At 44.3% G+C, this 215,717-nt stretch overlaps 7 protein-coding genes across 11 annotated transcripts; 4 read left to right on the forward strand and 3 right to left on the reverse strand.

The window, feature by feature from the left end:
- Window positions 1-10,653: 10,653 nt before the first annotated feature.
- TMEM151B (transmembrane protein 151B) lies at window positions 10,654-25,011 on the forward strand. Its single transcript, XM_033144562.1, has 2 exons — window positions 10,654-11,520; window positions 23,545-25,011. Exons 1-2 carry the CDS (start codon window positions 11,425-11,427, stop codon window positions 24,979-24,981), a joined length of 1,533 nt encoding a protein of 510 aa, XP_033000453.1. The 5' UTR covers window positions 10,654-11,424; the 3' UTR covers window positions 24,982-25,011.
- A 12,798-nt stretch (window positions 25,012-37,809) lies between these two features.
- Window positions 37,810-46,394, reverse strand: TCTE1 (t-complex-associated-testis-expressed 1). Its single transcript, XM_033144563.1, has 4 exons — window positions 46,078-46,394; window positions 44,235-44,803; window positions 41,965-42,414; window positions 37,810-38,073 (listed from the first exon to the last, which is right to left on the reverse strand). Exons 1-4 carry the CDS (start codon window positions 46,253-46,255, stop codon window positions 37,861-37,863), a joined length of 1,410 nt encoding a protein of 469 aa, XP_033000454.1. The 5' UTR covers window positions 46,256-46,394; the 3' UTR covers window positions 37,810-37,860.
- A 42,571-nt stretch (window positions 46,395-88,965) lies between these two features.
- LOC117044119 lies at window positions 88,966-98,549 on the forward strand. The gene is given in 11 exon segments (XM_033144565.1): window positions 88,966-89,111; window positions 89,334-89,491; window positions 89,960-90,128; window positions 90,808-90,888; window positions 92,041-92,271; window positions 92,273-92,978; window positions 95,519-95,588; window positions 95,591-95,683; window positions 95,686-95,712; window positions 96,275-96,450; window positions 98,237-98,549. Coding segments are annotated over 11 exon segments (1,902 nt in total). The 5' UTR covers window positions 88,966-89,037; the 3' UTR covers window positions 98,354-98,549.
- An 81-nt stretch (window positions 98,550-98,630) lies between these two features.
- On the reverse strand, window positions 98,631-130,610 carry AARS2 (alanyl-tRNA synthetase 2, mitochondrial). Its single transcript, XM_033144564.1, is given in 24 exon segments — window positions 98,631-99,544; window positions 100,184-100,294; window positions 100,777-100,860; window positions 101,970-102,080; window positions 103,971-104,093; window positions 106,953-107,061; window positions 107,965-108,074; window positions 109,299-109,436; window positions 110,280-110,420; window positions 111,809-111,922; window positions 112,667-112,836; window positions 115,217-115,358; window positions 116,496-116,623; window positions 118,092-118,203; window positions 119,365-119,403; window positions 121,085-121,127; window positions 121,129-121,191; window positions 121,931-122,030; window positions 122,033-122,075; window positions 123,142-123,185; window positions 123,188-123,285; window positions 124,870-125,063; window positions 128,527-128,715; window positions 130,359-130,610. Coding segments are annotated over 24 exon segments (2,580 nt in total). The 5' UTR covers window positions 130,368-130,610; the 3' UTR covers window positions 98,631-99,379.
- Window positions 130,611-134,747: 4,137 nt separating this feature from the next.
- Window positions 134,748-152,285, forward strand: RNF8 (ring finger protein 8). The gene is given in 11 exon segments (XM_033144566.1): window positions 134,748-134,931; window positions 138,553-138,622; window positions 138,625-138,680; window positions 140,705-141,119; window positions 141,122-141,444; window positions 143,674-143,736; window positions 144,616-144,705; window positions 145,014-145,121; window positions 149,578-149,782; window positions 151,940-152,026; window positions 152,029-152,285. Coding segments are annotated over 11 exon segments (1,653 nt in total). The 5' UTR covers window positions 134,748-134,808; the 3' UTR covers window positions 152,142-152,285.
- A 3,314-nt stretch (window positions 152,286-155,599) lies between these two features.
- CMTR1 (cap methyltransferase 1) lies at window positions 155,600-190,025 on the forward strand. Of its 5 annotated transcripts, XM_033144573.1 has the most exons (24): window positions 155,603-155,816; window positions 158,228-158,362; window positions 159,129-159,283; window positions 162,779-162,937; window positions 163,526-163,618; window positions 166,037-166,108; window positions 166,494-166,588; window positions 166,668-166,740; window positions 166,955-167,153; window positions 167,625-167,743; window positions 168,594-168,690; window positions 169,489-169,621; window positions 170,305-170,484; window positions 172,124-172,180; window positions 172,593-172,650; window positions 175,337-175,405; window positions 176,136-176,267; window positions 176,986-177,108; window positions 179,736-179,827; window positions 180,336-180,403; window positions 181,251-181,296; window positions 182,318-182,430; window positions 183,655-183,763; window positions 187,250-190,025. In XM_033144573.1, the coding sequence occupies exons 2-24, from the start codon at window positions 158,233-158,235 to the stop codon at window positions 187,449-187,451; spliced, it is 2,574 nt and encodes an 857-aa protein (XP_033000464.1). In that variant the 5' UTR covers window positions 155,603-155,816; window positions 158,228-158,232; the 3' UTR covers window positions 187,452-190,025. The 5 variants fall into 5 exon arrangements, with proteins under 5 accessions (XP_033000461.1, XP_033000464.1, XP_033000463.1 ...); XM_033144572.1 differs by lacking the exons at window positions 183,655-183,763; window positions 187,250-190,025 and having other exon boundaries at window positions 155,604-155,816; window positions 181,249-181,296; window positions 182,318-182,411; XM_033144570.1 differs by lacking the exons at window positions 181,251-181,296; window positions 182,318-182,430; window positions 183,655-183,763; window positions 187,250-190,025 and adding an exon at window positions 181,052-181,158 and having other exon boundaries at window positions 155,600-155,720.
- A 332-nt stretch (window positions 190,026-190,357) lies between these two features.
- On the reverse strand, window positions 190,358-213,453 carry CCDC167 (coiled-coil domain containing 167). The gene is made up of 4 exons (XM_033144574.1): window positions 213,338-213,453; window positions 197,954-198,048; window positions 195,508-195,560; window positions 190,358-191,023 (listed from the first exon to the last, which is right to left on the reverse strand). Exons 1-4 carry the CDS (start codon window positions 213,377-213,379, stop codon window positions 190,920-190,922), a joined length of 294 nt encoding a protein of 97 aa, XP_033000465.1. The 5' UTR covers window positions 213,380-213,453; the 3' UTR covers window positions 190,358-190,919.
- Between the last annotated feature and the right edge of the window lie 2,264 nt (window positions 213,454-215,717).

The following is a 215,717-nucleotide window of genomic DNA, read 5'->3' on the forward strand; positions in this document are numbered from 1 at the left end:
GCTTACACCCAATGTCTTTGAACTACTTCATGCCACACTGTTGTGTGGTCATCACTCTTCAGGATGATAAAGCTTACAGAAGTGAGAACAATGTGTCACCCAACTGTTGTGTCCCCAAACCCTCGGTTCTGCTTGTCAGGAATGTCCTACACACAAGTGGGACCTTGGCAGAGACACATGCCCGACTGGCATGTTCCCTTCCTGCTGGGTGATCGTTCGGGAGCTTCATAAGCATTCATTCCTCAGCCCGAACTTCACAGCGACTGATGCCAAGAAACATCAGCACACTTAGGGATCCGCAGAGGTTTGCGCAGTTGCGTAACAGAACTCAGCAACTCAGCATTTAAGCTAATCTACTTTATTTACATATAAACATACACGGAGCTCTGAAACATGGCTCCCTCTCTCTCTATCATCAGGCAGCAAAGAGAAAGAACAAAGGACAAAAGTCCCACTTCACAGAACACAGTAAGACAAACATCCTGTCTTCCGTCACTTCCCATCCCTGTGGAATCAAAACACATACCCAGTCAATAAACCCATGACTGCACACGGGGAATGAATCTCAACACTGCTATGGGGGCTGTTGGCTGCAACTCTCAGCTTACATACCAAACAATATGAAAAGCAGGCATCCTTTGGACATCACAGAACACTGGCACACAAATATTGCAACAACTATAGCAGTACTACCTGGGCTGCAAGTTCACCTTGCCTGTGATGTCAGAAGGATGTCAGGAGATACTGAGACTGGATTATACACTGTTTCCTTGGCACCAGCCAGCAAGGGCCTTGGATCTCTGCTGTTGCAAGGGATCCTGGAGTGCATCTTATGGTCCGTGTGACATGCTCAGCCTCTTATCAGCAAAATGTTCTGCAAAGCAAAAATCCCATGGAAGAACCAGCCACTGTAGTGAAGAAGTAGGCATGTCCCATGTCTACCCATGGGTGGGTTTATATTTAGTAGCTCTGTCCCCTCTTTACCTACCTACCCCAGATATCTCATATGGTTGGTTCTTCTCTAAAACCTATGGAAAGTTCTTAATATTGGCTTTAGGCCTTCGTAAACGGTCAAGAAATATAAGGGAAGCAAGGGTACCGAGCTCTAGAATGCAGAGGCTGCTTTAGTAAAGACAGGTAGACATATCTGGTTTTTTAAAAGAATAAACCAGATGAAAAGGAATGAGAAGCCGTGGAGATAGCAGGCAGCTATCCCTGGAGGTAAAGGACTTGGCTAGGCCAAATCGCACCACGGCTCCATGAATAAGTGATGCGCTGTGCTGGGTTACCCAGGTAACCAGCTGTTTCAGGCACTAATTCCATTTAGAGGCCTTTCAGCATTAGTGTTTTTTTCTCCAACATGTTTCTTTTCTGCTCACATTTACTGCAGCGGTCCCATAGAGGGGTGGAAAGAGGCCACATGGTTGGGTAGATCCCATAGGCCAGATCTGCCTTTTGAGAACACAGGATATTTATTTAATATGCATTGCAGCTCGACAATGGGGATTCATGAACATTATATTCTAGCTGGCCTGGCTAGTATGTTCATTGATCACGTATTTAAGATCCATAGAGGTAGCATTAACAAGCTGGGACCCAGGTCCCTTAAGGACTTCCCACTCCCATATGAGCTTGCCCCATAAATTTAAGAATCACAAAGGATCCTTTTCCAGGTCCCAATTGCTATCAGAGGTGAAGCAAGTGGTAGACTGATACGGGGCCTTTTTTGGTTGTGGCACCTCAGCTTTGGAAATCTCTCCCTAGGAAGGATTAGACCAGGCATTGAACTTGATTTCATGATGCTCTCCACACTTCTCTGAGCAAGCAGAAGTTCCAGTGTGAAAGGAGCTACCCAACAACAGCCAAGGTCCTCTGCTCTCACATCAGACCTTCAGGGTAACAGTGAGGACTCCTGAGATACAGAGCCTAAACTTAGCTGAACTAGATGGGTCACTGCATGATTCACTCTAGGCTCTTATGTTCATAGCTGTGGTGATGTAGCAGGGTGGGGAGAGGCACATCTGGAAAGTAACAGTCCCTCTGATGTAGGTGTTAATGTTTGTGGGCAATTCTTTGTTACCACCACAACCACCTATCCTGTTGTTTTCCTGCTAGGCTCAAAAGCTAGTTTCAACCAGTAGCATCTGCTAATGGTGTTATTTCCCCATAGTTTTGATTGTATAGAGATGATTATATACGCTGCTTAGGAACTGGTAGAAATTCCTATACAGTAGGTGTGCCCTTAATCTGTAACACAAGGATCTGACAAGCTATTATAAGATTATTGCTACCAACAAAGAGCCCCATCTACAAAGCTCAAGGTCCAATTAGGTTTTGCATTCCTGTTTGCATAACAAATGGCCTCAAAGCTCAGAAGTATAGCTTGACAATGGGTGAGATGCATCTATTAAAGCAAGTGCCAGAGCATATCGTCATGCAATTCAGCAAGAACATGTATGAGAGTTACAGGTAGGTAGCCGTGTTGGTTTGTCATAGTCAAAACAAAATAAAAAATAAAAAAATTCCTTCCAGTAGCACCTTAGAGACCAACTAAGTTTGTTCTTGGTATGAGCATGCACATGAAAGCTCATACCAAGAACAAAATTAGTTGGTCTCTAAGGTGTTACTGGAAGGAATTTTTTTATTTTTTATTTTGTTTATGTATGAGAGTGTTTCTAGGGAAACGATGGAACATACGAAACAGTATAAAACCTGTTTCATATTACAGCACATAAGACACAGATATTCAGGGCAGTTAACTGCTTTTTCTTTCTATAAGAGATCTCAGTAAGGGGTCTGTTTGTATGGGGGGATTCATCATAAAGTCCTGTTCCTTCAGCATGGGCTCATATTTAGGATTGTGCTAACCATTCAAAGTGCATTCTTTTTAAAAAAAAATTTTTACTTTTTTTTTGAAAAAATTCACCAATAAAATATACATTTGTAAATACGCATTCTGACATTCTTTCATACATTGGATAAAAATATTCATACATAACTGTAATCAATATTGTGCATTTTCCTTGTCCCACCCCTCATCTCCACCATCCGTCACCTCACCCTGTGTCAGACTTCCAATCATCTCAGCTGTAATGTCTTTTAACTTCCAATATTTCTTCTTGCATACTGTTAATTTTATTTACTTTTTATCTTTCTATAACTCATTGCTCTAATTGTTATTTAGTGTTTTAGTATTCATAATTTAATGTTTTAGATTCCTTTTTTCTTTTTACCTATTTCGATCACGGAAATTGTTTCATTCTGATAGGAGTTCTGTTTTTTCAATAATAATTTTGTATATAACCTTTAAAGACCTTCCATTCCTTCTGTATCCTGTCATTTGAAACCCCTCCAATATTTCCCATTAACTTGGTCAAATTATGATACTCTGTTAATTTAGCAAGCCATTCTGTCTTTGTCAGTATCGCAAAACTTTTCTAGTTTTTCGCAACGAGCGGCTTTGCAGCCACTGTTGGATACAGATAAAGCACCTTGTCCTCTTCCTTTAAATTTTATGGCACTATACCCAACAAAAAACCTTCTGGCGCTTTTCTGAAAACACCAAAAACATTCAAAGTGCATTCAAGTGACCTGATTATGGTTCCCAGGCTAACTTTACACAGGATATTTGTCAGGGAGATACCAATATGGCAGCCATAGTGACTGGTGCCCATTGGGGCTGGTGAGGCAGAACACAAGGTAGGCAACAGTAGGTGGAGCCAGAGCCAATGGCAGGCAGAGTCAATGAATTCTAGTTTTGCCCCCACCCTCCTCCTCCTGAGTTCTTCTACACAACATATATTTAAAGCTCATGGCTTCTCCCAAAGAACTTTAGTTTATCCCTCATAGAGCTAACAAACACAAGAGTTGTTCCGATGTTGTTGGACTACAGTTCCAATCATCCCTGATCAATGTCCATGCTGTCTTGGGCTGATGGGAGTTGGAGTTCAACAGCATCTGGAGGATCACAGGTTCCCCGCTTGTGGAGGGCACCTGTGAATGACAGGAAGGGACAGTGGCAAGGAGCAGGAAATTCGATATAAGGAGGGACAATGCTATCAAAGCACTTCGGAAATATTAGTGTGATGGGTAATTGCACGTTTCCCCAAGCCACCGAAAGTTACAACAGTACAATATTTCAATAACAAGAAATCCATTTTTTTTAAATGCACACAAACAAATGTGAATTATTTAAAATGTGGAGATTCTAGGGAAGCATCTCATGCAGCCAGCTTAGCAAATGAACCCTGCCCAGCTGTCCTCATTTCTCAGTCTCAGTTTGTGCGCAAGTGATTTCATCTCAGGGGGTGCTTAAGGACAAAGCCTGTCCCTCTTTCTTGCAGAGGATGCAGGCTGCGTCTGCCTAGGTGAGGCAGAGCAGCTTTGTGGCAGGCTGTGAAATTCAGAATATGCTCCTCCAGCTTGCTACTGTTCCCATGGAAACGCTGGGAAGGCAGAGATGAAGTCAAGCCCCTCCTTCCTTATAATGGTGAGATTGCCTGTAAAGGGAACAAAAATGCAGGAGGTTATATTGGTTGATTTGAAGAAGAAATCCTTACAGGGACACTGTCATTACACTTTTAGTAAAAAAATCTTTTTTTTTTAAATCCCAGTGAGCTAGCTTCTGAGTTTCACAGGACTCTATTCCACAGGCTTCCTGTTAAAAAAAAAAAAAGTAACGCAAGAGGGAAGGAGAGAAAAATACATTGCTGGTGTAGGGCATGGCAGAAACCCTGCCTGCCATCTGCAACAATCCTGAAATGATACTTCTGGAAGCAATTTGCAGCATTTTGTTAGCTTGAAATCAGTGGAAAAGATCTCAGGTTGCTGTGGAGGAAGGAGAGGAGAGAAGGAAAAAAACGCCTCCCTGTTGCTGGGTAACTGGATTGACACTCCCTCACATTCAGATTCACACCCTTTAAAAAAGAATGCTGTGCAGAGGAACAGTATTTACATCCAGATGTGGCCTGGTCTCCCCAGTCTCCCCCCCCCCCCAGTCCCCTTGCAAACAGCTTCCCTTTTAACCAAGCAGGCGTGAAAAATAAAACTAAGAAGAGCCCTAGATTCAGGTAGGTAGCCGTGTTGATCTGACGCAGTCGAAATATATATATTAAAAAAATAAAAAATTGTCCAGTGGCACCTTAGAGACCAACTAAGTTTGTTCTGGGTATAAGCTTCCGCGTGCATGCACACTTCTTCAGATACACTGAAACGGAAGTCACCTGACCCTTATATATAGTAGTAGGGTGCAGTGGGGATTTTCTCAGGAGGGTAGTAGGAGATGGGTGATTGACTCAATGGGTATGGTAAACCTGTTGACGATTGTTAACGACTGCGATTAGTCCTACAGGAAAAAGCAAGGGATACTGGAACTGGACTTTTCATTCTGCAACAACAAACCAGATGCATATACAGGGGATTTGCAAAATAGGGTGACTGGTTTAATTGGGGGTGGGGGTGGGGGATGTTCATGAAACAGAAACCACCACTACTCCAGTTATGGCACAGTACTTCTTAAGCAACACTAGAGCAATTTCAGACATTACATGAGACCAGTGGTGCCATCATGGCAGAACTTGGGGGGGCACAAGACCAGGGCTGCACTAGAGGGAATAAGTTGGATTTCCCCAAATACAGAAGTGGAATCTGGCTTATCCCATTTTGGAGTAAGACTCATTCACCTTTAAAATGGGGAGACCCTTAAGACCATTCCAAGCCTAAAATTCCCTAACTGCTTGATAGATGGGAACATAATATGCAAGGAGCCCACTCTTCCTACTGCTTGGTGACGACTTATCACCAGAAACACAGCCTTTGCATCCTGCCAACTTGGGAGATGTGCAAGCTGGATAGGAAGCGCAGGGAATCTGCTTAGCCGCTTCCTCAATGCCGGGCTTACATTCTAAGCCACCGTAATCAAATTTCACACTGATGTGCTTATGTCAAAGTAGCACTGGTTGAGTGGTGGCCATTGGGGCTGGCAGGGCAGAAGACAGGGAGCCCAACAGTAGGTGGAGCCAGAGCCAAGGACAGGCAGAGCCAACTAATTCTAGTTTTCTCCCCATCCTCTTCCCTGCTGAGGACTACAAGGGCAATGCTGGAGCTAAGGAGGAGGAAGCTGACAGCTGGCGCCACCCTGGACAGATGGTAGGTAAGAAGGCAGGCAGGTGGGAGCTGGCTGAAGGCAGGTGGTGGTGGGTGGACCAGCCCCCGCTGCAGAGTAGTTGCTACAGCTCTACCACACATTAATGAGTAATATCCAAATAAATAGGATCCCAGGGCCTACGCAGCCCATAGAAGAAACTAAGCAACTGCTTATACTCTGCCTTTGAGAGAAAACTGCTGCCCGTAGTTTTGGAGAAAATGCACAGAAGCATTTTAGAAGCTCATGGAGGGAGATGGGATTCCTTACATTCCAGGGGACAACCTTTTGATGTCTGCCAGCTGCTCAGGACACACCCACCCATATATATATATATATATATATAAAGAAGAAGGGGAAGGAAAGATGTGGCAGACATAAAAAAATGAAAGTAATATTACAGTCTTAATAATTCAATATGCTATTACTATGCTGTTCGGTATACAATAAAGCACAGCATTGTGGAGATAGGCTACAAATTTTGAATTTGGCAGCAGAAAACAAACTTGAACTAGCCCTGGGCAGAAAAATACAATGAACTCAAGCAAAAGTAAAACTGATATGATGCCTATGCCTGGGGTTTCCAGTATAGTGCAAATTGGTGCAATCGTGCCCACAATGACTTACTTGGAAAGTGCCTGAGCTCCACTCCACTCCAGCCCCCTGCTCCCTTCTTGACTTCATCATGAAAACTGCATAGAACTGAAGGAGGGATTTTGAACACTGCCAAACATGGGTGTAACCAATGGGGGGGGCAAGGGAGGGGGGAAGCTGCCCCTCAATCAATAAAAACACCCAGCAAACTGAGATTCTGCCCCAACCCCAACAAAAGGTCTGCCTCCCCCCAACAAAAATCCTGACTACGCCAATGCTGCCAAGTGCAAGTTCCATTCAAACAAGCAACCAGGAGCCCACTCTTAGCTATGCACTCACCATTGTTCCTTTGCAGCAGGGCTTAGCTATGGTGCTGCTGAAATCTGGCTTTCAGCAGGGATCAGCTCCACTTAGGAGATCCCAAGTGGAGCTGATCCCAGGGGGGCTTGGGTTTAAATTCAGTGCCAAATGCATTTGACAGAGATGGGCTCTACTGAGGAGTTCCTGTGGACTCCTAAGTGGAACCAGTCCCAACAGAGCTTGCATTGGGTGCCAAACTTAAAAGGTGCCAAATGCATAGTACAAAGAGGTGCATTCGTGCTCACAGGGACTGCTGGTTGAAAAGGGACAATCAGGAATGCACTTGAGTCCCAATTGCTCCTTTGCAGCTGCAGATTTACCTCTTACACCATATGACATCAGGTGTGGGACAGGTGGGCACGGCTAGGAAAGATGGTCTCATGAGCCGTTTGAGGAATTCTGGTGGTTTGGCTCATGGACTGGGGGTTCCTCATGTCCTGCCTTTTGGCTCCACCCGAAGAAGACAACATCCCTGCATTAAGCCAAACATGAATGGGGCCTCTGTATGTACAGCTGTATGCATATAGAGCTTCCATATGTCTAGTAACCCTGTGTGATGTAGAGTAAGGTTACCAGATTTTTTTCAAAGAATCTGGGGACACTTTAAAAAAAAAGAGGAAAAAAGTTATTTTTAAAAGGTTTTTTAAAAAAACATTAAGAAGTAGTAATATCCTCTCTTCTGTGGTCTCCTCTGTCGTGTGGCCTTCCTCTGGGCCTTGGCCTGCTCTCTTGGAGCACTAGCCGCCATGGAGTAGGCTCAGGTTGGGCCTGGGCTCAGCCACGTGTCCTTGCCCTCCCGGTGCTCTCCTACCTCTCCTCCTCAGCAGCAGTGGCAGCAGCGCAAGGTTAGGGCTCCCCTCTTTTTTCTCATTCCTCTTTCTCTCTCTTCCTTCTCCTTCGCCTCGCCTCCTTATCCCTGCGTCGGCTCTGGGGTTTTCCTGGCCCTGGAGCATCGATGGGCAGTCAGCCAGGTGGCCAGGCACTCTCTCTCCTGGCTCGATTTGGGACAAGGGGGGGGGTCAGCAGTTCCCCCAGTTGATGCGCCGGGCGTCCCCGGTTCCCCCTCGGCAGTGGGAGCGGCAGCGGCAGTCTCAGCAGCCCAAAGCCAGCCTGGTAGTGCATTGGCTCTGGCTGCCTTCAGGAGCTGCTCACTGCTGTGGCGCCCGCCTTTTTGCCTCACCAGAAGTCCCCATATTCTGTGTCTTGTGCCGTTGAACCAATCACACAACATTTATTCCCTACTAATAAATCTACAACACTCAAAATATAAATCCAGGGACATTAAATGAAATCTGAGGACATTCCGGGGATGGATTTTGTCCGGGAATAGATTTGTAAATCCGGGGACTGTCCCCCGGGAAACGGGGACATTTGGTAACCATAATGTAGAGGCATCACCAGCATGCCATTCCTTGGCTGGTGTATGCTGGGAGTATTGCCCTGTGCATACCGGAGAGTGGCTGTCAGAATTGTTACTTTCTCTGTACTTACTGGTAGTAGTGCTGTCATTTTACGCTCAACTTTTCTGCTGGGGGTACATAGTCTGCTGACATTATGCTTAGCTGGACAGCTGGACTGATCGGCTATTAGGTTACTTAGAAACCTGCCGGGTTTAATAGATGGAAAGGGGACTAATTTGCACTAAGGGCTCATGTGTCAGCGTAGTTACCTAGGTTCTTTCAAAGGAAATAAAAATGATATGATGGGGAGAATTTCTCGATCTCGCTCAGGGTTATAAAAGGTTTTGGTTGAAAAGGCAAGTGCTGAGCTTTTAGGTACAGCCTACCAAATTCTTGCTCCTTCTGTCTGTTACTGCAAGTTCCAGCTCTTTCAGTGTCTACTTATGGACTGTGTACTAAGCCCCATAGGACTTCTACATAAGTGCAACCTGGAGCAAGTCGTCCCTAATTGTCCTCAACACTTTCTGGGTAGATCTACTACTTGTTAGACTGTGTTGGCCCAATGTGATCAAGTCCCAATGTGATCAAGGGGATTTATTTTTTAGTGCATAGAATTGCAAAGCAAAGGTAAAAATCCTTGTTTTTTATTTTTTGCATATCAGGCTGCTGCTAAACTCATAGGAACAGAGCCAGTAAAAAAGAAAGCTGGGAATTCTGCTGCCGTCATGAAATCTAGAAAGGTGCCTTAGGTTGTACATTTGCTGGGACAATAAGGCAAATGAGCATAAACCAGGTCCTAACGTCAGCTTGGGAAAACTGGAATGCCTAGTGCTGATTTTAACCAGCTCTACTTTCTCCTTCCTACCTCCTAACAAGCCGAATCTCAAACTGTTCCAAACAAGTTCATCGAAAATGCCATATGCTTTTCTTTCCCCCTCCTAAAACAACCCTGTGATTTAGGTTAGACTGAGAGATAGCAGTTTGCAGAAGGTCACCAGTGAGCTTCATAGCTGTAGAAACTGGAACGTGAGTCCTTCGAGTCCTGACTCAGAAAAGGAACAGGAACCTGTGGTCCTCCATATGTTATCGGACTACAACTCCCATAATTCCTGACCACTGGCTATGCTATCTGGATAGCCACAGGTTCCCCTTTCCTGAACTCTTAGCAGCACACTTCCTTTTCTTTCAGCATTTTCCACCATCACGTTTTGAACATATCTCTGCAAATGTGACAACTACAAACTTTCTCTTTAGTTGGAATAGAATATGAGGTTTTCTAATAAGCTACAACAGTAGTGGTTATACATGACCCACACATTACTCTTTCATGTTTTACATGGGCAATGTACAGGCAAGTTAAATTAATCGCTTCCAGCATACAAATTGACCATTCTAGACCAAAGGAAAGTCTTCACAGCAAGATGCCTGCCCGGCCCCGGACCACTTTCATTCATAGCCACATATCTGAGAGGGAGACTTTAAAATACTCTAGAGAAGGATGCCCAGCCACGAGCTTCTGATATCTGTGAAAAACATTTCCAAGTGCAGAAGCCCTAGTAACATGGGACAATTTTTCCCCAAGTTTTCCTTCTAACGTATACTCTCTCCAGAACTTCTTCGACCTCCTCCTGTGTGGGCAGTTATTTATTCCCCCCGCGATCATTCCGCACTAGTTCCATCTTCTTGTTGTACGTATTTACATCTGGGCACGATGTTGGCTATTCATCTTGGCCACTAATGGAGCCTTCGAGACTCATCCTCTCATCCCGTTGACAGGCACGTTAATTGTCTGCCGCGAGCCGGAGACATTGATTTAGCATGCGAGCTAATTCTGCGGGACGAGGACGAGACATGTTTCTGGCTTGCGTGGCCTCGCGCTTAGGACTTCTTCTTCTTCGGAAAGTCTAAGCTGAATATTTGACAGGTGCTGCAGAGCGGGGGGGGGGCACCCGAGTTGCACGCAGAAATAAAAGACCGCCAGGTTTGGAGCTCTCCTTCCCTTTACTGTATTGTCACAGAAACAACAAGGCCTCTTTTTCCTCGCCTTCTCCCTTCCCAGGGGGCTTTGTGGCTTCGGAGGAGAAGCTGGATCTTTCCCGCGCTGCTGCTGCGGGAGTGAAGAGCACGTCTCTTTCTTTTTCGTTGCGCCTGGAAGGGGGCTCCACTTTCCCGGTGGATCTGAATGCGGAGAGGGGGAGGCGGCGGCGGCAGGAGGAGGAGGAGGAGGGCGCAGAGAGGAAGGGAGCGCGAGGGACTGGCTGCTGCCGCTTCTCCTCCTCCTCGCCTACCGCGCACAGAGCCGGGCAGACAAAGGGGGGCGCGAGAGGGAGAGCGAGGGAGCTCCGCAGCCTCAAGGTCACTCGCTCCCCTCCCTGGCACAGCAGAGGGAAAAGAGGCGCGCGCGGGAGCGAAGCTGCCCTCCTCCTCTTACGCCGCCGAGCCCCTCATTCCCAATGCTGCCCTCCTCTCCTCCTCCCCACACCTCGCGCCCCTCGCCTTGCCAGCCCTCTCGGCTTCCCGCCCCTTTCCCCACCCTGCCCGTTCCCGCTCGCTGCGTGCGCGCCCGGCGGGCTGCGTGAGGTTTGCCGGGAGCCCTTCAGGCGCGAAGCCACCACCGGCTCCTCAGCCCGCCGTCGCCGGCACTTGGGCGGCAGCGGCAGCCCGCCGTGGAGGGTCCCCTCGCGGCGCTGCTCGGCTCTTTCCTCGCCCCGCCCGACAACCCCCTTTCCTCAGCCGGGGTGCTCCGGGCTTTTGGGGGACACCATGCCGGGGGAGCCGACGGATCCCGGGTCCCCACCGCCGCCCGGCCACCGCCAGCCCCGGCGCGACTGCGCGGGGGGCGCTCGTCGGCGCTCGGTGGCGGGATAATGTGCCGTCTTCGCCGCCGCGCCTGCTGGTCGCCCACCCGAGAGGCCCCGAGTCGCCGCCATGTCCCCCCCAGCCTCGGCGGCCGCGGCCAGCAGCAGCGAGAGAGGCAGCAGCGCCTCGGTGCCTCTGGAGGAGGCGGAGGGGGCCCGAGAGGAGGTGAGGACAGAGCCGAACTACCTGCCCTCCCCGGGCGGCCCTTTGCAAAACACGTTGTAACCGTCTGCATGTGACCGGCTTTGCATGGCACGCTCATTGCATCGCGATGAGGCTCCCTCCGCTCCGGCACGGGGCTTGGCTTGCACCCCGGCTCTAAGCGGGCCAGGGCGCTTTGCATACACAGGTACGCAATCTTTCGCTCGCACCGTCGCCCTCCCTGTCCGCCGCCGCGCTCGGGGGTCCCTGGGAGCAGAGCAGGATGGCCCCCGTCGCCTTCCTTGCAAAACCGTAACGCCTGGGAGCGGGTGGGGTGGGGGGATGTGGGGCGGGCGGGCGGGTGTCTTGAGTCGTTCTTCTCGCCTTGGCTCATTTGACTGTTTAGGATGAACTCATTTGGAACACTGCCCTTTCGGTCCTGCGCTGGCAGTTGCTAACAGTTCAGAATATACACTTTGTATGTTCCCTCCAATCTTTGGGAATTTCTGGGCGCAGATTTATATATTGCCTCTTGACACACTTTGGCCGCTGAAAGGGTGCATTTGTGCCACCTTTTCATGCCAATGAGGGATTTGGAGGTTTTCATCCCCTAGTTGAGTCTTGAACCAATCAGAAGATGGTAACTGATGGTTAGATACAGTACTGTTAAATTAACCTGGGATGATTTGTGCCTGAGTCTGCACACGCCGAATTTATCTGCAAAAGGATAGCTGAAGTGTGTGAAGAAGGGACTAGACCTTCTGGAGTAGGCAACTCTTACTCGCTGTGAGGTGGTGATTGTGCTTCTTCTTGGTGAGAATTGCAGGACTGAGTTATCTAGGACTCTGGCAGCAAAGGGGTAGGAGGCATGGGCTGCACCTATGAGGTGGTTGCTCGAGTGTGGGATGTTGCATGTGGTATTTGGTCACTTCCTTGCACTGTTCACGTTGAAATGTTAGTGATTTCCCACCCCCAGTGAATGCCTATTGCAGTGATCCAATCCTCGCATATCTGTAAGCATGCTGTTGTGCTTCTAATATATAAATATGCAACAGGTTAATGGAAATGCATAACAGAAACTGGGAGCAGAGCCAGTTCAGGTGAAGGTGAAGCCAAGCAGATGCTGTAGAAATGGAGAGCTAGGAAGTAAGGGGTGTGGCTTTCCACATATGTGTTTCAGGCAAATATTACACTAACTTTCTCATCACATCATCTGTTACTGGTGTTTTTTTAAGTTGGAGATGGCAGGGATTGGACCTGGGACATTATGCATACAAAGCATAGGTTCTACTACTGAACAGATGTTTCTCTCCCTAACTGTTCCTACGAACTTCGTGTTAAGATAGGTAGCAGGTACACCACAGTGTCAGTCAGAGGCAGTGGGTGTTTTCTATCATCCCTTGTGCTATGGAGTCTATGCGTGGGAACAGCTGTCAATGGTGTATCTTGTCAGCATTCCTACTTTCACTGGAACGAGGAGGAAAACCACACGTCTCCTTTGACCTCCTTTTCTTACATCTTTGCATGCATCACGGATAGTTGGGGGCAGAGCTTGTATGTGTAGATGTAGCTAATTAGTGCTATGGTTTCTATCCCCACATTTTATGTATCTTTGGTGGAGGGGGAGAGAAAAAAACTGTAAGTATCAACAGCTCACCGACTTTGAGGATTTCTGAATCATTCCCATTATCACTTAGCAGTCTTAGTTATGATGCTCTAATTGCTTTGCCCTTCAAGACAGTTAAATGGATTCTTTCCTCCACTTTTTTTTTAAAATAGGAAAGGTATCTTTACTGGGGGATGGTAGTTCTCATCTGCTTTAAGGATCATTGGAACACCCCAGGATGATTAAGCTATAATAATGATGATGATGATGATGAAAAGGTTTGATATAAGAATCCCAGGATTTTTGCCTGGGAATGAAGTCCCCAAGAAAGGTGTGTGTGTATCTGAAGCAGTGCAGTGAATATCGCTTTCCTACTGTAGTAGGAAGTATGTATAAGGCCACAGCAGTTCTATGGACAGAGCTAGTAGCTGATGTTCCTAGTGAATTGACTCTACCTAATATTTATAGTGAAGGTTTGATGTATTTGAGTAAATGCCTGTTACTGGCTCCTGTTACTGGGCTAATGCCTGTTACTGGCTCCATTCATGCATCTCTATACAAACTTCCTGTGTTAATGTAGACCTGTCCTTTATCATTCCCCATCACTCTTTAAATGTGTATTATCAATTGGTGTTGGACTTCACACAAGCAGTTCTCTTTCAGTGCACACATATGCCTGTTTGCTATTTCATACATAGCACTGTCAGTCCCCTTCACATCTAGCTCTGCCATTTGGATCCAGAATTGACCAGCATCTTCCCTCCAGTGCTGTTCCACTAGAGATTTTCTAGTAAGGATTTCGACACATCTCCCAGTTCTGACCATGGTCAGGGGTGATGGGAGTCCAAACAACATCCGGAAGGTCCGATTTCCCCCCTCCAACTCTGGCATAGAAAGACATATAGGAGAGTTGGCAGTTTGTTAAAGAGAGCAGGAGACTTTTGCACAGCCAACTGTGGTAGAACTGGAGAAGTGAAGGTGACTGGCAAAGATGTAATGGCAGATAAGGGCAGAAAGATCAGGAGGGACAGAGTCATTGTGAGCTTTCTATGTAAGGCAAGGCAAATGTGCTGGATACCCAAGGGGGCAGGAAACAGTAAGGATTAGAACATGGGTAGGCAAATTAAGGCCCGGGGGCCAGATCCGGCCCAATCGCCTTCTAAATCTGGCCCCTGGCGGTCTGGGAATCAGCGTGTTTTTACATGAGTAGAATGTGTCCTTTTATTTAAAATGCATATCTGGGTTATTTGTGGGGCATAGGAATTCATTCTTTTCTTTTTCAAAATATAATCAGGCCCACCACAAGGTCTGAGGGACAGTGGACCGGTCCCCCTGCTGAAAAAGTTTGCTGACCCCTGAATTAGAAGGAACGTCACACAGACTGAACAGTGGGAGAGATGAATGATTTTAGCATTTTGGACACATATAAGAGGACGCAAGGTTTGAGTAGGGTAGAATTAGAGGAGTGAAGGTGGCTGGTAAAAATATAATGGAAAATGAGGGTGGTTAAGGTCAGAGATGATAACTTGGTAGTTGAACACTACTACTCAGCCTTGAGCCGTTCTACTCTTAACAATGTGGTCAGAGTTAGGCATTCCTTAGCCCATTGAAATCTATTTTGTTTTGCCTAGTTTGAGTTGTAAGTCTTTCGCCTCTCCTGAAAAGGAACTGCTTTCCCCCCAGCTAAATTATGACATCATTTTGTAATGTAGGCTAATGCTTACTCTGGGACTGAGGCAAGAACTTGACCTCCTTTGACCTGAGCAGTATATGACACTGCAGGTCTGCAAAAGACAAAGTCACTCAGTGTGACTGCCTTAGGAGAAAGAAAGAAAAAAAGACTTCTGGCTGAATTGTATTTACTATTCAGTTCTATTTTCAGATAAATGCAGTGGCTGGTGAAAGGGCTTTGGATTGAAAGCCAGCCTGTGGTTATTGAATAGGGACATTGTGTGCCAACTTTGCAGTTCTCTGTTAATGTGTTTTACAGTGCAGTCAAGTCACACACACGACTACTCGGAAGTAAGTCCCATTGAGTTCAGCGAGACTTATTCCCATGTATGTTTAATAGGATTGCAGTCTTTGGTGGACTTTCTCAACATAGTCCAGCATTTTATTTTATTTTGCTATGCTGGGATGGAGTTGAATTTAGGTCATGCAAAGGAGAGAGAGGAGGGCTTCTTGAAGGCACCACTGTTAGTTTTCTTAAGGAAAAAAGAAAGAGCATGAGCCTGCTCAAATGTAACGCAAAACAAAGAAAGATGGCTTAGGTGCTGGCTGGAGTTCCATGGTCCTTGAGACGTGAACTTGAGGAAGGTGCTTAAAATACTGGCCTGGAGTGGTTAGGAGTTGATTGGGGCTTCACTACTGAATACTGTTTGGGAGTTCTGCCTTTCCATTTGAGAAACATGGAGGTACAGAACAGTCCTTTGCTGGCATTAAATAAGCATGCAGCTATTCAAATCTGCTTTGCAGATCCCATTAACTTCAACACAAGATGCATGAGCAACTGGGCGCAGGATTGCTACCTAAATGTTATGAATAGTGAAGAAAACTCCCCCAAGTTGAGAAGTCCTTCCAGTGTTTGCTCTGCACAAGACAGTTCTGAGATCGAATGTTCCTCAGCTCTCTCATTTCCCTTGGGCTTTGCAGGGAAAGCTGCTTGACTCGGTACTTTAGTAACTAGGGCTGGAGTCCCTCATGGTCAAAGCCTACAGGGAGGCACTGAAAAATAACGTTAGGAAGTTAGAAAATAGGAAGATGAAGCCGAGAGGGAGCTGCTGTGATGTCTTAGGAGGCACCTTGCATTTTCAACATCACCTAGCAAGACACTGGTTTTCATGAACTTTTTAAACAGTCCTCAGTGAGATTAATGGGATATCTAAGCCATTGCATTGCCAGGCAAGATGTGATTCCAGTGCGTAGTTCACTTTTCCTTTTCACTGGCTAACAACGTGACACAGATACATAAGTGCTGATTCTGCAGTTCAGTGCTCCTTTACATAGGCTATTGAGGAGAAGCTTAGATTACTTCTCTCCCCCACACCCTGAAACTCATTCTGCTGTTCCTGATAACAACTAGGACCAGATACTGGGAATGAGCTGTGGGTTTTCAAAACAGAAACATAGGAACTGCCTTTTACAGAGTTAGACCATTGGTCCATCTATCCCTGTATTGTCTAATGCAGGGGTCAGCAACCTTTTCCAGCAGTGGGCCGGTCCACCGTCCCTCAGACCGTGTGGTGGGCTGGACTATATTTTTTTGGGGGGGGTGAACAAATCCCTGTGCCCCACAAATAACCTAGAGATGCATTTTAAATAAAAGGACACATTCTACTCATGTAAAAACACGCTGATTCCCAGACCATCAGGGGCCAGATTTAGAAGGCCCCTGGGCTGTATTGAGAAGGCAATTGGGCCACATCTAGCCCACAGGCCTTAGGTTGCCTACCCCTGGTCTAATGATTGGTAGCAACTCTCTGGAGTCTCAGACAGGAGCCTTCCCCAGCCTTATGTGTGGACATAACCTGGAGCTTTTTGCCTGCAAAGTTTGTGCTCTGAGCAACAGCCTTTCCCTTAAAAATCACATTAACATAAAATCCTTTTTGCACTGTTAATGCAAAAAGTGCTTTGCTTGTCCTCATAATAACCATATGAAGTAGACCACCATTATTCCAATTTTACAGATGGGGAACTGAGGTCAGTGCCAAAGGCCACAAGGAAATTTACGTCTAATTTAAATCCAGTTCCAATTGCCATGTCCAACACACCAGTCAATGAACCCCCTGCTTTGCATGCTGCCCCTTGGCTGTAATTTTATTTTCTTCTGTGCAAGGTGGGCCATGGATGGATCAAACAAACAGTATCTGAGTTAGAGACATACCTCATCCCCAGCAGAAGCACAGCAGGTCATGCTTTATTTTCCTCTTGCACTTAGAAGCACCACTTTGCAATGAAGTAGGCGTTACCTTTGGGGACCATTGATGTAATGCAATTTTCTTAGACAGAGCCCGGCTCTCACAACAGTTCCAGTGTTTACAAGCCTGCTGAAAGTGCAGAAATTTCCTAGAGGTGATTTAAGGAAAAGGTGAAGCTGTTGTGTGCCTAGTCTGACATTTCATTACTGAAGGGGAAGAACATGTCTTCCCCTTCACCAAATGAATTTGAAAATAGAAGGACTGTAGTTTAGTGGAAGGTCCCAAGGTTCAGTTCCTAACAACTCTGGGCTCAGAAAGATTCTTGGCTAAAACCAATTAGTGTGAACCAGTGGCTCCCAATTGGCTTTTGAAAAATGGGGGACCTACTAATTGGGAACCACTGGTGTAGACAGTTCTCATCTCAGAGGGACCAGTGATCTGACTTGGTATAAGGCAGCCCTCTGTGTAAGTCAGAACCCTAGAAAGCACCAGTTGATGCCTCTGAATCCAGTGTTCTGCTGGGAAGGACAAGCCCCTCTTAAGATGTGAATGCTCTGCAATACCTCCATCTAGGTGCAGGTTGTATATACTGTATATGTAAATAAGACATATATCATAAAGACACCATAGTCACTGATGTACCTCAAAATGGAACACAGACCCTGGTAAGCACTCCTGATACCCCAGGAAGTGCACTGCTCATGCAGATTTGAGGCGGCGTCTATCAATATTATACTAACTACCCACAGCTCTCCAGTGCTTCAGAGTCTTTCCCAGCCCTGCCTAGCAATACTAGGGATTGAAACTGGGGTCTTCTGCATGCAAATATATGCTGTACCACTGAGCTATGGTCCCTCCTACTTACCTGCTTCATGATTTGTTAATCTCTCTGCTGGAGGTTTTAACTTTACCATGCCTGTGCAGGCTGTGCTTATTATGTCAGGAGTGGGTTGTTGCATTGATCTGTTTCTGTGCTAAGAAATCAGGTGTAATTCTGAGCCAGGTAGACAAAGGTACCAGGGAATTTTTATTGTGGCTCAGACCGTTATTATTATTATTATTATTATTATTTATTACATTTATTTATATACAGTGGTACCTCAGGCTACAGACTCCGCTAACCCAAAAATAGTACCTCAGGTTAAGAACTTTGCTTCAGGATGAAAACAGAAATCGTGTGGCATGGCAGCAGCGGGAGGCCCCATTAGGTATAGTGGTAGCTCAGGTTTAGAACAGTTTAAGGTTAAGAAGGGACCTCCAGGACGAATTAAGTTTGTAACCAGAGGTACCACTGTACCACCTTTATCTTCCAAGGATCTCAAGGTGGGGGTGCATGGTTCTCCTTCCCAGTTTATCCTCACAACAAGCCTGTGAGGCAGGTTAAGCTAAGAGATGGTGACTGGCCCAAGGTCACCCAGTGAGCTTCATGGCTGAGTGGGGATTCAAACCCTGCTCTCTCTCAGGTTCTAGGCCAACATTCTAACCACTACGCCACACTGACTCTTGCAACAACAGCTTGCAACAAGGGTCTGAAAAGAATGTGAAGCTTCCAGCGAGAATGTACCAGCAGCTGTACTCTCCCAGTTGTGCTTCTCCTGGAATACAGATGGGAAACCCCAAACTGGAGAGCGTTCACTGCCCTCAGAAACACAGGAGCAGGGCAGTAGAATCAGGAAAGCCCAAGAAAGATAGTAGCACTTTTGCTTGGCATCCAGTTATGATTGAGAGGAGTAGCCAAACCTAGCTGTGTTTACTGTTTTAAATCGGTAGGCTAGATTTGGTACTGTAGGTGGCCTGAGCCAGCCAGGAATGCTCAGCACAGATCTGCTCAGCCACTCGAACGAAGTGCTCTTTCGCCTTTTCCATCTGCTTTGTTCTCTCAGTGCTCTTTCTGGTGTGAAGAAAGTCCCCATCCGACACAGAGCCAACCACTTGCTTTCTGGGAGCGGGATGTTGCCTGGAGACATAATTAACTCAACCCAAGAGGCTGATCTTACTTTCTGTTGACATGGAGGGTTAATGATGGTCCCGACACCTGGCAATCTGGCTTGCTAAGAAGCACTAGATACTTTCCATTCTTAACAAACAAAAAATAAAAAACACAACTGAACAAAACTAGAGATTTGGAGACACAGGGAAACAGAGTGTTTATATATTGTTATTCTTCTTAGGTCTCCTGTCTTTCTGTTGGATAGAAGCACGGCTTAAAAGAATATTCCCAACAGATAGCCAAACATCAGATCTCCAGAGAGAGGCTCTTTCCTTGAACTTGCAGAGCCTGGAAACTCATTTCTCTGTGTCTCACTTGAAAGCTGCTGTTGTCCTTCCATTGTTATCTAGATTACATCACTCTAATTTACTGGGGAAGAAGCCCTGCTTTTGCTCCATTCAAAAAGACTTAAAGAAGGTCCATCTGTCAAGAGCAAACTGCCTAATAAAAGGAACTAATATGAAACGTTTACACTCAATTCTTGCCCCACTAACCCTCTCAGGTCTAGCCCCCCCAGCCTTACAACAGTAGAACAGATGTTCTCAGCATTGATCACATTCCTCCAGCCACCTTACAGAGGCCCTTCTTGCTTTTAAAAAAAATAGTGAAAAAAATTATATAACCAAAGTACAAAATACATTGCAGTAAAATTGTGAAACCCTGCCCTCTGGTTTCACAATCATTTTTGGATTCACAGTACATATGGAAAAATTAAAAGAAAATGCTGGGCATTTCTGAGTCCAAGAGATGGAATGTACCATCATGTTGTGTGTTGTGATGTTCTCAGGTTTTTGTTATACTTCTGGGCAGATTTATAGTGCTTCAGGGAGGTCCAGCAGCTGCAGTTTCTCATAAGATGTCCCCATCCTTCAATCTCGCCTGTCAGACTTCCCCCACTTTTCTCTGTGGTGAAGCCCCATCTCTTGGACTTTCACTCTTTAGAGGTACAGTTGATGCCAACACTCCATTATTTTCAGTGCCAGCTTAAAACTCATGTATTTGTTTGCTGTGGCTTTCGCTGGTTTCCGTTTAGGTAACTCTAGCCAGCCTTGTGCATGAATTTCCCAACCTCATTCTGTGGGTGTAGCAATTGGTGTCTTAACTATTTTATTGGGATTGTTTGTGTATTTTCATGACATTATGCTTTTAGGGATGTACTCTGCCCTGAGACCATTTGATGAAGGTCAGTCTAAAAATGCTTTAAATGAACAAAAATGTCAAATACCATGGTGTGGACCTAATTTCAAAAGGCCCCCGCAAGCAAGTCGTCCAGACCTCTGAGAAGAGCTATTTGTCCCTCTCTTAGCAGCCAGCTAGGTGGGGAGGGAGAGATGGTGTGTGAGAAAGTATATGAGAGAAACAGGGTGGTCCCACCCACTTCTGTGCCACTTACCTACTGCCCCTTCCACATAGATTAGACCCAGAGGAATGCAGACATCCTTGGGGGGGGTGTTCATTTGAATGACTCAGTTTAAAATACTACAGTGAAAAATATATGGAGGCATGCTTTTTTATGTCTGTCTCTCCCCTCCCGCAGGAAATCAAGGGTATAAAAGCAGATTTATATATTGTGTTTTGTAATGTTTCATCCTTTAATTTAAATATGAACAGCTCCTTCTAGAGAAATCTGGCTAATAACCCTGAAGATGACAACTATGCCAATGAGAAGGCTGCTTCTTGCATCCTGTTAACGTGGAAGATTTATACATCAGGGCTGGCTAGTCTAGAGTCACTCTCAGAAAATGTGAGATATACAAAAATAGAACAAGCAGCTTTGAAGCAGGAGAGAAACTGCGGTTGTAATGCATTTCCATTTCAGTCACCTGCAATTCTATAAGCAGCGCACGGATGGTGCTGAAAACAATCAGTTTTATTTTATTTGTAACCACATCTTTACTGTTTCACACCATCGAGGATTGAAGATGTGGTAGAAATGCAAGTGCAGGAATTTGACCTGTAGCATCAGGAATTATTTATACCACTGGGACATTGTGAGTTTAAAGGGCATGATTTGCACCCATCTAAAGTACAAAGGTTGGGAGGGACAGTACTCATCAATATAAAGTACCATCCACCTCTTTTGATGCCCATGGTGGCCATTTTGTGCTGTTGCCCAAAGCACTTTTATCAAGATAGGAGTACCGGCACCTCATTTTTCTTCAAAAAAATGTACTGGAGATGTAATCCAAATGTTTTGGATTACAACTCCCATCTTCCCTGACCATTGGCCATGCTGGCTGGGGCTCATGGGAGCTGTAGTCCAAATTTTCTGCAGGGTAACGCATTAGCTGTCTCTGGAGAGAGTCTTCAGTTCATCTCTTCAGATATCCTCAATACTAGAAAATAACACGGGGTTGTACTGGGCAGAAAAAAGGGCATGGATATAAACATTCTCAGCCTTCTTTTGCTTTCCAGGAACAGTATAAACAGAGTCCCTGAAGCTTTTGATTACAGGTCTCTCATCTCCTAGTGCTTGTGTGCATAGGGCATGCACCTCCTGCATTTGTGCATAGAGAATATCCCTCTATATTTAGCAGGGCTTCCCAGTACCCTGAGTAGGGCAAAGGGGAGCTTCCCTTCCTGTCTCTGTGCAGGCAGCTGGGAACAGGAACATCAGGCACTGGAGAATGATGGAACATTGCAACCTATTATCTTCTCTTAGTGCCTTTATTGTGTGCATGATCAAATGGATGAATGCATAAAGAAATGCTTTCAAAATGAATCCTAGACTGGAGGTATGTGTGAGCCCAAAGAGCTTGGTTATTTCCAGGCTGGCTATGTTGATTTTGCCTCTGTTGTAGGTGATACAGAAATATGTGTGCTTAATACTCACCTGACTGCCTTCCTCTCATAGAAGGGCAAGGAGCCATAACTAGGTCTGTCAGGTGAACATAATGGATCCCATCATCAGTTACTGACTCTTGAGTAGATTTCACTCGACAAGGAGGTAGCTGGCTGGCCTGCAGTTGCAGCAAGGAGTGGCAGTGGATTGCAAGCAGCATTCCCATATTTTAAGAAAGACTTCAAATGATGGAAAAAGTATGAAGGGAGAGAGGGAGAAGAATGGGGCAATCTTTCCAATCCTGTGTTGTAGCATGAGTTACTGTAAATAATGGATAAAAAATTCCTTCCAGTAGCACCTTAGAGACCAACTAAGTTTGTTCTTGGTATGAGCTTTCGTGTGCATGCACACTTCTTCAGATATGCACACGAAAGCTCATACCAAGAACAAACTTAGTTGGTCTCTAAGGTGCTACTGGAAGGATTTTTATTTTATTTTTTATTTTGTTTTGACTATGGCAGACCAAGACAGCTACCTACCTGTAAGTGTAAATAATGGAACAGCCATCCAGCTGCTCCATTCAGATTCGAAGAGAATTGTAGCTTCCAGACCAGGTCGACATGCCCCAAGGCCACATTTCACGAGCACTTTTGAGGGGAATGTGCAGTGGCAGCTCAAGCAGTGGCGTCGCTAGCCTCTGCGCTGCTGGGGGCGGCGGCAGCGCAGAGGCACCCCCCTGGGGGAGGGGCACGATGTGCGCGCCGTGATGTCATCATGACGTCACGACGCACGTGTATACAGAAAGGGGGGATTTCCCCCTTTCCGAGGCTTTTTTTTCGGCGGGGGGGTGGTGACAAGCGAGGAGGGGGGTGACAAGCGTGACACACACCCCCGCTGGTCGACCCCCCCGCCGAAAAAAGCGGCGGAAAGGGGAAAAAGAAGCAGAGCGGCGCTTAAACGCGCCTGCTCTGCTTCCTTTCCAGGCTTTCCCGCCCCCCCCCCCCCGCGGTTTTTTCGGCGGGGGGGTGGTGACCAGCGAGGAGGGGTGACAAGCGTGACCCCCACCTCGCTGGTTGGGCCCCCCCCCGCCGAAAAAAGCGGCGGAAAGGGGAAAAAGAAGCAGAGCGGCGCTTAAACGCGCCTGCTCTGCTTCCTTTGCAGGCTTTCCCCGCCCCCCCCCCCGCGGTTTTTTTCGGCGGGGGGTGGTGACCAGCGAGGAGTGGGTGACAAGCGTGACCCCCACCTCGCTGGTCGGCCCCCCCCCCGCCGAAAAAAAGCGGCGGAAGCACCCCATCCGTGTGCTGCTGCTCCCGGGGTGACGGAGGGAGCGGCGGCGCGTGGGAGTGGCGGGAGGGGCCGCCGCTTGTCACCCCCACCCGCCGCTGCTCACCCTGTCACTGGGGGCGTACCGCCCCCACCGCCCCTCCCCAGCGACGCCCCTGAGCTCAAGGATGGCAAGAAGTGGGTACAGGTTTCTTATTACAACAACTGGAGGACATACTATATGGGTCCTAGGAAATGATGACACATGAGGCAGGCCTCCTTCTCTCGCCTGCCAGATGAGAGGAGTTTATCCCGAGTAGCCTTTAAGTGAGATTTCATGCCTCTGGGGATGCCCATCTGTGACATCTTCTCTAGCTGGTTGGTTGCCAATGCTAATCAAGGCGCCGGTGCAGCTCTGTGGCAATTCTTCTTTCCCTTCACTGTATAGTAATTTCTCTTTCTGTTCTCTCTTTACCCTGCCCTGGAGAAGCAACGGCCTGTGAAGCAGTCGCTCAGCAAGTCGCTCTGTAGGGAGTCACACTGGAAGTGCCTGGTGCTCTCTCTCCTCATGTACGGCTGCATGGGAGCCATGACCTGGTGCCATGTGACGAAGGTGACCCGGCTGACCTTTGACAGCGCCTACAAAGGAAAGTCCATGATGTACCATGACAGCCCCTGCTCCAATGGCTACGTCTACATCCCCTTAGCCTTCCTGGTGATGCTCTACGTGGTCTACCTGGTGGAATGCTGGCACTGCTACACCCGCAATGAGCTCCAGTACAAGGTGGACGTGGAGAGTGTTCACGAGCGTGTCCAGAGGATGCAGCAGGCCACACCCTGCATCTGGTGGAAAGCCATCAGCTACCACTACGTCAGGAGGACTCGCCAAGTCACCCGCTACCGCAACGGGGACGCATATACCACCACCCAAGTGTACCACGAAAGGGTCAACACCCACGTGGCAGAAGCAGAGTTTGACTACTCCAATTGCGGGGTGAAGGACATCTCAAAGGACCTGATTGATCTGGAGAACTTCCCAGCCACCCGGCTCCGCTTCACCAAGTGCTTCAGCTTTGCCAACGTGGAATCTGAGAACTCCTATCTGACCCAGAGGGCCCGCTTCTTCACAGAGAACGAGGGACTGGATGACTATATGGAGGCAAGGGAAGGCATGCATCTTAAGAATGTGGACTTCAAAGAGTACATGGTGGCCTTCTCAGACCCAGACAACCTACCTTGGTACGTCTCCCACTATGTCTTCTGGGTTGCTGCTCTCTTGACTTTGTCTTGGCCCTTGCGGGTCTTAAATGAGTTCCGCACTTCCTACGTCCACTACCATGTAGAGAAACTCTTTGGGTTTGATTATGTGGCAGTAACACCGGCTGAAGAGCGCCCTTTCTGCCGGAGGATGCCCCGGGTCAACACGGTGGACAGCACTGAGCTGGAGTGGCATATCCGGTCCAACCAGCAGCTGGTGCCCAGCTACTCTGAGGCTGTCCTCATGGACTTGGTGGGACTGTCTAGCTGCACTACCTACTCCTCCTGCCGCTATGGGAGCTACAGACAGAACTGTGAGCAGTGCCACAGGACTATAAGCAGTTCTTCCATCTTCTCCCGCAGCGCCCTCAGCATCTGCAACGGCAGCCCCAGAATCCCCTTCAGCAGCAGCCGCTTCTCACTGAGCCGCCTCTATGGCTCACGGCGCAGCTGCCTTTGGCAGAGCCGGAGCGGGAGCCTGAACGAGCAGAGCTGCCCAACTGAACAGACCCGCCTGTCCAGCCAAGTCACTGTGGAGGAGGAAGACCCTCCTCCTTACCAGGATGCCCTCTACTTCCCCATCCTCATCGTGCACCGAAACGAGGGCTGCCTCAACCATGACCACCGCCATCTCCATCGGAATGGATCCTGCGTGGAGACCTCGCTGTGAGGGTGTGAAAAGTAGCTACAGGAGAAGTGCCATGTGGGGAGGGTTTTTTTGGGGGGGGGAAGCAGATAAAAAGAGAGGTCCCAACACATCCCATGTGAATGAATCAGAGAGAATGGCTCCCACTTATCATGCCACAAAGGACTCAACAGCTCCTGAGCTCCGTTCTGGCTCTGGAGACCCTGTAATGGCTTTGATGCAAGGTGGGCAGCTAACACCACCATCAAAACTACTGCACAGAACTAAACACTGACAGCCACATGCAAAAAACAAAAAACCTGAAAGGAAGGGCAGTAACAGCCCAAGTATTGGGTGGGTGGGTGTTTCTTCCTAGCCTCCAGCTAACCAGGCCACCTTGACAATATCCGTCTAGCAGGAGCAGTCCCTGCCCCATAATTATGATTATTATTGTGGGGAGGGGACGTCATCCAACCTTTGTAGAGTCACACACTTTGGCAGTTGAATTCACGGCAGTGTAGCATGTTTCCTTCAGAAGCAAGGCAATTAACTGCACTGGTTTCCCAGGCACAAGGAGCTGAGAAATAACTGAGAAGCAACTACAAGCCAGGCCGCCTTCCTTTTTCTAAACCATGCTCCGACTGTTACGCTGTTCTCAGCTGCTGGGGACGCGAGATCTTAGGATTTCTCCTTGGGAAGCCTTGATGTTTCACATCTGAGAATCAGCAGCATCCCATAGGTAAAGCTCAAAGCATTCAAAGTACTTACTTCATTGTGGTAGCAGAAAGCAGGAGCGAACAGGGAATTTGCAAAGGAAACCCCACGCTTTTAATAAAATGCAGTCTTCTTTCCGAACCCAGAAGTAGGGCCAGTACACAAAGGAAAGCAGTTGAATTTGCTAGGCATCTGCTGGTGTTGGGAGAGATGTCATGGGGAGGTGGGGATGAACTGGGAAGCTGGGAGCTCTGAAGTGAATGAAAGTGTGTTGTAATGAACGCAGGCAGGGAGGAAGTCTGGTATCAAGGGAGGTTCTGAGAGGTTCAGCTGCAGTTTATCTATTCATACAGGAAAAGGTTGGTGTGCAAGGCTGAGGGGTGGTGTGCTTGTGCAAGGCTGAATTTTACTTAAAGTCAAGCTTGTCTGCTTGATGGTGTTCTCTGGGATGTGAAAGGAGGCAGTTATACGGAGCATAAAAGAGAAATTGTGTTACAGAAAGTGTCTATATGTGAGAGTGAGAGAGATTCCTGAAACCTGCTTTCTTTCTGGTGGAAGAATGAGGCAATAGCAAGAGATGTAACTTGTTATAATTCATATCCTTTAAGACAGGTGGCTCCAAGGAGTTTTGAGCTCCTTTGTAATGGGAAGACACTTTCGTTACTGAGTGCCCCCCCCCAAATTAATGGACAGTAAAAGGAACCACTAAATAGTTTTCTTAGGTTCCTGGAACCATCCACACCCTTGACAATACAAACAACACAATCCTATGCACAGTAACTGGGACTAAGCCTCATTACATTCAATGGGACTTCCTTCTGGGTAGACACATACAGGATTGCACTGTTAGTCAAAGAACAGAAACGTGCAAATGGATCCTTTTGTATTCCAGTGAGATTGAGTCCTGTCTGTAGTAGGGCATTAGCAGGCAGATCAATTCCTTCTTCACTGGAGGAGAATAACTGTTCCTTTCATTTTCTACTCTGACATTTAGCATAAGAAAGATAGGCACTGATCTCAGAATTCTGTCATGCTGAACTTGCTTTTAAAAATAGAGTTTTGCTCACATTCTGGCTTATCGACATTTTGTGTTACATTACTTCATCTAGCAAATAATTTCTCTGCACTTTTGAGTAATTTTGGTATAATATTGAAACACGCCACCCCAATTTCCACAAGCGGTGCAAGATTCCAGGGGTACCAGATGTGCTTACCAGGGTCTGTGTTTCCTTTTGGACAAGGAGGCACAGTGGAGACTGTAGTGCCCTTATAATATAGGATTAATTTGAACAAAACCTGAGTTTTCCGGAACTGTTATTCAAGCTGGATATTCAGTAAAATAGGAAAGGGGAAGTGTGAGAGAAAACTGGCTGTTTTGAACACAGTTGCTTGCAGGGAAATATACTTGTGTATCAAGGCTGGTGTCAGATGCAGGTCAGCACGAAGAAGCAGAGTCAGTTGTCAGTGAAGTTAACTCTTTATTCAAGGAAATGACACAATTCAGCAACACTTCCCTGTAGGTCTTGACCCCATAGAGCAGATGCCAGGATTGAAGGTCCCTGCATTCTACCCTTTCTAAGACTCCTCCTCTCCCAGATGTTTCCCAAGCAGTCTCAAACTGTGCCCACCTACCTCTGGCCTCTGTTCTTGGAGACCAGAAGGGAGGGGAGCTTGTCACAGCAGGAGAGGGAAATTCCTGGGATTCTTCAGTAGCCTCTTGCCCCCTCTCCTCTGCTTCACCCTTGGAGTCTGAACTTCTCTGTCATTGGCTTTTCCTGCTCACTAAACCCTGTTGCCCCTTCGGCATCCAGCCCCTCCTTCTAATGACCTGTCCACCAACAACCCCCAGGCTCTGAGCTCTCCTCCTTTGGAACTTCCCTTGGGGGTTCCTTGCCGGGTGCCTCCCACCACTCCTCATCGTCCAGCCAGTCCTTGACACTGTGATGGTGTTTAGGATCAGGATGCTAAAATACATGAATGTGGGATTTGAGGCTCAGCATGAAGATAACCTGTATCGAAGTCTACTGTTTGCATAAAGCAGTTGTTATGTCTCTTGTGTGACCGTAAACATTATTTTTAAAGAGTGTAGCATCTGGAATTGCCGGCCTCGCATTCATTCCACTTTAGAGTATTGTCTGATCTCCAGGTTATTTACGCCTGAGATGACAATTTATTTGGCAACAGGTTTGATGGCCTGATCTGCTCTTATAGTGACAGCCTGTTCCCTCATATGTAACCTGAGTTCTCTCAGCTGCGTCTTAATCTCATTATTTCTCATCCATTGACCAAATAGCACAATTGACCCTGCTCCTCTGTTCGGCTTCTGGGTCTGGCAGTGCACAACTTTTCCTTGTCTTTCCAGACTTCCCCCCCCCCACCATGCTGTGTTGGCCCATCCTGATCTAGAGGGTTACCAGCATTGGGAAACTATTTAAATTACAGCAAGGGTCAGCAAACTTTTTCAGCAGGAGGCTGGTCCACTGTCCCTCAGACCTTTTGCTGGGCCGGACTATATTTTGGGTGGTGGTGGGGAAATGAACAAATTTCTATGCCCCACAAACAACCCAGAGATGCATTTTAAATAAAAGCATAGATTCTACTCATGTAAAAACAGGCTGATTCCCGAACCATCCGTGGGCTGGATTTAGAAGGCGATTGAGCTGGATCTGGCCCCCGGGCCTTAGTTTGCCTACCCATGAGTTACAGGCTCAGAGGTGTGAGGATTGGCCTGAGGGGTGTGTCTTTTTTTGGAACTCCAGTGCACCGATTCAATGCTTGTTAAGCCACATGGTACCCATACCCAGCTTACGTTCGCCTAATAGCCCATACAGAGGAATCCTGAAGTAATGGGCATTACTTCCTGTTATTTATTTATTTATTTGGCACTTCAGTGCCAAACCAGGAGCACAGGATGATCTGCGAGGGGCTTTTTTTTGCATACAGTTGCAACATGGCTCGAAGTAACGCACGGTTCAACTAGACAACAGAGTACTGGGAGAACCCATCATACAGATCTTTCCTTACTGTCGGGTCGCCAATGTGGTGCTCTCCAGATGTGGTTGGACTGCAATAACATCAGCCCAATTCCGCATGACCAGCGGTGAGGGATGATGGAAGTTGGAGTCCAGCAAGATCTAGTGGACATTTTGTTGACTGCCCCTCAGTGTAGTTGTCATGAGTACTACCCACCAATCTGGGGGGGAAAGGACATTCAGAAGTTTGAATGTAGTCTTGTTTTTGTTGTTTAAAGAGGTGTGTGTGCATGCACTGTAAGAGAGAAGTATATTCTTTTAATTATTTGTTTTTCTTGTGCTGACTGCCTTGAAGACTTTGATGTTGGGGCACTGAATTATCTATTGAAATTGTACAACTTGTGAGATAATAACCTCCACTATTGCCACAAAAATGTGACTTTTTCACAATGATGCAACTTTTCCAGTGTTCTTCACCTGATATCTTTGCAGCACCTGCTACTGCGTTGCTTCATGTTGTAGATCTGTGAAAAGCTTGCAGGACTGTCCTGAATTCATGTTAACATGCCTAGTCCTTAATGCTGATGCAGAATGCATATTTGCTCTTTTTTCACGTGTTGAAAGTGAACTTTCATTGCAAGAAAGAAATGTGCTGCTAACATGGTTTTGTGACACAAAGAAAAACCCCTGTGAAACCAGGCCAGTTTTGTAATAATTTATTACAAAGGCACATACTATAGTATAAAAAGTGCAGAATAATCTCTCCTTGCAATTAGAAGTGCCATGCAGCAAGCTTTTAATTGGTTACCATGTGTTTCCTGATGGCCTGTATCCTCTCCTGTAGCCTGATCCTATGTATGCTTACTCAGAAATAAGTACCACTGTGTTCAGTGGTGCCTACTCACAAGTAAGTGGACTTAGGGTTGCACCATTATTTATTTATTTATTTATTTATTTATTTATTTATTTATTTAATAGAATTTATATACTGCTTGATTGTAAGGAGGGGGGGGGACTTCCCAAGTGGTTTACAGAAAAGAATAGTTGCAAAAAGCAGTAATATATGTTGGAGATGCAATAATCTAATTCATCATTCTGTTCTGTTTTTCCTTCTCCCACAATGGAGTCTGTGACCACACTATATGAAGAAAAGAGGTGTGCTGTGCCCATGAATTTAATCTTCCCAGTGCCATCAGAAAGAATACAGTTCTGAAGGTTTGAGGCATCTCTGAAAGATAAGTCTTCCTAGCCAAGATGTGGCTTTGCCACAATCCAAGATCTGAAACAAGTCACTGCTTCTCATAGCTTTCTCTTCTCTTCCTCTGCTCACATTACCTGTGGAGTTGCATCATTAAGGAGTCCCGCAGGAGGGGGGGGGGTGAATCTGCAATCAGTAACAGTTTCTTCTGACTAAATAACATTTAGCAACCTATACAACACTTCCAGGAACTGCTGAGGATCTGTGATCCCATGTTGCTTTTCGGTGGGTGCCACTTTTATAAAGCACATTTCTGTTGTAAGCACAACTTTTACATTTTTGCTTTGCCTGAAAAAGTTTTTTTTTTTATAAGATTTTATTATTTTTCCATGAAACAAGACAAAACAACATTAAACCTACATACATAAACACCAAAAAAAACATAATAAACAATCAACAATACAAAAATACAACAAAACCATACAACAAAACAAACTTATACAAACCTTACTAAATACTTATCTCTGTTTCTAAACTTGTTTTAACTTCTTGGGGGGACTTCCCCTGGTCCCTCCTCTGTCTTCAAAAACATATATACTTTTAAGGTAGCTTCATTTCTTTTGTCATTTACTTATACTCAATATTCTAATATTTTTTAAATTTATCTGAACCAAAATATTCCTTAACCTATATTCTATATCTTATCATCTTCTTATACAAATAGATCTATCCAATCAAATAATATCTTCTTAAACAATTATAGCTCTACTTATGCTTCTAAAGCCGATTCTTTTATATCCACTTTTAAAAAGTTTGGCAGAGTTCGCAAAACTTTTCCGTTAGTCGCGGCTTTGATCTTTTAGCGCTACCAAGCTCCGGTAAACAGTTCAAAGGGAGCAGGCTTCCTTTTATCTTTCCTCTGTAAGTTATTATTCTTTAAACGTTTTAAATCAGTTCCAAAGTTCTACTTACAGAGTTCCTTTTGAGACTTCTTCATAGGAAGTGTCGGGTGCTCGAGTCTGGCGGGATCGCTGCTTTGATCCTCCAAAGGCAGTCGCCTCTTCAGCCCCGCACCGGCGCTTCGCTCGCCTGATTTACCCCCTTACGAGGGTCGATCAGGAGCAAAGACGGCGCGTCTGGGACCCACGAGGCAGGCGGTCCACGGGACGCTCTTCCCGTGGCTTTAAGGGACCCGCGGCGCAGGCACGGTAGTCCCTATAGCCTTATGGAGGACGGAGCCGTCGGACTCCCGTCCGCCATTGACCGGCAACCTAAGCGTACGAGTAGAAATGCTCTTTCTGAATCTACAACACACATTCTTGGGACTCTGGTAATTTTGTGGATCACCCACTGTGATTTTATTTTTGTACACTGGTTTGTAAAATGAAGGGGAGGGGGAGGGAACCTACATGTACACTTGGAAAGTCATTTTTCATCAGTGCAAGATGTTTCTACCACAATCATAGCTGCTCACTTGGGGGTGGAAAATATAGGTAGAATGTGTCCAGATGATTTAGTATCCATATCAGTTACACGATTGAAATAATCCCTAGCGGCATTGTCAGCTGATGGCTAATGAGGCCTGATGTTGGACAGCATCCCATTAATCAATCAAGGTAAAAAAATGCTTATTTATTTATTTTTAAAAACTGGCTTAGACGCACAAATGAATCTCCAGAGGCGAAAGAAGCATATTCATAGGACCAGGTGATAAAAGGTGCATTCTGTCCCCTTTCAAAATAATACGAGATGATTTAGTGTTTTGCTTTTCTCTCTTGCTAAGCAACAATATTTCCCTGGTGCTGTGGGGGGAAATGCACAATGAGGTGCATGTGAATTATATAAAAGCTTTTCCACATCAGCCTTTCATGGTTCCACAACCAAAAGAATTAGGCAGATTGAAAAAGCTGCAACAAAACCCTCATAAAAATATTTTAAGTTTAATGGAAAATGGCATTTGGAATGTTTTGTCCAGCTCCACTGAATTTGCAAGGTGTCAACAAAGCATAGCAATTTAAATTTGCTGTCTTGGAGGCATTTCATATGGATGTTGCAATGCAAAGTAGACATGCATGGTTGACATTTATTTTAGGAATTTGCAGAGGATAAAATGTCCTCAGACACACTGGATTAAAAAACAAAACAAAACATCTTCTGCCTTGGTGCGAGTTCTGAGCCACCTATTTCTTTTACTGCATCTATTCGTTCCTGTGAACGGAAATGCTGCCTGTTGTTTTTGCTAAAGGTGCTGTGAGATCATTACAGTTTGCACAAACAGAGGACGTTCTGTTGTTTTACATTCGCCACAAACTGGGACAGTGCCATAACCGTGAAGATAAAATATGTTTTCTACGTTAAGAGATCTGTAATGCTCTGGAGTCTAAAATGGTAGAATAGTGTTAACCCTTCACCAGAATCCAATACCAAAGCTTCCTCGCCCGATAAAATAACATGCTCACTTAAAAGAAATTCAGTTTATGGGTCATAATTCTAGAACAGCAACACAAATCATCAACCTGGTAGTAGAGGTCCAAACTAAAGAACTAGCTGCTAATCTGGTTTATTTGTTCTGATAATAGAACTTGGGTTTGTTTGTGCATTTGATGCAGGCTGCGCACAGTTCTGATCATAACTACTGTTTCTGATTTAAGTTGCCATCTCTATTGATTTTGTGTTTTATATCTCAATTAATTGTATTTGTGTGTGTGTGTGTGTGTGTGTGTGTGTGTCTCACATTTATATCCTGGTCTTTCTTCAAAGAGCCCAAGGTAGCAAAAATCAGCATACCCAATTTTGTCCTCACAGCAACCCTGTGAGGTAGAGTCGATTGGGAGAGGGGCTTCCCACAGCTGAATGCAAAAATCTTTCTCTCTCAAAGAAACTCCTTTCCTTCCACTTCACCTTAATGGCATTTCATTCATTTTCTAATTCATTTAAATGCCGAAGCAGCTTCTCCTCACTTAAACTTGTTGCCATGGAAATGACTGGCAGGTCTTTGCTGTCTGTAGGTGAACAGACAAACATAACAGGACACTTGTCTTCCTCGCCTCCCTATGACTGCTATCCTGTGTCACCTCCCTCCCTAGCAGGCAAGGCATACAGAAAGGTGGGTCAATGCACACATATTACAGCAGCAAAAATGTGTCACACACAAGCACACAAACAGAGAGAGAGAGAGAGAGTGGTTGCAAGAAGCACCAGGACAGAATTGGAGGCCTCCCTTTATAATAAACAGGGTAGAGCAGCTATGGGGAATAATAATTAAGTGCCGAGATTCCTAATGAAACCTCTCATGCAAACTAACAGGTAGGGTTGGATTACAACTAGCTTAATGCGCCTGGACTGGTGCTCATACTATATTTTATCACTTGGTCGCTGTATCTTAAAAACTACCTGTTGTTACTTGGAATATACCAGCTGTTAAATAATATGGGGACAAGAAAATGAGCCTAACATACAACTAGTATACAATTGCGAAATGGCCATAAAAACGTAATGCATGCAGAAACCAATTTAGCATCACTAACTTTGCACCTCCCAAATCAATGTCATTGCACTTAGAGGAAAAGCTAAAACATAGAGCCATTGCATGGGAAATGGCCCTTATGTCATATGCATTCAGTTTAGAAAAGCGGAAGCTGAGTTTGCAATTTTATATGGAAACTATTTTTCAGACCACCTGAGTCATATGAAGACTTGCATTTTATGCCCTATCTTCAGAGTTCAATGGGAATAACTCGTAAGGCAGCAGATTACAGATGTTACAATACTGGCCTGTGACACCCCATCAGTGTTGAGCTAGAGATTCACCAGAGCACAAAGCTTAAGAATGTTTTGGAAGTGTTTTAAGGTTTATCTGTTTCTGTTGGCTTTCAGGAGTTAGCACAAAGATGAGACTTTAGCAGTATTTACTGAATGTCATATTGAATTATATTGTGGGTTTTTAAAATTCTGTTTTAAAATTCCGTATGCTTTTAAATTGGTACTCAACCTGAGCCTTTAAGGCTATAAATCTAAAGTATTCACAGCAGCATTGTAAAGTAGTTTTTTATTATTCCCGTTTTTCAGATAGAGAAGCTCGGGCAGATAATTTTCATTCATGTCTGCTAATGACTCTAGCTAAATAGCCTGAGAAGTCTCAAGACCACCCTCCAGTCACAGGACAAGTTTGGTGGAGGGAATTTAGGGAATTACTTTGGTTAGTTATGTTTAAGCACCCATATGGAGCACTAACCCATTCAGCCATGTGACCTTATCTAGCTCAGATCATCACCAGGGCAATACAACAAGCACTGCTTTTACTTGACATTTGTTGCACATTTTAGAGCAGGCACCCCCAAACTCGGCCCTCCAGATGTTTTGGGACTACAGTTCCCATCACCCCTGACATGATCCTGTTAGCTAGAGATGGTGGGAATTGTAGTCCCAAAACTTCTGGAGGGCTGAGTTTGGGGGTGCCCATTTTAGAGTCACAATTAAGAGTCAAATTTACTTTATCTTCTCTGCACTCTGTGGAGGCAGGCTGCTTTGCAGACATCATACGCATTCATTCTCAAATTAAACCCAACCCCAAAGAAACTGGTCTCCAATAGATTGCAAGAAGCTGTGCTTACCATGATTGACTGATTTTGGATCTTGGGCCTTTTCCTGAGTGACTAAAAAGATCTCTTAATTCAAGTGTGCAATTTAAGTAATAAATTATTTTGTAACTTCAACAAGCCAGCCTGCCTCAGGTCAAGAACTAGGTGGTCAGTGGCGAATATCTGGTGTTCTAGGTATGTCTCAGGGGGATATTTTATAGTTGCTGCCATGGGCATATTTCTCGTGCTGCTGCAACTCCCTGTGGTTTAAACCACTGGAGCAATCCACTCATGGATTAGGAGGGGGGGACACAAGCTTGTAAAGACTATGGGGTGGTGCCTTTGACACGTCTAACACAGCTGCTGCTGCTGCTGCCACCCAAGATAACCTCACACAAGTATCCTTTCTGATCTATTACGGCCAAAACATCAAGCAGCTAAAGCCCCTTTGGCCGAGGGGCACTGCAGGCAGCAGAGCCATGGATGGTGGACGTTTGTATCCTTTGCCCACAATGAGCAACAGTGGAGATAAATCCAATTCTGACAAAACTTTTCTGTGAGCACTGAGAACAGTTTTTACTTTTCAATATGTCCGTACGATCTAGTTCCGTTTGTCTCTATGTAAAACAGTATATCACAATGTTGCCTTTTTGTTGGAAATATCAAAAGTACAAAGATTGTAAACCAAATCGGTGTAATAAAAGTTCCAGATGATTCACGATGTCCGATGTGTGCCTGGCTGACTTTCTTCAGAGAGTTTGTAGAGACCCATCAAAAGAGAAGCCAGTGTCTTCTGAAAGCCCACCCACCACGTTCTGGTTACATATACTTAATCCTCTGCAGGGTTGATCTTGGGGGAGTCGACTGTGGACTGCATTGCACAGCATGGATTAGCTAATACTTGTGACATCACAACCACCCTCTCCCTCCCCAGAACAGTTTAATTTTAAATGTAAGCAGTTTTTTTAAAACAAGGCAAGATTATACACTTGGAAGAATTTTAGAATAGGAAGACATCGAGCACATTCCAGTGATATCAGTGAAAAGGCCCACCTATGTGCCAGAAAAAACCCACTAATAATTAGGTCACGGCAAGATTAATTAGAAGAAGAAGAGTTTGGATTTGATATCCCGCTTTTCACTACCCGAAGGAGTCTCAAAGCGGCTAACATTCTCCTTTCCCTTCCTCCCCCACAACAAACACTCTGTGAGGTGAGTGGGGCTGAGAGACTTCAGAGAAGTGTGACTAGCCCAAGGTCACCCAGCAGCTGCATGTGGAGGAGTGGAGTCGCGAACCCGGTTCCCCAGATAACGAGTCTACCGCTCTTAACCACTACACCACACTGGCTCTTAGGGTGCATTTGTTGGTTGATCTTAATGTGCTCACCAGCAATGGTGGGGAAGTTGGTCTTTCCAACTGACCTGACCCAGAGTTTAGGGTTTTATATGTAAATAATAACATTAAAACTTCTTCATGTTAAGCCATATTTTGGCTTAGCGTTACATGTGAATAAGTGACTGTTCTATATCTGAAGAACTGAACTATTAAAAATGTGACACCATTGTCATGACTGGGCTTCTGGGTTAGTTAATAGGGCAAGGAGATTTCAAAGGCAATTTTTGCAAGCTTAGCATTACCTAGTAAGTGTGTTTAGAATGTCACACAGGCCAATGGAACATATACAGGATTGTGCTTAACGTCTTGAATTTTAGCTATCCAAATAGCATTTCTGAGTTTATGAACAGCAACTGTGTTATGTAAAGCAACCCTAAAGAAGTGTGGAAAGACAAGGTGTGTGGCAATGAAAACCATTCTGATGGCAATTGTTACTTGTTACTAGGAAAATACTGAGACATAGCAAGAACCTCAGATTATATAAGCAATAAAGCACCTAGTGGAATTTTAAGCGATTTCACTGCTGTGTGCTAACCTGGGGCAATAGCTACAGAAATCCTTTCTGATCCTGTCTTCAGAGAGAAGCTTGAAAAAGCAGGAGACTTTGGAGGTCAGATCAGGGATGTACCCTTTGATGCTAAAAATGAGAGTCTTCCCATTGCACATGACTGTCACTTTGGAGGGTGTTGCCTGCACTCCCCCTAGCAATCATCACTTGACCCTATTACTGAGAATCTCCTCAGGAGAAGGAAAATAAGATAACAACTGCAAGAGACATAACTGGGTCTTAGAAAGTTTGGATGGCTAAATCCAAAAGCAAATTGCACCCAGGAAGCCATTTAAGTCACAGCAGATTCTGTCACTGGCTTCACATCAACCCACACTTTAGCAACAGCTAGCAACAGTAAGGCAGATTTACAGTCACAAGATTTAGAGGAGTTGCCCATTGGCTTAGGATGATGTGTTAACAGGTCACAAATATTTATACTACGTAATTGAACAGATGGAAAAAAATACTCTGTCCCTCCCCAGCGTCTAAACTGGAACAAAACCCCAGAGGAACAATTACACCTTGAGCACGGCTGTTTGTGATATACTCACAATGCACACACACACCCTTTTGAAGTTTAGAGGTACAATTAATAGGTTTGCGTTCCTAATATACTCCCTGACCAAAGGGGGAGGGGGACACTGATAATGTAGGCTGGTGTGTGCCCTGGGGTATAAACCAGAGGTTTGCAGGATGTGATCCTGCAATAAGTTTTGGGGCTTCTGTCAGGATTCAGCACCATCAGTTGCAGGGTCAAATGGACAGCTCCCTGCTTTCCCATGTTAATACCACCACAGCTTGGCCAGGCTGAGAGTACCACTAGACCGTGAAGGCAGCAGAGGGCTGAACTTTAGTCCTTTTTTGTCTGCTTGCTGTTTCTGCTATTGAGAGGACTTTTGCTTTGGGATCACAAGGGGGAAAGAGGGTTGATGGGGTGGCAAAGAGAGAGGGAAAGCTTCATTCAAAAATATACAAAAAAAATCAGTGAATTATTAAACAAGAATCTTGTACCTGAAGGATTTTGCTAGATGCAGCTCACTTTCAACATACTCTGCCTTGCTTAACCTGCTTTTACAGTATCATCATGTTCAGTTCCCAGAATTGCCTGTCAAAAATGATTTTAAAAGATTTAATCAATGATTAATAATCACCATAATCTAGCTCCATCAGGGTGTACTTTACAGAGTAGAAGTCCCTGCCTTTAGCAGCTTCCAATCTAAAATCTGACAAAGAGGAACAACAGAGCAAGGGGAGGAAGGGGGTAAACAGGGTAGCCACATGCCTTCCGTCGACCCTGCTATGGTTAGGCCCAGGCTCAGGTGCAATATGACATGGTCCCAAGGGACTTGTGCCACAGGCTTCATGGGAAGGTGAAGAGAAAGGCAGGAGGAAAGGAAGCCATGGCCAGCCAAGTTCAAACACAGCTGAGAAGAAGGAACTTTTGAGCACAATGCTTAGCAAAAAACAAAATAGGCATTTAATCTCGCATGGTGAAGACAAAAACACAGGAAATGTTAGCCTTGTTCGGGGTGTTTTTCTTCAACTGTATGTGGGACAGCTGCAAAGGTTGGGTGCTGCAGGCTTTTGTGTCGGGCTAGTTCCTGGTTGGTCTTTATGGCCTGGTTAATGAGGTATTCGCTCTCTTGGCCCACCTCTGCCAGCCTCAGGTCAAATTCTACCACTGTCTTGTTATCAGTCATGCCTTCCAGCAGCTGCTTCCCTCCATCCTGGAATCAATAAAAAGACTAGGCTGAAGGTAAAAAAGAGAAAATGCACACAAACAACCTTCGGGTTTAAACCACATTGCCCCAAAGCACCTTGGTTGGTTTACAACTAAGACCTAAAAATGCCTTAAGGGCAAACATGCTTCCTTATATGCTATTTTTTATTTACAAAAAGAAAAGACAATGAAATCTCGTGGCGCCCTTAGACCAACAAAGTTATTATAGCATAAGTTTTCATGGGCTGAAGCCTACTTCATCAAATGTGTTAAGTGAACTCATAGTTGGCAGGTATATAAAGGTATATTCAGAGGGTGTCACTACTGTGATTATAATGCAGTAGAGGAGGATTTATACTGGGCATCCACACATCATTCAGTAGTTCTTCTGCGATGCCTCCCCAATATTATCACCTTATCACCATCTAGAGCGGCAAAAAATCCACCAGAACATTTGTGGTATGAAAAGTTATCAGATTTTAGCAGGAAGCTACGGGACGTGGGCTGTTAGGCTGTTGAACGGAAAATAACATAGCGAAATTGACTTGCGAGGTGCTGTGTTGTTCGATAACAGATTGAGTGTTGGGGGGGGGAGGCTCATTTAATTTCACTGTACACAGGTTGTACAATGACAACAAAGGTATGCAAATGAGTAAGTATGACCAACTCCAAACCTTTGCAAGTGCAAGTGGTATTGAAAGTGTGATCAGGAGGTCTAACTGCTCCCATAACATCTTAAGTACAAATCATGAAGAACGCTCAATAAACAGCATTCCACGAGGTGGTCCTATAAAACTGAAGAACTTTCAAAATAATAATAAAGCACCCGGCACATAACATTTATTAAATGTATATACTACCCTTCATCCAAAGATTTAGAGCAACAAAACTGCCTCTGCCAGTGTGAAAACATTTCATGTGCTGGGCCCTTATCAACAGTCCTCTAACGCTCTCTCCAGCACAGAGAATTGGCCAACCTTTTATTAACCGCTGCCAGACACATAATAGCACACAGCATTGGAAAACAAAGCTTGCAATTTCATTCTATAACTGGATTAATAATGTGTGGGAAGTGGTTAACTCAGATATCACAAGATGTAGGAGACCTGTGAAAGGGACAACCGATTTTGGTGACATATGACTTCCCTTTTTTGCTTATGTTAATAAGCAGGAGAAATATTTCTCTTCCCCCTCTCAAGAATGCCCATGGAGACGATATGTACCTTGATAACTATTGTGATCATGGAAACAGCTGTATGACCTATAAACTGGCTGTAAATGTTTACACCAGAGTTCTTGTTTTTGATGGAATTGCTTCCTTGGGGTTGTTTTATTGTTTAAAATTTTAATAAAACTTCCATGGAGGGGGGTGGGAAAGAGTCCACCTTTTGAGCACTGAGTTACTGGAGCAGCCCCTACTCTAAAATAGAGAGTGCTTGTAGATATAAAAATAAAATTGTCCAGTAGCACCTTAGAGACCAACTAAGTTTGTTCTTGGTATGAGCTTTCGTGTGTATGCACACTTCTTCAGATAGAGAGTGCTTGTGCAATTAAACTAGAACTTGCAGTTTGACACACACACAGAGAGAGAGAGAGGGGGGGGGAGAGATTGGGGTTTCCAACATGCTCCTTCAATAACTACCAGTCTGAGTTATCATGCATATGCAGGAGAAAGGGATGGCTGGCAGGAGGGCAAACAGGGACAATGACCCTGGGAATAGCAGGAGCTTATGCATGGGAACAGATCACAGTGTGTGTGTGTGTTAGAAGAGTCCAAGCATGAGACAGGGATGAGTTCCTTGTGTGGAGGTTGCCTCTGCAACCCTGCTGTGCTGAGATTCCGGGGAGCTTAGAATGTGCTGCACCCTCCTTCCCAGTTCCAGGCACTTGTCCCTTTAGCCCGAAACTGTGCCTCTTGGAGTAGAGAGGGATGCTCACCAAGGCAAGCAGATTTGTCAACCTCTCCTGTCACCTATTCGTCAAGCTACCGCTGCTATTGCCAAATGCTCACAGAATGGATGGTGTGTCACGCTCCCCGTTATGAAAGTGTCATTATGACAGTGACATCTTCCTACCTCCTCATTACCATGTCAAGAGATGATAAAGTGTTTGCTTAGGCAATTTGGTTAAGATTTTGGCATCCTGGGGGAAAGAGACAAGAAGTCATTAACTCCCTCAACCTCTGAGGCATCTAAAAAAGCATGTGACAGAACCAGAGGGAACAGTATTGGCATGGCAAGAACTAAAAGCAGGTGATAGCATCGTGATACATGCACCAGACAGACCTTAAAAGCGTGGGATGAAAAGTAGAGATTCCTGAGCTGTGACATGGGCGGACATGTCTCTGGAGTGGCGTTATGTTCTGTATCTTCTTGCTTCTCAACCCCTTCTGCCCTGCCCCGTCCCAGTCTGGATTTTAAGAAAAAGTCATCACTCAATTAGATGAAGGACCCTACCTTGCAGACACCCAGAATTTAGAATAATTTCTGGGGAAATCAATCACACCATCCTCAGAAATCGGAATATTGCCATTTTGTTTAAGCCCATTAGCCAGCTGGAATCTGGTGGCCATGTTATTGCAGAAGATTGGAAAAGATACAGCAGACCAAGCAAAATATGCCAATGAACATGCAAAAGCTGCTGGAGTTTTCAGAGCTTTTGCTTCCATTGGATCACAACTCTGAATATTAAGAGTTTGCACACTTTTATCCACATGAACTGATCCAGTAGAATATTTTGCTTCATGAAAGTTGGAACAAGAAAATCTAAAGCACGCATGGATAGACATAAAGCAAGCAACAAAGACTAATATATGTAGCTCTTCCATATAGAGAGTTGCCAACTTCTCAAAAGACAGCCACTGAGGGTAGAATTCAGACCTCTGCCCTTTGGTAAAATACGGGATTTCAGACAGTCCTGGGGCAAGTTACCCACTCTCTGCCTTTGTTGCAAGCACAAACTAGGAAAAGATAGCAAAGCAGCTGGTGTGCTATTTTCTGCAGCAACATTATATAGAAATGAACAGAAATACATTCCTAACAGGTTGCATCAATCACCTGTTGCCACATTAACAAATTAAGAAAAGATGTGTAAAATGTAGTCACACATAATGCTGCAATGTAGAGTTCCTAAACACAATTTGAAACAGCCCATTCTCCAGCAGCTTTCTCTGCTGCTAAGCAGAGAAATAAGGACGTTCATCCTTCAGTGTAAGCCAGATATATATTCTGGGTCTATTGCTAGCAAACCACAGAAAGTGTTTTAGGGGCCTCACAAGACATTATTGTACATTCATCATGATTTGTGCTCATCATACTATCAGGCTGGTTATATATGCAATCACACTTTGAATACCATTTGCACCTGCAAAAGTTTAAGGGCAGTTATACTGCTTTGGCTGCAGTCAGTGTGCATCCTATAGTTTTCCTGCTAAAATCCCGTAATTTTTTATACTACAAATGTTCCTACACACACACATACACACACACACACACACACTCCCACTTTCAATCTGCTATAGTACAAAAGCACATGGACTGTGCTACTTCAGTTTTGAGTTAAACACAAAACAAAACTCTGCAAATTAAAAACTAGCAGAACAAGGAGTGGATTAAGCTAGAAGCTCCCTGTGATGTGACAGGCTTCTGCTAGCAGGGAGTTTGATACTTCCACCCCCCCCCCACCTCATTCTCCTACACATGTAGGCCAGTCCAAGTCTATCCCAGCCAAAAATTCACTGTGAGATGACAAGCCACTATCTCTCAGCTTCAAAAGAAACACCACCTGCCCTACTTTACAAGGTTGTAAGGATTACTTAAGATAATGTATGTAAAGTGCTTTGAACATTCTACACAAGTGCTATGTGCCCATCCCCCTTGTAGGAAAAGAGATTGCGTACTAGCCCAATGTGGTTGCAGGAGAGGTTGATGTGAGTCAGAGCCGTGTTCTGAGCAAGGACCTGAGAGAAAAGGGTGGCCGTTGGCTCCGACAACTCATTGCCACCCAAGTGAAGATTTGTCAGAGTGCCGTTCGCCAAGAGGGCGTGGCAAATGGCTTGGCCTCCCTCATCCTCAATGCAGTTGAGACGCAGATTGAGGGACGTCAGAATGGAATTCTTGGACAAGGCGTGAGCAATCGCCTGGGCTCCCTGAGCACGGATCCTGTTATCACAAAGGTTAAGGGTTACTATCTTGCTGCGGTTGATCAGTTTGCCAACAGCTCGTGCTCCCCGGTCTGCAATCAGATTGTGAGATAAGTTTAGTTCTGTTAGCGAGGGGTGGTCTAACAGTTCATGGATCAGCACACGAGATTTTTCGTCATCCACTTTGCTTCGAGACAGTTTGAAGACCTGCAGCAGAAGAATAAGGTTACATGGTTTGATAAAGAAAAATATTTCAGACATTATTATTATTATTATTATTATTATTATTATTATTATTATTGCCTCAAACACCCACAGAACCACTCAGTTCTCACTGAAAGGCAAGGGATTTGGACAGTTCATTGCCTTAGCTGCTTTTTGAAAAAGTTCACATATCAGAAGCAATAAGCGTAACCTGTATTTCCGGTAAAAGGTAGAAGGGTGGTTCAGTCATCAAGAGTGAGATACCAACACAAGTCTTTCAAGTGTTATAAGCCAATGGATAGCTTTATACACTACTGAGGGTGGTTTGAGGGTGCGGAGTTGAAAGGTCATTCCACCCATCCTCTTATTTTTTTAGAGGAACTGTAGGTCTCTAGCAACCAGTAGAGGCTATTGCTTGCCTTGCTTCCTCATTTAAACCTCTTATGCAGATGTCTACATTATAAATAGACATCTTGGACAAGGTGTGGGTAGGGTATAAATTATTATTATTATTATTATTATTATTATTATTATTATTAAAATATATTGGGGGGGGGGACAGTATGAAAAGGAACCTTAAGGCAGTTGTTTTAATGCAAGCCACATTAGGACCAAACTCAACAAGATGTGGGTGATCCACGATTCAATCTCTCTTCATTTGTTTTTTTTTCTCTTAAAGAGTTGCTGAAGAGGGCCACCCCACGTTGGATTAGGCCTCTACCGCAGGAGGAGAAAGACCTAACTCTTTCCCCCAAGTGATTTTCCTGATCTAGACTGCCACTTGAGGGAGGGATTTTGATCAGAGCAAAATGCTGAAATATGGGGTTAAATGCCCCCTCTCCTGGCACTGCAGCTCCAGTCTGGAGGCTCTGTGGCTGCTTTTAAGAAAAATAGAAATGTCAAGAGATTTAATAGTGGATCTCCCAAACCTTGCCTTATTTGGCCTTTTTTTGGGGGGGGGTGTTCAATTTAAATCCCGAGAGATTTAAGAGCTTATTTATCAAGGCTTCATCTCATTGCTTTAAAATTTAAAGCTCTAGTACCATGTCATACTGTCCAACTTTTTAATTTCAAAAAACAGGTCACACGTCTTCCGGGCCACGCTCTGGGGCAAATCGCATGACCCACACCACAATTCCCCCCCCCCAGCACTTTTTTTCAGCGCAAGATTGCTGCCCCCCAAATGGCCACCCCAATCTTGTACAAAAAAGGGATGTCCCGTTTTTTCCAGGACACTTGACAGGTGTGCCATGTAAGCAGGGTCAATCACATAGGTCCTTTGCACATCAGCCTTGCACAGCTAGGATCAGGTGGGAAGAATCCATGTAGTTGACCCCATCTACACCAGCTGAAGCTAAGGAAGAGTGGCTCCCATTGCTTGGCTGTAATGGCATCTAACTTCAATATAAGAGTGTTTGAGATTGGTATACAAGTATGGTGCAAAAGGGGCCCTCTGTGGCCATGGAAGTACGGTGAGCCTGCAACTTATGCACATTTGTGTGCATTCAGCTTTCCATACTTAGCAAAAAAAAGGTTAATTTTTTTAAAAAAATGAGTGGACAGTGGGCAGGTATCTGGGAAAAAAGACTTTGGCAATCCCACCTGCCATTGCACCTAATGTGCTTTGACTAAATGCAATTTTGGCTTTAGGCACGATCCCTGGAATGTAACCTAAGTTGTGGCCCTACTGTACTGATGCCAGGTAATGATTTGGACAAAATTATTCACTAAAGGTTTAAAATTGTCCTCTGACCCTTGGGAACCATCATTCTAGGTTCAGGGTTTCTAAATATTATAGAACTGTAGGCTATATGGCAAGTTACTTTTAAAGTTGGACACTTCTTGACAGCACTGGCCAGAGAGCAGCAGTCACGGTAGGTGAACTCATAAAGATTCCACTCAAAATTCATGCCACAATCTTTAACGCCATAAGATAAGTGCAGCTCCTCTAGGTGACAGAGCGCTGGAGTGAGCATACTCATATCAAAATGGTCCATGGAAGGTTCGTCCATTCCAGAATCACTTTCTGTATCAGAGGCTTCTTCGTCTTCCTTCTTCTGATCTATTTTCACAGGTGGAAGGAACTGGTCGATATCTAGCTTCTTCACATATTCCTTGCAGAGTGGGATGACATCCAGGACCTGGTTGGGGTTAGTGGTGTCTGGAATGTAGAACTTCAAGATGTTCTCCAAGTGACGTTCAAAATACATCCGTTTCCAGCTGTTTCCATAGCGGGACACGTCACAAACTGCCCATCTCGCAATGCAACATCGTTTCCAATAACCTTCATCACTAATCAGGTTGGCAGTCACAGTAAGGGGCAGACTTGTGGAGACCTTGTCCAGCACCTTCCTTTGGTGATCAGGAAGGAGGCTATTCAAAATAGGATTACCTGGTTGGAAAGAAGAGAAGTGAACCTTTTGGAATGTGGTGTCTGTTTGCTGCTTTTTATAGCACCATGAAGATCTATTTGCTAGGTATAGATAGATTATTTATTTGTTTGTCTGATTTTTAAATTATCCTCCCCAAAGCAGGTTACAGTGACCAATAAAACAACAGAATACGCATCTCAATTATTACAAAAGAATAAGAAAAAACAGCAACACTAAAGAAACTCAAATAACAGCAGTAAATAAAACAAGCAGATAAAAATTTAGCATCAGAATAGCACCAGCAGATTAAACAATTATTCAGACACAGCATCATATATTGAAAGCAACACACATTTGAGTTTGTACAAGTTTAGCAGCGCTTCCAGTAAATAATCTTGAGAAGAGTATTTTACTGAGGATGCTAAGAATTCTATTAGGAAGACCAAGCCCTACTCACAGAACAATCGTTTCCAGGATTCCCCTAGGAACAAATGAAAGTTTTGTGTTATACTGCAGACTACAATGCTTCAAAAAAAAAAGCAGCAGCAGGAATGACTTGGTCTAGAGCAGCAGCAGCCAAAGTGGTGCCCTCCAAAAGTTGTTAGGACTACAGTTCCCATCAACAACATGGTCAGGAAGAAAGGGAGTTGTAGTGGAGGGCACCACATTAGCTACCTGTAAGAGTTTTCAGTGATTGCTCATGACTAACCAGCCTGACGCCGAGGTTTCTAAAACTAGGTTTCTTTTATTGTGCAGATATGTACAGTGCAGCAACAAAAGGTACGTCTAGCTCATCCTTTGGCAGAGTCCGGGAATGACTCTTTCTGGTTCTTTGCCCAGCATAAAAGCCGCGGGATGCGGAACCCCCGCTTCCCCCCTCTGCATCTCCCCCCCCCTGCGCAAGTGGGGAGACGGAAGAGGCACCTCACCTCCAGTCCCTGCTTGATGCGAGGGCTCTCCTTCCCTGTCAGAGCCCTGACTCCTACTTCCCCTTCCCGTCTCTCCCTCCCCACTAGAGGGATCACTGCCTCCCTCACTGGAGGAAGACAAATTGCTGAGCAGGTGGGGAGGGGGCTCGCGATAGTGAGAAAGCCCTGGCAACCCTTTGCCGTGAGGTGAGGGCAGCACCCTGACACTACCCTTGGTCTATGGAATAATTCCCAGACATTTTTTAAGGGCCATTCCACTTAGTTTCATTTTTAAAAACTCAATCCTCAATTGCATGTATAATTTCAACCTGTGATCTAAAGGTACATTCTTAGCAAGGGAAACCAGAGGATGAGAAATTACTTACTTTCAAAGTTGTTGATTATGTTCTGTATGCAGAGCTCTGTGAGCTGTGGCACTATAGCTAGACTCCACTCAGGATCCTCAGCTATAATCCGCCGCATACGCCGAGGGTTAGCTGCTGGGTTTCTGGTACGGCTTGGGGGAGGGACTGCATTGGGGTCTGCAGCAACTGGCTCCTGCATCTTGAAGTGCTGGGGTAACACTTCGCTCTCTTTTCTTTTCTTTTGCTTTCTTTTTTCTCTCTTTCTCTCTTAGAATGGTTTGAAAGTTCTGCGCAAACTGGAACACGAAAGTTCAGCAGCCATTCTTCCTAGAAAAATCCAGAAGTCAGTACCACTCACTAATAAAATATTTGATGTGGTGCATTATACTACAAGTGTAGGGAGGAGGAAGTCCTTTACAACTGCATTATTTAAACCTTTGATGTAGTCCAATCAATTATTAGTTACACGCCTCCACCAATGCACATACAAAACAAAGAAGGTAGACAGACTGTTTCACTGGACCAACTCCTGTGAATATAAGAACATTTAATAACTGGAAGTTTTTTACATCAGGAAGTTCGTTTCACCTTTTCCTGAGCTATTAAATGTCTCCTAAGATGAAGCAATTAGAGGAAGTGACTCATACTCAAACTGGATTTATAAGCACACTGAAGTGGTGGTTTCACATCAAAATGCAGCAGGGTGTCAGTGCAGGGGGTTCACATGATGAAAAAATTTATTTATACATTAAAAAAAAAACCAACCAAGCACAGAACAGAATCTGGCAGTCTCATTCTCCTTTCTCTGAACTAGTCTAATTTCACACGCCAATCTCACTTGCAGTACCCATATTTCTTAAGGAGACAACATATTATCCAAGTTGCAGTTCATCCATTCCACCTCCTAGGAGTTGAAGTGCCAAAACAGAGGCACAACATAATAGCAAAGTATAGTCTGTACATTTTGACTGGAGGGGATAGCTCTTAAGCAAGGGGATAGCTGTAACTTGCTCCCCTAAGAAGTGTGCATGCACACGAAAGCTCATACCAAGAACAAACTTAGTTGGTCTTTAAGGAGCTACTGGAAGGAATTTTATTTTTTATTTTGTTTCGACTATGGCAGACCAACACGGCTACCTACCTGTAACTTGCTCCCCCAAGTCTCTTTTAAAAAATAATGCTAGAAATGCATGCCATCACAGAGCTCAGGGCCTCCAAAGAACAGTGGTGGGGGACCTGTGGCCATCCAGATGTTGTTTGATTACAACTCGCCCCCAGTCATTAGCTGTGCTAGCTGAGGCAAAAATCAGCCCTGAGTGCTCACTAGAAGGACAGATCCTGAAGTTGAGGCCCCAGTACTTTGGCCACCTCATGAGAAGAGAAGACTCCCTAGAAAAGACCCTTATGTTGGGAAAGATGGAGGGCACAAGGAGAAGGGGACGACAGAGGATGAGATGGTTGGACAGTGTTCTCGAAGCTACTAACATGAGTTTGGCCAAACTGCGAGAGGCAGTGAAGGATAGGCGTGCCTGGCGTGCTCTGGTCCATGGGGTCACGAAGAGTCAGACACGACTGAACGACTCAACAACAACAACAACAACAACAGCTGAGGCAGATGGGAATTTTAGTCCAGAAACATGTGGAAGTCCAAGAGTTCCCCCCTGCTGAGCTAAATAAGGTTACAATTATATTTTAACATGGAAACCATTATAGAAGTGGGCAATCCTGCAGGTCCTTACTGAGATTTTTCATTAAAATGCTAGATGAATACTGTGTCATAATGGGGGAATGCTCAGCCTCTTAATCTCTTCAAGGTTTAAAAGTTGAGCGTTCTCTCATTTTAGCAAAGTGCTCATCTAGGCTTTTAAAGAAAACATGTTAAAATAAGGCTGGAACTTAAAAAACAACCCATACAATAAGCAGTAACAGTAAATCCCATTAAGCTCAATGAGGCTTACTTTATGCGGCACAGCAGTTGGATATGGTGTGTGAATTGAGAGTGGGAAATGTCCTATTCTCTGACACAGCGTTCATGTGCACAAGACGTCCTCGTAACCTTCTACAAAGACACCTGCAGTTGTGCGGAAACTAGTGCCCCAATCCGGCACACTTCTGCTGAGAAGTCCTTTGATCTTATACACTACCTTCCCGTTACAAAGAGAGAAGCCAGTGCCACGGCAGAGATCAAGCTCATTATTTCCTTCCTGTCCATGAAGCTGCTCCATTTTGCTTTCAAGCACACATAAGAAGCAGCCTTTTGGTGTGCTAAAGCCCTGGTGCCTTTGAAACCTTTGCAATGGGTAATTTTCTCAGCCCCCAAGCTGTCTGGGGTAGTGCTGATAAAATACAACCTGCTAAATCACAAGAGCAGACCTCTGCAAACCCTTTGAAGAATGCAAGGGGGAAATCCAAGTTATTCATGTTGTGTTACTGATAATGTGTCTGCAAAGGCTTCTCAGATGGTAGCAGCAAAGCAGCAGGTGCCAGAGCGAAGCGAAGCACACTAAAATGAAGGGCAGGGAGAAGCCAGGTCAAATGGATGCTTAGGTGTCTACAGAAATTGTGAGACATTGCTGCCCGAGGGCCAAATGACATGGAATAATGTCCACCGGAGACCAGCTAATCCTAGTGAGGGTGGAAAATCAGCTATTATTGAGCAATCACTGTACACTTGCAGGCGGTATGGTGTAGTGGTTAAGAGCGGTAGACTTATAATCTGGGGAACCGGGTTCGTGTCTCCGCTCCTCCACATGCAGCTGCTGGGTGACCTTGGGCTAGTCACACTTCTCTGAAGTCTCTCAGCCCCACTCACCTCACAGAGTGTTTGTTGTGGGGGAGGAAGGGAAAGGAGAATGTTAGCCGCTTTGAGACTCCTTCGGGTAGTGAAAAGCGGGATATCAAATCCAAACTCTTCTTCTTCTTCTTCTTCTTCTTCTTCTTCTTCACCCCAAAAGCCGCACAGAAATCCAGAATGCAACAGCCCTCATAACTGTGGTTTCTGCTCTCTGTGCTCTGTGATTTTACCTTCCTGTGTGAAGCCAGCCCAGCGCTGCTCCTCAGTCAGGGCTTCTACAGATTTGACTGCTGTGACCAGAACCATCTTGTCACTCCAATCTTCATCAATCCCAGAATATGGAAGGGAGAAAACAGTTGGCAAATTCAAGAACAACCCCCTGGGGTCATGAAGCACGAGAACTCAAAAAGCTTTCTGCACTTCCCAAATAGTCCAAATATTACTGGACAATAGTAAAAGAACCACTGTGCAACTGTAGCTTCTTCCAAGAGGCAGGCATGGACATGAGTTTATTTCTGTAAAGCACCATGAACAGGATAACTGCATAAACGATTAATAATGAGCAGGATTCTAATTTTTTTTATTGGGAACAGCTGTGAATGCAATTGTCAAAGTGTGCATATTCAAAATTGTATTTTAAAAATAAAACATCTCATGATTAAAGATTCCATAAAGCAAGACAGCAGCTGTAGGTGAATTTCAACTAAATCTCTATTGACTTTTAAAAAAGGAGCCTGCAAGTGCAGAACAGTTCATTAAAACCTCTAATGCCAGTTGTAGCTCATAAAGCCTATGGCTTGAATCCAAAGAGCCACTTTATGCAGGAAAAGCATTTCCACACATGGTCAGGAAAGTATCATTTCTATTTCCGACTGTTCTGAGGAGTACTTCTGAAACTCCCCCGAGTTTTAGGAACAACTTAAAGGCAGCATGGAGGGCTGCTTTTAAAAAGGGAGGCTCCATCCAAAAGAAGTTCTGCTCTGTAGGCAGTTTACTACACATCCCTTTAGTTTACATGTCCTGAAACTCTTCTAAATGCTGCAATTTTGTGATTATCTGCTCCAAAGTGTGACGCTTTGTTGCAAAATTCCCACGGAGTCTTATTGCTGGGGACCAAATGGCAAGCTTTAGGATCTAGCAGTCATCGCCAGATGTGACGGCACCCAGATTTCTTCCCTTTTGTACACACAATTCCACTATTCTAGGGCTATCAAAAAATCACTGGTACCCTTGGTTTAGCCAAAATAAAGCCTGGGTTTAAGATTATTTACAATTCAAATCTCAATTAGAAGTGTCACACCACACCATGTTCTTACAATCCACATGATAGGCACGGCACATACACTTGTCCTAAACTAATCCACCTAAAGCCTGCTACCAACAGTGGCACCATATCTCCTTATGGGAAAAGGAAGCCGTTCAGTTTCCTCTGCATACAAATCAAATGGCATCAATTTAGCATCCAACTGTTTAGCATCAACCTGTGCTAGAACACTGATTTGGTTGCAACAATTTCCAGTAGGGGAGCCATGTTAACCTGTCTTGTGGCACCTTAAAGACCCACAGATTTATTACGGCATGAGCTTTTGTGGACTACAGTAAGTTGTGATTCTGCAGTTTCAATTGCAGCCTGCCTTTGAAAGGGCTGGGAGACTGAAATGTGAAACCACCAAATTACAATTAACCACGTGGATTGAATACGCTGCAAACTGAAAAAAGGCAAGTGTCCAAATGGCAGAAAGCAGGGCTCTTCTCATTCTACATACAGTAGTGCAAGATCATTTGGTAGTCAGGATTAATAATGTTTTATACCTTGGGGGCTTGTTTTTATCTAGGGTTTTTTTTTTTTTGAAATGGGACGTGGGTGGCACTGTGGTCTAAACCACAGAGCCTAGGGCTTGCTGATCAGAAGGTTGGTGGTTCAAACCCAGAGTCGGACACGACTGGACCTAACGGTCAGGGGTCCCTTTACCTTTACCTTTTTTTGGAAATTTTTATTGAATAATGCTGTTTGCAATTTCATTGTTTTTATATAAACCACTTAGAGATGTTTACTTTATTAAGTATAATAAAACAAAGGTTCACAAAGGATTTGGTAACCATATATTCCAAAGATCTGTTTGAAATTTGGGATAGGTATAAAAACCTATTAGAACGTAAAACACCTTGGTGGTTGTCACCCTTGGAGGTCATGAGTGTGAAAAAGTTAAACATGAGTGGAGAATGGGCCACATATGAAAAATTAATAAGAAAAGAAGTAAGTAAGTGGAAAATGAAACCTTATGAAGAGATAAATGAGTGTGTAAATGATTGGTTGCACTATCGCCAAATCAATGAAATGTTTAATGAAAATTTAAAGAAAATTTGATAATAAATCAAAATTTGAAATCGAAATACGGAATAATAACTATAAAATATTGTCTAAAATGTATAGTATGTTGTTGGAATGTGTGGGGCTTTTGGTTTTAACTGGAAAAGCCTCAAAACCAGTTTAGCACTTGGAGTGGTGTCCAGCATGCTTCCTTCTGCGTTCTCCTGCTTCTCCAGTACTTTAGCAGAGTTTGTTCAAACTTCTTACTTCTTACTTCTTCTTGCGCAACGGTGTGTGTACCTTTCGTGCCAGCAATTAAACTCCCACAACGTCTGGGTTGTTTCAAAGCAAGTACGCTTTATTACAAGCATATAAATCATAGCCACTTTCCCGGAGAATGGGAGGACATCATCGCTCTGGTCTCTCGGGTTCAGAACTGAAAGTAAGACTGACCAGAAAATAAACGGTGCGTCACATAAATCACAAAGACATCGCATACAGCAGATAACCCGGATGTTGTGACACATCCTCCCTGTGGGAGGAGCAAACTGTTGAGCTTCTTTAACCCTCAAAGCTCCAAACATCACAGAATGGCACTTAAAAGATGAAGAGGTAAAGTCGGTTATGATACATTGGGCCAAGGGCTTTGGGTATAATATACAGTTAAAGGATTGGGAGAAATTGTGGAAAGAAGGAATAAAATTTACTGCATGCAATGCTTTAAAAGAAAATATAATGAAAATGATGTACAGATGGTATATTACGCCAGTGAAATTAGCTAAAATGTATAAAATAAGTAATAAGTTTTGGAAATGTAAGGAAAAAGAAGGAACGTTTTATCATATGTGGTGGGAATGTAAGAAAGTGAAAAACTTCTGGGAAATGATATATAACGAGATGAAAATGATGTTGAAATATACATTTATAAAAAGACCAGAAGCTTTTTTACTTGACATTGTAGGTGAAGATATTAATAGACAAGATAAAAAACTGTTTTTATATGCGACGACGGCTGCAAGAGTACTATTGGCACAGAAATGGAAACAAGAAGAATTACCGACGAAGGAAGAATGGCAGATGAAATTAATGGACTATGCAGAATTGGACAAGATGACAGGAAGAATTCAAAACCAGCGGGACCAGAGGTTCTTGGAAGAAATTTGAGAATTATTTTAAAAGCAATTGTAAACCACAAATTACGCTAGTAGGTTTACAAGATGTTTTGTAAGGAGGACTATATGAAATATTACAGAAAAAACTTAGGAAGATGATAATTGGTTATAGATTATTAAAAGTAATAGTGAAATTATGAAAATACAAGATTAAGATAAGAAAATTGGAAATCTTTAGACGTGGTTGATGGAAGTCCAAAAAAAATTGTATAAAATATGAAATGTTAAATGATGTTTTGAAAATAGTTGTAAAAATCTTGTGTGTGTGTGTGTTTTCTATTATATTCATGAGCTGTGTACACTGTATTATGAAGGGATTGCAATGTTCTAGGAAAACGAGGCAGAAACCTGAACACAGTGTTCAAACTTACTTTCTGCTTTTACAAAGCATGTGTGTTTCACTCTCTGCACATTCAGTGTCATTGCAAATATAGCAGAGCAAGGTTGCTATGGCGTGATGAAGATTCCACAAGGTGTCTGAATTAACTCTGTGATCAAATGCCTGGGGAGTTGTAAGGTGATAGGTCTTGCAGTGAGTCATTTATCACACCGAATCAATTTACAGGATCTCCTGATGCAGCAATCACATATCACCATGGCTGTTCTATACTTCATTTTCTTATTTTGTTAGTACATACATATATTCCCCTGTACTGATTTGGGTTCACATTCACATATTCATGGATGATTAGATAACTTTCTACCAAGTTACCACATGTATGTAACCACTTAGTAAACAGATTATATTGCCCTGCCAAAGTACAAACAGGTAGTTTATCCCCCCCCTCCAGTTTTTCCAGCTTTCCACTTCCAGTATGGAAATGTAAAGTTCTCATTTTTTCACAGGACAATATAGATTACTAGCATACCAAGTTGTTATAACGCTCACTGTGATATGCCTTTATTTGATAAATAGCCTTTCTTATTCACTCATTATCTCAGATTCAATGAACTTAGGCTTGAAAACATAACTGCTCCCATAAATGGCACACTGGCATAGAATATACATAGTATCCTTTCTTGACATTTTTCATTAAACAGCATGTTAAGATGCAGTTAATTAGAAGATAGCATATAAATGCAATATATGTAAATTTCCACCAACATTGTGTCTAAATCATGTGCAGTGCAAAAGTATTGCTAAAAGAGATGCAACGAAATGCCAAAATGTAGTCAATTTCCAATCTATACAATTTGCACAAGGATGTATAAGCCATAGATTTAATCATAGAAGAATAAACACCACTGACTTTCTTCCATGTCCTTAAGTACTTCATTCAATTTCTTTATTTTAAGCTGCTTTTTAATAGTCAAGCCCTTTCAATTCAACTTTCTTTTACCGATAATTTAAGAAATAAAACGTGCTTACTGGGAAAGATGTTCTGCTTTTAGATGCAACATGAAGTCCACTGAAATGAACATTATATAAACCCTACTTTCTAATAATGCAGTACTAAGTAGCTGCAACACCCACTCAACAATTGCAGGGGGTTGGACTAGATGACCCTCGTGGTCGCTTCCAGCTCTACAATTCCACAGTTCTATGAAATGCAAGCCATGCTCCAAGTACAGGAGAAGGTGCTCTATCTTTCATGATTTTTTAGAAGCCTGGGAGGGGCTTGTCTTGTCTAAATTGGGGGGGGGGAGTCTATGGGAGGTGTCTTGTCATTAAGAGATCCCATATCTCTTTCCCCATAATTCAAGCACTAAATACAAATGCTGTGAAAGAGAAAGGAATTAAAACTCACTAATCAACAGCTTTGCACCATTTGCTATTCTCCAAAAGCTCTCAGTATTTCTTCACACTCACACAGCCACTTTAGCCATATTTTAAATGTTTACTGAAAAGGCTCCCCCCCACCCCTTTTGCATTCCCAATACGAATTCTAGTTTGCAGTCCTTAGAAACAACTGATCACCTGGAAATAGTTTTAGTTACCCCTAAACCATCCCAAACTTCAAGGATGGCAAAAGGGTGAGCTTTCTCCTGGTCTCTTAGTGTGTGCCTGTGGAATGGATAAAGTGTGTTCCAAAATCACCGTAACTGTACAAAAAGGGAACCACCAGCATTTGGCACCTAACCCAGAGTAACTAGAAGGCCAAGATCACACATTTATGACAGCAGGACTGCCTGCCTCTTACTTTAAAGGAACCCTGTTATTTCCTCAGTATTATAGCCTGTGAAAACACACACACACACACACACACACACACAAATATCATAGAGTTGGACTAGCCTATATATTAAAAGAGAGGCAGTGGCAGAAGCAGTGCTGCGAAAAGGGCTTAGGGGCTGCCTTCATCATCGTTCTTGCAAATTTGTGGGGTCCCCTACCTGCTGAGCTAGTGTGGCGTAGCCTGACTAGGACCTATGAAACCAGGGTTCAAATCCCCACTTAGGCAAGAAGCTCACTGAGTGACCTTGGGCCAGTCACTGCCTCTCAGCCTAACCTACCTCACAGAGCTGTTGTGGGTATTCAGTGAGGAGGGGGGGATCATAGAAGCATAGAATTGTAGAGGTGGAAGGGGGGAGCCCAAGGGTCATTTAGCCCAACCCCTTGCCATGCAAGGAGAAACATGCACACCACCTTGAGCTCTTTGGAGGGGAAAGGTGGTGCACTGATGCGATAAATCAATAAACAAAACAAATAAACCTTCGACTCGTTGTTCCCCTTTCACGGATGGCACCTCTGCACCCCGAGTGCGACCTTCACATTTTGCTAACCCGGAAGTCTCGAGGTTCCCTCTTTTCCCCTTTCCCGACTGGTCCCAGCACACGCCCGTCTCTCGGGTCGCGCTATCCCACTTGCCTGCTTAGTCCTGGGGGGGGGGCGGTTGCTAGGGAAACGAAACGTTGCCAAGGGCCGGCGCTAGAGATGCAAGCGCGGCCCCGCCCCGCCAAGGGCTTTTAAGCGCAGCCTCCAATCAGCATGCGGGAGCCGCCCATTCCCGCTTCAGAGGGATGGGCGCGAAGAAACGCCCAGAGGCGGGGCTTAGGACTGCCTTGTGCCCTTTGCGTTTGAAACAAAAATCGTCAGGACGACGTACCGTAAAGCGTTGCCGTCCCTCCTCGCCCAAATAATGGGTACCTCCCGCCTTCAGAAGTGGAGGCAGTGCTAAGGGGAGTGAGAGGCGCTGATAAGAACAGCGCGCGAGGTTTTCGTGTGATGATGAAGAAGAAGACGGGGCTCCTGCACCTTTAATAGCTGTGCCACTTGCAAGGTGCAGGAGCCTTTGGTCTCGCGTCTACCTGGCCACCCTTTGAGAACCACCCATTCTTCGCCCAGGTGGCATGGGCGTAGCCAGGGGGGTGCAGGAGGAGGAGGAGCTGCCCCCCATCAAGTAAATAAATAAAAATACTTAACTGACTAATTGCATCACAGATAACTCGGTTCTGCTTTCCCTACCCCAACATGAAGCCTGCCCCCCCCTAAAAAAAATTTCCGGGCTACGCCCATGCCAGGTGATTGTCGGTTTTAGATTAAAACATAACCATGTGCCTGACAGGCGGACCGCTATTGGAGCACTCCAGGGTTTTCGTGGAAGCAAATGCTAACGCACTTGCTGGGTGGCAAGTCCCTAGTGAGGCAGGCTTTGCAGTAAGCTCGCATAGGGCTGGCCTGGAGGCGGGCGCGCGGCCGTAAAAGGCGCTCTCGTCATCCCGGCGGCGGGCTCTGGCATGCCTTTGCCAAATTAAGCATGGGGTGGGTGCCACCTTCCGAACTGGGGTACAACAGTACCACGGGGAGCTTTGCTGTGGCGCCCAGTCTGGAGAATACAGCCCTATGTTGTAGGAAACCGTCCTGGTGATGAACCGAGAGGCTCATCAACGGACTTTGCTGTGGTGATCGTTGTAGGAAGCACATTGCAAACGAGAGAGGGAAGGTGCTACTGGAAGGGGGGGGGGAAATAATTTTGTTTCGTGCAGAATTGGGAGCCCCATTCCCCCCTGGATCGCTGGGAAGTTTCATGGCCAGGCAATGCTCTACCGGGCCGGTTATGAAGAGAATATACAAGAGGGTTCTGCAGTTCCTGTGATGCAAATATGCGCGGGGAGTAGTGAAGACGCAGTTGGACAGCGCTGATCTGGAAAGCAGCAGCGAGAAGCCTCCCCTTCTCCCCGGAAAGCCCATCCATTAGCAGCCAATGAAAGGCTGCTTTCACCAGCCCGCTGCAAAACTCACACTTATTTAAGTTTGTATACCACCCTTCATGCGAAGATCTCAGGGCGGTTCACACACTTGTTTTTCTTCTGACACTGGCTACTGTACATCCAAAATTGCCAAAGTCCCCCCCCCCCCAAAAAAGGTGGCATATATAGCCTAGGCACTAGCTACATTGCGCTGCTCTGGTTTGCCAGACGCGGCTTAGTCATGCTGACCACATGACCTGGAAGTTGTACGCCGGCTCCCTTGGCCAGTAAAGCAAGATGAGCACCGCAACCCCAGAGTCGTCCGCGACTGGACCTAACGGTCAGGGGTCCCTTTACCTTTACCTAGCCTAGCTACTATTATGCTCATTAAGTAAACTACACATTCTTGAATAGAAAGCCATTTAGCATATCCAAAAAGGGCACTTGTCACACTGCAAGTGAAATTACAGGGAAACAAGAAGAAAGCCTTTTTGGTAGTGGTATCCACCTTATGGAAGAGAAACCATTACATGACTTATTCAGAAGCTTTAAATGTCTGATGTTTGGTTCTGTTGGAAGCTGCCCAGAGTGGCTGGGGCAACCCAGTCAGACGAATGGACTCAAAGAAATAGATATATTAATAAATTAACAAATTATTAATAATAATAATTACTCTCTCAAATAATCTTAATTTAAACCAGTCAAATGACCAGGATGCTGAAAACAGCAAGATACTCAGCACATAGCAATGGACTGTAGTGACCAAGCCTGCCCATCTACAAAAATCATGCTACCTAAAGGTGATTTTGCCAAAATGAGCAGCTAGGCACTTTTAATTACTTGGTTGTATAGTGGAAAAGAACTTCTAAGCAAGAGCGACGCAAATGTCACAAGACATTCCTGAGCAAAAGAGAGCAATTGGAAGGTACGGAGGGTCATATTTCTGGCCTAATCCCTTTGACAAGCTCTCCTTTAAGCAAAAAGGCAGCATAAGTAACAGTCAGAAATGCAGCTCAAATAAGGAGACAGAACAACCTGATGTAATGTCATCTTTGGAAAACATCTGCATCATTTTGCTTGCATTCGTGTCCTCCATATGGCCTTCCCACAGGCATGTAGTTGGGCGACTATGCAAACAGGATACTGGACTAGATGGGCCTTTGGTCTGATCCAGCAGGGTTCTCCCTAAATTCTTATCTATTGCTGCTGTTTTTGTGCTGAAGACAACAAGAAAGGGCCATGAAATAGTTAATATCTCATAGGGGTGGTGCCTGGCGTGCTCTGGTCCATGGGGTCACGAAGAGTCGGACACGACTGAACGTCTGAACAACAACAACAAGGGGTGGTGCAATGACCTAGGGCTATGGAAGCTGCATCACAATGTAGGCAGTGCAGCACTACATACTGTATAGACCAATGTTCTGACACAGTACAAGGCAGCTTCCCACGTCACTTAAAGCTGCTATGTATGAGAGCCAGTGTCGTGTAGTGGTTAGGAGTGGTAGACTCGTAATCTGGTGAACCGGGTTTGCGTCTCGGCTCCTCCACATGCAGCTGCTGGGTGACCTTGGGCTAGTCACACTTCTTTGAAGTCTCTCAGCCCCACTAACCTCACAGAGTGTTTGTTGTGGGGGAGGAAGGGAAAGGAGAATGTTAGCCGCTTTGAGAGCCCTTCGGGTAGTGATAAAGCAGGATATCAAATCCAAACTCTTCTTCTTTTCTATGTGGGCTCCAGCATTGTGCTGAAAAGCAAAATTTGAGGTTGCTTTTCTTCACAGGGTTTCTAGAGATGCACTTTGTATCACCTTCAGGACACATCATGTGCCATAAAGATTGGAATGGTTTTGCCTTACTCAGTGGCGATTGAAGGTGCCTGGAGTTGGCGAGCACATGACATGTGGTGGGGTGCATACCAGCCCTTGCCACTGGAGCGACCTCACCCCCAACACAGCAAAGTGGGGTGTGCTGAGCCACCTGCCTGCCAGCGTATGGGGGGGAGCCCGGCCAGCTGAAGCAGCCCTTGGTGGGTGGAGAGGAGCACCAGGCCAAGCACTTCCTTTCAGAGTCTTGCTTTGGAGCAAAATAAAATAAAAATAAAATAAAATCGAAGGGAAGGGAAGGAAGACTATGGGTGCAGTGTTAAAACACTTCCTAGGAAGCAAGCCCCACTGAACACTATAGATTTATTTTTGCGTAAATAATAAAGGCAACATTCTGCTGCCATTAGAACAATAGAACAAAATTATTATAATGAGTGAGTCTGAATCAAATCTAAACCCTTGTTGTTGGGTTCCTGTTAGTCAGAAAAATAAAGATCAGTGATCTTATAGACACATGTTTTTGGAATGATTCTTTTCTGCAAGCTCGGTTCTCTATTGACAGAAGCAGGACTGATGGGAAGGTGAGATTTGGTGCTAGGAAACACTCACACATGGAGCAGCACTTGTAGGAGAAGGATGGGAAAGATGTAGCTATTCATGCTTCCTGGATCATGCCATTTGTGTTTACTTCTGAAATACAGTACCTTTTTTTAAATAGCAGAGCAGGTGTGAAATATTTTGCCATTAGCACTTCTGTTGTAGCCATGTTTACTTCGAAGTAACAGCCTCCGTGAGTCCAGTGAACTTGCTTGCTAGCTTAATGAGGCTATTTATATCCTACCCTCCTGTTTCAACAACAAGGCTCAGGATGGCTCATTGCATATTAGGAAAAAACCCACCAAGTACATCATATTAATGCAACTTGAAGGCTGCAACCATTTACCTGGAAGTAAGCCCTGTCAAATTCAATGGGACTTGCTTTTCAATTGACATGCACAGGATTGTGCTGTAAAAACAGACAGACAAGGACAAGGGTCGGCAAGGTTTATCTTGCCTGGGCCGGATCGGTCCCACGGAGTAGCGTGAACCCACCAGTCCGCAATTTTCGGTGTGCAGACGTGATTTCTGGCACCGCAGAAGCGAGTCCCCACGTCGCACTGCGCTGGTTTAGTGCAGTGCGCAAGCGGGTTGCTCAGTTCGGGGGCAGCTTGTGGGCTGGTCAAATGACCTCCGCAGGCCGCTTCCGGCCCGTGGGCCTTAGGTTGCTGACCCCTAGACAAGGGGCTCCTCAATAACTTCTCAACCCGGCAGGCCAAATGCCTGCTGCAACAGAAAAGCAAACAGTGGAAATCTCCAGGAGACCTGGTCAAATAATCTGAGAGACGGAACCCCATTACATCATTGCGGTCACTGAGAAGATCCTCTTCTGCATCCCAGTCGGTCTTACCTCTGCCCACTGGTTGGTAGGAGAAGAAGAGCCTCTTGGAAAATCTTAACAAGAGGACAGGTCCACATATGGAAGGAGGCAGTCCTTTACTTTCTTCCATATAAACCTAGACTCAGAGAGTTGAAAGGGACTTTAAAGCTCGTCCAGTTCAGCACCCTGCTAATGCAGGAAACTCACTACTACAGCATCCGTGATAGGTGACTATCCACTCTCTTGTCTAAAAACCTAACGTGAAGGAGAGTCCACCACCTTCCAAGGCAGTCTGTTCCACCCTCAAACAGCTTGTACTGTCATCAAGTGCTTCCTAATGTTTAGTGTAAATCCTGTTTCTTGTATTTTGAGCCCACATGGGTTCAAGTCCCGTGCTCTGGAGCTACAGAAAACAAATACACTCCATCATCCATGTTGCCAACATAGTGCTCATGGGTGCAATTAAATCCTTGAGGTTTTCCCCGGGTGCCCAAGAAGCCTCTGAGACTTCCGACTCACAGCTTTCTTGGTTATGAGATGGTAAAGTTATGTTTTTCACCCTTGAAAAGCACATAGAGCTGAAAGAGGAAGTGAGAAGAGTGACACTCTTTCCTACTTCCTCTTTCAGCTACGTGTGCTTTTCAAGGATCGTGAGTTCTACTGGATCCGAAATCCCTTGGAAAAGCAAAGTATTACATGTAGGCTTCCTCTCTTTCCATCTCCCTGTGTTGAGGGGACTGATCCAGGAGGGATAGAAGTGACCAGATGCGACTGCACTCCCTGAAAAATCCAAATCATGCCTACAGAGCTGAAAAGGCTGGCAGCATTTCTGCGCGATAGATCCCCAAATATGAGATCGCAGCCTGAATTTCATGTACTTAAGTTTACAGTTAATTACGAACTAATTATGAACTGTACCAAGGCTTGACTTGGGGTGGCATTAAAAATATGTTTAAAATATATAAAGATGTGTTTGTTTGGTCTTATTCCCATTTTTAAAGTGCCATGAAATTAGCAAATTAAAAATAAATAAATCAGCTTAACATCCAGAAAATGTTCTTTACACACAACTCTGAAGAATGCGAAACAGTTTTTCTCTAGAGAATGGGGAGAACCCCATCACTTGGCATACTGGAAACTAGACAGGACACAGTCCTGGGAAAGACTGCAGGCAAAGCAGCATGTATAATGAGATCATGCAGCCACATAAATTGTCATAGAATGGCCTTTCTCATTGAATTTGCTGATTTACTGAGCAGCCGTTGAGCTCTGCTTTTTAAAAAAAATTGTCCCTTTGGGTTGCAAAATAACTTTTTGAACATAACACTGATGGGAAATGATACCATCTTGTGTGTCTCTCTGTGTGCCTATGCCACTCAGGCAACCTGAGGCCATCTTCGCTTGGGCACAAGGCTGGACTGACCTGCTGCCAGCCAACTTGAATCTTATTTATGAAACCCTCACATTTCACAGCACTATGACTGCTGCCAACTTTGGAATGACTGGGCTAGATTTCCCATCCTGTAAATGAGAGGTTGTGAAATCCAGCAAAAAGTTGAGGCTTATGATCCCTTCTTTTGAAAAGGGAAGCGATGGTGACTCCACCCAGGAGCAAATAACACACAATGCACCTCTCAGCCTATTCTTCCCCAAAAGAAAGGTGGGGTTCCTGCAGGCTGCAATGCTTTGATTCCCTGAAACCATTAAATCCTTATAGGAATTTGTATTCTTCTGCTACTACCCCACATGATCCTATGAGGCAATACCCATTTGCATTGTACAATCTGGGAGTGAGCATCTCTTAAAAGGCCATAAAATCCTTTCTTTTTTTCTTTGCATCTTGGAAGAAGAAAGCAAAATCATCTGCACAAGTGCTGGGCTTGTGCTGGTACCAGCTGCACGTTTCATCAGATGCAGGCATAGCTAGTGCTTTCCACTTTGCCTGGATCCCATCAGGTTCTGTGCGCCTGCTGAAGACTATTAATAGATGGGAGGGAAAGTAGGGTTCTGGCTCCTACAGTCGTCTCTGGGATGAATGGTAATTACCCTTTAATTAGATTGGACTTGGTTCCTCCTCTGCTTTTTAGCAAAGGAAGAGATGCTAGCACAGGAATAATCCCATCTGCTCCTCTTAATTGTTCTGCACAGAATGGTGCTTAGCAGCCCAGGAAGAGGTTTGTCTCATGGGGGCTCTCTTGCTGGCACTTGCCGGTGGCTTCTCATCGCACCAGGGGAGGTGGGGTTTACCAGCAGGCAAAGTGGCCTTTAAAAAAAGTACAGCAGCAACAGGAGATGCGATGCATGCCAGCAAACAAGAATATGCTTCAGAAGCAGAGGCTTCAAGGTCAATTCATGCACCAGTCAAAATCTTAAACAGTTGCCCCAGGAACCTTCTCAATCGCTACTGGGCAAGTGGAGCCTGCAACAAAATGTTGCAGTGCAGTTGTAAAGCCCTTGCTTAGAATGCTCCATTCTATTTCCAACCCCATTTTCTGCCTCCTCCTGCCAACAGTCAGTCAGCATTCCATGGCTGCTGAACATGCTCATTCCTCATTGGGCAGTTCCCTCACCCCAAAGATGTTTTTGTACTTCTGCAAACCTCAGGTTCCCAATATCTCCCTCTTGTGTTTAGTTTTGGCTACATGTGCAAGAGGCACCACAGCCTGAATATTGAAAATTGTGGGGTGTTGGTGGTGGCAGTTTGATGCTGGAGAGGCTCATATGACCAAAAGTGTAGACTCTGCAATGCTCAGCCCACATTTTGAAGTAAATCTCACTGAAATCTGTGGAAAATGCATATGAACAACTATGGTTAAAAGGGTGTTTTACTGGGGGGGGGGGAATCCATGCTGCAATTTTTTGCAGAGTGATCTTGCATGTGCTGACTCAGAGGCAAGGCCCACTTGAGTTCAATGGGACTTCCTCTCCAATAAGCGCACATAGAATTGCAAGTGTAAGGTGATAAGAGCATATCTGTCCATTGCTTTAAGAATCCAGTTAATAATACTGTAATTTCCTATCGCTTTAGAGGTCAGACCCTTATTAGCAGTTTGCCTGAAGGAAAGAGCATGTTCTGTTTTATCAAAACAGCAATTAAAAAATGAAAGGAACATTTAGACACACATTTATACAATTGCACTGAAAATCCCAAAGAGATGGTGGGGAAATGGCTTCAAGCTGGCTGCTTGGTGATTAACGTCTGGAGCAAGTCTAGAGTATGGAAGTGGGTGGGGTTAGGGAACACTTAAAGGAAACATAATAGGATCATTAGAGGTAACTAGCAGGGGCTAATATCAATAGTGTTGTCAGGAAGAAGAGACAACATGGAAATGGATTGCAATTTAATTAATCGTTGCACTAAATGGCTGCCTTCCATTTTTATCCCCACTCCATCCTGCTTCTGGCCTTTTCCCTAAGTACATGAAGGACAGAGAGAAATGTAAGGCCCAGGATGAACCAACTGGTGTCAAACTTTCTCTTCCTGTCTTAGCTATCAATGGAGGCACAAGGGCCCATCATGGCAGGTGTTTGTTCCAACAACGTGGGGCATAGAGTCCCACAGAAATCCTGGAGTTTCAAGGTCCCTCAACATGAGCAGTTGAGCAGACAAAGCACCTCAGCTCTGCTGCCCTTTTATATTTTGCATGCTAACTGCATGCAAAATATCTGGGCTTGATGAGACATGTGACCCTCACCTGCTCCAAGCCTACTCCAGCTGAGGAATCACAGCCCTCCTCCCAGAGCTAGCAAGACCCACTTGGCCAGCTAGGGAGCTGGGCTGTGAGCCCTCGTCTGCCTCAACTTCCTGAAGCACCACTCCCACTGCTCCCTACACCTCAGAGCACCCAAGGCAAGAGGTTACAGCTTGAGTTGGGCAAGGAAGTAGCCGCCTTCTGCTGATGCAACAGGTAAGTAGGTGGCTTTGCTGCAGCATTGCTTCTTATACCTCTAACTTGCTCCAATGGCCAGAGTGAGGGGCTTCCCCACCAGTGATGATTCCACTTGAGAACTAGATATCAAGTTAAGCTCTGCCTGCTTCCTCCTTGCTGCTGTTAATAAGGGGACCGGTATCACCAGAGGCTCCACAGCTGCTTCTATTTGCTTCAGGTGAGGAACCCTGCAGGAAGCTCTTCCAGCCCTGAGTGGTCAGATAAAGCGTCTCACCACATCGAGCCTGCCAAGGACAGTGCCAGTTAGGTTGGAGTGATGTGGGCTGATGGGATACGACAGCCTGGGAGCTTGTGCTACCAGGGCTGCTGAGTTGACACTGTCCTTTGATGCTCTCTCCCTTGTATCCTCAGCTCCTTCCAATGGTAGCCATGAATGATGGCGGGCCCTTGAAGCCCGCAAGCTACACATCACTGTCCTGACGAAGTGATTCCCTGTGACAGATCCATCTCCTGCCGTTGCTTTAACCAGTTCTCTTATTCTCTCTGGGTCCCCCACAGAGCTAACAGGCAGTGCACAGCACAGCTGCAAGGGACTAAGATCTGGTAGGAACCCATCTTCCGTCTTGAGGATGGGCAGAATGGGAGAGAAAGCCCAAAGACAGAGATAGGAGTGCTGCAGAGTGTCTGCTTCTTGACAGCAGCTGGGTAGAAAACTCAGTTGCATCTGCATCTCAGGCCTACTTTGCCACTTTTGGAACCGCAAGGAGACAATGCCAACCAGGTACTGTAATTTCCAGGATTAACAATCCAGCCTCTGAGCGTAGCTAGGTGGACTTCTTAAAGTACAGTTCCTGATTCAGGACAGAAATATGATGGCTTATGCCAGTGGTTCCCAAACTCTGCCCCTCCATGGAGCACTTGAAAATGGCTGAGAGTCTTGGTGGGCCATTTATTATTCTGCCTATTGCAGCAATCCCACTGCACTCTGCTTGATGCTGTATGGTTTCTAACCAGTGCCAGATTACCAAATAGGCAGAGTAAGCATTTGGCCTATTAGGGGCCCGGCGACAAGGGGTCAAAATAATATTAATTTGATCTTGAAAGAAAATTACAGCCAAGCTTTCTTAGTTCAATGTTATCCCACTACAGTGTACAAACAAGAGAGAGGGAGGAGTTATTTTGACTGTCTGGGGCCTTCACAGGGTTTAACCCAGCACTATTTCTAATTGCATTTTTAACTGTATGGGTGAGCAGTGACAACAGCAGGAGAGGAGGTGATAAGGCAAGTGAGTGGGTGGGCCGGGGTATGGACCAGTTTGCTGAGCCCCCGCCTAAGACCGTTACCTCACCTTGCCTCATGATCAAGCTGGCCCTGCTGAACTAAGCCAAAGGGAACCCTCAATATATTCTGTTACTGTAGGGATCTTGAGACAGGTTGAACTTTTTACCTATTCATCGCTAACTCGGGAGAAGGTGAGCTAAGGAGGCTGCTTTTGCTTTCCAGTAAGGTGAAATGTGACTCCTTGGTTTGTTCCGGGCTGGTGATTCTGACATTCCTAACAAGGCAGAGGGAGGAAATTAACTAACCAGAAGAGGCAGTTTGAAATAGGGAAATGTCAGGGACCAAGAGGAGAGGTGCACATGCAGTCAGCCTCTCAATTATTGATAGTGCTTATAAATAAATGCAGGGGCAGAGAAGAGAAGGTTACAGTGCAGGGAGGCAGGCAGAGCATCTCCCAGCCAAGGAAGGGAACCCGAGCGCTTAGTTGTTCTAAAGGTCAGGCGGTTCTGCCTCTCCCCTCCCCTCATCTCTGTAAAACTCAGTGATATTTGAGTTGATGGATAGGCTTCCTTGTGTACCTGCCAGAATCCCGGGGGATTGGGCAGAGAGAAGTGAAGTGGGGGTGGGGGTGGGGAATGCCTTTGGAAATGTGGGACAATGGACAATTGAGGAGACAACAAAATTAGTGGAGCAGCAAATTCCAAGCCAAGTGGAAATAATTCCCCTGCATGTGAAAATAAGATGGATGTGCCTTTAGCTTGGTCCCATCCTCCCAGCACTGGAAATTGAGCAAAGTGGGATGCTTAAACACTACAGGCAGGCTGGCAGAGTCCAAATAATTTCACTTGGTCGTTTATGATCGCATCCACATCCATACATTTAAAGCAGCCCCGAAGATTCCTGGGAATTGTAATAATAATAATAATAATAATAATAATAATAATAATAATAATAATAATAATAATAATTTATTTATACCCCGCCCAGCTGGCCGGGTCTCCCCAGCCACTCTGGGCGGCCTCCAACAAATACCAAACTACAATACAAAGTCACAAATTATAAACTTCCCTAAACAGGGCTGCCTTCAAGTATTTTCTAAATGACAGGTAGTTGTTTATCTCTCTGACCCCTGATGGGAGGGCGTTCCACAGGGCGGGCGCCACTACCGAGAAGGCCCTCTGTCTGGTTCCCTGTAGCTTTGCTTCTCGCAGTGAGGGAACCGCCAGAAGGCCCTCAGTGCTGGATCTCAGTGTCTAGGCTGAATGATGGGGGTGGACACGCTCCTTCAGGTATACAGGAACGAGGCCGTTTAGGGCTTTAAAGGTCAACACCAACACTTTGTTTTGTTTTTTTATATAAGAATTTATTGACATTTTTTACTTATAACAACATACACCCATATCCACACCTACATTTATACACATACAAAACAAATACAATTTATAAATCAAATACAAACATTGCCAGGATTTTCCTTCTTGTTTAAACATCTCACAAAAAAAAAATTCTTTTTCTTAATCTTGACGGTTGACTTCCCCTACCTTTTCACCTTCGATTTTATACCCATAATCTACTTTTTTAACCTTTTCTTCTAAAAATTAAACACAATTATATATATAGAATAAAACAATCATCTTAATCATCTTAATCTATAAACTTAATCATCTTATATTAAATTTACTAATAATACATCATCATAAATCTTCACAAATCGTTCTTATCAAATCTACACTATCTCCTCTGTCCTTTAATCTGCTGCTAATAACATAAAAACTTCAAATATCTCCTATCTTATTAAAAAATAAAAAAAATAAATATAGCTGACAGTCTTCACCCTCCGATTTCAAAATGCCATAACAAACCGTTTTAGGTTTTACTTAATACTTCACCCCACTCCCCCTCTGTCCATTATCCTTCTCCTGGTGACGCCAGAGCCAAACTTCCAATTGCCTTCTTTTTCCAAATGTCCACAGATCCAGGCACAGTTCAGAACACTCCTTGCAACGAGCCTCAGGGTATCCATCTCATCTTCTTTCAGCTGCTCCGTTTCTTTACACCATTCCTCTTCTTCTTGTAAATATCTTAATTCTTTGTCCCTTGCCCCCGAGCTCACACCTCGGGGTCTGGATATAACAAATCTTATCGTCGTCCTGGGGCTGCCACCCCCAAAAAACGAATCTTTTTCCCGGAGTAGCCCTGTCATTTCTCTCCATCCTTCCAGCAACCCTCTCAGCTCCTTGCCAAGGTTTTCTTCCAAAGTGTCAAAGTTTTTAAAAGCCTCCTCTGTGGGAAGTAAATTTCTTTTCAAATCCCCACACAAGACTTTCACTTTCCGATAAAGTAGTTCCAGCCTCAAAGCATCGAGCCTTTGTCCATCCGTTAGTTCAGAGTTCAAAACAAGTCCAACATGATGGTAGAGAGGGAGGGAGTGAGTATCAAATTACAGTTCCTGTCTCTATGTTCTTCCTTTTATAAGAGTTGTTTTTCACCTCAGTTTAAGCTTTCTGTCGCCATTTTTTCCAAGCCGGAGCGCAAATACCGCAGCTTTAAAAGGAGATATTTTCCGCAAATTTACTCCCCAGAAAAAGATTTTAACAGTCTCATGCATCAAAATTCAAATACTTTGTAACCAGTTCTGTAGCAGCAGTCACTCAAATTGGTTAGTTTCTTTCACTCGAAGGGAGGGAGGCAGGCTGCCTTTCTCCTTCCCCCCGGATCGTCCAAAAAGCATAATATCTAGTCCAATCAAGTACTCACGACCACCGGGTTTCTTTAGATCCATACATCAAAGGTAGAACTTAGACGCTCATCACAGGCTTTGCCGCCGCATTTACATCCCGGTTGGGGCATGTCCCCTATAGCCCGGCTCCGTCGTCCCTTCACCCCCACTCCCCCTTTACAGGGGGAGCGAGGGAAGGGTTCGGAGCCACAACGGGCACAGCCGGGGAGCCCAGGGTGCGGGACGCTCTTCCCGCACCCCACCGGAGCCCCGCTTTGCGGTAGCGGGGCTCCAAACCCCCGGGATGGACTGGGCGCTTCGCAGCCGAAGCAGCCCACGACCACCCGCAATGGCGTCGCCGCCGGAAGTCCAACACCAACACTTTGAATTGTGCTCGGAAATGTACTGGGAGCCAATGCAGATCTCTCAGGACCGGTGTTATGTGGTCCCGGCGGCCACTCCCTGTCACCAGTCTAGCTGCCGCATTCTGGATTAATTGCAGTTTCTGGGTCACCTTCAAAGGTAGCCCCACATAGAGCGCATTGCAGTAGTCCAAGCGGGAGATAACAGAGCATGCACCACTCTGGCAAGACAGTCTGCGGGCAGGTAGGGTCTCAGCCTGCGTACCAGGTGGAGCTGGTAGACAGCTGCCCTGGACACAGAATTAACCTGCGCTTCCATGGACAGCTGTGAGTCCAAAATGACTCCCAGGCTGCGCACCTGGTCCTTCAGTAGTAGTTTACCCCTTGTAGTTTACCCCTTGTGGAGCTACAGTTCCAAGCGCCTTTAACAAACCACAGAACTTTGGATTATTTGGGTGGAGGGAAGCCATATTCTTTAAATGGGCCAATGGGATGGAAAAGCCACAATGTTTGAATGTTGCTGATTGCATGAGTAACGCAGCACAGGTGCTCTGTTGCTTGATGATGGAATGTGAGGGACAAAATTCTGCACACCACAGCCCGTTTCTAAGAGCCCCCCCCCCCACAGTTGGATTGAGTGGCATTCACTATCATCTGGTCCATCAGAGCATAGGTAGGTAAATGGGATAGGCAGCTTTTGGAGATGTGAAGATGGCTGACGCCCACCCCAAGAGAAGATGGCTATTGCTGGTGTAAATTGCCACTGCAATTACTCAAACTCCCTGCCAGATAAAAGCTTTGCCTGGACTTGAGCATTCAGGAGCTGGTGAGCTTACATGCAGGCACCACTCACGAAAAATGGAGGGGTGGGAAAACAAGCCTTTTGTCATTATTTGTTCAGAAGAGAAGGCCATAGCTCAGTAGCAGACCATCTGCTTTGTATATAGAAGATTCAATCCCCAGCATCTCCATGAATGGCTGGAATAGACTCTTGCCCGGAGAGCTTCTGCCAGTCATTGTAAACAATACTGAGTTAGATGGACCAGTGGTTTGCATGTGGTCAGTATGGCAGATTTTTAGCAGCAACCCCACTATTTGAGCATGGGTAAATTCCAGACTAATTTCAGTGTCTTGCTTTGAACATTGGTCTTCTCCGTCTTTTTAACTTTGGGTGGTGGGGGGGATAACAACCTGGTGTGCCCTTAGAATTAATGGCCAACATCCTATACCTAAAATGGAGACATTCAGAGAGCCTTCTCACCACACCCACCCTGCTTTTGTCTGCTGTTGCTGAGCCTGCGGTGCCAGCACGCCAGCTTGTTAGAAGAGGAGCCAGGACTCTGCACTGAGTAGGTGAGTGGGAGAGCAGCCCATCTGTTTCACATGGCAACATGACCAGAGAAGGCCATTGGAAATTCAGATGCTGAGAGAAACCTGCATCTTGAGAGTAGGCAAGAACAGAGAGAGGCTTTTCCAGATGTAATAGGAATTGAGAGGACACATGGGAAGAACTATGTATGCCACTTTTGAGATCCTTGGAGGAAAGGCAGGCCATAATTCTTCTTAACAGATAATACCAGAGATGGTATAACACAGGGGTAGGCAACCTAAGGCCCGTGGGCCGGATGCGGCCCAATCGCCTTCTCAATGCAGCCCACAGATGGCCTGGGAATCAGAGTGTTTTTACATGAGTAGAATGTGTGCTTTTATTTAAAATGCATCTCTGGGTTATTTGTGGGGAACAGGAATTCATTCTTTTTTTTTTTTCAAAATATAGTCTGGCCCACCACATGGTCTGAGGGACGGTGGACCGGCCCACGGCTGAAAAAGGTTGCTGACCCCTGGTATAGCAACACAAGCAGTATTAGGTGTACATGATATTACTTACTTCCATTGGAGGACACAACATTCTCCTACAAATCTCAGTACTGCTAACTGTTGTAATACCATTCTAAGTTGTGTTTGTATCTACTTTTGTGGAGAGCAGGGAACGGCACTTGTTTTGCATGTGGAGTTTCTCACTCAAACTGCAACTGTACTTTCTACAGCCAAAGAAGACACGTACTGGAATTTCCTTCTGTAGTCAGTTTGTTAGATCCCACCTGTGTGGGATTCTACAGGGAATGAATTGACGTCCTTGGAATTTTGTGTGTGAATATTTTACTCTGGAAACTCCCAGAAGAAGATCCAGGATGGGTTAGAACTGATGCCAGTCCCTTCCTTTCACTTTGTTGTATTTAATACCAGGACTCTTTTGAACAGGTTTTGTCTGTAATAGGGCTTGGCAGAAAGCTCACTGATCAAATGCATCTGGGCTGGTTTTGGGAACAAAGGCAGAAAGAATCCTGTCTTGGCTTCTGTGTGGAACTGCTGGATCCTGTTTTACCTATTGAACTAGAACTCTTACACGTTATCTGCCTTGGCTGAATGCCAACCATCAGTGCTGATTTGCATTCTTCAGTTTTCTATGTCTAATTCTAATTTCCGTGTCCTTGTATAAATATTCATTGCTTGCTTTAAGTCCCCCTCTTATTTTGCCTGTGGTTGTAAATGTGCTCTGTGTCTCTTCTAAGCTTTGAAATACTGTCTTTACAAATTTTATGAGCATTCTCAAGGATGCTCTCAGGGCTCAAGGACAACAGATAGGCACACATCAGAGTAACCAGCCTTGCTTGCAGCTTCAGCTTGTGTCTCCCTGTTTGGCTTAAAACTAAATATCCTTAGGATGAGGACTTCATTCAACTCTGTTTTAGTATACGAGGAAAGAGAGGTTTCCCCAGTCTCATCAAAGGGAGACTTATACTTTCTCCATTTAACCATTTGACTAATGAGTTGGCTTCAAGTTATGGTGCAACACAGTATGATTGGCACTCCCGAGCTGCCATCTCCTATAGTAAAATCCCAGCAAATTATCTCCCAGAGGGTAAGTAATTTATTTGGATGGCTTCCTTTAAACATCTCTACTAGTTATTATTGAATATCTCATTTTTTGGGGGGGGGTGTCTCTAAATTAAAAAGTGACATTTAAAGGGGGGGAATCAGTGGGGCAATGTGATTACTTACCAGTATGTCCCTACTCAGGATCCTCTAGGTCAGAAAGCAGCCGGGGGGATGCATTTCATTTGCTTACTTGGCTTATTGAACCCTTGTGTGTGAGTTTGATACTGCCTTCATTGCATCCTAGTCTTGCTAAATCCAAAGTTTTAAAAGAATGATTAACATTCAGGTGTTGTTTGAATTGCTGTGGAATGGTATGCTCTGGGGATTGGGGAAGGGGAGAGAAAAAACATCCATTAAAACCCAACACTAATTAGGAGTTGGACCCTTAAAGTTCTCCCACATGCACCTTCTTGTCCACTTAGATCAGGCATAGGCAAACTCGGCCCTCCAGATGTTTTGGGACTACAACTCCCATCATACCTGACCACTGGTCCTGTTAGCTAGGGATGATGAGAGTTGTAGTCCCAAAACATCTGGAGGGCCAAGTTTGCTTATAGCTGACTTAGATCATGGGGGGAGCCCTTTCCCACTTTCCCCAGAGGTTCATCTGATGGTGACACAGGAAACGGTCTTCTCTGTGCTAGTGCCCAGTATGTGGAACAACCTACCTCATTGGCAGTGCTTACAGGCTGACCACACTATTTCAGTTTTAACAGGTGATCTGTGATCTGGCAGCCCGGCATTTAAATGTGGCATAATCCTCCATTTTCTGTTGGTCTTGGACAGGGGTCAGCAACCTTCGGCTCTCCAGATGTTTCGGACTACAATTCCCATCATCCCTGACCACTGGTCCTGTTAGCTAGGGATCATGGGAGTTGTAGGCCAAAACATCTGGAGAGCCGAAGGTTGCCTATGTCTGGTCTTGGATTTCTATAACTGCACTGTTGCTTTCTTTGTTAGACTTTTCGTAGGGTTTTTGTGTGTGTGTATGTGTGCTTTTATCATTATTAATTTGGGCTCCCCTGCGAGGATATAAAGATAATAATAATAAAATAAATAAATAGGTAGATTTTAAAAATTGTCTCTGTAAGCCACTTTGGTTTAGAAGTGGAAAACTGGATATAAATCTTTTAAGCCATCATTATAATCTATGAGACACTGGTATTCCGGCTGAATATTTGGAAAAGTTGTGTTACTGAGTCAGAGAAAAGCATGCTCAGATCGATAGTTTAATAAAAGTAGTGAGCTGTCAATGGTACATTATGTATTCTGCTAACTGATGGGTACTGTAAGAGAAAACCAATGACTGAAGATTCAAGGCTGTCACCTACTGGTAAGTTTCAGAACTGATTACACCTACGTATTGATTATGATGAATAGGGAAGCTTTTCTTGCTAATGAGTTGACCTATAGCTGGTGTAAATTTTATTGTTTCACCCTTTTCCCTTTTCAGACCCACTTGGCTAGGAAATGTTCTGTTCATGCAAAATGCATGGGAAAAATATTGCCTTCTGTGGGCAAAGTATGTATTAGGCATGCTTTTTCTTCCCCTTTCCTGTCTTCCTCCTCTTCTGCTCTCACAGCTTTAATTGGGGGGGGGGGGAGTAGGAGTTTCTAAATTTATTTTCCAGGTGATACTTTGTGCAAGCTTCTTAGATATACTTGAATTGTCTCCACAATGGGGAACAGCATAGAAAATCTTAAAGAAGCCCATTTAAAAGCAAGTGCCATGGTAACACATGGTAACCATGTACACCTGCATGATTTTCAGTAGAGGGATTATTTTAAGGTGGGGTGGGGAATCTCAGGCCCAGGAACTGAATGTTGGCCTCAGGACTCTCCCGAAGCCACACCCTCTGTCCCCAGGACACACCTCTCAACATCCCTGCTCTGCGCTCTTGAGAGCTTCTGCCTGGCTAGGTAAAGGTAAAGGTAAAGGGACCCCTATCAGTTAAGTCCAGTCGCAAACGACTGGGGTTGTGGCGCTCATCTCGCTTTACTGGCCAAGGGAGCCGGTGTTAGTCAACAGACAGCTTCTGGGTCATGTGGCCAGCATGACTAAGCCGCTTCTGGCGAAACCAGAGCAGCGCACACAAATGCTGTTTACCTTCCCGCCAGAGCAGTACCTATTTATCTACTTGCACTTTGATGTGCTTTCGAACTGCTGGGTTGGCAAGAGCAGGGACCGAACAACTGGAGCTCACCCCGTCATGGGGATTTGAACCGCCGACCTTGTGATCGGCAAGCCCTAGGCTCTGTGGTTTAGACCACAGCGCCACCTGCGTCCCTTCTGCCTGGCTAGAATGTGCCATTAAACTGTGACGATGCCCCTAGCTCGTGTCCAAGTTCATAGGTGTAGAAGCTACTGGCTTTTGCGTGGCTGGAGTTCTCCTTCCACTTTTGCCCCTGGTTCCATCCCCAACCACCACCACCCAACCACAGCAAGGCTGGCCTTGAGAAAGTACAACCCCAGAGCTGGAAAGGAAGCTTCCGATACTGATCAGATAACACTGCCCATTAGCAGCTTTTAAGCATTGTAACAGCTGCATGGAAGAACTTTCCAGAAGCAATCTTTGGCAGAATCCAAGGCTGTCATGTAGTAGACGATCACAAAAGGAGGACAGGAACCAGTTTACGTGGATCCTTGGGATCAACCCCTCACTCCCAAATAACTCAGTATATGTGGACACAGCATTAATGCAGGAACCTTGGAGCCACCAACTGGCTGTCACTTTATTGCTGTCATCCCAAGCAGTGTTTAAATGAAACTACACCGAATGGAAACTACCCTTCTGTGTAGTTACTATGGCCAGAAACTCAATAAAGTTATTATCTGGGTTGACAAGCCCTTGGCTAACACTGGAATTAAGCAGATCAGAGTACAAAAGCAAGTGAGGGATTTGAGAAGCTGTGACTTGCTCTGCCACCCAGTAAGTGTAGGGAAATTGCTCAGCTTAGCAACTGCTGTTTGATAGAAGGAGGTGCCTCAAGCCTCAGCTTAATGGGTTGAGGACTGCTCCGCACTTCACCTGTAAACCATCTGCAGAGCTGCCTCTGCTGGGGACAAACAGGTACTCTGGAAGATTGAGAAACCTACCTTGCTCCACCCAGTGACTCAGTTGCCACCAACTGTAAATACTTCCCCTGTAAACAGAGCTTCAGTTGAGTGAAAGCAAACAGGAGAGGAGAGGAAGAGAAGTCTTCTCCACAATCGCCCTAAAAATGCACGTAACAGAAGGGCCCAGAACCAAGACCCCAGGAACAGGTTAGTATAATTTCTTCTGGATAGGGATGCTGGAGATGTCAATCAAATGGAAATGGGAGCACAAATCACCACTATTGGCACATTCATTTGAGGTCAGGAATGGAAATGATGTCAGCAAAATACATGCAGTATTCACTATCGGTGGGTTTTTTTTGTCCAGAAATTTATGTAAACCATTATGTTATTTTCTGCATTGTTTTTCATGTTTCCCTTCCATTGAAATGCATTGAAATTAATTGCATAATTGATTACTTTGATTTTGGCCTAGATGAATAATGTAGGTTTTTAGCAGAAACTGAACTGTAGCAGAACAGAAAGAGTGCTGATGGTGATAAGCACAGGACGGGGTGGAAATTGCTGCCTCCTTACATCCTTACTTCTGAATAATGGTGTGATTCAGGAATAAGTGCATGAGTTGGAGGATGAGCCTTTTAAAAGGAACTTCATCCTGGGGGGGGGGGGGATGGAGCTGGAATGAAGCTATAGCCACATAATAGTGTCACAGAATGGCAAACTTCCCTTCTTTTGGTGGCCATCTGACATGTGCTTCTGCTCTGGCTTTTGCTCTTCCCAAAAGGGATGTCCCACTTGAAAACCCTAGAGAGACATTCTAGACAGCAGTAGCGAGTGGTTGCTGGGCAACCACATTCTAGAGAACAGTTTAGGAATGGGCAATGTAGCCAAGAAGTGGAAAAAGAGATCTGAGTATTTCAGCTGTCTGAGAGGAGCCTGTGTTTGGGGATATGCAGTTTAGAAAGAGATTAAGAAGTTCCAAAAAGATGCAGGATGTGGACTTAGAGGTCATCCAATGAAACCAATTAACTACAGGTGTGAGATGGACCAAGGGAAGTATTTATTTACACAACCTATCATTAACGTATGGAACTCATAGTCACAAGATGTGGTGATGGACCAGTGGTTTTGATGGCTTCAAAAGGAAATGATACATTCACAAGGAAAGGTCTATCAGTATGAAACTTCCATGTTCAGAGACAGTTAAGCTTTTCATATGGTCATTCGGAGATAAGGCTTGTGCGTCCAAAGATAACTTGATGTGTGTCTTAACTCTAAATCAAAGAGTGTAAGAGTAGAATGGCTCCAAGTTACTGAAGGTTGACTTTTAGACTCATTCAGTTACTTAGGTTTCTGTCTTCCTTTTCTGTTGTGCTCCTTCTTTACATCTGGCTCCTTCCAACAAAACTCGAACTTTCCTCTCCCACCTATTGCCTGTTGAAATGCAGAGAGAAAACGTGAAGTGCCACAGAAAAACTGAGGCCAAATTCAAGGAAAACATGCAGTTAAATACAATTAGGAATCAAAAGAATTTATTCCCATTTCTGTTAAAGATGCTTTGAAATTTAAGTAGGAATACCTTACTATGTATTTTTAAAAAGAAATTTATTTGCACTTTCAATAACAGGAACAGAGAGCACACATTACTATGTACTAAATAGCCCCTGGATTGACCTTCATGTATTTTAAACTTTCATTTATAGCCTAACACTCTCTGAAGCTCAGGCTGGCACACACGGTTCCCTCCTTCCATTTAATCCCCGTAATTATTCTGTGAGGTATGTTAGCATAAGTAGTGATGGGCTGAAGGTCACCCAATGAGCTTCATGACTGGAAATTTGAACCTAGGTCCTCCCAGTTTGACACTCCATTACATTAGGGGGTTGCTATCATGTGCCTTCCAATACCTTCCCAGGTACCCTTGAGCAGACCCTCAGGCATCCCCATTCAGCTGTAACAGTGTCCCCTTCACATCTCCTCCAAGTGTCCCTGTCAAGGTTGACTAGAAGACTCCTGCTGGTTTTCAAATATTCTCAGGGATGGACTTTGGTAATCTTTCATAATATGCGTGAGGCCAAAATTTGGTGCCCCCAACCAAATGTTGTTTTTCAGTTGTTCAGTCGTGTCCGACTCTTCATGACCCCATGGACCAGAGCACGCCAGGCACACCTATCTTTCACTGCCTCCCGCAGTTTGGCCAAACTCATGCTAGTTGCTTCAAGAACACTGTCCAACCATCTCATCCTCTGTCGTCCCCTTCTCCTTGTGCCCTCCATCTTTCCCAACATCAGGGTGTTTATAGGGAGTCTTCTCTTCTCATGAGGTAGCCAAAGTAGATCTTCTGAATTGTGGATCTTCTCAATTTTGTGTTCCCCTCGGTTCGGCACCCTTTCCGGGGGCGAAACTGCCTGCACCACGCTAAATCTGGCGCTGCTATTCTGTTTGCTGTTACTCCACCCTTAGATATTTTCACTGCTATGGAATGATATTAGTTCTGCTTATCTCATGCATTGCTGTGACATGCTCTATGGGGAGCTGGCTTCAGGCAACAGGCCAATTGGCAGACCAACTCTGCATTACGAAAACGTCTGCAAATGTGACATGGTGGCCGGCAACATCAACCCAGCCATGTGGGAATCCCTTCCAGATGACTGCAGTGCCTGGAGACAGACAGTCATGCCATGTATCCATAGCAATGACCAGAGGAAGAATGACCGCTGGGAGGAGCAAACACCATGGTGCATCTGCAGCAGCACAACCAGACACCTACATCTGCCCCAGCTGCAACAAAACATGTATCTCCTGTATCTGTCTCTACAGCCACAACAGGTGCTGTAACCATTCAGCAATTTGACTTCACCCCCAAAGGCACACTCCTCCATTCTCTCCTGAAACAAATGGATGCCAGCAACAGCAACAAATGTTGTGGTGTTTTTTCACTATCTGGAACACTATTTTAAAGTAGAGTGTTGCTCTATCTTCACTTTCTGATTAAAGGTTTATAATACTGTTATAATGGTGTCATTTCAAATGTTTCCTCTTCTTTTTGGAATAATAGAACTGTAGAGTTGGAATGGGTCCCCAAGGGTAATCTAGTCCAACCCCCTGCAATGCAGGAATCTCAACCCGTGATCCCCGCATTCAATTTGAAACTAGACCCTGCTTAGCTTTGCAAATGCGCTAGCAGTTTTATTGTGTTGCTTTTAAGTCTGCAAAGCCATATATTGTGTGTAATATTGTGTGTGTGTGTGTGTGTGTAATATTAAATTATTCATATGGGTTTTGTATGCATCCCCCAAGATAGTCTTCACATTGCATCTGAAGCACAAGATTAAACACACACTCTCACACACCCTGCCCAGCCTTCTTATTACACACATGGATGGGATTGTGATATATGGAAAGAAAGAAAAAAGCCATCCTCAAAACACACCAAAACTTAAATGAGCATTAAAAAATTACCTCACAAGAATTGCAGGTATCCAAATCTTTCAAATCGGAAACCTGAAGAAAAAACTTAGAGAGACAAGCCATTTCTCAATCTCAGCAGAATATCTTCCCCACTGTGTGGAAAGTGTCATTATATGCTTTTCAGTGTGGCCATTTTAGTCTCTTACAGAAAAAAGCAACTCATTTTATTGCACCTTAAAGACTAACCAAACTATTAAGATATGACTTCAGGTGCATCTGATGAAGTGAATTGTAGTCTAGAAACATTTACAGGTATGCCATAATTTGTTAAGGTGCCACAAGACTCTGTTATTACATGATTTACCTGTGACTATGACATGATATCTCCAAAATGTAGTACTCTTCAGCATATTTTTTTATGGAGCCATCCTGTCTTAACTGAGATGTTCTGAGCTCTGGCTGCCATCAGCTCCTGTTAAAGTATCCACAAATGATTCCAGATGAGGCTTCTCTTATGCAAACCAATGATATCTTGCTCCTGGATGCTGCAAAGGTCTGTGTGAGGCTTGTAGACCTTAGTGTCTTACATTGCTGCCTTGGTTTTGATTTTGTTTCAGAGCATGAGCTTCTAGAGGAGCTGCTGACTTATGATGACCTCTTTCTGGAAACATTCAATGCTTTTCTGGCTATGCCTGTGAGTAGAGGTCACATCTTTTCCTTTTATCTGAACTCTGGGTTTTGGCTGGGTTAGAAAATACTTTAACAGTTGTGACATGCTGTTCTTCTCAGAGATCAGTGCATTGGGTTTTTTTTAAATGTAAGCAGCTGGTGAGTGGGGGATATTTGTGGGAAAGGGCTGCATGGAAAAGGTTCCAGGTTCAATCCCTGCTGTCTCCCAAGTGGGGATATGAAGTGTTTCTTCCTGAAATCCTAGAGAGCCACTTCTTAGTAGGTGTGGATAATATAGAGCTAGATGGACCAGTGGTTTGACTTGGTATAAAGAAGGTTTCTATAAGATCAGGACTGGGCAAGGAGAATTAATCCTTGCCCCACCTCACACTGCAACTCTGATGAATATTGCTCCCTAAGCTATATATAAATGGAGATTTCATTCCCAGGGTTAATAATGGCTCCAGGAAGGAATTTTCATTGGGATCACAGTGGATGCAGGGAGAAGGGCAAATAGCAGAGGTGGCCAGAATCCATTGGGACTGGTAGGTCATAAAGCTGGGAGATCAACAACAGGGGGAGCCAGAGCCCATGGAAGACAGAACCAAGTAATTCCATTTGGTCCCCATCCTCCATTCCTAGCCTCTCACCTCCAATTATGTTATGTACTGAGTTGAATAGGATCCAAACTGCAGCAGGCTGATTGGTCCTAGAACAATAGGATTGAGATTGCAGCAGTCTGACTGGTCCCAGAACAATAGGATTGAGATTGCAGCAGTCTGACTGGTCCCAGAACAATAGGATTGAGATTGCAGCAGTCTGACTGGTCCCAGAACAATAGGATTGAGATTGCAGCTGTCTGATTGGTCTGCAGGAGCCACCCAATCCAGCTCCAGGTGGAAGTGAATCCGCATTCCGATTGGCATACAGGAGTATCCCGGAATTAGCCAATCACGTGGGGCCCATTGTGTAAATAGTGTATATAAAGCAAACATTTTGGGGGAACTGCATTCCTCACTACTATGAGCTGAATAAAGAGCATGAAATTCACACTCGACTCCGAGTATCTTTCAAATTACATATTTTAAAAACATTTTATAAATGTGAGGCATGACTGAATATATGCATAAGCACATTTGCATTTTCAAAACAAACAAACAGTACTTGTTTGATGCAATGGAGTAAGGACAGACTAAATGCTTGCTCAGTCACCCTTCCAGCATTCCACTTTCTGTCATATATATTTGTAGCACAGGTTGCAAAGCCAGGTTTTAACAGCCGCTGAAGGACCTGTGGTGAGTGATTGCGTAGAAATACTCTGTGCTCATATTCTTCTTAGAACTAAAAGTGACCTTTGCAGACACTGTTCTACCGGCCTTTCAGGTGATGTGTCACTTTCCTGCCTAAAGGGATGCTTTTTCTCTTTCAAGTAGGCTTTCCCGCTTAGACTGCATTACGACCGGCTGACAGGACGACTGCAGGACCTGGATGGCTTCCTCTTGCCAATTGGGCCCAATTCCCTTTGCTACGGAGCAACTGTACAGAGAGGGAAAGGGCCCTGAGCTGGTTAGCGCAGGAGCGCTTCCTCCCATTTCAAAGGTTGAGCACTGAATCTGTTTGCATTTTCTATACAATGCTCTGCACTATTTCTTACCTTTCTGTTGAGCTGTCACATTGCAGGTGTTTTCCATGCTTCAGATATGGGTTCAGGGTTTTGTTCCTGCTGCTGTGAATTCCTATGTGTCTATAAGGTGGCTGCAGTCATTTTACTGTATATACTTGAGTATAAGCCTAGTTTTCAGCACATTTTTTGTGCTGAAAAAGCTGCCCTCGGCTTATACTTGAGTGAGGCAGGTGGTGGGGGGTGGCGAGAAAGAAGCCCTTTCTCTCCGCTCGTGCCGCACCCGCTCTCCCCAGTCAACAGTTCCTTAAGAAGCATACAAGAGCGGCGGTTCTTTACTCTCCCCAGGCAGCTTGTTCCATTCCTGAACTGCTCGCATAAATGCAAACTTGGCAAGGAGGAAGAGTAAGGAGCACCCAAAGGGCTGCTTCGGACTGCTCATTCCTCCTCCTCCTCCACAGCGGCAAAGGTGAACCGGCTTATACTCGAGTCAATAAGCTTTCCCGGGTTTTTGTAGGAACATTAGGTGCCTCGGTTTATATTCAGGTCGGCTTATACTCGGGTATATACGGTAATCTTGCAAAGAGGGAAATGGACAGGAAACACTGAAGCCATTGAATGTCATGTAGTGTGTAATATGCCCATTCTACAGACAAGTAAGTCTCTGACATCCAGCAGTTTTATTTGTTTGGCCCAGTCATGTTCACAGCTAGAACAACAGAACCAGTTCCTGTGCTTAATTTCATCCCATATTATATTGGGCCCCTTACTTACTTTCAGAAGCAGCACTGAGCTCTGGGACATGATTCTTCATGCAGTATTGTATAATCGCAGGCAACCAAAGAGGATAATTTGAGCATGTACTTTTCCTTCCCTTGTAAGTTGTTGTTGTTCAGTCGTTCAGTCGTGTCCGACTCTTCGTGACCCCCATGGACCAGAGCACGCCAGGCACGCCTATCCTTCACTGCCTCTCGCAGTTTGGCCAAACTCATGCCAGTCGCTTCGAGAACACTGTCCAACCACCTCATCCTCTGTCGTCCCCTTCTCCTTGTGCCCTCCATCTTTCCCAACATCAGGGTCTTTTCTAGGGAGTCTTCTTTTCTCATGAGGTGGCCATCCCTCGTAAGTAACAACAGCTAAACTTCAAGCCCCTGAGACCAAGGGGCTTGAATAGATATTCTCGTCCAAGTAAATCTGTCCCAGGTTGCAGTCACATGGGAGGAAGACCCATTGCCTACCGTGGACTTCAGAATAAGGGTGCATATGATTGAGATGCAAATCAAAAAATAAACTACTTGAGCACCCACAAATGCAACCAAAGGCATTTCAATGTTACAAACCTGCCAATACCTTTTCAAGGCTAGGGAACCTGTGGCCCTTCTGATTGTTGAACTCCAACTCCCATCAGTCCCAGCCAGCAGGGCTAAGGGTCAAGAATGATGGGAGCTGTAGTCCAGCAGCATCTAGAGATACCATCCAGTGCTAAAGATAGAACTAACCAGCCTAAACCCCATGTTGCAATATAAGAACAATTTTTTCTGTTACAGAAGCGTGTGCAAGTAGACTTTCTGAGGGGGGGGGATTTGTGAATCATGCCCCCCCTTTCTAATTTGTAAAAGTTAACAGTTTTAACAGTGAATATGATGAATGTACCACTTAAATAATTTTCTAAAAGCAGTGGTGTCCAACTTTTTTCACAGAGGGCCAGATTTGATGAAGTGAAGGGCTGTGAGGGCCGACCAAAGGGCCAAGTTGTTAACCTTTTTTTTTAAGTTGAGCTTTTTTTAAGGAAATAAACTGCCCACAGGGGCTGGATTAAACTGACTGGCGGGCCGGATTAGGCCCCCCAAAATGGACTTTGGACGTGCCTGTTCTAAAGGATAAGGTGGGCTTAGAATAATGCTTTGCAGCCCTTCCTGTGGCCGGTGCTCTGAGCTGTCACTGTTTCTGAAGTGTTCATTTGCTGCCTGCTTCCTGCTAGGACTCTCTTTTACCTGAGTATAAATTGGCAAAGCTGTTGCTGTGTCCTCTGGATGAGAAGTACCCAGGGAGTCGCTATGCAATTCGTGGGTTCAGTCGCCAGTCTGACAGCACTGCCATCTCCAGCATCCCCAGCCATTCATCAACAGAGCTGCAGCCCACTGGAGTCCCAAGCCACGTGCTGCTAAGACTTCCTAGCCAAACACGCAGTACTCCGGCCTGCCTAGGTGAGTTTCCCTCAGCTGCTGTCTTCTGCACCCTCAGGAGTGGATCTCCTCAGCCATATCTTGGTCCCTGAGATATCTTGATGCCTGTCAGTCTCTTTGCATGTATAGCTCTCAGCTGCTATTTGGTTGGTGGAAAGAAGACAAAACTATGGTGTGTGACTGCACTTGGAATACTGTGCATAGTTCTGGGTTGCCTCACCTCGAAAGGTATTTTAGAGATGGAAAAGGTGCAGAAATGGTAATGACCAAGGACCACCTCCTTTGTCCAGCAATAGCAACCTTTTTACTTAGTACATGAAGTTGCCATCTCCTAATAGCCATTGATAGATTGTTGTCAGTGAATTTGTGGATGGTTCTTTTTAAAGTAATCCAAGCTAAGATTCCTAAGAGGGACCTGCCATGCAAAAGTCAAATTACTTGTGTTGCCTTGACCTTGTCAAAAGAGAAAGTGGCTTAGATGGGGCAGGATCCAAGCCTTCCTACTGTCCCATGAACCCATTGCACTCATTTCCATTCTACACCCAGGTGGGGAGCAAGCCTCGCCATCCATCAGCTCATCTGTAAACATTTTCTTTCCGATCCCTCTAACCTTCTGTCTCTGTGCTTTCCTGCAGGACATTTTGTAAGATCATGTGGCCAAACCCTCCACTGAGATATCTTTGGAGTTCCCAGGTATCTTGAGTTTATCTCAGTCTCCAGTCGCAGAACACCTGAGCAGGCTCCAGCTCCAGAGACTCCTGTCTGACTCCAGCATACAAAGAGCAACTGGTAGGAACCCTGCAGCTAGGTTGGGGAAATTGGAGGTTGGGTAAGAGCTAGCTGGAAAAGGATGCATTCATTGCTGTGGCCCCTGGAAGGAAGTGCTTTCAAAGGTCAGCTGTTTGTGATTTTTGCTTCTGATATGTGTCCCCTTACAGGAAGGCTCAGAAGTGGCTGGACCAATGCTGGTGAGCCAGTGGTAACTCCAATTCATCTAAGCAGAGCTGCTCTTGCCTCCTCGCCTGATCAAGAATTCACTGAACTTCCCATGGATGGGTAAGTCTGGCTGCTAAAAGTGCCATGATGAGGATACCAAATTATTTCTAACCAAATGGATGTATGTTCTCCTGCCAGATGAAATGGTTTGTGAAACCTGAAATCTGTTGTGCAATGTGTACGGCACAGCTCACCTTTTATGGTGACTATGAATTCAAGTTTTCCATGCTTGAGAGTTATCTAATGCAAAATGCTGTTGCCAGGGATATTTACTGGATAAGGTATCAGAACAGAATTTACATCCATATTGGTTGATCTACAATTGTGGCCAGTCCATTACTATGCCCAATTTAAGGCAATTGTTTTAAGCTTTAAAAACCTAACCAGCTGGGACCTGAGTACCTTACAGACTGCTTTCTCCCATATATTCCTCCCTGCATGCCTTGTTCATTTTATGAGAATATAATCCAGATTTTTTTGGCTGCCTGAAGCACAACAACACGGTGTTGTGCTTTATCAGTGGTGGCACCCATCCTGTATATTCCAGGCATGTTGTAATAGTATCAGACTAAATGAACTTTGATATCCCTTTGAACTATCTAATTCTGATAATGCCCTAAGATTTGCCTGCAAAAAGCTGTTCCCATCAATTGTCTGGTTTTGACACACTGTTCCACCTGTTCCTTTTGAAGTTGTCGGAAGCCATTCTCGGGTCCTAGGAAGGTTTTGCAGTTTGGCTTGAATGAGACAAGTAACTCCCAGGAAGGGGAGGTGGACACATTTCTTTCGCCTTGCTTTGGAAGTGCCGCTCTGCAGCAGCTAAAAGAAGAAATCCTAGGGACTGTGAGTAATGTGGCATCCTGCTGAGAAACTTGGCTTGGAGGCTTTCTCCCTATCCAGCTCATTTTCCCCACTTCCTGACTTATATGGATATAGCTCAGTCAGTTAGAGCGTGATGCTGATAAATGCCAAGGTTGCAGGTTCGATCCCCGTAAGGGACAGCTGCATATTCCAGCTGCATATTCCTTCATTGCAGGGGTGTGGACTACATGATCCTCAGGATCCTTCCCAACTCTATGATTCTATGATCTTGTATTGCGATGATGACTACCAAAGTCACAAGAGAAAAGGTGGTTGTCTCACTCTGTTCAATGATGATGTGAACTGCAGTGTTAACAACAGTGGCCCTATTAGGGCATTCGGTCTCCATGTGTGTAGAACCCTCCACTAGGTTTAGGTTGATTAAAGTTATAGATTGCTTCCCACTACAAAAGTCCCAACACGTTTACAACCAAAATAGAAATGTAATAATAATAATAATAATAAATAATAATAAATTGCACAAACATGTTAAAGACATAGTAAAGAATACAGTGTCATGAAAGAATTAGTTCTCAAGAACATGACAAACAGTCAGTTGAAAGGAAAACACAATTGTCTTTGCCCGATGCTGAAACAATGGCAAAGTTGGTGCCAGGTGGAGAGCATTCTATAGACAGAGGGGCTACTACAGAAAAGACCCATTCAGGGCTGTACTTGGCACGAGGGGCCTCCATGAGTAAACAGGGTAAAATGGCATGTTGGAAAGGGCAGGGCTTTGAAGCACCACATACCCCACTTCTCCCTGCATGTAACTTTTCCCATTCCCTCCTCCTCTTGTGCAACGTAGCCATAGAATGGGCCCTCAGATGTATAGCATTCCCTTCTCCTCTCAGGTGCTTACAGATCTACCAGCTATCTTTCCCCTCCCTCTTGTATTGCAGAGGGCTGGCATGGATAGCTTCAGGGAGTTCCTCCATGGCACACTGGGAATCCACCTCCTTGACTTCTGGATTGACTGTGAGGACATTATGGAGCACACCATGCGCCTGGAGAAGGCCAGAACTGTATCCCAGGAGATCCAGCTGTTCTTTTTCAGCGCTCTTCGGTATGTATGCAAATGAATTTTTTAAACTAGATGTGGAGGAGAATGGCTATACAGATGTGACATGGGAGATCCCTGAGGTTCTTTTTATAAAGCACTTGTGCAGTGCTGTAGCTACGGGAGCAAGGGCCTAGCCATTATCATCATCATCATCATCATCATTGTCATCATTTCATTATATTTGCCCTGGGTGAAGACTCCAGAGGGGTGCCATTGAAGCTTCCAGCCTGTGTGTGTACGCAAATGCACATGGGTGTGGGGGGGGGGGTGAGCCAAATTGGTCTTTGACCTGGGTGAAATGAAGCCTAGTTTTGCCCCTGCTTGTTAGCTGACAGAAGATGCTTAACCCTTTCCTTCATGTGTTACCAGAACCTTCAAAGCTGCTATTAGCTCCACAGCATGCATAAAAATGTGGGCACCTCTGAGATGACTGTACCTCTTGCACCCCCAGTGGGGCTAATAGCGATGCTGGTGCTGTGTTGCACCACACAATCACTGCTTCAATGTTTCTTACATCTGGGTGGTATCACACTAGAAGAGCCCCATGCAGGCTGATGCCATGTGTGTTAGCAACAAACTGGCTCTATGAGTTACGTAGCCGACGCCCACCCACTTGCCCCACCAAATCCAAGTTTCTGGCTCGGCCAGCTTGCACTCAGCTCAGACTTTTCCTGCTCTAGCTTTTCCTTGGGTTGGTGATCTTCTTCTTCTGTTGGCAGGAGCGTTCAAGCCAAGTACAAGCTGATGCTTCCTCCTGCCTGCCGGGTGAGTAATGCTGCTCGGGGTGCAGGTGCCCCTGCGTTTATCCAGGTCACAGCTTTAAGAGAACCTTTGCTCTCCCGGGGAAACTGACAAATCTGCCAACTGCATAGCTCAGCTGCTAGCCTGCATGGGGGTGGAAGCCAGGGACAAATGTCTACCTCCTCCCACCCTCTTCTGTCAGGAAAATTCTTTGTTTCCTGAAGCTAGCCTGAATCTAGTGATGGGTGGGGTGTGTTTTGTATCAGAGCAAGCTTCTGTTGCCTCTTTCTATCCTCTCTCTGTTGGCCTTTCCACCATGTTTCCAACTTTGCATTGCTTCCAGACATGGACTTTTTGCAGCATTCAGTAACAGCTGGTTCTGCTTTAAAAATAAAAGCTCATTGCAGATTGATTCTGCATCACCCCACTGTCTCCTTTGGAAAACAGATGTAGGTGATGCCAGCAATGGTGGTGGTGGTATCCACACCTTCCCATTGTGGGTGGACCTATACCAAGTCTGCAATCACCAGCTCTTTGTGTCTCGTTCAAATGACAGTCTTGTCCTTTTGTGTTATTTGACAGAGACATCTGATTTGTTCCTCCTCCCTGGCTATGATCATCTTTGCCCATCACTTAAGCCTTTTTGGGCCATCTTAAGACAAGTCAGCAGAACATGAGAGTTATCAACAGTCTTTTGCAAAGTCTTAAAAAGGCATTGCCTTAGAGTACTCAGGAAAATCTATAAGAATGTGTGAATACTGTAATGAGAACAACTTATTTAAGCCTTACCACCTGTGAAAGAGCTTAGGCCCCATTTATACGAAGGGTATCTGGTGTGATGGTTGTTGCCTCCGTGGTAGTTTCCATTCCAATTGGCATACTCCACACCAGGCATAGGCAACCTTTGGCTCTCCAGATGTTTTGGCCTACAACTCCCATGATCCCTAGCTAACAGGACCAGTGGTCAGGGATGATGGGAATTGTAGTCCGAAACATCTGGAGAGCCGAAGGTTGCTGACCCCTGCTCCACACCCTTGCTTAACAAGCTGTTAAAACAGGGCTGGGAAATTTGTGGTCCTCCTGATATTGGTGAATCTAATTCCCATCAGCCCAAGCCAGTATGGGCAGGGATGATGGGAGTTGTAGTCCAACAACACCTTGGGAGCTGTCACACAGGTGACACATCCTTGTATTAGAGGAACTTTGCCTGGACTCAGCCAGTGTGAGAGCAATGAAGGAGGTGGTGGCAATTGCAAATGTCTAGAAGAAACATGACAAGTGGTTATTTAATTTCCATTTTATACAAATTGCATAATAACATTACTGCTTTCCTGCAGCAGCAACGTGATGAAACTTCAAGCCCTGAGGAGACTGCTTTTGCTGCCTTGAGCAGAAACCAATATGATGCTTTGAGGCGCCTGCGCTCCTACTGGGTCCCCCGGTTTCTCATTCACCACCAGAGGACCAGGCAGCTCAGGTTTGTGTGTTGAGGGATCATGAAATGAACGGCAGTTTGGGGGTGTGGAATGGGTTATTTTTTTCAGCTGCACCAGGCAATAAAATGATATTTCTCTGGCAGCAAAATTCAATAACCAGAGAGACCTTTGACAGGAAGATGAGGTAACGTCTTTTTAGTTTAGAGAAAAGGCAAGTAAGGGGGTCACATGATAGAAGTGTATAAAATTACGAATGGCATGGAGCAAGTGGGTAGAGAAAGGTTTTTCTCCTTCCCTTCTAAACACTAGAACTTGTGGGCATAAAATGAAGCTGAATGTTGGAAGATTCAGGGCAGATAAAAGAAAGTACCTCTTCATGCAGTTAAACTCTGGAACCACTCCCACAGGGGAGCTTTAGGATTAGACAAATTCATGGAGGATAATGGCTACCAATGGCTACTAGCCATGATGGTTATGCTCTGCCTAAATAGTCAGAGGCAGAAATGCTTCTGAATGCCAGAATTCAGAGGAGATAGTGATGTTGTGCTCAGGTCCTGTTTGCAGGCTTCCCACAGGCACCTGGTTGGCCACTGTGAGAACAGGATGCTGAAATAGATGGGCCATTGGCCTGATCCAGCAAGCTCTTCTTAAGTTCTTATGGGAGATCTAGGGCAGGTAAACGGGAGCTTGGATTATTGCACAGAATCATTGAGTTGGGAGGGAGGCCAAAGGGTAATCTAACCCAGTCTCCTACCAATGCAAGGAACTCCCGATTTCACTAAAGGAGGGATGGGGAACCTCAGGCCTCAGGGCCAAATGCAACCCTCCATGCTTCTCTGCCTGGCCCTTGGGACTCTCCCAATGCCACACCTCTCACCAGCCTTGCTTTCCACCTTCCTTGGGTGCTCTTGCCAAGCTGCAGTGTGCCCTTGAACTCCGGCAATGTCTCTTGCTTACCTAGTTGAAGGCCAGAGAGGGATGTATGAAGAAACTAGCCTTCTGTACAAAAGGTAAAATTCACATTCATTGTTACATATTAACAGCTGCTACATTGAACATTTAAACGTGATCTTCATGTGGTGACTGTAATGTGCAAATTGGCTCCTCAGGGCACTTGCATTCTGTTTGTCTTCCTCAAGCTAAGGAGTTTGCTGATGTCCTGTCTTCTCCCTCTCTTTTTTCAAATGGGGAAACTGGAATGCTGTTTGTTGGCTCAAAATAATGCCAGCCTATTTATGTTAACACTTCTGAATGCTTGGGCTCAGTTCAGGCTTCCCAATCGACAAGGAGCTCTTCCCGAGTACTGACTTCCTGTCCACTCTTAACATGGCGGCATCACTTCCTGTTGTGGATGACCAAAGGGACACAATGAGAAATGAAGACTCGAGAATGGTGTGCGTACCAAACCTTTAAAATCACAGAATGCTTGGTTCTGTTTCATTTCTGACCTATACTGTTGTCCTGTGCTCATGAATAACTCTCTTGATTTAAGATATGCTGGTAGATTTCTCCCTGCAACCCTCCCCCGCTCCTCTAGCAGTTTGATCATCCCACGGTCTGTAATTGACTATCTAAATTAATGTGACTTAAAATTAAGGTGACCTGATATTAGGGACTTGTGGGAAACTCGCATGAGAATTTGGGGTGAGGTGGGGGTGGGGCTGGCAGCCAGGTCTCTTTAAAGTAGGGGGGTGGGGAAGCTGTGCCCCCAGATGTTGCTGGACCACAACTCCCATCATTCCTGACCATTGGCCATGCCAGCTGGGATTGTTGGGAGCTGGGATTCAATCACATCTGGAGAGCTACAGATTCCCAATACATGCTTCAAGGCTTTCACTGGTAGTCATGGTGACCAAGTATGTATTTTGGGTAACTCTGCTTCATCAAATAAGCTGAGTTTCAGAACGGCCTTGGAGAATCTGGACACAGTTCTAGCCCTTGCTCCACTGCATCTAGCAGTGAGGCCCTGAAGGAACATTCAACTCTTTGCTACGGCTGTGATATCTGTCCATCTTTGCTTCAGCAATTTAGGAGGAACAGGAAAAGTGGAATTGGTCCAACCAAGCAGTTGGACCTCCCAGCAGACCCCTCTGAAACACTGATGACCACCCGATTTCTCCAGGTATTGATGTGTGACCTGGGGGATGGTGACGGCTTTCTTCACTACTTGACTCGGTGAGTTATGCTTTTCTAAGCAGTCTGAACATTTACTGTTCTTTGTCGGTGTGTGTGTGTGTGTTGCTTCCTACCTGTGACCCAAGGGAGGATATACTTGTGGGGAACGACTTTGCAGCCTTGTGCAGACCAGATGCCTCCTTGTATCCCTGGTTTTATTGGCGGCATTTTTCCAATTCTCCATTAAGCTAAGGGAGGCAGCCTTCCTGGTTTACCCTTCAGGTTTGAGGATCCTCAGAAGACCCATAACCTGCTGCTGTGGAGGAAGCTGAAGCTCTATGAGGCTGCATGGGCGCAGGAGGCAAGCCAGTCAGAAATTCACCATACTGCTTGGCAGATTTTTCGGACATTTATGGCATCTTATGCGGGCTGCAACACAGGTGAGCTATCCAGGAATGTGGAGCAGCATTTGTTACCTCTGCTCTGTCATATGACTCTGAGGTGGCAGGAACCTAGGTCTGTTAGGAATGAGAACCCTTTGATCTGTTGAGGGCCACATTCCTTCAGGGTTTATCTCTCTCTCTCTCTCTCTCTCTCTCTCTCTCTCTCTCTCACACACACACACACACACACACACGAAGGAATTTGAGAGGGGTGTTCCAAAGAGAGAAATAGCAGGCCTGCAGCATACACAGAACTGTTAACACTGAGGCAGCATATACACCAAATTATTAAAGCAAACACCTTTTCCCCAAAACCTGGGGATTGTAGTTTGTTAATGGTGCTGGGGATTGTAGTACTGCACGGGGAAACTTGGTGTCTAAGTAATAGCTTGTCCAAAGAACTATCATAGCAAATCTGCACTTTGAAGACGGGGGTCTTGTGTTCTGATTCTTCTTTCCTTACAGGGCTTAGCTCCCTTATACTGGAATACATCCAGTATCTTGAGAGGATGCTTTCCTTTGGCAGTGAAGACCTGAAGCCTTCCACTTTTGAACCAGTGGTTCCCTATATTCTGGCTGTTCTGGATGAGATGTGGCTCCATTATCTTCGCCATGAAGTCACAACTTTCCTTGAGTGAGTCCCAAGCTGTCCTACAATATCCCACCATGTAAGATGGTGTAGTGAGTTTAAATCCAGTTGTTGCTTTATTAACAAAATGGGTTTTGAGAGTCAATAAAGAGTAGTAGTAGTAGTAGTAGTAATAATAATAATAATAATAATAATAATAATAATAATAAATTTATTTATACCCCGCCCATCTGGCTGGGTTTCTCCAGCCACTCTGGGCGGCTTCCAACAGAACATTAAAATGCAGTAATCTATTAAACATTAAAAGCTTCCCTAAACAGGACTGCCTTCAGATGTCTGGTAGTTGTTTTTCTCTTTGACATCTGGTAGAAGGGTGTTCCACAGGGCGGGTGCCACTACTGAGAAGGCCCTCTGCCTGGTTCCCTGTAGCTTGGCTTCTCGCAGTGAGGGCCCTCGGCACTGGACCTCAGTGTCCGGGCAGAATGATGGGGGTGGAGACGCTCCTTCAGGTATACTGGACTGAGGCTGTTTAGGGCTTTAAAGGTCAGCACCAACACTTTGAATTGTGCTTAGAAATGCACTGGGAGCCAATGTAGGTCTTTCAAGACCGATGTTATGTGGTTTAATTATCCTTTTCCCAGTCAACCAGTGCTCTTTGCAAATAATTTTGAAGCTCTTTGATTGTAAAAGGGGGGAAATTGCCATCTAATTTTCTTTTTTGCAGATACTGTGTACCGAAATCTCATGACGATGACCAAAGTATCATGAGTGAAGGTGATAGAGTGAAACAGGAGGGAAACGAGAGGTAATACAGAATGCAGTGGAAACAAAGGAGCAACTTAGATGCTGAATTCTATTTAGTAGAGGCCTGGATTTACAAAGATGCTGCTTTGTTAGCCTCCGTGCCCTTACAACATTCTAATTCATAATCTAATGAATGAAAAATAATATCTGGGGAGAACAGGGTAACTAAAGTTTTTGGGGTACCAGCAAATGTCTGGATTACCTCTGGGTCTGCTGATAACCCTTCCATTATCAGCAGAAGCTATTAACGGGGCGGTTTTCAACACAATCTAAAATCTATTTCGCTTATTGTGAATTCATTTTCAGTTTATATTTGAGAGAGAGAGAGAGAGAGTTTCATAGGTGTGGAGGAAAGTTTGAAAATACATGTGCAAAACCTGCAAATGAAGCTTGGTCATGGCTACTGAAATGAAAGAGCAGGGTTGACTTTCTCTGCCTGAGCTCTTATCTCCTTGCCAAGATTGCTTTCTCAGGCCATCAGGGCCGTCTTTAGTCAATCTGGCACCCTGGCACGAAGATCCCTCCAGCGCCCCTCGCGCACCGCCGAGCAGGGCCAGGCGGGGACGCCGAACTCGTGCTCTGCTGGTCAGGGCCAGGCATGGTGGCCAGCCAGAGGGCGAGGAGGGGCGGGTGCTTGGCCAAAGCGGCGGCACAGTGCTGCCGTCCAAGGAGCCCTGGCTGCAGCGCCGACGGGAGGCTCACCGACGGCCTCCCTGCATCTGCAGCCCGAGAAGAGGTGGGCAAGAGCGGCACTGCCAGCGGGGCTGGGGGGCACAGGCGTCCTCCTCAGGCCGTGGCGCCTTGCGCCAGTAGCCTCAATGGCTAAGACGTCCCTGCAGGCCACCTCCACCCTTCTTTTGACCTTTCCAACCTCACTTAGTGCCCAGATGAAACCCAAAGTACTGCAGTCCGTTTACATTTTGCAAAAAAATAATAATGCATCATTCTTTGGTGATCTGGGTCTGGGTGATTTATTCTTAAAATGGAATTTGCATTTCATTGGTACACCTCTGGAATATAGGTTTTTGCCCCCCAAGTCCTCTGAGTAATAAATATTTATGGGCTAATGCTTTGCGAGCAGGGAGGCTTCATATCGTGAAGCTGTGATTCCCGAGCCCTGCAATGATCCTCATTTGTGTGGCCCTTCCTGCAGGATAAAGAAACGGAGGCAGAATGCGTGGCCACATCAAGACCAAAAAGACAGAGGGAGACACATGAAAAGGAGCAGGAAGAAGGCAGCCATGACATCTCGCTGCACAGGAAGTGTTGCTGAGCAAGAGACAACTGGAGAGAGGTCACCAAGCCCTCAAGATGTGCCCATCCCTCAAAATGCACTGGACCTGCTCAGCAACGCCGTTGTTTTAAATGTTTATAGGAAGGTGGCTCAAAATTCAGGATGTGGCGCTGCAAAGGATTCTGGGACTGCTCCAGGAAGTGGAGGCTTGCCAGGATGCTGCCCAGATTGAAAAGCGCCTGGGCTGTGTGACAAGACTTCTAGAGATCTGGGAGAAGCCGGGGGCTGTGGGATCAAGTGCCTGCTTCCCAGAAGAGCTGAAGATGAGGTTAAAGAAAGAGGTAGCCCGGGGAGGGATAAGTGACTCCAGTTGGAAGGAAACCCGACTCTCTCTGCATTCCTTTCTGGCCCCTGCTTTTGAGCAGTTCTGGGATGAAGTGAGTGAGGGGCTGAGGAAGCATGGGGTGCAGCCCGCCGAGATCCCAGAGGAGCGCTGGGGCAAGCTGGAGCCGTTCCTACACTCCATTGCCGCCAAAGTGGCTCTCAGGCGTTTAAAGAGCCAGAAAGCTCGCGGTGGATCAGCAGCCACAGCTCAGCCTGTGAAGGGGGACAAGACTTCTTTCTGGCAGTCCCTAAGGGAAGCCGCAGAGGGCTGGCCCACCATCGAGATGCTCCATTTCCTCAAACACCTCCAGGGGCATGGCCCCCCTGTGCTGGAGAGCGGCCTCCATTTTCTACTGGAGGTGCAGAAATTCAAGAACGCCCACCACGCCTGGCCTGACATGGCTCTTCTGAAGAAGAAAGTCCATGTGATACGCGACTGTTTTCTCAACTCTCAGATTGAGCCCCGGCTACAGGTATGACACCTTTCCTGGACAAGGGGCAGACAGCAAGTGTGACAGGAATACATCCTGCGGGAAAAGGCCAAGGCTCCCTATTTTATACCTCCGAACAACAGTGTGGCAAGGGAGCAACACCTGCTGTATTTTTTTCTTCCTTGAGGCTGCTCCTAAAGGAGTAAATTTGGGGAGGGAGGTGCATTCAAAGAGCTGTTTGACAGTGGACCGGACTTCCTAGGGAGGCAATGGGACTCTCCTTTCTTGGGGGTTCTTAAGTAGAGGTTGGATAGCCACCTGCCATGTATGATGAGTGGTTAAGAGCGGTAGACTCATTATCTGGGGAACCGGGTTCGCGTCTCCACTCCTCCACATGCAGCTGCTGGGTGACCTTGGGCTAGTCACACTTCTCTGAAGTCTCTCAGCCCCACTCACCTCACAGAGTGTTTGTTGTGGGGGAGGAAGGGAAAGGAGAATGTTAGCCGCTTTGAGACTCCTTCGGGTAGTGAAAAGCGGGATATCAAATCCAAACTCTTCTTCTTCTTCTATGATCTAGTTGAAATTCCTGCATTGCAGGGGGTTGGACTGGATGACCCTCAGGGGTCCCTTCCAACTCTACTGTTCTATGATTCTGTGAAACTCTTACCTACCACACAGTCACACATCTTCATGACCTGCTTGTGGGCTTTCTGGCTGTCCGCTGTGGAAACAGCATATTAGATTACATGGGCTGATCCACTGGTGCTTTTCTTATTATTTTATAAATACTGCCTATAGGCTGCACAATGTCTTAAACCAAGGACCGCCAGTCATTTTAGGCCCTAGGCCCATTTCGATTTTTGACGAAGTGCTGTGGACACCCTTCCTCTGGTCACTTCTCTCCTGGATTAGCTCTCCCCTGCCCTCACTCCAAGAGAGACAGATAATAGATAGAATACACACACACAAACCCTTTGTTTTCCCAAGGGATACATGTAAAATCAGATCTGGTAGAATTGGTCTGAGCCTTGGATTTCACACAGAGCTGAAAAGAGGAAGTGAGACAGAGTGTCACTCTTCCAACTTTCTTCTTCAGCTCGGTGTACTTTTCAAGGGAGAGAGAAAAAATAAACTAACACCAAGGTTAGAAAAGTGACCAAACGGGCAGGTGGTGAGATCAGAGGCTTTGTAGACAGAAAAGAAGACATCAAGATCACCATCATGCTCATGCACATTGGCGAGCCCTATCTTGAAGACGGGGAACTGAACTTCGTTGGTCTCTAAGGTGCTACTGGAAGGAATTTTTTTATTTTGTTTTGAATAAATGCAAATGATAATTCGCAACAGCTTTTATTCAGCCTTTCCTCAGGCACCTGAGATTTCACTAGGTTTTGTCCAGATTTTTATCTAGCCATAAGGACTAGAAACTTGCTTTCAAAGAGTGATTCTCAGGATGCTGAATTCAGCTGCCAGTACAGTATCATACTTTTTGTAATGCCATCACAGAGGATCACAACATATGTTCTGTCCGAAACTGGCTGTGTAATGCTTTCATGTGTGCTTGTTAGGATTAGCTAATTTCGAAGCAGTTTCCACCACTGATTTTTATAGCTAATGCTCAAAGTGTATTTTTTAATAAGGCCAAATAAGAGACAAATAAGAGAAGGAACTACAGCACATGTGGTTTTCAGGACTGCAGTACCTCAAGGACCACCTTTCCGTATGAACCCCCCTGGACACTGCAATTATCATCTGAAGCCCCTTTGTGTGCTTCCTCCATGAGAGGTCCAGAGGGTGGCAACCATAGCTGTCAACTTTTCCCTTTTCTTGCAAGGAATCCTACTCGGAATAAGGGAATTTCCCTTAAAAAAAGGGAAAAGTTGACAGCTATGGTGGCAACACAAGAATGGGCCTTCCCTGCAGTGGCTCTTTGTGGAATGCTATCCCCAGGGAGGTTCGCCTGACACCTTCATTATACACCTTTAGGCATCAGGTTTCTCTTCAACCAGGCCTTTGTCTGATTAACATCCATACCCCTTTGAAATGTGTTTGTGGGAGGCGGGGGGGGGGGCGTTATTGCTTTGCTTTGCTTTTTAAAATTGTTTTTATTACGTATTTTGTGTTTTTATCTTGCATTTTTATGCCGTGAACTGCCCTGGATCTACTGATGAAGAGCGGTATACAAATTTAAATAAATAAATAAAAGCTAGTAGCTTTGGCAAACTAGTTGTTGGTGTTGCCTGCAGATCAGTAATTCCAAAATAATTAAATCCTATTATCAGTCTCCTGCCAGCAGAATAAATCTCAGCTTCTCACAGTCCCTGACTCATTGTATCTGGGGAATGCCTTGCCTGAGCGCAGCTGCTGCCTCTCAGCATTCGGGCAGAGAAACCAGATTATACCCAAACAGAGGCCAGAGTAGTACGAAAATGGTGTGAGTGAGAGCACACACGCTTGACCTCAAATTAGCTTCTGCTTTATTCTGCTGTTGGGAGAGCCGTGGGCAGGGAGGATGTTTCCTGTGGGTTATCTTGACATGCTTCCAAATCCAGGATGCTGAATGTTTGCTTCTTGCCCTCCAGGTTGCAGTGGATACTCGGAGGCTGGGGAGAGCTATCCGGGCAGCTGAACAGGCCGTCCAGGAAGAGATTCCAGTACCCCTCCAAGCTTGTTTGATGAGTTGAAGGATTCAGTCTTTAATATTCTGCTCCCGTACTGGGCCGCTTTCCAAAAACACTGGCTCAAGCAGTCCCTGCAAGCGCACAAAAAGCCCCAGGTGGGTTTATTTCACTTGGAAAGCAGAAGAAAATGGCAAATGTCCATGCAGAGATCCTGCCATTGGTGGGTGGGTGGGTGCACATTAACATAGGCAATCCCTGTGGCAAAACATGTTTTGCGCTCCTGATTGATGTGTGGGGAAAATAAGTGCAATTGTGTAGCACTAATGCAAAATATACATAAAATCCTAGCTTCAGTCTCTCCATTGGAAGGATCTCACAAGTGGCAACGCTGGAAAAGACCTCCAACAGAGGCAGCAGATGGCTGGCTACTGCCACGGTAAACGGGCCTGGTCTTGGTAGCCCATTAGTCCAATTCAATCTTAGAAAAATGCTTCAGCCTCCTGGCAGAAAGCCCACAAGGCTCCCACTTTCAATACAGTAAAAGTGCAAATCAGCTCTGGCCAGTTTCTGACTTTGTCTTTGTCTTAGGGCACAGTGTGTTTCATGGAACAGGGAGTAAAGGTTGCACAGTAAAAGCTCTCCAGAGTAACACACGTGTTTTAGCAGTACATCACACTGAGAGAAGACACAGCTTTGATAGGTCTTCCCTCTCTGCAGTGTTGAGAAATCAGCTTCTCCTCCAGAAGAGGCGGGCCATGCTCGAAAAGGTGCAAGGGCCACCAACACAGCTTCTTCAACTGCCACCGCTCCAGCGGCCCAGGGAAGTCCAGCAAAGCAGGGGTCAGGAGGGTTTTACTTACACCTTCTCCATCAGCAAAGGCCTCACGCTACAGGTCAGTATGCGCCATTGCACTCTTGCTGATCAGAAGGTCGGTGGTCCGAATCTCCGTGATGGGTTGAGCTCCCATTGTCGGTCCCGCTCCTGCCAACCTAGCAGTTCAAAAGCACGTCAAAGTGCAAGTAGATATAGTACTGCTCTGGTGGGAAGGTAAACGGTGTTTCCGTGCACTGCTCTGGTTCGCCAGAAGCAGCTTAGTCATGCTGGCCACATGACCCGGAAGCTGTCTGTAGACAAATGCCAGCTCCCTCAGCCTATAGAGCGAGATGAGTGCTGCAACCCCCGAGTCGTCCGCGACTGTCAGGGGTCCCTTTACCTTTAGCTTCTCCATCAGCAAAGGCCTCATGTTACAGGTCAGTATGCACCATTGCACTCTTTACCATTCCCTAGGATTCAGTGGCTTAGAATCTGGCAAGAGTGTTTGCTTTTCCCTGCTAAGTGACACAGGCTGATATTCCCACAAGCTGCTTCTCATCTAAAAGTAGTTCCTCCTCTGCAGCCACTCAGAGCATCACAAGACAAAGCTATCACCAAATTTGGTACAGCCAAGAATTGTGATAACAGCTCCTGGGTGTTGCACAAACAACCGTAACCAGCAGCTTCTGTTGCTGTAGCTGAGAGTTATGCTGCCACCAACTTAAGTTTTTTTTTTTCTTTTACACCCAGATGACTATGCCTGGGAGCCTGTTGCAAATGCAGTCTCTGGTTCGTTTCCACGCTCAAAGGGTGCATACGCATGCCAACAATAGATATAATAATGGTAGTATTTGTTACCTTTGGGGTTAAATAGAATGTAACAGAATAGCTGAAAATGTAAACAGTTCATTACAGGCTTTATATGGGTTTGGCAGAATGGCATCAAAAGCAAGAAATTACAACAAGCAGTCTTGGAAGCAATGTATAGGACCACTTGCTGGAAAGTTTATCTGTGAATATGTCACTATTCAAGGAAGATTTTAGTCCCATGAGCCTACACTAGAGAGCAGGAGCAGATGAATTGAGTTGATAATCTCTCAGAATGCCTACTCTCTGTTGTTGTTGTTTTTGGCCTCATAACCTGGTCTTTTTGACAACATTTTTACATACACAATAGTAAAAGGTAAAGGTAAAATGTAAAGGGACCCCTGACAGTTAAGTCCAGTCGCAGACGACTCTGGAGTTGCGGCGCTCATCTCGCTTTACAGGCCGAGGGAGCCGGCATTTGTCCGCAGACAGTTTTTCTGAATCATGTGGCCAGCATGACTAAGCCACTTCTGGCGAAACCAGAGCAGTGCACGGAAACGCCATTTACCTTCCCACCGGAGCGGTACCTATTTATCTACTTTTTGGCGTGCTTTCAAATTGCTAGGTTGGCAGGAGCTGGGACCAAGCAACGGGAACTCACCCTGTTGCAGGGATTCAAACTGCTGACCTTCTGTTCGGCAAGCCCAAGAGGCTCAGTGGTTTAGACCACAGCGCCACCCACGTAACTATATGCAATAGAAGTCATCTTTAATGGGTTGTAGTTCTGCAGAGAATACCATGATCTGTAAATGACCCAACACTCAGCAAGTGTCTGAAAAACCTGGAATTCCTTGTTGTAGAGTAGGGATTATAACAACATCTGCAGGTCCAAGGGTGCCCCATCCCAGTTGCAGGGAGTTGAATTTTGGTGGGCTAAAAGCTTGTGTGTGCCAACTAGGTATTGCCCTGCAGTTGTTGCAGAAACACTGATGCACCCCAGTGCCACTTTAGGCTAGAAAATGATAATATGCTAATACAGTAACTCCTTTTCTTCTTAGGGCATAAGCAAAGAACTCATGAGTCACAGCAAGACTAGCTCTTCTGGGTTTCAAAACAGGAAGAGGTCAACTGGATTTCAGTTTCCCTCACTTCCCAATTTGCCGGTGCTCACTTGACCATGAAAGAAGGTACCACCATTATTCAGATCCCAAGACTTTGCATGAATGCTGAGTGGCAGCCAGAAGCCACTATGGAGAATTTTAGAATGATTTCCCCAGAAAATGCTAGCTTGATGTAACAGAGGGGCACCCAAGAGCAAATTCACAGCCAGGAGGTTGCGCAGATGAGAACATGTATGTGTTGCATGCACACATCTACTCCTTGCTGTTGGCCAGGATGATATCACAGAAAATGTAACACTTGGAGACAGTTGAAAATGGGACAAAATAAAGATTAAGTAGCAGCAATAGGTTTCATTTTAATTATGCAATTAACAGTTTGTTGGTCACAAAACTTTTTTTTCCTATTAGGTCAAAAGGTTACTATGCATTTTGGGGAAATTATAGTAAGATTCAGAGTCTCAAAGATGACTTTTGATGATGAAAGTTATCTAGGCAATATAGAAACAATGATTTGTGTAAAGTAGATTTCCTTAGTAGAAACTCTATATTGAGAGAATTTCCTGATCAAAAGATCTGCATAAATAACACAGTACAGGGCTGAAACCTCTGTTGCTAGACTGCTGAACAAACATATATGCACAGTATGGTAGCCTTACACTATGCTGGAATAAGCTCCTTTGAACATTATAGGCCTTGGTCTCCTGGGAAAAAGAGCCCATCTTTCTTCATCCCCAACTGAATCATGAGCCTGCCTCTCTGCTATTCATTACCGTAATGGCAATACTGTGGTTACTTTCCTCTCACCAGGGTGCCCTCAGCCCCATTGATGGGCAGATTCATTATGTCACTGTCTGCTACCTTCCTCTGCATTTATGGGACAGCCTTGCTCCTCACACACCATTATCTGCAGATGCAATAATAATGTTTCATGAAGGACCAGATGGGCAAGGCCACCTCAATATTGCAAAAGAAGCTGCTTAGCCAATGTAGACAGTTCTTGTTAGCAGCCACAGCCAAGCAACTGTCCCATCTCTGTGTTCTTGCACAGACATGATGACATGTTGACCTTGCAAGCAGGAATCAGAGTTTGCTCTTTGCATATTCCAGAGCTGCCGTCAGAACTCCTTGCAAGTCACTGGTTGTCCCGCTGCCCTTGGCTACAACTCCAGAACCACCTGCCTTGCCTCCCATTTGAGTGCAGACAGCCAGGGCCCAGTCAGCAGCAGAAAACACTGGCAAGGAACTCTGGGGAAGAAGACCAAAAATGGAAAAATTAGCTGAACTGCCAGTAATAGCCCAGAAGAGCAAATATCTAGGCAACTTGGTGTTATTCATTCCAATTCTGGAATTTTGTTACTCATGATAGACTGGCAACATTACAGGTGCAAAACCTTCCATTCACAGAATGTGCAAATTAATGGATTCAGTCTTAATGCATTCACTGCACACATGCAGAACCTGTATCTAATACAGAAATTTGCATGCAGAAACTTTAGATTTCCTTAAAGTCAAAGCATGGGGTTTAAATGTCCTCTGCCATGACCATGATTTCTTGCACCTCTATGGTTGTCTAATTCCAACCTCTATCCTCCTTTTTGCAATTTCTCCCATTTATGCCAAGTACAGAATTTGTTTTTCCTTGGTTCTGAAACCTTATCTAGACCCTGTCAAGGAAGCAGCATCAAGCAGTGGGCTTTGTGTTTTCTATTTATTCAAACTGTTTTGGCAATGACCATTTGCAATGGTTTTTCCACCACTTAATGAAAGTACAAGCGCCGAAATTCAAAACTTGGGTTCTGCAATAGGAAACAGTTATGAGGCTCCTGCGTTCTATGTTCCAGAGAACAGCGGCAGCTATTAGCCAAGGGGCAGGATCCTGCTTACCTTGGATACCTGGCAGGCGCAGAACACCTGGCCAGAAGCTTGTGGACTTAGCAACATCACTGAGGACCCTGGTACCTTGTCACATAACTGGTTGACCACTTTCATCAGGACCTAGAAAGAGCATAAGTTAAAATAAAAGTCCTTCTGTTTGCTACACTGAAATGCTCCCTCAAAGACCTGCAATGCTATACTTAACCTTCTTAATCAAAATTGTATATATGAAAAACCTCTGGAATTTTAAAGTGTATTTTGATGTTCTGAAGTGTTTCAGGTACACTTTGGGCAGCCTATGGGTAAATGGATGATAATAGATGCAAAAAAGGAACTTGTACTGGTTATGGGGAAAGAAAGGGAGAAATTCTCTTCAACAAAAATCTTCAGAGCAAGCCAGCAAGCCCACCCTCAATGGATGCCCAATTTGCTGAGCAGCTCAAGGTCTACATTTTCTCCGGCCTTCCAAAATCCTTACAGTATCATCAACTGAGAGAGATGAGCTCAAGGAATGATCTGCCACAACAGGACAAATTCAGCTTGGCCATTGTTGCCTGTTACCCTTGCTTTCCAAAAGAAATGCACAACTGGTAGAAACTTACTGAGGGCGACTCAACAGGGATGGTATCTATGATGAATGGCTGGTTGGAATACTTTGCTAGCAGATCATCTGCTTTCTCTGCAGCCTGGGGAAAGGGAAAAGAATGCAGTCAGCAGTGCACTGTGTAGCAGACATAAAATTTGTGCCATAGGGGAGGAAATGTTTCCAAATACACATCCACATCTCTGCCAAGCACCATTTAAAAAAATGATGCCCAGGGGAAATGTTTGCTTTGCCCACAGGAGCCATTCCTAGCAACAATTTACCTAGGTATCTTAAGGGGGGTGGGGTAGGAAAATTTAGCACCCATTTACACCTTGGCTTCTTTAATGAAGCTGCACTTATTTGACCAAAACCATTGCCAAGTTTGGTAAGGACTGCTCTTCTCCTTCAATACAGAGCTTATTTAGGAATTTTCCTAAAATTTTAATGTTGCTCCTTTTAATGAGTACTATCTAACTGTTCTGGCTGGGAAATTAGATTTGAAACATGCAGGCAGTATATGTAAAAGATTTCAGTGTCCAGGGGTTAGAGGAACCAATCCTGCTCTTTCTGCTTCAGGCTCATGGCATGCCCAGCTTCCATTTCACTACAGCTTTCTTTCCTCTCAAGAGAGCAAGCGTCCATTCTGAAAGAGCACTAGATTTGGCAGAATCTCCAGGATCAGAAGAGATGTAAAACACTCAACTTAAGCAAAAAAATTCAAGTTTATAAATGTGAATTATTATTATTATTATTGCATAAATTTGTTTGCAAAAAAAAATTGAATTGGGTTTTCTTAGTGCAAATGTTAGGCTTTTTAGATACAAAAGAGTGAAGAGTTGGTACACAGCAAGCAGCGTGCCAGACTCTCCGTTCATTTCTCCCTGACACGCACACCCTGCCTCTCAACTGTGGCAAAGGGAAAGCCAACCTAGCTCCAGGAAGCTTCCTTCCTTCGTGTATGCTAGAAAGAACACTCAGTTCTGTCACTTGCTCTGGGTCTTCAGAGCTTGAGGGGAACTGTGCTTGGGAGCCATTCATCAGGGAGTGGACTAAGGTTGCTTTAAAAGCAATTGATTTAGAACATTGGATAACAGAGCTGCTTAGAGTTCTTTTTCTTATAGAAAAGTTTGGCAATAAATTCACTCCAAGCTTTCCCATACTTCTGTCGGGCCTGCAGATTATAAGGCTGATCTGCTGCAGGATTCTTACCAGTTTGATTTCCAGTTTTCTAACTGCGGTGTTGGCTGTTCGCTGCAGCGTTTTAAGAGTAGCCTGCAGCTCTCTCTTCTGCCACTGAGGTATTGTGGTACTGTCCACAATCTGCAAAACAAATTGGCTCTGTTACCTGTACTTGCTTGTGATTGCGGGGGAGGGGGAGTAATGAGAAGGTGCTCCAGGGATGCAGCTGAAGAGAGGAATTTTGAATGAAATGACCAGAAGAATGAGGCCTGTCTCCTAGCAAGAGAGCCTTAATTATGGCTAGCCCTTTGGATGTGATGGACATGCATGCAAAGTATGAACCATGTAGTGCATTGCAGTGGTGTGAACTGCTTCTGCCAGAGCTCTCCAATACTGGAGCTGTGCTCCTGTTACTGGTCATTATTTTATTTAAAAATTAAGGGAAGGGAGGATAGGACAATGGCAGAAGTCACTTAGACGAAAGAGGAGAGGAGGAGGAGGAAGAAAAGACCATGAAAGAAGTATATACTTCTGATTTCATCAAATATTATCCCTAGTATCTCCCCAAAATACTGGTGCTATAAAAAAACTTAAGGGCACATTGGTGGTGGGAGTATTATTCAGTGACAGCTATGGTGTTCCTAGAAATTAAATTTAATATAACAAAATAAGATTATTTTTTAACTACATTTATATACACCATTCTCACAGAATTGTTGAAAAATTGACTAAAAATAAAAGTGCACTAGAGGATAAACAAAAATTCATATGCAACTACTTGGCAAAAATTATTTTGTATATAAATGATGGTAACAATGTTCAAATGACTCCTGTGAAATACGCTACTATTTGGAATCCTTACTAAGTTTTCAGCTTCAAGTGAGAATTTCTTTTTTTTTTTTAAAATAGCTTTATTTAATTTCAAACTTATAAAATACAACCATATCAAACCAACCAATAGAAACAAATAAACAAACAAACAAAAACAAAAAGCATATAATCTACACATAGTAATCCACAAAAATAATATATGAAAAAATAACACATGGAAAAAAAGCAAATAATTACAAATAACGATTAAAAATTGGCTTCCAATTGTCTGTATATCGATTCCCTTAATAATAATAAAAACTTGCTATACTTTATACAATAATTGAAAAATAAATAACTAAATAAATAGCTCACATTTTAATATAAATCTCCCCACATATATCTCAATCTAAGCAAATCACCAAATCCGTTTTACACCTTTTTTCAGATAGTCCTTCACATATTTCCACTCAGCCTTAGATCTTTGTTTTGATATTTCAAATTGCTACCATCATCTTAGCCAAATTCATGGTAACAATGTTCAAATGACTCCTGTGAAATACGCTACTATTTGGAATCCTTACTAAGTTTTCAGCTTCAAGTGAGAATTTCATAAGACCTTGAGGACAGTATTTTAATATACTTTTTAAAGCAAATCTTTTTTAAGAAAAAGAATGTTACTACCCTCCAGCATAAATAACTATTGTTTTTCCCCCACAGGGATTGTGAATGAAATGACCCAAATGTGTATTTTTTTGGGGTGTGTGTGTGCTGTATTTAGTTTTCATTCAATTGTGTGTTTTTTCTTTATTTTTTATTATGTCACTGCATTATATGCTCTTGATTAAATAAAAAGAAATACCAATTAAAAAACAAAAACCCAAAACCCAAAGTGGAGGATAGGCAGTGTTTTATTTCTATTGCGCAGGGCCACGCAGATGGGCTTGGGGAGGGTTGATAAAACCTCAGCATATTCTTCATTACAGGTTAAATTATCAAAGCACCCAGACACCTCACCCTCTATGCCATGAAACATGGGGCACTTCAGCCAGACTGATACGGTCACTATAAGGTGAAATAAAAGCCTCTTCAGAGAAAGTTAGCCATTATTTCAACTTCAACAGGAACCATAGAACGAGGAACGAGCAGGGAAACATGTCCTCAAGAAGCATTCGAAAACCTTTCTTGGGCCCTTTTTGTGGGGAGGGAGAAAGTACTCACAATAGTCAGCTGGCCAACTTCTTTGGAGAGTCTCTGGGCCTCATCGATCACGGTTCCTCCCAGTTTCACTCGCACCGTGAGGGAGTCCACTTCCTTAGCCAAAGTCTGGCCAGCTTCCCGAGCCTAGGAGAGTAATAAAAATATCTGACACCTTTTGGCAGAAACCATACAAAGGGCAAGAGGTTGTGTCTGCAATTCATTTTTCAACAACATCAAGAGTAAATCGTACATACCAAAGAATTGTACATACAAAGGAAAAAAATGGAAAAAAAGAGAGGTTGTGTTTGCAATTCAAAGGACGTAACCATTTTCAGTCACAAGCCTGCTGGGAGTTTATTTCAGGGGCTAGAGCCCTGGGCATTATGTGACTGCTAATGAACTTTGTTGAGATAGAGATAGTATCTCAAATTATGCTGGATATTTGTCACCACTGATACATGCTGGCTCAGAAACCAAGTGAAAAATAGGGAGGCAGATCCTTTTCAGAAAGTGCTCAGTGACAGAGTGAAATTAAGAGTTATTCCCCCCCAATTTGCCTTTGGGATTATTTGATATACCACACAGGGAGCACACAACCCCCTCAGAAATTGTAGCCTATGGCAAGAGAAAGAGAAGAGCTTTCTATGAAGTCAGTCTACTGGTCCATCTAGCTCAGTACTGACTGACACTGACTGGCAGCAGCTCTTCAGGGCTGCTGACAGGGGTCTCCTCCAGCCCTACCTGGAAGGACCAGGGATTGAACCTGGGACCTTCTGCATGCAATTGTATACTTTGCTGCTGAGCTATGGTCCTTTGATGCTGAGAGCCACCCTGAGAACATGGTTATAGGAAATATATGGTTTTAGGGAGTACACGGCTATAGGGAGCCATGACACACAGAAACACACCCCTTCCTATCCAGGCAAGCAAGAGGGATGACTTCAGTTCAAGGCCACATTCCAGCTAGGCAAAAGGAAGGGGTAGAAAGCAAGGACAGTGAGGAGTCTGGTCTGGGAAGAGTCCCAAGGGCCAGAGAGACCATTAAGCCCCTGGGCCTGAGTTTCCTCAACAGTAGATAAATATTTGTGGCATTCATTCCACAAATTGTGGTTTTGCACAAAGAAAAGGCACACGGGATGATTTTTTTTAAAAAGAGAGGAGCCCTGATGATTCTATTTGTTTTACTGATCTGCTCTTCATCCGATCGGTTCCTATCATAATGAGAAGCTGATCTCATTCCTTCTCATCTGCTAGGCTCCATGCGAACGAAAGATGGAAGGGAGCCAATCCACTTTCTCCAGCTCTGGAGTAAGCTAGTATTTCAAAGATATTGATGGTGCCACCAAATTAGAAAATCAGAGGACAAGAGAAAGTCAACTACTTCTAGACGAGCTTTCCGGTTATATAGTATGCCCGTCAACGCTCCTCAGCAAAAAGCCAGATCCTTTTTTTAAAAAATGAAAAGGAAAAACTTGGGCTGTCACAAATTTCTGCCACACTTTTTATGTGTACTCATAGCAGAAGGTCAAAAGAGTCCAGAATAACCAACTGTGTGAACAAGCCTAGTAGCTGTTGGAGCAGCTTCTTGCTGGAAACCACGGAAAGGGAGGGTGCATTTGTGCTCATGTTCTGCTTGCATCCAGCTGGCCACAGTTAGAACAGGATTCTGGACTAGATGGGCCATTGGCCTGATCCAGCAGACTCTTAGGTCCTTACTTAGGAAGCACCCTAACAGCTTGGTCTTTACCACTCAACTATGCAGTACCGTTTTCTGCATGATTTGTGTGCTACATCTGGGACAAGGATGGGGAACCTGTGGCCCTCCAGATGCCGAGGGAAGGGGGAGAGATTCCATTTCTCATTTCAAATGGTCAGGGAAGATTGTAATCCAGCAACACTAGGGGGCGAGGGAAGAATAAGTTCCACTCCCCTGACCTAGGAACAGTATGCAAATAGCATTCTACAACATCAAAACAGTTGTCCGAATCTGCTCGGACCAACAGAAGAATTAAGCTCCAGTTGCAGGAAATCAGTAGCTGTAAGAGCAGAGCAAGCACAGAATTGCCTACTCCGGCTTCTCGCTGCAATATGTGCTTTGAGTTATCGCCGTAGCTGCTTCCATCTGCTTGGCAAACACAAGTCTGAATGAGAAGCTCCCTTCAGAGATAACATAAAAGGAAGCTGCAGGTGAACATGAACCACTGACACAAAGCTGCCTCGGGTCAGCGCTTTCAGTAATCTGGGCCAGCCTGCCCTGAAGCTTTCTCTCCTCCGTGGCAGGCAAAACCTTGTCAAAAATGTAACAGTGAAGGAGATAACTAGACAAGCAGCACAAGTGCCAGAGCAAAAATACGACTCTCGGGAATAATTTAATCTTTTGCTGCCAACAGCCAAGGGGCAGGCAGAAGATAAGAAACCTAGCAGGCACCTAGGTCCACAGGGCCTTTTTGCTCTGAAGCCACCAGGTGCAGTTAGTGGTCAGCAAGAGCCAGAGCAAAAAAGAAATGACCATCAAAGTTTGAGGGGGTGGGGAAAGAGAGCGAAGAGGGGTCAAGGGAATTGAAGTAAGAGAAGGACAAGGAGTTATTAGTCAAAAGCTAGCTAATGTGGAATGCTATGACCCTGTTTCAAAAAGGAAGTGGAGTACTACAAAAAGCAGCTGTAGAAAAGGATGTTGAAAGAGCTCCGTTTGTGTCTCACGATGTGCTTGCTCAGTCCTGGAAGACATCTCCTTAATGGTTAGAGCCAGAGAGAGACCGTTATGAAGCTTCCAGTAATCAGACAGAGAAGCCTCTTTGCCCTGCAGAGCTCCTTGTTTGTTTATACACTCACTCTGTGGTCTACCCTACTCTACTTGCTGCCCAAACAGAATGACCCCACTTCCTTTCACAATCACAGCCTCCGTCACAATGAATGATAAAGATCATGCAGTGAAGCAGAGCAAAACAGCAGCAGACAACCTGTGCACATCTGCAACATCAGACAAAAGCAATCCAGCCTTACTTGCTTGGCTTGCTCTCTGGTCACTGCAACAATATGGCTGATTCCTTTAACCAGCTGCCGCTCAGAAATGATAGTGAAGTCTTGTACAGCTCCTGTCTGCAGAAGGTGCCTAGACAGGAGAAACAAATGGCAGGTGTCAGCATTGCCATCAAATTCCCTTTTTATTTTGGAAAGGGGTTATAACTCAATGGAAGAGTACAAATGTTGTGTACATAAAGGTTTCGGAGTGAACCCCTACCATCTCTCCCGTTAAAAAGAATTCCTGGTAACAGGTGGGAAAGACCTTCAGGAGAGTCAAGGAAGTCCATAGTGTTCTGAAGAGAGAGCATATCCTGGCATCTCACACCAGCTGTTTACTACATGCAATGTCACAATTGTGCTCTTTGGATTTCAAGTGCTTGCAAGAAACGTACATACTTTATGCTCTCTGATACTCAAGTACAGTGGTACCTCAGGTTACAGACGCTTCAGGTTACAGACTCTGCTAACCCAGAAATATTACCTCGTACTGCACTGCAGTCATTAACAGTCATCAACAGGTTTTCCACACCCATCAGCCAATCACCCATTCCCACCACCCTTCTGAGTAATACCCCTCCTCACTCTCTCACTATATATAAGGGTCTGGTGACTTCTGTTTCAGTGTATCTGAAGAAGTGTGCATGCACACGAAAGCTCATACCAAGAACAAACTTAGTTGGTCTCTAAGGTGCTACTGGAAGGAATTTTTTTTTTTTTTTTACTATGGCAGACCAACACGGCTACCTACCTGTAACTGGTGCTAGGTAAGGTTCTTTTAATCAACAAACAATGCTTGCTGCTTATAAGGTGGTCAAAAATCGTATGTAAAACTGTATCAAAGCAATAATGCAGACACTGGCCTTCCCCTTGGGCCTGAGGACAGCTATGATTAAGGAAGGGGAAAGAGAGCCAGTTCAGAGGTACCCAGTAAAGGGTTGCTGGAAAAGGTTTTTCTTATGTGAGAGAAACCAAGAGGAAGGATGACACTTACGTTCCGCAGCAGAGCTCCACAGAGGTGGACGTGGCATCTTTAGACTTTGCAGCCAACACTCTTTCCACTGGAACCCCTATGGATACCACTCGCACCAGATCTGGGTACACCTGAAAGAGGGGAGGGCAGGGAGGAAGGAAGGCCGGATTATCTGCAGAGTTATAAGACTGTGGCAAACTAAACCAAAAGAAGCAGCTACATACTGCAGCATGGTATGGGAGACAGAGGTGGCCAGGGTACAGCACACAGGCTGGAAGAAGAAGGATGGAGTGTGCTGCCTCTCCTAACATCACGCAAGAAAAGCCTGCTAGAATCAGGCCAGTGGCCCATCTAGTACAGCATCCTGCTCTCATAGCGGCCAACCAAATGCCTGTTGGAAGCTCACAACCAGAAGCAGGGGAGTACTCTGCTGACCTGCAATTCCAAGCAACTGGAGATAGAACGTAGCCACTGTGACTACTAATGTGGAGGTACGGCTTGTAGTCACAGTGGCCATGGTCTATCTCCAGTTGCTTGGAATTGCAGGTGGACAGAGGACAGCTGTCGAATCCTCTTTTAAAGCCATCCAAATTGGCGGCCATCACTGCCTCCTATGGGAGCGAGTTCCACAGTGAATGATGACTTTCTTTCACCTGTCCTGAATCTTCCATTAACTTCATTGGCTGTCCACAAGTTCTAGTGTTAGGACAGAGGGAGAAAAACTCCTCTCTGCCCACTTTCTCCATGGCATGCATGATTTCATGAACTTCTATCATGTCGCCTCTTACTCGCCTTTTTCTCTAAACTCAAATGGCTGCAGTACTGGAACCTTTCCTCATAGAGGAATTTCTCCATCCCCTTGATCACTTGGGTTGTGCTTTTCTGAACCTTTTCCCAACCCTGCAGTATCCTTTTTGAGGAAAGATGGCCAGAATTGTACACAGTATCCTAAGTGTGGCTGCCCCGTAGATTTGTGTAACAGCATTATGATATTGGCAGTTTTCTTTTCAGTTCCTTTCCTAATGACCCCTAACGTGGAATTTGCCCTTTTCACAGCTGAAGCACACTGAGTCAAGCAGAGAAACCAAGTGGATTGTGGGAGGAGGGAAGCCCCTTCCACCAGCCTCCAGAAGTCTAATAAATTATTTTTGCAGGCTAGTTTGTGGGTTTATTTACAAGGCTAGGATACAGCACCCCAAAAGCTGCTTAAAGGTTGTAAATTGATGCCAGATTGTGCTCTTATGTGAAGAAGTGCTTACGACTGGACCCTACTGCTGGGCAGTTTCCCTGGGTGACACCAACTGTCACCCCACCAGCTGCATGGTTGCCACTGGTCACTGTCCTCCCTGACTTACTTCATTTAGTTTCCGGAGTCCTTGCACAGCACTCGCCAGCTTGATGGGGGCTTCTCCAGTATAGACCGCCTCATTCCTTTTGATCACCTCCTGGATCACACTTTCTACGTCTAGCAGCTGCTGCATCGTTATGGGAGCCTGGTGAAGCAGGTGATATTTTGATCAGAATGATGCAATGTTATGCGACATGAGGAATTAAGTACTGTAAGATGGCTAGAGTCCAGAGGAATAGGTGTCTTGTCTCCAGGGTTCTATTTTGGGTCATACTTTTATGTTTCAATTTCCCCATCTACAAAATAGTTCTCAATGCTGAGGTCCTGAACCACAGTTTTTTGAATACTCATAATCATCTTAGGCTAAGAAAACTACTGGAACTTAAACCAGTTCCTTTATTTGCTTTAGTAAAAGCACAGAGCTTCCATCTGAGCAGTTAAGGTTGGGCGAAGTCTACTTCTCTGTGGATTATCAGATATTGGATTATTGCGTTCATTGCAGGCCGAGACCCTATTCTACAATTCCAAACTCTAAAATTAGATCCTGTGAACCACTCTTCCTAACTCTCTCCAGTTCTGTGGCTCACACGGCAGTCTCTTCCACTTGGACTCACATGGAAACAGTCAAGCAAGCAAATGCCCCTTTCTCTGTTTGTTAATCAACCAAAAAGGGACACATGGGTCAGGATTACCAGCAGTTATATGTTCCTCCACCAAGGGAAGCACATTCTAGGCTGTCAGTTGCTTTAAGGGACCCCGTTTGCCCCACAGAGCTACTCTGGTAATTTTACCATGGCCAGGCCCGAGTTAGCCTGGGGCTCCTAGAACACAGAGCAACAGTCAGCCCAGTCCTAGTGGCCAGACTCCAGAATTACAAGAAGAAGAGAGGAAGTGCTAGGATGACGCCTGCAGTCCAACTTCCCAGATGAGTCACACCCTGTTGCCCTCACTGCTCTAATATGAGCAATTCAGAGACCCCAGTAGTCACCTTGGTGCTGATGGAGAATCGCAGATACTCAGCAGTCACATGGGACCCCTGCTGCTCTGTACCATCTCCCAAGACCTGGCGAAGTGCAAAATTTAGCAGGTGGGTGGCTGTGTGGTTTGTCATGCAGGCCAGCCTCTGGACCTGAAAGCAAACAAAAACACAATGTTTGGGGTGAGAAAGGAGTACTAGTGGGCATTGCCTTGTTTTCCTGGACAGGAGAAGAAGAATATGAAGATCCAGGGTTGGGAGACGGGGGAGAAAAGGAGGACACAAGGAATGCATAGCACTAGCAGACTGAACTTACGAATTCATAAATGAAGGTGCCTTATATTAAGTCAGACCTTGGATTTGCCTACCCAAAACAAGCTATTCTGGCTGGCTCTTAGGTGGGGGTTTTCCCCAGTCCCAGTAGTTGAGATCGGTTGTAATTGGAGACTGCGGAGACTGAACCCAAAACCTTCTGCATGCACAGCATGTTGTCTGTCCATGAGCTGTGGGCTCATCTCCACCACCACCAACATTTGACACAGCTGTATGCAATGGGACAGTGCCTGCACCTATGGCAAAATCACACCTGAGAACGTACTACCTTCCTGGCTATGCAAAGGTTGGGGGGGGAGGAGAAAGTCTTCTAGAGTACAGCCAAAGAAACTGAGTCCTTGTTATATCCACAACACTTGTTTCCCAATAAATTTACTAGATAAGCAGCAATTAATTAAACCCCCTGATAGCCCAAACACCAGCCATAGCTGATTTAACACTCCACCTCCTGAGCTAAATAATAAAAGCATGCTTGGCTTAAAACAGCCTAAAAGATTCTGCGTTAACATATGGGAAATCCCCGATATGACATTTCACTTCTGCTATGGAGCTTATTCCCTCAAAAGGGACTATAAATAGTAACCTGCCTCAAAGGAACAAGGATCAAAACGACTCCACCTACTGTATTAGAAGTAAATGATTCATGAGATGGGTTTCATTGTTCTGGAAGAACTGAGTTACATTAAACTTTTTCCCTCCCTAGCTAGCAATCCAGCATACTGTACTAGTCCACTTTGAAGCATTTAGCAGAACTGCTGGATTAATTAATAGTCCAATCCCATGCATGTTTGCTTTAAAGTAAAGTCCATCCAATTTCCCAAGTAATTGTGCCTAGCACTGCAGCTGGAACTCTGGTGTCTATTGTGCTGGGAACACTTCTACTGAGAAATCCATTTTTGCATATCACCCATTTTAGTGGGGTGTGCAAAGGAGAATTCTTGGGGGTCTCGGTTCCTGGATTTCTTAGATACAAATTAAGCTGCAACATCTATGTTTGTTAAGAATTGTAAGAGAGAAAAAGTGTGATCAGAGGTAAAAATCTGTATCTTCTGTATCTTGGTCCCCAGAATCCTCTCTCGTGGTTACAAAACAGTATTTTGTTCACTACTTTCCTACCCAATATGATCTGCTTACATGGCATATGCGCCAGTCATGATGCACAGCACAGAACCAGAAACTCTCCGCCATCTCCTGGCAATGACAATTACCTCATCCACAAAGAGCTGCACTTGGTCCCCGACCTTCAGGGTTTCTGACACAATCACTTCATGTACCACATAGCCACCAGATACTTGTACAGATACCACTGGGAAAAGCATGTCCTCAAAAGGAGAAACAAGACAAATGGGAGAGTTAGCACAAATTCACGATTCTCTTCCCAGTATGGGTTTTCCAGGGGAATTAAGGGAATTCAGGTCACTCTGGCAAGCTTGTAAAAATATAGCAGTCTCTTAGATTAACCTCCGGGACAAACACAAAACGAGCTTCAGAAGAGACAGGCTTGCCTGTGCTCAGCATTAATGCTACAACAACAGTCTGTGTGTCTCAAGTTCCTCGCCCCCCCCCCACCTCCCAAGGAGCTCACATGGCCAATGAATTCTCTAGCATTTTCCCAGCAGTGAGGATTTGCAGCAACCTCAAATGGCCTGTGCTCAAGAGTGATCTGCTCGGCTCACTCAGGGATGATATCAATGAACATGTAGGGGAATTCCAGTCAACCCTCCAGGAGAGCAGGATCATCTACAACAAGAGCTGGATTAGGGAACAGAGGAAATAATTCACTCTGCTATTGAAGTGGTGATGGTGCATTAACCTAGCTACAAAGTAAGAGCATCGGAATTCCCTTAGACTGAGCACTGCTATCAAACAGTAGTTTAACCCTCTTCCTTTTCTATAGCTCACACAGTGGCTGAGACAGAGAAGAAAGCCTAGGCAAAGACAAGATGCTGCTCAGTGACTGGAGCCAAGGCACAGAGTCCTCTTCAGGGAGGTCATGCCCAGCCTAACTGAACAGTCAGGAGGCACAGGAGGTGCCTGTTTCAGGCCTGGCCAGTGAAGAGCCTTACCTGCTGTGCTGCATGCAGCATGTAGCCTTGGTCAGGTGCCTGGCCGCCCTGCTCAGCATAGAAGCAGGTTCTGTCTAGAAGGACCCCACACTGTTGCCCTCTGCCAACTTCCTTTCGGAAAGACCCATCACTGTACAGCATCAGGACTGTGGCTTGACACGGATGGAAAACTGCAAAGAGGTAAAAGAAAATCACACCCCATCCTTCTCCTAGGTAGTCAATGCGCTTGGGCCATCTGGAACCCAAAACAGCCAGCCAATGCGCTGCCCTTAACATATTTATATATTCAACTTCAGAAAATGCAGGAAAGCTCCCAGTTATTTTAGAGTCAGGTACTTCACTGTAGGAGGATAACAGAACACAGAGGCCCCAGGAGATATTCCTTGGAAACCCAAACTGCTATTCCACTAATCCGAATTCAGGATGGCTGAAGCTTATCCATGTTGTGCTACACAGGAATTCAGAACACAGCCTTAGCATTATAGCCTGTCTGTTATATTTGTTCATCTGCCTCAGGACTTACTGTGACTGCCAGTGGCCCTCCAGGGTCTTTCACATCTCCTGTTACTCAGTCCTTTTGTACCTGGAACACCTTCAGAGTGCAGCATGATGGCAGAGACAATACCTTATTACCTTGCCCTCCACCCCAAAGCTTTGGCGGAGAGGTTTTAGGCTCATTTACATCGTGTTCTGCTTGGGAGACACTCTATGAGATTTGAGCAACTTTGAAACTCAATGTGCCCACCAGAAACAGAACCTCACCCGTCTCCTGTTGTGGGAGGATAGAGTCCTGGCAACCTCAAAACGAGTACATCTCTTATAGGCCAGTCAAAAATGTTATTACAATCACCTGTAACAAGCAAGCCCCTAAATAAATATTGGACTGTACAACTGCAGTCTCAGCAGCACTGAGAACAGCAGCTTTGGTTAACCTGACAGCCAATACTCTCATTGTCTTTCCCCACAAACAGCCCTTGGCTGAGTTTTGAAACCACTGCCACAGATAAGTTGTTAAGGATCATTCTGCCTTAAGCCAAGCAATTATTTAACAATGAGAGGCAACAGTGATGAGACAAATGTAAACGGATTATGCAAAACCATTCAGGCTTTACTCTTCTGTGACAGTGACTTGTAAACCCACTTTGCGTTATGTATGAAACAGTGACACCTTGAGATCTGCTGCAGTAATGGCAAATACCCAGCTTGCATCAACCAAAGCCTCCCCCCCCCCGCTCCGCCAGAAAGAAACCTGTTTCAATTGCTGTCCATCAATGGAAACACTCTGCTTTATATTGTCCAACAGATTTGTATCTAGCTCAGTTTGGCAGGAGTTTAACACTCAGATACAGCAACCTATTATCTAATAGCACTCCCTGACATGTCGCTTTTGCTGCTATGGACACAAATCAAGCAACAGGATGGCCGCTTGAGTGTATATTTTAACCCGAACGGTCATGGCCACTGTTTGCTACTCCATGCATATACTAAACCTAATCCACACCTATCGCCACGTTACACTATGCACTTTCTCCCTAAAGTGAGCTAGGAGTAGCCAACCAATGTTGTGCTCTCCAGATGTTGGACTACAACTCCCATCATCCCTTTTCACAGGCCTTGCTGTCTGGGGCTGATGGGAGCTGGGGTCCAACAACATCTGGAGGTTACTATGCTGGCTACCCCTGGACAAGAGTGTTGAACTACGACCTGCTGGGACACCAGTGTTCAAATCCCCATTCAGCCATGAAGCTCACTGGGAAACCTTGGCAGTGGGATGCAAATGTACTCAATACAGTAAAGTGCCCACAGATCTCCCTGCTAGAAAATATGTGAAAACTGGCCTTTTCAGAGACTGGTTGCCACTTTGCTCTGCTTTCTAATAAGGGATACTGGAGGACTATAACGCTTTAAACAACAGCTAACATTTACCCAACAGTCATAGATTTAGCATGTTGTGTTCATACTTTTTAATACTCAAGAAGAACAGACCAGTATCTTCACCATCCTTACCTTGGTAATGTAATTTTTGCATATTTTCTTACTAGCATGTAAACTGCACAGAACACATATATGCATGATACACATGAACCAGCAGCCTGCTAACTTTACAGCAGATTATGGGTATTACTTTGGTGAGCTGTGAGAGCCTAAGCAGTTTCTGTTTGGCCATAGGCAGAGGTCAACTTTAGTTTATAAAGCAGACACAGTATGTTCTCCACACGACAAATTAACAAATATGCCAGACAAATATAAGGTGACAGGTAGGTAGCTGTGTTGGTCTGCCGTAGTCGAAACAAAATAAAAAAATTCCTTACAGTAGTGTCTTAGAGACCAACTAAGTTTGTTATTGGTATGAGCTTTCGTGTGCATGCATACTTCTTCGATACATGCACACGAAAGCTCATACCAATAACAAACTTAGTTGGTCTCTAAGACGCTACTGTAAGGAATTTTTTATATATAAGGTGAGAAGTTTCTTGGATACAAATCTGAAACCCCCATTTCTCCAGAGTGCTTTTTCATACACCTTGTTCAAGCATGATTAGACCTTACCATATCTGCCATCCTGCCCAAGATCATAGGCAAACTTCGGAGTGTCGTCAGTAACAGGCACCCCGTCCTGCCTCAGCTTGGCCAATGAATGCATGTCCAGGTGCATCCCAGCTCTCTGCTCCTGCTGTGGCTGAGATTTGCGCTGTGGGGAAAGAAAGGGTACAATTGAGAGACAGCTCAAGTGCACCATTTAAAACAGGCATAGGCAAACTCTGGCCCTCCAGATGTCTGGGACTACAGTTCCCATCATCCCTAGCCAACAGGACCAGTGGTCAGGAATGATGGGAATTGTAGTCCCAAACATCTGGAGGGCAAGAGTTTGCCTATGCCTGATTTAAAACAACAGCAACAGCTGATGAGCAGAGCTTTGAAGTCTTGGGGGATCCCACAAACCATCTGGCATTAGGTCCCCTATTTGGACTCCTGAGAGACAAAGGCCCTAAAAATCAAGTTTGCAGAGATTCTCCACATAATCCCCACTTCAGCTTCCCTTGCTGCTGTGCAGCCCTATGAGAGGATGTAAAAATCCAAATGCAACTGCCATTTCAAAGAGCAGCCCAGAATAAGAAAGAAGGCTGGATATTTTGTACTGTTGATCAAACTTCTTGTGAACACTGACTTTGGTTTGATCTTTGACAGAATTTAGATTTCTGAGGGTATTTTACAATTAATCTTATTCACAGATTTTGGACTATTACAACACACTGAGGGGCGTCTTTAGAGGGCCTTATACAGCAGCCTCTATAAGCTGCTGGACCACAACTCCCATGCTCCTTGACCACCAGTCATGTTGTCTGGGATTGACGGGAGTCCAACAACATATGGGAGGCCACAGTTTGCCAGCCCTGCCTTATAATTCCTGAAAAGTATTATTATTATTATTATTATCTATTGAATGTATATCCTCCCCTTCCTCCCCAAGGAGCCCAAGGTGGCAAAAAGATACACAGTTTAACCACAAAAACATTCTAAGACAGAACAACTGCATTTAAAAACTTCTAAAAGCAGTTATTTTAAATTCATTTTTTTCCGCATCCAATGGTCTCGAGGTTGCCAGGAACAGTATTTTTCAGTCACTAAAGGCCTGTGAAAACAGGAATGTTTTTTAATTCCTCCTGAAAATTAATCAGGACCGAGACAGGTGCACCTCACCAGGGAGGGCATTCCACCACCAGGGAACTACCACTGAAAATGAATGCCTTGAAGGACAGTAGTCAGAGGGAATGAAGTCTGAGGCAGATTAATGTGACACACAAAAGAAGAGAAATTTGTGTCTTACCTCAGCATCTTCCCGAGCCAGATGGTCTAAAGCAGCAACGTCCAGCTGGACTCCCTTCTCCTTCAGCATCAAACCAACAAGATCCAGCGGGAAACCCAAATTGCTATGGAGAGACCAAGCAACCTCCACTGCAGGCAGAAGTAAGATCAACGGAGGAGCGTTAGTTTATTTAAAATATTTGCAGGCCACCTTTCAGGATCAAACACGCTCAAGGTGGCTTCCAGCATATAAATTATTAGGATAATTAGGAGAGTATAAATTAATTAGGAGCTTCATTAGGAGAAACAAGCAATTACGGTATCTCTTCAAATGCAGTGCGTTTGGGAGAGAAAGTGCACTGGTAGTGAAGAAACCGCAGTCAGTCAGAGAGCTATTGGCTGCTTGTCTGCCCGCCTTAAGAATGTAAAGTCTTGTCAGATGAAACAAAGCTCTGTCTGAAAATATCATCTTGCACCCTGTGTTCCCAACTGAACACTGCACTGCACATACCGTCTCATCAGGAGGTCTGTTCCGACCATGTAGGATGCAGGCCTTTCATGTGGCAGCACCTAATCTTTGGCGCTCCCTCCTGTTACATCTCAGGCAGGCCCTGCTCTTATTTATTCAGCACCTATTTACCACCTTAAGGGGAGGTAAAATATGGGTGGGGTTTCTTTACTTCTTTGTATTGTGAGAGGAACAGTGTCTGTATGTTTACATTGCAATGTAGCCGAAACAAATTCCAAGTATGTTGGAAAATGTACTTGGCCAATAATAAATTATTCCTATTCCTATTCCTATTCCTATTCACAACCTTCCTTTTTTTCAACAAGCCTTTAAGTGGACATTCTCATCCTAGGTTCTACCTGTATAGAAAATGTACTTGGCCAATAATAAATTATTCCTATTCCTATTCCTATTCACAACCTTCCTTTTTTTCAACAAGCCTTTTAAGTGGACATTCTCATCCTAGGTTCTACCTGTATAGAACTTGAAACTGTTTTATTGTTTTGTTGTCTTGTTGTTAAATTAGTTCCAGGTGTTGCACAGGATGTAATTCATAAATGAAATGAAATAAATGAATGAATTGACATCCAGCCCAGCGTTCCATTCCAGCAGTGGCATGGTAGATGCTTCTGGACATTTGCAAGCAGGGTTTGAAGAGCATCCCCCAGTGTTTGTCCCCAGCACATGTTATTTAGATGGATACTGCCTCTCTCACTTAGCCAACATGGCCAATATCCATGAACAGACCTATCCTTTTCAAGGGTGTGTGCCATAAAGCCACCTGAGCTAGTAGCTTAATAAAACCACTCCAGGGTGGAGCGGATGTATCAGTGACTCATAATGCTTAATACTTAACTGGGAGACAGAAAGGAACAAGTTTGGGACCTGAAGTTCAACAGAAATGAGTGGCAAAGTTCTACTGCTGAACAAGTAAGCTGTGCCTTCAGTTACAGACGGTGTGTGTTTAATTGCAAGGACCAAAAAGGCAGGGCAACTCAAAAGCCAGACAGCTTAAAAATGGGAATAGATTGCAAGTGATGCCTCCCTTGTGACTGCATTTTCTCTCTCCTCCTCCTGCCATCAAGAGGAAGAAGAAAAAAAAATACTTGCCTGGGAAGACTTTGGAGTGATCCATCTGTTGGAGGGTTCTGTTTATAATGCGGCGCCCCCGCTGGAGGGAAGAGAGAAAGGCATCCTCATGCTCACTGATGATATTCATAATCTGTTGGGAGATCAGAGCCAGATTCAGGAGGCAGTTATACCAATTATTCCAAAGAACTCCAAGAGATACAGAAGTGTTAAAAGGCAGTGGTGGGATGACGACGACGACCCAAATCCAGCAGGTGATAAGCTATTAATGAGATTGGACATGAGACACCGAGGGCTCCTCCTATCGCTCTGAATATGTGGAGTAAAAGCGTCATTCATGACTGTAGTGCAGTCGTGTCTCATTGCTTAAACCACTGCCCTTTATGCAGCCCTGTGATGAGCTGATGGGGTGGGGGTGGGGTCGAAGTAGGTAATAAGGGGGTATGCTATACCCATTCTGCCTCATTTGGGGGGGGGGGGGGGGTCAGCTTTGGAACAGGCCAGAAATCCAATTTACTGAGTATTTTGTATGTGTGGAAGGAATCCAGCAGGTGCAGGAAGGGAAAAACAGCAAGTTAAGTGCACTATGTGTGTGTATGCCTGGGTTCAACAGAAGGGGAAAGGATGTAGGTTAGGGTTGGGGGGCCAGCACACAAGATGCTGTTGGACTCCAGTTCCCATCATCCCCTGCTAGCAGGATCAGTCATCAGGATTATTAGGACTGTAGTCCAACAATCTGGAGGGCCACAGGTTCCGCAACCCTGCTGTTGGTTTTGCTTGGGGTTTGTTTGTTTTTTATAGCAAAACTGGTTGCTTGGAAAGGTTTGAAATGCAGCTCTGCTAACTGTGCCTGTAAAATACTTCATTTCACTTATTTCTATGTACACTAGAATTTGCAACACTAGATTGGACTGTAGCAGAAAAGCCTCTGCTCTGGAAGAAATATCAGAATTGTACAGAATATAAGAAAGTTTGGGCTTTTAGGTGCACCTGGTCAGGTTTAGTAAGCGTGGACAGCTGTGGTAAGGAGCAAACTACAGAGCCTGCATGGGAATTTCAACCTGCACCTACTCAGTGTGCTACATTTATTCCTGCTCTCAGCTGCTCTCCTTTAGCTTCCTCCCAATGAGGGGGGGGGGGGATCCCTTCTTTAATAGTGGAAGCCCTGTGCAGCATATTCAACTGCGAGAATTCGTGTGCACCATCATCCAGTGAGGATAGTTCCTATACTTTGCGCAACTGGCAGTAATTACCAATTAGACACAAGTTTGACCCACCGGTTCCAGTTGCTCACCGTGTCTGTATCCTTCCTTAGCTCCGGATAGGCATCTCCCTGCAAAGGAAGAATGACGGACTTCAGAAGCAGAGCTCACAGCCCTCTTCCCCATGCACTACCAAGCACACAGCTTTGCTCCTTACATCAGTGGCAGGAACTATCCTGTATAAGCAGGATATCTGAACATGACAATTTAAGCTTTGGTTTGCACAGCAACCACCCACGCCTTTAAACTCACACACCTTTCAAGTCCTTTCTTCCCCCTTCTTAATGAGAGCATCACTGTCATTCAGTCAAAGAAGTGGAACCCTGCAAGCACAGCCCAAGTCTCCTCATTCTAAATCCCCTGACCAAAGCACCTCTCAGGTACACTTCTCTGGCATGAAGTGCTTTGTGGATTTGCAGTGAGACTATAAAGAGCAGTGCTCCGTGATGCACCCTGGGGGACTGCTGCACCATTTATGTTCTTAGTATGGAAGGTTCTATGGGAAATCCATCCGGGAGACAAAATGTATATTGAGGAGTTAGTGATCTGACATGGTTACCCTTCCTGACTCTGTTCCTTCCCCTCCCTCACCCTTGTTAAGTTTTTGATGGTGTGAGAACAGTCTTTGATGTCCTAATCAGTTGGGAGGAGGTGAAGGCCCCCCCCCACAGCTGCCTTAATCAGTCTGGGAGGATAGTGCTGGAAATTTTCTTTGATGTTGGAAATCGTTGTGGGAACGTGAGGCATTGGGATGAGGAGTCTCCATAAAACAGGATGGTTTGGGCAGAGTTTTTCAGAAGCTCATGCATGGACAGATTGGCTGCAGGGCCGTGCAAACTGAGGCTATCTGGGGGAGTCACTTTGCTGCTTCTTGAGGGTTTCCAAGTGGCAGATAGAAGTGCATGCTTGGTATGTATATATTGCTTGCTGTTTAGAAATAAAATCTTCTTCTCACTCACTTGTGTTTTGTACTGCTTCTGAATCTCTCTTAAAAGAACCACCTTGCATTTGGCAAGACAGAGGTCTCCCTTGGATGGCATCTGAGGAAGCTTTTGTCCTCACATACAACCCCCTCTGCTTTGTCACAACTCCAGCAACTCTACCTACGGTTGTAGTTATTGAAACATTAATGAACAGACTCTTTGCAGCTCAGTAAGGTGTCATCAGCATTTATCAGGACCTAAAGCAAACAGTTAGGGACGTGGATGGCGGTGTGGTCTAAACCACATCGCCTAGGGCTTGCCGATCAGAAGGTTGGCGGTTCGAATCCCCGCAACGGGGTGAGCTCCCATTGTTCGGTCCCAGCTCCTGCCCACCTAGCAGTTCGAAAGCACGTCAAAGTGCAAGTAGATAAATAGGTACCGCTCCGGCGGGAAGGTAAATGGCGTTTCCGTGCACTGCTCTGGTTCGCCATGCTGGCCACATAACCCGGAAGCTGTCTGCGGACAAACGCCAGCTCCCTCGGCTTATAGAGCGAGATGAGCGTGCAACCTCAGAGTCGTCCACTGGACCTAACGGTCAGGGTATCCTTTACCTTTAAAGCAAACAGTTACCACTCCCCTCCCCCGCCACCCACAATGAAATAAATAAAGGATCTCATAAGTATTGGGCCTATCATTTCAAGACTAGGCTGCTCATCCTGTTACTAGGTGTGTACTCTTGGTCTACACATGAACCAGGGAAATTGCTATAACGTTTGGATGGGAACCTGGCTAGAAACAAGTGCCTCTCCCCAGGAAAATTATCGGTTACCAGAATTTCCACCACAACAGGAACCAAGCTGGCCAGGAACCCATGGCGCATGGAGAATTTCAGAGCAAAACCGCACAGCCCTGCGCAAGATCTGGCGAAGGACAAGCCTGTAGGGAAATAAATTTTAAGAACAGTTAAGTGTTCTTGATCAGAATGCTGTTTCTTTTTCTAACCAGCCTCCCAACCAGGTAGTGCAGTTAGCCAGTTTTAGACACCAGACTTTAATGGTCATATGCCCCCATGCCATTCCTCTTTACATGACAAATGAGTACTCCCTCACTTATTACAAAATTTAGTAAGCCAGCCAAGCTACCTTTGGGGACACCTTCTAATTTTGCTAAATGGTGTGTTGGTCTTCCGCCCCAAAGCCTTGCCCTGCTCCCAACATTCAAACACCCCACCAATAAGATCCCATTAATATTTACCCTTGATTCCCCTTGACTCATCATCGATTATCCTCCTGCATGCATCTCACACCCGTCACATTGACAGTCAATTCTTCTGCCTCTCTTCCACACCTGGTTTCCTGACAGCAGTCAAGAGTGTAGTCTCTCTGTGCCAGGAATGGGGAACATGTAGCCCTCCAGATGTTGTTGGACTCCAGTTCTCATCAGCTGCAGGCAGCATGCCTACAGTCAGGATGATGCAGTCCAACATCTGGAGGACCAGAGGTTCCTCTCCCCTGCTCCATGTCTATTTTAGACTCTGCTTCTTCACTCCAGAATCTCCTCCTCCTCCAAAAGCCCCCATCTTGCTCAAGCCTTCACTCCTCCAAAGCCCCCTCTGCTCAAGTTCAGAGCCATTTCTCTGCCCCAACCAACCCTTGTGATTGTGCTTCTTCCTTACTCGGCACCAGACATGCCTGGGTAAACACCATCGGCAATGCAGATGGACAAGGTGCGCACGTGATCTGCCACCACTCTGTAGGCCGTGTCCACCCTCCCGGGTCAGCTTCTCCAACCAAGCCCCGATATCTGGGCCCACCACAGCCCTGCAAGATAAATATATTTTTAGGAAACCTGAATAGGGGAGCTGCACAGAAAGCTTCATAGCACTGAATACTGCAGATGTCTCCTTGAAATGATCATTGTTTTTCTGTAACATTTGTTTAAAGTCCTCTGGAAGTTCTTCAAAAGTACAAGATAGAAGCTACTGTGCCAAACTAAGGCATAAGCCTCTCTATCAGTCTTGGAAATAAAGTTGTAAAACCCGCCCACCCAATTCTCGATCCTTGCTTCCTCTTTGTACACAGTTCCATTTGTCTCTCTGAAATAACTCAGAGTGCCGGGAAGGAACTGTCATGGCTGCATCTCTTGGCCCTTTACAGTGGCAGTCCTATTCTCACTTACCCAGAGTAAGCCCCATTGAGCCCAGTGGGAATTAATTCCACGAAGGCATGTATAAGAATGTGCTATACTGTAAAGCATAAAGATAGTTGTAGCTCTACTGTCAGAAGCAGGATGTTTCTGAATACCAGTCACTGCAAATCAGAAATGGGCAGCATTGCTGTTTCACTCAGGCTTCCCACAGGCATCTGGCTGGCCATTGTGAGAACAGGATGCTGTACAAGATGGGCTCTTGGGCCTGATCCTGCAGCACTTTCTTTGTTGATTTAGTTAGGAGACTGCTAGGGAACTCATTTCCAGACACAGGAGGGCCAGGTGTTATTGCAACACTTTTAAAGCTCTTGAGAGCTGCACTTTTCCACCCAGGAAAGAAATGCCACATTGAAAGGTCTGGCAACTGTTGTTGCCACCTCCCCAAGCCCCTTGAGGGTTTTGACCAAGAAGCAGCTGTAACTGTTGTTCTTTTCACCTTAGGAATGGCTTCTCTGGTGTATCACAGCCGCTCAAACTGTCTCTCCTATTTCTAAAGAGCTATGCAGCTAGGTTTACCTGGACTGAGTGTTTCCCCTCCCCAACCAAATGAAAACCACCAAGGGACCAGGAACTGCCATCTCTCTGCTCACCCAGAAGCTGCTAATATTGCTAGGTATGCAGCTTTTACATATACCCTCTGAAGTTTCAGTTTGGCTTCCCCTGGCAACTGATCATCACCTTGTGGATGGCATCCAGGATAGGAGTGAAGAGGTCGGTGTCTAATTGGAGCGCTTATTCTGGAGAATGGTCATGAACCTTTCCAGACCCATTCCTGTGTCCACATGATGCTCAGGCAGCTTCTGTAGACTCCCATCAGCCTCTCTGGCAATAGACCAGTCAGTAACGGGGGGGGGGGGGAGAGAGATACAGATATAAGATAGAAGCAAAGGGCTTGATTATTCACCTAAAGCTATGGGTGGGAAACACAACAGACAGTAAAGGAGGAGATATCGTAATTTGGAAAACGCACTAGGGAAACCAATGAGAAGGGTAGCAGAGCATTATCAGAAGGCTACAGCAGACGATAAAAGAGGATCAAACAGACTATGAAAGTGAGGCGTTGCAAAAGTTCTTAAATGGACTACATTATGCAGGGTGCTGGAAAAGCAGGTCAGAATACTCTAGAGCATTGGCAGGGAACCTCCGCCCTGATCTTGAATGTCCCAGAACTCTTGAAATCAGCAGGGTGAAAGGTGCTACATTCAGAAGGAAGAATAACTTTGAATGCACTCCCAATTATTCCTTTGCAGCCACAGCTTTTCTTCATTTAAGGCTGCAAAGGAAAACCTTTGGAGCCAGCTTGAATGCGACGGGTCTGCCACCTAACATGTTATTTACTTGCACAATCGCGACCGTAGGTGCATGGCTGAAATAAATAAATAAATGGAGAGTGGGGGACACCTGCCATGGGAGAGCTTTTCAAGCCTTCCACCTTGCTTATCAGCCTCAGGGAAGGACATATGAGGACTCTGGGACATTCCCATCATCCTCACATGACCTCCCAGAGCCCAGGAAATGAGGCAGAGGATATGGCCTTCTCTGGACTGGTAGGGATAGTCCCGTGAGGGGCGGGAGGTTGGTTCTGGGGGTTTCCTGGCTTTACATGATTTTGCCTTTGTATGTGGACCCCAAACCATGTGGAATGGCGGGCCCACTATATTTTATTTAGAACTGCTTTGCATGCAGAATGTCCCAGGTTCAATCCCTGGCATCTCCAAGTACACCTGAGAAAGAAAGACCCCTGTTTGAAATTCTGGAGCACCACTGACAGTCAGTGTAGACAATACTGAGCTAAATGGACCAGTAGGTCTGACTCAAGTATAAGGCAGCTTCCTATCTTCATAAGTCATGGCTGCAAAGGAAGAATTTGGCTACTTCTGGATCCAGTCCATCAGCCAAATCCAGTTCCCCAACCCTACTGTAGAGCAGCTTTCCCCAACCCGATGCTCTCCAGCTGTTTTGGAATACAAGTCCCATCAGCCCTGATCAGGAAGGTCAATGGTGAGGAATGGCAGGAGTTGTGGTCCAAAACATGAGGCTGGGAGAAGGCTACTGTAGACTCTGTGATTGCTCAGCGGCATAGAAGCCTCCCACCAAGAAGTGAGGCTCTAGCACCGGGATCAGCAAACTTTTTCAGCAGGGGGCCACTGTCCCTCAGACCTTGTGGAGGGGCGGACTATATTTTGGGGAGAGAGAAAAAAGAACAATTTCCTATGCCCCACAAATAACCCAGAAATGCATTTAAAATAAAAGGACACATTCTACTCATGTAAAAACACGCTGATTCCTGGACCGTCTGCAGGCCAGATTTATAAGGCGATGGGGCCAGATCTGGCCCCTGGGCCTTAGTTTGCCTACCCATGCTCTAGCACAAAGCTCAGTACCCAAGCTGCTCCCATTTCATACCTGCTATACTGCATGAAAACCAGATTCCAGATCTCCACCACATCAGGGTTGCCCTGGTTCACCAGTGCTGCCACATTCCTACCCCTGCCCACATGGTCATAATGGATTTCTGTGCAGGGTCCACAGGGACCAGTATCGCCCATCTCCCAGAAGTTATCTTTCAACTGAAAAGGAAGCACGTGGCTGGGAGGACACTGGAAAGCAAGAAGAGAACGGCTTATGAACCTAGGGCAATAAAGCCACACTCATTTTTCTTACCAAAACCTGAGCCTTTGAACCTCACAATAAAGAGGGCAGAAGACAGAAGAGGATAGTTCTCTATGATGCCTGAACAACTGCAGCACTACCATTAACTATGTGTTATCATACTGCTCCTCTACAATGGCAGCCTCTTATCAGTAAAAACTATTAAGTAAAAAACAAGAAGTACAGAAAAACTTGGCAAGTACTTGGTCCTGGTCATATCTAATGTATGCTGGGATGCATCCAATCTTTGCACATTCTAACATATTTTCTGTACACTCTCCCCCGCCTCCATGTTAACACTTTGAATGCAAGCCTTTGGTCAATTAAAAAAAATATTTGTGCAGTGCTTACTTTATTTTAACATCAAAATATACAAACTCCCCATCAGGGCAGGACTATCTGTGACAAAAAAAAACAAGTTCTGTACTCAGAATAGACAATCTGGATAGATAGAATTTTTGGCAAAGAGGGGGAAGGGGAAGTGACAGGGTGCCAACAAGGATCCATACACAGAAAATAAAGATTGCCAACTGTCCTTAACACAGACCGTAACTAAGGTCCTTGTTAGTTACCAAAGCTTTTTGGAGACATTTCCTGCACATTTTCAATAACTTATCCTGTAAAAACTAGAAACTTTTTTTAACATGTTATTTTTGATGCTGAATTGGACATCTGCATGCATGCCTTGTGGGATAAGGCATGTCTACAAACAGCTTTGGACAACATCCATATAAGACTTCTAGTACAGTGGTACCTTGGTTCCCGAATAAGCTCGGCTCCCGAACGCCACAAACCCAGAAGTAAGTGTTCTGGTTTGCGAACGTTTTTTGGAAGTCGAACACCCGTTTCGGCTGTCGGCACTGTTTCCGGGACCAATCAGCCAATCAGAAGCCATGCCTTGGTTTGTGAACGTTTTGGAATTCGAACAGACTTCCAGAACGGATTGAGTTCGCAAGGTACCACTGTATTATCTCTTTTGGCATCTTTTTCATTTACTTACCCCAGGCTGAGCCAAATTTCCCTGCTCTCTTCATCTGCACTTAGACTAAGTGAGGCATCTCCTCCAAAATAGGTGACATATAGACGATCCTTGGGGATTTCATAGACCTGTGTTAGGAGCTCCCATGCCATGCTACAAGCTTCCTCCTGAAGACAAGGAAAGTGGTCAAATGATGGTAAATAACAAGCCAATGTTTGTATAACAAGGAAGTTACTTAATTGCAAGGGGGATGACTTCTATTTTAGTTTACTGTATCTTATTTCAAGGACAGTGTTGTATGTATACATAATGAGAGATCTGAAACAAGGAAAGGGATCTACTCAGTCCCCTTGGACAGGCTACCTCACAGGGTTGTTGTTGACTCCATGTACGATTTCCCAATGAGTTCAGGCTTAAGGATTAAATATAAATACAGATGACTCCCCACTTGCATGGGGGTTATGTTCCAGGTCCCCACACGCAAAAGTGAAATGCACATAAGTGGGGAGCACCCTGGAGAGTCCTCTTTGGTTGTGAGGAGATACTCCCCAGAGCCCAAAGAGGGTGCCAAAGAAACAGAGATGCAGAGGGGCTTTGTTTGTCCTCTTCGGGCCCTAGGGAGGGTCTCCTCACAACCTAAGAGGAATTTCCAGCACTTCTGGGTTCCCAGCACCACATGAGCAAGGCCGCACATAATTGGGGAATTGCATGTAGGCGGATAACAGACAAACAAGGTCATGAATGGCAGAGGAGGACTCAGGAACTTCCTTTTTACTGTGTTCTCTCACATTGTCCAAAGCACTTAGGCTAAAAGTATGAGAAAGAAAAACTCACTAAATCATGTTTATAAACATAACACAAACAAGATTAGTTTAGACAACACGGCATCAGGTTTCTCACAACTGATATTTTAATAGCAGCTAGTAACTTGTGCTCAGGAAAACCAAGAAGCCTTGTATTTCTATGACGGGTGTGTGCCTGTTCCCCAGTTCCAACAAGAGATTTCCTCCAGCTCCGATGTTTGTAGTGCAAGCATGGGGAATTTGTGGCCCTCCAGATGTTCTGGACTACATCTCCCACCCTTCCCAACCATTGGCCACACTGCCTGGAGCTCGTGAGAACTTAAGAGTTGAACAACATCTGAAGGGCTGCAGGGTTCCCACCACTGTTGTAGCTCAGAGCAGCCTCTAGCACTGTTGGACTGGCCTTGCCTTTGATTATTTTTGTACTGGAGCCATAGGATAGAATGGAGGGAATTCTGCTCTCATCTTGTGGTACCGATATGCAAGAGTAGATAGACTGATGGTGATTAACAGGTCTTATGCTGCCAGCAAGACTAACTAATAATGGTGAAAGAAGAAGAACCAGGCATTAAGCAGCATATGATCTCCGACACACTGGGCTTGTTAGCTTCCCAATTAAAAATGAAATAAAAGCACAATGCTCTGCTCTTGAATCAATGCAGAGCTGGAAACAGATGCTTTATAATTAGTCACAACCTCCTGCTTCACCATCTCCCATGTTACCTTTCTAAGGTCTAATATCAAACATGCAGCAATAGCATATGGCACCATTTCACCTGCATCTAAACCACTTTGTGTGTGGGGGGGGGGCTTATTTCATATGCGACTGTTCCCCCACATCAAAATGCCCTGTCTGTGGAAAGCTGGGGACAAGGCAAGGTGAAAATTCTTCTCTCTTGCACACAATAGCTCAGTTGAATAGAGCATGCTGCTGATAACACCAAGGTTGCTGGTTTGATCCTTGTATGGGACAGCTGCATATTCCGGTGTATTGCAGGTGGTTGTACTAGATGATCCTGAGGGTCCCTTCCAACTCTACAATTTTATGATTCCCCATGCATGCAGATTGTCCTTTACATAGGGAAACATACACTCCCCCACTTATTTCAGTCCAGATATCATATTATTATTACCATATTTATGTGAATCTAATGTGCACCTCAATTTTCAAAACTTTGAAACCAAAAAAGTATTTGCTGGTGCCATCAAATCTAATGTGCACCCTAATTTTCATGATGTAACTTGGTCAAAAAATGTGCATTGCATTCGAGTAAATATGTGTTGTTGTTAATATACCGCCATTCATCAAAAGATCTCAGGGCAGTTCTGCATGCGTAAATCAGTTCTAAAGGCATTGTGGTTTAAAAACAAAACATCATAGCAAAAGTTTGTCTCTACCATACTGCAGCAGATTAAAAATATAAACAGAAACACCTACAGTCGTACCTTGGGTTACGTACACTTCGGGTTGCGTACTCGCGTAACCCGGAAGTGTAACCCACCGTGTGCAAAGCGCATTTTTCGGGTTACGTATGTTTAGGTTACGTACAGCGACCCGAACCAATTAAGTACGTAACCCGAGGTACGACTGTAATGTGTTTTAAAATAAAGCATGGCCTCATCTCTTACTTTGAAATAATCACCGAAGGACCAGTTCCCCAGCATTTCAAAGAACGTGTGATGATAAACATCTCGGCCCACATCCTCCAAATCATTGTGCTTCCCACCTGCGCGCACACATTTCTGGCTGTTCACCACCCGCCGGTAACTTGCTAGCTCACTCCGGGGATCTGCTGAGCCCAGGAAAATGGGCTTGAACTGGAAAGTGAAGGAGAAACACAAAGCAGTTTTCACATACAACAGATGCTGAAGCTGGGATCCAGGGGAAGGCATGCTATAAATTGATAGCCTGCTAGTTGAACTACTGGGCCCAATTAAATGGCAAGGGAGGCCCTGCTCATGGTGCTTCCATCAAGCTCAGACCACAAGGTGGTGACAAAGGGCAGCATCTTTTTGATGGCAGAACCTCAGTTCTGGAACTCCCCCCCTGCTAGAGATCTGGTTGCCCCCCCCCAACTGTTTCTTTCAAGTGAAATCATAAAGTATATCTTTCTCCAAGCCTACAGCCAAGAGCTGGTGTGGAGTCGTTATAACTCAATGGTTGCTGCAGCAGCACTGTATTTTACTGGTGGGTTGTATTTCATTGTATACTGGGTTGTTATTGTTATTTGGTTACTGTTACCCACCCACCCTGGGTTTCTCCAAAAGGAAGTAACTTAAGTCTTTGATTTTAAAGGGTGTACTCAAGAGTATGATTTCATTGGATATGACCCAATATATTGTCTTGATCTAGACATGAAATGGGCAAAATGGTGGCTGCCCCAGGATTTTAGAAGTTCCCTTTTTGAAGCAATGAGCATCTTTTGAAAGGATTGCAATACATTTAAATTCTGGAATTCCCTCCCCACAAGGGTGTATCTGGCACGTTCACTATAACTTTTGGCAAATACTAAAGATGCATCTCTTTACCTTGCGCTTTCACACTTGAGTATGTTTTCATGGTCCTATTCCTGTGACTGCAATTTGTTTTTAATGTTTTTAATTCTGAATTTAAAATTGTTATAACCCACCCTGGGACCTGCTGCGATTTTCATTTTCATTTAAATTGCTGGTGGACTGAATGGGAACAATTGACTTTTATGCGTTAACCGTCTTACCAGGACATGTTATCAATTATGTTTCTTTGTGAATGTGCATCACTAATAATCCCTGCCTGTACTTATGTGCACTGTATTTCCTTTCAGCTTCACTGTTTACAATCTCGTTTATGTGTCCCTGCAACTCAGATGTGGCAAACTGCAGTCTATCAAAGCTTATGCAACCACACTTTTCTTACTCTCTTAAGGTGCCATAAGACTCTTTGCTGGTTTTGTTGCAAGAGGCGCAAGGCTATCCCTATGGAAATCATTTTAATTTTGCTTTCTTGTCCAAATGAAATATATTGTTTCCCCACTAAGAACCTGTGGGATTTGGCTGCCGGAAAACATCTACTCAAATACATTAAGCAAAATATTATTTCCACTTGACTTTGATTTTAAATCTTCCTCAGGGCAGTTTTTCATAGAAAGCTTGTAAAGAAGGGATCCCAAGCGAGTCCCATGAGGAAGATTCCCAATGGAATTGCATTGGATTCCCTAACGTTTTGTTGTTGTTGTTTTGGTTTTTTTATTTCCCCTCAGCTTGAACCTGACACTTTCCCTTCTCTGCCGGAGCTCCTCCCTTTACAGGGCCTTTGCTTCGTCCGGCAGATAAGAGGGGGGGTAGCGGCGAGCTCGACTGGACCTTTAGGAATGGGAATAACATGCCTTATCCCAACCGCATCGCACCGGGCAGGCAAAGCAGCGGTAGGAACCATTCTCTGCAGGGCTTGTTCCTCCGCCGCGCCCTTCTCTAGGACGTACCTGGTTCATACCCGCGTTCACGAACAACAGCCCGGGATCCCCTCGCGGCCGTACCGGAGCCGACGGCACCACTTGGTGTCCGTGCCGCTCCTTGAAGAACTGGAGGAAAGCCTGGCGCACTCGCGCGGAGGACGGCAAAGCGACAGAACGAGCCCCCTGGCAGGAGCTGCAATACCAGCCAGGGGACACCGGAGAAGGCGCCTGACCGAGCCCTTGCCTGCTACTGCCGCCGCCATCTTAACTGAGGGCGGAATTACGGGAGTCGTGGCTTCAGGGTTACAACGGCCAGGGCGGATTTGTCTCTGAAGTCCGCCGTTGTAAGAATGCCTTCCTCCCGGACTTGGAAGTCCAGGCTGTACAGCTTTTTCTTATGTCCAGCCCAGCCCAAAGTAGGGGTGGACGTTTGTCTCGTATGCTCCAGTGGCAGTGCAAGATTGGTTTAAAATTAAGGGCCATGAACTGACGTAAAAATCAGGGTTTGCTTTTGCTGCCCAACTCCCCATGGGACTCTGAGTCCCCTAAGTCCATGATCGGTCAGAGTTATTTATTCTATATATCTCAAGTGCTAAAATGTCTTGGGCAAGTCCCCCTGAAAATTGAGTAATATCAACCGAAGTCTGTGTGAACTTCAAGTTTCAAAAGCCAGGCAGCGCCCGCAGGTCTCAAACCACTGGAAGCATTTGGGGGATCCAAGCAATGCGTTGGTCGATGGAACCGCTGGGCTAAGCTGGCTCCAGAGAAGGGGGTCGCTTGGAGTATATGAGAAGCTATATAGGGAGGTGGGTGGCCAGGCAAACACCGAGCCACGTCTGGCGAAGCTGATCCGTGATCCCGCATCTGTCGGGCACACCAGCGGTGCAGAGGATGTAATGTCCTTTTTATTTAAAAAATAAATAAATCGCCATTTCCAATGGAGCTGCGAATGGCAGCTGCAAAGAGCTTCACTTTGCAGATAAGGTTGAGTTTGGCTGAGTGGGAGGAGACGTTGTTTGCACCATTAGCCACACCCCTTGCTTCATATACTCTTGTATGTTTTAGCTGATCTGTTCTCGCGCCAGCTTAGCCTAGCGGTTACTTCGACTCTATCTTTGCAACAGCATCACCAATTGCTTAACGGCAGTTCGATACTCCGCGGGCGCTGTCTGGTGTTTTGTCTCTGCAGTTTTACTTGATTCATTAACACCTCCAAATTTTATTTACATATCCAGGTTTCTACACTGTTTGCAATACTACCTGAGCCCAAGAAGGCTCTCTTGCAAAACGAGTACTGTAACAGCGACCAAAGTCTGTGTGAATTCAAGTTCATTACAGTGCTGAATTTGGACCCGATTTCGAATTCTGATCAGGTCATGTAGGTGAACAGGGAGTGGAAAACACTGATGCCATTTATCCCTCTACACCCATCCAGTGTGCCCAAAATTACAACAAACAGAAAAGGTCACTTAAATCATCTGCTCCCAGGTGAAATGTGGCAATCAAAAAATAAACTCATATATCATTTCAATGTGCAATCTGTGCAGTTTGGCAATACAGTGCAGTTTGGCAAGTGTAGGGACAACGGGCAATTGCAGCAAAATGATGCTGTGCGTCCTCATGCCCGGCCTAACGGGAGTGCGATGGATGGCGCAAAGTCTTATTGGGAGAAGGAGAGGATCCTCGCAAAACCTGTAGCGGTTTTGCTATGTAAATATGTTACCGCAGGTATAATTTAGAGCTGTTCATCGGCTTAGTTGAGAAGGCTAAAAGCCAGGCAGCGCCCGCGGGTTTCAAACCGCTGTGGGCGATTGCAGGATCCAAGCTACGCGTTGGTCGATGGAACCGCTGGGCTGAGCTAGCTCGAAGGAAAGCAGCTACTTGGAGCATACAAGAGCGTGGGGGGGGATGCTTTCTCTCCTGTCCCCATCAATCAGTGAAATACAGTAATAAATTTAAAAATAAAAATGAAACGCTACCCTGCAAACAAGAGTCACGTCTCCTCCCCGTCGCCAAGCCCCCTTTCTCGCTTACGGAGCTGCTTTTTTTTATCCTACCATTGCTCTGAAAAACTTTAGGGCGCCCCCCCTTTTTTGCTGCAGCTCCGATGTTCATGGGACACTTTGCAGAAGCAAGACCGCAAAAACTTCCTCTTTCTTGGGTTCAGGCAGAATTGCAGAGAATCGTGTAGAAGTTTGGCTTTGCAAATCTAAGCGTCATTTAGCGAAACTGTTATAGTGGAAGGGAGTTAAAAAAAAACCAGGCAGCGCCCGCGGGTGTCAAACCGCTGGAAGCGATTATGGGATCTAAGGCAGCAATGCTTTGGTCGATGGAACCGCTGGGCTAAGCTGGCTCGAGGAAGAAGGTCGCTTGGAGCATACAAAAAAGCTATTCAGGTAGGGGGTGGGCTGGGCAAACACCGAGCCACGTCTGTTTCCTGCAACACCTTCAGTCTGGTGAAGCTGACTCGTAGATCCCGCATCTGTCGTGCACGCCAGCGGTGCAGAGGATGTAAAAGGAGCTGCGGTCGCATCTGCAAAGAGCTTCACTTTGCAGATAACGTTGAGTTTGGCTGAGTGGGTGTTGACATTGTTTGCCTAGTTAGCCACACCCCTTGCTTAATGGCTCCTTATATGTTTTAGCTGATACCTTCTCTCGAGCCAGCTTAGCCTAGCGGTTACTTCGGAACAATCTTTGCAGATTCACCAATCGCCTAACGGCAGTTCGATACCCCGCGGGCGCTGTCTGGCTTTTTATTTTTATTTTTAGTCCTTGCGATTTAACTTGATTTATTAACACCTCCAAATTTTATTTACATATCCAGGTTTCTACAGTGTTTGCAATACTTTTGTTGTTCAGTCGTGTCCGATTCTTCGTGACCCCATGTACCAGAGCATGCCAGGCACGCCTGTCTTTGACCAAACTGCAGGAGGCAGTGAAACTCATGCAGGTAGCATCAGGTAGTTTGCAATACTACCGAGCCCAAAAAGGAGGGAGCTGCGACTCAGTTGTTTCACCCTTCCTTTCTTTTGCGCAGGGACAAAGACTTTTTAGAAAACTGCACTGAGCAACCAAGGCCTCCATCTCTCATAAAGATTTTCCCCACCGACAGCGGGGCTATCTCCCTTAGAAACGACTCTGTTGCCAGTCAGATCTGCCAGTCCACAAAGCACAAGCATCCCTTTAGCAGGACAGTCTTGAACTGAGAAAGCTTTTGAGTTGTTTATATAGCCAACTGTAATCGTGCTACACATTATTATAAAAGTATATTTTGTAATAAATTCATACTTTACTAAAATTAAGAGACACATTTTCAGAACTTTTATCATTCTTGGATCTGGTTAGCATAATAGTTGAGTGTCCATGAAAGAGCCACATAGACTACACTCCTGCAGGAAACTCTAGCATCTTGTGCTGGCTGGGAGCAGCAAGGCCACATTAAGGTGAGGGGGGTGGGGGCCTGGTTCATTTCCCAAAACAGTCCCTCCCGGCTTCCTCCCTTAAAATGCACGAAATAAGGTACCACAAAATAAACACCGAGGCATTATAAAGACAAACACATACATTACTAATAAGCTGTTATAGATTACAAAAAGTACGCTGAATAATGTGCAGTTTTCATAAGTATGAAACTGCACATGCTTAGTGTATTCTCTTGTAGTTTATAAAGCTAGCCCAAATGCTTTTCTTTTCTGCTTTGCTGAGAGTTGTGATGGCAGGTGATATACCATCCTGCAGCTGCCCTCACATTGCAATTCTCTACGTGTCTACTCAGAAGTAAACCTTATTGGCTTCACTTCAGTGTGAATCGCGCCCCCCTCCTTAAGTCCTTCTGTACTCGGTGTGGGAGACTTTCGAGCCCTCCGGATGTTGCTGAACTACTACTCCCAGCACTCCAGGGCCACTGACCTGCTTGCTGGGAGTGATGGGAGTTCTAGTTCAGCAACACCTGGCAGGCCAAAGGTTCCCGACATCTGTTTTGCTTGGATTGCAGCACCTGAAATTGCCTGTTTCTAAGTAACCCCGCCACCAACAACGTTGCTAAACCTGAGAAGCAGCAACAGCGGAAGCTATCTCCTTAAAATCAAATAAACCCAGACGAGAAAGAAAGTAAATGAATATACAGCAAACGAATTATTATTTAAATAGGCCGGCAGTTGGCAAGACCTCATTCAAACGCCCCCCCCCCCACATTTGAAGCCTGTTTGTGATACAGCTCACGAACAAGCTAACGTAATAACAGCGGCTGCGGTGGTTGTCTCTGGCATCGATTGATCTCGTCTGTTGCGGCTGTGGGCGGGGGATGTGGCCATCTTTGTGAGGGGCAGATGAAGCCTCTCGTAGAGCCCTCGTAGTTATTTATTTATTTTTTAAAGGAAAAAAAAAAAAAAAGAAAAGAGCTAGGGCAGGCGGAGCCGACCTGTTCCTTCGGAACCGAGCGATTGCTTCTGCCTGCAGCTCGCGCGGGCCGCTGAAGATGGCGGAGTGCGTTGGCGGGGACAGCAGGGTTTCTCGCCCCTCAGGGGGGCCGGGTCAAATTTGGTGCCTCAAGAGAGTGGGGATGAGCGAAGAGTGGCTGCTGCTGGAGGACGGCAGCGAGGTGAGAGAGCGCGCGGCGAGAGCTGCCCCCCTCCTCGAGCGCCGGGGCTTTGAGGGGCGGCGGCGAAGTGTGGGACCATGTTGGAAAGGGAAAGGAAAGCTGCGCCTCCTGTTGCCCGCTTTTGGAACTGCGCTCACTTTTGCCTCGGAGGGGAGCGCGCGAATTGCCCTCAGCTGAGTGGTCCGGGTCTGGGCTGTGGGATCAATAAAGCATCTGGGAGGCGGATATTAACTTTTCCATTTGCCTCTTGTACCGTATCACTCTCAGCCCACTAACTGAAGCTGCTACTTCTTGTCCTTTCCCCACCCCATGGTTCCCCATAGCCTCGGTCTGACTCTTGAGCAGAATTAGGTCAGCCCTAAAGGGCCAAAATTTAGAGCTGGGGCTGAATGGGTCTTCTTCTTCTGTTTTTAAAGTGCTTGTCCCATCTTTCAGTTTAAACTTTTAGGGTAACGTTCAGTAAAACAATAAAGCCAATAAATACAATAAAAAAGCAGTGAACTGCAGAAATAAAACAGCAAATAAAGCAAAGCCCTCAACAGTCAGCATAGTGGACCAAAACGTGGTTTGTTGCCCTACCCTGTAATTTCCATCCAGTATTATTTATTAAATTTCTATACCGTCCTTCATCCAGGGTGGTTTACAATATAAAAACACAGAAGTGCATAACATTGTTTAACGAGCCAAAGGCTTGGGAGAAGAGTGTTTTTGCCTGACACCTAAAATATGCAATGAAGGTGCCAGGTGAGCCTCCCTAGCGGGGGCATTCCACAAGCAGGGAGCCACCACAGAAAAGACCCATTTTTGTGTTACCATATGATGATTGTGGGGTTCGGGTCAGTTCATATGTGTGCCCAAACATTGCTTCATTTCCTTCTAGAATCTAGATTAAAGTGATGTAAGAGTCTAAGGCAATGTCGGGACCACCTTAAGCATTTTCACTCTGAGCTATATCTTAACTTAGTTAAATGGGACTTGCTCTCCTGAATGTGCTTAAGATCGTAGCCACAGAGGTGTCCATGCTGTTGGGTCTAGTGGGGGCAAGGACGATCCCCCAGGCATAACGCAGCAATGTTTCCAGCCTGTCTCCCCCATCAGCGATGAGCATGCAGCTCTCCAGGGAATTCCGACACAGCCTTCCCGACGTCGTACTATGACCCGTGCCTTGCAGACACCGGACACATATTCAGATATCTTGCAGGGTAAAACACAGACGGACTGAGCAGAGGTGTGTGCTACAAACTACGTTTATTACTAAGTATAAGGCAGAACAAAAGAAAACATGAAGAAGAAACAATAAACAGAAACAATGTACAGCAAACTTCCGCTCCTGTGATTCCAACAACAATCCAACAATCTGTGGAATGCATAAACACAGTCTTGTGACTGAACAATGAGAGGCATAGAAACCTAACACATGCTGGCACATCTTCATCATTAAAGATTTGACCTTCAGTTGTACTTCTATAAGGCAGTTTAAAAAAAGTTTCCCCTGCCTAACTTAAAACTTGTCAATACTGTATGTTGAAATCTAGTGAACAGCTTTGCTGGTTGTGACAAAGTAGTTAGCATAATCTAAAGCTAGCCTGCAAGCTTTTGACTTGCCAAGCGAAATGCAGTTCAATGAATAGTAGCCTGCATCAGCAGCTCAATAAGCCTTCTGATTTAAACAAAATGGAATTGCAATAGCAAAGGTGTTCTTAAGCCCATGGATACATTTTCACTTTGAGTCTCAGGCTCCGTAGGCCTGATTAAAATGTTGACCATAATTCTGGGAACAAATGCTGTGGAAGGTTTCAAGCTTTTATTAAAATTTATATCCTCCTTAGTGGCTCACAGTGCATTAAAATAAACAAAAGAACCAATACAAGGTACTATAGTGAAAGATATGACAGATCTTCAAAGGATGGTGGTTCATGTGCAGTTATTTTGGTAGAAAAGTGTGATAACCTTACAAGTGACAGGATGGAGAAAATTTGTGATTTGTCGGTTGTGTCTGTTACTTGGAAGCTCTGTACTTATGAACATGATAATCTCTGAAGCCATATGGTGAGATTGAACTGTGATAAGAGCCAGAGGGCAGGACAGAGTCTCCAAGAATCCCTGCTCATACAGAAGTTGTACAGCTTGAAAAGATCTAGACAAGCCTTCCCTCTTTTTAAGTCCCTGGAGGCGCTTTGAAAGCCATGCATCAACTGCAGAGTTTTGGGGAAGGAGAAATGAAGCATTTAATGTAACCAGAAAGGGGCTTATCTACAATATTATTGACATCATAGTCCAGATTGTTACGTATTATGTTAATGTAATTTGAAGTTTGATCTTCATAGAAAAATGAATAAATCTCCAATTGCTTAATACAAGCCTAAAGCTGAATTAAATGGGATTTTTAAGAATTTATAATTGCAGTGGCATTCTCAGACTTGTTTGTTAGGCTACTTTGGATTTGCCTACTAGAGTAAATAGCTCTCTTTATAAATAAACAAATACTCATTTGTGGAGAGCTAATGAACAACAACAATAGTTCACAGGTTTTAGAAATGTGTTGACTGGGATAACATGTTTAAGTCTAGTTACAGGTAGGTAGCCGTGTTGGTCTGCCATAGTAAAAAAAGAAGATTCCTTCCAGTAGCACCTTAGAGACCAACTAAGTTTGTTCTTGGTATGAGCTTTCGTGTGCAGGCACACTTCTTCAGATACACTGAAACAGAAACATGTTTGTGTCTCTCCATGGTTTTAAGTTTGGTAATTAGTTGCAATTCAGCAACTTCTCTTTCCAGTCTGTTTCTGAAATTCCTTTGTAGTAAGACAGCTACTTTGAGATCTTGTATAGCATGTCCTGGGAGACTGAAGTGTTCTCCTACTGGTTTCTCTGTCTTGTTTAAGTCTAATTAATGTCTTGTTTAAGTCTAATTAATGAAGAGGTTAATGCTGTAGAGTAAACTTAGCTAGCTTAGCTCTCACCTTAAGGGGAAGGTAATAAAGCCTATTGTACCTCAGTCTACTAGAGAAGCTCAATGTGTGAAGACATTTTGAACTGCTCGCTGCAGCTCAGACTGCATGGCTCTTACAAGCCATTATGTGTTAGTATACCAATATTTTAGGAATTTTCACCAAGTTTTACCGCCTGTGCCACTTTTTCTGAATGCTGTATGGAAAAGTACATGAGTGACCTTTGAAGAGTTTGTAAGTAAACCATTTTTAACTTCCCAAATGTGGTCATTTTCTATGTTAGAGGAAGAGGAGAACTTTGGGAAGAACTTAAAGGGCATATTTTAAAGGTCTAACAGCATATATTTCCATGCTTTGCTGCATATTTTGTGATTTTAAATTTATGCTGTGGTTCTCTCACCAAGGAGTACTTGCCCCAAACTTGCATCTTGACATTCCAGGAAATCTTCTTTTTATATGCCTGTATTTCATTGCAACCAACATTGACATATCAAACAATCTTGGCACTGCAAGTAAAATAATGGAATGTGTGTATGGTGGCTTAATGCCTTCCCTTGAATTACTGTAAGAAACTAATGAAGTACCCATTTCACAGCATTAAAATCCAGAATAGATAAGTTGCAGATATTGGTAAAGGAGATTATTAATTGCTTGTTTTGTTTGTTTGTTTAGGTAAGTATAGGTCGAGGAACTGGTGCTACTTACCAACTGATGTCAAAATCCTGTCCTTTGATGATCTCCCGGAACACTGTGTTTTCCAGCAAAATACTGATGGGCAGTGGACAGTGATTGATAACAAGGTACAGAAAGTTACTAGAAATGAATTGACTTGAAAGATGCTGAATGTGGAATCCAGTTTGAAAATGTGATTAGGAAAGCTGGAATGCCAGGCGAACTACATGAAAAGCTAATTTTGTATGCCGTTTGTGGAACAGTTTATGACTGTGTTAATGTATACCTGATTCTGTAAACTTTGGACCCTCCGGATATGAATTTAATTCGTTCCGGGGGTCTGTGTGCACCCCAAAAAACGTAACTAGAGGTGCCACTTCTGCGCATGCGCACGGAGTGCAGAGCGCTTCTCCGCATGCGCACGCGGCAAAACCCGAAGTATACACTTCCGGGTTTGCTGTGTTCATAACCTGAAAGTTATGTAACCAGGGTGGTACGTAAATGTAGGGTCCACTGTATAGGATTATTTTCTTTCATATAGTATCTGGAATTTATCATCTAGACTAGAGAATTGATGAAATAGCTATAATGAGTGGTATCCTAAGATTATGTGAGTGCAATGTTTCTCTGTCCAATTTTGTGCAGTTTCTTCCTTCCACTGTCACCCCTTCCCACCAGTGAAACCTGCCACATTGTTGTTCAGGAAGGCCTACAGACTTATGGAAAGGCTTTTTTGGGTAGCTGCCATGGTAGCGGGGGCTGGTTGCCTGAGAAGCCTTTGGCACACAAATAGTACTACTACTACTACACTACTACTACTACTACTACTAAATAAATAAAGCAATCCTACAGCAGTGCACATAGGATTTTAAAACATATATAAAATATACAGTATATACATGAGAAAGATATAGCACTTATAACATTAACCAGTAAAACAAGTAAAAAGAAGCCACAAGCTCTGGCGTTAATATTCTTCAAAAAACCTGAACAAACAAACAAACTCCTAAAGTGAGATGGAAGTTCCGAATTCCATAGCTGGGGTGCAATCACCAATAAGGTCCTGCAGTTATGTATAATGAATTTCATGTGATTGTGGCACTTAATACTTGAAAGTACTACAGAAATGTTAAAACATGCATTATCTACTTGTAATCCTTATAGCGGGTAAGCCAGTGTTCTCTTTCTTGCAGATGGGGGCGGGTGGTAATGCTGAGAGATAGTTTGAAAGAACATGGCTTGCATTAGCCCACCTGTTGAGTTTAGGCAGCCTTTTCTTTCAAGAAGCATTTGAGAGTTATCCCTCTTCATCAGGGGCAGCTGTGAGTGGCCATTCATTTGAACCCAGTAATCCCTGGTTCCAAACCCAGCACTCTTGTCCATTTTACTACACTGTGTCTCACATTTTGATTTGGATGCTGTTTTGTCTTGTTGTATGTGCTGTCCTTTTAAAGATAAGCAAATATCCTTTCGATTATCCCCCCCTTTTTTGGAAGAGTTTTGTGTAAAGCAGGGGTGGTGAACCTGCGGTCCTCCAGATGTTGCTGGTCTACACCTCTAATCATTCTTGACTATTGGCAGTGCTTGCTGGGGCTGATGAGAGTTGGAGTCAACATCTGGAGGGGCACAGGTTCATGACCCCAGCTTAAATTGTGGAGATGCCAAAGATTTTGGTTAGTTTAGCTGAGACTTGTCACACTTCCAAAATAAATCATGTCTTGAGTGTCATGTGTACCAGGGGCTGTTGTTTTTAAATTTTGATTTATCTTCTCAGGTAGTTGTAATAAATTTCTTTGGGCTACAGTCCCACTTACCTGGGAGTAAGTCCAGGACTAACTTCTGATTAGATGTGCATAGGATTGAACTGCTAGTTTTCTGGACAAATCACTTAATCAGCATGGATACATAAAATACAAAATCTGCTCTAGTCCCTTGGCTCAGATGTTTCCTGTTGGAGTGGGAAATACTGCATGTGTCTCATGCTAATTCTGCTCTAGTGCTGGATCACTGTTTTTTGTTTGTTTGCAGTATTATTTGAGGAGTGCCAGGTTTTCCTTGCTGGCTTGTTTTTTTCTGGTCTGTTTGTTTTATTTTCTGATGTGCAGAAAACAAGCACATTTTCTAGCTCTTGCTTATTATTTTTCTTTCGCAGAGTCTAAATGGTGTCTGGCTGAATTGTGAACGCATTGATCCATCACGGCCCTATCTCTTACACGAAGGCGACTATATCCAGTTAGGAGTTCCTTTTAAAAACAGAGAAACAGCTGAGTATGAATATACACTAATAAGGGAAGAATGGAAGAAAGTCAGTCCATTTCTGGCGCTGAAAAATGACCAGCTGACAGAGAAAATGAAAGACATGAGGGCTAAGCGTAAAATTAGCTTGGAAGAATCTGAGGCATCTGGAGCGGAAGGGCCTTCCAATTCCAGAACCAAAAGAAACAGGGTGTCTTCAGAAAATGATTCTTTGGGGAAATGTGAGGGCGGCAGGACAGAACTGTCCAGACAAACAACAGAAAACATGGAAACAGTGTTGGTTTCTCCAAGGCCCAGCAAAAAGGAGAAGAAGAAAATCACTGTAGCACCATTCCGCCTGAGCATGGTTTAGCTCTTCTTTCTAAGGACCACAAAGCCCCAAATTTGGCACAATCTTGGAATGGTTTGCAACAAATAATGAAAACTCTAGCAGATATGACAAAGCTAAAAGCCAAGATGCAGGAAAAGCAGACAGCTGTCCTGAATGTAAGGCAAATGAACAAGAAGTGTGCTCCTGTAGATATCCAAGTTTTGGAGCAGGAATTGCAGGAACTGAGGGAGCAGCTATGCACTGAGCAGGAGCAGCAACAGCAGCAAGTGGAGCAGTTGCAGAAGACAGTCTGTGAAGAATTGGAGGTAGGTGCAGCTGTGATACTTCACCCCCCACACTCATGTACCATTTGAAAACTTGGAAGCGTTGAAGTTGTGCCTAAGCAAGAATGATTGGGTGGGGGAAAGGTTAGCATTTTTAGCATTGCCATAGTCTCCCAAACCACCAGACCTTCATTTTCAGCACTGAGGTTTCTTAGTCCATTTAGTGTGCCTAATGAGCTATTTTCAACAGTGTTGCCAACTTGTTTGAAACTATAATATAGCTTCTTAAAAAATCCGCTGGCTTAGTTATTAGCACAGGGTAGATTAATATCATAATATTTCTCCTACACTGAAATATCTTACGACAAGCAAAAAGCATGTGCAACATCATGTCCAAAGTGTATTGCAGTAATTTATTTCAGTGCTCATACATTGATTAGGCTGCCCGGTCATGTCCATACCTTATTTCGTACAGAAATTATCACATGTATAAAAATATTATGCATGAAGGAGTCAACTTGGTCCTGTTTCACCGTAGAATTTATATTTTTCAAAATAAGCGCAACAGTTTAAAATTCATTGTAGTTGTTTTATTATGAGATTGGCAAAGAGAGAATTGTTTGCTCCCTGTCCTAATTTCCTTGAATTTCTTGTGTTGCAAAAAGCCCATTGATTAGTGAGACACATGAGGTGCATTTCTGCAGATGGTGCATCTTTTGGTGAGACTAGGCAAGATAGCAAGATCAGCAACAATGGACTGTTGCTCTCAGGATATTTGATGTGCTTTTAACATGGCTGCATCTATGGCTTGTGAGCCACAGCTTACTGTATTTGAATGATGGACACCAGAAGATAGTACTGAAGTGCAAGGCTTCTCTCTCCTAGAGCTAGGTTCAATACAAATAATGTGAAGTGAATGGATTGTTGTTGTCTGATGGGCACAGTAGTTAGCAGAATATTGCTTCACTTCCCTACTAGTTGCACAGTCACTTCAGTAGAGATTACAGTACTGTTCTTTGCTTTGACCCTAAACTGCTTCTAGTTCTTCCAACAGCAACTCCCATGAAATTCCTGCTGATGAAGTAGTAGCGCTAAGGAAAGTGTCTAGCATAAATGAACAATGGAAATACACTGTGTTTAATTATCTTTGTCCCTGTTTGATTCCTCATGGCCCCTTCTAGAGAAGGGATAAGAAGAATAGGATGGGTGGCAAAACAGAACTTCCCCTTCTGTCTGTGAAAGAAAGTCAAAGAGTTTTATCACAGCAGTGTATAACACGGCTTCATTTGGTAGTTGGTAACCACAGCATAGGCTGTGCACACATTACCCCTTCTCTGGCTCCAGTGTGCTCCCACTGCTGGTGTTTGAACCTGAGTACACATGAAGTTAGCCACAATCCATAGGTATCCTGGAGTCTTGTTTGATGAGCTTCTAAACAGCCTCTATTGATTAAAAAATGGAAGTCATGGTGAAGCTGAGTTCTGTAGCTCTCAGGCAGCTCTCAGCAACAGCTTCAGTGAATTGGAGTTCAGTGTGGGTAAACAAATCAGAAAATGGGCATCAGATGACGACATCCCCACTCATTCTCTGGCATGAACAGCAATCTGAAACACCGCTGGAAAAACAACCTCAATGTATTTCAAGGCACCAATGTGCATATAGCCTGAGTACGCAATTAAATTGCTAAATCATGGTTAATGCCCTAGCTATTATAACCATGGTGTTATCCCAGCTCTTTATTTCATAGTTCAATAAACACTTTCTCCATTATGCTGATTGAGACCAATGGTCTATCTGTCTCAGTTTTGTCTATCTGTCTGGCAGAGGCTCACTAGGATTTCATATTAGGTTCTCTCCCAGCCCTACCTGGAGATGCCAAGGATTGACATGGGATCTTCTGCACTTAAAGCAGATGCTTTACCACTGAGCTAGGGCCCTTCTCCCTTGCCTATACAACCACAGCAGAGAGAACAGTGAAGATACTCCAGGCATTACATGATTAGGTAGTTTATGCCAAAAGTATATTGTATAGGGGTATGTGTCTCTGATTAGGAATACTGTAAAAATACAGTAATTGAAGATTTCCTTTTCAGGTTTCAGTTTTGTGTAGGCAACAGCCATTTTATTGTTATTTTCTAACTGCATGGAAGAAAACTTGTTTGACACCCTTTAGCATATTCATCCACTAGCTTCTGTTATCCTGCATGTTGTTGTTCTTAGTTGTATATGTCTTTCCTATGCTTGACTGACAGGCTCTTATTTATTGTTTAGGGAGCAAAGGAAGAAGAAGGAGAAGGGAGACTGAAGGAACAACTGACCCAGGTTCTAGTGCAGGTAACTTAGCAACAAAACCAGCAAAAATTTAGCAACTGACCCAGGTTCTAGTGCAGGTAATCCCAACAAAAACATCCTTACATACCTTTTGCCCATTCGTTCTTCTAACCTAAATAAGTTTTAAGTATGTGTATGTTTTATGGATTATGTTTATTTAGAGGAAATGAGTTGTATTCGTGCAGTGGGTTGACATATTTTCAGGATGTGAAGTAGAATCTGGCATGCCTAATTGGTATGTTAATGAGTGTCAGGGAACTGCCACCTGGCCCGCTCTTAGCATACAGAGAGCTCCAACGCCAATTGAGCAGCAGCACCTCTTCAGTGCGAAAAGCAGCCACACCTCCAGTGGGGGGAAAGGGAAGGGGCCAGCTGGGAGAGGAGAGGGCTTGGGGATGCTGCAAAGAGCCCCAGCACCTCAGCCAGCCAGGAGGCAAAGGGAATCTGGCGGGGAGACAGCTTGGGGATGTTGCAGAGACCCAGCGCTCACCTCACTCGGCTGGTCAGGAGGGAAGCACGCCATTTCCGGCACCCCAATTGCGCAGAGGGGTGAAACGCAAGGAGCAGAGCTGTCAACCTTCCTTTTTTTGCATTGGGAAATGGCCATAGCTGTCAACTTTCCCTTTTTTGCAGTGGGAAACGGCGCTGGAATAAGGGAATTCCCACAAAAAAAGGGAAAGTTGATGCTGGGGAAGGAACCGGAAGGGGCCACTCCCGGATTCTGCCAGTGATTGAGACAGACATGCTTGTGTAGCTCTGCACTGTAAGCAGTTTGCACAATAAAACTACCAAAAGACTGTTTGGGCTCCTGCTCTGTTACCCGTGAAGCACCATCACGCGAACTTTACAATGAGAATTTCTGTTTGGTATCTTATTTCTCAGCATCGTGCTTTGATGGAAGAACTGAGCCGTAGCAAGAAGGATTTTGAAGAGATCATTAAAGCCAAGGACAGGGAACTGAAAGAGACTAAGGTATGAACAGAAGAAAAATGCACAACAGTCGAAGTTTAGACCTTGCTCCAAAGCCTCCCACTTTGCTGCTTAAGGAAGTTGCTCTCTTGCTTTTCCGTAGGTTCCCACCACCTTACTTTTATTTCTAAACTGTGGTGAAGTTGAGGGTTTTAGCTGTATATAACTTTAGGGGCATTTTGTTTTGTGCAGCTTTTAAGTTTAATAAAGTTTTCACCTTTCGGAAAGTATGCCTCACGTGCCCAATACATTCTCATTCCTCTGCTATTGTGTACCTGATGTTTTTGGGTTTGTTTTCTTCTGGGCTACAGGAAGAGAAGGAGAAGGCACGAGCACAAAAGGAAGAGGCCTTGAGCCACATGAATGATGTACTGGAGAATGAGCTGCAGTGTACTATTTGCTCAGAACACTTCATTGAGGTAAGCTTTGAAAGATAAAAACTTTAAGAAGCAGTAGTAAGTGTACATATATTTTAATCCCCTTTTATTGACACCAAATCAGTTTGAAAGTTGCTGAACCTGATTTTTATTCCTGTGATTTCCAATGATTCTGTGAGCAGAAGTCTGCTCATGAAACTTCCTGCTCATGGAAGGGATATGTGTGTGATTTACACAATTTCCTTTAAAAGAAATAAATGAACATTATACATGCTATACAAACTCCAAAAGATAATACAAATTTTAGAATATCATTTAATGCACACATCCTATTATATAAATACATCCTATGCCCTTTTAAAATGTGTTCTTTTGTTGTTTTTATTAGGTATTTTGTGGTTTTATATCTTGATTTTATTCTGTGAACCGCCCCGAGACCACCGGTTATAGGGCGGTATATAAATTCAATAATAATAATAATGGTAATAATAATTAATAATAATAATAACCTTTTCAATATTCCTACAATATCTTACTAAAAGACCATTGGCATCACAATTATTACATTTTATCATACCTTTAAAATATGTTAAATATCAATCTACTTTTTTAAAATAAGTATACAGATTATTTCTAAAAATCTCAATTTCAAATATTGCTTTCAAAAATGTACATGTCTAAGTTCTTTTTTATATATAGGAATTTATTGGTTTTACAACAAACAACAAACAAATACAACACCCACATTAACCCAACACCAACTGAAAATAAACAAATACACAAACACCAATAATTCTTCTTATGCTGTAAAAAAAATTTCTTGGTCGAATCTTGGTACAGACTTCCCCTGCCTTTTCGCCTTCGGTTCCAATCCCAATTATTACTTTAATAACATCTTATGCCATCATAATCTTAAAAAATCAAAAATCTAAAAGTTAAAATCTAAAGCTTCTTTCTAACAAATCTTGTTTCATAATAAACAATATTTTCCCATTCTTAACTTAACATAAATCAAATCATGTTATAGCTTCATGTTAATTCCACACAAGATTCTAGTTCTTATCCACTTATTTTCAACATAAATCGTAACAAGTATCTTCGTTAACTATAACTGCTGTTAATGACATAAATTTAAAATACCTCTTTTCTTTCTCTAAAACTTAAAGTCTTGACACACCAGTTTCAGGTTACCATAATACATCCCTTTTCCTTTATACCTTAATACTGTTCACCCTATCCCCCTTCTGTCCATTTTCTTTGGTCGTCCTGCTCCAGAGCTGCTCCTCGAAGTGTCCTTTTTCTTTGCATGTCCACAGATCCAGACTAAATCCACAGTAATCCTTGCATAGAACGTCAGGGTGCGCACCTTTTCTCCCAGCCTCTCCGGTTCATCATCGCATTCTTCTTTTATTTCTAAACATAAACGTAAAGTTCTCACCTTCACTCCCAAGCTCTCACCTCGGGAGTTAGATATAACAATTTTCTCCGTCCTGGGTCTGCCACCCCCAAGGGACGATCCATTACTCCGGAGTCGCCATATCTTTTCATCCTGTTGTTCAATCAGTCCCTTCAGTTCAGTGCCAAGGTTCTCCTCCAATACAGCCATTTCCTGTACAGTCTCCTCTGTGGGGTATAACTTTTCTAACATATGACAGTTCAATATTTCCAATTTTCGGTTGAGCAGTTCCAGTCTCAGTAAAATAATCCTTTCTTCATGGGTCATTTCGCAGTTCGTAACCAAGCCGAAAACAAAGCCAAGCAGGGCAGAAGCGGCATAGGTGTCAAATATGCAGTTTCGGTTCTCAGACTTCTCCATCTTAATGCCAGTAACTTCCATTCAGTCAAAGTCCTTCACGCCATTTTCCCTGAATCCAGGGCGCAAGACCAAAAATTTAAAAAGAGATACTGTCCACCAGTTTGTGCCCCGAGGGAAATCCAAAAGTCTCACTTATCAAATTTTAAATACTTTGTAGCCATCGCTATAACAGCAGTCTCTTAAGCTAGTTATTTCTATCCCCCGAGGGGAAAGAGGCAGGCTCCCTTTCCAAGTGTCTCCCAGGTCGTCATCAAAGCGCAAAAACAAATCAAATCCAATACTCACGACACCGGGATTCTTAGCTCGAACTTTGACAGGTAGAACATTAACGCTCATCGCGGGGGCAACCGCCGCTCCACGTCCCGGTTGGGGCATGTCCCCTGAAGCCCGGCTCCGTTTTCCCTTCAACCCCCACTCCCCCTTTACAGGGGGAGCGAGGGAAGGGGTACGGAGCCACAGTGGGCATAGCCGGGAGCCCAGGGTGCGGGACGCTCTTCCCGCACCCCATCGGAGCCCCGCTTTGCGGTAGCGGGGCTCCAACCCCCGGGACGGTCTGGGTCGCCTCGCAGCCGAGGCAACCCACGACTGCTCCGCAATGGCGTCGCCGCCGGAAGTCGTACATGTCTAAGTTCATTCCTTATAGCGACAAATAAATAATATTTGCCCTTCAGCTCTCTATACTGGACAACAGGCCAAACCCTACGCCAAAGGATAAATGGACATAAATCTGATATCAGAAATCACAAGACAGAGAAAACCAGTAGGAGAACACTTCAGTCTCCCAGGACATGCTATACAAGATCTCAAAGTAGCTGTCTTACTACAAAGGAATTTCCAGAAACAGACTGGAAAGAGAAGTTGCTGAATTGCAACTAATTACCAAACTTAAAACCATGGAGAGACCTGGCCTGAACAAAGACATTGGATTCTTATCTCATTATACATGACAAAGCTATCTTTAGCCATCTCACCCCTTGCTTTTTCCTGTAAGACCAATTGCAGTCGTAACAGCAACAGGTTTCCATACCTATCAGCCAATCACCCATTCCCACCACCCTTCTGAGTAATACCCCTCTCTCACTATATATAAGGGGTCATGGTGACTTCTGTATCAGAGTATCTGAAGTAGTGTGCATGCACACGAAAGCTCATACCAAGAACAAACTTAGTTGGTCTCTAAGGTGCTACTGGAAGGATTTTTTTATATTTTTTTTACTATGGCAGACCAACACGGCTACCTACCTGTAAATAAATGATATGTTATTCCTAGTTTATAGACACACCCACAATATTACTGGTTTCCATTTATTCAGTTCCTCTTTATCCTTTTATGTGGATGTTAATAGAATCATAGTTGGAAGGGACCCTGCGGATCATCTAATCCAAACCTGGGCGATGCAGGAATATGCGGCTGTCCCATACAGGGATGTGAACCTGCAACCTTGGTGTTATTAGCACCATGTTCTAACCGACCAAGCATCCAGTTCTCACAGTTCATTTTCTTACATTGTTTTTAGTATTTTGAATTTTATTTCCATTCTGAGCTGCCTTGAAAACTTCTGTAAATAAAAGCAGGATAGAAATCCTAATCTAATGTAACTATATATATATAAATGTTCCCATTGTGTGCGCGGCGGACACCGATGTTCTCCGTAAACCGCTCCACCAAACAGCATCAAATTAGGACAAAGCGTAACTTGACCATCAAGGAAGGATCTGGCATCATAAAAATTCAAAAAAAACCCCACACCTGTCATGCCTAAAATATAGAATAAAGGCAAAAAAAGTGGTATGCCTATTATACCTCACCAGCAAAAGGAGTGAAGACTCCAACAGCATCCAATAGAAAGGCGGATCGCCCGTCAACATCATCAGACCTGGCCAAAGCAACAATGCCCTGTCCACCATTTTATAACTGCCATTTGTAAGCACCTGAGGACTTTCTGATACAAACCATTTGATAACTGCCATCTGTAAGCACTTGAGGACTTTCTGACACAAACCGCTCAGTGGAAACGTGGTGCAGGCGAACTTGCTTTTGGTGGGGGTGGGGCTGGGAGTGGTCCCCAGTGCCCTCACCTAAAATGGCCGCCACAGCTTCGCATGCGCCGAGAAAAAAAAAACGGAGCAGGAGACATGCCTGAGAGGTCGCACTGAGTAAGACCAGCTCTGAGCGGATTGTGTCGTTTGGGTGTGTAATTTTGGGACTAGGGTGGGGGAGAATGCTCTTTAAGGTCCCCAGTGCCCTCGCTTAAAATGGCCGCCGTGCTGTTTTTACATGAGTAGAATGTGTTATTTTATTTAAAATGCATCTCCGGGTTATTTGTGGGGCATAGGAATTAGTTCATTCCCCCCCCCCCCCCCGGAAAAAAATATAGTCCGGCCTACCACATGGTCTGAGGGAAAGTGGACTGGCCCACGGGTGAAAAAGGTTGCTGAGGGACAGGGAAGAATGAAAACAGGAGCTTCCAGAATACTCTCGGGGTCAGGAGAATTTTAAAAAGCCAGATAGTTATATATAATATGAACTTTGGGAAAAATATATCCTACAATTTAAAATAGCCATACAAAGCACTTATTTGTTTAAACCATTCTCTTATACATTATTAATCATTTCTAAAAATAAAGGGAGTGATGAATGTGAGAGCAGTCGGGTACTAGATTTTCTTCCTTGCTTTTCAGGCTGTCACTCTCAACTGTGCACACAGCTTCTGCTCCTATTGCATCAATGAATGGATGAAGCGTAAGCTGGAGTGTCCAATATGTAGAGGGACGATATTATCCAAGACACGATCGCTAGTTCTGGACAATTGTATTGATAGGATGGTGGAAAACCTGGATGATGAGACGAAGCATCGCCACCTTTCCCTCATACAAGAGCGAAAAGGTGAGAGGTGGGTCCTCCATTCTTAAGGCATTTGAACATTCCTTGGCACCTGCAAAGTCTAGTGTTTAATTAGAAATGTATTGATAGCAAACTACAGTTAGGTTCTTCTGTGCCTTGCTTTATTTCTGTTCATGAATAAAGCTTTTTCAGTTTCAGATGCTGTTTTGGAGACAGCATTTCAAAGCTAAAAGCTAACAGCAAGGTTGTTATGTATACACACACACACACACACACACACACACACACAAACACCCTTAAGATACAAAAACTTAGAAAAATGTAGATATTGCAATGTGGGTTAACCTTCTAAGTCAGCCACCTTCATTTCATGCTAGCATTACTTACACATTATTTATTACATTTACATTCAATTTTCTGTCATGCAACTGCTGAGAAGACGCTGACTAGAATCTAGCTTTGCTGAAGCAAAGGACAGGGGATCCCAAATGGGGTCCGTGGACTACCTGCAAGCTTCATTCAGGTGGTCTGCAGTGGGTCTATAGTTTGTGGTTGAAGATGGGAGAGAGTACATCCATTATATGAAATATTTGTGTTGATTTTTAATTATATTTTATTGCTCCTATTTATTATCTTGCATTGGATTGTATTACAATTTCACTTCTATGGAATTCAAATTGTAATACAGTTACTGTATTTTTCGCTCCATAGGGCACACCGGACCATAGGGCGCACCTTGTTTTAGAGGAGGAAAACCCAGGATTTTTTTTTTCTGGTTTTCCTCCTCTAAAAGCCCTGGTGTTTTTTTGAGGATCAGCTAAAAGTTTTGCAGCTTTTTTGCAAAGGGAAAACCCCTGTTTTTTTTGAGGATCAGCTAAATGTTTTGCAGCTTTTTTTGCAAGGGAAAAGCCCTGGATCAGCTAAAAGTTTTGCAGCTTTTTTTGCAAAGGGAAAAACCCTGTTTTTTTGAGGATCAGCTAAAAGTTTTGCAGTTTTTTTGCAAAGGGGGGAAAAGCAAAGAGGAAAAGCCCCGTTTTTATGGGGTTCAACTCACATTTCTGCAGCTTCTAAAGGAAAGGGAGCCTTTTCTACAGTTTCCTGCAGACAGATAATCTAATCAGCCAGTCACATGTTCCTGGGGAACAAACAACCTCCCTCTGCAGCACATTCAACAATGGAGGCCTGAGCAAGAGGGCGGGGCTGAAAGGGAGCCGGAGACTCTTATCTCTCTCCTGATCTCTTGCTGATCAGCTGCTGAGCGGGGTCCTTTCAACACCCCCTTTTCTCTTTGTAAAATAAAAAGCATGATCCTCTTTTGGCCCCTGGGCAATTCAGCTCCAGGGACCACCATTCGCCCCATAAGACGCACAGATACTTCCCCTTTTTAGGAGGAAAAAAGTGCGTCTTATGGAGCAAAAAATACAGCAAAAAATATGCAATATATAAGAAACAAAAGAAGCAATAAAAACCCAATTAATATCATGTAGCCTCTAGCACAGCACATTATAATTGCTACAACAGGCAGAAAAGACCTTTCAGGTGGTTGGAGGCGGGATTTGGGGACCACCTCCCTAGGACCAACTGATTAACTGTTACGTTGCAAGTGAGGATGGCATGTCTGCTACAAGCAGTCTAGAGTTTCAGCTTAAGAGTCCCAGTGATGGCCATATTTGACCCTCCAGCTATTTTGGGACTACAATTCCACCATCCCTGACCACTGGTCCTGTTAGCTCAGGATAATGGGAGTTGTAATCCCAAAACAGCTCGAGGGCCAAGTTTGGCCATCAATGGCTTAGATGGAGACACTTTGCATTGCTCCACCTCTGTATTGATTTTATGTTGAGACATTGTGTCTCCTTTATCTCTCTTTCTTCCTCTTCTCTAACCCCCTCTTAAGTATTGTCCTTGAGACAGTTGTGTACTTCCTTGTGAGAAGAGTGGGCATTGGCCCAAGGGAAGGGACAGTATTCAGTATGAAAGACCAAGAGCTGTGCAGAATATAAAAGCTTCACCCTTGAGTACTGAAAGCAAAGCCCACTCCCCCTTAGTCCTCATTACCCTTTGCTTTTACTTTTAAATGTAGTTTTCCTGCACCATTGAAAACAAATATACTCCCAAACATAAATCCTTTGGTTGGGTATTCCTGCACTTGCCTAAAATCACTTTTTCTTTTCTTTTTTCTGTGTATTTTAATTGCAGGGAAGCAGGTTGTTGCGGAGAACCCAGCATCAGAAAGTGAGAGCAGTACTCTCAGCACATCCTCAGACAGCGAGAGCAGTAGCATTACTCAACATTAGACAGCGAGAGCAGTAGCCTTACATCTGTGCAGTCCATCATGTCATTAAGCAGCTTTGAAAGTGATGACTATGAGGGAGACTCCGACAGCCACCATTTTATCTAAAGTGTCTGCACCGTACCCTTGCAGCTGTTTGGAGTCTGCTCTGGATGCTTTCTGGGAGAAAGGATTGGACACTTGGAACAATGAAGGGACTGGAATTTGAATTGTGGATTAAAAGGGCTTGGCAGGGTCCTGTTCTTTTCTTAAGTGAATGTGCGATGTCCTCATCTTTGAAGGGTACGATCGAAAACTGTTAGGCTCAAACCCATTTTTCATACTAGTTGACTAAACGTGTGTTTCTGTTCTTGCTATGAAAATTCTTGGAGTTGACAATGCACCACCGAACTTAAATAACGCTTCCCTCCTAATAGGTTGGAGAGTGCCAGTTCATCAGCAAAATAACTGCTTAAGTGATGAAGCACAAACTTGCTTTTTGTGTAGGAAAGCTGTTACACATGACTCATGGGTTCATAAAGAGAATAAGGATATTTACAGCTGCATAAGTCTGGAGAAATTGTCAAGGTTAAATTTACCCTGCCCTAAGCCCCAAAGAGTTTGATACCTAGCTTCCCAGAAAAGCATCTTAATCACTTTCTCTCAAGCTCTGTTGCCAAATTGAGCAGACATAGTCAAAACTGTAGCAGTGCTTTTGCATTTCTCTCTCTCTCTCTCTCTCTCTCTCTCTGTCTGTGTGTGTGTGTGTGTATAGAGTGTGGCAGGAAGGCTTTGGCTGAGTGAAGAAACTGCATTTCTGAATGAGCAGAAGGTGGCACTACATATTTATCAGTATTCACTGAATGTTGCTGGTATAACACTAAGTTTGCAGCAACTCAGGTTCCATTTCAGGGGCTTTGGCTTCAAATTAGCAGGCAAATTGGATTGGCAGCTCTCTCTGTTTTTTGTTTCCTTGATATGTATTGAGGTGGGTTATTTATTTATTTGTTTGCTTGTTTAAAAGTTACAATTTATATAAAAGAACGAAAAACCTTTCATTTCTGTTCAAGTTACTTTCATAAGCCAATATCCTTTCTTCATGTTTCTGAATGTGTGGTACTCCTCAGCTCTGTGTATCTAGCCAGTTGAGTCTGGCTACCTTATTTTTATTGATTCTAGTTTAATGCTAATGAAGAATTTCACACTTTTTTAACTGGATAAAGACACTTAACATTCCCTGTTGCAAGTAGTTCTGAGCCACCACAATAGTTTACTATTGTCAATAAATTATTCCAAGTTCATAAATTCCTTTTTTTGTTGTTGTTAAGGCTACTCAGCCCTGAAGGTGTTGGTAGTGTAGTTTCAAGCAGATGAAATAAGATGCAGGGGCACATAGGCCATAAAGCTATGTTAACTTTTGCTATAAATTATATAATAAGAATGTGTGATCCCCCCCCCCCCCACATTCTAATAAAGTGGTAGTGTTTTCTCACCAAGAAATGCATGATCTGAAAGGGTGGGTTCTCAGAACAGCCAGCACTTCCTCCCTCGAAACCACCCTGGCGCATGAGCACCAATTTGGGAATCAGCTGGAACAAGTTTATTGGAATGGGTTAAATGAGGCAAACTGCATTGCTATCTGAACCTTGTTACACATGATGGTGCACCTAGTTCTAATTGATTTCTGTTATTTGGGAGTTTTGGAAACACTCTTGTTTCAGAAGAGAGAGGCTACCTTTCTGGATGTTCTGCTCTGCTATCCCAGCTGCCGTCCCCTGCCATGACATTGCATCTGCATAGTCATGTGTCGACTTCGAAGTGTCTGTTTCATAGGGTGTTCACTCTGTTTGAATGTGCTTACTGGAGACATGCATCAGTGTATATAGAATTGATATTTTTAAGGGAAACTCTAGTGGGTGAAGCAACTCTTAAGAGAGACCATGAATCTTATCAATTACAGGCATCTCCCAATTGACATGGGGGTTATGTGTTTAAGTGAAACACCATTGAAAATGCCTGCAAACACTCCATCCTGCCCCTGCCCCGTCCTCCCCTTTCTTTGGTGATGTTTTCAGGTCACTATCCGGGTTGGGCATGATGTGCACATATTGGGCATGCCTAAAATGGTTGCTGCCTGTAGTAATTTGTTGGTAGAAAAAGCTCCTGGTCATATTTTTTAAAACCGCCACTCTCCTTATCAATTGTCTCTTGCTGTGGACAAGCCTATTCTTAAATGCTTTCAAGTACCTGTATTTTAAAGTCATGGGTGTACACAAGGGACTGGGAATCTGTGGCCCTCCCATCATCTTCAGCCACCATGGCCATGGGCAAGGTATAGTGGGTGTTGTTGGACTACACAGGTTAGCGATCTCTGGTTTGCATCGATACGCCCACGTGAAGCTTGCTTGTTGTGTATGTATTTGTTTTGGACTGTTTGAAGGTGTTAACCATTCTGTCACCTACCTGGACTTTGAAGGGGAAAAGATCTGGTCGCTTCCATGGAGCACAGAAATTGGAAAGACTTCATCTGTTACATATTTACGCATTCTGCACATCTTTTTTTGGGGGGGGGGGGGTTAGGGGCATTCCATGTCAAGTGATCCAGTGACATTTACCTTACCATTTTATATTGCTTTCATTTTTCTGTTTCTTAAAAGTAGAATAAGAAAAGATCCCAGATCTGTTTTATTTATTTTTTTTAATTATGAGGGTTTGAAATTTCAAAAAAAATTGACAATCTTGGCCATGCTGGAATACACAAAAATCTTAAAAGCTCAGCCCAGAATAATTCAAAACTAAAAATACAAATCTCTTCAGAACTTCATGGGCTTTAATATGATATGGCACATGATGGACTTACTTTAAATTTATAAGTTAAGTTACAAAATTTAATGTTTTGAAAATTTTAAAAAGTGATATAAAAAATCAATATGATTAAAGAATTCAAAAAAATAATTATTTCATATTTTAAAGAGCTTTCTGCAAAATTTTATCTTGGGATCTCAATGGGGTCACATTAAAAATAAATACTTCATGCATATATGTCTGTCTTATTGGGTTCTATTGAGGATAAATGGGTATTTTGGGGGGGGGAAATATAACACAATAAACATGACTTCAAACCATATCAGTTACTCCTTCCCTCCCAGGAGTGAAGGCGAAACACCGTAACATCAGACAGAGTCCTCTCTACCAATCGTATTTCTATGGTCTGAGTATCTGCCTGAGCAATACAGCTCTGTAGACTTGTCTCCTCCTTATGCTAATTAGCAAGGCAACAAGTGGACATGGGTCTACTCTGAGCTATCCTTCACCTACGTGTGAAGCACGTAGACTGTTCCAAATGCGCTGCATTATTATTTACAGCACTTTTAAAACGTCAAATTAAAGGGAACAAGAAGCTTACGTTTTCGCTTAATACTCCCTTATTATATGTACAGTATTCATTGCGCGAGGTGCAGCGGGGGCTCTGAGCTGCTTCCCGCTCCTTCAACACACTCTGCAGCCTCCCGTCACGAGGGGGCGCTGCGGCTCGCGCACTCGGCGCCTCTCTAGGATTTCTCTTCACCTCCCCATTGCGTCATTAGTTTGCGCCGCGCGCGAAGGAAGGCCCCTGTCCCAGTGCGGAGCTGCCGGGAAACGAAACTGAACTGTGGCGGAGAGGAGTTGGGGGGATTCGGCCTTCTTTCCTCTCTCTCTCGAGCCCAGGCACGTGTCTGGAGGGGGCTGAGGCTCGGCCTTCCCGGTCTTCTCTGCCCTCATCTCCCGCTCCGGCCTAAGACAGAGCCTCCCCCTTCCCCTCGTGTGAGTGTAGCAAGGGCTCCCGGGAGGAGGGTCGGGGAGAGCGAACGAGCCTCCGGGGGCCCCGTTTTCCCCCTACTTCTCCCCCCCCCCGCCGCCCCTGTCATGCTGCTTTTCCGATTGTCACCACTTGTTTGTAGCTCCCGAGAATACTCCAGGCTGGCCGCCCCTGTCTGCCCCTCTCCTTCCCTCGCCCCAGTTCCTGCCTCTCCCCGTTATGTCTCCTAGCCTGGCCGAGGCCTTCCCTCCTGAAGGCATCGCTAGATAGGTTTCTGTCTCTCCTGTGTCCTGATTACTCCCTCGCCTCCATCTCCCGGTTTCCCGCTTTTACCAAGGCTGAGATGTTAAGCATGTTTCCCAGGAAATAAGTTCTTTTCAGCTCATTTGGACTTACTTCTGGGTAAGCCTGCTTGAGGTCAGGTTGCAGCTCTCCAGACTGTGGATTCTGCACAGAAACACACGCTCCCTTTAGCTTCCACCCGGAATCCCAACTTCTTCCCCTTACCTAAGCCACCTCCATCCTTTGCTCTGGTGTTTTCCTCTGATTGTCTCGCCCTCAGTCCTCTTTGCAAATTAGTGTTGTTTTGTTGTGGTGGCGGCGGCAATATTAAGGCCATCTCTCCCACCCCCATAAGGTTTGGTAAATATAAGTACACCAGCTGGCATCTGAATTAAAATATCATATTCCTAGTTGAGCACTTAATGGCTTCGTCATAGAAATGGGTTTTGTTACAAAACCAGTCAATTGGATGAAGAAACAATATCTGTTACAATACTGTGCTTTACTTTCTGTTGGGTATTGAAGACTCTGTACATATTCAGAATAAAATTTGAGACTGTCCCCCAATGTATTGTGAGATCTTCTAGCATTGTGCAGTGTTCTTTTATATAATTCATGTATATTTCCAAGTTAGTGTGACTCAGTGCTACTGTTCAGTAAAATCCCTCATTGCTCAGTGATAGATAGGCTCGAATCATATACCTACATACCTTGAAGTAAGCCCCTTTGAATTGAATGGGATTTAAGTAGGCATGTATATGATTTGTGCTGTAAAATGTCGCCCATAGAACTAAAATGAGAATCTTCCAGTTGATACTCCTTTTAACTAGCTGCTGTTTCTCCTGCTGATTGAAGGGAGACTGGAAGGGGATGGCTTCATCATGGAAATTTTACTATGCCAATACAACTTTTTACTCAGTTTTATGATTTGTACAAATGAACAATGTTGTGTTCATCTCCGTTAATAAGCATAGCCACAGTGCTGTTACTGTTGTTCCTCACTTTCCTCAACAAAATTTGTACCACATTTTAGATTTTGTCTTCTCCTAGTTTTAATGATCCCAGGAGTGGCAAATTCATTGGTGTGTTATTTAGCCCTATTATGCAGTGGTATCAGTCTATCTCCCATAACAAAAAATAATGCTTTTGATGTACAGTATTAACAACTACATTATTGCAATATATGAGAGCTCATATAATTAACATTATAACTTTAGGCTTCTGAATGCTCTGGGATTAGAAACTGGTTCTTCACAAATTTGTTAACTCAGGACTTACCTGCTAAACTGGTGGTATACTTTGGGCACCTTTTGTTATTTGTTTATGTACTGTGATAACTAAACAAGCTTAGGCTGCAGCCTCTTACCTAGAAGTAAGCTGGTGCTGACTCAGTAGGACTTTCTGAGTAGCTACCGGTATGTATAGGTCATGTGCATGGTTATTTGGCAGCATCTCCCACTCTGTTAATAGGGCTTACTCACTAGCAAGTGTAGTTAGGATTGCAATATTAAGATGCAGTTGTATGTCAGTAACCTGGAAGTAAGCCTCAATGAGAATAAACAACAATAGGATTGTGCTGTTTTTTCTCTTATGTGTTTAGGAGTGAAACCTGAATTAGAACTGAGTTCTACTGGGATGTGTGTTGGTGTATGATGAAAGTGGTAGAATGAAAACATGCTATGAAAATGCCTATTCATGTGTTTTCACTCTTTTTAAATGAACGGAGAGGAAATTGTTTGCTTTCCTGATTTCCCTCCTATTTTACATGAGCGGTCTTGAAAGTGCACAGAGGAAAGAGTTCTCTTCCTAACAGAACGTTTCTATATAAGGACTGAAAACCTGAATAGTCCACTGCCTTAAAATTATGCCACACTTATGAGTGTGTTTGAAACTTCTTTTTCAATTCTGGCACATGGTGAAAACCTCTTTTGTTAACTATGACTTTTTCTGACTACTACCACCAGCCATTCTGGGATTTTAAGAATATTTTTACTGTCCACCGGATTGCATTGTAATCATTTTGATTGTATTTGTATTGCATTTCTTGGTATTGTTGTACACCACCTTGCGATGCCCCTATAATAGGCAATATATAAATATTTTAATAATTAAATATTTTGTTTTCTCCTTGCAGAGAAAATGAAGCGACGAGCAGAACCTGAATATAGCAGTCCCCTAAAGAGGCAGAAGAAAAGGATCGAAGAGTTAGGTCTCACCCTCAGCTCCACATCAGATGATGAAACGCAACTTGGTAATCATGCAGCTCAAGGTAACTATAGAGGTAACATCACATGGGCCTGTCCACATCCAAACTTGGTTGTGCTGCAACCAACCTTTCATTGGACATAGAATGGAGTCATAGACTAACTGGTGTCATTAGAACCCTGCTTGCTAATTTCCAGAGAAGAATAGTTAAACCATTGTGAGTACCATGTGAAGTCAGAGGTACCAGGGGCTATATAGGGTACAAACAAGTCAGTGGAATTTTCATTTGTTATTGCAGTCTATAAAACAACTTTTCTGACTCAGCTGCATGACTGACGGCCATCCAACTTCTACTTAAAAACCTCCAATGAAGGAGAGTCCACCACCTCCTGAAGGAGTCCGTTCTGCTGCCAAACAGCTCTTCTAGAAAGTTTATCTTGCTTTTTAAGTGGAATCTCCTTCCTTGTCACATGAATAGGAATAGGACTAATGAACCCATTGTTTTGAGTCCTACCCTCCAGTGCAACACTAAGGATTGTGTTTGAGGGGTGTCTGCTTCCTACAGCACTTGGTGGCAGTTTAAAGAGATTTCCAGCAGTGAATTGAACTGTAAGGCTCAAGGGGCATAGTTCAGTGGTAGAGCAAATGCTTGACATGCAGACAGTGCCAGATTCATACCTCAGTATCTCCAGGTAAGCCTGAAACCATGGGGAGCTGCTGCCAGCCAGTGTAGACAGTACTGAGCTAGATAGACCTATGTTCTTGTCCATGAATAACTTGATTATGCTGTGGCACAGACTGAGCGTTTCTTCCCTTTGCTTGGTTTTCAGAGTCTTCCACCACAAGCAGCAGCGAATCTGACGGCGAGATCAGTGAGAGGCGGCCTGTCCTTGGCTCTTTCAGCAATAAGTTCAGCGCAGACTCCCTTGTACAGGGCACATCCTCCCGATACTCCATGTATAACAGCGTGTCCCAGAAGCTTATGGTAGGTCAGAGCACCCTTGCAAACATCTTGTGGAAACCAAATTGGGGGAAATAAGAGCACTGTCAGTGGGATCCACTTGGTAGGATTCCCTTTCCCAGCTATATTGGAACATGGGCCAAATATGTGTCTAGAGTGTTCTTTCAGTTAGTTAGGAAAGCTGGAAGGCTGCATAGTCACAGTCATGTTGCAAATTACATAATTTGCCTTTAAGTTTCAAGTTGTACCATTTATTTTTAGCAGCTTATTTCTAGCTGTAGGTGTTGGTGGGGAAACTTTTAAAATTCAAACGCATATCTGGTTCAAAATCAAGGAGTGGTTATCTGTTTTGGGTAGCACTTCAAAGCCACCATGTATGCTGAAACATATACTGTATGCTGAAACATATACTGTATGCTTAGCACTCCACATTGTACTTACCTGCCCCGTCATACTTGTTGTCCTTAAATGTCTCCTTACCTGCTGTTTGCAAGTTTCTGGAAAGAGGCATTTCGGGGAAAGGTATGAACCAAAGTTCAGTTTTCCTATATGCTAGTAATTTTAAAGAAGTGATTTCAGCACTCTTCTCTTGCTTTTAGTATTGCCATTTACAACGTGAATTGGGACAGAGAAATCTGCATTATAAACCTTTTAATCCATTATTATTGTATTTCCTCGGGAGCAAAAGCAAAACATCAGTGCACCTATGTTCTCAGACTACATCCAAATGTTCATACTCTATAGCCCACTTCTTTTTATTTGCTTCATGCTATAAGAATTTCAGATGGATTCCTAGTGCAATGAATCTTAAAAATAAATTAAATTCAAATGGAATTCCTTGTTTGGGGCACTGGAGTCATGTTGCTGTTTGGTACCATGTGAGTTCCTGTGTGTGAATAGTTTAAACAACCTTTTAAAAATATGGAATAGATCATCCTAGGCAATATGTGCACAACTTCAATGAAGTGTCATGCAGGTTTTAGAGCTGACCTTCCAAATATTACAAAAAATGCTCTTGCATTTATAATAAAATGTTCCAATCTTCAGTATTTTAACAACTACTACTTCAGCTGTATTGGACAGGTTGCAGAAATTGAACTTGGGACAGGTTGTTCCTTAGTCTAGAACTGACATCTTTTTCCTGGTAATCTTGAACTGCTTCATAGCAGGCAGAAGCAGGTGAAGCTTTTCTTACCCTTGTGATCCAATGATATGGAAATCTCCACTTGTTGAATTTCAGTATGTCACACAGGTATTAAAAGCACAGGAACCCTACCAGGGAATAAGGTAGCAACCTTGCCTCTAGAATTATACAAGCATTATATTGGGGCGGAAATTCAGGGCTCCGGTTCTCTGTGATGCAACTTTTCTGAGTGAACTGCTCAGGCCTTATGAAAATAACTCTGCCCTCATCAGTATTGCCGTTGGCTCACAGAGGCCTGGCTAATTCTTATCTGTCAGTGAGCAGTTACCGGTAATTAAATCCATCACAGAATTCAGTAATTACTTTCATGGTAGAGGGTTTGCTGTAAGTTGTGCTAGAGCTACAGTTCTCAGTGTGAGGTGAGCTCTCCTAAAGAAATGTGTGCAGTTGTTAGGGGATAAATGAGCCCCTCCAAGCTTATATTGTTTGTGTGTGATTATTTGTGTAGACTAGCTGAGGAATCAGTTCCTGATAGTTATTTACAAGAAATTGAGTGAGTCCTGTATTCCTCTTTGTGTTTCTAGGAGTAAAGTTGTTTAATCAGCTTCTTAATTCCCCAAGGAATGTCACAACTCTGGTTGAACATCCCAAGCTCATATATGTTTATAAAAGAATAAATGCTGCCAAAGAAATAATTGATCTACTTAATTACAAAATATTCTGTCCAAGGTAACAAACTATAGGTGAATCGTAACAATAAGAACCAGTACAAAATAAAATATCAAAAAGTCAAAATGGTGGCTTGATCTGAAATATTTTCACTTGCTTCCTAAAAAGTTGCAAGGAAGAATTTAGGTTGGTCTCTCTAGGGAGGGAATTCCAGAGGGTGGCAGTGCTACAGTACGAAAATCCTGTCTTTCCATCAGTATAACATTCCAGAGAGTTGAGCTACAAAGCTAGACCTCCCCTTCAGACTTTGGCTTTCTTTAATTGACAGTTGAGGAACTGGGGTTTGCAGTCTTAGAAACACAGGTCGGTACTGTTTTTCCTTCCTGACTTTAAATTAAATCTGTAATTTAATTAGAAATTATCAGGTGTTTAATAGTGTAAAGGAATTTTAAAAATATTTTCAATGAAAAAATATAACCGACAAGATCTATAATTCTATTTGCTTTATTTCTATGGTTTTCAAATATCTGTCTTCAATTAACCTCTTGTTAAGGTTGTCATGAATCTTGTCATGAATCTTCACATTTCTGCTCTAGAATCCCTGTGCGTAGCAGAGGATCCTAGGGTCACTCTGTGTTAATTGAGAGTGTAGCATAGAATGTACCCCAGTTCTCCTGCTACTTCCATCTTCTAGGTGTTATGTGAGCTGTTTTACAGGGAAACCTGCTTGCCATTACTGATCTGTTTTTTGAAATAAATTAAAAAATTAAAAAATTGTCCAGTAGCACCTTAGAGACCAACTAAGTTTGTTTGTTTTTATTTATTTCAACTGCATCAGACCAATATGGCTACCTACCTGATCTGTTTGTTGAGACAGTGGTTCTCAAACTTCCCCCACAATGGACCATAGAAAAATTACGGAGGGTCTTGATGGACTACTTAATGATTTTTCTGCCTGTTGTAGCAATTGTAATGATGCTACATTCTCTTTAATCAAATCAAGATTAAACTACTAAACCTCTAGTCTTCTCTGCTCCTTTCAAATGCTTCCCCCCATCACTTCCAGTCCATCCCACTCACCTTAGAACCTGGCCGTCTACCTGCTCTTCACAGACATGCTGCAGACCACTGTTTGGCAACCTCTGCTTTAAATTGTACCTGATAAGCTTCCAAGGAACCCCAGAGTTCCCTGGAACACAAGTTTGAAAATCCTGCTGTTGGCTGAAGGGTTGTGGCTAACTGAATCCCACCTGTTTACTGTTGTGAGGTTCACATGAACTGCTTTGGGCTTCTGACATGTGTGAGACAGAGAGAGAGAGAGAGACCATGATCACAACTGTAGTCTCATTACAGACTTTTCTGTCCAAAGAACCCAGAGTACTTACAGGTTGATAAACTTGATAAATGGCAAATAGCTCTTGAGTTCTTCACAGGTTACTCATTTGTAGCAAGGCAGTTCATTTTTGTTTTTGTGTTTACATGTTTCATTCTGTTGATCTAGCTTCATTCTAATTAAGTTGAACACACTTGAAGGAGAGTCCGGAAGTCTTCTATGAGATTCATTAAGTACACTCAATACTTTTAACTTTTTAATCACAGGAACTGATTTATTTATTTATTCTGCTAGTTCTCAGCCTAAGCACAGAAGGAGTGCATAAATTTGTTGTTAGATGTTACTAAGGAGCTTATTCTGCATTGGCTTACAGGCCAAAATGGGTTTTCGAGAAGGTGAAGGTCTCGGAAAATATGGCCAGGGGAGACAAGAGATCGTTGAGGCCTCCAAACAGAAAGGAAGACGAGGTCTGGGGCTGACTCTGAAAGGATTTGATGGAGAAGTCAGCATCAACTGGAAGGATGAGCCAGAGGTAATTATGTGCACATTTTGTTCCTTCTACATGTTCTTTGTGCTTTCCACTTATCTGTTAGGCATTGTGGAGAGGTCTTGTGGCCACTGGGTCAGGTGAAGTTCGTGGCAAAGTAACCCTTGGTTTGAAGGCTTATATCTTGCAAATGGTGCTAACCTCTGGGAGGAATTAAGCCTTTTGCTCTTTTGATAGTTCCACCAGCACAATAATTTTAGCTTGCCAGATGGAATGATTCCCCCCTCTCTTCCCCCTGCATCAACCCGGCCCCGGCCCCCAGAGCCTGGAGTGGTGGGGAAGAGAGTGGAGAAAGCCCCGATGTGCAGGGCTTCCTCTGACAGGATTTGTTAAGTGAATCCTGTCCTCTGTCTGGTAATCTATTTCAACTTCCTTAATCTTATTTGTCACATGAACATTTTGCCTGCCCATGTGTTATGAAAACACTATGGTTCTCTTAAAGACATTATTTGAATTTCAACATTAAAGACTGTGTTGAGCTTCTGGTTTACTTCCAAGTGTTAAGGAGTTAAATTTTGCTGCAGCATACACAGTCTTCTTTTTTACTTACGGTATCTTTTCTTATGTTCACAGGCTAGTGCTTATGAGCAAGTGGACTGGTTCCCAGAATGTACCACTGAAATTCCAGATGCTGAGGAAATGAAGGATTGGATGACTATAGGCAAGGTATGAAGCATGGGGAAGAGAGTTAAGGGCTAAGCCAATTAAGGATTCAGAGAGGCTGGGTACCAAGTCCAGAGGTGCCATTCTGCATGCAAAAGTGTAATGCAGTTTGAGTGATGCCCTTTCCCCGACACAAACACATTAAGACCGGGTCAGAATAACCAAAATATTGAGTAAACATTTTAAAATATAATTAATATTAGGGAATCCCATTGAAGTAAAAAAAAATACATTTAATAAATGCCAATAAAAATATAATTAGATGATTTTGACTTTCTCAATATTTTTTTTAAATAAAAATTACAGATGAGCTCCAAACATTTTATTTTAGTGCATGGTCCACAATGAACTCCTATGTAAATGAATTTCTATTTACAATTTATTTACTGCATTTTTATTTTGTCCTCCTCCAAAGAGTTGAGGGTGGGGTATATGGTTCCTCTTCTATTTTAGTCTCATGTTGACCCTCTCAGGTAGTGTTAGACTGAAGAGAAAGTGACTGCCCATGTTCACCCAATGTTTTGGCTGACATTCACTTCAAACTGTAATAGTTTTTATAAGAATTTATTACTTATACCCCGCTCATCTGACTGGGTTGCCCCAGCCACTCTGGGAGGCTTTCAACAGAGTATAAAGAACACACAATACATCAGACATTAAAAGCTTCCTGATACAGGGCTGCCTTCAGATGTCTACAGAATGTCATATTGTTGTTTATCTCTAATAATAATAATAATTTATTACTTGACTAACAACAACCATCTGTTGAGAAGGACCTGTAAACAGTCCAGCTCTTCCATTTTCTGTACTAAAAAATGTTTTGCTGGGTGATGTGGGCCAGGGTCCTAGGTTGGTGTGTTTACACTCATTATCTTGCTGAGCTCTGTGTTCTCAACCTGAGTCCATACTTCCATGTGAAGTGAGCAAATTAACATACTTGGGTATTCGAGGGCTATTCCCTCTGTTCTTCAGTATCAGACTGCAGTGTGAATAAGCTTCATCCATGTAATTGCTACATTTGTGAGAGCTTGAGTACCTTGACAAGCTGTTTAATCACAACAGCAGGAAGCCGCATTTTCTGTAGTGATGCTCTCATTTTGTACAGTGTTCTCTGCCTGCCTGCCTGGCACAGAATATTGCTGCTCACCAGTGATATAGTTTGAAACGCTGCAGCCTAGCCAGAAGTGTAAATAACAGCAGTGACAGGATTTTTCTTTTCCTTGGATACCAGCCGTTTTTATTAATGATATATAGTGGCAAGTGTTTGATGCACTGCAGTGATTCTTAAGGGTGTTTATACAAAGCTAGCTTCCTCACTTTTCTTCAGGCTGCAAAATGCCATGTTTATTAGTCTGCCTGGTGAGTAGATATCTAACTGTTCTTAGATTGAAAACTGAAGTTGAAATAGATGCATACTCCTAATATGTACTTGTATACATACTGTTTCCTGTTGCAGTGAAACAGACTGATTATTGATCAGCCTTGCTTCTGACCCTTATAAAAAGTGCTGTGACCCTTATAAAGAGTGCATTGCGCTTGGACCCAAGCAACCAGGCTTTGATCTTAAATATCAAACAAATTCATTGGTAGCCTTGAGCATGTCACACCAAACCTGTTTCCTATATGCAGAGTTTCATTAAGTTGCCTTCTTGCACAGTTTTTAAAAATTAAAACTGGGTGAATGTTTTCCATGCTCCCAAGAGATTTTTCAGACCCCTAAAATAGTCTTCAGAAGCCCCCTTCCCAGCATCCCTGTTTTGCATCCCTTTCAGCAGCAGCTTTGTTTTTTGTTATAAATAGAGAGTGGTTCTTGCAGGCTACATGAGCCTATGAAGTGGAGATCATGTAGCCAGTATGTAATGATTGCACCTAGTTAACAAGTTTGGCTATCTGATGTCACCCAAAAAGTCTGGAGTGGGTTCACGCATAGGGCTATTTGCTAAATGTCACCTTTCAGTGTTTTGATCCAAGTTTTTATTAGCATAGGTGATTTTTTTTTAAAGCAAAGCTCTTTAAGAAATTAGGCTCCTGTCTCAAGCCATCTCCATGTGCATCACTTGCTTGATCAGCAAGTATGGCCCCAAATCAGATAAGTATTCCATTTAGCCCATGATTCTTTAAACTATTTCTTTTCAAAGTTTGAAAAAGAATCACATGTGGGAAGCTGTTGAAGAAGGCAGGTGTCTACAGTTCCAGTCCCTCAGTCCTATTTCTCATACTGAAAAAGTGATGTGTCCATACAACTGGCACACAAGGAGTAAGTAGGTCAGAGTTCCCACCTGAGAGCAGATGCCCCAAACTATTTTCTTGTTGTTAGATTTGTATGTTTTCATGAAAGGTGTCTTGCCACATGAACAGTGTCTTAATAAAGAGGAAGATGTTCTGTTTGTTTATTCATTTCCCCCATATTTTATTCTCTAGAAAAAACTGGTGATTGATGATGAAACACATTTCTGTGGAGAAGAACTCCTACAGAATATGCTTCAGTGCAAGGTGAGTTTTATCTGTTGGGGACATAGCCTCTCCGTGGCGGAGAATGGGAGTATATCTAAGATCTGAAGGCTCTGCAAGTTGGTTGTTTTGAGACATTTGGGGTCAAGTGACCTAGACACTTCATCCATGCAATATAAAGTGTTAATTTCTAGGCCAGAATTTAATTCTAAGACTCAGTGTTTTAAATCTCACTTGAGCAGGCCTTTATTTCTTACTGGCTTCAAAATGTTGTAGTGGTTCTGCCTAAGTTATTGCATCTTAATACCTCCAGCTAGAGAATTTTGAGCTCATTGCTGTTCCCCTATAGCTAGGTTCCTGTAACTTGATATTATTTAACTATACTTTGACTTCCTTGTCAAATTAGACTTGTTCCTTCTTTTCCCAGAGTGTGTTTGATGAGCTGGATGGAGAGGAAATGCGCCGAGCTCGTACAAGGTCCAACCCCTATGAGATGATCCGCGGAGTCTTCTTCCTAAACAGGTCAATGGAGGATCTCAGATTTGCAGCCCTTGAGTTAGCAAGGGCAGACTCTTAACAAGTCTCCCTCTTGCATTTACAGAGCAGCAATGAAGATGGCAAACCTAGACTACGTCTTCGACCACATGTTTACAAACCCAAAGGATTCTAGAGGGGTAAAGGTTTCTCTATATCTGTAAATCTCCAGTGTCTTCTGTGAATGGGTGAATTGGGTGGGAAAATCCTTCAGTTTTATTAAAATAGTTGTTTGTTTGTTTGTTTAAGTGTCCCAGCAGTCAGGGATACAGTAAGGCAATGCAGTTGTTGTTTTGGTTAGTGGGTTGCTTCTGATGAGGTGCTTTGAGTCTCATCCCTTCTCCATTTTTGTAGAAACCTCTAATCAGAGATCGTGATGCAGAACTCCTGTACTTTGCTGATGTATGTGCTGGCCCCGGGGGCTTCTCAGAGTATGTCCTCTGGAGGAAGAAGTGGCATGCAAAAGGTTTTGGCATGACCTTAAAAGGACCAAATGATTTCAAATTGGAGGATTTCTTTGCTGCTTCTAGTGAGCTCTTCGAGCCTTACTATGGTATGTACAAGGGTATATTTATCATGGCACCCCACCCCCTCATAGTTCATCTTCAGTATCAAGTCAAAGACTTAAAGAGTTTTGAATGCACGTGCATTTTTAAATCTGAAACATTTTGGGGACAGCTCTGTCAGTGCCTACAGAAGTTGTATAATTTTTGAAAGTTGATTGCCATATGATCTTAGAGACAGGCAGGCAGGATGCACAGATTGTTGCCACTGTGTCTCATTTTTTTAAACAAAGGATGTAATCAAGTGTGGAAACTACCAAGAATAGCAAGGAATACCAACATCACGAGAGATGAGAGAAGTGGCACTTCTTTTACAAAACTTCTCAGATCACTTTATGTGGAAGTGTAGTCATAAGTTTTTAAAATGAAATAATGAGAAATCTTTGGAAATGATTCTGTGGTATGTAATGACAATAATACACAGCAGACGAGAGCAAATTCCTTGCTTTCCTTGCGCACAGGTGAAGAAGGAATTGAGGGAGATGGAGACATCACCCGTCCCGAGAACATCACTGCCTTCCAGAATTTTGTGCTGGACAATACAGATCGCAAGGGGGTACATTTCTTGATGGCTGATGGGGTATGTTCCTTCTCTTTTTCCTTTGTTCCCTGAGCTAAGAGAGGGACCTAGCTTTGTGCATTGTGATGTGACATTTAGCTTGTTATAAATGTGATGTGATTCAGAGCGCGCGCACACACACACACAAAAAAAATTACCTCTGGATATAGATAATGGATCAGGTTTGTTTTGGGATTGGATTAATGAATGGTTTCATTTCAGTACAAATAAAATCAACAAATACATGGTGTGATGGTTTATAGAACATCACAGCATAGATTTGTTGCTGATGTCCTTCACCAGCAAATCTGAGCACTCAGTGTACAGCATGAAAGCTGCTGCTACCCTCTGCAAGTGCATCCTTGTTCCTTCTGGTTGAATAACTCTCTGTGTGTATGTGTGTGTACACTGTGTGACAGACAATGACAGTGGCTCCTTGTGTGATGAACTGAACTGATAGGTGTGAAGAGAAGGATGATGCGGAGGAGGAACAGACTCTTTAATGAGGCACAGTGCCATGAAGATGATCCTCCACCCTCCTGAGTGTTGGACTGAGGAGGACTACTTCCACCAATTCTCCCTTCTTTGCTCACTCCCCACTCCATCCTTACTATTATCTCAGCTATCTCTTTACTGAAAGTGAGAAGCAAGCTTCCTCTTCCCTGATTATGGAAAGGCAGAAGTGCACATGTTAAGCCCAGGGAGGGAGAAGGCAGCATGCAGCTCTGTGGGCAGGCAGTGGCTTGTCTTGCTCTCCAAAGAGGGAAGGGTGAATTGAATTTAAGTTTTCCGTTTCATGAAATGTGATACTGGGTTTCAGTTACATAAAATGTGATTTGCATTAAGGTTTGCTGTTTGTTGTGTGTTTCAGGGTTTCTCTGTTGAGGGTCAGGAAAACATCCAAGAGATTCTAAGCAAGCAGCTGACTCTTTGCCAGTTCCTCACAGCACTCTCTGTCATACGAACAGGTGCTTCTTCACACACACACTCCCCCCCATCTCTGTATTTCCCCTTCTGTCCCTTGTGGCTTTAGTGTTAACTATTTCAGACTCTCTTATCTCCACCCCCACCTTGTGCAGTATTTTGTAAGAGACCAGCCTCTTCGTTTTTGTAGGTGTTGGTCCTTCCGTTCCTCTTCTATAATTATGGATCACTGTTTTTAAAATTTGGATTTGGATTTGGAAACTTGGCATTTCCTCGTATTTGCAGAATATGACATTCTCATAGCGAGGCAATGGAGAACTTTATGTTGGCTCTGGGAATTACCAGCTTACCATGGAAACGTTCTGAAGGCAGCAGGCCGAGTAATTTGCTGGAATCCCTTCTGTCCAATCTCTTCCCTTTTGGGGGAATTAGGGGAGAAGTGGTAAATGGAGGTGAAAGGGCTGAATGATTTTTGAAAATGTGATTGTTAAGTACCCAAGAGAATATCCTGTGAGATTTCCACAGCATGATCCTCCAAATCATATATGGACAAGAATGGCTGCTGCCATAAATCATGTGTAAAATAGACAGTGTGTGGGACAGATTGGGGAGGCACGCATCCAGATCCCGGCTCAGCCATTATGTTTATTGTGTAGAAGGTACTGTTTTTCAGCCTAATCTCCTTCACAGGTGCTTGTCAGGATAACATGTGATAAGCCCATGTACACCACCCTCAGTGCCTTGGAGGAAGGGTGGGATACAAATATGATTAATAATAAAGTGGTGTGTGTTTCTCCTTTCTCTTTGTAAGGTGTAGCTTCAATTTGCTTTTTCTGCTCCAGGAGGGCACTTCGTCTGCAAAACCTTTGATCTGTTCACGCCATTCAGTGTTGGCCTCGTATACTTGCTCTACTGCTGCTTTGAGCGCGTGTCAATCTTCAAACCTGTGACGAGTCGCCCTGCCAATTCTGAAAGGTGAGACCTGAGCATTGTGGAAAGTGGAAGGTACCTGTCTCTTTGAACACTGCGGCTCTGATAAAAAACGGTCTGAAGTTGCTGCAGCTTTGCTACAAACTCTATGAGAGTTTAGGTGCTGTATCACATTCAAATTGTTTTGCTAAATATTTCCTTGTACTTCAAGCTGCTAAATGGGAGGCAATTAAATTTTGTAATGAGAGGATCACTTGTAATCCTTCATGCTGTTATATTCGTTAATGCCTGTGCTTGAAGTTTCTTTTTGCCTCCTACCTTTTTCAAATACTTTTGAAGTAAAATTTCATCAGACAGAAAATGACCAGAAATCATACATACCTTCTTTTCAGTGAATTTGATGCCTCTGGTGCCATTGCCAAAAGAAGCCCAGATCACAATAAAATGTTTCTAAAGCACATTCCCAGTTAATTGCAGGATTGTTGCCTAGGGTACTGCAGCTCATCTGGGGCAAGTCAGTATCTCTAATTTTCTTGTCCTTAAAATAGGAATAAAACAAGATGGAACTGGGAAAGTGCTTTGCACTAGTGGAAGTAATAAAATAAATGATAACCAATAAAGGTTGTCATCGCCTCTTGCAAAGCTGTATTTATTTCATCTTACAGTTTGGCACAATGCATCAGAAGGTCATTATAGTTAATGAGCAAATAGTCTGTCTCACCCTGCAGGTATGTGGTATGCCGAGGATTGAAGTCTGGAATTGATGACGTGAGAGACTATCTTTTCTCGGTGAACATCAAACTCAATCAGCTACGCAACACAGACCAGGATGTAAACCTCGTTGTCCCTTTGGAAGTAATCAATGGTGACCATGATTTCCATGATTACATAATCCGATCAAATGAAAGGTGAGTTGAAGGGCAGTGAGAAGAAATTGCAGGGTTTTGTGGTACCCTTTCTGCTAGTCACTTTTCCTAAGCTGTCTGCTTCCAATAATTCTTCCTCTGCATAGTCCATATATTGTGGATTAGTTCACAAGACAAAGTGAATGATGAACTTTATGGGACATACTTCTCTGCTGTATATGTGTCAGTCAAATCAATACGTGTGCTTGGCAGAAGGTGAATAATGAAGTAACACTGTATAACTCGTGTCCTGTCCTTTGTTTTCAAATGCCAATTAGGCACCATTCATTGTAGATGCATGATTAATGGCACATCTAGATTTTCCACTCCTGCCTTATATATTGTAGTCTCAGGGCTTTCTCTACTCTGCAGTGATAATATAAAACTGGTATTATCAGTTGATTGTAAGAAATCTTGCTAATTTCTGTTTTTTAGCGTACTTTATTCACTTGTTCAGTCTCATCATGCGAAAGGCTGGACTGGATGAATCCCAAACTGGAATTAAGATTGCCGGAAGAAATATCAACAACCTCAGATATGCTGATGACACAACCTTGATGGCAGAAAGTGAGGAGGAATTAAAGAACCTTTTAATGAGGGTGAAAGAGGAGAGCGCAAAATATGGTCTGAAGCTCAACATAAAAAAACTAAGATCATGGCCACTGGTCCCATCACCTCCTGGCAAATAGAAGGGGAAGAAATGGAGGCAGTGAGAGATTTTACTTTCTTGGGCTCCATGATCACTGCAGATGGTGACAGCAGTCACGAAATTAAAAGACGCCTGCTTCTTGGGAGGAAAGCAATGACAAACCTAGACAGCATCTTTAAAAGCAGAGACATCACCTTGCCGACAAAGGTCCGTATAGTTAAAGCTATGGTTTTCCAAGTAGTAATGTATGGAAGTGAGAGCTGGACCATAAAGAAGACTGATTGCCAAAGAATTGATGCTTTTGAATTATGGTACTGGAGGAGATTCTTGAGAGTCTCATGGACTGCAAAAAGATCAAACTTATCCATCCTTAAAGAAATCAGCCCTGAGTGCTCACTGGAAGGACAGATCCTGAAGTTGAGGCCCCAGTACATTGGCCACCTCATGAGAAGAGAAGACTCCCTAGAAAAGACCCTGATGTTGGGAAAGATGGAGGGCACAAGGAGAAGGGGACAACAGAGGATGAGATGGTTGGACAGTGTTCTCGAAGCTACTAACAAACTGCGGGAGGCAGTGAAGGATAGGCGTGCCTGGCGTGCTCTGGTCCATGGGGTCACGAAGAGTCGGACACGACTGAACGACTGAACAACAACAACAACATTTCTGTATTATCCTGACCAGCCATCCTTCTCTTCTTTTTAACCTGAAAAGTAACAATAATAATAAAACTTACTTTCTGCACAGATAGGAATAGTCATAGGTTAACATAAACAACAACACACAAAACCCAACCTCCTTTTGTGAAGGAAGAGTGAAAATGTTCCTCAATTCCCTGGCATTGCAGCATGGCCAGTTACTGTATTGTATTGAAATTGGTCGTTCTGTCTGTTGGTTATTTTTCATGTGCATTCTGATTCACAGGACCTTCAGATAGCTACGTTGTCAATTTAGTAGATAACCTATTCTAAAGCTGGGACCTGCTTTCTCTTCCAGACTTTGCGCTGTTCAGATCAAAGCACTGGCCAAAATCCGTGCCTTTGTTCAAGACACGTAAGTATATTTCTATTTAAAGGTACTCTTGGGTGAGGGCCAAACTGTGATTCAGGTTTGTTGTTTGTACTGTTTGAGATGTTACAGCCTTCATTTGGTGGAGACTTGCATGAAAGTGATTCCATTCCAGGGAATGTTAGCTGAGTTAGCGTCATTCAAGTCAGTGAGCCAAGTTTGTGCTTTGCGGAATTCTTTTACAGATCCTCCAGGTGTAATTTCTGAGGTCTAGAGCAGCATTTCAGAAGTTTATTTGGGGGTCTTCTTCACCTTGTTTTTCATCTTATGGTGCATAAATCACTATGTGAATTGGAAAGAAGAATCCATTCTTGGGGACAGATGTGTGTGTTGGGGGGGCAAGCTGAATTATCTTTTTTACTGGAAAATTCAGAAAAATATTCAAAAATTCTTCTAGAACCTTGAATGAACCACGACAGGCTGACATCCGAAAGGAGTGCCTCCGACTCTGGGGGGTGAGTAAAACCACAGAACAGCAAACTATAGTTTAGTAGTTCTCCTTTTTTAATGTGTATAGAAGTCTCTGTCTTCTCTGTTGAAGAGGATTATCTTCCCTTTTAAAAAAACACAGGGCATGCTAGGGACTGTATATATTGTTTATATATAATTCTGTGTATTTAGAGAGTGGTGGTTGGAGAAAGAGATTTTTAAAAAATTCATTTCCCAAAGGGTGGGATTGTCGCTGAACTAAAGATCTTCAGTGACAGAAAAATTAGTACTAAGTTAATTGTGAATGCGAGCTTAACTTACTTGAGACATTCATGATGAATGCAAACTGCCTTATATAGCATCCATATATTAAATGCCTGTTCCTGACTTACACACCACAATAGGTCATCTTGGACAGCAAGTCTCCTTGGCCTAGATTATGAATATGATTACTGATCATTATACTAAGTTGCATTGACCTATTAAAGTAAATTACAAAGCTGCAGGCCATGCTTTTTACACTGAAAAATACAGTGTTCTTTGAGGTATCACAGCACATACAGTCTCAGAATGAATTCTTTCTCTCTTGGCTACCCTACTTTTTTGGGTTAGAAGTGTGCAACTAATGAAGTTCAAACTTTCATCACTTGGATTTTATTTCAAATTGATATTCCTGTGACAAAAGCGTAGACTGAAACATAATGTATGATGAATCTTTAAGTAACAGCTCTTGCTTTTTAGTATGTATCCCATTCCTATTATCTGAGAAATATCTCTTTGGCTTAAAATGTTTAGAGGCTGAGAGAGTAAATGTCATTCTGTGTGTGTGGACGAAAAGGGAATGTCATACCCTAAGTAACCAAAAAGAACAATGCCACTTAGTGCTAGCCAGCTCTTAAGAGTGCTTCAATATCCCCTTTTGTAGTCACAGTCTGATAAGTTGATTACACTGTTAGTACATGCTTTAGGTATATTGTTCTAAATGAAGTTAGTGATTGTGAGTAGAGAATCATGGTGCAGTGCTGTTTTTGGTTAATTAGCCAAAATAAGAAGTCGTATTTTGGCATGTGTATGAGTTGCTACTCAGGATACTCCATAGGACCCTAACATAAATAAACATTGATCCTTTTAGACAAGAGCGATTTCTCCCCAAACATAAAAAGGACCTCACTTTCAGCATTCATGGAAACTACTCTGTAGCAAATGGGTGGAAAACTTAGGGTCCTCCAGGAGTTGTTGGCTATAGCTTCTATCCTGCCTGATCACTGACTGGGCCTGATGGGCTGTGGAGTCCAACAACAGCTGGAGGACCACAAGTTTCTCATCCTTGCTATAAGTGGGGCCACTGGATACATATACTTCGTCTCTCATAGCTGAGAAGAAGAAAACCAAATAGGAACACAGGAAGCTGCCTAATGCCAACTCAGACCATTGACCCATCTAACTCACTGATTGTCTGTGGCTCACCAGGATTTCAGACAGCAGGCTCCACTGTGGAGCTTTGACTCTTCAGCTGCAACCTGTCATCCCTGCATGAAAGTTGGATTGTGGGGATTTTTATGGCAACATATTTTGTCAGCTTAATTATCTATTGTGTGAAAGAGTACTTTTTTCTTTTTATTTGAAAAGGAACTGCTGTTCCCATTGTTCCTATTGAAATCAATTGCCAAAGTTTACTGGGTGTTTTGCAGGCATGTTGAAAAGCTGTAGAAGTAGTGTGTAGCAATACTTCAAAAACAATGCTGCTGCTCAAGCGTTGGGTTCTTTCATTCATGAGAGGCAGAGAGATTGTGAATGAGAGGACAAAAATAGCCTGAGTACAAGTTAATTTTGATCCATCAGTAACTCAGGGAAACTCAAGCTCTTCTGTCTTTTACAAAGTAAGTTACCGTATTTTTTGGTCCATAAGGCGCTCCGGATCACAAGACACACCTGTTTTTTTAATTTTCCTGGTTTTCCTCCTCTAAAAGGCAGGGAGGAGGGCGCTGGAGGGGGAGCCCCTTCTCCCATCACAGCGGCTCCGTTTCTCCCCCCTCTCATGTCCCTTTAAAACAAGCGGGGATGAGCCTGCTTTTGGCATCGGCGTGCGGGGCGCAGGGTGGTGGAGAAAGCAGCAGCATCCCCGCTGTTTTCTCCACCACCCTGTGCCTTGCACCGATCCCAAAAACCTGCTTTTCGGATCGGCGGGCAGTGCATGGGTGGTGGAGGAAATCCTCCACCAACCTCCCTGCCGCCCACCAATCCCAAAAGCAGGCATCGCAGCTGCCTCCCACTACCTCCCGCCGAACGCGGCGGGGGATGGGGGAGGCAGCGGGAAGCGCAGAGGATGTTGTTGGATCGTGCCAGCACCTCCGTTCGCCGAAAGAAGCTTCTTTCGGGGAACGGAGGTGCTGGCACGATCCAGCAACATCACCGCTGCCCCCCCACCTCCCGCTGAACGCAGCGGGGGATGGGGGGAGGCAGCGGGAGTGAAGCCTTCGCTCCATAAGGCGCACAGGGATTTCCCCTTCCTTTTCAGGAGGGAAAAAGTGTCTTATGGAGCGTAAAATACGATAATATTTTAATGTGCCTCTGCCTTGGTTTCTTTTTGCTTCTCCATATGTCCCCTTTATTCTATGCCTGATGAACAGCAAATAATTAGAAGCAATGATGGAATAAATGTAATGTGTGAATGAAATCCTTGTTGACTCATTTTCTCTTTGGTTGCTCTAGATTCCAGACCAGGCCCGAGTTGCTCCATCCTCTTCTGATCCCAAGTCCAAGTTCTTTGAGCTAATTCAGGTGAGACTTCCGGTTGCCGTTTGTTCTGTATGCTCAGATTAAATTAATGCTCTTTACCATGAGACAGCAGAAAGCAAAGATGGGGAAAACACCCCCTGCAAGGCTTCTTATATTGGTTGCTGTTAACAGCAAAAGGTGATGTGTATCGTTGTAAGTTTGGAGCTGGCTATTACGGAGAGGTATATCTGCTTCGGCCTTTTCTAAACGGATGTATCTACTTATAAACTCTCTGGTTCAAACAATCAGTTTTGCAGACAATATATTTGTGATCAGATGCAGCATTGCGCAGTTATTTTGACAACTGGCTGTGGGGGCAGAAAATGTCACTACATCAGTAATAGTAATTTATTATTTGTATCCCGCCCATCTGAGTGGGTTGCCCTAGCCAGTCTGGGCATATAAAAATACAAGGAAACATCAGGTATTAAAAACTTCCCAATAATCTTCAAGTGTCTCTGGAAAGTCGTGTAGTTGTTTATCTCTTTGACAGCTGATGGGAGGGCGTTCCACACGGTAGGTGCCACTACTGAGAAGGCCCTCTGCCTGGCCTCCTGTAACTTCACTTCTTGCAAGGAGGGAACTGCCAGAAGACCCTTGGAGCTGGACTCAGTGTCTGGGCTGGAAGATGGTGGAGATATGCAGTTTATGGAGCATGGAAACGACTTCCTTGATTCCAGTCATTGTGATAGCCTTTTTTGGGATAACAATTCCCTCTTCTTTTTTGTTTTAGGGTGCTGACATGGAGATCTTCAGTTACAAACCAACACCTCTCAACTCAAAAACCTTGGAGAAAATCCGACCTGTGCTGGATTACAGGTGCATGGTGTCAGGAAGTGAGCAGAAGTTCCTTCTAGCACTAGGGGTAAGTGGTAATAATGAAATGTAACAATGAGTTTCAGCGCGAGAAAAAACAACAACCCTGAATGTTTTAAGCAAGTTGGTGCTTGGTTTGCAATTTCATTCAGCCATGCGTTGCTCCTGTTTATCCGCAGGAATGGTCTTGTTTTAGATCCTGGCTTAAATCGCCATGGTGGTTGTTTGGTCTGTGGATTCCCTTTGCTAGTATCTCACTGATACATTACAAGCCAATTTTTATAGTAAGCTTTACCTTGTTTTATAATTTCACCAACTACATGATCTTATCATGTTCTGATAACACAATTTCTTAATTTCTTCAGTGAAATTAAGTCCCTCGCTTGTGAGGGCTAAAGAGAAGCTTGCTAAACAAGCTGAATAACGGTTTACTCTTTATTTATTTATTTATTTAATAAAATTTGTACACTGCTTGATTGTAAAGACCTTAAAGCAGTTTAGAACAGATAAAAAAGTAAAATCCAGAAAAACTTAGAAATCTACTTTAAAACATACAAAAGTTAAAATACTAGAACAGATAAAATTTAAGATTTTCTTCTTCCGCTGACAACCTTTTAGATGCTTCGTTATAAAGTACATTCCACTGTGGCAATCTCTCTCTCTCTTTCTATCTCTGCTGGCCTGGTACTAACTCCAAGAGACTGTGGCCTCCTCTGTGAACTCCTTTGGTCCCTAATCTTGCTGCCTTCCTGTTTGTTTACATGCAGAAGTCTCAGATATACACTTGGGCTGGTCGCACATCAGATCGCTGGACCAAACTGGACTTGAAAACAGAATTACCACGGGACACTCTTCTGTCTGTGGAGATAGTTCATGAGCTGAAAGGAGAGGTAAGAGGCTGATTTTTCTTCAGAAGGGGCTAATTTTCTTCTATTAGCAATTTAAAACTCATTACAAGGGGGAAAGGCTTGACAGACTCATCACTAGGGCTTTTGGTAAGGATAGTGGCATTTAAGGTCTTTTTGTGGCTTGCTCTTCCAAGGTAGGCTCACTTGCACACATGCATATACTACAGCCACAGCTCTCCTCTCCAGAAGTGGATCTATCGTTTTCTTACCAATTTACCAAGCTTGCAGAACAAATATTGCTATGGGATTATTATTATTTTTAGTCACTAATCACAAAGTTTAGAGAAGATAATTTATCTTAATGTGTGTCAAGGGATAAATGATTTTCTGCAGGGGATATTCGGGAATGAAAAAATGTAAGCATTCCTGAGACTAGTGCACAAGCAGCAAACAAAATTTAACTACCAGTACCGGTAGTTGGAACACCAGTCCTTATAAAATAAGTTAAAAAATCAGTCCGGGTAAATCAAGGCATTGACACAATTTTTCCTATCAATCAATCTCCTGCCCTTTCTCCCAGAGGAACCCCAAGGTGGCAAACAAGTGATAAAGCAATAAATCATACATAAAACGATAAAAAAACTCCACAAAAATTGTCCAAATTAGTAAAATCAGTTTCTTCTAATAAGAACAGGATAAAACAGTTCAAGAATAAAAACTGTGTGCTGAAATTCTAACTTTTTATACTTAAAAAAAAGATGTGTTAGAAACAGTATGAAATGCAAAATGAACTTCAGTGAATACAATCAACAGTAGAATCTGAACAATATCAAAATCATAAAAGAGAACAAAGCATTGTGTGTTACAACTACCGTGGGACCAAATTTCCCATTTCCATCAAGCTTATTACAATTTATCCTAATAAAAATGCTAGTGTTTTTAATTCCATCAAGCACTCTTTGACATTGTTTCGGAAAGCCTAAAATAATGGAATTTTAATCTTCTTAAAGCCTAATTCACAGTTCAGGGTTCACCTAGTGAGACAGAGAAAAGGAGATTTACCTTGCTCAGCCACATGTTCGCTTTGGCACAAAGCTACCTTCTCTTTATAAGCTATTGCAATACGCTTGCTGTGCTCTTGTGTGATCTTTCCATAGCTTCTGACACAGTCCATTTGTTCAGATCCAGTCAGGCTTAGTTGAAGGAACATTTTGGGAGGTGGTTGGTTGTCGCCAGCTTTGCTGGGGTTTATGTGTGTGCAACAGTTTTCAGACTTTTAGGGTGGGAGAACGTAAGAGACTTTGTAAAATAATGAACTGTATAGAGAGAAATTGCCATCTCTGAAACACTCAAATCCAGATTCATGCTGTGGAATTGATTTAGCAATAGGATTGGGACAGCCAAAGGGTACTATTTCTTCACACGGTGCTTAAATTAAAGGATTTCCTACTGCAGGATGTGGCTCTGGCAACTTGTAGAGATGGCTTTTTAAAAGGATTAAATGAGTTAAATGGGAGGTAGATCTTTCCGTGACAGTTAAGAATGGAATGTCCATGTTCTGCCACAATATGTGCATGATTACCTAACGGAGAGAACAAATGTAAGAGTGTTTTCTCCATTACTCTGCTTGCGAGTTTTGCAAGGTTACCTGGCTAGCCACTGTTGCGAGTGCTGGGCTAGAAACACCCCTGATCTCCACCACCTAAGCAGTTACTTCATTCTTTTGGAAGATTGATTTGATCCATAGATTCCTCACCTTCCCCCACCCCCTAAGGCAGCATGCCAATGGGTTTTATCTGTTAACGGGTGAGCTATGAGTTCAACATCCAGAAGCGACAGTCCCACAATCCATTGCCCTGGTCTGCTCTCCAGTTACTTCCCCACAAAGTCACAACATAGTGGTGTCTTATCTAGTATTTGGGAACAATTTTAAAACATCTTAGAAGCGAATTTTCACAGTATAGGCTTAAGCATGTGCAGTATCCTTTATGGAACTGTATATTTGGGGTGGGAGAACCTGGTAATAGCCGAATGCACATGTCATGATAAGCCATAGTTTGAAATAAATGATGGTTTACCAGGAATGATCCCACTGATGATTTGTTTTTATGCTGTTTTTAGCTGTTTTTCAAGTTGTTTTAATCATTGTCTTATATTTGTTGTTAGCCGCCCTGAGCCCAGTTTTTGGATCAGGAAGGGCGGGGTAGAAATAATAAAAATTATTATTATTATTATTATTATTATTATTATTATTATTATTATTATGCCTGGAACCAGCACTCACAGTTTGTTCTCGAAGCAAACCATAAGTGGAAGCCACCTTGGCTTACCGCTTATGGTTTGTTTGGGAGAAGCAAACCATAAGTGGAAGCCACCTTGGCTTACCGCTTATGGTTTGTTTGGGAGAAGCAAACCAAAAGTGCTTGTGGTTTGTTTCCTGGCTCAGGGTGTGGCAAAACCAACATGACGGAGCAGTGTGCCCTGGTTTCCTGTGAACCATAGTTTATTTCAAGCTTATCGTGACATGCAGCCAAAGAGGCACTTTTTTTTAGTATAACTTCTGAAGCAGTCAGTGAGGTGGGAAGCTGTTGCGTATGCAGATGGTATTCTTTGCAACACACTCAAAATACAGCAGCGCTTTGTGAGGTGCCTATTTTCCTCTCCCATAGGGAAAAGCACAGCGAAAAATTAATGCCATCCACATCCTGGATGCCCTGGTGATAAATGGTAGTGATGTCCGGGAACAACATTTCAATCAACGGTAAGCAGAGTTTGGGAAATTACTTGTGTATATAGTTTGATGGGTGCCGGGGGGGTGAGGGGGGGTTCTTAACATAGAGTTTTGGCTGTTCAACAGAATAACCCCAAATAGACACTGGGAAATTTTGAAAGAGCAAACTTCTGAATGCAGTATGCCTTTTCTTGATCTCCACTTAGTTAGCCAATGCAACCCTGTGGCAGAGAAGACTACTCCATTAGCAGCAAGCAATCAAATATTAACATTTGGGAATATACTAGTACAGAAGGGATCCTTTTTCATGAGAAAAAGCCAACATCCCTCAGGTGCCTTCCTAGCCACATTTTACTCCTAGTTTTTCCTATTTTGGGGCTTCCCATAGGCATCTGGTTCTTAAATGGGCCAAACTATTAAATCAGTCAATCTTTAGATTGGTTATGTTATTATCTTGAGTAGCCTCCCCATTGTATAAGACTTTAATCCATTTTTTAGGAAAGCTGAACTAAAGAAATCCTTATTTTTTTGGTTGCAGAATTCAGCTAGCAGAGAAATTTGTAAAAGCCGTCTCTAAACCTAGCCGGCCAGATATGAACCCATCCGGTGAGTGCGGCCTTTGGATTCCTGCTGGCTTCTGGGGCTGTAATTAAAAATACTTTGTAGGTGGTTTGTGCCATGATGGATTTCACATTTAGTTGTACATTAGGAAGCCAGCAAGTGTGATTGTGGGAGGATGCTTCCTATGAAAGACCATTTCAGATCAGTTTGATATGTGAAGAGCTTATCCTTGAAATAAACTGGTTTAGCTCCTAGGCAGAAGAATCAGAGACCAAATGATGTGGTTTTCTTTCTGGGTCTAGTTTGTAACTTATATGAAGACAGGAGGGGAGGACTAAGAAATCAGGGCACAAGAGAGAGCAGCACCACGGATCATCTTGGAAACATACACTTTACTAAAGGTGGTTGTGCCTCTTCAGTTTTAATAATTTTGTTTTGGATAACGAATTTAACCTGCATAAAGCTTGCCAGTCAACAGCACCCTTTCGGAATCAAGTTTGTTGTATAGGACCTGTGTAATATTTCACTGTATTTTTCTGATGCTGAAACAAAATAGCAGGGTTACACCTATTTGTCCAGCCAGCCATCTAAATTCAGCAAGAAGGCTGGTGGTACGGCTGACATGAAGTGCTCAGATCAGTAGAGTTCTGTGATTAGAAGTCATGATCTTTGATAAGTTTTTTTTTTCTTTTTTTTTCTACTTCTCGATCATGAGGGCTAGAAACTTCCTTTTATAGAAAGTCTTAAGATTTTTAGGAGTCTTGATGGGAGCACCTGGGGAGAAAGTTTTTTTAAAGCAGAGTCATCAGCAGTTTTGAAGAGTAGGAACTCAACCTACAGTTAGATGTTGTGGCCAGCATATTATTCCGCTCATGGACTTTTCTCCACAGAGTGAAGGAGGTATACAGGCTAGAGGATATGGAAAAGATTTTTCTAAGGTAAGTCCTCACAAATCCTGGATTTGCAGCCTTTATTTTGTTATTATTTGGACCTTCTCGGGTTTTTTAAAGAGAATATTGTTAATTCTGCATTACTGGTAGGACCCATCAGCCTATCCAAAAGGAACATATGTTTATTGGCTAGCGGATGGAAGTTAGTTAGGTTTTTTATCGCCAAGCCTCCAACACTGTTTTGCCAGCCCTGCAGAGTTCCATCCCCTTTCTCCCTTGTGACATAGAAGAGGCTTGCTGGTGTGGCTGGCTGCTGGGAGAAATACTGGCTGCTTTTAAAGATCAGCACATTCATATTTTGCACAGTGGAATCCATAGATGGTGCTAAAATGGCCAGATTTTAAGCCCTGAATCTATCCGTAGATTCTGGAAGAGTTCTAGCTGCTTTGCCTTAGTACTTTACAAAGCTTTCAGCTGAACCTTCTAAACCATTTCCCCCTCTCTCTCTAATATTCAGAGTCCCTTGGTACCCTTTTAAAAAGGCTCCACAATTTTGTTCATCATGAAAAGTTTTCAGCAGGCCTCTGGTGAGTGTGAGGAGCCCCAGGCTTCCACCAAACTGTGGAGCTGCAGGGGGGAGAACTGCCCCTTTCCCTTTGCATCCCGAAAGTTTGGAGGAAACCTGGGAGTTGTTTAGAGTGTTGGGTGTTCAGAGCACTCAGCAAGTTGATTGTCCCAGATGCATCTTTGATTTGGAGGCTCAGCATGAGGTCACCAGCAAACCAGCTCCCCTTGGGGGTGGGGCATGATCCTGGCAACCTCCTTATCTTGTTTATCCTCACAACACCCCTCTAAAATTAAGTCACAGTTATATTTTTAACAGAGAGAAGAATTTGTGTTGGTAAGTTGACCACAGTGGACTTTATGCCTGGCTAGGGATTTGAACTGCACCTCTTGGACCAGGTCCCAGGGTCCAGCTGTTTGCTGCATTGCTGAGACCTGTGCTTTGTGCATTTTTTTTGTTACTTTGGGTATGAACACCCTGTCTCCTGGTTGTTTGGTGGCGTAGGTTAGAGATGAAGATCATCAAGAGCTCAGGTGGAACCCCACGGCTGTCCTACACTGGCCGTGACGACAGACACTTTGTTCCCACAGGATTGTACATCGTTCGGACTGTCAGTGGTATGTCCTTCTCTGTTCAGGGACTCTTTGCTATGATGGTCAAAGTCAAGCTCTGAAATGTGCATCTCTGCTTTGGTCAAGACAATTACATGGACCATTTTTGCTTTTAAAAAACTAAGAGAGTACATTCCTCTATTTGGTTAGTTGCCTCTCCCATTCTGTATTGGATCCTGATTCTCCTAGCAGAGCGTAGCATTGTGCAGGGAAATGTTGGAAGCTGGGGAAGATCTTGAGGTATTTTATTTATTTATTTTTTGCAGAAAGAGCAGTGCCAAATGCTTGCAGAAGATTGCTGAAGTAGCATTCTCCTTTCATATGCCCCCTGTGCTTTTCTTCCTTAAAAGCCATCCATGGTAAATACTACAGAAGCAGCTTCTCTTCCCATGCATTGCTCTTCCTGTCACCACTCAGGATTGAAATGAGCAGGGTACCCAGTAACTGGATGAGAACTCAAGGGCAGGGCAACTACCTGTCAAGAGGTCAAGTTCCCTTGTCCTCTGTCCATCACCTGGAACATGAGGCTGCCTTTCCTGCCCCATCACTCCTTCTAACAGCGTATTCAGCTAGTGAGTACCAGCAGGATTGTAGCTAAGCCAGGGTCACTGAAAACCAAGCGGAAGGCATAAGCATTCTTGGGGGAATCCCAAGATTGGCAGAAGTACAAAAAACCTTGACCTGACTTGGACCCTACTTAGCTTCAGCAAAGGTGGTAGCCTCATATGCCTTCAGGCCATATCCTGAATTTTCCAGATGTGCCTTAGAAGTGAGGTGCCTTGGTGTACCAAAAAAAAAAAAAGTTTATTGGCAAGTTTTTTCCTTATCACAAGGGTCTTTTAAGGCCCTCTCAGACACTGCTGCTCCATAGCCTTCACAAAGGTAGTAGAACTGCTAGCAAAACTCTTCTGCAGATCTCAACACCTGGGCAGCGCTATATGGGAGGAGGCATTTCATTTAGATATTCAGGCCCAAGTCATTTGGGGCTTTGTATGTCAACATGATCACCTTGACCTGGCCTTGGAAGCACAATGGCAACCAGTGCAGGTCTTTAAAGAATTGGTGTGCTATGTGCCTAGCCAGCAGAGCCCACCAGCACTCTGGCCACTGCATTCTGCACCACTTGCAGCTCCTGAACCATCTCTTAAGGACAGCCTCACATGCAATACTCTACAGTAGTCCAGTTATGTTTCTCTTTTGAATCTGATCTCTTTGTCAACCCCCCCACAGATCCATGGACCATGGCATTTAGCAAAAATTCTAATAGGAAATTTTTCTACAACAAGACGACACATGCATCAACATATGAACTGCCTCAAGAATCTGTTGCATCATTTCAGTGAGTATCATCCAGAAAATACTGCTAATTTATCTAGAAGCAATGAGGGGGATCTTGCCCTGTCAGGTTCTGAATTCTGGGACCTCACAGCAGTCAGACAGAAGCAAGAATGAAATAACCCTTGCTTACTCGAGAATCCTTGAATCTGCTGTAGCTGTCATCTTCTCATTGTCATTCCTGTCTTCCACCTTCAGCCATTAGATGGTTACGAATTCTGCTGCTTGCTTCAACCATGCTACCTTTCTTCTGTTCTGTTTGCTTTTGTTTTTGTGTGTGTGTTTTTATATAAAATGTAGACCCCTCTTTGAAGTTCTTTAATCTCTAGCTCTTTCATACTGCTTTCCTCTGTCCTTAAGGCTCTCCTTAATACTTTGACCAAGGCTCCAGGTGTTAGGATGGCTTTCTATCTAAGCCATTATATGCAGTTGCTAGTGAACCCCAAACCTTTCCCACTTCCTGCGGCGCATGCAGAGAACTTGGAAAAGAGGAGTATCTGCTTTGCAGCTGAGTTTCTGCAGGATGGGCAAGAAGGATGAGACCTGTGGGTATAGGGCAGTATACAAACAAACAAACAAACAAACAAACAAACAAACAAACAAACAAGGTGTCTTCTGCAGAAGCCTAGCAGAAAAAGACATAAACTAGCACCCTTCCCCCCCCCTCCTCCAAGTCCTTTCTCCTGTGAACTCAGCTTGCACAAGAATGCTCAGCAGAGGGCCAAAATGTCTGTCCATCTCTATTCCTTCTGCCTACCCTTTTGCTGCTCTGCATCTTTGTGATTCTTTCCCCCACCCCAAACACACACTTCTAAAAGCTTATTTCTTCTCTCGTTTTCTGGAATAAGTTTTCAACCTTTACTCATCTTAGTATAGCAGTCCACTTCGGTGTCCTGTCTGCCCTCTTAGTGTCCCATCTCATTGATGTCAGCCTGCTATTTCAGCCCTCCATAAACTGCATCCCCCTCCATTTATAAAGGAGGCTTTTCCCCTGACCACAGGATTAGAAGTCCTTAGTTGTAAAGCTGAATCTATGATGTGTACTACATATAACACAGAATTGTCGCTTATCCAAACCAGTGTTAGCAGAAGCACTTACAGCTTTTTAAACATGGACTATGTAGACAATGAGAGGCTCATTCTCAGGAGTTCTGTTTACCCTAAGAAAAAGCCAGCCTACAGTAGTTCTCGGGCCCGAGAGTGTTTGGCTCCTGGGAACTCCTGCCGAGTCGCTTCTAGTTTTCCACCTCTCTTGCATTGAATAGTTTTAGAGAAACTATAAGAGCCCTTTGAACTTCCTTTTGTCAAATGCTAAGTAGGCAGTAAGCGGCATCTCACTTTCTTTCAGGAACTCAGGAATTCTTTCCTTTCCCTTCCTCATATTGCATATTTTCTGCAGAAAGCATAACTGTGGCTCTGAAAACAGTGGGAAGGAAGAGGCTTATGTGTGACTTTGATAATGGATGTTTTGCATTATCATTTGTGAACTCTAATATGGTTGTAATTAGGCACTGATATATTTTCTTGTCACAATGCTAATATCAGAACAGTGCAACTAAATAGGCTGTGAATATTAAATGCCAGTAATTGTTGGACTCGAAGGCCGCTTTGTCTGTGGCAATTAGCTACTTGCTTTTTCTCCAGTATGACAACACTGTTAAACAAGGAGGGGAACCTGAGCTCAGGCAGAAATAGAGACCTGATCAGTGAGGCTGCTCCAAGAGGATTTTTAAAAAGATCTGACCATACAAAACTTATTTATCTAAAATGTCAAGTTTTGCTGAGCAGTCAGAGTTGCTGCAGCTCCTGCGGTTTCCATTCTGGTTGCTGGACTCTTCAGAAGTCTCCTGTAAGTTCTTTTATAGATTCTGCTAAGGGTACTTCATTTTCCTCACCCCCTCAGAAGTCTAAACATTTTTTGTGGCTCTGTGTGTGTTGGGTTCCCCCGCTTTCAGACACAAAAGGCATTGATTTCCCCCTTCTAGTCAGTACTTTGACTTGAGGCAAAAATAAGGTTGTTTCTGTTAAAACAACCTTTGTACACCTGGCTGTGGTGTCTGTGTCTGCAGTCTGCAAGTCCTTTAATTGGTGGGTCTTGCAGAAATTATCGATCTTGGCAGTTAGGCTTTCTCTAAGGCATCAGAGCAGAGGGAGCAAACTTTTTTTTTTTTGGCCACATGACCAGCGGACACAGGCTTTTGATACTTGAGGTCTGCATGTTCAGCTTGAGATTCATATTCCCACTTGAGAGCTGGCAAAAGGTCCCTCCTCTCTCTCGGTGCTGATTCTGCCATAATGCACAGACGAAACACGCATACGTGGCCATTTTTCACACTGAAGTACCTTATCAGCCATATCTATTCCCTGGAAGCTGAAGGTTAGACTTTGTGGGGTATTTGAAGGTGGAATTCAGTGTTGTGCTCCTCCCATCATTTTGTCTGTGCAAGCATTCCAGCTTTCTGGGTAGAAAGACCCGCTCTCTGCTTCCCCTCTTTGCTGTTCTGGAGGGGGTGGGTTTCCTCCTGACACTCCCCCTGAGCCAATTTAGGGGGCACGTAGGGGATGGGGATGGAAGCCCCATTGCACAGGTGGTCAAGATTGGCTGAAGATGTTGATATCAGGCTTCTAATAGGACTTCCAGAAGTGAAGGAAGATACTGACCACACCTGTGGCTACTACTCATCATTCTGTTGTGCCCCCTACGTCCAAAAAAACAACCAAATACCCTACCCATCCTTCTTTGGCAATGGACCCCTCTGGCTAGGCAGGCTCACCACCAGTTCCTCAGAATGGGTTCTTGCCATTGAAGGTGAAGCAAACTCTTCTACACTGGGCTTACCTTATGGTGATCAGACACACACACACACACACACACACACACACAGAGAGGAGAGAGAGAGAGGGGGAGGGAGGGAGGAAAGAGCTACAGTTTTGGATAACATTTAGTTATTTTGCTTTCTCCCTTTGTCTTCACCCATATTAACCCTCAGTGGTAGCAAAGGCACAAGTGAATCATGCTTGAGACCAAATACAGGAAATTTGCAAAAGAATGTAACAACTCGCTGTTTTTGCAATAGAATGTAACAAACTAGAAATTATATGCTAATTTGTATAAAGCTGTGCACAGCATTTGAGCTCTTTTGCTAGTGCGGTCAGTCTGAAAAATCCCTGGAGATTATTCAGTACATAATCTGGCTTCCTGGATATCCTTTTGGTTTTCTTTTTAATGCACTCTGCTACATTCCTTTAAAAGGAGCCTTTTGTGCCTTATGAAAGTTAATTGAAAGCACTGCCTTATTCTAAGTCCAGATCAGTTAACCTGGTAATACTGTGTCTCAGCTTGCTGCCATTCCAGCAATACAAACAGAGGTCATTGCCTGGAATCCAGAGAGCTTTTTAAACTAGTGATAGAACTGAGGGCCTTATAGACGCACTGTTTGCAACGCCTGGGTCCAACTCCCTGTGCTGGTTCTGTCTTCTTTGTCCACAGAATTTGCTACTTCAGTCGCCTCTTCTGGGAGTGGGGGGGAAGCGTCAGAGTGCACGACTCTCAAAAAAGGGACAGTTCGGAGAAGCTATCCAAAGACGCTGTCTTATCCTTCATCAGACTCCACTCGCCCTACGACCAGCTCCTCACGCGATCCTGGGGGACAGGAAATGAGCCTGGGTTGGAATCTTCAGCAGCTGATTAGAATCAAGTTTCTTCCAGCTGCTTGCAGTGAGCCATGGAGGAAAACTATGTCAAGGAAGCCTGTCCGGGTGGTAGGGGAATCAGTGCAAAACAAATGGGAATGGCTTCCGACTGCAAACTAACTCTGTACATAAATACTGCTCTGGGCAGTTTATCCTGCAAGTACCACAGAGGTAAGATTCCTGGAGCAGAGGACATTCTTCTGGATTGATCCCCACCATCTCTTTCTAGGGCTTTCCCCACCTGTGCGACAACCACCTGGCCTCCATGTAGCAGAAGGCACAGCGAGCAAGAGGATGCACACAGCTCCTGTGTCGTGCTTGTAAGAGTGGGAGACAATGTAGCTGGAGGGAAGAATGGATTTTTAAAGGCCTCAATTTGTCCTTTTTGGTGCCTCTGCTTTAGGAGCCTGGTGTGAATTCACTGGGAAGTTTGGCTCTCGCAGCGCTACCTCCTTGTGGCTCATGCCTAGGGAGTTCTGGGTGCTAGAGGGGAGACAACTGGGCAAATGGAGGTATTGATTGTAATGGTTCAGGGGTAGTTACTGCCGACAGTGACTTGCGACTATGTTGAAAGCTGGGTTTCATGCTTCTATGCAAAGTAAGTTTGTTACGTTTTCCCACTCTCCACTTTCAGTAATGCAAATGGGGTCACCCCAAGCAGTTCCATTTTGAAATCCTTGAGGCATGCCTAGTGTTTTTCACTGAGTTCAGCGAGTTGGGAAGATTTGAATTTAAGGATTGGTGGCCTCCAGAAGCATGTGGTTTGGTTGAACCATCTGGACTTGATTTTTCCAGGGTGTCGCCAGCCCTCTTCTAAATAGGTCACTTTCCCTTGGCCTTTTTAATTATTAAAATAAGCACCAGAAATCATTTTTACATTTAGATCAAAATTTCCTCTGTAATGAAGGCACAGGGATCTTCTTTTTGTTTCCTGCAATGACGATGAAAAATAACCTTTGCTTTTCTGACCTGTATTTTGGCATTTAAGCTCTCGTGTGCTGAGAACAAAAGACCAGCTTGAAGGGGCACGATGGTGCTTCCCCATGTTGCGACTTTGCTTGAGATGAAGGCAAACCTTTGCTACGTTTTCTAATGGGAGCCAGCCATTAATACACTGCAAAAGATTCTGGAGGCAGTGAAGGCACGGAAGTGTTTGCACATGTTGGCAAGAAGGGGCAGCGTTGACTTAAGGGGTAGCCTAGATTGTGCCTTAGGAAATCTGCGAAGCTTCCTGCAATTGAAGGCACCATCCAAGTCTCTGCCCTCATAGCAAAGCACCCAGAACAGGACATTAACAAGGGACACCCAAGTCTGCTGTGGGAGGTACTAGGCAAGGCACCACCACTCCACACAACCCTTTATAAACCTCCTTATAAGCAGAACCTAAATCTTGTGACCATTTTTGTGCTTTTATTAGGCATGGCCTTCAAGCCTGCTGTTCTTCAGTCACAAGGTTCACATACATTCATACTTCATTTATAGCAGTAGCTTAAGCAGTTGTCGAGCTTGATCAAGGCTTTGCACTACTGGAACTTGTTTGAGGTTCCTTTACTGGAACGGCAACAGGAGTTGCAAGCTGTCTCTTTGCACAGCGGTTGAAGTCTCTGTTATCAGGCATGAGGAGGCCACTCCGTATACTGGAGGGACATCAGCTGGCCAAGGGGTGGTGCCAACACCAAAGGTTTTGCTTTTTCAGGGCAATTGTGGCAGGAACAGGGCAAGTTTCAAATCAAAATTGCCTTCCTGACGGGATCATCCTCTGGGTAGAGCATAGGGCAGTGCTTCCCCCATTTTTATTTCAAGTGGGAAGGGACAAAGGTGAATAAATAACCTGACTCCTCTAATTTGAACATGGCATTGGTTTCTGAAAGTACCTGTTTTGAAGAACAGCATTGTGTGTTTTGAGCTGCCTTCTCCCTGCGCCTAATATGACAGCAGATGAGACTAATGAGACATGTAATTAACAGTGGGTATTCTAGCTCAGAACCTCCTTACCTGCTGGCATAGAGTATTTCAGAAAGGTTTTATTATAAGACCTGACTTCCTCTGATGTTAGTCTACATTTTTGAGGGCATTGGTAGGGGAAGTATGAATACTGGGGTAGAATGATTTCAGAAATGTCTATCCTCACTTAATTCACCTGCGTTACAGCTAATTTTGTTGCCATAGGGCTAGTAAATGGTGTTAGTAAAAGATCTAATGGCATCTTGTGAGGTCAAGATTCTTCCATTGCGAAGTACACTAGCTGGGGAGCCTAGCTCTCCAAGTCATTTCAAGATCTGTTAAAGGCTGCATGCCTAACACTAATGAACATTAAAGCAGCTTTATTCCAGTATTGGGGAATGGACTCTTGATAAGTTCAGATCATGGAAGGCTATTAGAAAGACGGCCTGGATAATGCAACCTGCTGTTGTTGCCTGTTCTCATACCAGCCCATGGGGGAAGGTGGTCAAAAATGTCTTGCTGAAAGGAATGTTGACACAATGTGTTCTGTGAAGCTGTGTACCATTTGTATTTGTTCCTCTTCCCTTTTTGTCTGCATCGCCAATACAATCGTTATAATTCAGAAATGTGCTGTGTTTTTGGCTTAGAATGATGAATTTCCCAGAGCTCTGCTGTGTATACAAAGTGGCCTAAGAAGGGAGGGTAAAACTGCTCTGGCTTGAACACTTCGTAAAGAAATTAATACAGCTTGATATAAGCCCTGGACAGTACGCTGTTGGCTTCCATGAGACTGAGCTTCACCTGGCAACATGTGCCCACCACAGAAACATTATCAGGATTTATTATCAAGCTCATTTTGATCAGTGGAAGATGGGCCATTCCACGAGTCCCATTATTATAAACATATAAACCAACACAGCCTTCATTCTTGGCGCAATTATTTCCTAGTCACAGCAAAGAGGCAGAAGATAGACCCTCTTCCAAGCGGAAGATGGTATTTATTCAAATTGTGGAATTAGTTTATTTGCCCTTTGCCAACCCCAGGAAATTATTCTGCCCTGTACTATTCCCAGATGCTCCACCTATGCTCCTCAGTGGGAGAGGAAGGCATTGAGGACCTTGGAAATAAAGAGAGGGAGGGCTTGGTGTCTATTGAATGGGGGGACTGGGAGAAAAGCTTTGTAGTGGCAAAGGTTTCATTTTCAAAATGCTTGAGCTACTGAAACAATCTGAGGGACCGATTACACACAGGTGGCTTCTTAAGAACAGGAAATGGCAGCATTACTGATTATTCACCACAGAATAATGGGACGGCTCCAACCATACTTCAGCCTCTTCTCCAAAATAGCTTCTGCTGTGCTAATTTTCCTCAGACTTCAACAGCAGGGACTGCTGAGGCCATTATGATTTGGAGGTGTCTTGAGAGCACTGGCTTGGAAAGCCGATCACGCCCTCGTGATAGTCTGGTGAGGGAAAGAAGAGGTTATCACAGTCACGGCATGAGGGGATCTCGGCAAAAGCTGCTACATCGTCCAGCAAGTGTAAATAACGACAAGCAGCAGCACGAGGGCCACTGAGAGGGCTGCGTTCTTGCGGTTTTCATGGCGAAGCGCTTTCAGTTCTTTCTCTGAAAAGAGAAAAAACACAGGTGCTACTTTCGTCTCAAAATCAACCACAACCTCTGTTTGGGGGAAATCAAGTTTTCTTGCTCCAGTGTCTTGCCATATTTGTGAGCCTGATAAAAACTGGATTTTAGACCTCTCCCAGACAGCCGGTCATCTAAGACAGGCCTGTTTCATTTCTTTAGTGCCTCTACTGCTGTGGAACTGGCAGTGTTTAAGCTTTCTAATGTTCTTTAAGCTATTGCCTTACACACACACACACACGAATGTGTTTGCATTTCTCCATTATAAGTAGATGTGCTCTCCCTCTCTCAGCTACATGCCTTACTTGACACAGAAGAACAAGAAGCCTGGATGAGGGGCACGACAGAGTCTAGAGGCCTTGTTATAAACCACTGTCTGAGCTTTCATTTATCTCTCTGCCTGAAGTTTTTGTAAATTTTACAAAGGGAATAAAATAATCACTCTTTTAGAGGAGGAAACTCAAGGTGTAAAATATCCCTCAACCTGCTGCATTAACCTGACTTTCGCAATCAGCCTGTGGCTTCGGCTTAATCCTGTTACGGGTAACTGGAGAGCAGAAAAAGGAAAGCAGTTGTTGCACAACCACCAAATGTGGTGCTCTCATTTAACCCATAGAATGATTGCAAAATGACTTATGCTGGTGGGATTGCTTTGGTTTGTGAGAATAAAAGTTATGTCTCAGCAGCATGCTCATTGAATTCGATCCAGATGGTTGAAATGTAACTTTTTCTTAGTCCAGCTGCTTAGGAGGTAGGATAAGGAGCTTAAAGGATATTCAAAATCTTTATATTCCTACTTAGGTTCTTAAAGGAGGTCCACAAATCTTAGAGTCTTGCTTAGGTCCACAAGCCTTGGTTTTAAGCCTAGTTTTCATAAACCTGCTTGCAGAAGAGCTCTGTGTAACTCAAAATGCTTGCTATGTAGTCCTAAAACAATTACATGGGACATATGAGCTGGCTTTACTGACACGTACAAACATTTTACTTCAATCCACCTCTGTCATTGAACATATTGAGCCAGTGGAAACCTGCTGCTTCAAAAGGAATTACTAGTTGAGGCAGGCAAGTGCCTCCCTGCCTAACTATATGACTAGTTTGAATTATGGGATGAGAAACTGCGGTCTGAGGGACTGGATGCAGCCCTCTTGATGTGGTTCTAGTCAGACACTCCCTCTTGCTGACCCTGCTCCAATGTCTTAGCTGGGATGCTGTTTTGAGCTGCCTTACTGCCTGGATGGAGATTGTGTGGTGTGAATTTTGTGTGGCTGGAATGTAGCCTACTGTGCAAAGAGAGTTGCATTCATTGCTTCTCCCAGTTTTGTCTCTGGCTTTGCCCATCTGTGCCCCAGCTGTTTGGCTAAAGAAGGTGGAGGGTTCCAGGGGAATTTATGTTGTTTGCCAGCTTCTATGCAACTGTTCCCATCTTAGCCATTCCCCAGACCTGAGGGCCCAGGCAACGTAGGGCATCTCAGCCTAGCCCTGCCTCGCGGGGTGGTTGTGAGGATGAAGTATTCTGTCCTAAATTCCTTGGAGGAAAGGTGGGGTGTAAGTCTAACATAAAGAAAGCTAGCTCCAGTTTAATTGAGAGCCTACTCAATAGCTGTGCCGCCGCTGCCTTGCTACACCAACCTTGGGCTGCTCCACAGCAATCAAGCCTCTCCAGAGGCAATTTCAGCGCTTTTGTAATTTCTGCGAGAGGTTAGACCATAGCGACTGCTTATTTGACAACAGAATTATTGTCACTGACTGCAGCAGCGGCAGAGGTCAGAGCGCAGCTCGGCGTGCGACTGCCAGAGGAGTATAATTTTAATGGGAAGTTTCAGGTGTTAATACGACAGCTCAGGCGGATGTCCCTTTGTATTTGCTGCTCCCCAGGGAGACAGCTTTAACTGAGATGAGCCCATTGCATTAAAATGGGACAGAAAGGTCTTCAGCCCTTGACTGGAGGCTGGTTCTCACTGCATCTATGGTGCTCTGCTCCCTTCACTGACCGACCGTGCATGTTGGCTATTTAGAAACAGGATCAACTACATCAGGAAGGCAGAGAAATATTTTAGATCAGACACTGGGAGGAATTTTCCAGTTGTGTTCTGTGGCAGGGAGGTGGTGAAATGTCTTCCTTTGAGTTTTTCTAAGAGTCTCTCAGGAATCTATCATGGATAATAGTGGAACAACTTAGTCATGGAAGCTGGGCCACATGATCTCATTGCGTCCTTTCTAACACCAGGGACCCATTTCACCTGTTTAAGGTTTCCTTTAAAATAAAAAAGGGAACAACTGCAGCCAAGTACAGCTCCCTAAAAAAGTTTACTTGCATGCTACCATGCACACGCATGCCAATTTCAACCTTTAGGTACAACTTTGTGCAGTGCAATGTGTGATGTGGCTTTCTGATAGACCCAGTCCTGGGGTTATTTTCAAATTCAGAGGGTGGGAGAGATCTCTGGAGCAAATGAGATTTACAACAAGCCAGCAGGTGGCAGCACAACCTAAAGAGCTAAGGATAGATAGTGGGCTAATGAAGCAATTATCAGGCTTTCCTGACCACAAGCAGAGAGTGAGCTTTGAAGTAGTTCTCATCCATAGTAGCATGGACTAATGGAAGGGAAGCAGTAGTCTTGCTGCAAGGAGGGCTTCCTCTCTGCACCCTTTCTTTGAGATAACTAAGAACAAAGTTAGCAACATGGCGTAGCAGAAGTGCAAGGAGGTTGCCGTACTAGGGTTTTGCTTTCTTGCATTTTAAAAGGCCCTAGAAGTACAGTCAGAAATCCTCCATCTCTAGCCAAGAAGCTAGACATTTTTAAAATCACATGGGGGGGAGGAGATCTATAGGAAGGAAGTATGTCACTCAGCCCCAGTGCTGATATGGCCAATAGCCACTCTTGCTGTCACCATGATATCATACATGCAGCAATTTCAAGTACGATGTATGAACTACTTGAGGAAATGCAATCATAGAATACTAAGGACTGGATGTTCAGGGAATTGAGTTTTCCTGCTGTTGGGGCAAATAAGGGAGGGAAGATACTTTGGTTCCTTTGCCCAGCAACCAACAACCATATTCCTTGGTGCCAGGGCTTTTAAGTGGGGATCGCAATCTTTGTTTCTCACAATTAGACTGTTAACTTTGCCCTTGCCTTTCCTTGCAGCTATCCATGCCATTTCCTTTTTGCCCCAAGATGCTGGACCATAGGCCTACATGAGGCAGGGTTTACAACCACAGTCTGAAATGAACAGTCACTGTCTGCTAAATGGCCAGAGCCTCCTTGACCAAAGGCTTTATCCAAACTCTTTCCCCCCTGCCCCATCCTTGTTGTTGTCCCCCATTATTTCTGGTGCATGTACATTCCCACCCTTCTTCAGAGATCCCACAAAAGCGAATCCTTAAGGGCCATCTTCTTATCAGGAGACTACTTTGCATTTGATGCAGAACGTATTTAATGGGAGTGCAAGCAACCTTTATTTTCTCACCAGGGGGCACCCAGAACTTGGAAGTCTAGCAGTTGCAAAATTGCTTCCTCTTCTGTACACCAAACAAATCAAGGCCTGAAGAATTACATCATACATCAGCCAAGCCAGCAAAACGGTTAACGAAACTATCGGCTCTCTCAATGAACAAGAGAAATGTTGAGATCTGACAAATTGTTTTGCATTCCTATTAGTAAAAAGCAGGATTTCTATCAGGATGTGTAGGATTTGGCCTTACTGTGTCTGAAAGAGCTTAATAACCTTGGATTTATAAGGCTCCGTTTCAGGAAATTCTCTTTTTGAATGAGCAATTTTTAAGTGTATTTGTGTGTGATACGTTCAGCAAATTCTAAAAATCAAATCACCTTGGAAAAGAGGCTAAATGCATTAGTGGCATTCAGTGAACGTAGACACTAAAGTTAAGAGGAACAACACCTGTTCTGGGCAACTGCAAAAGGTCCAAGCTACACTTGACTTTAGAGTAACTTTCCCCCTGGAGCAGTGTAGTGGGTTGGGGTGTCTCAGCTAGGAGATAGGAAGTACCTGCTTCAAATCTAACCTTGGCCATGCATTTGCTAGATAACCCTAGGCAAGGAAACATCATTTATCTGCAGCCATTCTCCACCTCAACCCCCCAACGCAACACTCTGTTATGATCCACTAGCCCTGTTTTTTTTTACCCATTGCTTTTCTGCTCTCATTTTACCTTTTCAAGCTGAAGTAGTCAACACCCTTAATTTACACTGTTTAAATGGAAATGTATATTCTTGCAAAAATTAGGGGTTTTACTGCGGAATTCTAATACATAAATTCTGGCAAGGAGCGCTTAAACTCTGTTTCGGAAGGCATTTATGATCTCTGCATTAAAAAACAGTTTTCCCTGAGCGTATGGGCAGTTGAATGAATTACTTTAGTTTCACAGCTCCTCCCTCTCGTGAGCCTGTGAATTAATGGTATGTCTTTGGGGAAAGCAGTTTCTAAAGTTACTCATTCCTTACCATAATTTTCAGCTTTGGTTGCTAGCAGATCTCTCTCTCTTTCCAGTGACTTTCTGCAAATATGTGAGAATGATTATTAGATATTATGAAACTTGTGCAGTGAAATAAAGTCTTCCCCACGGCCGGCTGAGAGGATACTCTGGCACCTAGACTTTAAGGCCTCTGTAGTTATCACAAACTGTCCGGACTGTATCACTACAGGTGGGCACCACTCATAGGATTATTTTTATTTCATTTATTACATTTACATACCACCTTTTCTTCCAAGGAACTCAAGTGGTGTGCATGGTTCTCTCTCCCCCCCCCCCCGGTTCATCCTCACAACAACCCTGTGAGGTAGGTTAGGCTAAGAGATGGTGACTGGCCCAGGGTCACTCAATGAGTTGAGGGCTGCTGGGGATTCCAAACTCTGCTCTCCCAGGTCATAGTCCAACACTCTAACCATTACACCACACTGGCTCTCCATGCAAAAACTGACATGGCAGGGAGGAGGGCTCTAGCCTAGCCTGTTTTGTTTGTTTTACATGCAGAGACTTCCATCACGTGACTCTCCCCCCCCCCCTCTGCAGGTCTCAAGTATATTCTGGGGTGGGCAGACTTCAGGCTTGTGGGATCTACTTTATTTCTACTAGAACCTTTACATGTCACTGGTAGCTTAGACAGGCAGACTTGTGCTAGGCCTTAAGCACTTGGATCAGATCAGGAATATGTGATCAGTAAGAGAAGGAAGCTCATAAATCCTTCTTATGTTGTTCTCCAATTGTTGTTTTTCAGCAATCAAATTCCAGCGGGAAAGCTTTTTAGGTTTTGCTACTGTTGAATCGTTGAAAGGCGGAAGCCCTTGCCAATCCGTGACAAATCACAAAGAGATCTGCCCTAGAATAGATACCACTGGTTCCGCTAGCTAGGGATGATGGGAGTTGTAGTCCAACAACTGGGGACCCAAGGTTGAGAAACACTGATCTACAGTATAGTGCAGATACTGGTTTACCTTATCTGCCGCCTGCGAGTTATCCTCAAGTCAGCTCCCTTCCACAGGGTTCTAACAAACTGGGGGAGCTTAAATCAGCCTTGTAAATAACCCTACCAAAGTAACTAGCCTGCTGACAGTTGGCAGAGGAGGGACAGAGAGCTGCATTTCTGCACTGGATGCAGAATTTAGCCTCCCCACTTTGCTTCCATGCCATTCCCGCTACTCAACAGCATGCAACAGCATGATTGCCTCCCAAGAGAGTGCTTAAATACACACATTTCTTCATCAGAAAATAAATACATCCTCGGAGTAGGATCTCTCAAGGAAATATTATTGCCCTTTCTTTCCAAGTCTACTCATCTCAGTCAGAAATCCTGACTGCTTCATCCCGGATGAAGTTTCCAATCTGCCACTTCTGAGTAGAAAATTGCAGAGTCTTGCATGTAGTTTAATGTTCGAGGGACATATGCACATCTGTTTCCCCACATTAGGTCATCTTGCCTGAATCTAGTAGAAGCCCTTACTGAACAGCTGCACTGCTTTTCCACAGCACATCTTCTAAGGAGAGGAACAAATCTACAGCTTTGCATTGTTAGCTGCACAACATGATTAATTAATCCATAGTTTAAAGCACAAGAACAAAACAAATTGCCTGAAAGTAGCACCTGCAGCAACAGTACAGTTCCAATAACAGCGGAGAAGACATGCAGCAGCCACTGTGTGGCTAGAAATAAACAGACACCATCAAATTGGCTGCTGGTTCTGAGAAAGCCCTGTGGTGTAGTTGGGGAAGGCAGGGGGCCTAATAGGGTTTGTTTCCCCCAGAGAGTAAAGCAGGAGACGTGTAAATAAAGCCAAAGTAGACTGCAGAGTGAGTTAAAGGAAGTGCACAGAATGTGTTGATGTTGGGAAGGGCATGCAGAGAAGGACTCTTAGAAGTACCATACATCAAAGGAGGAAGAATGGGAGACATCAGCCAGGGTGGGGAGAAATCTGGCCAATTCTAAAGCAGCTATTGAATGGCTACTGTAGAAGACAAAAGGCTGGCAAAATTGCAATGGGGGATTAGAAAGAAATGGAGCCAACTTCTTAGCAATTTGTTCATAAGCATCCAAACTAGCCAGTCCCTCCTGTTTGCTGCCATTACCCTCCTTCTGGCCCAAGATTCTCTGGTCCAAAAAGAATTTATCAAGGAAAGGTGATAAATTAAGAGCATATTAAGGCTCAGAGTGCATCCGCACAGGTTACACCACAAACAAAAAGCAGCAAAGGGCAGGCTTTAGTTTGGCTCTCATTTCACTCCCCCTGTTCAAAATTGTCTCTTTTTCAGAGCAAACTGTAGCCGGGGATCTCATTAAATCTCTGCTCTGTCCAGAGCTGTTTGCAATCAGCAAACTTCGCCCACCAGTGGTTTGCATGAGCAACAGACACTTCCATGATGCACGAATGAGCTCTTTGAATTCCCACTAGTACCTTCCCTCAGGAGTCAGTTCTTCTCTCCGTAGCTTAAAATCCAACTCTTCCAAGTCCTCTCTGCACTGGGACAGCTTCTCCTCCAGGGTGTCTATCTGAAACACACATAAAACAACACCAGGAACGAATGACTAGACTCTTCACCAACCGCTCAAAATGCCCACCTTGGGTTTGACTGGCGACTTGAAAAATGTTCCAGCTGTCCCACCCTCCAACAGAAAGAAGCAGGAAGACAGCTGCAGGTTGTATTCCCAGGCTGTTAAAGCAACAGGCAGATCCTCTTGGTTGCTACTCACCCCCTAAAAACACACATCTCAAGTGTCAAAAGCAGGGCAAAGAGGTTCACCTTCAGCATTCACCAAAAGCTGTATCTTGAAGGTGCTTTGTGGGACACACCTTTGTGGGAAGAGAATTCCCCAACTCGGGGCTGCTGCAGAGAAGGCCCTCTCTGGCTGCCACACCCACAAGCAGGCACCTCTGCCAATCTTGACAGCCAAGAGGGTCTTGTAGGGAAGGAGGTAGTCTTTTCAGGTATTTGAGCCTGATTGTTTAGGGCTTCCAATATAATGTAAGCTCCTTGAATTGGGCCTGGAAAAGAACTGGCAACCTGTGCAGCTGTTTTAAAATAGGTTATATTAGATCTGAAGGGAACCTCAGCCAGCAATCTGGTGGTGAAGCTCTACTCAGCATCCCTTCCTGCAAATGGGCCTGCAATTAAGTTGGTTGCCATCAGGGCTTTAGAGACACTAACTGGCACAAGGTTACTCTCCAGTAACAGGACTGCAAAATCCTCATTTTACAAATGTGGCAGAGAGACAATTAGGCAGAGGATACCCGAACAGCAGGGTAAGCTTGCTTTATGGTGGGTCTCCAGTGCTGGAATCAATATGGCATAAAGGGGCAAGAAACATGTAGCTCTCATGCTAATTAAAAAGTGCCCCCCCCAAAAAATATTCCAAGAATTGCAGTATCAAGGGATAGGTTTTCAAATGGTAGAAATATCACTTAAGATGCCTGATTCCCAATAAAACTCAACCTGAGGTTGGCATTAAAATGCCATCTGTAGCTTTAAAAAAATGTTACACTAAGGGATGCTTTGTATTACACTGATAATCGCTCTGTAAGAAAAACAGAAGACGCCATTCCTTGTATGGCAAGAACAGATTCCAATCCAGCAAGGGGGAACAAGGCATAAAGAAGCAGGTTTGCACAAAGACAGAACTGATGGCAGTGCATATCTGGGTTTGCATTGGGATGATAATCCAGGCTGGCCTCACTGACTTTTGATGAAGATTAGAAATAAACATTCTTTTTCATGGACCATGAGTTGTGTGTGAATAGAGCAGAATCAGGGCAAGAGTATTCATTTGCCATCAGTACAGATTGGGACACAAATGTCTGCTTCTCAATTCATCTATTTTTAGGAAATAAGTACTCTCATTGCACCTAAGAGGCAATCACTTCTATATATGCTAATATATATGTATTTCTGCATGGAGATCATAGAATTGTAGAGTTGGAAGGGACCCTAAGGGCCATCTAGGACAACCCTCTGCAATGCAGGAATCTCAGCTAAAGCATCCATGACAGATGGCTACCCAACCTCTGCTTAAAAACCTCCAAGGAAGGAGCTACTTAAATAGCTATTTCCATGTTAAGATTTAACATTACACCCACTGAAAGCATGAGGAAATGAACATTCATAGCCAACACTTAGGGGAGGAGAAGGCAGCTGGAGCAATTTGGAATGTAGATGTACAACTCCTTGAATTTTCTCCAGGAAATAAGGCACATCCACATTCCCTTTAAGGCTATTTATATCTTAATGCAGCCATGTCTTCCAGAAAATGGAAGTGGCCCAGTGACTTGCCCCAGGTGAGGCAGGCAAATTAACTTGGGCAATTCCGAGTCCCAAGCGGATACTTCCAACTGCCGTGATCATCTTGCATTCAGCTGGAGTTGCGGCAGGAAGCAACTGCTGGCTGCTTAAGATAGTCATCTAATTAGTCTGCTAATTTATTTTCCAGTAAAGTGGAGAGACAAGAGAGGGAGAGGGAGCAGCTGCAGTACAAGGGAACAGGTGAACAAGGACTTAGGAGTATGGGAAGAATGAGGAGGTCTGAACAAAGGAGGCCCCTTAAGGGAAAAGTGCCTTGGGGAATTCCCCCCTTCCCCAGCATCTCATTCTGAGCCCAGAGGAAATCTGTTTTGCCACCCTACAGGTAAAGCATCAGGAAAGAGATTCCATTAGTATCTGGCAGAAACAATGTGCTCTTTGCTGAACATAGGAAGCAACTTTTCATGCTGTCAAAAAACCATGGGGCCCATCTAAGCCAGTGCTGTCTACTCAGAATGGCAGCTGCTCCCCCAGGTCTGAGGCAATGAGTTCTTTCCCAGCCCTGAAACCTGACATGTTTTTAATGGGTTGCCAGGGATAGAACAGGAGATGATCTGCATGCAAAGCCAGCTCTCCGAGCTACGGCCCCTCCCGTACAAGGGAATTGGAAGGAGAGCTTCTACTGATGATTGACGTGGTTTTCCCATTAGCTTGTCAATCAGTACACGCTCCTTCCCAATATCCCTTTCCAGTGTGCATGGTGTTGCGCACAAATAGTAGGAAGCCTGGCTAGGCCTGTGCCCATCTGGAGCAGCCCTTCCCAGCCCACTGAGATGTGCTCAATACAGGGGATGGGAAGACCTTTCCCACTTCTGCACCAACTCTGGTTGCTCATCCCAGGGCAGGGAAAGGCATCCCTTCGAACAGGTGCACTGGGAAATCAATTCTACTGATCCCCTGATTAGCCACTTTATGGCTCAATTCTGGGCTAATTAGCAATCCTCACACTCTGCTCAAGGAAAGCAAGCAGCACCAGCCTCGGGCAAGGCAGAGGGAAGGAGGAAGGAATCGGGATGCAAGGGACCAATTTATGGCAGTAGAAGCAGACTAGTATGAGGAAAATAGTATTGGCCTGCCTTTCATATGTGTTATAAGGATTATTGACATTATCTATGTGAAGCACTTTGAAAAATTGAAGTGCAGTGTCTACACAGCAAAAGCACCTTAAAAACACAGCCCCCAAAACAGGTATAGGAAACCTTTGGCTTGCCAGGGGTTGCTGAACTACTGGTACATCTCGCATCATTCCTGGTGACTGGCCATGTTTGCTGGAGCTGATGGGAGTTGTAGTTAGACAACATCTGGAGGGCCAAAGGTTCCCCATACCTGCCCAGATAACATTAGAAAAGCCCTGTAGGGTCAAACCAATGGTCCATGTAGGCCAGCATCCTACTATATGATTCTCACAAGCAGGGCCTCAGGGTGGTAGCTCCCTCCCTGTTGTTGCCTTCCAGCAACTAGTACTGAGTACCATACAGTCTCTGAATCTATGAAGCCAACATGGCTAATAATCTCAATTGACCTATCCTCCTTGAATTTGTTCAATCACTCTTCTGCACTTCGCCTATTTTGAGAGCAGATGCATCCTTGGATATGTACACCGTCTTTGGTCAAAATCAGAAACGGTTCACACAGAAGCAAGATGCAGCTCCCACCTCTTAGCAAAGCTGTCTCTCTCTCCTGGCAAAGAAGCAAAGGAACAGGTTAAGCACCTCTCTTTATTTCAGCATTTCTATAGTGCTTTTTAGGCGAACCTCACACCGGAGTTTTCATTCAGTCATTTAGAACAACATCCATCAATAAAAATGACACCTTTCAACAAAAAGACAATGAAAACAGAACTGCGGGTGGTTGTGAACCAGATAAAACCATCAGTTGTGACTAAGGCGCACTAAGAAGCTGGAGTAAATTACCGGTAAAATGCATTGGCCTAGTGCTAAAAAGAAAGCAAAATCAGTGTCAGGCAAGTCTCTATATAGGGAGAGCATTCCCAAAATAAGGTACAGTGGTGCCCCGCTAGACAAATGCCTCGCAAGACGAAAAACTCGCTAGATGAAGGCATTCGTCTAGCGGAAGGCTGCCCCACAAGACGAATTTGTCTATGGGGCTGCCTCGCAAGACGAAAATTTTCCGTTTTTTTTTTTTCGTCTAGTGAAAGCGCAGCTTGCATTGCCGCTTCGCTAGACGAAAAACCTGCTAGATGAAAATTTTCGCAGAACGAATTATTTTCGTCTAGCGGGGCACCACTGTATTACAACAGAAAAGACCCTTGTATAGCACAAGCCACCACCTACTCTCTTCAGATGGCAGTAAGACCTGAAGAAGGTCCCTCTGAGAAAAAATTTAATATTCAGGCGGGTTCATAAGGCAAGAGGTGTCTACTTGAGGCGTCTTGCACAATAATTTGGCATGGAAATGGACCAGAAATCAATCCAGCTGTTTTAAGACTGACAAGATCCAAATTGACCCACCAGATTTATTTTGTACAACCTCCAGTTTCCAAATGGTCTTCAAGGGTAGCCTCGTGGACAATGCATTGCAATGGTCTAAACAGGACATTGCCAGAGTGTCAATAATTGTGGGTAAGCTATCTTTCTGTCTTAGGAGAATTTGCAGATGACCCACTCGCAAACCAGATCTTTAAGAGAGAGTGCAACATTCCACATGCCATACTACCAATCAGCAGCATCTCCATCTTGTCAGAATTGAGCTTCAGTTTATCCCAGCGCATTAGCAATTCCAGACACCCAGATCTTGCTGTAGGTAAGGGGCAGTGGGAGAGTCAGGAAAGAGAGAAATGGACAGGGAGGGTTGGAGTAATCAGAGCACTGGGGGAAGAATTACCATTTATTCTCAGGGTTGCTGAGGATGGAACTTCCCAAGGATCTCATATCTGTACAAAAACCACAGACTTTGAGAAACGGTAAGGCTTCTGCAAGATTCCCCAGAGGATGCTCTCCACAGAGTGCTCTTTGAAACTGCTGAACACCTGAACCCTGGCGTAGATGGAATGCATTTGCTCCCAGTAAGGAATGCTTAGAAAAGACAACGAGTGGAGGAAAGGGAGGGGGCAAGGAGGGGATCATGACAGATCATTCTTCCTGCAATATTCTTTTCCTGGCAGCTTCAGCCAAAGAATAAATGCGTCACAAACAAAACTATCCTATTCAGAAACTATCCTACTCAGAGGAATTCATTCCATACGACTGTCTCCCAAGTAAGTGAGTGGAGGACTGTAGCCTTAGTCCCTAAATGGGACATAAAGGTGAAGAATATGGAAAGTAGGCATCATGATGAGACTCCCAAGCATCGGAGATGACCACCATTTTGGAGCAGGGCAGGGATGCAAACAGATTATGGAGCGAGGAGAGTGTTTTGAGATTTCTGCATTAAATGGGGGGTTGGACTAGAAGACCCTTGGAGTGCCATGCTACTCTGCAATTCTATGAATCTATGCTAACTCGTGTTCCTACCCTGCTAGCAACCTATTTTCCATAAATCAAAAGGATTCTCCATTAACAAATGCTCAAAATAAGACCAGGCCTAGGGGTAATTATTAGAAAAGCAAGCTGTGATGCCTTTAGCTCTCCTTTAAAATGCTATAACTGATTAGAAAACACAGTAAAGGTCTTAACACTCTTTCCTGGTACCTGGTGGGTTGGGATAAATAAGAAGGCGGAGAAGGATATTATCTGTATGTTTCAGCAATTTGATATAATAGGTTTGAAAGAGACTTGGCCTCATGAACTTAACCCTCCCCCTCCCACTGACAGCCAAATTTTAAAAGGGATAATGATGTGGGGGCTTAAGTTCCTTTATATAACTAGTTTGGCAGGGCAAGTTTGGATAGCATATTTTGGAATTCAAAATGATGCTATTTGGCCAATACAAATCCAAACTGAATCAGGAACCTTTCTTTTCATCTACCTTCCCCTACTAATAGTCTGTCACTGACCACCAAAATTTGGTCAGATTTAACATCTCTGCTGGAACAGATCAGTCATAAATTCCTCACAGCATTTACTTCTTTGTGGGGATTTTAATGCCCAAATTGGAGCTACTGCAGAGGATCTCTTGCTATATTTAGACTTAGACTTCATTATTCTTTGGCAAGAAATATAAGGCACAGGGCCTGAAATTGTTAGAATTTGTATTCCAACATAATTTACTGGTATATATCCTTCATGGGAGTCCTGTAGACATTTCTAAGGGTCAGTATACTTATTTGAACAAATAGGGTGGAAATGTTATCAACCACAATATGTACAGTCCCTTCTTCATTATTCACTTTCAACAATAGGAATTATCCACAAAACTATCCGCCAGTTATCTTGTTAAGACATCTCCTCAAAGCTGTATGCATAGTATCGCCTTCAAAAATTATCAGACTGGTTACAAAGTAACAAAATTACTCCTGAAGAACCAGCTGAGTTCAGAGGAGGACACAGTGTTTTACCCTGAACTGTATTTTAAGGATCAAAGAATCTTAGGATTGAAAGGGACCCAAAGGTCATCTAGAAAACATACTAAGAACACTAAGAATAATATTATGTGGCCTTTATTGATCTTTCTGCGCATTCGACTGTATTATCAGAAATAGATTGGGAGAAATTTCTAATTGCCAACGTTGACTGCAGAGTTCTGCTATTGATCCAAGAAACTATGCAGAACACATAAATGAGGGTCAGAGTAGGTTTAAATGGTGGCATGACTCATGCTTTAAAATGTCATGAGGAGTGAAGCAAGGTTGCATTCTGGCCCCCACTTTTTTCAACTTTATATTAGCTATTTGGTGCCATATTTAGTCAATGCAAACTTCCCCCCTCTCCAGTAATTGGAACAGAAATGTCTCCAATCACAATGTATGCAGATGATTTTTGTGCTACTCCCTTTCGCAATGGGGCCTTTCCATACAGACCCAAGAAATTGCTTTCTGAAACCTTTGTTCCCACAGGCAAGCAGGTACACCCTGGCAGAAATGGTTTGGTTTCCATTGAGTGACAAAATAGCTTCGTAACACCCTCTGTGCACTGGCTGCAAAAATAATAAATTAAAAACAAATAAAAACAGGAAAGGGGATTAGATAAAATTGCTATAAACTTGTTGTGATTTGGGTGGTTTGAATCTGAAATCAAGCTGGATTTGATTTGAGTTTGTGGGTGTCTTTGGAACCTCTCTCTTACATCATGGGGTTGGTGGTAATGTTTGCTGAGGGTTTGTCATGGCCTTGGCTAAAACAATAAACTTATATTGTATTGTAATACCCATTAAAAAACATGCTCGGGGAGCCCTGACCGGGCTACAGGCTTCCAATAAACATGCACCACTGTTTAAGGATGCATGTTTGTCATTCAAAAGGCAATCTTTCTAAAAGGTTGGATAAGAAAAATCCATTACTATTAAATAAAATAACACTCACAACATGTTTATAGCAAGAAATACTGGGATAAACACCAATACATCTGCAGCAGATGCAATTGCCATTATACCTGAAAAGTGGTGCAGCTAATCTAAATTCTTATAATCCCACAAAGGCTGGAACACAAGAAGGAATCCAATGGCATGGTATTTTGATTGTGCCATCAGGATAGGCATTTCAGCTTGCCTACTAATTAATAATAATAAGAAGAAGAAGAAGAAGAAGAAAGAAGAAGAAGAGAAGAAGAAGCTACCCATCTGACTGGGTTTGCCCAGCCAATCTGGGCAGCTTCCAACAAATTAAAATACAACTCAACATAAACATTAAAAACTTCCCGGGACAGGGTAGCCTTCAGATGTCTTCTAAAAGTCAATATTTTGACATCTGATGGGACAGTGTTCAACAGGGCTGTGATGTGAATAACTCCTCTCTCCTCCCCCTGCATGCTATTCAGAGTGACACCCGCAGCCAATTTTGGGGGGCAGGTGCAAGGGGAGGGGGGAGCCCTGTTATGCTCTAGGATTTATTAGTTGAACCCTACCCAGAGTTTCCTAAGACATATTTTATATCAAACACCACTCCAAAACAATAAGGACTGTCCCCATAATCAACTCTGTTTTATGCCCTCTTGCATTCCCCAGTTCAATGCTACAATATGCACTTTAAGAGAGGATGGGTAGCCCATGCATACTTGACAAGCAATCTGCATAAAGTGCCAAAGCCAGAGGCATCCCCTCTTGGGAAGTACACCATCAGGCACAATGCCCACTTCTTCTGAAATTTGGATTCACTGAGGGAACTCTGGAGACCTCCCAAAACACAGAGGCTTGGGGTTGGGAATGTCAATCCAAAGAGACACAGATGCTTATTACTGATATTTACTTATACAGTCTCTGGGTGCCTTAAAAACAGAAGGTTGGCATTTTGATCTGGGCTGAATTTGTCAGTCTTTTTATTTTTAACAAAATAAACCAATTTTGTAATGAATTAATCAAACAAACCCCATTCCTACTTGCTGGTAGGCTGCAAGCAGTTTTGAAGAAGTGGCACCCGGCTTCTATCTTTGTCAATTCCTAATTAAGATCCTGGCACTTGGCCACATAACACATACACTGACATCCAATGGAGTAAGATAATGAGGCTTTACACCTCCTGACCCTCATTAAACAGAACAGAGCCAAACAAAAAGGGGGAGGGTGGCTTGTGAGAAAGACAAATGGAATCATCTTCCTGCTTAAGCAGATTTATTGCGGTATTTGTAAGCCGCCTTTCGATATTAGCAAGGTGGCTCAAAACGTATTAAAAGATTAAATTTCATTATAAAACATTCCAACCTATACCTACAAAATAAAAAATAATAAAGAAAACAATATAGCAATATTATAACAGCAACAGTGAAACAATTATCAGAGGAATAAAACAGTGTATTAAAAAAAAAACCAAGCAGAAAAACTAGAGAACCAAACTTTTTTTTTTTTAATGCAGTTTGAGCCCGGTTTGGCGGGGAAGGGCGGGGTATAAATTATTATTATTATTATTATTATTATATTATTATTATTATTAACACTGGCTATTTGTCATAACAGCTGTCATGAATCTCCAGGATCAGAGGCATCAGCCCACCGAAAACCAGTCACAGCCAGAGGGTTTTATTCTCAATTTGTTTTTGTGGGCTTCCTGAAGGGAGATGGGTTGGCCAGGGTGAGAAGCAGGGTGGTTTTCTAGATGGACCTTTGGTTTGAGTGACCCAGCAGGTTATCAACTGTATTTACAGAAATATCAATAAATGGGGATACTTGCCCTATGTAACCTGCCAGCAGCTTTTCCCCTGCACAATGCATGCAGTATTTGGAAGAGTCAAGAATTACAACAGGAGGCGAAAGATAAGTGTCAGAAAACAGCATCCAAAATGGGCACACTTTTTATTTCTCCATCTCATCTTCAGGGCACATTTCAGTATGGTGGAACCTTGGTTCTCGAACGTAATCTGTTTCCAGAAGTCCAAAAAGTTCAAAACCCAAGGCATGGCTTCCGACTGGCGCAGATGTCCCAATTAACAATAGCCGACAGCTGCATCAGACAATTCGGTTTCTGAAAAAAGTTTGCGAACCAAAGCATTTACTTCCAGGTTTGCGGTGTTCGGGTTGCGATTTGTTCGTCAACTAAACCATTCAAGAACCAAGGTTCCACTGTATTGATAAGGAGACCATCAGGGCTAGCTGCTTGGCCAGTTCATTTAATTATGGAGACACCATATATTTGAAGCACATATCCCTCAGCTGGAACTGAAGGATAAACTATGTTCCCAGGATTCATTTTTGGGGTGGGGAGGGGAGATGTGGCTTTAAATGTATGGTGTGTACATAGCCTTGTCTCCCCGAGTAAGAAATCCTTTTCCTATTCTACCATGCTGCCTCATAAAAATAGCTTTTGTTTCTGCTACTGAGATGAGAGATGTGCCAGAGTGAAAGAGCCACCTGCAAAATTCCAAGACGTATTTGAAAATCTGGCTGCAGCACTTGTCAGCGCTACTCCATTGTTCTTTTTTCGCAGCAGCCTAGATTTAAATTAGCCTGGTTCCTTAAATAGGGAAGGAAAAATGATCTGCGGAAAACACAGCTGAGGATAGTGGAACATGCTGTCTTGGGAATTTGTAGAATTTTCATTACTGTAAACATCTATCAAGGCTATTAAGAGAGCCATTGGATCACAAACAATAATGCCAACGTACCTCAACCAATCACCAGTCTCTTGACATGACTGACAGTTGCGAGGGCAAAGGGAGACAAAGGCTGGGGGAAGAACGAACGATTTACCATTCTAATACTACTGAGTGCTAAAGACCTGGGATAATGCATGCAATATGGTGCTCTCCAGAGTGCAATAGGGTAAGTCTTTGCCCCAAGACAAGTGGAGAAGGAGGAAGAGGAGTCCTGTTTCAAGTACTGAATCCCCCCCTCCACCTTCCAGTTGTCTGTTCTTATTGAAACAATCCGCCCAGAAATGAGTGCTGTCTTCAAGGAAACCCTAGCCAGGGCCAACTAGAGCAGAAAAGTACTACACACTCTGTTCCTGTTAGTGAATCTTAATACAATAATGTATTTTTGGTCACAATGCTTACATGGCCCACATGCGGCAGCCTCAAAATCCTGCTGGCTGTTGCTCTTGGCTGGCCATACACGTTAATTTTTAAGTACTCGCTCATGATGCTGTCACTTCCTATTTCAACAGACTCATTCTTGTTTGACTGCCTTTTAAGAACACAGTAATTTTTAACCCCAAAGCGCCTTTAACCTGCAAGTATGAGGCGCAGCGTCTCCGCCGAATCCTAAACTGTTACGAAAAGGTTAACTCTAAACGTTAGTGTAATCTAGATTTTTGGGGTCAATGCAAACATGCACCATCTATTGGTGTTAAAAGAGTGAGCTAAAGCCCTCAAACAGCAGGTGAATGCTGCTATTCTAAATTATCTGATAATACCTATATGAATAAATTGTTGCTGGGGAGGGAGGGGGAGAAATGCCATATTACTTTACCATGGTATCAAAAGCAAATGAGAGTTCTAGTAAGGGCAACAGGGTCCCTCTCCCAATAGAGCAGGGGTCGGCAAAGTTTACGGAGCCTGGGCTGGTCCACTCCGCTGGAGATCTCTCTGCAGGCCGGATCGCGTGTGTGTTCGCAGATGCTATTTCCAGCACCGAAGAGGTGTGGAGGAGGCACACTCTTGGTGGAGGTGATGATTGTAAGGACTACAGGATTGCTGTATATTTAAAATATCATAGAATTGTAGAGTTGGAAGGGATACCACGGGTCATCTAGTCCAACCCCCCCCCCCCCCGCAATGCAGGATCCTGCCCACAGCCAGACACACTGGCCCGCTGTGCCATTGGGGGCTTCTGTTTATATACTGCCACGTTTGATGATAGTGAACATGAACCATTATCATGTTTATGTGTCTGACTACTCAGTGGGATTTGGCTATTCATGGTCTGTGCCGTTAGACCAAGCGACACTTAGAAGCCCATATCTCAAACAGTATTTGAGATGTAATAAATTGTTTATTATATAGAGTCCACTTTACCAGGGGCGTCGCTAGGGGGGGTGCGGTGGGGGCGGTACGCCCCCGGGCGACAGGGGCGACAAGCGGCGGGTGGGGGCGACAAGCGGCGCCCCTCCCGCCACTCCCCAGGCAACGCCGGTCACCCCGGGAGCAGCAGCCCTGCACGGATGGGGTGCTCCCTCGGCCGTGCGCTGTTGCTCCCGGGGCGACCGGAGCGAGCGGCGGCGCATGGGGGTGACAAGCGGCAGCCCCTCCCGCCATTCCCAAGCGCTGCCGCTCCCTCCGTCACCCCAGGAGCAACAGCGCACGGCCGAGGGAGCACCCCGTCCGTGCAGCGCTGCTGCTCCCGGGGTGACCGGCAGCGTGGGGAGTGGCAGGAGGGGCCGGCGCTTGTCAGCCCCACGCGCTGCCGCTGGCTCCGTCCCCCCGGGAGCAGCAGCGCTCCTGGGGCAACGGAGCGAACGGCGGCACGTGGGGGTGACAAGAGGCAGCCCCTCCCACCATTCCCACGCGCTGCCGCTCCCTCCGTCACCCTGGGAGCGGCAGCGCACGGCCCGACGACGGAGTGCGCCTGCACGCGCAGGCGCACTCTGTCATCGGATCGCCGCTTCCACAGCCTCCTTTTGAGCCGGAGAGCTTAAAAGCGAGCTCTTCGGCTTAAAAGAGGGCTGCAGAAGCGGCAGCGGCACTCCCGGAAACGCCCTGGGGGCGGAGCGCCATGACGTCATAATGTGATGTCACGACGCCCCGCCCCCGGGGCGTTTCCTTTGCCGCCCCGGGTACCGCGGAGCCTTACTCCGCCACTGCACTTTACCAAATAGTTTGTGCACATTGTCACTAGAATTAAACCTCAAATTTAACCATTGTTTCTGGGTGATACAAGCCAAATATGTATTGAGGAAGGAAGCAATTCAGCTCACAGCAGGGCCCTCTGGCAGATTTCCATGGAAAGAAGGAAAGTGTTTGCCACTGAAGGTACAGCAGAACAGCCTGAGCCACTTAAGATTAGTGGAGCTTGAGGTCCTATATCCCAGGATTTCCCATTTGCCAACGTTTTGTTGCACTGCTCAGATCAGCAGATACTTTTGATTAAATCAACACATCATTGCTTCTGAGCCGGGGGAGTTTTAATAAGCTCTAAATAACTGCAGAGACAGAGTTGAAGACTTTGCAACATGGGGAAGCAACAGCAGTGAACAACTCAAGAGAGAGTATGTGAAAGGGAGGAAGGGATGGGATGGAAACACTGAAAGGGCAGAACCAACAAATTCTAAAAGTCATTTTCTCATCCTGGCTTCTTAGGCTGGAGTTGGAGGGGGTGAGCAGGGAGGAAAGAGAGGGAATGGTGACCGAGTCAAGCAACATGGCGGCGGCGGCAGCGGAGGGAACAGTGATGCCTAGTAACACTGGGGATAAGTCCAAGGTGCCTTGTCACCCAAGCATTGATTCAGATATTGACCCTGGCTCTTCACAACAAATGTTAGGAAATTTCAATATTTCTCCTCCATCCTTGGCACAGTCATATGCAGTACTTTTCACATTATTCTCTCCAAATTATTTCACTACACATAAAACACTTTGAAATAAAAGCCAAGGGACTAAGCCAGGCATAGGCAAACTCAGCCCTCCAGATGTTTTGGGACTACAACTCCCACCATCCCTGACCACTGGTCCTGTTAGCTAGGGATGATGGGAGTTGTAGTCCCAAAACATATGGAGGGCCAAGTTTGCCTATGCCTGGACTAAATGGCAGAAGAGGAAGGATGTGTAAGAAGTGAAGACATAACACCTCCAAGGCCAACTGCAAAGGTGGAGCAGATATGGACAGCAGCTAGCATGGCAAGCACCCTCAGAAATGGTACCAAGCCAGCTAGAAAAAGCTAGGAATCTGTATTCCAGTGGAACCTTCCAACTAATAACACCACCTTTCCCAAAGAAGGTGAATTTTATACAAGGACACTGATGATAGCAAGCTAGGATACTTATAGGTTTCTTCTTCACTCTTCTCCCACTAACAGGTGAGGGAGGAAGGGAGGGAAAGAGTTTATCAAATAAATTGTTCTCCCCTTTTGCCAGTAATTCAGAATTAAGGTTCCAGCATGTTGGAACTAAGGTTCCAAAACCAGAAAACGGGAGTCAAATTATTTGCAGCAAACAGGGCCGTCTTAGAGGGATCGGCCGCCGTGGCACGGCAATCCCTCGGCGCCCCCGGCATGCCGCCTGTCCACCCGCCTCCCTCCCGCGCTGGCCGCCCCTCGGGAGGGGGGTGGGCGAGCGGGGGATGAGGGGCATGGTGCTGGAGTGGCGCGGGGCTTTGAGCGCCCTTCCAGCGCTCTAGCTGGGTCTCCGGGAGGCGAGGGCGGCTGGCTTGCAGCCCGCCCGCGAGCGCCCGCCCGCCCGTGGGGGCGGGTTGGGGAGGGGGCGCCCGGTATGCCAGTGGGCTCGCGGGGACGCCCCTGGGGGGCCCGGCACCCTGGCGCACCGCGCCACCAGCCCCTATGGACAAGACGGCCCTGGCAGCAAAAACAGTAAAGGTTAATATTTTATGTGGACTGCATCAGGTGCATGAAGTGCTATGCAGAGGAATAAATAAGGTGCAGAAGTGTTAAAGATCCTGCACTCGAGACACTGTGGTACAGTGATTAGACTGTCAGCCTAAGATTGGAAAGACCTGGTTTCAAATCCCCACAAACAGGAAGCTCATTGCGTGATCTTGGTCCTGTCCCCATCTCTCAGCTGAGCTACTTCACAGAGTTCTTGTGTGGATAAAATGAGCGAGGGTGTGAGAAAACCATGTACATCACCCTGGGCTTCTACAGAAGGGCAACATAAAAGTGTAATAAGTAACCAATTTAGGATGCTAATTAGTATAATAGGCTGTAAAGGCTGTACCAATTAACTTTCTGCCTGCCACATTCTTACTATGCCTTTTCAAGCTCTAGCCATACCAACCAGTGTTAGAATTAGCCAGGCGCCAGGTGCGTTTTGCAACTGGCATGGGTCCAATTGTAACTATGTGGAGATCTCTGGATGCCAGGTTGGCAACTGGGCAAAGCAAAATATTTTGATGTGTTGTAAACCACCTTGAGATTTGTTCTTAAAGAAAATAAATAAATAATTTCAACTGCAGGTAAAAAATGGTGCCTAGACATTCCATTGTGGCATTTGATCATCACAATAACCCTGGAAGGCAAGCTAAGGCTAAGACATGACAAGCTTACACCAATTCCTTTCTCCCCCTTTACACAACTATTTAAAGATGCAAGAGCTCTGCCCTTTTTTTGCAGCAGGCCACCCTACCTGATATGTATCAGGATTGAATGTGGTTCTCGCTGCCAGCCCTATCCAACACTTTAGCCACTATACAGCACACTGAGTTTTCATATCAGCAAAGGTCCTAAGAATAAGAGATACAGCACCTTAATGTACAACAGCATAGTTAAAAGAGGCGTTTGCCACAGACACCCATCTATGTCCGTTGCTTATTTGCTTACTTATTACATTTCGATGTTATCTCTTCAGCTTTGAGTCATAACATATAGCTTGACCACTGAGCTATTTAGGCAAGCTCACGGGCACTTACAACAGTGTGGTTGGTTGAAGAGGCGTGCTTTGGTCACCTATTCAGCGGAATCTAATATATCCACAATTATTTCCTGCAGACATCCCTCTCCACTCCTTACTTAGGGACTACACATCCAAGGACCTTAAGGCACTGTGCGTGCCCCTCTTCCATTTTATCCTCACAACAACCCCACGAGGTAGGTTAGTGCAACACGCTTAGCCACTACCGGCTCTCATCGCTCCCCATTGTAGTACCAATTTCTCTTCCCATCCTATATGCATCTCCACCCTCCCAAGGCTGAGCCATTTGTAAAACCCGCTCCCGCTGCCCCGCCCCATTCACGTCCATCCCCTCTGCCATCTTTCACGGTAAGGTGCTGCCCCCCCCCCAAAAAAAGCCCCCTTCTCGTCCTGGTTGCCCGGGCAACGTGCCGCTCTCCTCACCTCCTGAGCTACGCCCACGCGCTCTCCCTGCTTCTTAGGCATTTTCCCCCTCCACGTTGCACAGGTGGGCTGCACATGCGCACAGCTTTCCTCCTCCTCCTCCGCCTCCCTCCTGAGTCAGGCGCGGGATGGTCACTCAAGCAAGGGGGCGGGGATTCGAGTAGCCTCCTCAGCCATCTTTGTCCCGGGTTTTCCGGTCCTTTCTCTCTCTCCCTGCTTTCCATCGCGCACGTGCACGCCGCCATGTTTGAGAAGGGCAAAGCAATTCTGATTTACCGGGAGACGTGGCTCATGGAGAGGCTTTCTGTGCGCAAGGTTTCTGGCTGGCACAAGAGCGGCCGAGTAAAAAATTAGGGGTAGGGCTTGGAGATGTTACGCAGCGTTGCGTTTCTACGACAGGTGCTGCCGCAGTTAAATACCCCGAATAAGACGAATTCGCTACTGGGGGAGGGAGGGCATGACATGTAGCTGTTGTTACCTTATTTCTGCCTGGCGATTTTGGCTTTATATCACCACTTCCTACGGGCCGCCCCCCCCCCATTCCTTTTATCTCATGAAACGATAATGGTTTTCATATTTTAACAGGCTCCTTCATACAAAAAATAGCATCTATTATGTGTTGCTAAATATGGTGTTGGGCTCATCTTTAACTCGACAGCACAGTTCATGTCCTATACTGTAATATGATCAATAAAGGGACTTTTCAGAAGTGGAATGTAATTGGAAGGATCTGCATACTAAAACTACCACAATCTGCTTCCTGAGTGTGATACACGTGAGGGTTTGTGTCTTGAATATAAAGTTTTGCACCGCAACTTGTTTTTTTTGGGGGGGGGGTCACATTGGGAAGGGTGACTGAGATTTGGAGGGTGCATATCTAAGGGATAAGTTTTTTATTTTAACAAGTATTAATTTTAGCACCATAAGGTGCTGAATCCAGTTTTTTTTAAAAATGCTGTCAGAACGGAAAAATGCAAAATATTTTGAGGATGTGGTTGTGTCGTATCCATTTAAAAACATGCACATCCTTGTGTACAAGGTTTTTTGTGAGGTGTTGAGGGATGCTTTTATGGTCCCTAGTGGGGCAGATCCACATCATACATTTAAAATGCAATCAACACACGTTAAAGCACATGACTTCTCCCCCCAAAATATGGGAAGTGTAGTTTTCTCACATATTTACCATTCCCAGTACCCTAAACATACTACAGTTCCCAGGATTCTTTGAGGAAAATCATAGTGTTATGAGTTTGTGGGTGCCAGACCTCTTTAATCCCTGAATCCAGAAAGTTTAGAAGCCAATTAAGACCACTAACTTCATAAATCCATTATTTTTAATCATGTAGCTGGAGAATAGCAGTATAGATATGCAGAGATATGGTTGACATCATGTAAAGGTAAAAGGACCCCTGACCATTAGGTCCAGTCGTGTCCGACTAGGGTTGCAGCACTCATCTCGCGTTACTGGCCAAGGGAGCCGGTGTGCAGCTTCCGGGTCATGTGGCCAGCATGACAAAGCCGCTTCTGGCGAACCAGAGCAGTGCACGGAAATGCCGTTTACCTTCCCGCCGGAGCGGTACCTATTTATCTACTTGCACTTTGACGTGCTTTCGAACTGCTAGGTGGGCAGGAGCTGGAACCAAGCAAGGGGAGCTCATCCCATCGCGGGGATTCGAACTGCCGACCTTCTGATCAGCAAGCCCTAGGCTCTGTATCATGTAGTGTTCAGTTATTAATCATCAAGTTGGATACCACTTTTACCAAGACCCATAACTGAAGTGGTTGCTGAACTGCCAATAATATTAGGTTCCTTAACAATAATTGCAGCAAGGTGAATGGAGCAAATAAAAAAAAATGCTAATGACTAAAAAACTCCAAATGTTCTAAAAGCAGAAGCTCACAAGACTGCATTAAAACTCTGATTTTAGCAGCTTCTTCATCATCTCTTTTTTTTTTTTTGCCTCTGAGCCTTTAATATGCACAGCATGCATCTTTCCCACCCCAAGTGCAAGGAAAGCAGAGTTCTAAACAGAATATTTTTTTTTACAAGAAAACCAAACTCCCCACTTATAGCATATTTCTTATAATTTCAGGCAGCTAGAAAACCCCCAAAATTATGAGTCTTGTAATTAAACTAGACAAGGAGGCACCTTTGGGTAAGGCTGTGAAATCTATCCAAAACAACACAAGCTGCTACTGAAATACAACCATTTTGTGTTCTTGGGCGGAACATAGTCATCTGCGTTACAGTGGAGGGTGGCAAAGCAACCTGAAAGGAAGATGAAGGCAACAATACTGCTTAGGGTACAGAAAATGAAGAGGTGTTTAGGCAAAGTGAATTGATAAGTGGCTTGAAATTTAACAAGGAGGGATATACTGA

This window comes from Lacerta agilis, chromosome 3 (genome assembly GCF_009819535.1).
Source record: "Lacerta agilis isolate rLacAgi1 chromosome 3, rLacAgi1.pri, whole genome shotgun sequence".
NCBI lineage: Eukaryota > Metazoa > Chordata > Lepidosauria > Squamata > Lacertidae > Lacerta > Lacerta agilis.

Coding starts and splice junctions, on each gene's coding strand:
- TCTE1 (XM_033144563.1), bottom strand. CDS start 46,255: ATGCAGGAGCCAGTTGCTGCAGACCCCAATGCAGTCCCTCCCCCAAGC. Junction 42,415..44,234: donor AGAAGTGTCCAACTTTAAAA/GTAACTTGCCAT, acceptor CTTCTGCTGCAG/GTCTTCAAACTGTCTCGAAG. Junction 38,074..41,964: donor CCTGCAACCACATTGGGCTA/GTACGCAATCTC, acceptor TATTGATTCCAG/GATGGAGGGAAGCAGCTGCT.
- TMEM151B (XM_033144562.1), top strand. CDS start 11,425: ATGTCCCCCCCAGCCTCGGCGGCCGCGGCCAGCAGCAGCGAGAGAGGC. Junction 11,521..23,544: donor CGGAGGGGGCCCGAGAGGAG/GTGAGGACAGAG, acceptor GCCCTGGAGAAG/CAACGGCCTGTGAAGCAGTC.
- CMTR1 (XM_033144573.1), top strand. CDS start 158,233: ATGAAGCGACGAGCAGAACCTGAATATAGCAGTCCCCTAAAGAGGCAG. Junction 167,154..167,624: donor GCTCTTCGAGCCTTACTATG/GTATGTACAAGG, acceptor CCTTGCGCACAG/GTGAAGAAGGAATTGAGGGA. Junction 167,744..168,593: donor ATTTCTTGATGGCTGATGGG/GTATGTTCCTTC, acceptor TGTGTGTTTCAG/GGTTTCTCTGTTGAGGGTCA.
- CCDC167 (XM_033144574.1), bottom strand. CDS start 213,379: ATGCCTAAGAAGCAGGGAGAGCGCGTGGGCGTAGCTCAGGAG. Junction 195,561..197,953: donor GAACTGACTCCTGAGGGAAG/GTACTAGTGGGA, acceptor ACATATTTGCAG/AAAGTCACTGGAAAGAGAGA. Junction 191,024..195,507: donor AACCAAAGCTGAAAATTATG/GTAAGGAATGAG, acceptor TTCTCTTTTCAG/AGAAAGAACTGAAAGCGCTT.